The sequence below is a fragment of the Pipistrellus kuhlii genome, unplaced genomic scaffold (assembly GCF_014108245.1).
Source record: "Pipistrellus kuhlii isolate mPipKuh1 unplaced genomic scaffold, mPipKuh1.p scaffold_m20_p_2, whole genome shotgun sequence".
Lineage (NCBI taxonomy): Eukaryota > Metazoa > Chordata > Mammalia > Chiroptera > Vespertilionidae > Pipistrellus > Pipistrellus kuhlii.
In genome coordinates this window covers 147,301,310-147,589,667 of record NW_023425515.1, presented here as the reverse complement: position 1 = coordinate 147,589,667, position 288,358 = coordinate 147,301,310, and the positions used below count along the sequence as shown (strand labels likewise).

General features: G+C 38.7%; 2 protein-coding genes and 1 pseudogene across 8 annotated transcripts; all 3 read right to left on the bottom strand.

The window, feature by feature from the left end:
- Nucleotides 1–68,037: 68,037 nt before the first annotated feature.
- PTGER3 (prostaglandin E receptor 3) lies at nt 68,038–178,638 on the bottom strand. 5 transcript variants are annotated; one of them, XM_036444472.2, is made up of 4 exons: nt 177,558–178,638; nt 144,237–144,416; nt 98,966–99,057; nt 68,038–68,119 (listed from the first exon to the last, which is right to left on the bottom strand). In XM_036444472.2, exons 1-4 carry the CDS (start codon nt 178,461–178,463, stop codon nt 68,053–68,055), a joined length of 1,245 nt encoding a protein of 414 aa, XP_036300365.1. In that variant the 5' UTR covers nt 178,464–178,638; the 3' UTR covers nt 68,038–68,052. The 5 variants fall into 5 exon arrangements, with proteins under 5 accessions (XP_036300365.1, XP_045440422.1, XP_036300366.1 ...); XM_036444473.2 differs by lacking the exon at nt 68,038–68,119 and adding an exon at nt 95,290–96,211 and having other exon boundaries at nt 177,558–178,636; XM_045584468.1 differs by lacking the exon at nt 68,038–68,119 and adding an exon at nt 97,856–97,937.
- LOC118722683 lies at nt 70,834–71,373 on the bottom strand (annotated as a pseudogene).
- An 8,111-nt stretch (nt 178,639–186,749) lies between the features above and the next one.
- Nucleotides 186,750–206,691, bottom strand: ZRANB2 (zinc finger RANBP2-type containing 2). Of its 3 annotated transcripts, none has more exons than XR_004989094.2 (11): nt 206,532–206,691; nt 202,443–202,495; nt 202,245–202,353; nt 201,214–201,296; nt 196,619–196,695; nt 196,230–196,364; nt 194,451–194,620; nt 192,901–192,987; nt 190,586–190,741; nt 189,405–189,474; nt 186,750–188,622 (listed from the first exon to the last, which is right to left on the bottom strand). XR_004989094.2 is itself a non-coding variant. In XM_036444501.2 (11 exons), the coding sequence occupies exons 1-10, from the start codon at nt 206,585–206,587 to the stop codon at nt 189,445–189,447; spliced, it is 960 nt and encodes a 319-aa protein (XP_036300394.1). In that variant the 5' UTR covers nt 206,588–206,691; the 3' UTR covers nt 186,750–188,622; nt 189,405–189,444. The 3 variants fall into 3 exon arrangements, 2 of the variants coding, with proteins under 2 accessions (XP_036300394.1, XP_036300395.1); XM_036444501.2 differs by having other exon boundaries at nt 189,405–189,478; XM_036444502.2 differs by lacking the exon at nt 189,405–189,474.
- Nucleotides 206,692–288,358: the final 81,667 nt, after the last annotated feature.

Below are 288,358 nucleotides of genomic sequence, written 5' to 3'. Positions count from 1 at the left end.
GGAACCAATAAATATTCATCCTCTAGCATTTTCTCACACCTTATATTTTTTTATTTCTTTACATTAATCTGTAGGGGTCACTATTATAATCACCATTTTACAAATTGAAATAATAACATCTAGATAGGTTATAAGACCAAGATAAGACCAAGGCTACAAAGCTATTAAGTAATGGGACTAAGACTTGATCCCTTCAAATCCTGAACTCTTTCAGCTAATACCATTCCGACCTTGCTAGTATTCATTACTTCAGGGTTCAATTTGTAAACAAAGCAGCCAGGAATATCTAAGGATTACTAAACTTGACTCTGGGACTAGCTTGTAGTGCCATACTGGCTAACAGGGCCAGAAGTGACTATGCCTCACACTTGTTTACTCTCACTTGCCTGTTTCCCAGCACTGCTTTCTCTTCCTGTATACAGGAAGAGAAATTGTTGAAGGTGACCTAGGTATGGATCATAGACATTGAGAGTTGCAGACAACAATTTAAAACAACCCACCAAAGAGAGCCTATGACCAGTCTCTGTGTATGGGTTAGTGTCTCCTTTAGGTCACATTCCTGAGCAGTCACCTCATAACACCTGCCTGCTGGAGTATTCTGGAAGCAGTCAGCTGGGACACCCAATAACAAAACCCCTGCCAGCAGTCTCCTCTGATTCCAAAGGTTGAGATCTTCCTACAATAACACTGTACTTTAATCCCTCATGCAGTTAGTAACATGAAATGTGGATATTTATGCTATAAATCTTTATTTCTGACCAGTCTAAGATTTGTAATCCTTCCTTCCCTGAAGAAGACATCTGCTTTCTGATAAGTTTTTTTCTTATTACTGTACTTGACTCTCTTATATGGAATAGTAATAGAAAATTTGAGATTACGGTTGGCTGCATATACAATACACTTACTCAGTCATGCTCTATCTTGGTTCACATAGGATGTGTAAAATGTCTGTGTAAAATGTAAGTCAACAAGACTAAAGTTGAACCCACTGGATGAGTATTGAGGAAAGCAGTGGTAAGCATATCCTTGAGCCCACACAGTTAACTTCTTACCTTAAATTTATGCTGCTATGGAAAGGGGGTGAAAAAGCCTGTATAATCTGGAAAAAATTAGGCCACCTTCTGGTCAGTTTTAGCACAGTATTACAAACAAAGGAAATATGAATCCAACTCTAATTAGGCCTTCTAAAAAATTACAGCCCCGTTAGTATGGCCCATGGTTGAGTGTTGACCTATGAATCAGAAGATCACAGTTCGATTCCCAATCAGGTGTCAAAATCAAATGTAAAAAATTTGCCTTTTTTTAAACCCCTTTACTTCCCTTCATCTATAGTTACCTTAAATATTTCTTCTACATACATTTCCTCATCCACATCAGAGAATACCATACTTTTGTTTCAACTATTAAAATTTAGAACAATCAAGAGAAGAAGAAAAGTATTTTGCATTTACTCATAGTTTTTCTTTCTTCATTCTCTTTCTTCATTCTTAATTTGCTACAATTCTTTCTTTAATCATTTCCTTTCTTTTATTCAAGGATTTACCTTAGCTATTATTTTAGTTTAGGTTCTATCGTTGATAAAATCTGTTTTAATTCATCTGAAAATTTCTTTTCCTTCTACATTTCTGGAGAATTTATTTCTGGAGGCAAGTTGGAGAATTTTGTGGTTGATAGTTTTTCTTTCAGTACTTGAATTATGCACCATTTCCTTCTGACTTCCATGATTTGTAATGAGAACTCCGTTTTCATTAAAGTTGTACTGTTTTCAAGATTTTTTCTTTGCCAAAACCGGTTTGGCTCAGTGGTAGAGGATCGGTCTGCGGACTGAAAGGTCCCAGGTTCAATTCAGGTCAAGAGCATGTACATTGGTTGCGGGGAAATCCCTGGTAGGGGGCATGCAAGAGGCAGCTGGTCGATGTTACTCTCTCATCGATGTTTCTAGCTCTCTATCCCTCTCTCCTCCTCTCTGTAAAAAAATCAATAAAATATATATTTTTTTAAAAAGATTTTTTCTTTGAATGTGTCCCCTTTAGGTCACATTCCTGAGCAGTCACCTGATAACATCTGCTTCCTCTTTCCAGCATGTAACTGCTGGAGTATTCTGGGAGCAGTCAGCTGGGACACCCAATAACAAAACCCCTGCCAGCAGTCTCCTCTGATTCCAAAGGTTGAGATCTTCCTACAATAACATTGTACTTTAATCCCACATGCAGTTTGTAACATGAAATGTTTTTATTTTTCTAAAGTTTTACTTTAATGTGCATTGGCATACATTTCTATTTTCACTATAATTTTTTATATATTGACTAGAGTCCCAGTGCACAACATTCATGCATTATGTGTGTGTGTGTGGGGGGGGGCGGGTTTCCCTCAGCCTGGCTGTGCCCTCTCCCAGTTGGACATCCCCCTTGGGATCCTTAACACTCACCAGCATGAGTCTGGCTTCTGCCTGTGTGGCCTTCCCCTTGTGGGAGGGCACTGACCACCAGAGGGCAGCTCCTGTGTTGAGAATAGTGACTGGTTGTTCCACCACTCAGTAGATTTGCATATTTGCCTTTTATTATATAGGATTGATTTCAGAGAGGAAGGGAGAGGGGGAGAGAAATAGAAATGTTAATAATGAAAGAGCCACATTGATTGGCTGCTTCTTGCATGCCTCACACTAGGGATTGAGCCTGCAACACTGGCTTGTGCCCTGACCAGGAATCAAAGCCTGACCTCCTGGTTCATAGGTGACACTTAACCACTGAGCCATACCAGCCAGGCTATAACTCTTTGAGTTGTCTTTCTCACTGGTGTCTTATGAGTTTTGATTAGTGTATACTCATGATTTTTTTCTGGACTATTTGACAATAAATTGAAGACATTTGTGATCTGTACCATTAAATGGTTCAGTGAATATTTTCTAAAAACAAGGGTGTTCTCACCCTGGCTGATGTTTCTCAGTGATTAGAGCATTGTCCCATGCACCAAAAAGTCTCAGGTTTGATTCCTGAGTAAGGGTATGTACTTGGGTTGCAAGTTCGATCCTGGCTCCATTTGAGTCAGGATGCATGCAGTCTAAGAGTCCCTCTCACATCAACGTCTGTCTCTCTCTCTACTCCCATTACCTTCAATATATTTATTAATTTGTTTAAGCAAGTTTTAAAATTGCTAACCAATGTCATTGTGAAACACAAACCTATTATCTGGAGTTAAATATGTTATTAAAAAGTTTTTTTTTTTATAAAATACTGTTTTATGCATGCAATGCAATGCATAACTCTTGAGTGTACAATGTGATGCTTTGACAAGTGCATACACCTGTGTAATCTGCAACTCCTCTAGTTATGCTAGGCATGAGGAAAAGAAAAAACAATCAGGAAAAAAAGTCAAAGGTAGGTTCATGAGGTGGGTAGAATGGTTGCCCAGAGAATTTCAGTGAAGAAAGGAGGGGAGTAAGGACATGTGGGGGTGATGTATGGAGGCATAGTGAAAAGGAGATAGAATCAGTGAATATGAGATCCAGATAGGAATGAGGGATATTATAGGAAATTTAATAATGTACTATGATATTGCTGTGACAGCATATGGACTGACACAGTAGGTGTTTGTAGGTAAAATATGAAAATATATTGAGAGTTTATTTGATTTGGAATAATCCTAAAGGCTTCTTCTTTTCTGGGAACAGCTTTCTTTCTTGAGGCCACTTATAGAAAGGTTTATGCATTTTTAAATTGTTTCTTACATTTGCTAACATTAATAGAAATGTGTGAAATAAAGGAAGAACACAAAACTTGTTTCATTGCTGCTGTTTTTAGTTTAGATGGCAATTCTGCAATTCTAGAAAGATACCCATAGCTTTACAACTTAAATGAACAAGTGCTTCATCTTCTAATTGGAGACTTTTGGTCCTGAAACATAGTAATTTTGCTGCAATTTTAATATAATATATGTATTAATACATCTGTATTCATGGTTTTTGTTTTATTTATGTAGCTTATAACACCATATAATAATCCATTACTGGAGCCGTTATAAGTAGAAGTAAATGGTCACTTGCAACACATAAATTCAATCCAGAGTTTATTGGTGATAACTCCAGCTGTTGTATTCTCTTTATTGCCATATATATATATATATATATATATATTACTGCAATATGCTTGGGTTAAAGATTGACCTCAAAAACAACGAATAGCACAAGAATAGTTGGTATGTTTTCTCAGCAGTCTTTGAACACTGTGACTCTAGAAGTTCCCTGGATCCCTTCATAGTTTCATCTCAATAATTAAAATAGGGTGACAGAGGCAGTGACTTATGGAGTTTAAGGATTTGTACAAATTACAGCTTCTCTATCTTCCTTTTTTTTTTTTAGTGTGCAACATGGATTTCACTCATTTCATTGCTCTTTTGTATCACCTCCAGAAAGCATATAGAAAAAGGGAATAAGGATAAAACAAATGCATTGTTTTTAAACATTTCTTATATTTATCGGTAATTATAATTAAAATATATGTAAACTTAAAATGTTGAAAATAACCACTTTTTACTAAGACTAAATTTATAAAATTCTATTCTACTCTAAAGCTTCTTCTCTGTAGGTGTAGTTCTTCAATTATTAATAAATACATTATACACTAAAGTTCAATAGAGAAAGGGGGGAGGGGACATAGTGAAAGGGGTGAGGAGTTTACTTAATCTCTTCAAACCTTAGATTTCACATCTGTAAATTGAAGGCAACAAAATCTCTCCTAAAGAGAATGTAATGAGAATTAGAATTAAAATGTAAAGTATTATTGGTGATAGAGAAGAGACACGAAACATCCTTATCATGATGATCTGGTCTCAGGGAGCCTGTGTCCTATTTCTGCCTGAATAGACCTAAATAGACCTGGCCAACTTAGGCTTTTTTTAACAGTAAAAGAGAAAGCTACATCACAGAGTTAGTATTAGAACAAAACAATAATGAAATTACCTTTAATTATTACAAAATGCTGTAGAAATAAATAAAATTAATGTTACTTACAGTTCTACTAAAATTTTGAAATTAGTAGGTTTGCGTTACTACCTATAGCCTGCAACTGCAGGGAGTTACAAGAAATACTGAAGAAGAATATCTATAACCCTATGAAACAAGCACTATTATTATTCATTTCATTTCATGCAAAAGGAAACTGGAGCTTAGGCTTATTGAAGTTGCCAATATTATAAGTTTAGTTTTCTAAGCAGCAGAGCCAGGATTGAACTTTTATCTGTGACTTTCAGAGCTCTAAAGACACAGAAAACTATAAAACAAAACAAAAAAAACTTCAATTGCGTTTTTAAGAAAAAGCAAAGCAAAGGAATAGGACCCAAGTCAAGATTGATGAAAAGTGTTAATTAAACACAATGATATGATTTGGACCATGAATTTTGAATAAATCCAGGAAAGAATACTGGTTCCTAGAATTAGAGAGGATGGGGGATGTAGAAATAATTTACTAATTGTCATCATTTTATAGATGAAAAAACCTGGAGCTAAGGCAGGTAAATAGAGTGCCCCAAACCACATAATCTCTTAGTGATAAAGATGAGTCTTAAAGCTACAACCCCTTGCTTTTTCCAAGACGAATTTGTGACTAATTAAAGGCTATTTATATTCTAACTAGAAGTCTGGTGCATGACATTGTGCACTTGGGGGTGGTGTGGCAGGGGGTGAGGGTGGGGGTGCTCCTCAGCCCGGCCTGTGCCCTTTAGCAGTCTGGGAGTCCCAAGGGGATGTCCAACTGATGGACATCCTTAGCACTGCCATGGAGGCAGTTGAGGCTCCTGTCACCACTGCTGAGCTTGCCAGCCATCAGCTTGGTTTGTGGCTGAGCAGCACCTCCCCTGTGGGAGTGCACTGACCACCAGGTGGCAGCTTCAGCATTGTCTGCCCTCTGGTGGTCAGTGCACGTTATAGTGATCAGTCATTCCACTGCTCGGTCGATTTGCATATTATCCTTTTATTATATAGCATTGTGAGACCAGAACTTTTAATAATGTCATCCATGCCGAAACCGGTATGGCTCAGTGGATAGAGCATCAGCCTGCAGACTGAAAGGTCCCATGTTCAATTCTAGTCAAGGGCATGTACCTTGGTTGTGGGCACATCCCCAGTTGGGGGGGGGGGGTGTGTGTGTGCAAGAGGCAGCTGATCGATGATTCTCTCTCATCGATGTTTCTGACTCTCTGTCCCTCTCTCTTCCTCTCTGTGGAAAAATCAATAAAATATATTTAAAAAAATCCCAATAATAATAATGTTATCCATGAAGTTAGCCAAAACTGGAAAACATGACAGTGACACAGAAAGATGGGGGGGGGGGGGAGAGAATGATTCAACCATTAAACCTGTCTATATGGAAGATTTACTGTGATGCAGGCACTGATAGGTCCTACAGATGCAAAGTTAATGAATAGCTCACACTCCAGTAGGGAACAGAGATACCTCCACCAACACGTAATACGTGCAATTAGAAAGGCAAATCACAAAATGCTGAGGGGACTCAGAGTGCTGAGGAGTTCATTCTGCCTCAGAGATTTCAGGTGATCCTGTTGTGGTGCTTCATACAAGAGATGATATTTGAGCTTAACAGGTGCCTGAGAAGCTGGAGGCTATTTCAATCAAAAGGAACAGGAAAGGTATAAGGTATCATACAGCAAATGTGTTAAGGGAACATCAAGATAATATTAAACGAGTCTCTAATTATTTATGCAAGAGCCCCAGAAATATATTTTAAAGAGTTCTTGGCTTATGAAAATTGCAGAATCATTCTGTTCAGAAAAGTTTTGCTTATTTCAAATTTTGCCCAAGTAAAAAATTCATAAGGAAACATTTCTACTTTCCTGGTATTAGCATTAGCAGGCTGACCATTGATATTCACATTTTTGTCATTGTCACAAGCTAAAAGTGTTGACTGCCTGTGACTAATCACAGACTTTCATCACTTTGGTTATATTTTGCCTACATGTCTTCAAAGAAATTTCTAGAGTTTGCAAGACTATTTGTTTTTCAGTTATGAGTAGAATTCAGTAAAAGGATAACTAACTCAAATAGTACTGACTCAATGTGAAATAGTATCTGACACTTGATAGATGTGTAATAAGTGAGAAATAGATGAACGAGAGTAAGCTCCACTGCTCTGAGCATCTTGATATTAGCCAGGGGAAGTCTGGTAAGAAGTAAAATGTACTTGTGTAAAAAAAGAGATGACTTTAAATGTTAGGATTTTAAGGATCCAAAAATAACCCCCTCTTTTTTCCACCTCCTGAGTTTGTGAAGTAAGACAATTAAAACACATGGAGATTTTTTTAAAGTAAGTTTTATTATTGATAAACTATTCGGTGACCAAGACTTAAATCTACAGTCAAAACCATTTTCCAGTACTTCACTGTTGGATAGACTTATCTCTGCGTACTACAGGGCACTTTCATAGGAGAGTTCCCTTACCATGTTGCAGAAAGTAAATAAAATATTATTTATTCATTCTAGAAATATTAATTATATACCTATTATGTGCAAAGCAATAGTGTTGAATAATTCCTGTGCTCACATTACCAGACTGAAATCAATAGTTGATTTCATTATAACATAATGATGAGCTACATGGCACTAAGAGAGGACAGGGAGCTGACTTAGGGTGATGATAATGAATTCACATTTAGATTGACAAGTTTAGGATACCCGGAGTCATTGTTTTAACCACGTCCAACTGGCAGTAGGAAATACAGAAAATGAAACAGGAATGCAATCTGGATGGAGATAAAGATTTGAAGAACATAAACAAGATGGTGCCCTGCAAAATCTAAAATGGAAGAAATAGTGAAATACTAAAATTCTTCACTGAAAGTTAACCCAAGATATAAAAATAATTTTGAAAAATAGATCCTATGAGAAGTGGTTCATATAAAAGACTCAAGTGTATCTCTCAGAAATTATAAAGCAAATCTTTCTGCAAAGGTACACTTATTACATAATGTGAGTTACAGATACATCTAATTATCATATCATGGATTTATTTGCTAATAAAAGTTTTTGTTGTTTTAGTTTTCTCAGTTATCGCTGAAATGAATAGTCTCCTATGTTCATCTGTCCAATATGTGATCTGGAACAGCTCAATACAATTAGGGACTTTAGTTCAGAACATTGATGGGATTGAAATAGCAAAGTATGACATCTACAAATTATTATAGATGCATTGCCAAGTATCCTCAGGATGTCTTGGCTTTGTATGACTAGCTCCATCACTGATCATGTCTTCAGAGAATACAGATGCCAGTAATCAAGATGTAACTGAGTTAGAGGATTCTACTGATGGAAGAAAACTTAGAGTCTACCACATTCAACCTTGTTCAAGAATCATATAACTCGGAAAAAATCACTAAGGCCATTTGGGGCAATATCTTCAACTATGGGTCAAGATTCATTGTGGGTTGTGAAACTACTTTGATGTTACAACTTGCTTGTTTTAAAAATAGAAATAGATGAAAATAAGGTAGAATAGACTAAAAATAAAATATCAAAGAACATCATACAAAGAATAAGTAAAAGTTATTTTGTGGAACAACAGTATGGATGGGAGTAGAGAAGAAAGGCATTTGGTGACAGTAACAATCTGAGTGAATGTGGGAAAGTAAGAAAAAATAAGAGATGTGTGGGGAATATCAAGTAGTTTGTAATAGTTATTGATGAGTCTAAAAGAAGGTGATTTATAGGAGATAAAACTGGACACTACAGGAGCCCAAATTATATTGGGTTATGAAAAACAACTAAGGCATTAGTATGTTATTGAGGAGGCTAGAGAATCATGAAAAGTTTATGAGAAGGGAATCAACATTATAGAAAGTTTAATCCTAAAGGTCTAAGAAGGGTAATTCTGTACAGAGATTATAGAGGTCTAATAAGGGTCATTCTGTACAGAGATTAGGTAATATAGGTAGCAATACTTCAAACACAAGGAACTCAAAATCTGAGTGTGCCAAATATCTTCCTGACTCTGGGCTTTGCATATGCTGTTCCCTATGCCTGAGTGGTGTCTATCACAACTTCTACCATCTTATTTTAATTATTTGTTTCAAATCTTTTCTTTCTGAAGAAAATTTCCAAACCTTCAAGACTAGTTTAGACAAACCAAGAAGGCAGCATAGGTAAACACCTAAACTGCTGCCTCGCACAACAATTTCAAAACTACAACTAAAAGAAAAAACATCTATCACCCAGAACCATGGGAAAGCTGGCTGAGTGGAAGTTTTACAACTAGAAGGAAAGAGAAAAGAGCATTGAGACATGCACAACCGCTGAAAAGCTGAGGTACGGAGGCATGTGAATTGGGCTGGCAGTGGGTGATTGGATGCCCTGCTTTTTTCAATCCAAAAGAAGACAAGCTCCCGATTACTCTGAACTCCAGTTTCTGGGGAGATGCTGGGAAACCAGACTCCTACAGGGAGAAGCTGGAATTTCTGCCATTGGGTTGGAAAGTGAGGGTGGCTTTCTTGCGGAGGTGCATGCAACAATCATTGTTTATTGCACTGGGGCATGAGACACGGGGATGGAGAAATGTGAGGACACAGAGATGACTGACTGGCAGCCATGGCTGTTTGCCACTCCCTAGCCTAGTGACTCCCTGAGACCCTGCCCTGCACAATTTACAAACTCACCCAAGCTCCACGCAGCGGCTTTTGCATATAAATGGCGTGCCCTATCACAGCTTAACCTAACAAACTGCAGCTCTGGTCAGACAGCTCCAAAACCTCCAAACCCCAAGCAAATAGGAAAAAACTATAGTTATCACTGTAGTTCCTGCTGGGTGGCCTTAGACAGTAGCTGACCTGTACTCCATTGGATATCCAGAAGCCAGTGTACCTAGTGGTCAGTGTGAGACGACACCTGATTTCAGCTCCTCACATCCATAAGTGACACATTCAAGAGGCAGACTCAGTGAGAAACAAAGCCCCACTGAAACAAGTCCTGCACCATAAGTGTGTCTCCAGCACAGCAGTTCTTCCATTATAAACACAGTGGGTCCTCACATCCAATTGGCCTAGAGATCAATTCTTCCCAGTGTACCAACGGCAATCAAGGCTTAACAACACCAAGACTTTGCACTCAGCCCACAAAGGGATACACCAAGAGTGTCCAACTCAGATGATAGAGGAGGCTGAACCACTGGGCCCTATAGGTCACCTACCACAGAAGACTACTCCATCAACACAGGGAAGCAGCAAAATGTAGAGACAAAGAAACATGTCATGAATGAAAGAAATGGGGGAAATCAAACTACTGGACATAGAGTTCAAAACCACATTTATAAGGTTACTCAAGAATCTTCTAAAAACCACCGAGAAACTTGATGAGACCTCTGAGGAGCTTAGTGAAACCTTCAAGGACCTTAATGAGAATGCCAAAAAATGGAAAAGGACCAGCCAGAAATTAAGCATACACTGTCTGAAATAAAGAATATACAGAAATTCAACTATAGATCAAAGGACCCCAAGAATCAAACCAAAGATCTGAAATATGAGGAAACAAAAAACATCCAACCAGAAAAACAAAAAGAAAAAAGAATCCAAAAATATGAAGATAGTGTAAGGAGCCTCTGGGACAGCTTGAAGTGTACCAACATTCAAATTTTTGGGGTGCCAGAAGAAGAGAGAGAGCAAAATATTGAAAACCTATTAGAAGAAATAATGACAGAAAACTTTCCCTACTTGGTGAAAGAAATAGACTTACAAATCCAGGAAGTGCAGAGAACCCCAAACAAGAGGAATCGAAAGAGGACCAGACCAAGATACATCATAATTAAAATGCCAAGGGCAAAAGACAAAGAGAGAATCTTAAAAAAGGCAAGAGAAAAACAGTTCCTTACCTATAACGGAGTACCCATACAATTGTCAGCTGATTTCTCAACAGAAACTATGCAGGCCAGAAGGGAGTGACAAGAAATATTCAAAGTGATGAACAGCAAGAACCTACACTACAACCAAGATTATTCTACCCAGCAAAGCTATCATTTAAAATTGAAGGTCAGATAAAGAGCTTCACAGAGAAGAAAAAGCTAAAGGAGTTCATCACCACCAAACCAGGATTATATGAAATGCTGAAAGGTATTCTTTAAGAAGAGTAAGAAGAAGAAAAAGGTAAAGATAAAAAATTATGAACAACAAAATGACAAAAAATATATACCTACCAACAAGTGAATCTAAAAATCAAGTGAATAAAAAATCTGATGAATAGAATGGACTGATGAATATAATAGAATCAGGGACATAAAAAGGGAATGGACTGACAGTTCTCAGGGGGGAAGGTTGTGTGAGGAGTGCAGGAAGAGATTGGACAAAAATTTTACACCTATAGATGAAGACAGTGGCGGGAGGTAAGGGGAGGGAGGGGAGCTAATTGGGGGGGGGGGGATAAAAGAGAAACACCTATAATAATCTGAACAATAAACATTTCTTTAAAATAAAAAAGGACTAGTTTAAATTTATCATCTTATATACTGTATACCACACTAATAATTAAATAACTAATGCTCTATTATTTAGTGTCTGTGTCATCCGCTAGAATATAGGGTCCATAGAAGATGAAATTTGTCTTATTCAAAGTAGAACTCTCAGCAGAATGGTGCCTTGTACACTGTTGATCATGAATACATTTGTGTTGAATAAATGAAGGAGTGATGACAGAAAGAAAACTAAATTCAGGGGACATTGAAAAGGGAAATCTGGCAGGACTTAGGGATTTATTAGATATTAGGGGCGGGGGCGGGGGGGGGGGGAAGAGGAGCCAAATATTCAGTGTTTCCTCCTTTCAATAAACATTTGTTCTTCATACTCTTTGTGTCAAGCATTGGACCCTGGCAAAAAGGAAATGAATGAGACATAATTTATTAACATCAAGATGCCCATAGTTGAAAATTAGAGCAAATTCTTATGTAATACTTACTATATGCCAGGTACTCTTCAAAGAACTTGGTATATACCAGACATTGGGAGTGATTTAACACTGTTGAGTCTTAATCAGGTATCTAGAAGGGTTCAGCAATTTGGAGAAGGGTCTGTGCATAGATTAAAATAGGAGTCTAGTGACAAAAGATAATTTTGAAAGGCATTGGGAGCTAAATTCTCCTTGTCTTGGGACCCTTTGCTTTTTATTAACACAAATTGTCCTAAGGCAAGGTGGAGATATAAAATTCAAAGGGTAGGGTTTTGTACAGAAGCATTGTCAGATTGGGGAATAGCCTACAGCTATTCAGGTGTTTGGCCAGTAAAAGGCAATAACATGTAGATTAAAATGTCCTGAGATGTCTGGCAGCAAAAACAATCATCTATTCAAATCTTTTTCAGGTTTGGGGAAATGCCTTTAGCCACTCCAACAGGTGATAACATATGTGACTCAGCCTTGTTGAATCCCCAAGTTCCATCAACCTTTTGATGAAACTCTTGCAATTATGACATCCTGGAACTGGCTTCCAGCAGGTATACATTAACCTGGCAATGACTTCCCCATTTTATAGATGAGAAAACTAAGACAAGAGAGATAAATAACTTCCCAAGTTCACTCTGGTAATTGGCAGAGATGGGATTTGGTTCCACTTTCTCAATTATTCTGCAAAATGGCTACTCCAACCTGGAGCAAGGGACACTGGCAGATAAGTAGATCATCACAAAATGACCTAACAATAAATACACATCTGTGGCCCAGAAAAAAAGTGGTTCTTTATCCAAGAGGGAGGGTCAAGAAAGGCTCCCAGGGAGGAAGTGAGTTGGAACTGAGTTTTGAGGGATAAGTTGGAAATTTCCACATAGGGAGAGTATTCTAGGTGGCAGCATTTCAAGATAAGAAAGTATGAAACAGCAAGATGTTTAGGGAGATCTATAATCAGTTTAGAATTTCTGGAGAATTCTGGAAGCAGTGGAAAACAAATAAGGCTAAAGAGATTATCAAGAGAGGGTTGTCTACCATCTATAAAAAGCTGAGTCCTGATTCTGAAGGTTGTAGGGTACATGGAAGCATTTTAAGGAGGGGTGGGGTGGGTGGCATATGATCAAACTTGCTTATTAGAAATAGCACCTTACTAACAGTCAGGAAACAGAACAGACTGAGGAGGTGAGCTAGAAGCTGAGAGACAGATTAGGCGGCCACTGCAATCAGCCAGGTGAGAGATTATAACGGACCAAATTAAAGCAGTAAACACAGAAAGAAAAGGATTTATGGATGCTACAGAATGTGGAGAGGCACTGGATGTTGGGGAAAGAGAAGGAGTAAGCTAGGATCCTTTTAAGGCTCTTGTCATAAAATCAGGTCACTAATGGGTGGGTGGGACAACCAACCAAGGGAGGAGAGGACCAAGGTGGTGGGTTCCATGATTCATTAGAGATAGTCTGACTTTCTGGGTAAAGAGTGATGTACTTGATAATGTGGAGTCTCCACTAAGTAAAACATTTGAAGCTTCCAAGTCTATGGGTGTGAATGAAGTCCCTGAGAAGGAACAAAGCAAAAACAGAGGGCTAAGTATAGTCCCTAGGGAGGATTGGTCACAGCAGCAGTGATAAGAGTCAGAGGAGAAAATAAAAGCATGAGCAGAGTCGCAGGAAGACATTGGCCAGAGCACCAACATCACAGAAACAGTGGCGGCAGATCCTTCCTCCCCACCCTCCACCTGCACAGGTGGTGCCTCAGGCATATCCCACTCATTTGCTTTACAGTGTTCAAGCCCAGTGCTTCCTAATTTGCAAAAGCTTCCCTAACTGCTCCTTTCTATGTAAATGCCTCTTTTCCTTTGCTGCCAACTGCTACTTGTGTGTAACTTGCAATTTATAGAAGGTATCCCTTCATAAGCATCTGTCTGAACATCTGTCTTAACGCCATTCACTTGTAAGCACTTTGAGGGGTAGAACAATATTTAATCTCATATCACATTGCCTCTAAAATATGTTAGTAAATGTTTACTGAATGGAACACTTTGGGAAGCACGGGGTATCATTTAGACTTTCCCAGAAAGGGCCACCACAAAACTACTTTATTCGGTTCCTCTCGGATGCTCCTAGAATGCACAGTTACTTGCAGTTCTCCAAATATCCCCTTTGGATCTCTGTTCCTGGAAAGCTCATCATCTACTAATTGCTTTGCCTTATTCTTCTTTCAGAGCCCAATCTAATAATCTAAAAAGTGTTTTATATTGCGAACCCAGACATCAAACCACTATCAAAGTTCATCATTCCTCTTCTATATGAACTCTATCTTATGCACACTTTGTGGGGGAGGTGCACTGACCACATACTATTATCTGATGTGTTCATATCTGTGCCTCACACCCTAAACTATGAGCTTCTTGATTGAGAAATTAATGTCTTGAACATCTGTGTGTGTGTGTGTGTGTGTGTGTGTGTGTGTGTGTGTGTGTGTGTTAGGGGTGAGGGGAGGGCCCAGCAGCTATCACAGGAGCCAGCACATGAGGGTACTTGGGAAATGAATGAGGGATTGGATGGTTCCTGTCTTCTAGCCATCAAGCAGGCCACCACTAGAGGGCACTAGCAGCTCTGTTAGACTTGAGGTGTTCCCTCAGCCTAACAGAATCAGGGCTGTTGGTAAAGGCACCAGAACTGAAACCTGGGCTTCTGTATTTCACCCAGACAGCAGGACAGAGGGTGGATGCTCTTATTTCTGGCTCAGTTTCTCTGCGCTGAATGCCTTTTCAGATTTGTAACTACTTTCTCTGCCTCCATGTTCTCTAACTTACAACATATTCTTCTTACTTCATCAGGTGTGTCTAAGAAGCAGCTCTACTCAAGTCGCCTCTTCTTAGACTGCTGTACAAGGCCCTGCGCAAATCCCAACCTGACTCTGAAATTGTAGGTCTGCCACTGGTCCTGGTCCTCCAACACCCTGGCAGTACCAATCACATTTGCTGTTTGCTGAATAGACTGCTTACTCTCACACAGCACATGCTTTTAGCTCATGCTGTTTCCTCATCCAAGAATACCCTCTGTCCCTCTCAGACTCCCGCTGGTCATACAACAGTCTCTTTTAAGCTATACTTGATAAAGAATTTTCCAGTCATCCAGGCAGATTTTGCTGTTTTGTCTTCTGTATATTTTAAGAATGTACCTTTAATTTAGTACATTATATTTGCCTGTTTGCTTATTCCTCTCCTCCAGTTTTATATTTTCTTCTCAAGGGCAGGAATCACATTTCAGAATCTATAGGCTGTTTATTTTGTGTATTTTAAAAAAATATATTTTTATTGATTTCAGAGAGTAAGGAAGAGGGAGAGATAGAAACATCAATGATGAGAGAGAATCATTCATCAGCTACCTCTTGCACATCCCCTACTGGGGACTGAGTCTGCAACCTGGGCATGTGCCCTTGATCAGAATAGAATCTAGGACCCTGCAGCCTGCAGGCCGGTGCTATATCCAGTGAGCCAAACTGGCAAGGGATATGGGCTGTTTACTTGTAATTAAACATGGCTGGGAAGATAGAGGACATTTCCTTGTTATAGATATTTCCACAAAGCCAGGCTAACCCTTAAAGAAGCTTGGGTGGCAAGATAGAAACTTCTAGGTACATTTTTCTGCACATTAGCAAAATGCTGGAGTGGTTTAAGATTGTGTATGTTTAGGTTGCAAATAGACAGAATTTGTATCATAGATCTCTATTTCTTGTCTGTAATAGACTTTACTAAATATCATGACAAGCAGGATCCAGTAGGCCCTTTAGATTAATTGCATTTGCCATTTGGGGCCTAGAAGAGAAAAGTCAAACACCCAAGCAAAGCACAAATCATACCTTAGATGTACTATGGTGTATATGCGAGGCCTTTGTGTATGGTGTTCCTTCTGCCTGAAATCTATGTCCTTTACTCACCTGCACTTCATCTATTGGCCATTTTGTCTCTCCAATATACTCCTATTTCCCCTTTACAACTCCACTCCAACCTCACCTCCTCTAGGACACCCACCCTAACTTTCATAATCAAAATTTGGCTCTCCCTCTTCATGTTTCCATTGTGTTTTTGAATGTTTTCTTTATATCACTTATAATTGTTTGATTACTCTGTGTTTTCCCCTTCAGAGTATGAACTCCTTGCTGATAGAGTCTATATCTTCCTATCTCCACAACTCCAGCATTTCACCCAGTGTCTGACACAGCAAGCACTTTTACATACTCAATGAATGAATGCATATTTTTATTAATGTATTTTATTGATTTTTTTTTTTTTTTACAGAGAGGAAAAGAGAAGGATAGAGTTAGAAACATGGATGATAGAGAAACATTGGTCAGCTGCCTCCTGCACACCCCTCTACTGGGCAACCAAGGTACATGCCCTTGACCAGAAATGAACCCGGGAGCCTTAATCCACAGGCCGACGCTCTATCCACTGAGCCAAACTGGTTAGGGCATGACTGCATGTTTTATTCCCTCCTTCAGCAAATACTAATTGCTGAAGTCTCCATCCTTGGAGTTTGGGTGGCTTAACTTTTTTTCATAGCAGAGTTCCCTGGAGGTAGGCCCAAGGTAATAAAGAACCGAAATGTAGAAGTCCCAGAGGGTGCCAATTAGGAAGCCTTTCTGCAGGGGACAGGATCACAGCTACCAAGGCTATGCTCTGAATGATAACTTTCATCTCCAGTGAGTCCAAATCCCTCCTAGGATAGGTCTGGAGAACTGTAGAGACTCTAGGACAAGAACTCAAATGGAAGACAAAGTGGAAGCCTTAACTTACAAAATAGAATCTTTGGAGGAAATTTGTGCTTGAGTTCTCAGAAAGAGGCTAAACCTCAAGAACCCAGAAATCTTGAGTCATAGCTGTGCTATAGCTACACAGAAGGGAAAAATTATTAAGCCTTACTTGGGAGTGTTTGCAAACACAGGAAGCAGCTCAGATGATGGCCAGAACTGAATGGGTGTAGCTGTTAGAAGCTGGGGAAGGCTGAGCCAGGGTTTTGAGATGAGGTTGACTACAGGGATTATGTCCGTCTATGTGTTCTTTGTACTGGGTTCATAGCAAAGGCTCAAGGAACGTTTGTTGAATTGCTAAATCATGATTTTTCTAACATTGGGCAATAGACCTGAGACCAGTGATTGGTTCCAAATGACCTGGGAAGATTAGAGGAAGGCGAAAATGAGGAGACCCTGGGGTCACACTAAGATTTCTAACCTGAATGCAAACCTGATTTCCTACCTAATCTCTGGAGGCTTATCCAGCCTGAAGTTGACTCTAATGGTAAACCCTTATGTAGAGGCCATTTCATTTTAAAGGTGCTAGTTTAGCTTATCAAAAATTAAAGTATGTTCTCCCCCCCACATTCCATTTGAGAAGTATATCTGTCATATTAAGATACTTTTATCAAGTTTACCAGCCTGCTTGTCAAGTTTGTTATAGTTAGTCACCCAGAGAATTATAAATATTTTTACCCTCAGATGTGATCATGTTGGAGGAAGGGAGGAGAAGGGTGGCAGGCTGGCAGTTGACTTTTTCAAAGCCATTGGCCATATTAAGTACTTTGAGTTGCTTCTGTTGTTCTTACCATAAGTTTGAGGTTTGTTAGACTTGCTGCTGATCTGAATGGGGATGGCGGCATGTTGGTAAAGTTGTGGGAAACAGTTGCTGTTTTTCTTGGCCACATTCTCGTATTGTTCTTCCTGCATGGGATAGTGATATTTCTCTTGGAAAATGGCTAATAATTCATTTTTATCTTGTAAACAGTGTCCAGAACTGATGGTGTTTCCCTCTTTGCAGTGGTTGTGTTTGTGCAATGGCTGAAAGCTTTCTGTCAAAACTTTGTCCTACTTGTAGTAGATTCATTTTTCCAACTAAAGAAAAGTAGCCACCATTAATGAACATTTGTTATGTTCTGGGCATGGAATCATAGCATCCCCATAATCATCACCACTTAGAGTAATTCATGAATTAAGTTCTATTTTTATCTCATTTTTAGAGTTGAAATAACTGAGGCTGAGAGACATTAAGAAAGGCACCCAAGTGTTACTCGGCCCTAATTTTATGTGCTGTCCAAGTTTGTGTGGTGGATATGACATCCAGACCACAAACCTAGGTACATATTAAAATCCTTATTTATGTTATAAAATTATTCTCTAGGCCTTTTTGCTGGGGTGGCAGAAAAGTCAATCATGGTCAACCTTGGTACCACACCATGGAGTTGTGCTAAGGTCCCTGATTAGTTGCCAGTAGTGCCACATCATCAGAGAGGCAGTCATTGGTCCAGTGGAGAGTCTCACTGTTCCAGAGCACGTGATCCAATCCTCTGACCTGGCTGCTCTCCTGCTCCATCTTACATTGGAGGCATTGGACCTCTGGTAAAGATAGGAACTCTAGTAGCTAGGGTGCCACTGTCCTAGCACATCATAGAGACATTCTCACTGTCCTGCACAATCTCCCCACAGTGTTATTTTTATTACTGAGTGATGCATGGACGCTGTCTTCGATTATTTCAGGTGGGGGGGGGTGTGTGTGTCCGGGAAACAGCTCCTTATTTCCAGGTTTCTCAAAGTTGCTCTTTCTACCCCCATCTTCATGAAAATAGTGGCATAGTTTCTTTAAGAACTTCTCACTTTACTAGACACAAAAACCCTTTGCTTTAAGCATCTTCAGTTTCCCACCCTATCAAAGTCCCCGAGGCCAGCCTGTACTTAAGTTCCGGCTCCGTGGGTGAAGAAATATAAGAAGAATGAAAGTAAGCTAGTGTTCTCAGAACTTATTCTGCCTTGTGTCTCTTTTTAGTTTCATCAGATTGGTTGGTCTGAATGGGTGTAAGTTCACTGATGGGATGTGATGAGTTTTAATGATTGTGTCCTTTCCTTGCAAATCTATTTTATAGAACCGAGTACCAGGAAGAGTTGTGCTTCTAAATCTCTGGTTTATTTTTAACTTACGGACATGTGAGTCATAGAACAAACTACATTTCTCTTTCTGCAGGTCTTTTGGGCACATTTTGGTTAGATTCATGTCTGTGTACTCTGATATTCCAAAGAAATGTTTTTTATGCTGTCATTTTTGAATAATAAGATTTGTTTAAAAAACACTGCACATTATCAAATGAGTCAGGGCATGGGGGAGGGGAAAAATGCCTAATGAAAGTGAGCTCTGATTCAGTCTTTTATGTCTCTTTAAACATTTCTCTCTTTTTTTTCAACTATCTAGATTAGGGGTGTCGAACTCAATCAGAGAAGGGGCCAAAATCTAAAATCCAGCCTAAATCGTGGGCCGAATGGTTTACTGAACAGTCATAAACTGTCATTGTGATGGAAACGCAGCGGAGTGCAGTGATGACTGCGCGTGGTTCGGGCCACATTGCAAGGCCTGGCGGGACGGATTTGGCCCGAGGGCCTTGTGTTTGACACATGTGATCTAGATTATAGATTTTTACATTCAATTAAGAAAGGTGGTGTAACTATTAAGTAACACTTGTAAGATATAGATATAAAGATGTAGTGATATAACTTTGTTTCTCCTTAAACATTTATTTTTCCACCGTGGGGCTGGGGGAAGAGCGTTGCAGGTCAGCCCAAGGAGGCAGGGAATTACAGCCACGTGCTGGCAGCAGAGCACAGTGTGGATCTGCATGTACTCCACCTCCTGAGCCCTGAGGCAGCTCCACAGTCTTGAACTTCTCCACCCTTCCGAACTGGGGAGAATTGAATTTCTTTCCACTTAAGCTCTAGTAGCTTGCTATGTTCCCCAAGGCACTCAATACATATTTACTAAATTGAATGTTGCCCTGTGTTATCTCCCTCTCTCTCTCTCTCTCTCTCTCTCTCTCTCTCTCTCTCTCTCTCTCTCTCTCTCTCTGTCATCTCTCTCACACACACACTTTTCTATATTTGTGTTTGTTTCCCTCCATGAAAAAAAATCAATGTAGTTTTTAAAGAAATCAATGTAGTTTTTAAAGAAATTAAACACATTTGAAGATTTTTATAATTGCTCAGAATACACAGCACTTTTAGTCCCCCAATACAGGAACTTGAGGATCAAGTAGGTTTGTCTATATTAACCACAAACCGCTGCAAGTCATATAGAGTGAACCCTCTTCTGGGTTCTCTGCTTGCACTCTGTCCAGACAGGGTTGCATTCCTCTGACACCAATCTGACATTTCACCAGGAGACTATTAGCCTGGAGGGAATACCAAACTGTCCCTTCCCCTAGTATTTTGAATCCCATTGCAGTCATTTGGCCCCAGATATTGGCACAGAAACACTGGTTTGGTTGCACAAAGTCCTTGGAGCCTGACATTTCTTACCTTCTGTGTCCCAAATTTTAAGGACTGAAATAAGACATTGGTTTACTACTGCTTTCCCTTGCTTCACTTTCTGGTGAGATCTAGCTGCTTGTTGGGTTTGACCTGGTCATCATACTGCCTTGAACATTAACATTAATCTTCTAAATAGCATTTGTACCTGGAAAGGTAGTGAACCAATCCTATCTAATAAAGAGGGAGTATGCTAATTGTTCCTCACGCAGGTGCAAAGATGGTGGCACCCACAGCCAATAAGAAGGGAATATGCTAATTGAATGCCATGCCCTCAAAGATGGCAATGCCCACAGCCACAAGATGGTGGAACCCAGTCCCCTCAGCCCCACTGGGATGGCAGGTGTGTGACAAGGCCTGTCCCACCCAGTCCCGGCCTTGTCACATGCCTGCCTTCAGAGTCTCCCAGTCCTCTCACCCTTCCCCCGCCCCCAGCTACCCAGGGCTGGCCTGAGGCAGAGGCAAGCCTTGGATGGTGGCTGCCCACTGCCCGGGGTCACCCAAGGCTCAGGTAACTAGGGCCAGCCAAGGCAGTGGCAGCAGCAGAGGTATGAGGGGGGGCATTGCCTTCCCCTGATTGGTGAGTCACCTCCCACCCCTGAGGGCTCCTGGACTGTGTGAGGGGGCAGGCCAGGCTGAGGGACTCACCCCTTCCAGTGCATGAATTTTTATGCACCAGACCTCTAGTTGTCATATAAGAGGGTATATGGAGGAAGACATTAAAGTGTCTCTGGTATGGATGGACTGCATACAAAGCCTCTGCTCTTTTGTTTAGGAGAAGAAAGATTTTTTTCTATTTAGGTTCTCAGTATTGATAGACAAGCATGATGAACACTTTATGCAAAACATCTCATTTACTCCTTAGAGCAATCCTGCAACTTAATATGATGACCTCCATATTGTAGATGACAAACTAAGACTAAGAGAAGTTAAATGACTTGACAAAGGTCATACAAAATAACAGAGTGGAAACTTGTTATTTATCAATGCTTTTATGTTCTTGAGGGCAATTTTAATACCTAAGAGGTTATTTGACTGGAAAATTTGTGTTCAATTCATTTGAAATCCTTGTTTTTCTTAAGCTTGCACATTAGTTTATAACTTTTATCAATTAATCTTGCAAATCTTATCATTACTTTGAAGGAAAATTTTACAACTTAAATTCCATGAATATTTAGCCACATTTATTAATATAATATATTTTTATTTTCTTTTAAAGTACATCAATCAAGTGATTTAAAGTTCCTGAGAACTTAAGCAGTTTTCAATTTAATAAATTAAATTTATAAATATGGTGAACTCTAGATTCTTTGAAGTGTTCCAAGTAAGTTTTCAACATGAAATTATAAGTCTAAAGTAATGACTCAATTATTTATTTATTTTAACTTGGAATTACATGTTGTTTTTATAGGCCTAATTTTTTAAACATTAAATAATAAGCTCATATTTCTGAATACAAATATTTTAGCACTGTGACCTTTCTATCATATTTTGAATTTTCTTATATAATACTAAATTTTCCCATCTTTAAAAGATAAGGATATAATATTTCATCATCAATAATTTTTTAAAAATCTTTGTTGTTGAAAGTATTACATAGGTCCTCTCATTAACCTCTTCTAGCTGGCTTCTGTCCCTCTTACCCCCAGTCCTCCACAGGCCCTCAATACCCCATTGTCTATGTCCTTAGGTTATGCATATATGCATATAAGTTCATTAGTTAATCTCTTCCCACTCACCCTCCCCAGCGTTCCCTCTGAGTTTCAACAGTCTGTTCATGCTTCTATATCTCTGAGTCTATTTTTGATCATCAGTTTATTTTGTTCATTAGATTCCACAAATGAGTGAGATCATGTGATACTTATATTTCTATGACTGGCTTATTTCACTTAGCATAATATTCTCTGGTTCCATCCATGTTGTTGCAAATGGTAAGAGTTCTTTCTTTTTTGTTGCTGCTTAGTATTCCATTGTGTAGATGTACCATAATTTTTTTTTTATCTACTCATCTGCTCATGGGAAATTAGGCCTTTTCCAAATCTTAGCTATTGTAAATAGTGCAGCTATGATCAAAGGGATGCATATATCCTTTCTGATGTTCAGGTTTCTTAGTATATATTCCTGGAGGTGAGATCACTGGGGCAAAAGAAAGTTCATCTCCCCAAATTTTGTTGTTACTTTCTAAGTAATTTTGAGGGTTGCCTTCTCAGTTTGCTGAAGTTTTTTGACAACTAGAACTACTCTCATGTATGTGAGGTTTCCATATATATGTATGTATTAAATTTGGTTATTTTTCTCTTGCAAAATAAAAACAAACAAACAAAAAACAAAATTACCAACCAGACATGACTGCACCCTATCTACAGTGCTGTTAGGACACACTGAGCCCTTTTTTCCTAAGTCATTGTTCTCTGTTGAAGACAGCATTTTTTTTTTTTTTTTTTTGTTGTTGTTAATCCTAATCCAAGGATATTTTTCCATTGATTTATAGAGAGTGGAAGGGATGGAGAGAGAAAGAGAGAGAGAGAAACATTGATGTGAGAGAGACACAGTGATTGGTTGTCTTCTGCACATGCCTCAACCAGATCGAGCCTGCAAACTGAGATCCTTAAGTCTGTGGGCTGATGCTCTATCCACTGAACAAAACCTTCTAGGGCTGTGGTAGATCTAAGGTGACTTCCAAGATTTCTGTTACCTGGTATACACAACCTGTATAATCATCACTCCTTGAGTGTGGATAAAGGTTGTGAACATAATGGGTTATTCCTCCTGTGATTATTAAGATATAGCAAAAAAGGATTTTCCAAATGTAATAGCTATCAGGTTATAATGAATTTGAGTTAATCAAATGGGTAACAATATCTTGGTTGGGCTTGGCCTACTCAGGTAAGCCTTCAAATTGACAAGAAATAGCCCTACCTGGTTGGCTCAGTGGATAGAGTGTTGGCCTGAGAACCAAAAGGTCCCCAGTTTGATTTCATTCAAGAGTATGTACCTTGGTTGCAGGCTCTTCCCTGGCCCAGGCCCTGGTTGAGGCTCATGCAGGAGGCAAGCAATCAATATGTTTCTCTCACATCTATATTTCTCTCTGTCTTTGACTCTCTTCCATTCTCTCTAAAAATAAATGAAAAATATCCTCAAGTGAGGATTAAAAAAAAGATAGAGAGGCAAGAATCAGTTTCAGCATCCTTCTGCTGGTGTTAAAAGAGGACCTTCAAGCTTCAAATGATATCACAGTTCTGGATGACACTTTGTTTTCAGTCTGATGAGACCTTGAGCAGAGGATCCAACTAATCCAGACTTCCCCACAGGAACTATGCGGTAATAAATTTGTATTGCTTTAAGTGGCAAAGTTTCTGGTGATTTGGGAGAAAGCAATAAAACACTAATAAGTCTCTCCAATAGTTTTGTCACCTGTGTCCTTCAAATTCAATTTATACATTCCTAATTCTTCTGTCCCTCACAGGAGACCTGAAATCCCTCCAGGTACTACGTTCCTCAATAAAGTTTTGCATCATTTGCTGGTTGAGATATTTAAATGTCTTCCCAAATACAGGAATTCTGCAGGTTTTCAAGTTCTTATAAATAGGAACTTGAAAGAGCTCCTTCCTGTTATAATCTTCCTATATTTGGGCAACAACTCTCCTAGATATTAGAAAGACATCCCCTTGAATTCTGTATGTCTTTCATTATTTTGTCTAATGATTCCAATGACATTTTTCTGAAAACACTAGAGTCCAAATCTGTCTGATTCTATAGTCAGACTTTCTATTCCTCCTTTTAGTAACCAGGGATAAGCTATGTTTTTATGAAAAGTCTTGAGTGCAGAATGATGTTGGAATTCAATTTCCCATGTTATTCTGAACATTCTAAAATTTCTCTGACTTATGCTTTTGAGGTACTTTCTGATTTTTTCTAAAGCAATATTAATTTTATTCTAACATCATCACTCAGTCCTTCAAAAATGTGTAATATACTTCCTATCAAATGATTTTAAGTATACTTATACATTTATTTATTAAGCTATTTTTAATAGTACACTGATGATTAATTCATGTATCATAGCCTATATAATAATACCCTAATATGCAAATCGACCAAACAGTGGAATGACTGATGAAACGTCCAGTCACTATGACACACACTGCCCCCTGGTGGAGGGAGGCACTGGTGCCGGCAGAAGTGGGGCTGGCCAGCAGGTTGTGCCAGGCGGGACCCCTCAATCACCCCACCCACCAGTCACTCCACAGATCACTGGTCAGGCCTAGGGACCCTACCCTATATATTGGGAACAGTTTCTTAGATTTAAAAACTACTTTATCACTGAAAACAAAAAACAAACAAACAAAAAAAAACAGGATGATGCAGTGATGACATACATGGACTCTGGCTTGCACATTTTGTGGTCAGCCCTGATCCTGACACTATAACTGTGTGGCAAAGCCAATTAACTTCTTTCTGGTTCAGTTTTCCACCCACAAGATGGGGAAAATGGTACTACTGCCTCAGAAGGATCATATTACGTCATACATTTTATAATCAGGGCAAAAAAATGTAGCTGCCCATTCAATAGCAAGATGCTTTTCACCTGTATGAAAATTATAGTCACTGGTGCATGCAGCGTCCCAGATTTTGAGAGGGATGTCCTACTGCCTGTTTAGGCCCAACATCCCCTGAGGGTCCCAGATTGTGAGAGGTTGCAGGTTGGGCTGAGGGAACACTCCTCACCACCCACCCACCCACCCCTTGTACAAATTTTATGCACTGTACCTCTAATATATATATATATATATATATATATATATATATATATATATATATGCTATGAGACATACAAAAAAATGAAAGATACAATTCCCTTTCTGTAAGACTTTATGACCTAGTTGAAACAAGATATAAATGAAAAAAATTTTATAATTTGTATAGAAAATAATAGAAGTTAAGAGATACATTTTAAGTGATATGACTGGTACAGATGAGGATTAAATTTAAAAAATTTCACAAAGCAAGTAGGATTTAAGCTTATTCATTCAACAAATATGTATTTAAAAACTTTGATGTATCAGGCTCTGTGTTTAGCTCTGAGAGCCAAAGAATAAGTCATAGTGAGCTCACTAAGCTCACATCCTAGCTGAGAAAACAAAACCATAAGAAAAGTATGAGGAACACTCAAATAAATGCTGCTATAATGGTATGTACAACATGCAGTGCAAACCACGTGGAGAGAGGAAGTATGCTGGCGATGAGGATGGGTAGGCATAAATGGAAGTTCACAGATGTTTGCTGAGCTTGAGAGTGAAAATAACACTGGTTTTTGTTAACCATTTCCTATGTCCTGAGAATTGCCCTAAGCACTTTACACTAAGGAATCCCATATAATCCTCACAGTGGGAAGCAATCTCCCCACCACCCAAGAGGACACTGAGGTCATTTTACCACATCTCATCACCCCCTTCCCCACTACTCCAATCAAGTCATTCTCATCTCTCTCTCAGACTTTTGCAGAAGACCTTGAACTCATCTCTGTTTCTGCCATTGCCTCTCAGCAGGTTTCTTTGCAATCTTTTAAAAACACAAATCAGATAACATCAGGGCTCTGAGCAAACTTTCCAACAACTTCCCATTTCACTTGCAGGCTAGCCCAAGGCTCTTAGCGTGGCTTTTAAGATCCTACACAATTTTGCTGTTAACTTCTCTGTGACACCATTCCTTACCACTCTCTCCTGAACCCATCCCCCACCCCCCTGTTACTCTCCCTGCCAGGAACTCGGTTTCCCAGATATTGACAGCTTCACTTCCTCATTTCTTCAGGTCTCTGATCAAATGCATCTTATCAGCATACATATAAACATAACCAATGGATACAGGGGGAGGGGGAGAGCAGGTGAAGGCATTTGGAGGGGGCGGGAGGCTGGGGGGAGGTCAAGGAGGAAAAAGGAGACATATGTACTATTTGTAATGCTTTTAACAAACAAACAAAAAAATAGCAAACAAAAACAAAAAACCAACCAAAAAAAAAAAAAGCATTTTATCAGAAAAGCTGTCTTGGGTCAGCCTGTGGCAAGCACAGCCCTCTCTCCTCTCCACTCCTACATCCCCCCTCAGCAACCCTACTCTGTTTGTCAGGTATTTTCTGTCTCCTCAAACTAAAATCAAGGTCTCATGAGGACAGGAACTTTGTAGTGCTTTTTAGTCTAAGCCCAATGCACAGCACAAAGCCTGGCACCTGCTAGAGTCTCCATACATGATGTTGAATCCATGAACTCATTATGAATGAAATGGCTTACCAATGACCATACCCAATTTGTCTAACTCCGGAGTCCAGGGTTTAAAATACTTTAGTATTGAGGGGGAGGAGGAAGAAGATGACACTGTGGAAAGTTGGAGCCTAGAGGATGTGAGAATGAAGGTGCTGAAGATGAAACTAGGAAGACAGTGGGACAGATAATAAAGACTTCGGAAGTTTTGGAAAAGTATTGGTTTACAATTTTCATTGTGAGCATGAACAGAAGGCTTGCAGCATGGTGTTAAGAGCCTCTCTCAATGTTAATGGTGAAGGAGTGCTTGAGAAATGGAGAAAGGGCATTTATGTAGACTCTAATGACACTTCAAATCCCTTCTCATTTCCATTAGAGTTCTGCAGGACCCTGCAACCTAAAAGGGACCAAGTGGAGAACTCAGTAAATATATTTCCTCCTGGCACCTGGCACATTTCACATAGGACTTGGTAGACTTTTAGATGCTAAAGCTTCAGGTTATGGTTGGTTTTGTTTTCCAAGATCTTTTGTTAATCATTCTGCATGTAGTTGGTCATAATAATTATAACTAGTTTTTTGCCTGAATATATATATATGTTATCCCTGTTTGATGGTGGGGTCTCAGGTTTCTAAATCCATACTTCCTGATATTTCTTATAGCCAGGAATATAACTGAAGTTGGGTTCCTTGCAGTTTAATTCTATTGTAGGTTCTCTATATGATAGATTTTGTTCATCATTCTTGATACTTATTTTACAAAAAGTCCCTAAATGATTTTTCTCTGTTTTTACATTTTCAAGTTCTTAATATCTTCTCTGTGATACATTAAAGAGTATAAATCAACTTTAAAAAAATCTGTTTTACATATGAGCTGCCTGATTTATATTAGCAATCATTTTCTAGCTGGGTGGTTATGGTAGGTTTCATAATATGCTAAAACTTATATTTAAACACAAACTATCGACCAGTACTACATAAACAAGAACAAATAAATATTTTCTTCCATTATATTTGGATATAAGATTGGACTCAGAACTCTCTGAGTAATGCAAAATCAGGGTGGAAAAGGGCAGCTTCAAATTGGCTTAATCCGTCTGGAAAGCAATGAACAAACAACATCGTTCCTATCTCGCCTTCGTTTGGGCAGTAATCAAAGCATGCAAAGCTGTGGGTGTTGACTCTTCTAAAATCAGGAGAACTGTACCGTGTATGCCGGCAAAAGCAGTGCCCTGGCTTTTCTCCAAGCTGCGTTTCTGGAAGGTGGAGAACAGCCCCAGCAAGCCCCTGACTGAGCAGAAAACAGAAGCAGGCCTGCTTGTGTTTCAGAAGTCGTCTTTCAGGCAAGAAGGGCACCAAGGAGATATGCTCTTAGGCTCTCAGGCACATCCAAAGCCTCTGAAAAAAATATCATTTAAAGGACATCCAACAGACGTCTAGAGAAGAACCACAGAGAGGGGTCAGGAAGTTCAGAAACACCAACATGTATCTATGTTGATTCTCATGTTCCAGTCAAAATCGCCCAGACTTTGAAATTTATCGGACATCCTGGGAAAGCAACATATGCTATTTTACCGGAAGAAACAAGGGCTTGATTTGTGTATTGGGGGATTTTTTCCCCCTGGTAGTAAGACAATTGTGGGGCCTAGAATATAGCAGTGCTGTTGCTTACCCATACATTTGTGCAAATGAACAGAGATCCTTCTTCCTTAGGGACCCCTGCCCTCTCCTCTGCCTGGCATCCTGGCGCTGCTCTGGGCAGAGTGCTTTGGACCTGCTGCCACACTGGAATAGAGTGGGCCACAGTGCATTGCAGGTTTGGCAGGTTTGCTAGAATATAAAATGCTTGCGAGCCACTGAGTGGATCTGGTGATAAAGAAGTGTTTTCTCCCCTTTTCGTGCCACCTTGGCTTAGATTTAGATGCTGTTGACCTACTAAAGCCAGATATATGATAAATTGCTCCTTAGGGAATGCACAGATTAATTTCTAACATTTAACGCCAATACAACAAAATAATTTCCACTTGAGGCTGTGCTCCATCTTGTTGGTTTATACTTTATGTTTTGTTAATAATAAATATAATTACTGTATTTCTCTGTTGGACAAGTTTAGGTTGAATATGCAAAAGCAATTATTTTAATTTTGTATTTATATATAAAGATTAACATGGCTCACATTCAAACAAATTAAATGACTAAGAGAAATAAAACAAGAATCATGATGCCAGCAGAACAATCTATCAGTGTTCAGAGTAGGTTCCTATTCTAGGCTACCACATAACAGTTTTCTTCTTGGAGTGATCATCTGTTCCATAGTTTCTATGGTGATGTCTTGGTAAAATTTTGAGCTAAAAAGGAAAAATATCAGACCACTAACTTGAAAGTCCCCTGAGTCTGTGAGCAACACTATTTAGGTCCCTTTGCTTGCATCAGTTTGCTTTCTTCACCGTTAAGAGTTATATCCATTTTACTTAATACCATTGCTCTTTCCTTGTCCTTCATCGTCATATATGACTCCTGACTTTTACTGTGTGACTTACCTGAAATTATACATTATACATGTATGAATCTTTTTCAGAAACTTCATTTGATTTGTTCTACCATATCAATTCAGCTCAATGCAACAACTATCTCTTGACAGACTATGCACAGACCACCAGCCACTGTGTATGGGGGACACAAAGGTGAGTGAAATGTAGACCTTGTACTTAGTGAATATTCAATAGACAACAACTACAACAGTAACAGTAAGTGGCATTTACTCAACGTTCACCTTGTGTCAGGCACTCTGTGAATTTTCCCTTTTAACCCTCACTTTTGACAACCCTGTGACATAAGTATTCTTATCATGTTACCAATGAGAACACTGAGGCTTATAGAGAGTAAGTGGTCTTTTTAAGGTCAGAAAGCCAGTAGGTAGTAAATTTGATATTTTAAAATGACCCCACAAATCAATATTCTAACCTCTACAAAGAGTGGAGAATAAGAGACTTAAACATGAAAACAACTGGAACACAAAATATTGTCCCATTAATCAATGCTACAGTCCATTTTGAGTGCCACTCCTTCCACTTCCCTCTTGCATATATTATCCTGGTAAATGGTACTATGATCTATCTAGCAGCCAGCATCCACCTGTCTTTTCCTAGTCAATTTTTCTATCTTACCAGTGACAGCACTTAAATACTTATCTGCACAGACACTATGTTTTCTCGATGTAACAGCCTGTTCTTCTCTTGTAGCTGTGAGAGAATATTGATTTTTATCATGTTCCTGTTAATAATCTTTCAGTCACTCTTCTTAGGACAAAGCCCAAATTCCTTAGTCTGGCCTAAAGAGCCCTTCAAAATCGGCCTCATGTTTTTCTCTCTAGTTTTACTTCTGGAGCTTTGCAGGGGCACCCAATTATTCATCCAAAGGAGTTTTTGTCTTGCTCTGATTCTCCATTACCTAATTACAAGCCCTCTTACTTTCTTCATACCTACTTGCATGCTACTCCCTCTGGAACCTACTTCTTTGCCACAGTGACTTCTACTCATCTCTACCTTCTCCAGGCTGGGCTTCCCTGACACAGTCTCTACATGATTGGACTAAGTGGCACTCCTTTGGATTTCACATACAACCAGAAACCCACTGCCATAAAACTAACCCCCTCCATCTTTGTCTGTTTATGACCCTAGACAATGAGCTTCTTGCAGGCACGACTATCATTCATCACACGGGCACTCAATTAATGATTGCTTACTGAGAGAATGAAGAAACTATAATCCAGGATTTATTTATATCTGATTTTGGAATGCATTTCCTGTAATTCTCACTTGATATAAACATACTCATCCATAACCGGAGACATCATCCTCAGACTTACCGTTAGATATTGATAAAGCAGCCAGAAACACGTCAATGACTTTTAAAGGTTTTAACACTTCTAACAGTTCTCACTCCCCCATTCCTCGCTGCCCTTTGTAGAGGTTCTCTCTGTCTCTCGGAGTCTAACTGATAGAAAGTGGATTTTTTTAAAATATATTTTTTATTATTTTTCACAGAGAGGAAGGTAGAGGGATAGAGAGTTAGAAACATCAATGAGAGGGAAACATCAATCAACTGCCTCCTGCACACCCCTATTGAGGATGTGCTCACAATCAAGGTACATGCCCTTGACCGGAATCGAACCTGAGACTCTTCAGTCTGCAGGCCGATGCTCTATTCACTGAGCCAAACCGGTTAGGGCTAAACAGTGGATCTTAAGAAAAAAACAAACAAGCAAAAGCTCTTCCAGTTTTAAAATATGAATACATCTAATGATGTCTGCAATTGCTTGAGGGTATGGAAACAACGTCAGTGCCAAAATACATTCACCCACATATTCCATGTGATTTTAGATAAGATGCCCCTCAGGGCTAGAACTGTGTTCTTGGTCCATTCTGCTTATTTTAGAACTTGTAGACTTGCAGAGCATTCTTTTTCTCTAAAAACAACAATCATAAAAATAGTATGGTATTTTTTCTGACCTTATTCATAGCCTAAGGAAAGGAAGATTACAAAATGATGCCAATGGGAGATCATCAACTGAGACCCCACAAGGTCCTAACAATGCTTAGCAAGCGTGAAGAACCAAGTAAAAGAGAGATGTGTGCTATGAGTCTTAGTAAAAGACATTTGAGATTGCACTGAAAAGTGGGAATGCAAAAATATTAACACAATCCTATGTAATAAAGAAATAATATGCAAATTAGCCCTTACACCCTTACAAGATGGCCATCCCATATCATCACAAGATGGCTGCCACAAGATGGCTGCCTCCACGTCATCACAAGATGGCCAGCAGATGAGAGCAGTTGGGGGGGATCAGGCCTGTAGAAGAGGGCAGTTGGGGGCAACCAGGCCTGCAGAGGAGGGCATTTGGGGCAATTGGGCTGGCAGGGTATCAGTTAGAGGGTGATCAGGCTGGCAGGCAGAAATGGGTTAGAGGCAATCAGGCAGGTAGGCAGGTAAGTGGTTAGAAGCCAGTAGCCCCTAATTGTGAGAGGGATATCCAATTGCCGAGCTCCAAAATAGTCAGACATCCCCCAAGGGGTTCCAGATTGGAGAGAGTACAGGTTGGGCTGAGGGACACCCTGCTCCCCAGTACACAAATTTTGTGCACTGGGCCTCTATCTTTTGCTATAAAATATCACTCACCTCAGATGGGCAAATTCAAAATAGATCTGAGTACATTTTAAAAGGGTTTCCTCTACATAGGCAATTTATTCTATCAATAGGATTTTGGAGCACCTACTGTATGACCTTCAGCATGAAATCACAGAGGTGAGGGGAGTAAAGCATGGAATCACAGGGAAGAAATGATGGGGAGGCAGACAGATCGGCCTTTCAGTACCAATGTCACTTTCACGCATATTCCTGAACTACTCTAAGTCTGTGTTTCTTCATCTGTAAAACGCTGATAATACACTTCATAGGTTTGTTCTGGGGTATAAGCAAGATCGTGCATTCAAAGTGCTCAGCACAGGGCCTGCCACCTGCTGCCACCTGCTGCCACTAATTTAATAGGGTGGACCCCAAGTGCAATCAACCTCTGAGGAGAAGTGCATAGAGAAAAACTGTTAGGAGTGAAAGTGTGTCTGCAGTGTGCATGCATTTGCATAAATTATATCAGGCCCTCTAAGGATAGACATAGTCCTACTCTCAGCCTTTCTACCCCTGCTAATGGTAACCTCCGTAAGTGTAGGAACATTTTTAAATTTTTCCTTTGCATCATTCTTTGCTTTTTGCAAGTCGTCCCTGACTTATCTAGCAAATAACATATGGTAATGCCCACTGACAATCTTGAAATATATATTAAATAATATTTTATCTATGTTCTTTCCCTGGTTTGGTGATTGGCTTTTGGCCAGCAGACAGGAAGTTCACTGTTTTATTTATGCTCAATTACTCCTGAGTACAAACTAGAGCTAAACTAAGAAAAACAAAACAGCTCAACTTGGATCTAGTTTATTAGTTCCAAATTCAAAGTTTCCCAGATCATTATCCTCTTCATGTAGTTTGAGAGTAGGTACTCATTATGTACCAGACACCTTGTATTACCCAACTTGATTTCCATAAAAATCCACATCTGATAGATACTGGTTGTCTCTGGGTACAGAGGGAGTTGAGGCTCAGAGAAACTAAGACTCTTATCTGATTATGCAGCTAAGTAAGTGGCAGCATTAAGATTTAAATCTAGAACAGCCTGATGCCTTCTCCCACAGCATGGAGTCCCTTGTTCCAGCTGTGGGTCAGAGGCGTGAAGAAAGATATGGGCAAAAGGCCAATCTGCTGGGATTGTAGAGAGCAGAGGGTCTTGGTTCCTCTCTTAAGCATGCATCTTTCCTTGTGACATTGTAATTTTCTGATGAGGCTATCTATCTCACCACAACTCTTTCCAACATCTGCCTTATCCTGTTAGAGGACAAGATCATAGGCAGCAACCATTATTTTAATTAGAATCCTGCTCCCTGAGTTCATATGTCAGTGCTCATGCAGGAATGTGAAATGCCTTCTACATGACTAAAACTCTGTAGCCAGGACTTTTCAGTGAATGGATATAATTTTATTAGATAAGATATTCAAATAAGTCATGAAAAAAATTTTTTTTTTTTTTTTTTTTAGATAACTGCTTCCAGGATGAAATTCTCCAAATGTCTCAGTCAAAAACACATTTGCTCTGGGTGAAAAAGGTGAAGGGATTAAGCAAAGAAAAACAAAAACCAAAACTCATAAACACAGACAATGGTGATTACTAGAGGGAAGAGGGGTTTTGGAGGAGGTTGAAGAGGGTAAAGGGGGGGAAAATGGTGATAGAAGGAGACTTGACGTGGTGAATATACAGTATGATATATCATAGAATTGTACACATGAAACATATATAAGTTTATTAACCAATGTCATCCCTATAAATTAAATATGAAAAACAGTTAAATAAATACTTATTTTAAAAGCACATTTGTACCCTGGCTGGTGTGACTTAGTTGATTGGTGTGTTGTCCTGTACACCAAAAGGTTTTGGTTTAGATTCCCGGTCAGGGCATATGCTTAGGTTGCAGTTTAGATGCGTAGTTGGGACGTGTGCAGAAGGCAACTGGTCAATGTTTCTCTGTTCTTACATCGATGTTTCTCTCTATAAAAATCAATAAAAACATTAAAGGAAAAAACATTTGCTGTTAGAATTAAAAGCAACAGAAAAAGTTCATTTGTTCATAGCTTCTCTAAAATTTATATCCTCACTACTCACCAAATTCTGTTAATCATTTTTTTAATCCAGCAATTTCATTCTTCAAATAAAAATTTTTAAGCCACCTCTAACAGAATAATAGATGCACATCTCTTGCCTTATTCAAAATAAAATTACTGGTGCCAAGGAGAACATTTTGCTTCTAGTCAGAATGGAAAGAAACTTTTTGAAGGGCGTGGTAAATTTGATTTCTTATGTACATTTGTGATTATCATCAGTTTAACTCTGTTCAATACCAAATGGCAATTGAAGCCTGAAAGTCTGCCAGAAAAGTACATTCAATTACCAGTTTCTTAGGAGACCTTGAACAGCTTGACTCATTCAATATCCTTCTGGTTGTCTGATAGTGAAGCATTATAGTCTACTCTTGTTGAAGGTGAACTCATCATTTCTTTCAACTAATGTGCTTCATAATTGCTCAACTCAGGGAAGAAAATTCAATTTTTTAAAAATTAGGAGCTAGTGTGAACTGCAATTCCAGTGGCATTTGGACTAAGTCTCACCTTTAGGCAAAAACACATTAAGTTTACTCTTCGCTTTTTGCAAGTCTTCCCTGATCACAACCCCTCTCCCCAAGAGAGATGTGCTAATCCTATGGAGTAGATGTTATTCATTCCATTTTATAAATGATGAAACCAAAACTCAAGAAGTGTAAATATTATGCCCTAAATCATGCAACTATTAAGTGGCAGAGGCAGGGGTCAAAGCACCTCACCAATCTTTTCACCTACAGCATAGTCCCTTATTTTTATCCCCTTAAAGGTTTTCTCTTGATATTTCAATTCTGACTACTTTCACAGCACCAGTAGTGAGAGGATAGAATTTTTTTTTTTTTTTGGCGGGGGCAGGGAGACCCAATAACATGTAAGCCACAATCTTTACCCACCCTCCTTTTATTTTCCCAAAATTACTTTACAGTTGATAATCCATCCTCTGTGTGTATAAGGCTTTCTGGGCAAGTCCATTGCTGGACATGAATACCAACTCTAAGAATCCAAGGTCAAAACAGTTAGCATTCTGAAGGTTCAAGCAAACTTATCTCTTTCTCCAAATAAAAGAAAGTGGCCCTTGAATTCAACTGGTTGCTGATAATCATTGCCTTTGAATAGTGGCTGCTCCTCATTCTATTTCTCAAAATCATGTGCACAAAATCCAATGTAAGGGCAATTAAATCAGCATTGTTTTAATAACCAGGTTGGGAGACACAAAGCTTCAAAATATAGATTTCAGAGGCTACAAACATGTTTTAGAATGCTCTGCTCTGCTCAGTCTCTGGAATGAGATTTCACAAAAACAAGTTTCATAGAAATAGCCCTCTTAAAGCACTCAAGCAAGAAAATACAGAGGATAAGAAAGTAACCAGGTCTCACATAGTTTCGGATACAGAAGTATGCTGTTAAGTGAACAGTGTAATCTCTTGATAGTCTGGTGGTTTTTTTTGTTTGTTTGTTTTGTTTTGTTTTTTGTTTGTTTGTTTTGTTTTGTTGCATATAGAGAGGGTTTCAGCAGTGGTCAAACAGTTGTACTAGATCAAATGCACCAAAGGAAACATTTTCCATAGATTCCCACTGGTCTGTGACAAAATCCTGCTCCACCCAAATAAGATTAAGAAGTGAAAGCACGGGCTTTTCCGCCATGCTGCCGGCGTGAGTGGGACAGCCCATGCTAGCATGGAGATGGCTCTTTTGTTTATTGCATCGGACTCGGCTCCCTGGTGGTCCTTGGGGATCACGAATTTGTCTGGTATCCCCAGCCAGGACCATGAGGGACCCCAGTCCGGAGAGCCTGACTGGCCGCGGTAGGTGTGTGTTTGTCTTTGTTTTTGTGTGAGCGCTCTGGAGGGACTGCCCCTCCATGGGGGCTCTCACCTGGGTGTTTGCCGGCTGCTGCATCAGCCAAGGTTTGAGCCCGGATTCGAATCTGTAATAAATTCTAGCATGCTTAATCAAAAAAAAAGAAAAAAAAAAAAAAAAGAAGTGAAAGCACGGAGTGCCTGTTCTTATGTGGTTCAGTGTAAGGCTGCAACTGCTCTTTTTGGGAAAGGCTGCCATTTGCAGTGAGATGATAACCTATAATATCCTTAACATTTTTTATGCTAAAATACCTCCTTTTTGAAATGATGAAGATAGTAGGCTGCTGGGTTTTTTTTAATTTTTATTTTATGTTCTTTCTTAACTATATTATGAGTTGGCCATTGTTAGGGGTTGAATTTAACTTGCCAAAAAATGTTGAAGTCCTAATCCCAATTTCTGTGAATGTGACTTTATTTGGAAATAATGTTTTTTCAGGGGATCTAGTTAAGGTAAGTGCATTTGGGTGTGTCCTGGTCCAACATGACTGTTTCTTTATAAAAGGAGAAAATTTGGACAGAGGGAAATTTGAACAAAGGGAATATGGGGTAGACATCGGAAAAATGCCATCTACAAACGAAGGATGCCAAAGAATGAGAGCAAACCACCAGAAGCTAGGAGAGAAGTATGAGACATTCTCTCCCATGGGCCTCAGAAAAAATGAAGTGTCTACACCTTTACCTCAGACTTCTAGCCTCCAGAATTGTGAGACAATAAATCTCTGTTGGTTAAGCTTTCTAGTTTGTGGTTATTTGTAGTGTCATCCCTAGGAAACTAACAGGGCCAACCTTAGTCAATCCCCTGTTGTTGTTTTTTTAAAATTTTTAATTTTGTTTTGCTTTCTGAAATTTTACAGGTTCTTAAAATCCAAAGCCTAGGAACCATTAAACTGAACTATTTTAAGATTCCATCCAACCCTGAAATTTTATTTTACTCTGTGGAACCTCTTTCTCAAGTTTTCTGATCAGTCATCAGGGTGCCTGCAGGTTAGAGACTTCCCAATTCTCTTTAAATTGACAGAATATAATCAGGAGTAACAGTTAGGTGTTTTAGAGCCAAACATGAGAATCCATCTAGCTCCCTGCATGGCTGGAAACCCTAAACATTGATGCTGAATTTTCTCCCCTGCGGTTGAATAGAAGTAAAACTCCAGGCATTCTTGATATAGAATATCAGGATCAAACATGTCTCTGCCCATGGACTTGAGGAGGGTGCATGTTTCTCAGAAGGTTAGAAATAGGGGCCCAAAGTCTGTGGAACATCTCTTCCTTTTTTTTAATTGGCTCATCAAACAACCCTTACCCTTGTTGGTCCTGGGAACTCTTCCTTCTTTTCCTTTTCCTCTTTAGCAAGTTACACAAGAGGAGATTAAGGACAGTAAGGGATGCTTTATCAGATTGTACTTGGATCCACTGGTAAGTGCCACATATCCCTTGCTGATTTGGGTTTGAAAGAAATATAACTCGGCATTCACCCACTCATTTGTTCATTTATACATTTACTCAATAAATAGTAAAGAAAGAGGAGACCCAGGGATATCATTCCCTGTTTTGTATTAGGTTTTCACAAATTAACTATAATTATAATAACAAGAAACACTTCATTATTTTATGGATGAGAACATTTGGACTCAAATAATTGAACTTTTCCGTAGTCCCAATAGCTTGACCTCAGTCCTCTATACTCTGCTCTCTTCACTATATCAATTGCCCATAAAACCCACCTAACTGATACAAACCACGATAGGTATCATAAGATATGCCCTTCATTCAGGAGCACTTTTCTCCCAGCCCCTCCTGGCTTCCAGCTGAAGTGCCTCACTTCACAAAAACCTGGTTAAAAACTAACTTGCTCCAGGAAGACTTTCAGACTTCCTGGTTTCCATCTTTACTCAGCCAACCCTTCAGCACTTGGGTTTTAAATTATGCAGCTTCTGTTGACTTGTTTTGCATTTATTGAAATACTGTCCTGTTTTTTTTTTTTTTTAAATTTCTTTATTGATTCTTGTTTTTGATAGCAGTGTGTTTCTGTATTTGGTTGTTACCTTCCTGAAAGATCATCAGCTCCTCAAAGGAAAATACTGCCTCTCCTAGCCTAGTGCTACCCTGCTGCTAAGGAGTGGTATAATCTTGATTCTATCAGTTAGTCTAGTAATTAGACTCTAGTTGAACCTCCATGTCCTCATTGATCTGAAAAGAGGGTGGTAGTAAGATGCTGTCCACAGACATTTCTTACCCTGATGCTTATACTTAGTGTCTTCAAAGCATCCAGCCCTGGGCTCTTGAAAGTGCCCAGTAGAGGTCTGTGGTCAGGCTTACTCAGGTGAGGAATATTCTGGTTTTATCAAAGCAGACTCTCTCTCATCTCCACCCACATCCCTGCTGGGCAGCCTAGGCCAACACTGCTGAGTATAGACTCAGACAACCCACACTGCCACCCATCTTGGTCCTCCTATTTCTCTCTTTTTCCTTTTCACTGACATACAGCTATAAGTACAATTCCAGAGCAAGATGGTAGAGTTTTCTCCACATCTTTCTCATCTTTATAGACACCATTCCTTCTTTCTAAAATGCTTTCACACTTCCTGCCCCCTTGGTCAATTCCTACTCCTCTAGCACTTGTTCTTTCTTCATATCCCAAGGGAAGCCTTTCATGGCCACCAGAGTCTGTGAAATGGCTGTGACTTGTTCAAACACTTGCCCTCTACAGCATCATGCTCAAAGAACGAGTACAGTGGTGTGGTTTTGAGCCTAGTGTCTTGGTTTTGACTTGGTCACTTACTAGCTATGTGCCTTGGACAATTACTTCTCTATGCCTTACTTTTCTCATCTGTCAAATGAGGATAACAATAGTTCTTATCTCCTTGAGTGTGTTTGAGGATTATATGAGTTAATGAGTGAAAACTCATAGAATAGTGAACATACTATATAATTAACACTATAGAATAATATAGTTCCATTTCCCATATAGAATTTCAAATAAGTAGAGAACTATTTTATTATAACATTGCTATAAATGTTTAAAGTCTTCCTTTCTTTCTGTTTCTTAATTATCTCTCCATCTCATCATTCTCTCTTTCCTTGAATTATCAGATGTAATTATCAGATACTTGAAGACTGCTTCAAAAATTGGACCGTAAACTGAATAAAAAGACGTGGTTGGATTTGCTTTTAAAAAATAATACATGTGAAAATGCTCAAGGAAGAATATGGTCTAGTAAGGGCATGTGGATTCAATTAAAAAATATTTACTGTACACCTGCTCTGTACCTAGCATGTGACAGTGAATACCGGGAATACAGTCTTTGCCTTCACATTGTTTACTGGTTAGTGGATGACACAGACAATTATACCCACAATTGGGATGCGATTTGATTCATTGTGATAAAGGGGGGCAAGTAGATGTTATGGTAACCCATCGTGCATGTAAATAGTTAAAGTAGGAGAAGGTTTCCTGAAGAAAATGGCACCCATGCTGAGTTTCAAAGGTTGAATGGAAAATGATCAGCCTTGAAAGAGAAGAGTCTCGCAGGCTGAAAGATAATCACATGAGAGAAGGCAGAAGCCCGGAGCACTGCTGTGCTTTTGAGCCAGTGCAAGAAGTTCTGAGGGGTGGAGGAGTAGAAGGAAATAAGCACAGGCCAGATTATAAAGAACTTTATGATTCTACTTGGATGTTACCCTATAGACAATGAGGAGTGTAAGAGTTTTAGGCAGGAAATTAACAGGGCCAAAGTGATACTATAAACTTGAATAAAGGATACGCTGCAGGAACAAAAATCAGTTTATAGGGTTATTGCTGTAAGCCCCCGTGAAAAATTTCTAAGGGTCTCAACTAAGGGATACAGATGAAAGACTGTAGAGAAAAAGCAAAGTTGAAAAAATAACCTAAAAGAGAAAATATATACAGTTCACACCAATTGTTTTGGGAGTGTAATAATACACTGTTCTGTGATTTTTTTTTAACATTTCAACAAACTTTCTAGATGTAGTGACTAATGGTAGGAATTTTGAGCACATCTGAAGTGGTCTTTGATTATAAGGACTTTGTGGCAACCACATCTCCCATGGAGCTGTAGCCTTGGGTTGCAAAAATAACCTAAAGCTACCAATTTTCTCCCTAATTTTCTTTAGCATGTTTCTTTAGATACAAAACCCATTTAGGATTACCTTTAATTTTATTTCTTATCTTACAGACCTCTAGCCCTATTTCTCTGCTGGGTCACTGCCAAAACCCAAGCTCCTATCATGGCTAATAAGTATTTCCTTATTTGTGGGTGGGCAGGCTGCTGGCACTGAGTGGGGGAGAGGATGTCCCTACTATATGTACAACATGCTGGACCTTGAAGGATGACTTCTTTGTATTATCCTAACTGTCAGCCTCTTTTATTGTGCAGGAGCCAATGACTGAGTGTTCACAGCTTTAACTGAGTGATGGAAAATGTAAATTGAACCACCAGAGGCTACTTAAAAGTGCTTTCATATCCTTTTTATGGACAATTTTATATTGCAATTGTGTGTAAGAGATGAATTGAAGGAGGAAAGAGACTGAACACAATGTGTTAACCATTTCTTTTAAAATCCTGTTTCTTTCTGTCCAAGGAGAGACATGAAATGTAAGTGGCTCAGTGCATACATTAATATGGGAATTGCCTTTCAGCTCTGTGTTTCTATTTTAAGGCAACTAAGGAGTGAGAAATGCAAGCAAATCCTTCAGAAGACCACTGCCATGTGGAACTCTATGCACTCCATGAAGAATGTCAGGCTTGTACTAGGAAGTAATAATAATTACATAACCAAATTTATCTTGGATAAACTTCCCCAATCTCAAGTGACAAAGTGTGGTGATTTGGACTTGATTGTTTTGACATTTGACTATTTATCACAAGTATACATGTTGGGCCAGTGGGAGGAAACAGGAATACATAGACACACTATAAAATTGTACACCAGGAATTATAATTTTGTGAATCTTGAATGGATTCTTCTTGGGAGAAAAGAGTGACTTATGGGATAACAATAGTACTCAAACCTGTGGGAAGAGTTTTACACATCTTTTCTGGTATATCCTCAATGATCTTACCCTGAGCTTAGAAGCTACAGCTGAAACTCAGGACTCTGGCAGATGCTGCTTTCTGGAGAAGACTGCATTTGGAGTGTGGTGGCCCTTTGTCATGTTATTCAAATACCCATAGATCTGAATGGATTTTAAATCCCGAAAGTCTTAGGATAATAGTCATTTCAGTATTGCTATCAGATGAAGTTATCTCATTGAGAGCAGGAACTGTGAAATGTGTTGGTTTCAACCAAGAGTTTCTTTGAGCATGTCTAGGTATTTTGTTGGGGGGGGGGGGAAAGACAAATTATTTCAAATGTCATTATGAAATTGAGTCAGTAAATTGTGTATTCATGTTTTGCCAGCTCTTAAGTTGGATATTTACATTCATTTATCAACTTTTCTGACTCCTATTATGTGCCTGGCACTGTCATCACAGAGATGGGCAACAGGCAGTTTTTACCATAAAATAACTTATTATGTAGGAAGTATGTGTGTATATCTATTCAATCTAGGAGAACCTAAGAAAGTGTTCACTTCAAAAGGAAAATCTTTTTTTAAAAATTGTGAAGACAATGTGTATCTACCATATACAGAATGTAACATTTAGGAAATGGGACACTATTCAATCTACTGTTGACTCTTTCCAAAGCTAATTTTGAATCTAAGACTGGACTGAAAGGGATTTAGCCACAAAAGATATGGGGGAGTAAAGAGAAAAACAAATATATGGAACTTTGAAAAGGTGAAACCTAAATCAAGGCACAGAGCTGAGATCTGAGGAGAGAACGGAGACCCACACAGACTCTCTATGCCTTCACTTCCCTTACATGAAATGTTAAGTAAAGTAAGATGGTGTAAGAAATATCAGCTATCATCAATAGTAAATCTAAAGACTCATCAAGTAAAATGCTCTCCATTTAAGAAAAAGTACTTTCATAGAATAAAATTCTATAACATACATAAGTGAAACACCACAAAAAAGACCAAGTGAGAAAAGGAAAAAAAGAGGCCCATAAATCAAACTTTCTAAATAATAATAATAATAATATAACAACAACCCAAATAAAGAGAACAAGACAAACAAATTAGCTCAGCATAATTTGCATCACTGAAAGGAGAATAAGCTTCCAGGGCCCTTACTTAGCTGCCCAATACAGCAGTATACTGAGGGCAGTGCTCAATCATTCCCTGTGATTCACTAAGCTTTTTTGAGAACCTTCCATGTGCCTGGTGCTGAGCCGCATACAATGGGCAGTACAAAACTGAACGACACCATCTGAATCCTGAAGACATAACCAAAACAAAGCTAAGTCCAGTGGGAAAGCAAATAAGTACACAGCTATAATGGTAAAGTTAAGCCTGTGGGTAATTGTTAGAATCAAAGGAAGAGGGCCAAGAAATCTAGAAGACTTGGAAAGAAAAGAAAAAGCAGTCTTATTATTATTACTAGAGTCCTGGTTCATGCACTAGGGAGAAGCCCTCAGCCGGCCTGTCCAAGAGCCCTCGGGGGATGTCCAATGACAGCTTAGGGTGGGGGAGTGGGCCTAAACCTGAAGTCGGACATCCTTAGTGCTGATGCAGGGTTGGGAGAGGTTTCTGCTGCCGCTGCACTTGCCAGCCATGAGCCCTACCTCTGGCTGAGTGGAGCTCCCCTTTGTGGGAGCGCACTGACCACTAGGGGGCAGCTCCTGCATTGAGTGAGATCAGGCTAAGACCAGCTCTCTGACATTGCTGGGGGATCCTGGATTGTGAGAGGGGGTAGGCCAGGCCAAGGGGCCATACTGGTGCATGATTGGGGTCAGGGAGGGATGTCAAAGGTTTGCCAGCCAGGGAGGGGTTGTGGGAGGGCTCCAGGGCATGTCTAACCTGCTTGCTCAGTTTCAATTGGCCAGACCCCAGCAGCAAGCTAACCTACTGCCCCCTGGTGGTCAGTGCACATCATAGTGAGCAGTTGAGTGGACTTAGCATATCATTAGCATATTATGTTTTAATGGTTGAATGGATGACCGGATGACCAGACACTTAGCATATTAGGCTTTTATTATATAAGATTAATTGTTTGATGTTCAGTAAATACTTCACAGAAGAGGATGAAAACCAATGATGAGTCCAGAAAGAGAGGGGAGGAAAACAACAATAATGGCGTACATAAAGAACCTGGGGATTATGCAGGAAATGGTAGAAAATTCTGTGTAGTTTTTTTGTGGGGGATGAGCAGAACTGACTTGTGGACTGCAGACCTTATTTACCATATAAAAGGATTTGGCACTTAAATTTATTGGCAAGAGACAGTTAATCATAGGGTGGCATAGAGTTTAAAAAAAGAGAAATACTTGTAATATCTGCAGTGGGTGAATTGTGGCCTCCACAATATATATGACCATGTCCTAATTCCTGAAACCTATGAATTACCTTATTTGGGAAAAAGTGTTGTTGTTGTTTTATTTTATCTTTTTTTCTTTCAGATGTCATTAAGTTAAGGATTTCGAGATGAGAAAAGTATGCTGAATTATACAGGTAGGTTTAAATCCAATGAAAATATCCCTCCTAGAGAAAGGTAGAGGGATATTTAAGATAGACACAGAAGGTAAGGTGATGGGACAGACAGGGATTAGAGTGATGTGGCTACAAGCTTAGGAACCCCAAAGAATGCCAACAGCTACCAGAAGCTGGAACAGGATTCTCTCTTAGAACCTTCAGAGGAGGGCTGGCACCTTCATTTCAGACTTCAAACCTCCAGATGTTTTACAAACTATCTGGATGTCCATTAGCCCAGTCAAGTTGATCAGAACTGGGAGAGAATAATTTTCTGTAGCTTGAAATCACCAAGACTGTGATCATTTGTTATAGAAGCTGTGGGAAACAATACAACACTTCAAAATTAATCATTACAAATAAATAGCAATGACTGGCATAAAGTATGAAGTCTTTTAATTTACAAATCCCTTTTGTACACATCATCTTATCTTGTTTTCCTGGTAAAACAGTAAGATAGTACTATTATTTTCCTCATTTTAATGTTGAACCTGACATTCAAATAAACGAAATCACTCTCTTAAGGTGTTAACTTCTATTCCAACTCTGTTTTTACTGCTAACCTGTGTTGTTTTAGAAACGAATCACAGACACCACTCCTGTCCATCCACACAGAGCTGATAGCCTGAGGGCATGTAGGTAACTAAAGGACAGAGGAGGATGAAAAGAAGGAATCCAAAAGGAACCAAGATTAGGAAATTCTAAATGAGGATAAAACACAGTAGGGTGACCCTCTTCATATTTTCTTGGGTTTCAGCAACTGACTATAATATCAACTCAAATTTTTAAATTCCTTGTGTCTCTGTAACCTATTCTATCAAAAGGGTATCATAATCCCTAATTGGACTGTTTTAAATATTAGATGAATTATGTATTTAAAACACAACAGCTTTGAAAGCTGTAAGGACACTGCTTACATGTCAGGTGTAATTATGAGAGTGAAAGCAGACTGGTTAAATGAAGACCTAATCACACATTAGTATCAGCTGGGGAACTTTTAAGGTGTGCAGAGACCTGGATTCATCTCCGGAATTATTAAACCGTAATCTCTCAGAGTGAGCCTTGGGCATCAATATTATAAAAAGTCATCTTAAATTATTCTTATACATGCTGCCAGCTCTGAGGAAGAAAAGGTGAGATCTGGGGTCAAATTATCTCGGCATAAATTTTGTATAACTTTATAGTTGCTACTTTATAATTTGTGTGATCTTGAGCAAGTTACTTCAAGTCTTCAAAGCTGTTTCCTTAGCTTTAAAATAGGCATAGTAATGCTTCGCTCTTATTGCTTAGCTATTATAAGAATTGAATTAAATGTATGTACAAATTGGTTAGTCAATTCATGTTAGTTTGACTTCCCCTGTCCCTTTTACTTCAATAAAGTTAGTGGAAAGCCAAAAGGACAGAGGGGAGGAGAGAGTTGCATTTAGTACATGATGTTCATTTTCAAAACTTACCTCCAAGTCGTGCTTCTAAAATTGAAGTCATAGAAATGCAGACACCAATAAATGCAATCATTATTCAGAACTAGTATCTTATAAAACTAATAGGTTCCCAGAGGTTATAATAATTCACATTAACTGTGAAACCATGTGCTTCCTCATTAATCAATGCCCTAGGAAAGTGCCAAATGTTTCCTGTGCTTAGCAAGTCAGAATAGATTAGAGTCACAAGACAGCATTTTCATTGTCAAGGACATTTATGGTCATTGAATGTTTAGTCACCTGTGCTGAGTAAATGCCACTCTGCTCACCAATAGTGGAAATGTTAAAAAAAAAATAAATTGGTAACAAGATGAGGTGATCGTCAAAGCTTTTATGGTTATTTTTATTTAGTTATAGAAAATCCTTACATTGCAAGGCATTTCAGAGTCTAAGCTAGCATTTTTAATCTTTATTCTCTAAGTCTAAAAGAATCAGAGTCACTGAATCTCAAGAAGGTGCTCCTTTCTCTTAGAAATGTCAGTTTCTAAGCATATGCTAATAACACTGTAAAAAGCTCTACACTATAATTAGACATAGTGTAAAATCCTTGGGGATGCATACTTTTAATTGTAGCTAAGAAGAGAATGCTTGAGTTTCTGTAAAAACCATTAAAAAAATGAATTGCCAGAGGTTATTTCTGTCACACTAAACTCATAATCCAAGCACAAGTTATCACACTGAATTACATTGGAAACTTATTTATTAAGTAAACAATATTGTATTGGTTTTGGCTACCTGCTTAAATAATAAGTCCAACCCTGGTAGAAAGAGGCATATCTAGAGCCCAGATATTCCTTCTTAAAAAAAAAAAAAAAAAGGAACCAGGAGTCCTCAGAGAAAAGGCAGATTTTAGGACTGGGGAAGGAAATATGCAAAATGAGTTTAGAATATCTTGGAATGACTGAAAGTCAGAAAAATAAAAAATTATACAAAGCACACAATCATGGGAGATGTTTATGGGACACAGCAGTCAACTTAAAGAGCTCCCAATGGCCAAAGAAGGAATATTTTGAGCAACAAAATAAATAAAGTAATATTATATTATAACCCAAAGTATAAGACAAATATCCATAAGTCTAGATTGATTTAATGAATGATTGAATAAATAAGTGGATAAGAACAGACAAATCTTGCATGCAGAAGAATTCCAAATACATAGACCTACCAACCTCAAGGAGATAGAGCATAAGTCTCATTCCTTAGGTTGTGTATAGTGACTTTATCTCAAATAGTCTAATAAAGAAAGGAGAAAAAAGAGTGTATTTAGAGTTATCCAGAGAAAAAGAACCAGTAGAATAGACAGATAAATATAGATATTGATATCTGTATATAGGAGGATATTGATTATAGGAATTGACTCACATGGTTATGGAGGCAAGAAAGTACTGCAATCTGCCATCTGTAAGCTGGAGAACCAAGAAAGCCAGTGGTGTAATTCAGTCCAAGGTTGAATGCCTGAGAACCAGGGGAGCCAATGATGTAACTCCTAGTCTGAGGCCAAAGGCCTGAGAACTGGAGCCCTGCTGGTGTAATCTCAGAGTCCACAGGTCCAAGAATCAGGAGGTCTGATGTCCAAGTGCAGAAGAAGACAGACGTCCCAGTTCAAAAGAGAGAAAGAATTTTCCATATTTTTTCTTTTTTCTTCTCAATGGGTTGGATGATGCCCAACCACATATGTGAGGGCAGATCTTTCTTACTCAGTCTAATGATTGAAATGCTAATCTCTTCTGGAAACAACCTCACAGACACAACCAGAAATAATGTTTTACCTACTATCTGGGAGTCCATTAGCCCAGTCAAGTCGATCATTAAAGTAACCATCACAAAGAGTAGCTTTTCAGTTATAAATGCTACCTTAGTAACTGATCAAGAGTGATAAACCATGTTGATAGAATGTGCTCTCAACATGGTTTTATGAAAATGGCACTTTATTTCTATGGTCTTTCTCCTAGAAAGACATTATCCCAATTCAATCATGAATAAAACATCAGATAATTCCTAACATAGGAAAATTCTGAAAAATGGAGGACCAGTACTCCTTAAAAATGTCAGCATTGTTAGAAGCAACAAACATTTTGAAAAACTGTTTTTTCAATGATATGATGGCTAAATATAATGTGATATCCTAGATGGGACTCCCAAATAAAAACAAGGGATTAGGTAAAAACAAAGGAAATGTGAATAAAGTATGCACTTTAGTTAATTATAGTATATAAATATGGTTCATTAATTGTAACAAATGTGCCACACTCATTTAAAGCTATTAGTAACAGGAGAAACTTGGTGCAATGTATAAAAACTCTCTGTACTATATTCACAATATTTCTGCAACTCTAAAAATGTTCTTTAAAATGAAATTTATTTAATAATATAGATAAGTTCATGTAATTTGTTCATTCTTACAGTAAGCAAGAATTAATTAAGCACCTACTATATATACCAGGTACCTTGGTAGGTGTTGTGGTTAGAAAGATATATAAGATAGAAAGCAAAGAAGAGGATGAGGAAGGGAGGAAGCTGTCACTAATTTAATGTTTTCTATATTCTGGAAATTTGCTTTCAGGATGCTAGCATCTAGAAAGAGAGATAATAACATCTATCTAACCAAATAATAGAGTAATAAAGCAAATTAATCATCATTCTGCAACACAAGCCACACCCACCAGCCAATCAAAGCAAGTATGCAAATTAACCCAACAAAGATGGCCATTAAACTTGCATACACAGAGGGAGGGAGGAGTGAAGACTGAAGACAGCATAGAAGGAAGAGGAAGGGAAAGTGGAAAACAAGGCAGCTGCAGCTGCTGGAGGGAAAGCACTGGCAGCGCATGCGGGGCGGGGCAGGGTGATGTGTGCAGTGGTGAGGGGGGGTGGGGGGCAGTGGGGACAGAAGGGGCGGTGGGTCAGGTGGGCAAGGTGGGGCACACAGTGGTGGTGGCAGCACATGCGGCCACAGAGACAGTGGCGGCAGTAGCTGTGGTTGTGGTAGGGCAGGTGAGACAGGCCGGGAGAGTTGGGGTGAATCAGACCTTGGTTTTATTGTTTTTTAACAACTGGTTATTGGCAGATCCTCTCCCACAGTGGGAGAGGTGGGTGGCAGGAAAGGTGGAAGTGGTGGGAGGGAAGCCCACTGGAAGTCTTGCAGGAATATTCCTGCAATAGGTGTCTAATATATATATATATATATATATATATATATATATATATATATATATATATATATATATATATATATATAAAAGCCCAAGTGACCATTACAACCAGTCAACTGGTTGCTATGACATACACTGACCACCAGGGAGTAGACACTCAAAACAAGAGATGCCTCTCACAGTGGGAGTGCCATAGGTTCATGGCTGGTGAATGCAGCTGGGCAATGCGAGCCTCTCCTGCCTCCATGGTAGCCCTACTGAGAGGCGACAGATGCAGGGGGCTGGACTGAGCAGGAACAGCAGGGATAATGGGAATTACAAGGAGAGTGGAGTTGGCTAGCTGCTGTTAGTGTCATAAGTATACTGAGAGAGAAAAATGACAGGCTCAAGTTTCAAAGAACTGTTGGTCATTCAAAAACAGCTCTTGGTTTGTTACTGAACCTACTAGAAACTGAACCTGATCATGGGTCATCAAGTGACAATGTTACCAGAGCTTCTTAGCATGAGCTGGTTATTGGCAGATCCTCCAAGACTTTAGGTGGGATGGGCACAGTATGAACCCACAATACAATGAATGCGACACGTGTGATCAGGCATGAACATGCCTGGAGAGAAAAATGAACTAAATTACATGAACTGACAACCCAGTCCTCCATATTACCTAACTTGTTAAGCCAATGTATTTCCCTCAGGCTGTACCTATGACTTCACAGAGTTTCCCTGACCAGTTGTCAGAAAACAATAAAATCAAGGTCCGATTTATAGATGGGTTGGCTCAATGAACCATGTGAGCTGAAAATAGACTGCTTGAAACACAGCTCCACTCCAGGGTGGTCAGGAAAGGCAGTAGTGAGGAGAAATTCTCACTACTATTGCCTCTCCATGGAGCAGGTTCAACTGCAGCAGATGCTGTTGGTACTCTGACCATATCCTCTCTCCCTTGCCCATTAGTACTTGCTTGCCAGGCTTCCAATGACTGGAAGAACCTGCATTTCTTTCCTTCTCTGGCCAATAAAACCTGCTGTGCCTGCCTGTGACTAGGACAAAAATGTTGGGGAATTAATACTTCCCAGGAATCAAGGAGTGACCCTGAGGAGAGAAGTACTTTATAACCAAGGGTATAGAGAATTCCCAAAACATCATGATGATAAAATCAGAATGACTTTTAGTCAATTTTGTTGCTATTTATTTATATGTTTATTATTTTAAAATTTGTTTTTATTGATTTCAGAGGTGAAGAGGGGTGGGGGGAGAGAGGGAGCGCTTGCGTGAGTGAGAGAGAGAGAGAGAGCTACATCAGTGAGAGAGAATCATTGATCAGCTGCCTCCTAAAAGGGATCAAACCTGCATCCCGGGCATGTACTTGACTGGGAATCAAACCATGACCTCCTGGGCTCGACCATTGAGCCAAACTGGCCCAGAATTTATTTATTTTAAAAAATTTTATTGTTGAAAGTATTCCATATGTCTCTTCTTTCCCTTCCATTGACCTCCTCTAGCCAACCTCCAACCCCATCCCAGACCTTCCCACCCTATTGTCTGAGTCCATGGGTTATGCATATATGCATACAAGTTCTTTGGTTGATCTCTTCCCACCTACCCACTGCTCTGCTCTTCGATGCCACTACTCAAGATTGTACAGTGGCTCTCAGACTATGATTAACCTGTCAAGGCTAGAATCAGTATACCAATAGCAGCTCCCTCACCCACTGAGTAGGAGGGATTATGTCAATAATGGCTCCTAGAGTTTCCTAGAGGTTCTGCAGGATGGAGCTTCAAGCACCAGAAGTGGTGATGGACTTGATAGTCCACCCATTAGTGGCTACCTTTCCTTCCCTGACTCATACTCCCAGTCCCTTATTTGGTTTTCCTTCACCACATAAGTAAACTATTTGTATTTGGGTCCTTGTCTCAGAATCTATTTTTACAGATACTCAATTAGCATGGGTATCTGTAAAAATTGTCAATGCACATACCCTTTGCCCCAAGAATTACACCCAGGAATTGATTTACTCAAATATGTGCCCGAAGATATATGACCTTATATAATAAAGAGGTAATATGCAAATTGACCATCACTTCATTGCACAAGATGGCTTTCCCCATGTGGTCAAAGATGGCCACCACAAGATGGCCAGCAGGGGAGGGCAGTTGTGGGTGATCAGGCCAGCAGGGGAGCAGTTAGGCATTGATCAGGCTGGTAGAGGAGTGGTTAGGGGGTGATCAGGCTGGCAGGCAGAAAAGGTTAGGAGCAATCAGGCAGACAGGCAAGCAAGCGGTTGGGAGCCAGCAGTCCTGGATTATGAGAGGGACATCCCTCGAGTGTTCCCAGATTGGAGAGGGTGTAGGCTGGGCTGAGGGGTGCACAAATTTCGTGCACCAGGCCTCTAGTCTTTATAATTATAATAGTAAACACCATTGAGTGCTTACTATATACTAGGCATTAAAGCTCTTTCCATGCAGTAATTCAATCCTCAGAAAAACCCTAGGAAATTATCAAATTCCCATTTTGCATATAGAGAAACTGGGGCATACTACAGAGGTTAAGTACCTTGATTAAAAATATTAAGAGATAGTAGTACAGAGCCAGGGTTCAAACCCAGGAAATATGGCTTCACTATTCTTTTATCCACTCTATATAAACATACAAATAAGAATACTTATTGCACATTGCTTGGAACACCTAGAAACCATTCAAATGTCCATTATAGGAGGACAGTTAAGTAAAGTATGGTATGTCATATTAAAATATTTAGAGCTATTAAGAATAATAAGGTTTATATACTAATATAAAAAAAAGTCCAAATATTTTAGATTAAAAAAAAAAAAAGCAAGATGCAGAATACTGTGTTGTTAGGCTTCCAAACTTGCAAAATGTGAACAGCTTTGAGTATATGTTTTTCTCTGTGTTAACTATCATGGAAATAGGCATTGACTTAGGAAAGGCCTGTGCATCAAACATGAGAGGTTTACTTTACACTATAAACCAGTTTCTTACTGTTTTAATTCTTCAGTATTGATTACACAATACTAAAGATGCTGTGGAATCAAAATATATATGAACTGACATGGGATAGGAGAGGAAGAGCAATTCATTCTGCCTGAAAGAGTCTCAGAAGGCCCCATAACAGGTGCTCACACATGAGCAGATACGGAAGAAGGCTGCTGACAGAGCATGTTTGACGGTCCAGAGGTGTGAGAGCTCACAGGATGTCAGGAACTGTACACAGTTAAATGCGTATAATTGGCAGGAAATGAAGCTGGGGAAAAGTCGATATCTGATGGTCTATAAATACATTAATTCACATGTGAAATAAAATATTCTGGCCCATCAACAGCCACTTGTCAAAGATGGTTTGTTGTAGGCTTTTAAAAATAGCTTTTAATGTCCTGTGTGACACGTAATTTATTACAAGGAAGGAAAATAAAAAGATCTCAAGTTAAGGAAGGCTTCCATAAAGATTATTAATCTTCTTTATTCTCTCTTGATGCAGAGGTTTGGCAAGAAGATAGATCCATTAAGAATCAGAGGATTCAGCCATAAAAAATAATGAAATCTTATATCTTTTTTTACAGCATGAATGGACCTAGAGGTTATGTTAAATGAAATAAGTCAGACAGAGAAAGACAGATACCACATGATTTCATTTGTATGTGGGATCTAATGAACAAAATAAACAAACAAAATAGAAACAGACCTTTAGGTACAAAGAACAGACTGACAGCTGTCAGAGGGGAGGGGTTGGAGGACTGGGTGAAAAACACGGAAGGATTAAACAGATCAAATTGGTAGTTATAGAATAGTCACAGAGATGTGGATATTGTTAATGGCATGATGAATATGTGTGGGGCCAGATGGTTACTTGAACCAGGGAGGGGATTACTCTATAAAGTGTGTGATTTTCTGACTACTTTGCCAGGCATCTGAAACTTATACATAATGGTATTAAATGTAAATTATAATTGAAAAATAAAAATGATTCAGAGGATTGAATTGAAGTCCCCAATTCGCCACTAACCAACTGTGAGTTCAATGTCTTCATCTGTATACGCATTAAAAATAGTTCAGCTTCATAGAATTAATGTGAGGATCATTTGAGATAATTCATGTATAGCAATTAGTATATTGCCTGGCATTTTAGCGGGCATCAATAATTATTACCTATTATCATCATCAGTAAGTGCTAATAAATAAGCATTTCAACTTGAACATAATCTTAATAATATTGAAAGGAACTGAAAACATCAACATGGAAGCACTTCTTTAAGGAAATGAAGTTCTGCAGTTTTAATCCAAAAGAATATTCCACACTCAAATTTATCTCATTAGTTTTTCTGCTCCCTTAAGCCACATGTCTGACTGAAAGTGTCACAGCTGTGGAATCTATCAGCTCATCTTCAACACATACTATGTCCCACCAGCTGCTTCCAAGATACTGAATAATGGCTGGAAGTATTTAACTGTGGTTTTGAATAAATACCTTAAAGCAGTGGTCGGCAAACTCATTAGTCAAGAGAGCCAAATATCAACAGTACAATGATTGAAATTTCTTCTGAGAGCCAAATTTTTTAAACTTAAACTTCTTCTAACGCCACTTCTTCAAAATAAACTTGCCCAGGCCATGGTATTTTGTGGAAGAGCCACATTCAAGGGGCCAAAGAGCTGCATGTGGCTCATGAGCCACAGTTTGCACACCATGGCCTTAAAGATTCAGAACATAAATTTGTCCAGGGAAATACAAGGATCTAAAATACATTTGACTCAATTATGTCTTTAAAAGAGTATTTCACCCATCTTTTCTGCTGAGAATGCTCATAAAGAGATGCCATTTACAAAGCAGAAGAAACTAATAAAACAAGCACTGGTTTTAAAAAAGTCATAAACAATATACTGGCGGTAGGATATTAATTGGCTATCATAAAAGCCACCAAAAAGGATGTCAAAAATGTAATATTAATGCTTCTAAACTGCAGCCCAAATGTGCTTAAACTGAACAAATTTTAAATTGGTAGAATTATAGAGAGAAAATAAAACAAGATAGATTACAGGCACTTGTATCTAATATTTTATTGTGTTTTTTGTTGTTAATCCTCACCTGAGGATTTTTTTTTTCCCCATTGATTTTTAGGGAGAGTGGAAGAGAGAGGGAAAGACAGAGATACATCAATGTGAGAGAAACACATCGATTGGTCATCTCTTGTATGAGCCCTGACCAGGGCCTGGGCTGGGGAGGAGCTGGGAACCAAGGTGCGTGCCCTTGACTAGAATCAAACCTGGGACCTTTTGGTCTGCAGTCCAATGCTCTATCCACTGAGCCAAACTGGCTAGGGCTATATCTAATATTTTAGACTTTATAAATCACTGTACTTCTTTTTTAATACCTATCTTCTGACTTTTCTCTCATACTCAGTCATATACACTCAAGAAATTTCACTCTCCATAAAGCATATGTTTCAACAGATTGCCTTCATCTTTTATTAAGGAACCTTCGGGGGAGAGTTAGATTCCCTATACTTTGTAGTAGAGTTATAAAATTTATTAATACTTTCATGATCCTAAATATTCATAATCATTATCAGAGAAGAATGATTCCCTTAAGAGAGAGATTGTAGTAACATAAAAAATTGATCTAATGTTTCTTTGAGATCTGAACACATTGTACAGACTCAAAGAAATATTAACCATGGATCAAAAACTCAAAAGTTTTTGGTAATTTGGGGTATTTCTCTGGAGAAAACATAATTACCAGATGCTATAAAACCACAAGCCAATTTCATATTTTCTCAACATCTACATAGCTTTGAACTCTGATTAAGGACCCAGGAGACCCTTCCTTCTTCAGTGTAACACCTATCTCTTTCCATCTTATGAAAGAACACACAATAGAAAATGTCTCTAATCTACGATGCTTAAAAACTGTAACATAATAGAGAGCTTATTTATTGGGTTGGTTTAAATAAAATTTTGTAGAATGCGTTTATATTTTGGGAGGTAGAAACTTTAGACTCTTCATTCCTGAGTGATGGCAACTCTAAGTTTCAGCTGGGAACCTGAGAGCATAGTTCAAAGACTGGATCTCCTGGCCTCCTTTGGTAAATTGTGCTCATGTAGCTCAGTTCAATAGGATGTCAGCAGAAGTAATGCTGGAGGCAAAGACCAACAGTAATTAGCATAATAAATGTGAGACATCCTCAGAAGGCTGATGGATTTTGAAATTCAGCAGGGCTGAAAATCTGCATATTATTACCTGCTGCTGGCTGAATGGCTGAAGGCAATTCCCCTAGCCTGATAATCTTTATTATTTACCAAACCTTACCATTGATGTCTGTTTGCTTTGCTAAAGGGCAAAATGTATATTCTAGTGAATAAAAAGCCATGGGTTTGGAGATTCAGCAAAGCCTTTCCACTAAAGAAGGGTTTCTGTCTGGATTCCCTCATAATTTCTAAATTTATATTTCTTATCTAGTGTGATTCTTGAACCCTTACCGCCAAAGACTGAGGCAAGTGACGTGGTCAAAGTCAAGTTTATGGCCTTAAAAGAAAGACTTTAACTTTCACTTCTCTTTCCCACCAGCTATCATGGACATAATGGAAGTGGCTGGAACAGCTATGTCACATTACAAAATAAAAGCTGCATGTAGAGAATTTCTGATCAAGAAGATAGTAAGAGGCTGACTCCTGGACACCACAGACCTACCATATCAGCCCTGCAATATTTACGTTCAATCTAAAATGTGTGAGAAAAAAACCTTTCCATTTTATCTTCTTTCTCTTTTTATTTTCAAAATTTATAGTTTCATTGAGGTATCATCAGCACACAATAAACTGCACAAATTGAAGGACACAATCTAATAACTTTTGATACACACACACACACACATCCATGAAGCCATATGATCAGGAAGTAGAACATATACTTCCGTACAAAAGTTTCCTTGCGCCCCTTTGTGATCACCACCTTCCCCAGTCAACCAGAGAGATTTGTTCTGTCATTGTAGACATTGTACAGAATTTTATACAAAGGAGTATGCACTTTTTTTTTTTTTTGGGGGGCCTGGGTATTTAATGTATAATGATTTTGAGACTTATCCATACTTTTGTGTATATCAATAGTTTGTTCCTTTTTTTACTCAGTAATATTCCATTGTATGAATATGCCACAATATGCTTATTTATTAGAGACTTTGGAGTTATTTCCAGTCTTTGACTATTACAAACAAAGCTGCTAAGAATATTTGTGTACCAGTTGTTGGGTCAAGACAGCTTTTAATTTCTCTTGGGTAAATAACGAGAATTAGATTGGCTGATGATCTGGTAAGTGTATTTTACTTTTACCTTTTATTGGCAAGCTGTTTTCCAAAGTGGTGGTCTTATTTTACATTTCCATCAGCAGTGATGGAGAGTTCCAGCTGTTCTACATCCTCAGCAACATGTGGTACAACTAGTCTTGGTTTTTAGTCATTCTAGGGTTGTATAGTTTCTTACATTTCCCCAATGACTAATGGAGTTGTGTATCTTTTAAGGTGCTTATTTCTCATCCATTTAACTTTTTAGTGGTTATTAAATGTTTTGTCCATTGTTTATTAGAATGTCATTCTTTTTTTTTTTTTTATTGAGTTATAAGAGATTTTGTATGTCATAGACACGAATCCTTTGTCAGGTATATGTTTACACACCTTTGTTCCCATGCTGTATCTACCTTTTTATTTAACAGTGTCTTTGGAAAAGAAACACATTTTAATTTTGATGAGGTCCAACTAATGAATTTAAATTTTTTAATAGCATGTAACTTTGTGTCCTTTTAAGGACACTTTTGCCAAACACAAGGTGACCAAGGTCTAATACTGTATTTTCCCTGGAGTTTTATAGTTTTAACTCTTAAATATGTATTTGTCTGTGATCTGTTTTCAGTTACTTTTTGCATGTGGCATGAACTATGAGTAGAGAGTTTTTGTTTTATTTTATATTTTTGCATATGGCTATTTGATTCACCATCATTGTTAGAAAGTTAATCTTTCACCACTGAATTTCTTTGGCACCTTTCTTGAAAATCAGTTGCCTATTGTGGGACTATTTCTAAATTTCTATTCTGTTTTATTGATCTAAATGTTTATTATCATTTCAATATACTGTCTTGATATCTTTAGCTTCTGAAATAAAATAATATAAATCTTTCAGTTTTGCTAATTTTTCAAAGTCATTTTGACAATTCTAGGTTCTTGGCACTTTCTTATACATTTTATTATAACAGCTTATTATTTTATTTTAAAAAATCTGCTAAGATTTTTATTGCAATTGCCATGAACTTATAGTTAAATTTAGATAGGAATGACATCTTTTTTTTTTTAATGTCCACTAATTCATTTTATTTTATTTTATTTTTCTTTAGATGAATCTTTATTGTTCATATTATTACAAATGTTCCTCATTCCCCCCCTCCCCACCCTCCATTGCTCTCCTCCACCAGGTTCCCACCCCACCCTCTGCCCTTTCCCCACTCCCCATTGTCCTCATCCATAGGTGCACAGTTGATGTTCAGTCTCTTCCCACGCCCCCCTATCCCCTTTTTCCCTGAGAATCGTCAGTCCACTCCCCTACCATACCTCTGATTCTATTATATTCAACAGTTAATATTGTTCATCAGATATTTTTTTTAATTCCCTTGGTTTTTAGATTCACTTGTTGATAGTTACGTATTTGTTGTTCATAGTTTTTATCTTTATTTACTTTCTCTTCCGAAAGAACCCCCTTCAGCAATTCATATAATTCTGGTTTGGCGGTGATGAACTCCTTTAGCTTTTTTTTATTAGTGAAGCTCTTTATCTGGCCTTCGATTCTGAGTGATAGCTTTGCTGGGTAGATTATTTTTGGCTGTAGGTTCTTGCTATTCATCACCTTGAATATTTCTTGCCATTCCCTTCTGGCCTGCATGGTTTCTGTTGAGAAATCAGCTGACAATCGTATGGGTGCTCCTTTATAGGTAACTACCTGCTTTGTTCTTGCTGCTTTTAATATTCTCTCTTTGTCTTTTGCTCTTGGAATTTTAATTATGATGTGTCTTGGTGTGATCTTTGGATTCCTTTTGTTTGGAGTTCTGTGTGCTTCCTGGACTTGTAAGTCTAATTCCTTCACCAGGTGGGGGAAGTTTTCTGTCACTATTTCTTTCAGTATGTTTTCAATATCTTGCTCTCTCTCATCTTCTGGGACCCCCATAATTCTGATGTTGGTTCGCTTGAAGTTGTCCCAGAGGTTTCTTACATTATCTTCAACTTTCTGGATTCTCTTGCCTTCTTGCTTCTGTGGAGGACTGTCTTCTGGCTCTTTATGTTCCAAATCTTTGACTTGATTCTTGCAATCTTCCATTCTGTTTTTAGGACTCTGTATAATATTTTTTGTTTATTCTTTATTTCTTGTTGATTCCTTATTAGTTCTTGTTGATCCCTTTTCATCTCCTCATAGGTCTTGTCGACCTTTTCTAGGAAATTCTTGAAAAACCTTATAAGCATGGTTTTGAACTCTAATCCAGTCTCTTCTTTTCCTCCATTTCTTTTGTTTGTGCTCTATTTCCTTGTCTTGGCATTTTCACAGCTTCCCTTAGTTGGTAGGGTGGCTTTGTGTGCTAAGGTGTCCTATATGTTTCAGTGAGTCAGCCTCCCAGTTACCTGAGGTGGACAGTCTTGGTGTAGCCCTTTGTGGGCTGTGTGTGCAGTCTTGTTGTTAAGCCTTGCTTGTTGTTGGTATCACTGGGAAGCATTGATCTCCAAGCCAATTGGCTATGAGGATCAGAGGTGCCTCAGCTAGGAGGGTTTCTATATTCTGCTTGGATGGGCGGAATCTCGGGGTGGCACAGCCAAGCTTTGTTGAATCTGGCACAATTGGTTGCAGGCGCGCACACCTCTTGGTATAGGCACAGACAAGCTTTAGATTCCTGTCTGCCCCTCCCTAGGAGAGTCCTATTGGCAGCGAATGAGGAAGCTAGCCACTGGAAGGGCCTCTATGCTCTGCTTGGATGAGGCGTAGTCTCGGGTGGTGCAGACAAGCTTTATTCAGCCCCTCCCTACGAGGGTCTGGTTTCTGAGTCCCGCAGTAATGGCCGCTGGCTTCACACACCTCCGAGAGATATCTGCCCACTGCCTGACAGTCTGGCCTCTCCCTATCTGGGGCCGTCTATCAGCGCAATAGGGTGGTTTTGGTTTCCTCCTGAACAAGAAAGCCAGCCGCGCATTAGCTGTCGGCCATTTCCGCACGCCGGGAGTAAGCCGGTAGCGAACTCGGCCAGCCCTCTCCGCAAGCGAACTCTGCGGCTGCCTTTTCGCGTGCACAGTTCTCTGTACCTTCACAGTTCCTGAGGTTCAGCGCGCCTTCCCTCTCCTTCCCAGATGGTAGAGCCTCCCCTCAGCCAGCCGTCCGGCACCTCAGGGTGATGTTTCCCCTGTTTTTCAATTCTAAATTCAAACTTGTTGTGGTAGGCTGCATTCGGGTGTCTGCCCTATGCTGCCATCTTGTTGAGTCTCAAGCCTATTTTTTTAAATTCAGGAATGACGTCTTAACACTACTCAGTCTTCCATTCTGTGAACAGTGTATATCTTCACTTGTTTAGTTTTTATTTAATTTCTCTCAGTAGTGTTTTTGAAATGTTCAGTGTACTCATTTTGTGCAACTTGGATTAAACTTATTTCTACTTCACATTTTTTTACGATATTATAGGTGGTATTGCTTTTTAATTTTCATTTGTTCGTTCCTAGAATGCAAATATATAGTTAATTTTTTAAATTTAACCTTATATCTTGCAGCTTTCCTTAAATGACTAGTTTCAATAGCTTTTTAAAAATACCTTGAGATTTAATACATACATAGTTCATCATCTATGAATGAAGTAAATTGTATTTTTTTTATATATTTTATTGATTTTTTACAGAGAGGAAGGGAGAGATATAGAGAGCTAGAAATGTCGATGAAAGAGAAACATCAACCAGCTGCCTCTTGCACACCCCCCACTGGGGATGTGCCCGCAACTCAGGTACATGCCCTTGACCAGAATTGAACCTGGGACCTTTCAGTCCGCAGACAGATGCTCTACCACTGAGCCAAACCGGTTTCGGCAGTAAATTGTATTTCTTATTGCCTCAATTCCCCAGCCATGATATCAGTACTGTGTGAAATACAGAACAACGTCATAGTTTTTTCTAGTTAAAATGTTTCTATGGTAGCCATTAGCCCAGTCAAATAATCCAAACTCCGAAGTCCTTCATAAGCTGGCTCCAATTATATAGAATTATCTATAGTGAATTGTCTATACTAGCTAAAGTTGGAAAGAATCCAAATATCCATCAACAAGAGAGTGGATTGATTTGACTCATTCTTGATCTTAGGTGAAAAGTTTTCAGTTTTTAACCACTAAGTACAATCTTAATTTCCAAATTTCTTTGATGCCATCTATCAGATTAAGAAAGTTCTCTTTAACTTCTAGGTCACAGAAAAATTTTATCAGGGATGAATGTTAGTTCCTTTTAAGTTTTTGTTTTTTTTCTGCATGTATTGTGATAATTATATGGTTTTTCCTCTTAGTCTGTTATTGTGATGAATTACACTGATTAATTTTTGAAAATGTTTACCCACATTGTTTTTCTAGGACAATTCCATTTGGTCATGATGTATTATGCTTTTTGGAGTTGACTAGCACTTTTAAAATAATTTTTATATCAATGTTAATGAGAGATACTGCTCTGTAATTTAAATTCTTATGTCTTTTTCTTTCTGAGTTCTGTATCACAGTAACATCAGCTTCATAGAATGAGTTGGGTAGCATTCTATGGTCTTCATAACTTCAATATTTTGTTTGATCAACTGCCTAAGTCCAAGTTATTGTCCAAATTTCTGAATTTTCTCCCCCAGTAATGAAAATATGGACGAAGAAAGATATCCCTGGATGTAGTTTCCGGGTCTCTGATGAATATCTCCATGCCTGCCAAGAAGAACATTCTTTACAGATGGGCCCCAGCACACCTTAGTTCCAAGTGTGGAGAAAGAAAAGGAGCCGTGAGGCTAGACATTTCCACATGACAAGCTCACACCAGCTTCCCTGTAGTGCATATGTAATGAATAGTTCTCAGCAGCAAAATATTTTTCTCCTTGGAACAAGGGCTTCTTTTGCCCATAAGGGTTTAATTCACTTTGAGGTAGCAGTAAAGTGACTGGACTTGAAAACTACCTACTGACTTCTTGTCTGTGGGACATGCACGATGGGTTGCGTCTTGCGTCGGTGGTCATGCAAAGCTGTGGTGAACAGTGATTTCTGTTAGGTTTAGGCAGAGGGGAAGCCAGAACCGATACAAGCATCTGCAAGGTGATTGGTGACAAAGATAGCTGGCTAGCTGGCGCCTTCCCAGGGCCTTCCTCTCAGGCCCTCCACCTTCCCCTTCCTAAACAGCTGTACAAAAGAAGTGTCTATGAGGCTTTTTGGTAGAACTTCCCTGGCCCACTCAGGACCAGCTAGTTTAGCCCGGGAGCGCAGATTAAAACCTTCCCCCATTTTAATCGCCTGGATTCCGTGTCTTGCTTCTGCTTCGCAAGCCTCTCAGCTGGAACCTTACAATTTCAAGACACAAGAGCCCATGTCTAAATAAGCTTGTCCAGGCTCTAAAGCTTGCTGTGATCTCTCTACCACCTCAATGCCATGGGTGTCCTCCATGAGCTCCGCTGCTGCGCCGCTGCAGGTACCAACAATTAGTGATGGTGCCCTGGGAATCTGCCCTCTTCTTCCATATCGCCTGGCAGTGGTGACTTCCTGAGAAGGTTTTTGAAAGAAAGGCTTTAACTCCCTACCTCTACCGGAGTCCTCTTGAACCATCACAAATAAACTAAAAAGAAAAAGATATTTTCTATGTAAATACAAATTCAGAAAACAAAACAAAAAAAATTCAATTAATCTTCTAGCCCCTCACCCCTACCAGTAGGATTGACTGACCTGATCTACTACTGCGTTGACATTCTAAAGTCACCACTGTTGTGACAGGTGGGACTGTGACAAAGAATATAGTGTACGGAGGAAACAGAGTGTCTATATCACTATTTGGTCACTTCAAAAATTAAGTAGATCAGTTATGTGTAAATGTAGTTATTAATACATATTAAGTATTACGTAAATTTTAGAGGCCTGATGCATGAAATTCATGCAAGGCATTTGGCCCTAGTCCCTGCCTGCTGCCACCACCATTTCCAGGAGCCTCTGCCACCTTTGCCATGGCCCCCACCCACTGTGGCTTTGTCCAGGAGGAAGGACATCAGGAAGGATGTCCTGTCTAATTAGCATATTATGGTACCCTTTTATTGTTATAGATTATTCATTATTATTATTATAAAATATTTATCATTTATTATAATTCTTGTCAACGTCATAGTTTTTTCTAGTTAAAATGTTTCTATGGTAGCCATTAGCCCAGTCAAATAATCCAAACTCCGAAGTCCTTCATAAGCTGGCTCCAATTATATAGAATTATCTATAGTGAATTGTCTATACTAGCTAAAGTTGGAAAGAATCCAAATATCCATCAACAAGAGAGTGCATAAATAACTTTTGATGTATTTGTACAGTGAAATATTCTGTATCAGTAAAAATTAATGAGCTACAGCTTTATGAAGCACTATAAATAAATCTTTAAAATGTTATCCTGAGTAAAAAGCAAGTTATAAAGACAAATCACAATGTGATACCACCTTTTAAAAGCTCAAGAATAAACAAACTAATATACAATTTCCAAATAAATATATATGCCAGAAAGTAATGAACATTTAGGGAATTATAAAAAATAAAATTTAACTTGGGTGGGAGTGAGTTATTGGAAGCAGAGGGAGGGGAGAGGTGAAAGTCAAGGCACATGGGAGTTCTGGACATATTCTAGGATGCAAGTCAGTAGTGAGTTCACAGCGTTTATTGTATTATTATACTTTATCAGTTGTATGTATGTCACATTCTTTAGTAAATATCAAATATGCTTAATAAAGCCAGAGTAAATATATTTAGAAGTGCCAACATTTTCCTCCTGAGCCTTAACGTAATCCCTGAGTGCTACTAAATGAGGCAATGGAGTGGCTGATATTTCTCCAGTAGGGGAATGAAATGCTCATATTCCTGCTTTAAAAAGAATATATTTTAATGAACATTGCAGAAGATATAAAATCAATGTGAGAGACCCAACACAGTGACTTTGGGAATAAATTATATGGAGTGAGTTTGAGAACTATTTAAGAGGTGGAACTAACAGGCATTGGTGATACATAAAGAAGATGACAAATATTTAAAATGAACGTTAGTTTTTAGATGAAACTACCAATGCCATTAAGCAAGTTAGAGAATACAGTAAAAGAAGCACCATTAGGGAGTATAAGAGAGGATGTTCTGTATCAGAGAGTTTGAAGCATTTAAATAACATAAAAATAAAGTTTTCTGGCAACAGTTAGAAATACTTCCTGGAATCAGGAGCATGGTGGACTCTGGAAATAAGGATGCAGATGTCACCAACATACCAGTAACCAAAACCACAAAGTAGGTAAGATCATAAAAAAAAGAGCATTTAAAAGAAAATAAAATAAACAGAAAGCTATTCAGGGTTCCCAGAAGTAGTCCCCATGAAGGAGGCTGAAGAGAAACTCTTAGGGATATAGAAGAGAACCAGGAAAGAATGGGAAAGCCAAGTGATGTCAAATGGTCCTGATAAATCAAGTGAAATAGGGATTATAACTGAAACAGAGCTTTGTGAAACTCAAACCTGTAAGTCAGATGGCTTAGCACCTTTGTTGGTGCCCTGTCCACAATCTTCTGATTTTCAACTTGTGTACCAGGAATGCTAGAGCTCCTTGGAATGATTGGAAGTATATTACTCTTCATTCCACAAATAAGAAATAACTTAGCTACCAGGTACTATCTAAGGGTATGCTCTTTTAGTGCTTATGGACTAGTTTATAGTCCCAAAAATGAGTTATGAAATATCTGTGAATGAAGTGACCAATTATATATATATATATATATATATATATATATATATATATATATATATATATATAAAATGAATATATTATATATATGCTAGAGGCCTGTTGCAGGAAGATTCGTGCAAGAATAGTGCTTCCAGCAACTGGAGCAAAGCAGAGAAGGGAGTGAAGCTGCCTCACTCCTTTCCTTCTCTGCCGCTTTACTCCCTTCTGCAGCACTTGGCTTCCTTCTATGCTGTTGCATACTCGCTCCTGATTGGCTGGTGGGTATAGTGAAAGGATAGTCAATTTGTATGTTTCTCTTTTATTAGTGTAGATGGATTAATAGGATTAGCACTGGGCCAGAGACTATTGATAATAGAATGATAGTAACTCTCTTTGCCATAAGGAACTTACAACATTTAACCCCAAAAAATCCCTCAGGAATTAATTCTAAGTCTAGTTTATGGGATAAAAATCATTTCCAGAGAAAGTGACATTCAAGTTGAGAACAGTCTTTAAGTGCTATAATTTTCATAAGAAATTTAAATTGTAAAAACATAAAAGAAGTATTCTCCTATAAAATGGTTAAAAACTACTACATGATATAGAAATTTCAGATTAGAAATCATGTTGGCTATTGGAAAAACATCTAACTTTGATTACTAATGTAGTAATATGTATTTTAAAAGATGTGGAGGGATACTTTGCTGTTCTTAGAAAGAAAGGACTTGGAACTAGGAAAAACTATATTTTTCTTCACATGCTTCTAGATTATTTGGCTTACAACAACTGAATGCACTAGTATCAGTTATAAGTTAAAAACACTACTCAGTAGAAAAATTTTGAAGTTCACATTGTTTCACTGGCCTGGTATTTTATGCCAAGAATTTACAAATACAGTATTCTTTTAAACACATATAGTGAAAACCAATGAGTTAGGGAGCCCATGTCTAAAATTAGATTTTAGCAAAATTTCTGCTAGTTGCTTGAGAAAGCCCAGATCACAAATTTTGCAGTCTCTCATTCCCCGGGAGTCCTGCCAAGGAGAGCTTTGTAAATTGGCCTTTTATATAATTTTTCTGTTCAGATGTAGAAAACATATGACCCTTTGGCATCTTTAATGACTAAACCAAAGTTATGAAATAAAGTAGCTATAAAGACTAATAGATGCAGCTGTGCTTTGATTTTGCACGTTTCACATGAAATCCACTCCCAGGGGCATTTCCCCCATATACTTTTAAACTGTAAAAGCTGTGTAGTTCTCATTTATCATCCTGCTGTTACATCTCAATATAGGTTAATTAAAATAAAAAAAAAGAAATTGGAAAGAAATTTGGCAAATTTTTTTTTTAATGTCAAATTAGTGGTTCTAAAAGCCTGTTGTGTGTGTGTGTGTGTGTGTGTGTGTGTGTGTGTTTGTTTTTTAAGTGTAATCAACATGCTTAACTGAATGAGGCTAAGTACAAGTTTCGGATAAAAAAAATATGATTTAATCTTTGGGCTACTTTTTGCAAACTGATCTTACAGTTGAAGCACATTATTGTAAAACATCAAATGTGTAGATGGAAAGACTAGGAAAATAAAGTAATTAACAGTAAAATGGGCAATAACAGAAAAACCTAGTAAAAAATTGACCAAATAATTAATTTTGTTTTTGGCTACCCTGGTTAATCAAACACTTTGTGACACACATCACTCTGTTCAAAATGACATTGCTTTCACCCTACTCCAGGTTTCTCCGAGCGATGTTTATGTCAGAAGATTGGGAAATGAGTAGAACAACAATATGTACTTTCCCAAATTCCCGGAAGTTCACAAGGAAGCGCTCTCTTCTCAGCTACTCCTTACATCACTGGAAACTCAATGGAGAAATAAGTAATACCTTCAACTTGTTCCTTTATCTCCAATGCTTTATTTGATTTAAAAAATATCTGGTAGAAAGAGAAGAATAAAAAATATTTGCAATAATACTTCTACCAGTGGAGAATGTTAGTGAATTAAATAAGTAAATAAAATATGGGAAAATATTCTAATATTCCAAGAACAAAGAAAATTAACTATTCTAGTGCTGGCCAGTTAGACTCATTGGCCCCGGACTGAAGGGTTCAGGTTCGATTCCTGTCAAGGGCACATACCATAGCTGCAGTCTTGATCTCCTGCCCTGGTTGGGGTGCATGTGAAGGCAGCCAATCAATGTGTCTCTCTCACATCGATGTTTTGCTCTCTCTGTCTCTCCCTCTCCCTTTCACTCTCTCTAAAAATCAATGGGAAAATATTGCCGGGTGAGGACTAATGAAAAAGCAAACAAACAAAACAAAACAACGACAAAAAAGAAAGTGAATTATTCTAAACAACTCAAGATGGAGGAAACCATTACTGAACTATTACTCAAAAAATGTAAATCCTCTTACTAGGTTAGAAAATACTTTCACCTATAGAGCCCTATTTTATGTTTCTTGATTTTCAGACCTAAATTATAGCATATATATCCAAAGATGAAGCTAAGTAAAAGGTTATGTTACCAATATACTTCAAGCAATATCAATAGATATAGGCCTCATGAACTGAGGGCACATATTTGCACGATAGCTAGCTGGGAATGGGAATGAGGAGTAGCTGAAGGCGGGGCATAGATGAACCAGACTATGCTATGATGACCCAGTTTCACTCATGGTAGGCTCAGCTACTTGGCTAACTTCAGCCACTTCAGTGACTTCCTGTTACTTAGTAAAAACCTTTTATGATTTTGTTCTTTCCTGAGTTTTAGTTTCTTCTCCTGCATGTCTAAATCATAATTCACATGTTTGTTCCTACTCCAAGCTCTCACTTTCTAAGTCTTAGAAAACGTAATTCTTATTTACCAGGAAAGGGGGACACATTGACCTCACATTAAACTATCCACAAGGCAAAATAATCTCAACCAACAACTTCACCCAATACATTTACCAAAGTTAACCAACAAAATAGGCCTTTTTGTGTGTTTTTTAAAAATATATATTTTATTGATTTTTTACAGAGAGGAAGGGAGAGAGCTAGAGAGCTAGAAACATCGATGAGAAACATCGACCAGCTGCCTCTTGCACACCCCCTACCGGAGATGTGCTTGCAACCAAGGTACATGCCCTTGACCGGAATCGAACCCAGGACCTTTCAGTCTGCAGACCGATGCTCTACCACTGAGCCAAACCGGTTTCGGTCAAAATAGGCCTTTTGAGTTCTATTCCTTTTTTTCTTTCATAGTCATGTGTCTCTGAGAATACACATGAGTAATATACTTCACTGTGAAGGTGTTGCACCATAAATAAAACTCATATCTCAAGTGACTGGCTTCACTTCAAGAATTCAACTACTTATACCAAGAAAACTTAGTTTGGCAAAGCTGCACTTGTTTTAATCTTCTATATCCTCTAAGTCCATAGTTCACATTAACTCTATTTGTGCTTGAGAAAGTTGGTAATATTTACCAATCCTTGCATTTATATTTGTGGTATAAACATGGCAGTTAAGATAACTAAGATAGAAATGCCATAGAAATGATATTTCCAAAGAAGATTTTCTCTGAATTACTATGTTGTAAAGCAAACATACAGTTTATTTTTATTTTACTGGTGTTAAACTTTATTTTTATTAACTGAAGTGCATTAATATACAGGGGCGTGGTTCTATATAAATTAGGGTTCCATGTTGTATTAACAGTAGGAGATTTGAGAATCCTTTTAACTTATTTTGTGTGTATGTTTATATTTAAACTAGAGGCCCGGCACACAAAATTTGTGCACTGAGCTGGGGGGGAGGGGAGGTCCTCAGCCTGGCCTGTGCCCTTTCGCAATCTGGGAGCTATCTGACTGACTGATTAGGCCCACTCCCTACCTAAGCTGTCAGTTGGACATCTTAGTACTGCTGCAGAGATGGGAGAGGCTTCCACCACTGCCACTGTGCTTGCCAGCCATGAGCCAACTTCTGGCTGAGTGGCGCTCCCCCTGTGGAAGCATACTGAGCACCAGGGGGAAGCTCCTGCTTTGAGCTGCTGCCCTCTCATGGTCAGTGCACATCATAGAGACCGGTAGTTCTGCCATTCGGTCACTTTGCATATTAACCTTTTATTATATAGAATTTTTGTAAGAATAGAGCCCATAATTGCCATCAATATTCTCAAAGAGGTCAATGAGCACCTGTGCTGCCCACCAAAAAATAATAAAGGGCTATGAGCTTACAGTAATGTTAACATGAACATAGTTTTTGGTGGTTACAAAATAGTCATGGGATGTAAAATACAGTGCATGAAATGCAGTTAACACTATTGTGCTAACTATGTGTATGGGTCATTTGGGTACTGGAAATATCGGGGGAAATACTTTGTAAAGTATATGATTGTCTCATCACTATGTTGTACACTTGAAACTAATACAAATAATAAAGTGTAACTGAAAAAAGACATATTGTAAATTTTTTTAAGTAAAAAAGTAAACATTGTCTCCCAAGTTAAAAGGTGTTAATTTTGTTACTATATTAATAAACTAGGTTTCTTTTCTCCTTCTCTTAAACTAGGTTTCTTTTCTCCCAGTGCTATTCCACTCATGGGCTTTTCCAGGTGTTTTCATTATCTTTTTCTTAATGCTATATATTTTTACATATACCTCTTTGTCAGTTGCAGTTAAGATATTAAATTTCTCATTTTGCACATTTTTGCTACATACCTAACATGTTATATTTTCTATATTTATAAAACATACTTCCTTACTTCTACAAAACTTTTAAATAACGTGCATGAAGACTTATATGCCATATATACAAATAGCCAAAATAAAGAATAAATGATATAAACAACCAGGTACAGAAAAAAAAGAGGAAAACCTCCCAGGATCAAGGAGGAGATACCCAGCTATTAGTTCTGAGATTTTGGCAGCCAAGGCAAAACAGAAACATGAATAATTACATAGCTCTCCATATTTGATAATAAAAAGCAAACCTATTTTTCATAACAGAAGAATTTTCTGGCACTATCTTCTATGAAGAATATTTCCCAGGCCTCCTGGACATTGTTAACAGTCCTCCCAAGAACTTTATTAGCCTCTCTTCCCTTCTATCCTTGCCCTTTCTTTCACACTAGTAAACACTTGACTGGGTTGCAAATTATCAACAGTTTTCAGAACACTCTTCCCCACAGGTTCATGGATACCACTAAGATCTTTCACTGATCAACTCGTGTTCATGAGCAGGTCTTCTTGGCCATCCCTCCTTGATAGATGAAGAGATGCTTCACATGGGAATGTGGCCTAGGAAAAATGAATTTGGGAAGTGTTATTAGTCAGAGCATATATTTCATGTGTCTCTTTTGCTTATTACTTATCACTAGAGGCCTGTTGCATGAAAATTCATGCACTGGAGGGGGGGGGGGCTCCCTCAGTCCAGCCTGCACCCTCTCACAGTCCATGAGCCCTCAGGGGCAGGAGTTGACCCAGTGATCAGGGGAAGGTGATGTCCCCATCACACCTCTGCTGCTGCCACTCCTGGCAGCTTAAGTCTCAGCTAGTCCTGGTTACCTGTGTCTTGGATAGCCCTGGGTGGCTGGGTAGCCACCATCCGAGGCTTGCCTGTGCCTTGGCCGTCCCTGGACTAGCTGGGGGGCTGAGGGCTACACCATGAACCTGCCCCCCCTCCCCGCTTCCCTCCCCACTTTCGGGGGGCTGAAAGGACTGGGGGACTCCGGCAGGGCTGAGAGGACTGGGAGCCATCACCTTGTGGCTATGGATGCTACCATCTTTGTGATGGTGTGATGGTCAATTTGCATATTCCCTCTTTATTAGATAGCATGGCACATCCTTTTTTCTAATTAAGAAGTAACAGTCATATCAACAGTGTGCTCTCTGGAGACTTCCTAAAATGTATACGTTCAAGGATGTTAACTAGGAAGAGATTTATTAAACCAGTTAAAGGCTAGTCAGTTGGGAATTGGCATTCTGCTATGAATCATAAGACAAATGACTTGCATCTCAATCTAATTAAAGACTATCATGTCTTTACCCAAGAGTAGATGGCCAGAAATTTACAATCTCTCATGCTCTTTCATGTGCCTGTTAAATTTCATTCACAAAAGTCATCTCTAGGCCACTCACTCCAAGATACTGATTATACGAGGCAAAATTTCTAAAATGTTACGGCTCCAATGATGCTCTGCCTTAATCCCCTGAGAATATAGAGATCCCATGATTATGTTGCCATATGGCACAGTAAATCATAAGACAGGGAGGCTCGTGGCATAGTAAATCATATCTAGGTGGGTCTTATAACAGTATTTAAAGCAAAGAACTTCTTAAAAAATGCTTAAAGGTATATTTTTATTTCTCAGAGAGGAAGAGAGAGAAGCATCAACAGTGAGAGAGAATTCTTGATTGGTTGCCTCCTACATGCCCCCTGCTGGGGATTGAGCCCACAATCCAGGCATGTGCCTTCTTTGCCCAGAATCAAACCAGGGATCCTTCAGTCCATAGGCCTATGTTCCATTCCCTAGCCAAACCGGCTAGGGCAAGAACTTTTTCTAACTGGTGGCAGAAAAAATCAGAGAGATGTGAAGTAGGAAAAGGATTCAACATGCTATGGTAGGTTTGAAGATGGAGGGGGTCATGTGAGAAGGAAAGCAGGTGGTCATAAGGTGCTGAAAGAGGCCCTGGCTGAGAGCCAGCTAAAAAGCAGGACCTCATCCCCACAATAACAAGAAACTGAATTCTGCCAATAACAGAAACAAACATGGGAAAGGAACTTGAACACAAAATGAGAATGTTGTCAACCGATTCTTGATTTCTGCCTTGTAAGAACCTGAGAAAAAATTCTAGCCACGTTATCCTAGACTTTCAACCTACAGAAATGTGAGAAACCAAATAGTTGTTGCTTGAAGCTCCTGAAGTTGTGATAATTTCTTACACAGCAATAAAAATGAATGCATTGAGGCTTGCGTCTTTTTTCACTGAAGTCTAACCTCATGCCTGTGGACGCTGCTATGGAGGGTATATTTACGAACTGAACAAAGAATAAAATAAAGGGATAAAGGGGCTGTGATTATTAAGGAAAATATATGTGGTGCTTACAAATTTGGAATTTATTCTGGGACAAATGAGAAACTCCTAAAACTTCCAATCAACAATGTGCCGAGATTATGTGTGTGCTTTAGAAATATCTCTGGCTGCACTGTGGAGAAGTGGTGTGAAGGAGAGGTTACTTTGGCAGCACAGTGAATAGATTCTGGTGGGGGAATCTGGGGGCAATAAGAAAGCATTAGAATAAGCTGTTCAATAGAGCAGCTTGGACTAATTTATTAATAGTTGCAATGAGGAAAGAGGCAACTAAATTCAAGGACATTAAAGAGGCAGAATTGGTATGTGGATATAATGACAGGAAGGTCTGTTTCAAACTGAGCTTTTCCCCTACCCTGTCCCCTTCATTCACTTCAACACTCCTCCCACCACTCTGTTCTACAGGAGCCATTTCCAGAGACGAGCTTACTCTAAAGTGGAAGGGCCAAGGTTCTTAGATAGCCAGGTTTAATCCAGTCCGTATGTATGTCACACTTGGTTGGACTGGGGTGGACCCTAGATCCAAGTTTTACTAATAAGATTCTGTTTCATAAATTTTGAATTAAGAGAAACTAATCTTGGTCTCTTTTGATTGGTTGAAACTGAGGAAATATAAACTCCAGAATTGTGGGAGAGTCATGTGTGTTGAGAAATAGAGACATTGGACTAAAGAGCAAGGTATAGCCAACATACAGAATATGTGCTGAGAAAAACAAGGACTGACAGGGAGAAAGAGAGAGGAGAGAGAGGGGAGAGAGAGGGGGGGGAGGGGGAGGGAGAGGGAGAGGGAGAGAGAGAGAGAGAGAGAGAGAGAGAGAGAGAGAGAGAGAGAGAGAGAGAGAGAGAGGAAGAAGAGTTAGAGAGCCCATTCACTCCTTGTCTGCTGTGTTCTGGGCCGTTTAGCCAAGATCAAAGTGAGATGTGCTGGGTTCAGGGCTCTCAGAGCTTTCTCTCATCCAGCAACTTCTGGAGCCCATCACAGATCTTTCCAAAGTGCTGAGTGAAGTCAAGCCCAGAGCGGGCTGTGAGGAGGCCTGGGCCAGAGAAGTGATAGGTCACACAGCAGCTGTGACTGTGTGACTTGGGTGTGAGGTGGTGCTGACCAGCACCAGCAGTATGTCCCAGCATCGATGAGCAGGCCAGCCAGCATCGCGTCCTCGAAAGGGAGGTCCACCTCACCAAAGCTGAGCACAGTCACGGCCTGGCAGCCAGGGCCAGCTCACTGGGGCCCAGGTATCCACTGCAGTGCAGCACAGGCACCTGACAGCCACCTTGATGAGGTCCTTGATGACCGGCTGGGCCTGAAGCCGGCTTTGTGCTAACTCTTTGGACACATGGTAGAGCTTTAGCATCTCACTGCTTGTCTCCTTCATGAAGAGATGAGCCACAGACAGACCTGCTATCTTACTCGGTAGCTTCTCTGCTTGCAGTGCCAGACTCTTTGAGATGAAGGACTCCATGATTCCTACTCTCTGCTCAACCTCTGGTTCTTCATACAGTCACCAAGAAAGTGTGTGGCCTCAGAGCCTCCTGGAAGTATGTCAAAAGAAATAGATTCTTTGAGATGATAAGGAGGGATCACGTAGACCCCGTTCTCAAATTGTCTGTTTCTTTGCTTGCTGCCCAGTTCCTTAAAATCTTATAAAGTACAAATGGCTGGGGTGTGGGATCAATGGAGAAAGTTCTGAAGATTGAATGAACTTAAAGCTGGAGATGCCAGAAGCAAGCCAGAGACCAACAGACCTTAGTGTGTCCCTGGAGTCTCCAGGGAAGGCTGTACAGTGGAGCAATGTCACCACAAGCATATGCTTCCAGTGCCTAAGGCCCATTCATTTTCATTTCCTCATTTCAATTCCTGATGAGATCCTACTGCACTCCCTCCTCTTGGGTTGTATGAGATTCTTATAATACATTCCATATTGGTATAGAAATGAATTTCTGCTATTTGCAACAAAAGGAGCCTTGCTTGAATCATTTTGATAGTATCATTGTCACCTTTAATTTTTGGTCACTCGATTCATTCTCCCATGATTCTAGCAATACCACTTCAATCATTTTTCTTTCTTTCTTTTTTTTTTTGGAGCCACTTGCTTTTATCCTAGACCATAAAGTTAATCAGGGCCAATCCTAAGCCATAGTAATTAGGAGAAGAAGGGAAATATGATCCAAACTCCATCAGCAATATTTGCTAGAACTATTGAGAGGTTGTGAGAAGTTGAAGCATCTCCCCCCCCCCACCCGCCTCCTTGCTACACACACACACACACACACACACACACACACACACGCACGCACACACAGACACTGAGATTGCTTAACTAGTAAGGATAACAGCCTGGAGCAGCTACTGGTCATCTTGCAACCAGAAACAGAAAACCTTCCTGAGAATTAAACCAATACAGACAGCAGAACAAAAGGCAGAAAAAACAAACATACATTCTTCATACATCACTTGGTCACCAAGATCCATGTTTCTAAAGCTCATCAATTAATTAATTCATCAATAAAAGTCCTTTTTTAAAAAGCTAGCTTGAAGTGAGCTTTTTGTTATTAATAACCAGGATATTCAGATAAGCATGGATTTTATTTCTCTGTCTACCTTTGAATTGGTGACTTTTTATTATGTATACATAGCATCAAATGCCCAATACTCTATGCAATCTAGTAGATGCTCAAGGAATATCGGCTGATGCTGAATGAAGACAAACACTGGCCAGCACGTCATTCTTGGACATGTCTTTTTACAGTCTTACACCTCTTCATTAGAATAGTCTGCCCTGTCAGTGTCCCATCATCAGTGGATTTCAGTCAGAGGGATTAGATGAAAAGGGTTTTATTTAAGTTCTTGATATTTCTTACTGCCATAGCCAATCAGTTACAGCATTTGTCCTCCAAATGCCAAATCCTAAGTAGTGTTTCTTTCTCCATCTCCCTGGCACCATCTTAATGAGAACGCCCCTTCTGAATCAGTGTAATAGCCTCCTGATGGATCTCCATGTCTCCAGAATCTCCTCCAACCCATTTAACACAATGTAATAAGCAACATCTATCTAGTCATGGTTTCTGGCTGTGATCGTTACCCAAAAATTGATTAAAATTAAAATCTCCACATCTGTGAAAATAGCACAGTAATATTAACAGTTCTAACTTTATATGTGGTGCTTTATCTAATTTAATTTTTTACTTTAAAAAGTAAAACATACTAAATCTGACCCTTTAAACTTGGAGAAATTGGTAACAGTGAGTCATAAAAGATGATTAAAGAAAATGCCCCAACACCCTGCTGCAGATATTTCACATGCTGTTTTCCTCACAGGTTTGCAGTTTTGTGAAAAGTAACACTTGAGGAAGTTTGTTCTCAGAACTGTGGGATGTGGCCTTTACCATAAAATGCCTGCTCTCAAATTCAGACCATGTCTCTGCCCGCCAGGCATGTGTCTGTGCATATGAAATCCAGAGAAGGTTACTCTAATGGACTGAATTGGTATGCTTTCCAAGGACTCAAAGTCATGGGACAACACATCTTAGACAGCCTAATTTGATTTGATTTGGCATCACTAAAATGTTTTGTTTTTTACATTCTCATATATTGGTGAAACTGAGCAGATCTAGCTATGTATTGCCATTATTTGCTTCATGCCCAGTTAAGAAAAAAAAAAAAACCTCACAAAGCAACAATCCTTTCTTCACAGAAAAAGCTATCTTTATCTCTTAAAATACCTGATTTTTGGAAGTGCAGGGAGAAAACCTGTAATGGATCTTTGAAAATCTCATTTCATGATGTGAGAGTAAGGCATGTTTCTTACCATGAAAAAGGGATTGGCTGGTGCAGACAAAGTCAACAGGAGTCTTTATATTATGCCTTAAAAACTCTGGCTAGAGTCTGCCATTATTGATTCCTCACAAGGCAGAGAGTGCTAAGTACTAGTATTATTGAACTTTTATGGAGATGAATTCAGAAGTGGATATAAAGTCAAAGATTACAAGTGCCCAGTGGACACTGGAAAGGGTCTTGGGCAAAGGAGATACTGAAATGAGTTTCAAATATGTCATTATTTCTATCAAGATATCAATAGTAGCCAAGATGGGATGAGAGAAAAATAAAAACAAATCCTGGGATCATGTTGATAGCTGCTTGCTCTGGTCCCATCGCAGATGAAGTTTCTGAGGTGTGTCAGGTGCAGAATCAGACACCTCTGTCTGATGGTACGGATCCAAACACCCTCTAAGGTGGGCTGTGAGTGTGGGCTCTGGGCTCATGCCATCTGTTACTTCAGTCTCAGCTTCGTGTATCTCTTTAATGAGTTCATGCAAGTTGCTCAGTCTCCTGTATTTACCAAACACTTGCCTAGCAATTACCCTGACCCGGGCACTGTTTGAAACTCTTCATACTCTTATAACAGCCCCCAACGATTGTTATCATTCCCAGTTTACAAACCAACTTGGTCTTAGAGAAAGTAAATTCCCCGAGATATAGGGTAACAGGGCTAATGGGAGCCTGCAGTTGGCCCAGACAGTTTGGTCTGGAGGCCAAGCCCTTTATCACCATGTGAAACTGTGGCACACAGCCATTTTTCATGGCTGCGGGAGGCTTAATTGCGCTGATGCGCACAAAATGTCCTACAATTATAAGCACATAGCCACAGTCTGTGTGTGGGGTCTGGAATTAGTCTGTTGAGGTAAAGCTACATGTCTGCTAGGGCCTGGTGCTGCCGAGCTTTTCCAAACAGCCCATCCAGCTGGCCGTGGACTTCTGCTTTAGTTTTCCCATTTGACATTTCTGTTTCCAATGGGATGGTGACCCAGACCTGACCTCCAGTGCCTTTGGCTGGGCTTCAGACTGTTTTTGTCCCTGGAACCAGGTGTGCATGGTCACAGGTCTGATGTTCCAGGTTTAGCTACACTTCACTTTCACTTGTTGATTTATCCCTTCATGTCCTTGAGCAGGTTTATATTATTCCAGGTGTAACTACATAGGAAGGTTTTCGGTGACCTGAAGTAGCCCTATAAATTAGAAAAGAAATAAAATCAAGAGTCCCAGACCTAGGGTTGAGTCTCAGCCTCAGCAGTGTATTTGTTCTTAGGAAAGCCAGTTACCTGCTTTGGGACTTGGTTTTCTCATTGGTAATAACAGGAATAAGAATTTCTATTCTCAGGGGTCATTGCTAGGAATTAAACATGATATTGTATGTAGATGGTGGCTATATCTTTCACTGTGATCAACAAATTTCCTTTCTCTCTCCTTCTAAAAGTAAAAAGGAATTCGAATCTGGAAAAACAACTCAAGTTAACCTTAGCGTCTGAGAACACACTCAGGTTCTCATACTGCTACGGAATGGGATTGCTGAGCAATGCTGGGACTCACCAAAGCTGATGGGATCCTGCAGGGCTTACATCACTTTTGAGTACTTGCAACTAACATAAGCAGCATGATAATGTTTAGAAACCATTATACTCCATATGTTTGTTCATTTATCTATGTATATGTGCTCTCAATGTTTATACTTGCAATGCTATTGTTGATTTTGTTTTGATAAGATGCCCAGTTGTCTGTGCTTGGGAATTCTAAGAAACAAGTTGTTCAAAAGGAGTCCAAGTAAACAAAACATAGCATAAATGCCACAGAACACAATCATGGGTTTCATCAGGGCTGAGAACATGGTGAGAGTAATGGAATGTAGGGTTTTCCTGTGACGCCTGAGAAAGAGCCGGGGTCACAATTCACTGCTCGCAGGGAGCAGGGGATGGGGTGTTCAGTAACTGCAGTAATGCAACAGCAACACTCCCTGCAAAACTGAGCAGGAACCTCTGAGCTTTACATGTTGCCATTAATCTGAAAATAGCTACTTACTAATTTACAGCCATTTTTTTGTGATATTTAAAGAAAGTGGAGAGACAATCTAATCACTGAGACTGGAGACTGGCATAACTCCATGTGCAATTGGTTTAGTGAGTGTGTTTGATTATTCTTTATGTACTTGGTTCTTTGTACAAGATATTTCTTAATTATGCAGAAACAGATAAACATGCTTTATTGAAACAGGCCTTGCATGAACTCAGAAGGAAAAATGATCAGTGGCATTTAATCTGAATTGCAAATACAGTAATTCCTCAAGTTGGTCTACATTCTTTTATAACTAAGATTGTGAGTCCTTGGTTCAAGTGCCAAAAAATTGAGGGGAATAGTCTGATCTTGGTCACATTAGGATCTATTGAATGAAATTTATAGTTACTGCATTTTCAGGATGATATTGCAACTATAGGTATTGTATTAAAATTTTTTCTGGTCAAAACTGGTTTGGCTCAGTAGATAGAGCATCAACCTGCAGACTGAAAGGTCCCAGGTTCAATTCCAGTTAAGGGCATGTACCTTGGTTGTGGGCACATCCCCAGTAAGTGATGTGCAGGAGGCAGCTGATCGATGTTGATGTTTCTAACTCTCTATCCCTCTCTCTTCCTCTCTGTAAAAACTCAATAAAATGTATTTTTTTTTAAAGTTTTCTGTCCATTTCCATACCAATTTGAAACATGTGCATCAGGTTCAATTTCAAGTCTTGAGTAAAAGTATCAGAAGGGGTCCTTTTGTTTTTATCATAAAGACATTTCCTGCAGAAATTTTTTTCAGTCTTTGGACTCAAACAGGAAGACAGAAAGACCAGGGAAAGATAATGAAGCTCATTATGTTATATCCATTCAAATATATTAGTACTAACATATTTTAGTACTAGGAATTATCTTCTATGAGGGTACCTCAACTCTCTGGCATTCTTTGCTACAATTCAGCTTTGTCTTTAAGGGCTCCTAAGCAAATTGGGGCCAGGTGTAAATTAAAGGAAGGACCAGAGCCTGGATGGAAGCTGGGCTGCTTCTGACAGTCCTGATCTTGTTGTGGGTGGTTCTCCTTCCCACTGTTTCTTCTAGATGATTATAAAGAAAAAGAAACAATCAATTAGAGGATGTCTCTTAAAGGCTCTGCTAGTATTAAAATACTTTATTAGAATTAAGTATTTGAATACAATCAAATATAGTTTGTAGCTTGTCCACAGAGCTCTTACATTGTCTCTTCTTTGGGGTAAAGCCATAGAGACAAGTTATTAGTGACGGGGAGGAAGTCACACACACACACACACACACACACACACACACACACACTCACACATGCACGGACGCACGGATGCATGCCTACCGATAAAGATATAAATGGTTTCTTACAAAACACTTGGACACTTTAAGTCCCCCGGGTTAATGTCTCTTCCCTTAAGTTTGGTATTTCATCATTTTCTATGTACAAAATACAGTTTCACATTCTCCCTGTGCCCTACATTGCTTTCCAATATTGAATGATATGAAGAGTCAAACAACATTCAGTTAACCCACATCTCTAAATTGTCCGAAGGGATTGAGCACCTCCTCTAAGTGCCCCACAACGCAGAGCATTCTCAAGATGCTGATTGGGAAGGGAAGAATGTTGCAGACAAAAGGAATAGCAAGTTTTAAAATGGAGTCAAAAAAGTAAAGCAGTTCAAAAACGTACAGTTTAAGGTAAAGAGGAATGCTAACGTTAGACAAATGGTACACTAAAGGTCATTTCTGTAAGCCTTGCAAAAGAGTCTGGAAAGCAATGAAATGCATCATTAACTGAAAAAAAATGTCAAGCACATTTGTACTGAGACTTAGTTTACTAATAGTTGTGTAGTCATTGATGCATTCCAATCTGGGCTGTTTTGATCAGGTGGTCATTTGTTGAGAGAGAGGCTGGTGACACAGGTAATGAAGATCTGGACACTCCACAGCAGTGCTGTTTGCACACTTCTGTACTGTCAGTAACCATCCATCACATAGCTACTGGGGACTTGAAATAAGGTTCCTGCAAAGAATGGTAATTGCCTTAAGAGCAGTGGATAGTGAAGGAAAACAGAGATAGCTGTGTTGGGGATTAAGTGCTAGGAAATATGGCAGAACTCCCAAATCCATTGTGCAAATCCAGAGCAATATTAAAAAGTCCAGTGGCCACAGGACACACCAAATCTACAAAGTAAATGTGTCCAAGTTCAGAGGCATATTTCAGCACAATCTGGCAAGGTTAAGAAGCAGGGCAGGCTTGTAGAAGAGTCAGAGAAATTCTTTTGGAACTGATTCATTAAAGCAGAATTGTTTTAGAATCACAAGTTGTACTCTTATAGTTTTATCTTTATTTACCTTAAAGGAGAAACAGACTGAAGTAAACACCCTTTTACATATAGAGGAATGTACTAACCAAGAGGAAAACAAACTAGAAGATACCTTGAGTGTCTTTCTTCTTGTGCATTTAGAACTGCTGGCTGTCCACTGGTAACTATTTCCCACCCCAAAATGAGCACCATTTATAAATGAACTAGTGGCCCAGTGCATAAAATTTGTGCACTGGGGAGGGGTATCCCTCAACCCTGCACCCTCTCCAATCTGGGACCCCTTGGGGGATGTCCAACTGCTGTTTTAGGCCCCATCCATGTGGCAGTTGGACATCTCTCTCGCAATTGGGGACTACTGGCTTTTAACTGCTCACCTGCCTGCCTGCTTGTTTGTCCCTAACCACTCTGCCTGCCAGCCTGCTTGCCCCCAACTATCTCCCCACAGGCCTTCTTCCCCTCACCTCTCCCCGCCCCCCTTGCTGGCCTGATCACCCCCAACTGCCCTCCCTTCCTGGCCTGATCACCCCTAACCACCTCTGCCTCTGCCTTGCCACTATGGCTTTGTCGAGAAGTATATCCGGAAGGTCTTCTGGTCTAATTAGCATATTATCCTCTTATTCATATAGATATTAGTCCAGAACTATAAGGGGGTTAAATGTATATATTATTACAATTTACATTCAATATTATTTTCAGCATAGTAGTTAAAAGACAATGTACTCTACAAAGTGTTTCCTTGATATTTCCAGTATCCACCTGACAACCTACATAGGTATTACACTATTATTGATTATATTTCCAATGCTGCACTTTACATCCTTATGACTATTTTGTAAATACTTCTCAACCCCTTCACCTTTTTCACCCAGTCTCCCAACTACCCTGCCCTCTGGCATCCATTAGTCTGTTTTCTGTATTATGAGTTTCTGTTTTATTTGTGTGTGTGTGTGTGTGTGTGTGTGTGTGTGTGTGTATATATATATATATATATATATAGATTCAACATATAAGTGAAATCATATGATATTTATCTTTCTCTGACTAGCTTATTTCACTTAACATGATACCCTCTAAGTCCATCTGTGCAGTGGCAAGTGATAAAATTTTTATTTTTTAAGGCCTAGTAATATTTCATTATGTACATGTACCATGGCTTTTTAAATTACCTTCTATTGATGGGCACTTGGGTTGCTTCCATAGCTTGGCTATTGTAAATAACACTGCAATAAACATAGGAGTATATATATTCTTTCAAATTAGTGTTCTGGGTTTCTTCAGCTATATATTCATAGGTGTAATTGCTGGGTCATAAGGCAGTTCCCTTTTTAATTTTTTTAGGGTCCTCCATAGTGTTTTCCATAATGGCTGAACCAATCTGCATTCCCAACAGTGCACGAGGGTTCCCTTTTCTCCATATCCTTGCCAACAGCTGTTGTTTGTGGATTTATTGATAAAAGCCATTCTGATGGGTGTGAGGTGATATCTTCAATTGTGGTTTTAATTTGCATTTCTATGAAGGGTTCCTTTTAGATAAATATTTGTGTTTTTGCCTGTAGACATATATTCAGAAATATTTCAGGCAACTGATCAGGAAGAATTGAGGCAGGCCTGTAGAATCAATTCCTTCTCCTTATTGAGTCATAAGTTCCTCATAAACAAACTATGGAAGTGGGTTTGCTAAAATTTCAAGAGGAAAAAGGAGCATGCTCTATCAGACAAAATCAGATAAAAACACATTACAAAGTCAAATCTGCTAGAGGTATATTTTAGAGTGGAATTCTGTTTCACAGAGAGCTAAAACTGATATAAACTTCTTAATCATTCATATCACTTTTAGACATAACACCTGATGACAAATTCCAGCATTTCATGCTGTTTTTAAATGTATTCTTTTTAATATAACCATCAAACTAAATGTTAACCATCTATTGCATGCTTACTTTCACCTTTGCCCTAATTATAATGTTTCTTATACTGACTTTTAATCACTGGTTTATGTATTTTATATTTTTATTTTTCACTTATTTTTAAATAATAAGATAAAGTGGTAAAAATATTCAAATAATTTTATAACACCACTGCTCAGGATAAATTTAGAAATACTGCATGACCTATAAGAAGAGATAGTAGGAAACAAGTGTTTGGCAGTTGAATACAACTCTCTAAATTTGGTCTAGGAAAGGTCATTTTAGGGTGTCAGTGCATAGTTTACAAAAGCACAGAGGTGTTAAAAAACAATATATCAGAGTCACCAGAAACCTTTTCTGTTCTCTGTACTTCAATATATTTTAGTTTAGATTTCTAAGATACTTGTATGTGGCAGGAATTAAGGGATAGAGGGCAGCTAAGTATTCAGGAATTAGGACCATGGGAGAGGAAAGAAATAAAACGGGGGAACACATCTAGGTGGAGTTACTAAGGCACCTCAACTGGGCGGGAAGGAAGGCACACATGAAGGGCATGAACTTTAAAATGGATAGCTATTGGTAAGGCAGGCAGCGCGCAGACAACCAATCACAAGGCAGTAGGGCTTATAAACCAACCCCAAGGATGTTGCTAAGGCAGAATTCTTTAAAAAGACCAACCAGGAGCTAGCACGACTGTATCCACCCCCTAAATTAAAAAGTGCACACTTCCTCTTCAGCTCTCTTCTCCTGGCATGCAATGGGTTCCTGAGGTTTCTGTCTCAGGGCAGCACATTCCTGCGCCCATGTGGCTTATGGCCATGTGGGACTCTACACATGGACTAATAAACTTTAATTCTCATGGATGGTCTCAATAAACATTGGTTCCGCTAACCGTTTTTGTCTGTGAATTCATTCTTTGATTTTGAGATACACCGAACTTGGACTCAAATGCCCATATTTTGGTTTCAGGGGGACAAGCCAGTGGACCTTCAGTAAGGGATGTATAGGTTAAGAGAGGGCAGCACTGGTAAAGGAACAGCGAAGAATACAAGGGTTACTGAACACCACCTGACACTCAAACATGCACCCAATTACTTCACTTATTCCTCACAGCAGCCTCTTCACTCATCACAGAAATAAATATTCCTTACGCACCTTCAACGTGCCAGGCGCTGTGCTTGTTAAAGACAAGGCTGGACAAGACCAAGCCAGTTTCCACCCTTGTGAAACTCATCTCTAGTATAAACAACACACAAACCAAGTAAATAGACAAACAAAAACAAGTTACAAATTAGGATAGGGACCCTGGAGGAAACAAGTGAGCTGAGGTAGCAAATAATAAGAGGAAACTACTTCCTATAGGAAGATCAAGAAAAACTATGTTTGAGAAAGTAACCTAAGGAAGACAACCAAAGAAATAAATAGAGCTGTCCATGTAGGAAACAGAAAAAGAGCGGAATGCACATGTAAAGGCCCTGGGCTGAGAAAGCCACTATGTCTAGTGAGTGATGAATGGGTTAGGGGCTAGAGTAAAAGTGGAAAGGTCTTTAGGGGGCTGTTGGTGTAGCTGAGAGATGAGATTTACTAGAATTAGAATAGGAGTATTAGGGATAAGAAGAAGTGAATACTATTATTTTATTGAATATACATTGGAGTTAGAAGATATATTTCCTGGTGGTACTTTTCCACATACTTATTAATATTGCCTACATAACTGTTGAGAAACAGCCTAAAAGTTGGGAAATAAACCAATACTCTTACCGTAAGTAACTTCCTGATGGGTTCTGAATGCTGCCTTCCACAATCCCTGTCCATTGCATCACACTCCCTGGCTATATTAATTCAAAATCAATGTTGGTTTTATAGAGTTCTAAAAGTGAAAGCTTTGGCAGTCTAATGATTTTGAATTATAATTTGCTTTATTAACCAGGACAATGTATCGATTTTCATTTTGTAAATTCCTAACTTCATTCCATCTGAAAGAGACACTCAATCCTGAAAGCTCTCCAGATACATTTCTTCTGTCCAAAATGTCAACCTGCTTTAGCATTTCTTCCAGAAAAATGCTGTGTTATCACCAGCAATGAAAAAGTTTGCATTGGCTAAGGCAGGAATCTGTAGCAACTTTGAACCATACGCCATTCTTTCCATCTCAACTGGGTTACTTGAGTGACCAGCCTGCTTTGTCAGCTTTGCTAAAATTATACCTGAACCTGCCCATCTTTAAAGTGGCCCCTCACCAAGTAAACCAACATGGAAAAGGCTCAAAATAAGCAGGGTTGGAGTAAAAGCTGAGCTGGAAATTACCCTGTCCTTTTCAAACTCAGAATTCTGTAGTTCTTTTCTTCCTTTTCATTCTGTCTACTATTGAGACTCTGGGGTGTATTATATGTTAGTGATGCTCACCAGGGCTCCCATTTCTCCTTTTTCTCTTCTCATGGCAGGATTGCACTTCCTTGCGCTCTGCAATTGGCACGGCACACCACTTGTTCTAGAAGTATTTAGGAGCTGCTGGACACCCTCCCCCAACTACTGAACAACATGGTCTTAACTGGGACAGGTTTCTTCCCAGCCTTGATATGAAGGAAAATACAAATTTCCAAATTAGAGAAGCATGACAGTCTATCATCAGAGAGGGAGGAGGTGTGATACAAGTGGGCCTGGTTTTAATCATTCTTCACACCTTACTGGCTCTCTCAGCCTGCTTTTGTCCAGCTGTAAAAGAGAGAATAGCAGAGTTTGATATAACAATGTAGTATGTCAACTGCTGAGCAGAATGCCAAATGATAGATGATGTTCAATGAAAACAGGTGGTTTTGTGATGGATAATGATAAATATACTAAAAGTCTAGAATGTTACTTCTCTTTGCACCATATATATTCACATTTTTTTCTCTCTGATTTCTGCACCCAAGTAACACACAATCAAGAAGATTTCATTCACTGAATAAGTATAGGAGGAAAGAGAAATAGAGAAGAAAGGAGAGAGGGAGGCAGGGAGGGAAAGAAGGAAGAAAGGAAGGGAAATAAAAATTTCTATTAATAAAAACAATTCTAAAATCAGGTAGAGATACTTTTCCTTCTCTGAATGACCTGATACTGTTCTAGCAGCAGAGATTGGAAGGACTTGGAGTTATTCTATCCTTAAGTACAAGGTGGGGCAAAAGTAGGCTTACAGTTGTGAATTTACAGAACAAGAGTTTATCCTTGTATTGCTATTCATTTATTATTAGAGGCCCGGTGCACAAAATTTGTGAAGGGTGTGTCCCTCAGCCCAGCCTGCACCCTCTCCAATCTGGGACCCCTCGAGGGATGTCTGACTGCCAGTTTAGGCCTGATCCCTGTCATAATCCAGGACTGCTGGCTCCCAACAGCTTTCCTGCCTGCCTTCCTGATTGCCCCTAACCATTTCTGCCTACCAGCCTGATCACCCCCTAACCACTCCCATGCCAGCCTAATTGATGTCTAACTGCTCCCCTGCCAGCCTGTTTGCCCCCAACTTTCCTCCTCTGATGGCCTGGTCACCCCTAACTGCCCTCCCTGCAGGCTTGATAGTCCTCAACTGCCCTCCTCTACTGGCCATCTTGTGGTGGCCATCTTTTGTCCACAGGAGGGCAGCCATATTTGACCATATGGGGGCAGCTACTGTGTGTTGGAGTGATGGTCAATCTGCATTTTACTCTTTTATTAGATAGGATAGAGGTCTGGTGTATGGGTGGGGGCTGGCTGTTTTGCCCTGAAGGGTATCTTAGATCAAGGTGGGGGTTTCCTTGGGGTGTGTGGTGGCCTGAGCGAGGGACCTGTGGTGGTTTGCAGGCCAGCCACGCCCCATGGTGACCAAAGTGGAGGCCCTGGTATATGGAAATTATTTACCTTCTACAATTGAAACTTTGTAGCCTGGAGTGGAGCCAAGCCTTCTGCTTGTTCCATGGTGGCAGCCATTTCTGTTTGGATTTGTTTACCTTCTATAATTAAAACTTTCTAGTCTTGAATGGAGGCTTAGGCCAGCAAGGGAAGGTGGAAAGCTTGGCTTCTTCTGTTGCCTAGGAAACCTAAGCCTCCCTCCTGCTCTCTGTGGCTGTAGTCATCTTGGTTGGGTTTATTTGCATACTTTCTATGATTGGTTGGTGTGTGTGGCTGATGGGTGTGGCTCATGAGTGTATCAGAGTGATGGTTAATTTGCATATTACTCTTTCATTAGGTAGGATTTTCCATATGAACAACTGCAAATCTACTTTTGCCCAGCTTGTATAGAAGAGATGGAAAAAAATTTTATAACACTTCTTATAGCATCACTAGAAATTGGTAATTTATTCCCAAAGCAGAACCTCCTGTTTAAAAGACTTTTAGCCCTATTTGATTTTGTCATTTATTCATGGGTAGAATTATTACAGAAACATTATAGGACCACTAATTTCATCACTAATGGAATTGTACATTTGTTCTTTGAACAACTGACTATATATTTAATATAAACCAAAGGGACAAAAGAATTTCCTCATACTCAGTCTAAGATTGGACTTAGCTGAACTTTTGCTGCTTATACTATGTCAAGTAGCTATTTTTTAAATTTCTTTATTGATTACAGTATTACATATGTGTTCTTATCCCCCATTTACTCCGCCAACCCCCTACTCATGCCCTCACCCCCCTGTTGTCTGTGTCCATTAGTTAGGCTTATATGCATGCATACAAGTCCTTTGGTTGATTTCTCCCCCTTACTCCAACCCTCCCCTACCTTCCTCTGAGGTTTGATGGTTTGATAGATGTTTCTCTATTTTTGGATCTATTTTTATTCATCAGGTTATAATGTTCTTTATTATTCATTAATGAGTGAAATCATGTGGTATTTTTCTTCCACTACCTGGCTTATTTCACTTAGCATAATGCTCTCCAGTTCCATCCATGCTGTTGCAAATGGTAAGAACTCCTTCTTTTTTACTGCAGCATAGTATTCCATTGTGTAGATGTTTTTTAATCCACTCATCTGCTGATGGGTACTTAGGCTGTTTCCAAATCTTAGCTATGGTGAATTTTGCTGCTATGAACATAGTGGTGCATATATCCTTTCTGATTGGTGCTTCTAGTTTCTTGGGATATATTCCTAGAAGTGGAATCACTGGGTCAAATGGGAATCCCATTTTTAGTTTTTTGAGGAAATTTCATGCTGTTCTCCATAGGGCCTGTACCAGTTTGCATTCCCACAAGCAGTGCACGAAGGTTCCTTTTTCTCTGCATCCTCACCAGCACTTGTCATTTGTTGATTTGTTGATGATAGCCATTCTGACAGGTGTGAGATGGTACCTCATTGTCATTTTGATTTGCATCTCTTGGTTGATTAGTGACTTTGAGCATGTTTTCATGTGTTTCTTGGCTTTCCTTTTGTCTTCTTTCGAAAAGTATCTATTTATGTCTGTTGCCCATTTTTTTTTTTTATTGGGTTGTTTATCTTCCTTTTGTTAAGTTATATGAGTTCTCTGTAAATGTTGGAGATTAAACCCTTATTGGTGATAACATTGGCAAATATGTTCTCCTATGCAGTGGGCTTTCTTGTGGTTTTGTTGATGATTTCTTTTGCTGTGCAAAAGCTTTTGATTTTGATGTAGATCAATTTGTTTATTTTCTCTTTAGCTTCCATTGCCCTAGGGGCAGTATCAGTGAAGAAGTTCTTTTGGCATATGTCTGAGATTTTGCTGTCTGTGGATTCCTCTAGTATTTTTATGGTTTCCTATCTTATATTTAAGTCCTTTATTCATTTTGAGTTTATTTTTGTGTATAGTGCATGTTGGTGATCTAGTTTCATTTTTTTGCATGTATCTGTCCAATTTTCCTAATACCATTTATTGAAGAGACTGTCTTGACTCAATTGTATGTTCATACCTCCTTTGTTAAATATTAATTAAGGATAGTGGTTTGAGTAGATTTCTGGATTCTCTATTCTATTTCATTGATCTATATGTCTGTTCTTGTGCAAGTTCTAGGCTGTTTTGAGAATAGTGACTTTGTAATAGTCAAGTAGCTATTTTCATCCTCATTTGAGACTAGTAGAACATCTACTAGTTTGGGCAGCTATCTCCATCATGAGAAAGGGTTATTTTTTTTATACAGTTACAGAGTCTAGAATGTAAAATGTAAAATTATTAAGTACATAGTGTTATTAAGTGGATTATATCAATGCAGTCCCTCTAATTCCTACAATTATTAGTATATAGAGATATACCCTAAGTAATTATAGGCATTTACAATTAGGTTTCATTGAGAAACAATTTCTAGAAATTGATTTGTTCAACTGTGTACCAGATGAGTAATAAATAACTGGGTGCTGGCAAAATCTCCCACTGTGACTGTGAAAATGCAGCAAGCGTGTTGATACAAAAATAACTTTAGAAATATGTTGAAACATTCATTATTTTCCCAAAACAATTGCATCACTTCCTAGAAACATAAGTACATGGCTTTTCAACCATTGTGTGTGTGTGTTTCTTTTATATAAAGTATGGGAGGAGTCTTTAAATGCAGTGATGAAATCAAAAAGTAGTCAATGGAATTTTACTGGCACAAGCTAGAAGTCAGAATCAGATCAACAATATATGCAATAGAAACAAACACTGAACAATGTTCTGTGTGAGCCCTTGGAAGCCACCAAAGCACAAACAGGAATTGGTGTTAACTGAGTTGGACTGGGCATCAAAGGGACTATAGAAGGCAGTTGACCTGAAATCCAAGATGATACTTTTATTAGCAGATAAAGCAGATTCTTATGCCCTTTTGTATATTTAGTTTCCCAACTTATTCTTGTGCTATTTTTTAAATTTGTCTTCATAAGGGAACAGCATCCTAATATATAAAAATCCAGGGGCCGCTGTGTGTGGCAATGAGGCTGGCAGGGAGTTTAGTGAGGAATGACCAAGTGACTGAACAATAGGCTGCAAGTGGCAACCAGGTCAGTGAAGGGTTAATGAGGGATGACTGAATAGCAGGCTGTGTGAGGTGACCAGTCTGGCAGGGGGCAGGTGGGGGCAACCAGAATGGCAGGGGGGACAATTAGGGACGCCCAGGCAAGCAGTTAGGGGTGACCAGGTTGGCAGAGGGGGCAGTTGGGAGCTAGTAGTCCCAGATTTTGAAGGGGATGTCTGAAGAGTCCCAGATTGGAGAGGGTGCAGGCTGGGTTGAGGGAACCTCCCTCCTGTGCACAAATTTCATGCACAGGGCCTCTAGTTGTAAGTAAATGTCCCAATTAAACAAGTCTGACTCAAGAAGGCAATAGCTGGACCACCACTACCATCTGTGTTCAGAATAACATCCATCACATACCTGTGTGAATGCCCTCTTGTTCAAATAACTTTAAAAATCCTTAATCATCCTTTGTCAAATGAGTAGCATCTGGGTCCCTTCAAATTTCAACCATTATATGAGTTTATTGCTGGGATTTAAAAACTACCAGAAAAGAAATCTGAGTGTTCAAAGCAGTGAAATCAACCTGTGCTCATAATGGAAGTGTAAGAATTCCTAAAACCTCTTGCCCAACATAAATAGAGCAATTTGATTTTAGTTAAATTTGATTATCTTTCCACCACTTGCTTTATGAAATGTGAACTCTTTGCTTATTTATTTGTAGGAAAAAACTGCCATCTATTTCAGCATTAGAAAGCTAACTACTTTCGAGTTATCTTTCTTAATTGAGGCCAAGGGTTGTGTGCATCATTGAGATTTTTTTATTCCATCCATAAATGGAATTAAATTCCAGAAACTATATCATGTTAGATCTTACAATTTAGGAGTTTAGATTTGGCTTTCTCCCTAGATCAACCAACCTTTCTGTAATTAATTGAATTGTGTTTCTCAGCCCAAACCAAATTTATATGTTGAATTCCTAACTCCCAGGACCACACATTGTAACTTTATTTGAAAACAGAGTCTTTGCAGATGCAATGAATTAAGATGAGGTCATACTAGAGTCGAGTGGGTCCCTAAACCATCATGACTGGTGTTCTTATAAAAAGGGAACATTTGGACAGGAGCGAATGCTATATGGGATGATGTGACTTGCCTACAAGCCAATGAATGCCAAAGATTGTGAGCCTCTAGAAACTAGGAGAGTCGCTGACTCCCTCACAGCCCAGGAGAACCACTGGAAGGACCTCACACTGCCAACATCTTGACCTTGGACTTCCAACCTCCAGAACTGTGAAAAAATAAATTTCCATTGTTTAAGCCACTCAGTCTGTGGTACTTTATTATGGCACTTTATCTAGCTCACTAATGCTTATTTACTGCTGTGCCTGCAAATAGTCTCATTGGTTGATTAATGATTCTCTTTTTATCTCTGCTTTTTTTCATTAAATGAGGATATTTGCATCTTTGCAGCTATCCCAAGAGTTAGCCTTCAACATGATGGTCATTAAAAAAAAAAAAGAAAAAGAAAAAAAGAACAATATCTTTAAGCATTGATCCTGACCTTTGAAAAGATGAGACTTGGTAAGAAGAATGAGATTATTTGTCATCTGCTTACACCTCCCTTTAAAAGGTACATTGTAGCAGCTCAGTTGATACATGCAAATATTAAACAAAAAATAAAAAAAATATTTTGACATAAATGTGAGCCTCAATCTTAGCTAGAACCAGCTGGACATCCCACTGATATCCTTAGAGTGGGATCTAAGGAACAAGAGGATTTTGAGTAGGAAAATTAATAACAGTATCTTTGCTCTTAGGAAGGAAAAATGGGTATGATTCTGCTAAATAAGGGGAAAAAATGGGATCCACAAACTCAAGCTACTCCTTAGAAAATAGAAATGGAGGTAGTTTTGTCAGGGGAAGAATAGCAGTCAGCTACTGGACTGAGTGACATCTTTCCTAGTCCTAGGAAAATAGGAACTAGGTGAACTTCCTAAACTGCAGCTACACTCCCAACTTCCAATTCTCTGGGCTGCAGTTAACAAATGTAGTTCTCAAGATTTATTGTGAAATTATCAGGAGAATATCTAAGACACAGATTTCTGGGCTCTAGTTCCAGTAAGGTCCAGAGTGGGACCAAAGAGTTTGCATTTCTGCCTATTGAAAATTATTCCTAAGTGGTGCTAATGTTGCCAGTGCAGGCATGGTACTTTGAGAACCACTAGACTACATAAATGTTGTCAAGCCTCCCTGATGAAACAAATCACCTGGAAGGAACCTGTTTTTAAGAGATAACAAACTTTGTGTGATTAATGTGATTAGCAAGTTTGGGAAATTATACATCAAATTTCCATGAGTTTCATTTTAGCATCTGTTATTTTCCCATCTACCAATGGGTAGATTTTGCAATATGGTATAGTTGTGTGATAAGTTAACAGCAGCACAACCCCTGGGTTCTGTAACCCTAATATATTGGCTCTATACCGAACAAAAATACCCCAGTCTTCATTTCATGAACAGGTTCCTGGGAGATGGTCTTAATACCAACTGGTCCCAGTAGTCCAACTCAGTCCAGAGACCATCCTGAAACAGGCTCAGCTGACATAGCCATTACTGGCAACTCTCCTTCTTTTCAGCTTTTTCTTATCTCATAGCCCACTTCCTGCTTTGAATATTAATGGAGTCTTTAGCCTCAGGCTTTTCCCTCTAACTTTGCAAGCTTTTGCATACAGGTTATGCTCTAGGAAATTTTATTTCAAAATCACCTTCTCATATTTTGGCAGAAATAGTCTTGCTGCATCTGCAGAGGAAATCCCATTGGTTCAGCCTCTGGCTGACAGAAATGCAAGTTAACCCTCTAAAGGATAGTTGGAGATTTGCAAAGAACTTGTAGTAAAACTGCTTGGGGCTCTATTATACCCATGTGCTGCTTTGGCATATGCATAATTCCTGTCTCTCAGATCCAAATTCCAACCTCTTACTCAAAATTGAGGCGTTCTGTAAATTACTTTTTTGGCATCATATTTTACCTCAGGGAATTTATAGTGGTTTTAAAATAATAGCATCATACATATCATCTTTATCCTTTGCAGCAAATCTACAAAGTAGGCTTCACTCTCTTTTTTAAATAAGGACCCTGAAGCTAAGTGAGATTAAATATAGAAATTTTCAAGGTTACTCTCAGTAGCCTGTGACACTCTTTCTCAGTTTTGTGTGCTACCTATACCTGTGGGTGTAAGATTGAAATTCAGCTCCCATGTCAAGATAAGAAATGACATTGCTGACTAAAAGACACGTTATTTTATACACAGGCATATATTTAACTCTTTTATTTTTTTCTAAGAGAAATCATCCCATAATCAACAAATATTTACTGTTATTTTCTTCATGAAATCTAAGAAGACTCCTTTATACTCAAATTTAAAGGCTAACCAAAATGGCACAACATCAAAGAGGAGAAATAAATAGAAAATCAACTCTTAACCCTTACCCATAGTGTATCCACCTAATCAACTTACACATCACTCACAGAGACTGCAGTCAGGTCACTTACACTTTCTATCAAGTTTTTATTGAGCACGTCCTATGTGCTTAGCACTGTGCTGGACTCTACAGGTACAAGGTATATACAAAGCATGGGTCCTGCCCACAAGGAGCTTACAATATGGTTAAGTATTAAAAAAATGACAAAGCTCTTAAAATACATATTGTACAATCATTTTTATATAAAAAAGCATTTCAGATAATAATAAAATAAGGACAAAAATGAAATGGAAAACAGTTTTATCCATGGGATGAGCCTAGAGATATTTTGAATTAACAAAACAATTTATTAATAAGCCTGGATTAATGGAAAATATGAGCACAAATGTTTTAAACAGAGCTTTAATCATTTTAGCAATCATAGTACCTGAAAGTATAGCAATCAAGGTACCGTATTTTCCGGCATATAAGACAACCCCCTAATTTTACAGTTAAAACATAGGTTTAGGCCTATATTTGCTGTATAAGACTACCCCCCACTTCCACAGCAACACCAGTTCTTTTTTTTAATAGACCGCCTCTCTGACTGGCCAAGCTGAGCAGGCTTTTTACTAGAACACAGTGTCGTCTTATACGCCGGAAAATACAGTATATTTTTTACAGATCTTTAAGGTACCTTGATGATTACAATCATCTTAATAATAGATTCCTTTAGAATGTCTTTCAACTAGTGAGGATGTTGATACATTTTGTTCCCCTAAGTAGTACATATGTTGTTTATAACCTGGATTTCATCACTTGTTTAATTTTTTTAAAAATATTTTTTATTGATTTTTTACAGAGGAAGAGAGAGTTAGATAGAGAGTTAGAAACATCAATGAGAGAGAATCATCGATCAGCTGCCTCTTTCACACCCCCTACTAGGCATGTGCCTGCAACCAAGGTACATGCCCTTGACCGGAATCGAACCCGGGACCTTTCAGTCCGCAGGCTGACGCTCTATCCACTGAGCCAAACTGGTTCCGGCCACTTATTTAATTTTTTAAAGTCATTCTTACAGACAGTAAAACTATTGATACAGTCAACTTTGTCTAAATTTTTATATATTTCATGGACCAAAGTCCACTTATAAGACACACATACATATTCTATATAATAAAGAGCTAACATGCTAATTAGAACAGATGGTGGAACAACCTTCTGGAATGAATTTCCAGAACAACCAATGGGCGAGGAGCAGGGTTATGGGGCCCTTGAGGCAGTAGGGGCTGCTACCACCCTCTGCAGGGCAATCGATGCGGGGTGGGGGTGGAAGGGTGGGAGGGATCTGGGGTTGATTGCCCCACAGAGGGTGGGGGCCCCCGGAGCTGCAAGGGCCGAGCTCATTGCATGAATTTTATGCATTGCGCCTCTAGTTTACATATAAAAGATAATGACTGATTTTCTCTTCCTTCTTTGAGAGAATATAGCTTCTGATGGAAGCTCAGACTTCTAACCCTAACTTTTCCTGTGTTTGTTTGTTTGTTTGTTTGTTTGATCTCTCTCTGGCTCTAAAATCTCGGCATGGCTTGGCATGCCTCTTCACATTACTCTGGCCAAACCTCTCTTGGGAGCAGCACAGCTGGGATTGGTTTGTTTTGTTTCACACTGGGTTGCCACGGTGCTGAATAAAAGCACTGATTCTGCAATAAGGTGGGAGTGGGAGTAGAGAGGATTTCATTTCTTCCGATGTAGAAATCATAGGTCAACATTACACCTCTATGTTATATGTAGTCAAGAGCCAGGTCTGTACAGTCCACTTATAAAGCATCTCAATACCACATATTTGTTTTACGTATGGGTCCCATAGAGCTTTACAATAATTACTAGAACTACAATAAAACTTAGATCAAGCACCATTTCTCACATGTAATTTTTAAAGAGTTCCTAAGAAATGTATTTCATTTTGAGGTTTAATTCTATCCTCACTATAACGTCATTACATAGTTATGAGGATCTATGTTTACTGAAGACAATAAAGAAAACAAAGATGAAAACATTTGTTAAGAATAAAAGTAAGTGTGTTACTGAATCATGATTCAGAATATTTGATGTTATAGAGCTTATTATTTTGGGTGGATTAGTATAAAATGGATATTTTTCTGTGGTTTAAGAAGTATTGAAACTATTATATACAGACATATGCTGTCTCTATATCAGGTTTCAAACATATTGGACAAAGATCATTCCTAATTCAGAAATATCTTTACCAAATAGTCACTCTTTTTCAAATCTTCCCAATCATTTTGTTGTTGTTTTTTATGAGTTTCACATACAGAGCCTCAATAAACGTTATTATATCAAATTGCCTGTAATTATTCTGCCTGGATGTAGTAAAGTTTCATATGGAAATTCCCAGGTTGGAAACATGGAAACAAAGGGCTTTATATCACATTTTATGAAATTTTCAACAGTGGATCTTGTATATATGTTGTTCTTTTTCTTTTTTATTTTATTTTAGAATTTACCAAATAAATAACATCTTTCTTGGTGTCAAGTGTTGCACTAGTTCTAAGAGAGCTATAAAGAAAAATCTGAGAAAGGGTCCTGACCATAACTAAATACAATTTTGCCATAGGAAAAAGACATACATGCTGAAAATATTTAGGGAATAAAACAATTCTCTTCAAAATGAGCACTATATGCTTCAGAGTTGTGGATAGAGATAAGTGAAGGAAAAAGATACTCAAATTATTAAAGATTGAAGGACAAGGTGAGATTTAAACATGTGAGAGATGAATAGGTTTTGCATGGGTAAAAATAATCATGAAGTATTATAAATAAGAATAAGAGCCACAGATCTGAAGTTTATTCTGTTCATGACATTTAAACCCAGTAAAGAAGCCAGTTTATAGTTGAAACTGAGAACTCATATCAGATAGTTGGAGATAAAGAATTAATCACAGTTAGCAGTTACAGAGTACCTTTTGTGTTACACTCACTTTACATACATTATCACAGTAACCTCACAGGTAAGTGTGTTAGCTTTGGTTTATAGATTAAGTCACTGAGACTACATGAGGTTAATTTACTTTCTCAAGGTTACAGAGTCGTGAGTGGAACAGCTAGATTTAAATCCAAGTTTGATTCTAAAAACCCATGCTTATATTACTCCATCACATTGTTTTACAAATGGAATGTCATTGTAGCAAATTTCACATCCTGCTGGACTATTGCGACAACCTGGAATCAAAATATTTGAACTTGGATTTGGTTTCCTATAATAGTCATGAAACATTGATAAGACTTCTGTAAACTTTACTTTCTTTAGTAAAAGTAAAATAATAAATAGATGACAGCTAGATAGCCACAAAAATGAGTGATGGACAGATAGATGTAACAGAAGCATAGACATTATACTATCTAATAAAAGAGTAATATGCAAATTAACCATCACTCCAAGACGCAAGATGGCCACCCCCATGTGAACAAGATGGCTGGCAAGGGAGGGCAGGTGTGGGCAGTTGGGGGTGATCAGGCCATCAAGGGAGGGCAGTTGGGGGAACCAGGCCTGCAAGTGAGGGCAGTTGGGGGGGACCAGTCCTGCAAGGGAGGGTAGTTAAAGGGGACCAGGTCTGCAGAAGATGGCATTTTTGGGTAATCAGGTCAGCAGGGAGGGCAGTTAGGGGTGACTGGGCCAGCAGAGGAGGGCAGTTGGGGGTGACCAGGCCTGAAGGGAAGGGCAATTATGGGGGGCCAGACCTGTAGAGGAGGACAGTTGGAAGGGAGATCCAGGTCTGCAGGGGAGGGAAGTTGGTGGTGGGGAGGCAGGTCTGCAGGGGAGGTCAGTTAGGGGAGACCAGGCCAGCAGGGAAGGGCAGTTGTGGGGGGACCAGGCTTGCAATAGAGGACAGTTGGGGGGGACAATTAGTGGGGACCAGGCCTGCAAGAAGAGAGCAGGGGTGACAGTTAGGGTTGACCAGGCCAGCAGGGGAGGGCAGTTAGGGGCAATTGTGCCAGCTGGGGAGCAGTTAGGCATCGATCAGACTGGCAGTGGAGTAGTTAGAGCACATGTGTCAAACACAAGGCCCGCTGGCCAAATCCGTCCCGCCAGGCCTTGCAATGTGGCCCGCACCGCGCTGTCATTACTGCACTCCGCTGCGTTTCCATCACAATGATAGTTTATGACTGTTCATTAAACCATTCGGCCCGTGATTTAGGCTGGATTTTAGATTTTGGCCCCTTCTCTGATTGAGTTCGACACCCCTAAGTTAGAGGGTGATCAGGCTTGCAGGCAGAAGCAGTTAGGGGAAATCAGGCAGAGGCAAGTGAGCAGTTGGGAGCCAGCAGTCCTGGATTGTGAGAGGAATGTCCAACTGCCCATTCAGGCCCTACAAGATCTGGCCTGAATGGGCAGTTGGACATTGCTCAAGGGGCCCCAGATTGGAGAGGGACACCCTCTACCCCATGCACAAATTTTATGCACTGGACTTCTAGTTATTGGATAATTCCACTTGATCAACAAAATGTGTTGAGCTAAAATCTGAATCAAGGAATTGTGTTCACCATCTGATTTGTGATAGTTATATAAAGCCATTTCAAATGCAGGTTTGAATGAAAATTATTGCAGTTTATAACTAATTCACAACTGGTTCTACTATTTAAGAAAAAATGATTCAACTATTTTGACTTAATTTAGTTGGCAGAAATGACAATGGAGTCATAGTATAGGCCCCCATGACTCTGATACTATATTATCATCTCTTCCCCAAATGCTCTTGTATGTGACAGCATGACCCTTACTTAGCACAGTTCCTGAAGAACAATCACAATAAATATGTGTTAAATAAAAGAGAAGAGGAAAGGAAAGGAGAAAGAGAGAGGAGGGAAGATAAGAGAAAAACAGACTGGTTGAACCTATTACAGGAAAGTAAAATCATATTTGATACAAAGTATTTTTAAAAATTCTACAATTAAGACAAAATGGGTTTCTTCCCTTCATAAAAAATTTACAAATTTTGATATGTGATAACTATGTTACTTATTAATATTGCCTTTTTATACTACCTGAGAATAAATTTTAAGAAATCCTGAATTAATAGTGTTGAACCAGAGGCTGTACTTGGATCTTTATTGCTTTTACTCAATGGCTCATCACCTAACCTCATTATTGTTTTCTATGACACTTCATAGAGCCCTTCATCACACCTTTCAGTCTTCAAAGTCAGAGAAATGAGAATTAAATTGATTCCAGAGTTACTAAGTGGCAGATAACCAGAATATTGATATAGAGACTTTGACACAACTCCAAAACATTAATCACATTTTGTATAAATAATGTTGGTCATAATATAGTCCTGCCTTCAATTAACATAATTTTCTATCTCATTAAATTTATGTCCTACTAATTGAATTTTGCCCTCAATATGTTGATTTTACATTGTCAAAATTGTACACTGATTTTTCAAACTCGTATTGTACAATCAAAACAACCACAAAATGTAAAGGTGTTTACATGGGTTGAAATTCAGGTAAAGGTTTGAAATTGGGGTCAAACTCCTGGAAGATGGTTTTTTTTCTTTTTTTCCCTTTTTCAGCATTCACCATCTCTGTAATCCTGCCCAACTTCCTAAATACACAGTAAAAATCCAGCTCAAGAAGTCAATTTAGCCCTCAGAGGCAGGAATAAACTAATTCCCAGTGGGTATTATTGACAAGAAAAAAAATTAAAGTAAAATAAGATGAAAACTAAGAAATAGTCCAAATCAAAATATAAAATTCTCCTTCTTAGGTGGGAAGAATAACACAAATTCAAGGAAGCAGGTATTGTAAGAAAAAGTCCATCTTTGTTCTTTCATGATCTGTTAGAATAGAGAGAGAAAGACGTAATAAGCATAAACAGGTTTTTTTTTTATGGTATGAGGCAGGGATGGGAAATCTTTTTCTATGAGGGCCATTTAGATATTTACATGAATGAATAACATCATTTATGGGCCATACAAAATTATCAACTTAAAAATTAGACTGCTCTATTTAGTCAAACATTTAATTAACTCACTAATGCCTTGGCAGGGCCAGACCAAGTGACTTCACAGGTCTTATATGGCCCCCAAGCCAAATGTTCCCCCACCCCTGGGAGGAGTAAGATATAAATAATCAACATAAATGTCTTATACATTAAAACATTTTGACTTGTAAAGGACACAGACAACAGGGAGGTGAGGTAGTGATTGGGGGAAATGAGGGAATAAGGACACATATGTAACACCTTAATCAATAAAGACATTTTAAAAATCTGATTTGAAATAATTACATGTGTATTTTTGAAATATGATATTTAAATAACTCTAGATTTTGAATCACTTAGGCCTCTGGATAATTTAATTTTGCTCAGTATATGCTTTTTCTGAGTAATTTTTCTGGTTTCCAAGTAATCCAGAAGAATAATTAAATCATGAAGCTATATCAATTGTAGACATATCGAATGGTCAAATAATCTTGCTATACAAACAACCCTAACCAAGATATAACTATATCCTAAAAAGGCATAAGGAGGAATGCCAATTGAAATAGACATCATCTGCAATTTTTGTCCTGTCAAACCCACAAAGTAGTGTGTGTGTGTGTGTGTGTGTGTGTGTGTGTGTGTGTGTTAAGATATACAGAGCTGGTGACAGTGAAGCAAAGCAGAAACTCATTCATTGCTGAAATTTTAAATCTCTAAAATTCTTTTAGAAAGAAATCAGACTATATTCATCTTTAAAGACTATTACAATTTCACATACTGTATCATTTATTCTTTAAGGTAAACTTATAGTAAAAAAAAATCAACAGCATCCAAATATATTTTTAAAAACCTCTGCATTTAAATTTTGGGTTATGATGGTCTATTCAATATGCTGCTAATTTTAACACAGATTATGGGTAAGTAAGCTATAGTGTATCCTTTTAATAGACTATTACATGAATATTAAAATTACTTTAAAATAATTTGTAAATAAGCTAGGGAATGCTTATTTTATGTTAAATGAAATACAATAGGATACAATAGTATATATGTAATATTATCATAAGTATTTAAAACAAAATCAAGGAAAGTGCAGAGGAAAAGTAAGAGAAAGATATACTAAAATGATGGTGGAGTTTTCCTGAGTAATGGAAGTAAAGCTTAATAACCTGCCTTTTCTTTCTAACGTTCTTTAATTTCCAAAGTTTCTGTAAATAGCCCAGCTTATTTTTTATGATGAGGGGAAAGTATACTAAGATTTACTCTAAAAAATAAAAAAATGAAGTTAGAGTACATCTATTGATCAAAAGATGGGAGCTGGATATCTCTATTCTTAAAATATATGTATATATATATATATATATATATATATATATATATATATATATATATTCATTCATTTGGCATCATTGGTTGATTGCCTCCTGCATGCTCCATGCTAGGAATCGAGGCTTCAATCGAGGCATATGCCCTGACAGGAAATCAAACCATGACCTCATAGGTCAATGCTCAATCACTGAGCCACACCAGCCAGGCTGGATATCTCCTTTCTTTCCCCTTCATTTGCTTTCCAGGGGAATCTGTGTTCAGAGCAAAATGGTGCCTACATTATGTGTATTATATGTACACATTTAGGAAAAGGATGTAGGGACATAAAGATGAGTTGAGAAAAATGTTATTGGCCTTGTGATTTATAAGCTATGTTTTAGGATTAATCATCTTATTCTTATCCTTCAGGCATTGTTATACACTATATCTCTATTGAAAAACACATTTAGATCTTCCCCTGAAGAACAAACGTGATTGTCTTTCAACTACCTCAACTGTGGGAGAACTAATGGCCAAAGAAACTGAGCTACTTGAATGTCCACATCCATAACAACTTATACTGAGTAGAGGAGTTATGGTACCCAGCCTTAGACAGGAAATTAGTAAAATGAACATGCTAACTTTTCATTAAAATGAAGAATTCAATTTATGCAAAAAGTCAAGTATGGAACTTTTCACATTATCTCATTAAAACAAATACAATCCCACAATGCCAGAAGGCTATTCATGCAATTAACCCTACAGTTAACAACAGAGATATTGAAAAGAGGTGTTTGAGGGAGAAAAGTCAAGTTCTCAGAATTTAAAATGAGCATCTGTGTATCACGTTAGGCATTATGTTCTGTTTTCCAGGGGGTTTATTGAATTACATGCTTTATACAAAACATCTAATCAGAAGGGCAAGCCACAGTGTGCTAACCACATGGAGAACACATTGATCCTCTCTAATTAAAACAGGGGTAGCTTAGACTTAAAATACTCTCCAAAACTATTTTTACTATGAAACGTCAATGACATGCAGGCTCTTTCAGGGCATGAAAATTGATCAGTCACATGATCAGACTGGACCCAGTTTTAAAAAATTCCCAGTTGGAGGAAATCTAAGTGAAGTTATAAAAACAACAGCTCCTCTAAGAAATCTAGTCCTCCTTAATCAGATAAGTGTGCTTAACTTCCATTTTTTTCTTCGAGATATTCTGCCTTGGTAACACAAACTCGGGTCAGAACAAGGAGATGGGCGAAGTCTATGCTGTACATCCAGGCAGTTTCTGAATCTCACCTTTCCAAATGGTCAGTGCACATCGATGTTGAGGAGCACTGGTGAGGTAAGGAGGTGGAGCTGGATGCATACTTGTTTTTGTGGTTCCTGATCTGTAAACAGAAAGAGACATCAGTGGACAGAATTCCTTTTTTTTAATTTATTTTTATTTTTATTAAAATATATATATATATTATTGATTTTTTTATAGAGAGGAAGGGAGAGGGACAGAGAGCTAGAAACATCAATGAGAGAGAAGCATTGACCAGCTGCCAATGCACATGCCTCTGACCAGAACTGAACCCAGGACCTTCCAGTCCGCAGGCTGATGCTCTATCCACTGAGCCAAACCAGCTTTGGCCAGAATTCTTAATTATGTCTCCTTTTGTCAGATGACACTGCCTTGATCATTTTCATAGGAAAGCAAAACCAAACTTTTGTATATTGGCTTACACTGGTTATGATTCAGTAAATAAAGATGCTATAGCTATTATCTTCCCAATACTATCTCATTTTTTAAAAAAATATATAAATTGCTTAAAAAATTGATTTTAGAGAGGAGGGGAGAAGGAGAGAGAGATAGAAACATGGCTAATTCCTGCACACCCCCTACTGGGGATCCAGCCCACAACCCAGGCATGTGTCCAGACCAGGAATCGAACTGTGACCTCATGGTTCATGGGTTGATGCTCAACCACTGAGCAGAACCAGTTGGGCAAGACTATCTCATTTCTTTCTTTCTTTTTTTTTTTTTTTTTTTTCTAATATTTTATTGATTTTTTACAGAGAGGAAGGGAGAGAGATAGAGAGTTAGAAACATTGACGAGAGAGTGTCATCAATCAGCTGCCCCCTGTACACCCCCCACTGGGGATATGCCCGCAACCAAGGTACACGCCCTTGACCGGAATCGAACCCGGGACCCCTCAGTCCCCAAGCCGATGCTCTATCCATTGAGCCAAACCGGTAAGACTATCTCATTTCTCTCTCCATGCTTTAATCCACACTCTAGTTCTTACCAAACTTCCACACTAGATATTATTTGAGAGCAGAGAACATGTATAATATGAGTTTTAACTATCTGAAGCAGTTACAGAGCACTTTTTAAATGCTGAATAAAAACTCACTAACTTCAGATGATGGGTGAAGGTAAATCTAAGCCTACCACTCTCCAGTTTTTAGTGCTTCCCGTGGCTCCTAGGATAAAGACCAAATTCTTAACATGACCTCACAGGTCCTGTTTCATCTGGCCTCTGGCTACAACTCCAGCTTTGTTTTGAACCTTTTGTCCATTGCTCTTGTGTGTTTAGGCCACACTAGACTTCCATGAACTTCATGATCAGTGTCATCTTCCTTTCTACCTCAGGGTTTTGCACTTGAAGTTCCTCTGCCTAGAGTGCTCCTCTACGCCCTCATCACATCGCTGACTCACTCGTTCTTCAGAGCTCAACTTGAAAATTCACTTTCTTGGAGAATATCCTGTTCACTAGGATTTATCCCCCACCATGTAATATCCACTATTTTCTCTTCAGAAACTCATGGAAGTTTGGAATTCACAGTCATTTTTGTGATTATTTCTTTCATATTGGTCATTAACTTCAAGCTACAAGTTTCATGAGAGGAGGAACCATGCCTGGTTTTATTTACCACTGTGTCTTCAGTCGCTACCATAGTGTTTGGCACATGGGTCATGGTCTAATAAGTATTTGTGGCATACATGACCCTGAAGCCATTCCCTCAATAGTATTCTCCAAGTATTGGCTTAAATTATTCAGATGCAATAAAATATTAAGAAAAATACATGAAAAATATTTCCTTTTATACAATTCTCAGTAATTCTCTTACAATGAAATTAAAATTTTACAAAAAAAATTGCTACAAGAAAAAGCAGAAATAAATAAAATTCAGTGTTTCCTTTGTCAATCTCTTTTATTGAATTCCTAGAGTCATTCTCCCCTCTGACTCCACCCCCCCAAAAAAAATTGCGTTAACATGATTTTAAACAGCAGCCCCATCCTAAGTGGTATGACATTACAGTTAGATATATACAGTAGTTCTCCCATTCTTGACTGTGTTAAGCAAATAGATAATTTCTGTTTTAGAAAGGCAGAATTATTAAATGAAAAAAATGAAAATAAAATATTTCTTCTTTGCAACAAAATTTACACTTTAGCCAATATCCATTTCAGAGAAAACAGAAATATTTCAGTGGCACTTTTATAAAAATAATGTGGCTCTGGAAGAGTTGAGGACAGGGTGGAAAAAAAACAAAGATGTTTTCTTATTTATTCTCTGAGACTCTTAGCATCTCCTGCATGCCCTTAATGTGAAGATGGACACTTCTCAAGTTAAAAAAAAGAAAAATGATCTAGCTACATCCAGTTCCTGTACTAGTAACTTCTCTTCCTGATATTATACTCCCTTGGTTCTTATTTGAAAGTCTGCTTTAACTAAGTAAATGCACTTGGTATTGCATTGTTGACTCAATTTTAGGAACAGATACAACTATAGGAATTTGAATAACATGTGTCTGTACATTGTCAAGTAGCAGAAAAAGAAAAAAACTGAAAAAATGAGGAACCACAGGTTATATGTGAAGAGCCAGGAGTTCTGAAGTGTGGCACATTCCCCATTCCTTCTCTGGTGAGCCCTGTTTTCTTTTTGGCTACTCTCCTTGAGTGACTACAGCATCCTCATGAAAAAACTTTGCTTCACTGTCACAGCTAATTTCCTCAACTTACTCTGCTCCTGCATCCCATGGGCCATTCATTTTATACCAATTTTATTTCCTATGTGTCTCTAAAAAAGAACATTTTTATCTATTTATTTATTTATTTATTTATTCATTTATTTTTAGAGAGAGGAAGGGAAAGGGAGAGAAATATCGATGGGCTGTCTCCTGCACGCCCCCTACTGGAAATCGAGCCTGAAATCCAGGCATGTGCCCTGACCCAGAATCAAACTGGCAATCTGTTGTTGCATGCAACAACACTCAACCAACTGAGCCACACTGGCCAGGGCTCTATGTGTCTCTTTTATTTTACCCTTTGTCTCCAGCCTTTGTGCCTCATTCTTCTTGGCTAGTGTATTAGTTGAACTGCATTAAATTGTCATTTTTGTTTGATCAAAATGGTTGGATATTGGAAAGTATATATGATTTAACCTAATGACAGCCTTCTAACTAATTAGTGTTACTGACCTAAGTCTTTCTTCTCTCGAACACATCCTTCTTATTGCTTCTTAGGCAAACCTTGACAAATCCTAAATGTCTTTGTAGCTTCCCCATTAACTAGAGAATAAAGTTCAAAAGTATCTTGAGTCCCATGATTGAGTGACTCTAACCTAGAGCTCTAGGTAGATCTCCTGCCTCTCCTCTTCATGCAAACTCTGCTGTGATTCACTAATCTACTCACTCTCCTAGAGACCTGCCAACACTCTTTAACACCTAATTTCTGTAGAGCAAGCATGTCAAGCTTGCAGCCTTCAGGCCGCATGCAGCCCACAGCGAATATTTTTGCCGCCCATCAATGTAACGGTATGTAAGAAACATAAGAAACGTTTTAATAAAATTTTGTAACAAGTTTTACAATATCCTGTTATACATAATTATCAATAATGAACTACAATGTTCTTTAATGACTGATTACTATAATCGTGTTGCATTCATTTCTCTTACACACCTTATGCCCAGATGCACCATTTCTCTCCACTAATACTAGCAGCGAATATTTTAGCAACCGACTGCCATGTCATTAATCTTGGACTGACTTGTTTGGTGCGTACAACAGGAAATATTTCGCTTGTGGAGAACAAGAAATCTAGGTCTATTTGCATTATGCTTATTAATTTGTGCAGTTATTCAGTGTCTGGTAAGCTAATGTTCAAGGACAAATATTAATTTTTATTAAATGTTCTATTATTTTATGTTAATGATGACTCATTTATTTCAGCCCTTTGTAATCAGCATGTCTATTGAAATAAACCTACGTTTCGAAATAAATTGAAGTTTTTGCCTTTTTGAACTTGACTCTTGGACCGAATTATTTTCCTGTGGCAATTGTGGGGAAAGGATTGAAATATGAGCGGCCACACTGCCGCGTCTGAACACAGCCCAGTTGTTTGGTCTACTGCCATGGCTTGGTGGCTGCGGGGCTGTCTGTGGTTTGGCTGAGCACATCTGATGCCTGTGTTCCCAAAGCCACTCCACCCCTGTCTGGTGATCATTGTTGGTTTAGCTGTGAGGTTTCTTCCAGGATGACCCACGTGCACCACAGATTGTAGCTACTCATTAGCAGAGTTCCTTCGGCTCACCCCACATCAGCTCACTACTTTCTCCCCATCTACTGAACAGCTGAGGGTATAGTAGTATAGTCTGAATTTCAATGCCAAATTTGTAACATATTATAAAGGCTTGCTGGATTCCCGAAGAATACAGAGAAAGCTATTCAATAATTACTTACCTCCTAACAACTCGAATTACCAGAACCCTTATTACAGATCATCCTGCCCCCACAGCTATCCCCTCCCTCTCCTGCCTTCCTGTTAGCTGGCTCCATTCCATTCACCTTCAAATGGTCACACGCCTCCTTATCTTGGGAAATGAAATACACAGAAACACCTGTGCTTGACTGCTTGCTTCTTCCCCTTCACGCAAGTGTAGCTCAAAACCTCGCCTTCCTTTTCTACCAGCTTCTATATGTGACGCATCTGTTCTTCCTGTTTCCTGACCCCCTCAACTCCCTCCTAAATAATAATCCAAAGTACAAAGCACTTCCTTTTTGCCAGGCACTGTTCTAACCATTTAACAAATAGTAATTTCTTTTATTCTTTCAAGTTGGTACTATGATCATCTCCTCTGAACAGATGGGAAAACTGAGGCACAGAGAGGTTAAGTAACTTGCCAAGGGCAATCCACTGGTAACTTGCAGAACGTGGATTCAAATGCAGGCAGTCTGGTTGAGAATGTGTGCCAACAGTACTTGACACTTCCTTACTGTCCTCAACTCGCTGCAATTGGATTTTATCCTCATGACAGTAAAACTAGGCTCTTGGAAACGTTAGGTATTTACTGTCAGCTCTGGTACTGTGTCACTGATGATAGATACATCTGCACTGCATGTGAAGGTCTAATATTTGCAATATTGCCCCTCTCTTGTTATACAAAACTAGAGGCCCATTGCACGAAATTTGTGCATGGGGGGTGTGTGTCTCTCAGGCCAGCCTGCACCCTCTCCAATCTGGGACATCCCTCTCACAATCCAGGACTGCTGGCTTCCTACTGCTCACCTGCCTGCCTTCCTGATTGCCCCTAACTGCTTCTGTCTGCTAGCCTGATCACCCCCTAATCACTCCCCTGCCAGCCTGATTGATGCCTAATTGCTTACTGCCGGCCTGATTGCCCCTAACTGCCCTCCCCTGCAGGCCTGGTCTCCCCCCAACTGCTCTCCCTGCAGGCCTGAGTCCCCTGCAACTTCCCTTCCCTCAAGGCCTGGTCGCCCCAACTTCCCTCCTCTGCCAGCCTGGTCCCCCTCAACTGCCCTCCCCTGCTGCCCATCTTGTGGTGCCATCTTGTGTCCACATGGTGGCAGTCATCTTTGACCACATGGGGGCAGCCATATTGTGTGTTGGATTGCTGGTCAATTTGAATATTACTCTTTTATTAGATAGGATAACAAAACTTCATTAACCTGGAATGAACAAATCATTCCGAGGAGGGCTGAACTAAATTTTATACCTTTATGACCTATGATCTATTGGTCAAGGTAATAAATAAACCATATGGATCAGCAGAGGCATAATTTGACTTACCCCAGGGGGATAGGAATAATTTTAGAATGTTTAAAAGGAAATTTAGCTTTCTGATGCCAAATGAGTTTTGCCTGCTCCAGACAATAACTTATGTTCTGCACTTCTTGATTCCTGCCTTGAAATAATGTATAATCTAGTAGGGAAACTATTGAGATAACAAGAAAATGTCATGTAATCATGCTCTGGAGTATAAATGGTGACTTTTGCCATCATTTAATATGTTGGAATTTGCAAAGCATGTCCTGAGAGCTGGAGAGTTCTCAGGCACCATGCCAGCTGTCACCAAAAGGGTGGTGAGCTTTGCAAGAGTAAAAAAAAAAAAACCCTGCACTTTGCCAAGCTAAAAGGCGTCTTAGAGATAATGCACTCCACTCTCTCATTTATGGATGAGGCAATGAGGGCAAGGTTATTTTTTATAGTCACAAAGTTAGTTTGCAGCAAATTCTTCTCTGGAATTCAACTTCCTCATGCTTTTCTTGTTTGTGTTCCATCACGAGCCCCAATTATTAATCTGTAGACTTGATCTTCTCGTAATCACTCCTAGAGTAATACAGTTATTCAGAAAACAGAGAAGGAGAGAGAGAGAGAGAGAGAGAGAGAGAGAGGGAGAGAGAGAGAGAGAGAGAGAGATGGATAAATGAGCAGAGTGAAAAACAAAAATATGTGAATGTGACCTGGCGATTAAAGCAGTCCATGTACTCCACGGGGACAGAGATTTTGATCTTTTTATTCACAATGCATTTTACCCTTATTGACCAGACCAGGCCTGCCACAATGCAGCTTAATTACTACTTCATATTTTAACAAAGAGTTTCCTTGTGTTTTTACCCAGAGTGTCTGTAAGTGGGTGGATGTTACTCTCATTTCATAGGTGAAAAACATTAAGACTTGGCGAAGTTAAATGATTTGCTTATCTAGACCTAGGACCTGGCCTAGAAATTAGGCCTTTGCCTTCTAATTCATTACCTAACTGTAAACATATTGCTTTCTAATTAAAACAATCAATTAGCTTATTATTATGTATAAGGGATAAAGATAGACATGCAACCTTCAGCAAATTCTAAAGAAATGCATATGGGTGGCATCATATCTGCCCAGGGTCCTGCTATCTCAACTAGCCACAGCACTTCTTAAGCTTCATAACATGTCTTTCCTTCTTTGCTTTCTTCTCAGAGAAAGAAGAGTGGTAGTTGAGTGCCCATCAATGAGGGTCTTGATGGCTCTCCATGAGACTCTGACCCGTTACAACAACAATAAAGGCTCTAATGTCTTAACAACCTTCTTCTCAGTAGAACATCATCTTCTACAGCATTATTGTCCAAAGTGATTGCAGTGTAACCAGACTGTGGCCTGCCATATTTCTATTTGAATCGTCATCTTTTTAAGGCATCCTGCCTTTCCCCCCTTCTAAAACATTAAAATATATTCCAAAGAGAATAAACCTTAAATACAGTTAACTCACAATAGAACAGATTGTACAAACCCCAAGAATTTAGAGCAAGGGGAAATAAAGTGATTAGGGGAGGTGAGGGGGGAGGAGGGAAATGAGGTTTAATAAAGAGGTACAGGTGTGAGAGAACTGGTAGCGAGGAGGGTGGAGCTTGAGCAAAGTCAAAGGCCCAAATGAGCAAGAGTCAAAGAGAAATAGAGAGAAAAGATGGAGACCTGAACTGAGACAGGATAGAGCTGGGCATCAACAGGGGCGGCAGAACTATGACCACACACAGAGAAGTCTAAGACATTGACGCAATTTGGGGGGATTACAAACTAATGATTAGTAGCCAAAACCCTGATGCAGGAGGAAGAGTCCTAGACAGCAGTGACTGCTCCAGGCTCAGGCTCCCAGGGAACACTGTCCACCCCTCCACTGTAGCTCTCACCGTGCTTGGCACCGCTGCTCTCATGTGTGGCTCCCAGGAGACTCTCAGAAGCTTGAATATCAATATTAAAATGTAAGTCAGCCCACGAATTGTCTTTATTTCAACCTACAAAGTAAGGGGGGGTGGGGTATGTTTTCCCTTCAAAATTCTGACCTCCATTATATAAATGAAAAAATAGTTTCTCAATACTCTAAACGTCTCACTAGTCTTTTGTGGGGAACATACAGAGGCAGGGGTACTTTGACTGCAAAATGCCTTTCTGTAAGAAAGTCTGTAACCGTTTCTTCCATGGCATTCGATAACATGTTTAGATACTATACTTTACAATAGCGAAGTGGTCATTTTTTCACTGCTAAGAAATGTTTAACTTCTCCAAATAGTTTCCTTTTACTGGGAGGGCACTTATAATATTTTTCACTTGAATCTTTATTTTAAAATCCATATTTCAAATTATCATCAAATATAAGTGTTTCTTGTTTTTGTATGTATCCGATGAATCCCTTCTTCTCCAACCATCTGCACCTTTTAGTTCCTCCTTTAGCGTCCACTCCCGGAATCACTGCAACTGCCTTTAGACCCCTGAGTGACTCTCTGCCTCCAGTTCCTACTCAAACCCATTCCCCATAAAACTCCCCCTTTGAACCACATGGCCTAGTAAACAGTGGGATCTACAACATACCCCCTGGAAGAATCCTGGTTCCGCTAGTTATTAGCTCTGTTGCCTTGAGCAAATTACCGTATTTTCTGGGTATAAGACGACCCCCTAATTTTACAGTTAAAACATAGGTTTAGGCCTATATTCACTGTATAAGACTACCCCCCACTTCCAAGGCAACACCAGTTCTTTTATTAATTAAATTTTAATGAATGACATTTTTCGAACATACCGTAATATACCGTACATTGATACGATAAATGGAAGGTCTCTTCACAAATGGCATTGCCATGAACTTGACCGAGAAACAAGAAATCCAAGAGAACATTAACAATGATGGCATCATCTGGAAAGAAAATTACATGAAGAACTTGCAGAAAATGCTTGTTTGTGACTGACTGGGATGATAAGAGGTTTTTCTAGGCAGAGGAGCATTGTGAGCTTAAAATTTTTCAAAATCCTCATCATGTTCTTCTTCTGACATCATAAGTTCATCAATGACCTCTTGTGATACATTTGTAAGACAGTTATCATATGGATCAAATTCTGAATCAGATGGTGTGGCTTCAGCTTCGGCTTCCCCTTCATCTTGCCACAAGAAGTCATCCTCCATACCGTCCAAAGAATTTGATATGCCACACTTCTTGAAAGACCTGATTACTATTTCTTCAGTAATATCACTCCAGGCTTTTATGACAAAGTTACACAAAACATCTAATTGTGGCACACGCATGTTTCCTTCTTTTGTGAATAACTTTTCGCTGCTAACCATCCACTCATTCCACTGTTCTCTAATGCGATCTTTAAATGGCTTGTTTAGGCACACATCTAGTGGCTGTACCAATGATGTCAATCCTCCAGGAATAACTGCCGTATCTGTGTTTATTCTTGCCAGCCTTTTCTTTGTGCTGGTAGTTAAATGAGCCCTGAACATATCCCACACCAGTAGACTACGTTCTTGAAGAAGTCCACCTGGTCGCCTACTCCATACATTATCAAGCCATAGCTTTACCCCTTCTTCATCCATCCATCCTTTTTCATTCACATGTACAAAAACTCCAACAGGGAACTTGATTTTCAGCATTGTTTTTCTTTTAAAAATAATCATTGGTCTTAGTTTGGCACCAGGTCTTAGTTAGCTGTACATGTTAGTACCACTGTAAAACTGGACTTCTCATGTCCAGTTGTTTTAATTAACACTGTTTTTGCACCTTTCGGATTAACAGTTTTATTTCCAACCATATCGAAATTCATAGGAGTTTCATCCATATTCCCAATCTGACTTAATGCATAGCCATGTTTCTTGCACTGTTGTATTACATATTGATGGAAAAGACTTACTTTGCCGTCAAGATCTGCAGGTAATTTTTGTGCAATTTTGGTCTTTTGCCTCAGTACCAGATTGTGCCTTTCCAAGAACCTAGTACTCCAGGATACAGTGGCCTTAAATCCTTTGCTGTTATCTGGGTTAGATTTGGCCCACTGAAGTGCAAATATACGTATTTTGTTTCGTGTCACTACATAACCATTTTGACGATGCTCAAGAACCATGACTGCTACATGCTTTTCGAGTTCTGGCCAATAAGGGGTGCCTCTTCTTAATGCACACTTACTCCTTGGCATACTCTTTAATGCATCTTCATTTGCTTTCCAGTCTCGGACCATCTTTTCTGTTACTCCTATTGTCTTGCAGCAGCACAGTTATTGTGTTCCTTGGCAAAGTTTACAACTTTCAGTTTGAAACTGGCTTCAAATTTCCTTCTTCTTGCTGGAGCCATGATGGGTTCTTTTCTACCAGCCATTTGTTGTACACCCACTAATCTTTTAGGCCGAGGTTATACAGTACTGTAGCTTCAGCTACACACAGAATGTTCTATTATGGTAACTTTTAACTCACTGTATGTGTCCTGATACAGCAGCTTTGGCTACACAGAATGTTCCTGTGCTGCAACTCTATGTACCACTGTATGTACCGATCACAGCAAGCAAAGGTTCAAAGGTTATAATAGAATGCCTCTCTGACTCTGGCCAATCTGAGCAGGCTTTTTATTAGAACACAGTGTAGCTTCGGGTACAGAACATGTATAATTTGCATGCATAAAAAGCCTGCTTGGATTGGCTGAGTTGGAGAGGCGGTCCTAGCAGGCTTGCAGTGATTGGTGCAGGATCGAGTTGGAAAATTCGTTTAGCGGCATATCGAGACATTTTTCGGGATATACTCGGCGTATAAGACGACCCCCGATTTTCGGTTGACTTTTTTTTCGTTTCAAAAGTCGTCTTATACTCCGGAAAATACGGTACTTGAACTTTCTAGGTCTCAGTTTCCTCCTCAGTTAAGAAGAAAATGGGGGTTGAAATTGGGACACAAATGTTTTTTGTTATTATATGTTTATTTCTATTCTGCAGTTGCAAGATTTTTCAAAGAAAAGAATTGGGGGGAAATAGTTATAGAGATAAAGAACCATTGAACAGACTGTCAAACTATAACGGAAGGCAAGGGAGGTTGGGGGGTGGGGGTTATAAGAGATCAACCAAAGGACTTGTATGCATGTATATAAACATAACCAATGGATATAAGACACGGGGATGGGGTTGGAGATAGGGGAAGGTGAAGATATATGCGGGGGGGCGGGGTGGGGAGGAGAGTAGAGAGGCTGGGGAGAGGTCAAAGGGGTGGGGGGGAAGGAGACATATGTACTATTATTTGTAATGCTTCAAACAATAAAAATTAAAATTAAAATTAAAAAAAGAAGAAAATGGGACAATGGCAATAACTATCCAATAAAGTTGTTGATAGGATTAAAATATAGTAAGTTCTTAGACTAGAACCTGACACAGTGGCACAAAGTAGGCTCTTGGGAAGTATTAAATTATTACTATTTCAGCTACATTGGACATTGTCATTCATTATGCCAAGCTCATTTATTGCCCTACACTCAACCCCTGCTAAAGGGGCATCCATAGGCCACCATATTTTGTACAGGATTCAGTATATCCCAGGTATACCCAACTGGACAAGTTATGTAAACTTAAGCCATAGGCTAGCCATTGATATATGACCTGTCTTGCAAAGGAACAATGAACTGACAAGTCAGAGATTTCCTCTCTTGAAAATCTAAATTTGAAAATATTGAGAAAATGAGGAACTTAAACAGGCCCAGGTCATGAAGAAGCAGATACTGTAAGAAGTAAACATTATGATACAAGAAATATATTGACAGTAGAGATAAAGAATTAGCAGTTGGTAAGAGAAACACAATTAAACAGGTGGAAAATAGCTAGGGCCAATGATAGTGGAGAACTAACATGATTTTCCATTTATTCCAAATGTTGATTCTCTGCATCTTGATCTACATTCTAACTCCAGCTGAACACACTCCAGGCCATAATAATTCATTACAGTAAACCTCCCTTCTCTTGCACTAACCTGAGTGATGTTACATACGCTACATGCCAAAGAACCTAAATAACTAAACAGTGGCCCTGCAGACACCTTTGATGAATATTTAGATACAGACTCACTTACTGAATATCAATCCCCCTGATTATAAGCTCCACAGAAGCAGAGCTCATATCTATCTTGTTTCTGTTCTATGCCCACATGTCACAGTGTCTGGCACAATGGATGAAGTCAATAAATATTTTTGAATGAATGCATGAATGAATGAACGAGATTTTCAACAAGACACTAGCTCTTTTAAATCAGTTGTCAATGTCCTCTAAGAGCCCAGCATGTCTGGCATAGAGTGGTACTCAGTATTTGCTGGCTGGGTTGCCACTGCATATGTGGAAGGGAGATTTTTTTTTTCTTTAGGCTTGCTGATAACGACTCACACCTGGTCAAATTCACATGCTGCCTTATCTTTCATGTGCTCCCTCAAGGTAAACCATGCAAGAGGAAGAACAATTCATTGGTATCAGCAAGACAGTGCACTAGAGACTAACACTGCCCTGCGCCATCCTTGCCATTAGGTCTCTGACTCATTAAATTTGTTGGCTTGGCTTTAACCCATTTGGCTCAGTGGATGGAGCCTCGGCTCAGGTTTGATTGCAGTCAAGGGCATGTACCTTGGTTGTGCGCACATCCTTAGTAGGAGATGTGCAGGAGGCAGCTGATCGGTGTTTCTAATTCTCGACCCCTCTCCCTTACTCTCTGTAAAAAATTAATAAAATATATTTTTTAAAAATTTGGTTGGCTTATTCCACATCTGCAGTTTCCTGGCTCTGAGAACCAGGAAGATGAAACCCTAGCCCTGGATGTAAATTTTAACCAGAGCCCGGTTTCTAAAAGATCCTGGACTGCCCGACTTATTGTAATGTGGAACTAGAGCTGATCAGGGGCCTATTTATGCCCATAAATTTTAGGTTGAGCTCCGAAAGCTTGTTGTTACGAGACGTACAGGACTGTATGGCTTAGCAATGGCAGCTTTCTGTTGTATTGGTAATTGAATTAAAATAACATTATTTAAACTGATTAAAACAACAAAATCATTTTAACTGTTCAAAATTACCCTACTAAAAAAAGAATGAGAGTAGCCTGGAAACTCATATCCTACCTATGAGAAAGAATGAAATTGTGTTTTTCAGGAAAAAAAAAAATAGGGAATGTATTTTAATGACACAGTAATAATGTTCTTTAAATCTTTAAATACCTCTTAAGTATTTGCTTGGATTGGTAACAGTAGTGTGTCCAGTTCCCTCCCCACTCCCAAGGCAATCTTTCCATCATTATAGCCCCAGGGAACTGAGGAAGCAGAAGCCAACCAGAGGGGAGAAAACAGCAAGAAGGAACCTTGAAAACAAAGCTCTTCTGGTGCTAGGAGAGGGCAGCATAGGAAGAGAAGCAGGAGACTATGTTCTTACCTCTCCACAGCTGCCTCAGCATCAAACCTCACAAATGAGAGAGTGGAGAACAAATATTAACCTTGAATAGAAAGAATGGCTACAAGCCACAGAGGAGACAGCCTCACAGGGGGTTCTGGCAACACATGCATGGGCACTTCTGGAAAAGAGGAATGGCAGAGAGAGGGCCACAATCATCCCCCAAGTGTCTCCCAGCCTCCCCAGGTGGAGAAGCACCCTCCCCAACACCAGGGTCTTCCTGAGGTCCATGGGAGAGGGAGACAAGCTGAACACCAGAGACACCGACATAGAGCTTCTGTGTTTAGGGCCCGGAGACACGCTGGTGGAGACAGCGGTTCCCATGGAGTGGTGAGCTAAAGGCGGGCACTAAAGGAAGGAAGTGGCAGAGCCTTGAAGGTCTACTGTGCCAGGGAGAAAACAGTGGGTCAAGTCAGCAAAGGGAAACCACAGGGCTCAAAACGTGCTAAAAAAAATAGTTCACAGGTTTCCCCATTCAATGTTGGATGCCAGAAGCTGCCCAACAAACAGGAAGTCCTAAGTGAACTCAAGGGAGGGTCCAACAGGCAGGACCAGGGCCTGCATGTGGACGAGCTGCCTCTCCTTACCTTCCCCCATTATCATCTTGGCTAAGAGAAGGTGCAGCTGAGAAAACCCATAAAGAAAGAATATTTCCCTCAAAAAGATTGTTAATGCAACTGCAAAAAGAAACAGGAGGACAAAATACCTTCAACTCAAGTCTAAAGACCTATCCTCTACTGTCCCCCCTCCAAGCCCCTGACCCAGTCAGCAGAGAGCTTGGATTTGTGAGGGAGTTTTGTTCTGTATAGAAAAACTTTAAAAGACATTTTTAAAATTCCAAAGTGTTTACTGTACAATTTTCACCCTACCCATTAGCAAAATTACAGGCTCTGGGAGCCAAAGAAATGCCAATGGTGCTAAATAAATATGGTGATCCTCCATCCCCTTTATAAATCTGTGAATATGAACTGCTCCCTTCTCCCCCTCAGTTTAATGCATTATGAAGGTGACCAGAAAGAAAACTGAAAGAGTGCCCAGGATGACTAATAAAACAATCCTAATGCCAAAGCTAGGAGTATATTTCTAAAGATAAATTAAATCTGATGATAGGTGAAAGTTTGCTCTGTTGTCTAGCTTGTAATCAGAAACAGTCGCTAAAGGGTCTTATGCATTACAATGGTGTCATTACAAGACATGGAGCTCAGATACAAAGAAAACGATCAAGTGTGCTCTTATAGTATACCAAGCCGATATTTGAGAAGGATTAAGTAAGATTAAAGACTGTCTTAAATGTGATCATTGCAATCAGTAATGAATTTTGTGATGGTCCTTATTCTCCAGGTGAGAGCTGATTTGATTGACCTCAGTGCACTTCATTATTCTGAAGGCTTTCCTAGTCCCAGAGGCTGCAGGTGTGGTCACTGTCAGAGGCAACATTTACATACCCAGGAAGTAACCTGATTCCCTGTGGCCTCTTCTATGCATTGCAATAACCCACAACTATCCAATATAATCAAATTAAATCAGAGTAGTGTAAGAAGACTCATAATTGAATATTAGCAGAATCTATCTTTTATCTATAAGGCAAATAAATTCAACAGAGTAGTGAAGGTCAATTCAATTTAGCACAAATGAAAACTTCAAAAAACAGATTATAAATTACATATCTATTATGTGGAAGACACTGTTAGGCATTGAAAGAAAATCTTGATTCATCACCAATGAAGTGTTATAAACTGTATATCATTAAATAGTAGTCATTATGTATTAATAGTATAAATTGTACATATTTAATGCTTATGATAACTCTAAATCCTGAATGCATTCCCATTTCTCTAAGTGATGAGAGCAAAGAAAAATGACTAAAGTTCCATTAGTCACAGTTTGGCCATTTGAAATCTAAATCATATAAAAGTAGTTGAAAGGCCAGTTGCTTAATGTAAATGCAAAGTATTATAGCAAATTATTTATTATTCAGCTTTTCTTATTCTTAGTAATATAGCAACTATGTTCCTTAGGCAGAAACTTAATAAATTCTAGGACATAAAAAGCTTTTCCACAATAAAAACATTTTAAAAGCCATGAAATATGGGTACATAAAATAATTAACCATCTTTAACTGTGGCAGAGATTGCCAGTTGCTTCCTAGTCTGTTTCCCCGAAAATAAGACAGTGTCTTATATTAATTTTTGCTAGGACTTATTTTCAGGGGATGTCTTATTTTTTCATGAAGAAGAATACAGTACACATTTACTGTTAAATGAAAATAAAGGAAATTTATTATCTGTATACGTACGGTATGGTAGTACGGTAGTTGTCAACACAAACCAGACAAACTGTGAATCCTACAGTATCAAGAATTTACTCATTTATTCAATGACAATCATGTCATCATCTTCTGGAACATCATCATAACAATCCAATTCCTGAATTTCCTGGTGAATTTCTTGTGACTCCATTTCTTTCAGAATCAGTGGACCAAATCTCTCATGTTTAGCAATAGCATTCTGAGACAGTGTGGGGGGGGGGGTTATTTTCGGGGGGATGCCTTATATTTCACTCAGAAGGAAACCTGTAAGTAGGTCTTATTTTCGGAGGATGTCTTATTTTCAGGGAAACACGGTAGTATCTATTCTCCCCTTTCTTACAACAGAATCATGATTATCAGTGAGGCATCAATTAAAACCCTACATTTCCAATAATCCCAAGTTAGATATGGCCACGTGACAAGAATTCCTTTCTCTTTGCTGCTCACAGAGGCAGATTAACGGCTGGAGCTCAAGCACTCGTATTGGACCATGAGGCAATACTCCTAAGAATGACATAGCATCAATGTCTGATGCTATGGCCAGATCAGCAATGCACTGCTATGGAGAAGACACTTCCATAGTGAGACCACTGCTTGTCCCACCAGCTGGACCTGGGCCAGAATGGAGGTTGCTTTCTACAACCTTCCTCCACACCCTGAGAGAATATATGATCATAATTGATGTTCATATTGACATAAATCAGCACCCTTCTCTAGGCTTCTGTTGGTTTCTGGAACAGGCTGCTGTCCTGAGCTGGTCCAACTGTAAAGTAATTTTCCATACCTGGTAGCCTCATGTTCTAGTTAGTCCCTGCCCCCCCCCCTTTTTTTTTACCCAATATAATTCCTTGGCACCTGCCAGGCAGCATGGGGATTTTGTCTTGTAGCTGCCCAAGATATGCCTCATAGGATAAGTATCCTTTAATAAATTCTATTTAATTACCAGACTGAGAGATCAGCCTCTTCCTTGGTTGTTCCCTGCCCTGCACTTACAGAGGTAGATTTTCTGTCTTGGAGCTTTATCCACTAATACGTGGTGAACCAGCCAATATACCGAAGAAAGACATCCATGGGGGAAATCCCTGGTTGGCTATCAACCTTCATGTGGGAAGGGGTGGCCTGTATGACAGATGTATGTGGACTATTACATGAGTATGGGAATCTCCTGAATATGTCAACTGGTTTTATGTATTTTTTTGAGAAACTATGTATTACACATTGTGGCAAGGAAGGAAAAGTTACGGCCACAGCTGTGGGCTAGCCACTCTTAGGGGAAATTTTGCTGACCACTGACACTCAACAAGAAGCAGAAGCCAGGGTCAGAAAATTAGAGGAATAACTGACATTAGAAAACTGTATTAGAATGTCTACAACTCTGTTAGCATCAAAACTGGATGATAAAGGTTGGTGGGAGTAGGGGTAGGGGAAAAAGTTCCTTCGAATAGATTCCACTGCTTTTATGGATGACATGAGGTCTCTGTTTGCATCTGTATGTACATGTGTCTCTATATATGTGTTGTATTTATGCGGTATTTTCTACCACCAAATGGTATTGTTAAGTTGTAAATGAGCTTTGTTTAAAGGAATTGAGTGCTTATATAAATTAAAGATGGGGTACTCTAAAACTCTCACACCAATGGAAACTAACCCAAATGCTTTTCAGGATCAAGTGATATTGGAAATATTTGATATTAAAGTTAGTTTAAGTTTGTTGGCTTAATTAAAATAAACATGTCTTTAGAGTTATCAGAAGTAGATATAATACCTTCATTTTACCTAGGCTTAAAAATTTATCAGCAAAAATAATAACTTATTAATAGAATGATGGCTGATTTTGTCTAAAATGTCATAAATTTTTTTGGGTAATATAAATGTAATTAAGAACTAATAAATTAAATAGATTTAAGTAGAATAAGAGGTTTTAGGTAAAACATTTAGCAATAATTGTAGAGGTTTATGAAAAGGGAATCTTGGGGGGAGGGTTAAGAGGATTTTTGATGTATGGCCGAATTGCCTATGTACAATTAGAATAGATTTATTAAGTGGATTTAAATATAAAAAGAAAGCTGATGTAAAATTAGAGTTTGGTTCTCTTTTTCTCTGTTCAAATGACAAAGTTATCTTGGACTATAGTTCTTTTCCTGATAAAATATTGTGATAAGTTTAAGATTCTATGTTTCATCAAATAATTTTCTGCATGTTAAGTTGTCTCCATCAGGTCTTTAATTACTTAAAAAATGAATCTTCTCAATAATAAAAGCTAAAGTTTCATATTTGAAATGCCTTAACTGACTTTTATAAAAAGTCACCATCAACAAAATCTATAGACTGTGGTACATATGAATAAAGCCCATTCTACTTCTGCAAAAGTGGCCCCTCATTGCCAGGCTGTTGCCATCCTGATGTCCTTATAACAAGGCAACAGTTTGCTCCTGAATCAGGGAAATTAAGATGGGAAAACAATGGTTCAAATGAAACAAATAGTCAGAGCTATGGGAAGCCCAAGATGGCCGTTTGGTTATTCCAGACTCCCAGGAAAACCCCATTTTTCAGGTTTTGCATTCTTTCACGCATCATAGTGCATTAAAGCTGGGCTTCATTGCACTGCCACTTAGTGTGAGCTGTTGTTGTGTGTATGTTTTCTAAGTGGGTTGAAGTCTTCCCCTGCTGCAAGGCTGACCTCTCACAGAGACAAAGAAACTGTTCGAAAACATGTTTCCTACTTGGGGTATAGTTTCTAAGTGCTTCCTCAAGGCTACTTCCATGGCCCCACCATGCTCCATGGGACAGTGGCACAGCACCTGTCACTGTTTTTCTTCCCAGCCTCTGTGAAACTCAATGTATTGATGACATACAATGTGAAGATTTGCCTCCACTGCAGAAAACCTTGCAGGCCTTGCTGAGCCATCTACAACAGAGAAGATGGGCAGTGAATCCACACAAAATACAAGGACCAGGCACCACAGTAAAGCTATTGGGAGTTATGGTTGCATAAGACAAAGACAAGCCTACCCCATTACCAAAAAACGTGAAAAGGGTACAGGCTTTTGTGGGAATTAGGTGAACATTTATACTCATTTAGCAAATTATCATGCCTAGTTAAAAAGGGCCATTTTATGGGACTGGGAAGCTGAACAACAGGGTGCCTTTGAGAAAGCAAAATTATGGAACAAGCAGATGAAAGCCCTTGAACTTTCCAAGGTGGGGCTGCCATTGGAATTTCAGTAACTCCTGAACTGCGCATTATACAGAAAAAGGAGAGAGTGCCCTTGGAAGTTTGGTTCCAATTGTAGAAAAGGGCAGAGCTCAGACACACCCCAACAGAACAGCAATGATTGGCAGTGTATGCAGTGCTCCTGCAGGTGGAGCCTCCTACCAAAGACCATCATAGTGAGAACTTCCCTATACACCAATGGGTGGATAGACAACATGTTCCACCATGTCTATCTGCCTCTGCCAAGGCTCAGACTTCTATGTGGACTAAATGGCATGCTTATCTAAGCAGAAGAGCACACTGTCAAATAGGGCTTTTGTTTTTAGAGATGCAATCATTATTGGGCTCTGTTGAATATGTAAACCCTCCAAGTGCTCCTGCTCCTATCTCTGTATCAGCCCCTCTAAGTTGAAAAGACAGAATGGTGGAAGTTCTGGCTAGAACTTGGTATCCTGAACAATCCTAGCCCAGGAAATCCATCTACCTGGATGGCAATGCCATCCATCCATCCACTGACACTGTGCGGATGAAACAAGAACAAAGCACAGTAGTCATAGGACTGAACGAAGAGCTGGCTGATTGTTAATCACACAGAATCCTTGATCACTGATCTTGTATACTAGTAATTGGGCCCTTTTAAAGGAATTGACATTATGACTTGGACAATGGAAAAGGAGGGGTGGATGATTATGAGCAAAACTTTATAGGGACAAGAGATATGGAAAAATATCTGGGCTCACTTACAAGAGCCTGAGGCAGACCTTATTGTCTTCCATGTCCCTGCCCATAAGGCGTCTACATCTCTAGATAACCAGGAAGAAAGTGCCTTGGTAAAAATGCACACTTTAGCAACTGACTCATCAGTAGACACTGTTGATTAAGTACACACACAGAGAGAGGTGCATAGCTAAGGAGGCAGACTGACCAATGTCATTATTGGGAGGTTCCATCTCCCATATAACACACAGGCTTGTCTGTGAAATGAAAAAAATGGTGTCCTTAACAGATAAAGTTGGTCATATATTGACCAACCCATGAGGCCTATTGGTCCATATGCCAGGCTGGGAACTTAGGCTGAGGCATTCCATATGGTAAAAGTATGGAAAACAAAATACACAATAATAATCCTGATGTTGGCCAACAAACTATGATGATGACAGCAGCATGCCTTATTAGAACAGGGACAACTTACTAAAATGTACAATGGGACATTGCATTGGGGATGGGTCAGTTACCTCATGCCCCTGTGTGGAGAAGAACTGCTCAGTATCAGTCAGGATCCCATCATCAAATGGAATCAGGATCTATAGAGATATGCTTTATGTGGACCTGTACAAGTACCATTGAAAGAGGGAAGATGGTAAGCATCCTAGTCTGACATAGTCCTCATCCTACTCACTTCTTTACACCAGAAAACACCATTTACTCCCAGCCAACATACTAGGTTTATACGGTCTGTCCAGGTTTATGTGGCCACATTATCATCTAAAGATTAGGCTACAAGTTTAATTCTCATAGACGGAGATCTCTCAACTCAAGTTCCTACTCAATATTTGTCTTTCTAATATTATTCTTCTGCTGTTGCTGAGGCATCCAGTTATGCTGAGGAATAGGGTATAGGCTGGCACCTATGCCATTATCCAAACTAAATGTGTTTTTATACCAGATTAATCTGCTATATTTCTTTTTTGTTAACACATATGAGAACTCAAGCAAATGCTTTCAACAATCCATCCCCAAGCCTAGGTGACCTTCTAGCTCACTGGTTGGTTCTGGGGTTGGAGGATAGCATGAAAAAAGTTATCACTAATATTTAGACTGCTTCTTTTAATTTGTTTCTGTGTGTGTGTGTGTGTGTGTGTGTGTGTGTGTGTGTTGTACTGTTGCTATAGACTGTGTCTCCAATGCAGTCAATTAGCAGCTAAGTGAGCTTCTGCCTTGCTACTGTAGCTCCTCACTGACCATTTAATACACCTGGCAGAAGAGGGGGCCATGTTGCTTTCTGCCGACTCCCCATAGCTGATGTTCATTCTGACATAAATCAGCACCCCTCCCTTGTCTCCTGTTGATGCTGGTCTAAAATAGGTTGTTGTCCTGATCTGGGTCAGCCATGTAATATCCTGTACCTAGTATTCACTACTATTCCCACCCTGTTACCCTATATAATACTCTGGTGCCTGACAAGTAGTGCATGGATCCATTTTGTCTTGGAACTGCCTAAATCATTCTTCTATGTAAGCTTTCTTTAATAAATTCTATTAATTACCAGACATAGTGGCCAGCCTTTTTCTTCTATTATTCCCTGCCCTCTGCTTATAAAGATATATTTATAGTCTTAGGGCTTTTCCCTGGGTCTATATGAACTAACAATGACTTACCTACAGAATTTATATAAGTGGAACAGAAATATGCTTCCATATTCATTTAGCCTTTGTTATTTTGGATTCTATTACAGTCAACTAAAACCTAACACACTAATAAAACTATCCCATCAGTTAAAGAAAATTCTGGGCAGTTGTCAAGAGAAAACCTAAAGTAATACAGAGAGAAGCCATACAAATAAAAGGAAAATAACAATGCTTCCATCATATCTTGCTCAAAACGAATTGATTACCTAAAATGTGCAGTTCTCAAAACTTCAGAAGTTGACATAGGAGACTGTTTTTGTGAGCCCCCAGATGTTCAATAATGACTTCAAATTATAAGCATGTTGTTTTCATAATATGTGTACAATATTTCTGCATTTTCAAAGAAGAGAAGTAGCATATAATTATACCACTGTGCAATACAAATCTGCTCCCTCACCATACTGGATTTAAAACCCAGATGGTGGCATTGAAATGAGCTCAGAAATTGACATCATAAAAGCTGGGCTTAAATCCTAATTCACTCTAAACTTGGACAAGCTTGCTCAAATTTTATAAGTCTCCATTTCTCTATCTATGATAGAAAGACATTAATAACATTGGCCTCATTTTCCTCATAGGGAATTTGAGACAATCAAATTAAATAAATGTATGTCACAGTGTGATCATTGTTACTTAAAATCATTTTGTTGTTCACTCAGATTTCACTGGGAGAGGCACTCTGATTTCAACTTTCTGGGACAATTAACTTAAAAAAACAACAACTCTTTTTATCTACATTAACCTCCTTTCTCTAATCCACTGTTATGATTCTGTAGAAGAATTTTTTTAAAGAATTTTTATTGCTTTTTAGAGAGACAGGAGGGAGGGAGGAGAGAGAAAGAGAGAGAGAGAGAGAGAGAGAGAGAGAGAGAGAGAGAGAGAGAGAGAGAGAGAGAGAGAGAGAGAGAGAGAGAGAGAAACATCAATATGATACCGGGACAACCCCACAACCCAGGCATGCACCCTGATCAGAAATCAAACTGGCAATTTTTGGTGCATAGGATGATACCCAACCGACTGAGCCACAAAGACCAGGAAAAGAATTTTGTTCATATGATGCCTGAGTTTTTTATGAGCTTTATGTACATAAGTATTTATATTAAAGAATATTATTGGGAATGAGTATTGGCTAATTTACAACTGTTTGTTTTGAAACCAGCAAGTAAGAAGCACTTAGAGAGATACTGAAAATAAAAATAAGTTTATTAACTTAACTACAGAATATTTTACAGTTAAACTATTCATTGAAATCTAAACTATGTACAGCAAATTTCCTTTAACCTGGTGGGGGGGTGGTAAATATCCAGAAATTTCACATAGTAGAAATTATTTTCACACTATTGAACAATTATCAAGGATCTTAAAAAGACTTTGGACCTACAAAATTTGAAGTACATTCTAAACTATCAAGGAAAGATTACCAGTCAATGAAAATAAAGTATTTAATTAACTAAAGTGTACCATGCCGCAATCTTATTAACAGGGATGTTAATAGCCATAAAAACACTAGATTATTGAGAATTTCCAGCCAAGATAGTGCTTGCCTCCTCCCACAACCACATCAAAATTACAACTAAACTATAGAACAACCATCATTCAGAACCACCTGAAATTGAGCTGAATGTAGTCCTACAACTATGAAATTAAAGAAGCTACATTGGGACAGGTAGGAGAGGTAAAGTCTGTGAACTGGCTGGTCCCACACCCATGTATGACAGATAAAAATCAGGAGGGATACCTTGGCTGTGGAGGTCCCCTCTGAGGAGCAAGGTGTTTCAGGCCCACACCAGAAACCCTAGTTCAAGGTTCTAACTACAGGAATGGAAGTCCCCTTAACTTCTGGCTGTAAAAATAAGCAAGGATTGTGGCTGAATGAAATGGAGGCTGCTGGAGTCCCAGGAAGTTCCTCATAAAAGTCCCAAGCATGGACTTATTTGGACTCACTCTGAGATCAGTGCTGGGGCAGCAGCTTAAAAGGCACCAGAGATATCAGGGATGAAGTGAATCAGGTTAAGATCTGGAGGGATAGCTTTCTCCCAGTCAGAAGTGCTAGCGGAGGCCAATGTTTCTTTGATGAACCCTCTCCAACAGAGCTGGCAAGTGGTGCCATACCTGAGTCTCCATCAACTTGGCTCACACTGTTTGTCCTACCCTGGTGATTCCCTGAAACCCCACCTCACCCAACTTTCAGGCCCACTCAAACTGTTTCCAGTGACTTTACCATAGGAATTACTCATGCCTCAGATTTTTCTAAAATTTCTCAAATGAGCAGCATCTGGCCTCAGCAAGCCCTGTACCTCTAGCTAAGTGGCCTCAGCCATAGCACCACCAGAATCTAGCCTTGGTTCAAAGCTTCACCTTGCTGGGCATCTTCACACCCAGCACAAGAAACAACCATCTGCAGATTGCTTTGTAGTTTATGCCTGGTAGCCATAGGCAGAATACAGACAGTGGCTGACTTTGGCCTGCATCTCTTGGGAGGCCCCAGAGCCAATGCACCCAGTGGAAAGCTTCAGACCATGTATAAGTACAACTTCCTAACCACTTCCATAAATAATACACTCAAGGGCAGACTCAGCAGTTACCAGGGCCCTGCTGAAGTAAGTCCTGCTCTATATAGTGGGCTCTGCACAGGCAATCCTTTAAGGTGGTTGCTGGCCAGTGGTCACAGCCAGTCCTTGCTGCTAATTGGCCTGGGTAAACCCCTCCCATTGATATACCAACAGAAACCAAGACCCAATTACACCAGGAGGGTGTTAAGCCCACCTAGAGAGCACACTTTGAATGTCTAGCTGGGGTGATTGGGGAAGCTGTGCCACTGGACCCTATAGGACACTTACTACATTAGGCCATGCTACCAAACTTGGGAGAGGTAGCAGCTCTACCTAATATAGGGGGGCAGCCAAAATGAGGAGACAAAGAAACATGGCCCAAATGGAAGAACAGAACAAAACTCCACAAAAATAACTAAACAAAATGGAGATAAGCAATCTACTAGATGCAGAGTTAAAAACACTAGTTATAAGGATGCTCAAGGAATGTAGTGAGGACCTCAACAGCATGAAAAAGAACCAGTTGGAAATGAAGGATACACTGACTGAACTAAAATGTAATTTACAGGGAATCAGCAGTAAAGTAGATGAAGCTGAAAATCAAATCAGTGATTTGGAATAAAGAAAGCAAAAGAAACACAATCAGAAGAGCAAAAAGAAAAAAGAATCCAAAGGAGCCTTTGGAACAACTTTAAACATACCAACATTCACATCATGGGGGTGCTGAAAAGAGAAGAGTGAGCAAGAAATTGAAAACTCATATTAAAATACTAAAGGTTAAAGACAGAGAATCTTAAAAGCAAAAATAAAAAAGCAATTCATTATCTACAAGGGACATTTCATAAGACTGTCAGCTGATTTCTCAAGCCAGAAGGGAGTGGCAACAAATATTCAAAGTGATGAAAAGCAAATACCTACAATCAAGATTACTATATCCAGAAAAGCTATCATTTAAAAATCGAAGGATAGATAAAGAACTTCTCAGGTAAGAAAAAGCTAAACGAGTTCATCACCACCAAACCAGTATTATATGCTATAATATAACAAAATGTTAAAGGGTCTTATTTAAGAAGAAGAAAAGAAAAATTATGAACAATAAAATGGCAAGCCTATATAATAAAAAGGTAATATGCAAATTGACTATCACACAATCACAAGATGGCAGTGCCCACAGGGTGGGCTGGGGGCAGGGCCAGCTGCTCCACACACCTGCTGCCAGAGTTTCTTCAGCCCTGCAGGGGGCCTCAAGTCCTCCTGCACCCCCCACTGACTGACAGCTCACCCAGGCTCCTCCAATGAGCTGCTATCCCTCTCTTCCTCCCTCCCACGAAGCTGAAGCCTGATTGTGGTGTCCAACAAATTGGAAGTTATAATTCATGTTGTTGAGAGTATCCTCCATTCCTCAACCAGGACTGACCAATCCACATGCCTGTGGCCAGAGTCCCCTTAGCCCCACTGGAGGCCTTGGGTCCTTCTGCATATCCCATTGACTGAGGCTCAGCAAGCAGGGCCAGCCAAGGCACAGTCAAGCCTCGGATGGCAGCTTCCCAACTGCCCAGGACCAGCCCAAGGCTCAAGTAACCAGGGCCAGCTAAAACTTGCGCTGCTGGCAGAGGCAGCAGTAGAGGTGTGGTGAGGGCATCGCCTTCCCCTGATCATCTGGGTCACTTCCCACCCCTGAAGGCTCCCGGACTGTGAAAGGGGGCAGGCCAGGCTGAGGGGCTCCTGCCCCCCACTCCAGTGCACGAATTTTCACACACTGGGCCCCTAGTAAATACATATCTATCAATAATTGAATCTACAAACAAAATGAACAATCAGAACAGAAACAGACTCATAGATACAGATAATTTTTTGTTGTCCGCCAGATGGGAGGGGATTTGGGGATGAAAAAGAGAGACAGGTATGCAGGAGTGAGCACATGGAGACCCTGACACCAGTCTTTTTGGGAACTGTGTAGAGATTCATTCTGTGCCCTGTTAAAGGGCAAGATCCTAGAGAGATCATGAAAGATCCCTCTGCCATTGGCTTGTTTTATATAAAGTGCCTGCCTACAGATGGGACCCTGGTGAGCTCACCTCTGTGAAGGGACCTATGACAGAGGCAAAAGCCTCCAGGTGCTCCAGATGCTAGGCTCCCTTTCTCAGATATTCACTACATATTGAAAAGTGAGCTGATCTTAGGCAGAAAACCACATTTTGTGCAGTTAGGTAAAAACACCCAGCATGTGTTAGATTTTCTTTCCTCTGCAGCGTGTTAATAAACCTGGGGTGTGGTTTAGGAGGATCTGGGAAAGCAAGGTCTGAAGTCTCTGTCTGAAAAGCCCAGAGGAGTCTTTCAGGAGTGACAGAGGGAGGCCGCTCAGGTATGATTTTGGGTGTTTGAGTCTGAGGTGTGTTGTACCCTCCTCAAGGGCAACTTGTCCCCTGGTGAGGCCCAGCACAGTAAGAGGCAGACAGGAGGAGCTGAACACAACTGGCTGAGCAAGTGAATGAAAATGAGCTGTGTAAACGATAGCTAGCATTGATGGGGAAACTGCAGTCTAGTGATATGAGCCCCTGACAGGAAGCAGAAAACTGTTTCCAAGTATTAACCTACCAGAGCCTTGGAGCCATGCTGACATGTCTCAGTGCAGCTTCCTTCGTGTCAAAAGGAGGTGGTCTGAATTTGTCTATCTTGAAAGGCTTTCTCTCAGTTCTTGGAAAGGAAGTGTCTTTCTCACTGTTTATCAGCCTCTCACTCCCTGGCTATGTGGCTGAAAGGGCTAGGAGCAAGGCCATGGGATCAGAGCTCAGACTACACTCTTCATACGATCCTGCTAACCACAGTGCCCTCCTCTCTGCCAGCCTGAACCTCAGCTCCCAGCCTGCCCATTCCCTAGCTAAGGTCGTTCCACAGACAGAAATCAGCATAGACAAGGTTTTCCCTTCATATGGCATGATAAACTTAACATATATCTAAGAAGTGCTGCATTCACTGTGACTAATAGTCCATCTGATTTCCCATTCCGCTAGTGATGTTACCAAAAATGGCACCTGGGAAATGATAAGAAGCATTCTGAGTAACACCTATGCCAAAAGTTTGGAGATCATCATCTCTAATTTCCGTCTTATTTGAAGTTAACCACTACCTACTGAAACATGCACTATATATTTAGCATTGTGGTAAATTCTTCAAGCCTTAATTATTTTCAACTTAAACCTCTTCTTGGACATCCTTGCTTGTGTGATTCATACTATTCATTTTGTGGCCATTAAAATAATTTCAAAGCTATTTCTATGTAAACTGTGCATCTACACTTCAGAGACTGCCCTGGCTTGGAGGCTCAGGGTCTGGGGAAGAGAGGAAATGAGAGGCTCTGTGGCACTAAGATTAAAAAGATGTGGTCTCTCACTCAAGGTCTCACAGTATAGCCGAGGAGCTAGAAGCAGGCACAGCTGATTATAACACAAGTCAGCAGCGAGAAAGCAACCAGAGGTGTAAATAGGTGTTTGGATGCACTAGAGAAGAGCTGTTAATTCCAAATGAGGCATCATGGGAGAACTCGTAAGCAGGTGCCATTTGAGTGGGACCTTGTTGATTGCGTAGGATTTTCTCAATTAAGAAGATTCAAGCAAAGAAGAAATGGGAACAGAATCATCAAAGTACATTATGTGTTTGAGGAAAGGACTCCCAAAAGGTTGGCATCAGTTTTCAGATAACCCTGGAAAGGCGTGACGAAACCAGCTTACTGAGAGCTTTGAATAAGTGAATGCATGCACGGGGGAAATGCGGAGGGTTTTCATGATACTGCTAGAAAGGGTTTTCTCCAAATGAGAAAACTGAAGCTCAGAAGGGGTCACGAACTCATTCCAAGGCAAGTGTGTATGTGATAGCTGAGCTGAAGTTTACTCCGAAGCCCAAATACCACACCTAGTCTTTCTTTTTCTGAGATATAATTAACATAAAATATTGCTTCAGGTGTTCAACACAGTAATTTAACTTTTGTATTTATCAAGAAGTGATCACCACAATAAGCCTAGTAACCATCTGTTAAACACACACACACACACACACACACACACACACACACACACACCCCAAATGGAGTTGCTTGCTATAAACCCCATCTCAGCAAAGACTTCAGTTTCAGTTTCTCTCAGGAATGTAACTTTAACCAGTCAATCTGCAGTCATCAGTCTGCCTGATAGAACTTTTGCCTTCCCGGCCTAAGGGAAGGTGACCTTGCCCGAAACCGTTCGTTCTTTGGTCATAACTTCCTCATGTTGCCCCCTTCCCATTTATAAAATCCTTCCATTGCAAGCCCCTTGGAACTCATTTCTATTTGCTAGGTAGGATGCTGCCTGACTCATGAATTATCAAGTAAATAAAGCCAATGAGATCTTTAAACTTTACTCAGTTGATTTTGTTTTTAACACATCCATCAACATACGTACTTACAATTTTTCTTGTAATAAGAACTTTTAAGATCTATTCTCTTAGCAAGTTTCAAATAAACACTACAGTATTGTTAAGTACAGTCACCATGCTGTATGTTGCATCTCCATGACTTATTTATTTTACAACTGGAGGTTTGTACCCACCTGCTTTTGGTCTTAGTTTTTTATCTATAAAGTGGAAATAATAACTATTCCTTACCTACCTGAAAGGTTTGATCAAATGAAATAGATGCTAAAATGCCTTAGAAATCTTAAAAGAACTCTATAAGTGTTAATTATTAGTATTATTTTATAGTATCACAATTACAATTAATATTACACCTGATGATATCATAAATGTATTTTGTAAAGGCAAGTAGTGCTATTCAATATTAATAATGGCCATAAATATTGATTTCCTACTGAGCCTTGTACCTATATCATTTCCTTTCACCATCTGTGAGACAGGTATCATTATCTCCAATTTATAGGTGAGTAAACAGAGGCAGGAAGAGATTAGCAAACTGCCCAGTTACACTACTAGCACCTCAAAAACCAGGCTTCAAATCTGTCTTTAAATCCCCAAATTTTCCAAAGGGTGACTCACTGCCTTCCTACTGATAATGTCATAAACCTTCCAGGTTGCAGTGAAACACTAATTTAATGCCTTCGGGAAGCAATTATTTCAACACTTCCAACAAAGATGTCAGCGTCAGACTCTGTGTTCCAAAAGAGGTGACTATTTCTAACCGTGTTAAGGACATTGGTCAATAAATAAGTAGTGTACTTCCTTTAGATTTGATTGTCTAAACCCCAAAACAGCCTATTCTGTCCCAGTCTCTGAAATGAAATGTCTTTCTTTAAGATTAATTCTTCTGTTGTTTAAAAACAAAGCCCCCCAAAAACAGACTTCCTATTTATGTAATGGTATTGGTTCCTTATACTTATTTCAAATTTTAAAAGCTTCCCTAAACATCTGTCAAATCATTTGTTTCTATATTTTAAAGGCTATTTCTCTTTTCTCTTGATTAGAAAACTTTAAAAAACACTAGATGGGATTGGTAATGTCCAAAGATTGATGCATATTATTCATGCTGAGTTTATTCCTCTAAAATATATGCTTTATACATAGTAAAAAATAATCATAAGCTGAGTTTGATCAAACATATTCTTGGCAACTTTTCATATTCAATGAGGACAATATGCTGCTCAGCTAATGAAGTCATTGATAATAATGGTCACCAAATAAAGTATTGGAAAATAATTGCTATTGCTCTTTGTTATGACCTTTTTCCCCCCTGTTTTTCTGAATAGAGTTTTCAAAAAATGTTGTGAACTGATATGGGTGAACATAGAGACTTTGAAAGGCTGGTCTTGAAATGAAGATCAACAGCAATTCAGTTTGTGTCACAGAAGGAAGACAAAACCATGTGTAAAAAAATTTGCAGAGCCCTAAGCTCACAACTAAGTTCAGACAAACTGGTTTCTTTCACCCCATGTCAAATACTGTAGCCATTTCCTGACTAGTTTGATGCAAAAATCATAGGATCCTTAGTTGGAAGGAGCCTTGAAGAAGATGTTGTATTTCTCTTTCTAAAGAAAGCTTCCTAGTGATTTCCTAGTGTTTGCTTTATTTGTGGTGATTCAAGACTAAATTATTATTTTATAGGTCATAAAGATTTGGCTTGTCTTCAGATTAAGTACGGTAAAAATCTTTCTGTAGCTTTTCCCTGTCAGTCAGGAATTTGGGATAATTCTTTGTTTCATGTCACACTCCTTAAAACATTTGAGAGAATCTCTTTAGAGTTCTTTGAGGCAGCCAGGTTTTAGGAGAAACTTGCAAAGACAAGTCTTTAAAAATATATTAATCAAAACATTTAAATGGTTAACTTTCAATGGCAGAGTATAGGGAATTTTTCTTTGGTGTGAATTTCTGTTCTTTCATTGCTTAAATTTTATACATGAATATATATTCTAATAAGAATAAAAAGAAAAGTGAAGCTATTTACACTTTCGGAAATGATTTAAGTCCTAAAATGAAATGGGTACTTTACTTTGAAGAATCAGAGAATGTTAAATCCAGAATCTGTGAGTGATAAACCTCAGTCGCCTAGGACCTAGCCACACATGATAGGGTCTCATTAAAGATGTGAGAATGACTACCTAAATCAAATAATCATTCATTTAATTGATGATCAAATTTATCAAAACCCAACATAGCCATTCTCATTTTTTTTTTTAAGACATAGTCATCCACAGAGAAGTAACAGTTCCACTAAGGCCCAAGTTGTTATTGCTCTCATTCCAAGTAAATTAAAATAACTTTGATCTTAATTTAAACTGATTTAATGCCTTTTTATATTTTATTTTTATCTTTATTGTTTTTTTTATTGATTGATTAGGGTATTACATATGTGTTCTTAATCCCATATTGCCCCCCTCCCCACTCATGCCCTTACCCCCTGGTGTCTATGTTCGTTGGTTAGGCTTATATGCATGAATACAAGTCCTTTGGTTGATCTCTCTCTTTTATCCCCGTCCTTCCCTATCTTCCCTCTGAAGTTTGATGGCCTGATCGATGCTTCTCTCTCTCGGGATCTGTTTTTGTTCATCAGTTTTTGTTGTAATGCTTCTTTTTATTGTGTTTTCCCCAAATGCATCACAGTCCAAAAATTCTCTGGTAGTTCTATTTTCTCATGACTTCACAGCTAGCAAAAAATAAATGTCTTTAACGTACCCAGGAATAAATTATTTTTCTGCCTGGGCCCTACTTAATCATTGAGAATTTTGCACATGAATTGATGATGATGGTGGAACTTGGCATGTATACCCAGTGGTTGTGCATACATTATCTCTTCTAATATTTACATATATCCTGTAAACTAGAAATGATTATCTCCACAGTCCTTTACCCATTAGAAAACTGAGTTGACGAGTATGTGCTATACCAGTCTACGTTAGATAGCAGTGGGAAAGCATTAACTACTTTGATCAGATCCTATCTGTTGCTAATCCTGAGTTACTTTTCTCTGCTCATATGTCTTATTATTTTTTTCTTCTGGATTCCACTTGAGGAAGTTATTACAGGGACTTTTCAAAATACCTCTTCTGGGTTTCTCAAAAATTAAAAGTAGAACCACCTTATGATCCAGCAATTCCACTTCTGGGCATATATTTGATGGAAACAAAATCACTATCTCAAAGCAATAGCTGCACTCCCGTGTTCATGTTGGCATTACTTACAATAGCCAAGGCCTGGAAGCAAGCTAAGTGTCCATTGACAGCTGAATGGATAAAGGAAATGAGATGTATATAATTCAGCCATAAAAAATAAAATAATACTGCCATTTACAACAACATGAACGGACCTTGGGACTCTTATGCTCAGTGAAATAAGTCAGACTTAGAAAGGCAAATACTGTATAAATTCACTTTTATGTGGAATCTTTAGAAAGCAAACTCATAAAACAGAAAACAAACTGTTGGTTGTTGGAAGAGTTGTGGGAAGAGGGAAATTGGTGATGAAGGTGGTGAAAAGGTACAGACTCTAGTTATAAAATAAATGAGTTCTGAGGGGGGGTAATGCATAGCATGGTGACTATAGTATTTATACAGTCATGTACTGCTTAATGACAGGGATACATTTTGAGAAATGCCTCATTAGGTGCTTTCATCATTGTGAGAACACACACAAAGCTAGATGGCACAGCCTACTCCATACCTAGGCTATATAATATAGAGGTAATCTACTGTTCCTTTTTTAAATTTAATTAATTAATTTTATTTAATAAATCTTTATTGTTCAGATTATTACAGGTGTTCCTTTTTTTCTTCTCTTCCCCTAGCTCTCCTTCGGACATGGCCTGGAGCCTTCCTATGGCTCCTCCCTGCCGGCCCATGTCTCCCAGTGCACCAGGCCTCTAGTATCTCAATAAGATGGGAAAATAAATAAATAAATAAATAATGCCTCCTCTGTACTACTGGAATCATGAAGATATACTCTTCAGCCATAAAAAGAATAATTACATTTCTTTATTTTGCTGTTTCTTATTAGTTCTACTTCCTAGTGTGTTGATTCATATCTCTATTTTCTTATCCTAAGTCTTGAGAATGATACGTAAAATTTGTATGCCTGTGAATACATTCAGCCTCAGTTAGTAACTGAGCCAACTTAAGTCTTCTTAGCTTGATTTTAATATTAATGATATTAATTTATAATAACATAATAATAATTCATTGAGTGCTTTATTATGTGCCAAGCACTAGGTAAGCATTTGCATTGCATTATTTCATTGAATGTTGGTAATAAATTTAGATAAAATTATTATCTTCATTTATAGCCAAAGAAACCAAGGTTTAGAAAAATTATTTACTTAATTAAGATCAGCCTAATTAACAAAACTAGGATGAACCACTACATTTAGTCTAATTTTAGTTCTCATCCTCTCAAACATGATATGTTTGTGTCTCCCAAAATCATATCAAGGAATGAATATAGAGGATTGAATGTCTTTTCCACATTACCAATATGGCTTATGGATTCCTCAAGCAATTAATATTGCTATTATAATTCCCATTACCACTATTAATACAATACCAATAACAATGCCCCTTGTATATTTGTTGTACCCACTCTTTTTGAGATATTTACATATTTAATCCTCACAACTACCTTATAAAGTAAGTGCAAAAAAATCTAATTCTTCATATAAAAATACAAAAACCTCAGAGAATTTGAATAATTACTTTCAGGTTCCACAGCTACCGTGTTTCCCCGAAAATAAGAAATCCTCCGAAAATAAGACCTACTTACAGGTTTCCTTCTGAGTGAAATATAAGGCATCCCCCCCGAAAATAAGGCCCTCTCCCTAGGCTCTGTCTCAGAATGCTATTGCTAAACATGAGAGATTTGGTCCACTGATTCTGAAAGAAATGGAGTCACAAGAAATTCACCAGGAAATTCAGGAATTGGATTGTTATGATGATGTTCCAGAAGATGATGACATGATTGTCATTGAATAAATGAGTAAATTCTTGATACTGTAGGATTCACAGTTTGTCTGGTTTGTGTTGACAACTACCGTACTACTGTACTGTATACAGGTAATAAATTTCCTTTATTTTCATTTAACAATGAATGTGTACCGTATTCTTCTTCATGGAAAAATAAGACATCCCCTGAAAATAAGACCTAGCGCATCTTTGGAAGCAAAAATTAATATAAGACACTGTCTTATTTTCGGGGAAACAGGGTACTCTCCCAAAGTTGCTCACAGATCTGACTCTAAAACACATACCTTCTTACGCCTGAAGGTAAATGGATCATGGCACTTTTCATCCAAAAAAATCCTCCTAATGTACTTGGCATCCTAGTTACCTCTTGCCTTTCTCCAAGGATGTCCTTCTCTTTTCTCTTTTTCCAAATGGTGGTGTTGGGCAACAGAGAAAGAGCCCGAAGTTTGAGTGGAACATCCTTCCATCATCTGATGAAATGGAAATTTTGGTTGAAAGAAGAGAACAATCTCATAACTGAGAATGGGAACCTAAAAATTATTTTTAGTGAAAAAAAGGAGCAGAGCCGGGATCAGTTTGGCTTAGTGGATAGAGCGTCGGCCTGCAGACTGAAGGGTCCCGGGTTTGATTCCGGTCAAGGGCATGTACATTGGTTGCAGGCACATCCCCAGTAAGGTGTGTGCAAGAGGCAGCTGATCGATGATTCTCTCTCATTGATGTTTCTAACTCTCTATCCCTCTCTCTTCCTCTCTGTGAAAAATCAATAAAATATATATTTAAAAAAAAAAGAAAAAAAGGAACAGAATAAACTGGTGAATATAATAGAATCTGGAGCAAAGAATGGGAGTGGATTGATAATTATTAGGGGGAAAGAAGTGTAAGGGATGCAGGAAGAGACTGGATTAAAATCATACACCTATGGATGAGGACAATGGCAGGGAGGAGGTAACGGCAGAGGGTGGGGTGGGAACCAGGTGGAGGGGAGCTATGGGGGGGGGGAGAGGAGAAACAATTATAATAATCTTAACAATAAAGATTTATTAATTTTTTTTACAAAAGAACAGAAACCTTTTATGTGCCTTGCTGTCTCCTAGAGGTTTCCTTGGAGCAGTTTTCAAGATTCTGAAGAAAAAACTTGTCTGTGCTTAGCTGACAAGAGGCCAGAGAGAAGGGAGAAGCGTGTATTTGCAGTTAGAAGAACTCAGACAGACTCACCCCTGATTGAACAGAAGAGGCAACCAGCCCTGAAGGAAGCTATGTAGCTCTCCCTACGTGGAACCAGAACTAATCTTTTAATATCACTCCCATGTTCTGGTGAAAGCCCAGTACTAAGTTAGCAAGACTATCCTATAGTTGTTTGAGGTGAAAAAAATCATAATCAATTTTTAGTGTTGTCCCATTAATGGAATCAGGAAAATAAAATAATGTTAACCATTGACTACTTGAGTAGTCCTTTCAAGTGTTCTTATCTTCATTGTGTAACCCCAACAATCCTGTGCTAATGAGAAAATTTAAATTCTTTGGGTTTACTGAATTGTCAAGGGCAAATAACCAGTGAATAGAAAGTCAGATAATTGGACATAAGTATTCTGACTCCTTGTTCAATGTTGAAGATTTTTCTTCCATTATGACCCACAAAACTTTAGAGAGCATTTTGGTGAAATGACTTTGTTTTAAAAAAATACTTTAAAATATTCAAAATTACATGTATAATCTCTCAGTATTGGTAAAATAGTAAGTAATGAGATTAATCGATTCAGCTGTCAATGAGCATTCTGCTGAAGGGATAGTAGCAGGAATATTCAAGATGACCAACCTGGGAGAAAATCTGGTATTAGGATCGGAGCAGTGCTGGTCTAATGAAGGCTACACAACATTTAAAGCAGAGTTTGGCAATCAATCAATATTATTTCTCCAAATATTTTCAAGTAAAAATTAAATGTGTCACTGGAATTCTTAAGATAAATGTGCTAGGCAATAAATAAATAAATAAATAAATACATAAATACATAAATATTATCAATCAATTTTGAAAATAAATAATGAAGTGCAATTGTTTTTCCTCTAAAAAAATATATTGGCTTTTTGTGGATCTTTTAAGAAGACTCTAAACTACTGCTTCATGAAAATCAAGTTACAATTTCATTCACATTTGCTCAGCTGTCTAATTTATGTACACTCATTCAGAATGGAGGATGCTGTGGTATCAAAGAGTTGTTTCCAATACACAAACATCCCAGTACTCTAAGATTTCATTTCCATCTTCCACAATAAGGCAAGAAAAATGCAAAGACAAAGGTTATTAATTGCTCCACACTTTTCCCTCTAGAAAAATAAAAACTGTAAACATCAATACATCTCTCTACAGATACGTGTTGGCTTAGAGCATCATTAATTTTACATTTGTAAGCTCTGTAAATGTATGCCTTGCATTTTCACTGAAGGGATCAATCAATAGGGTCATCCTTGCTGCTTTTGACCTAATAGCAATGCAAAGATGTAGTGCATATGTAAGTGTAAATATATATGTATCTTCATAGACATAGATAACAACATAAAGTACATAACAAAATGTAATAGGAAATAACAGTTACATTCTAACCATGTAGCTGATTTGTGTATAGTCCGTTGCATTTTTCAGAAGGGTGATTTTTTTTAATTGACTTTTGAAAAGCTTCATTTTAAATCTCTCTTATTAGGTCAGCATAAGGCAAAACTGAAACAATTCCTTTGTTGTAAGGCAAATGCGTCATTGGATAACTTGTATTTTATGTTTTAATGGTCCTTTCACTTTGGACCTGTTTTTGTGAGTAGCCTGTTTTGCTCCTCTTCTAGTTGAGATTGGGTTGTTTCCTTCTTCCATGGGATGGTAATATAAAAAAAGTGATTGTTGCTCTTTTTTTAATAATTACACCCCTGATTATGTTGATTTATTATTGCAGCATATAGTGAGATGTCAAGGAATGTTGGCATTCACATGGAGGCAATTATGTTGACTTAGCTCCAGTGTTAGATTTTAGCTTTTTAACCAAACATGGAAACTTGTGAGGTTCCTTGAAACATAATGACTCTCATATTGAGAATTCTCAACCTGTGTCTATGAACTTCTAAGACTTCCTCCGACAGACTTTGGCTGGGGGACTGTGCAACCCCTGACACTGTATGGAAATTCTTAGAGGGGTCTCTGACTTCAAAGTGATTAAGAACCAGTGTTCTGCTGGGTATAAATGACCTCAGTTGCTGGTAATGGTTTCAGAATTATTTTCTTTCAATATTGTTTTCAAAATCAGATTCAAGGAACATTGTGTATTATATTCAAAGTCTTCTTTAAAAACAATTGTGTAAGAAATTAGGCATAAAGACAGATGTTTCTTACTTGCCTCAGAAATAGGCCAACGAATACTCTCATTTTAATTTTACTTTTTGGTTAGATTTGGGGTTTAAGTCTTTTAACTTTCCATCCCATATAATTATAGAGATCATGACTTGAATTCTGTCATCAAAACAGAATTGCTTTTCCTCTAAATATATATATATATATATGTAGCCCTATACTTGAGGTATCACAGGTGGGTAAGAACTGAGAAAAGCCCAGAGCCCAGGCTAATAGAGACATTTGCCTGAAATTTGCTCTTTGCTAAAAACCCTTTCAATCAAATAAAGCTGCTACAGCTGATACACAGATGACATATGCAAAACTCCCATCAAAGACAGAGTCTGGTAAGTTAGTTCTCACCTACTAAGGCACCTGTCTGGAAATGTGAACTTAAGAGGAATTATAACAGATTTTTAAAGGTCCTCAGATAAATTGGCTTGCTCTCTTTAGCTTTCCCTTTGAGAGATCTAAAAGCCTAACATATAAGCCGAGGGCCTCTTATCAAGAACAAAACAGGGATTGGATGCTTCAATAGAAAGGTGATCCTTTCTGAAAAAATTGTTCCTCTTCGTTTGTGAATAGGTGTTTATGTGATTACAGAAGTGGATCAGGGCCTGGGGTGACGCAGGCATTGTTGTAGTGGGAGTGCCACATTTTTGTGCAGTCAGACACAAACGGGCATTCTAGTGCCTGCTGCCTCGGGAGATGCCAGAACGGTGCCTGTCAGAACTCAGAGCCACTGGGGGCCCTGTCCTGGTGCATGGCGCCCTCTTGGAGGCCACAGCCCTTGCCCTAAGGCAGAGGTTCATCCCTGGCAGCAATTAGGTACATTGGACAATGTTTGGCAATATTTTTGATTGTCATAACTAGGGAGGTGTTACTGGCATCTGGAGGGTAGGTGCCAGAGATGCTGCTCAGCAGCCTACATTGCATAGGATTGTCCCCCATAACCAAGAATGGTCTGGCCCAATGTGTACTAATGCTGAGAGTGAGAAACCCTACTGTGAGGCCTGCCACCGCTGCCCACTCCGGGAGGTTGTAGACCCACACTTTTCACAACAGCCGTGAGAAGGTAGCCCGTTGGAATGTCTTGGAGAGTGTAATGCTTTCGGCAGAGTAAAATGGAAGAGTACCCTAAAATGCTGTCCTGGTTAACACCCATTCCTTTCCCCAAAAGGCAGATCAAATATCACTTCCTACAGGAAACCTTTTCCTATTTTAGCATCACCTCCCCCATAGTCTCACATAGTACCATGTGCTTAATCACAGCTCTGATCAAAGTATTTCTTCTTCCCCTACTACATTATATATCTGTTAAAAACATTTTTTTTTAAAAATCCTTATGTCTTAGCACCTACCAGAATGTGTGGCACATATAGGTAGGTACACTGCAAACATATGTTGAAGGAAAAAACAAGCCTGGCTTGAAGGACGGGCCTGGATTCTGTGTACTCACCCTCCTAACTGGATTTACTTGAGTCTGTTTTAGGTGAGCACAGAGGATGCCAAGAATACCTAAAGATATCTCGTCCCACGTCCTCCAAGGACATGAAATTGGACAATGTTTCATTTCACAGTATGTGTTTTTTTAAAGGTACCATTTTCTTTTTAAAAATATATGTATTTTTATTAATTTCAGAGAAGGGAGAGTGAGAGATAAAAACATCAATGATGAGAGAGAATCATTGATTTGCTGACCCCTACTGGGGATCAAGCCCACAACCCAGGCATGTGTCCTTGACCAGAATCGAACCCAGGAGCCTTCAGTCTACAGGCCGACGCTCTATCCACTGAGTCAGACCAGCTAAGGTCATGGCATGTTTTTTTATGAGCATTGTGGTGGCACATTTTGGCCTACTGACAGATAGCCTATGCCGTTTACCTGAAATGCTAAAGGACACAGACTGTAGAGACTCTAATATCTGTTTGTGGACCTAGGACAGCGCTCACCCTAAATTCCTTTTCTTAGGGGGATAGAAAGCAAGTGCAACATGCTACTTTTAGCAAGCTTGGCGCTGTAGTCTACATTATACAGAACTTCCTTCACTGAAGAAGGAAGAGGAGGGTGACCTCAATGAGCACATAGCTAAGTAGTGAGGCAGCCCAACATTTGCCTCCACTAGTAATCAGCTCATACCAATGTCCAGGTATCAGACTGGTAAAGGGTCTGACTGCACCCAAGGATGAATCTGATGTTGGTTGCCAGTAGATTACACTAGAATCCGTAAGAAAGTGAAAGAACTATGTTTAGAATAATTTATAAATGTGCTTTTGTATGAACAACAAAAATTCTGGCATTATAACATGAGTAAGTATCATGTTGAAATGGGAAAAAAGCATTTCAGATTAATAGCACATAAGCGATCATTTGTATTGTTGGTAATTATAGAACATAAAATGAAATTATTTCATTGTTCCAGATAGCAGGATACTGTTGTATTACCTTGGGCTGTTATTTTGACAAAGCATGTCAAATAGGATTTTGGCAAAATAGTTAATGCAATTATAATATTCCTGACATGACTTGACATCAGGAAAAAAAGACAGGAACATTTTAGAACATTCAACTTTATTTTTCCATTGACAAACACCACATAAATAACATACATTAATTAAATACACAAACTAGCTATGACTGTACTTTTCATAGTCTCTTTTTATTCTTTGTCTCCACAATATTGAATACCAGCCGTTAAAATGTGCTGGAAGATATATTTCAATGCACTTAAGATAACTCCAAAAAAAAAGCTTTACATAGAGGTGATAGAAGTATACTTTCTCAACAAGTGTATAGGGATAGTTTACTGAGTAGGAGAGGTGGGAAAACATATGGCTTTCTTCTCCAAAATGCTGAGAAGCCTTTACATGTTGATTAAAAGCCTTTACAATTATTGATTAAAGTGCCAATGGTTTCAGTTTTAACTTAGATACACTATGTGAATAGGACTCATTTTCCTTTGTTGTTATCAGATTCAGATAATCAGTGCCTGCGTTTAGTTTGCTCGCTTAAAGAAATGCTCAATTTTCTGCTATTTGTATAAACACACTTGGACATTTAAATAAAGAGGGAGAAGGTAAAGTATTGAATACACACATGTAAGTTTATGTATAGAAAGAAGAGGGTTTAGCAGTCAGTGATATGACTTGAGGGAACTTCACACCTGCTTTTATGAAAAAGAACACCACGGGCCACACCTTGCTTTGTCCGACTGAGTTTCAGTGAAAGATAAATGTGGTCCCTTTCTCTCTGGGCTCCTGTAGAATGGGCCTACAAGGGTGAAGATTTCTAACAGGGTTGGGAATATCCAGGTTTTCCTCCATATCTTTCTGTGTCCTCTACCCTACTCTCCATGCCCCCTCCACATAAATAGTATCATTTCAAAGGCTGGAATAACATTGAAGTAAAGTGTATCAGGAAGTCATATGCATTTTCTCTGCTTCACATAACTGAAAACCATAAAAAGAAACTCATTTCAAATAGCGGTTAAAGTTTGGTGATTGGCTAGCTTTTGGCTAGATACCTGATTCACTTTCATTACAAGGCCACACTATTATAATTCTAAAACGATTGACAAGAGAACTTAAGAGTTGCACTTTTGAAAATAACTTCAGAGATGGAATCATCTCTGAAATGCTGAAAAGCCTGAAAAGGTTGTCGGTGGTGATGGTGATCTCTTTCCTTCCTATCTTTATTCCAATAATAAAATTATGTCAGCCCAGCAGACATTGAAGACAATGCTCAGAAAATGCAATGTATAAATCAATATATAATAGTATATATTCAATCGAATTGTATTTCTCAAGGATCAAAATGTACTCAGCTGATAGTAATATAATGGTTTACAATTCAACTTATATAATACTATAATCCTTGAAATACAATCCTTTTAGGATTTATAAAATATAGAATATATAAAATGAGAACTTTCTGCTTTTTCTTTCCTTAAAAGAGCAGAGAACAGGAGCGAGAATGGAAAAGTTAAGTAGCATGTTTTGAAGAAATCTTTCCATCTGACTTAAAAACTAATTGTTGACCTCTGTTTTTAAAAAATGACTTTATTCTAGACTTGTTAAAGCCTCCATTGATATGTACCATCTCAGTTTTTCCTTTGTCACTTTGAGGACAGTCACCTATACTACTCTTTTTTTACTCTCTGCATTTTTATTCCAGGTGGACTCCATAAAAAAATGCATCCAGGGAACACAGGACAAGATTGTACTTGATAACCATAGACAGAGTCATAATAAAATGAACACCTTTTTGGTTGAAGTAAGTCAGGTGAATGTGAATTTTTGCAGGAGATCAGCATCTATGTAAATCAGGGGTGGGGAGTGCTCAGCCCCCTGGCTTCATAGGCCCGAGAAATCATTTGGTTTGGCCCTACCAAGGCAACGGCAGGCAGGACTCAAAATTCAATAAATGTAGATGCTTTTTTCATAGCAACTTAAATTTCCATTAAGCAAATGATGTTATAAATATCCAAATGGGTGTTAGAGAAAAGAAAGGCCCCCCACATCTGATAAATGATATTAACATAATTGAATTCTGTGAAAAATATGTTCCCTAAGTCTCTGTTTCATGTTTCAGTGTAATCACCACTTACTAGTTGTCTTAGAATACTGAGCTTCAGATTCTTAACAAACGTGTGAGTTTTAGATTGGTTTTACATTTTGTACATTGGTTCTGTCACCACCTGTGTGATGACACATCACAGATATATGTCACCTTTTATGAGCATTTTATTGCAACTCAGCAAACAGTCTTATGGACTTAGCCACAGTATTAAAGTCTCCATTTTAAAAACGATGTAATCTCATTTACTAAACAGTTCTGTACATTTATTCAGACATCAGTTTTAGAAATTTTGAGACATATACAAGCACGAAACCAGCAATAAACAAGCCGCTGTGAAGATTTGGCATGATTGATGCTCTAAACTTGTCATAGAAATTTTAATTATTCCCTATAGTTTTAGTAATAAATACTCTGCAGTCTCTCTGTGTCACTCATCTTCCAGCGTTCTGTATATTTCAAGAGAAGCTTTTGGGGTTAAAGTGTGAAAATAAGTAGTAAATACGTGTGCCTAAAATTGCAAAGCACAACATTTTCCTATTTTCTGTCTCTTGAGTTGCTCCCAATACAAAACAATTATTAAATAATTACTGTGGAAAATATTTAAAACCAATCACTAATTTGGGGTCAAATCTAACAAAAATATAAAAAGTGTTAAGTAAATAAAAAGCCTAATTTGCCAGGCTTCATGGCTCAGTTGGTTAGAGCATCATCCCATGTACCAGAAAGGTCAGGGCACGTACCAGGTTGCAGGTTTGATCCCAGGGCCCTTCCTCCCTCCCTCCCTCCCTCCCTCCCTCCCTCCCTCCCTCCCTCCCTCCCTCCCTCCCTCTTTCCTTTCCATCACTCCCCTCCTCCTTCCCTTCAGCATGGTTACAGGGTCTTCTGTAGTTCAGTTTTACATGAGCTTCTGCAATTTTTTTTTTCCTGTAACATGGTCCTTAGATCTTTTGGATAATCAGAAAGTGTTAAGTAGAAATATATGTGCACTTTTTAAATAGTTATTTACATATGGCATGATTAAGCACTTATGTTTACTTGAAATATAGCAGTAGGTAAATCTGGTAAGTTTTGAGGTAACACTTTTTTTCCAACTTAAAATATCTTTAAGAAATCCACTAAACCTAAAATGCTTTGATAAAAAACTGTTCTTATTGTATGATATGTCATCATTTTCTTCTATGACTTGGCATGGTTTAGAAAATCAGGACTCCTCTAAAATCTAGGAAGGCTGATTTTCACCTATATTTCCACATTTTGCTCACTCGTTTCTTTCCATGTGGTTTCCTAGATATTTATTTATTTCTGTATTTATTTTTTTACCAATACAGACTGTGAAAATTAGGAATTGCCATAATTTATGCATGAGTTTTTCCCCTGCTCAGATATTCCCATACACTAAGTACCTATATGAGAGCGAATTTTAAGGCCAATGAACTTCAACACAGAAACAGACTCCTCTTGGGCAGTGCCTACGGATGTCCACCTCCTAACCACATCCTCTGCCCAAATTCTCTGAACCCTAACCACAACTCTCCTTCAAAGGCTAAAATTATTTGTGACTTTTAGGTCGTGTTGGGTTTTCCTGGGCTAACCAATGGTTGCCAAGGTAACAACCTTATATGCCATTGACATGATTTCTTCCTTGTCCACTTGCCATTTGTCCATGTCTACCAGGTCTCCCCGGACAGGAATTTATTTTGTGGGGAATAAGTTTCATGCTCATTTCTCTTTATGTATTTTTATAGTTGGGTAAGAAGGGATTTTTTTTTTTACAGTAATCTCCATTACCATTTGTATGTATCAGTCCCTTAAATTATTAATACAAATAAAGCACTTTGCTGGGAAGCAATATGGCACTATGCATTGAAGATAAATTCATATTTTTGTAATTAAATAAGCAGGGACCATCCACTTTATCAGCATGATGAACTGTAGTGGCATAAAGTACTTCAACCGTATGGCGGTGCCTCACAGATGGCACCGGGGTTTGGCAGGCCTTTATTCATCCACCGAGTAAATATTGAACACTTTCTGAATTCTAAGTGCTGTACTAGGTGTTGGGGAAAAGTAACCCAATCGTGCTCACACCACTGGAATCCACATTGCATGTGTATCTATCTGATTATAACCTAGGGTTAGGGGACCACTCAAGTGGCAAAGCATTTCTATTACAAGGTCATCCTAAATGCACTTCCTTTTTCTAACGTAGGTAGTTTTGTCTTATCCCCCATGAGGTGGCCTGTGAGATCATCTGATTGGTGGCATAGAGAGATTTCACCATGGGGTTTTAAGATAGATTACTTAACACCATTTTCCCCAAAACCTGGACTCTTGGAACTACCATGAATTAACATAAGCACCCACAGTAGATCTTGTCTTTTCACTCAGTTTGGCATAGGCGTTTAAACTGATGATTCCTGACTGAACTGGGCTGGTGTACAGAGTAATCTAATAGAAACACAGTACCTGTTAAAGTTAATTCTTCTCCAAATGCCTACTAAACTCAAAGGAAAATGTTGTTACCATGAAGAAATATAAATAAATCATAAGGTATTTGTTTGTTTTTAACCATGAAAGCAATAATGAAATCTGAAAATTAAAATCTTCACAAGAAAATGTTAATTTGTTTACAAAATGAATGCTCCCAAGAATACAAAGCACATTTTGTGTAGGCCTAACTTAAAAGACTGTTGTGTTTGCTGGGAAATTTTTTTTTTAAGTGCAATTCTCAAAACTTAATGTAGTAATCTACTTGTGCCGAAAAGATATAAAGCTTAGCTATTAAGGTTAGCATAGATGTAGACTGTAAGCAAAACATTTCATAATAAATATTTAGATATGCTACTCCGAGGAGAGGGCAGAGAAATTGCTGTGAGGGAGTCAACATTATTGTTTTCTTGTCCAATAAATAGGTCAAACTATGGAAACTCTTTATGGAACCCACAACATTTTATTGGTTTTAGAATCTGAGTTAGTGTTTAAATATCCAAAAGACTGGAAAATACTGTTAGTGAAAATAACCAGAGAAGATAATGAGCCAGAGTACCTATATTTACCGCTCAAATCAGTCCTTAAATAGCATTCTGAAAAGTCACTTCACTGACCCTCTAGATCAGTTCCATGAATCTTCTCCAGGCTTGTAGGAATTAACAATGTATGCAAAAAAGGGAACATTTAGCAATTTGAATAGTCACAAGTCCTCCCATATTTAAAATAAATGAAATCAGCTTATTCAGATAATAAGTAAACCCAATTCTAACCCAACCAAAACTTAAACTTTGTAATGTTAGCAGCTAATTTACATATTAAACAATACTTAAATAACATCAGTACCAATGAATATTGTGATATATATATATATTTTGTTAATCCTCACTCAAGGATATATATATATATTTCCCATTGATTTTTAGACAGAGTAGAAGTGAGGGTAAGAGAGAGAGAGAGAGAGAGAGAGAGAGAGAGAGAGAGAGAGAGAAAGAGAGAGAGAGAGATCAATGTGTGAGAGACAAATGTTGTGTTGTCTCCTGCCCAGGGGTGAGGATCCTGCAACTCAGGTAGTACCCTTGACAGAGAATCAAACCCTCAACCCCTTGGTCCAAAGGTGGATGAGCAAAATCAGCCAGAGCTTATGGATACATTTTTAAATCTTAATTTTTTTTTTTTTAAGTAAGGGGGCAAAAGAGTGACGCAGAGAAAAAGAGAGTAAAAGAGAACACAGAAGAACAAGGACTTTGAACAAAAAAAAAAATGGTTGCCTTGTCTTTGATGATCTATGCATTAAATCCCCCGTGTGCTCAGTATACGGGAATATTAACTTTCCCCACCCAACCCTCACCACAGACTAAGATCACTTATAAAGAAACACATATTCAACTACAAATGGCAGAGACTCAAAAACACTAGATTGTTATTAATATATTTTCCCTTTGTTTATGTTTCAATGCTTCTGGCACACGGGGGATTATCTATGCTGAGACCATTCAGCCTTATATCAAAAATTTTACTTCAATGCATACACAGTGGCATGCCAGAGATGCCTAAATTCACAGTAAGGTTTAAGGCTACTCGTTGCCGAAAGCTGTGAACATGCATTGTTGATTAAGTGTTCCCATTCATGCTCCTGTCTGGATTACTTCATTGGATAATGAGATAGGTTCCCCTTTCTGTCCATCATTAGAGCAGCTGGAGACAGCATTGGCTACCTGGCAAAACTTCCGAAGGAGGATCTTTCTTAGCAGCAGATAGACCCAGGGATCCAAGATCTGGTTCAGGGAAGCCAGGCGCACAGCTATCAAGAAGAAGTTGCATTCCTTCTGCTTTTCTGAGTGCGTCTTGCAGTGTTCAACTGATGTCTGATTGAAGATCATTTTCAACATCATTATCTAAGAAAGAGGGACAAATAATTGTTCCAAAGATTAATAAGGTCATATGCATCTCCTCTAAATAGCACTTTGCACACAGTCGGTTTTTAATACATTGGTGCTTGCAGTGAAATGAATTTCAAGCAACATTTATGCTCACAGAACACAGCCCTGAATTATACAAGACATTTCTAGGGATGTTCCCACATTTTTGGCTATTTGACAGGATGCAGCTTTTTTAAAAGTGTATGTTCTCAGGCTCTTGATTCTTGGGATTTAAGAAGATTTAAAATAACACATTTCAAAATTAGCTCAAGTTATTTGTCTTGTTGCAGAAAACACAGCATGCTGATACCAAAATGAGAGCTACATAATCAAAATGCTACATAATCAAAACATATTTAATCTTAAATTTCAGTAGTTATAACTAAAAATAAATATTACTGAAGAAAAACAGAAGCAAGAAAGAAGAAAATAATAATAATAATATTTTCTGAATCCTAACAGTTTGCCAACTACTGTGTCAGGAACACATAATACAATATACAGATGATATATCTTGGAATTATACATACACATGAAATAAATCTATATAACAGTATTAACCAATGTCACTACAATAAATTCAATAAAAAAGAAAAAATAAGTAAGATTGATATTCTTGCCATCTTCTTTTTACAATTTCAGAAACCAAGGTTTGATGATGTAAAATGGCTGAGCCAGATTTAAACCCAGGTTCACTGACTTCACATGGCACATGGCATTTTACTTTTTTGTCTCTGCCTCCTCGCCACATATACACATAGACTCCATGAAGGCAGGATTTGGGACTGTTTTTCCCCTACAAATATATTTACAGTACCTAGACCAATATTTAGCAGGTAGTGATCAATAAGTATTTGTGAATGAAAATATTATATGACATGTATGTGAATATGTTATGTGATTATATATATATATATATATTGTGTATATGTATATATATATATATATATATATATATATATATATATATATATAATGTAATGCACATATTTCTATTTGAATGAATAAATATTTGTGATTTGCCCAGAAGGGAAAAATTGAAGGTTCATATGTATTTGAAAAAATAATTAAGCTCATTAATCATCATAAAAATGAAAATTGTGAAAAAATAACAAACCCTTTTATACCCAATAGTTTCACAAAAATGAAGAAATGTGACTTTTCCAAATGTCAATGAGAATGTGGAACAGCGAGGACTCTCACACATTGCTAGAGAGAGTGTGAGGTGGAGCCACCACTTGGAAAACAACGGGACGCTATTTCATCTGCTGCCTCCCAACTGCCCTGCTCCTGGGAATATGCTGGGCAAGAACAACCCAAACATAGGTTCACGTGCATAAGCAAAGGAAGGAGCTGACATTACAACTGGTTTCTAAATTCATCTTTCTAGGTGCCTGGCTATTTAAAGTGCTTGAAATGTGACCAACACAAATCAAGATGTTGGAATATGTAATGACTATATACCAAAATGGTAATATTTTCCTATATTGCATTAAATAAAATATAGTATTAAAACATCACTTGTTTCTTTTTTACTTTTTCTATTATATAGCTACTAGAAAATTTAAAATGATATACGGATCCTATATGTGTTCCTCACAGCACATTTCTATTAAAACCACTGTGCCTCTGGAGGCCCATACTTCCTGGGATGGTCTGTCCTCAGGTCGCACATTCCAAATTGAAGTCAATATCCCTGAACATCTGAAACATCCGAACCACAGTCCCTCATTCTTACACAGTCGCCTGGCCCCACGTGTCAGAGACATCTTTGAATCCTCCTTTGCTTCATCCTCTGTGCTGCCTTTTTTTGCTTTCATTCTAATCTCATGCTAGTTCATTTCCTTCACGCATGTGAATTTAGTAATAACAGACACCCAGATGGTTAGCACATCACAGATGCAGCAACCTAAATCCCAGCTCTGATCAATCAGCTATAAAAACTTCAACTTGGTCTTATTGGACTGAGTTGAGTCAGAGATAATTCTTAAATCAATTATTGGCAAAGGAAATAAAAAAAAGCCAGGTTTGGTTTATCAGACACATTTATTACCTGTGGCTTAACCTGGGCCTTTGACCAAATTAGCACCTAATACCTAAACAAAATTATGGTCCTATAAATAAAAAGAGGGGAATGGGTAGGCAACCAGTAATTAGACAACACATCTTCTGAGTCCATAATTTCTTTCAAATGATTTTTTCCAAGGGATTTATTCAATAAAAGCAAAAAACAGCTGCATAAATAATTGAATGTTCAGTGAAGCATTCTACACCATATAAAACTGTGAACATACGAATCTCTAACATCAGGAGTACAGCTTGATAAAATACAAATATTCCCTTCCTTCTGTGTGGGTCTCAAAGCTCCCTTGACCAGTTGATGATGAGGCTGATCAGAAGGCGTGACCGTGCAGCGTATCCATGCACCAGCTAAAGGGAAGCTCTGGCTTTTGTTTGTCCTTCTCCCTTGTGTAAGGGGTAGAATAGCATGTTTAGCTCACATAATAGTGTATATAAGAATTAAGTGAAAAGAACAGATTATAAGATAGTATTATGTATGTAAACATTATTCCCTTCACTAATAAATATGAATTTATTATACTCATTTATTATATACCAAATATGTTTAAAATTAATATATCTACATGATATCTTCTAATGCTGGTTCATAGTCCTGTGAACTGAACACTACCTCCCACTGTGGTATGCAAATGACCCAAAGATATCCAGGTCTCGTCCCAGGAACCTGTGAATATATTACCACACGTGGCAAAAAGGGACATAGCAGCCCTGGCTGGGTGGCTCAGTTGGTTGGAGCATTGTCCCAAAATGCCAAGGTTGTGGGTTGATTCTGGTCAGGACACATACAATGAATGCATAGATAAGGGAAACAACTGATTGATGTTTCTCTCTCTCTCTCTCTCTCTCTCTCTCTCTCTCTCTCTCTCTCATCTCCTTTACTTCCTCACACTCTCCCTCCCTTCCTCTCTCTCTCTCAAAGTAAAAATAAAATAAAAATTTAAAAAGGATGTAGATGTGATTTGCATTAAGGGCCTTGAGGTGAGGAGATTGTCTTAGAGTATCCAGGTACGTTCAATGTATCATCACATGCTCCTCAATATCTGAGAACCTTTTCCAGCTGTGGCCAGAGGAAGACATGACTACAAAAGAATAGTCAGAGCAATATAATGTTGCTGGTTTTGAAGATGAAGGAAAGAAACCATGAGATAAGGAATATAGATGGATGGCCTCTAGAATAGAAAAAAGCAAAAAGTCAGTCTCAGATTCTCTTTCAGAGCATCCAGAAAAGAAAAAAAATGCAGCTCGATGGACACTTTGATATTAGCCCAGTGAGACGATGTCAGGCTTCTAACCAACAAAACTGGAGGAGAAATTTGTGTTGTGTTGTTTCAAGCCACCGAGTTTATAGTAATTTGCTAAACAGCTACCACAGGAAAACTAATACACCCACAGAGTGAGCACTCAGCAAGTGTTGCTAGGGGATGGGGAGGAATGAGCTTGAAAATGATTTATTCCCTCTCATAGATAACACATCCTGGCAAGCTTGTTCACTTTCTTAGGAAACTTTAACATAAATAAAGTAAAAGTAAACTTCATTCTCACCCCTGTCTAAATTATCTCAATTTCTAAATTTGCAACATGTAAAAATGAATTCTTTTTACTCTAGTGACATCAATTGGATTTCAGTGTATTCAACTAAAAGGTATAAAACTGTATTTTCAATTCAGTTGTCTTTATAAAAAAGATATGTGGCTAGTGCCCTGCCAGTGTGGCTCAGTTGGTTGAGTATCATCCCATGCACTGAGGTCACGGATTGATTCCCAGTCAGGGCACTTGCCCAAGGTTGCAGGCTCAATCCCCAACAGGGGGCATGCAGGAGGCAACCAGTGGATGGTTCTCAATCATAAATGTTTCTTTCCCTCTCCCTCTCCCTCCCCTCTCTCTCTCTCAAATCAATAATATATTGATTTGAAAAATACTTTCTAGCTCTCAAATCATTTGGGAGAGAGCTAGCAAGTATTTTTTTCTTCTTTTTATAAACAATTGAAATTGGAAAGGTTTTATCTAGCTCTTTCAGCCTTTCATCTTGTCTAATAATTAAATACATTTCACCATTAACCATCTTCCAGAAAGTGTTCTGAGCCTGGTTTAGAATGATCTAAAAACTCATTTAAATTACATTTCCATCTTCCCTTATATAATAAAGTATTGAATTTCTCCAAGTTTTTATAATCAGGAAAATTTACAAAAAGTCTCTTATTAAAATGAGATTTAAGTCACTTTATACAGTTCTCCTTGATTATTATAAAATTAATTTTATGAGGCTAATAATACTAAATAATTTTTATTGGGCTAATATAGATTTCATATGCCTTACATGGATTAGTTGACTGTAATTTCCAGTAATTTCCTATTGATAATGCAGTGATTATGGCATTATAAAATCCAGCTCTGTAAGCAAGAGCTGGCACGTGGGGAGAGACATTCCAGCATTCCCCAGAAATAATGAGATGTGCACTAGGAAGATAATTTGAATTAGAGGCAGTGAGTATGATATTGCCATTTCCAAATTGCAGCAAGGATGGAAGTAGGACCCCAATTTCCTCATCTAATTCTGAACATAAATGCAAGTTAGCATCCATCTGTTGGTGTGCTCCTATGTTCAAGGAGCACAGTCATTATGATTTTTACAAATATCTTTTAGATGGTCAGACTTTGAGAGGAAAAACTTTGGTGTGAATATGCAGAGTTCTGGTAGAATTAACTATTCCTGTTAAGTCCAATTTTATTCCTTTTAAAGGGAGGACAAACAAAAACCAGGACGCTGGGACAGCACAGAGGCTAATTTTTATTTTAGCAAACACATGTATACGCAGTAAGACTGCTCCTTCCAATCAGCCTTATATGATGAACTAGCTGTCATAGGAGCCTTGGGACCAATTCTGGCTGATTAGAGGAGCGGCTCTTCCACCAGCATTTCCCCAGGGCCCACATGACTCTCCCAGACCTCAAGCCTCTCCCCTGGTTATCAGCAGGAAGAGAGAGAGAGAGCTCTTTTTTTTTTTTTTTTTGACCTGTGATAATCAGGAGCACAACTCTCTCAGTGACTGCTAAATTTTCTCTTGCTGGCTAATGTCAAGGGCAATTGCCTTGCTCCATCCTCAATGAAAAATAATGACTTGCCCCTTTGCCAGTGATAAGTGTCTTTTTAAATGTGCAAAGCACAAACCAAGGGAGACTTTTCCATATTCTGCATTTGGATTTCATTTCCTGTAGCAGGGTCTGTACCTACACATTCAAAAATCTTCAGTACTTCACTTCTTGGTTCAGAAGTACCTTGGCTTCTAGGCCATAAATACCCATTGAAGATGATAAATGAGTGAACCCAGAAAAATGAATGTGGGGGAGGAGAATAAAATTGGCCACTTGCCCTTAGGCTCCATTATGTGGCATTTATGCGTTCCCAGGTTCTATCTAATGTTAGTGCATAAGAGAACTTAGCTCCACCGCCAATTTTGATCCATGTGGTTTTGTTTTCCATACCGTTCTGTGGTTAGGCCTGGGAAAATAACCTGCTTTACCAGAAATTCCCTCTCGAGTTTGACAAGTGTGCTTGATATTATAATGCTCTGGAACCAGTCTGGGCCCTTTAAAGTACTTAATTACATAATTTGAAGGATTGTCCTGGGACTAACTTTCGTTATAGAGTCAAAGATTAGTTGTTGTCTTTCCAGTCTGGTCACTGCTCTGTTTTCCAGGTGCCGAATTATCTCGGCCTTCAGAATTACTGCTTCAGAGGCTGCTCTTGCATTATCTAATCCCAGAACTTCGCAAATGAAGAGTCCATAGACATTTTATTTTATTTTATTTTATTTTATTTTATTTTATTTTATTTTATTTTATTTTTTAGAGTCCATAGACATTTTAAAAATTACTAGAAGTTGTGTAATCTCATCTTTATTAATATATAATTTGATTAAAAATTTTTTCAAAACAACAATGAACTAAAAATTAGAAGAAGTAAATCCTACTAATGGCTCTGCCACCATTTATGGCTTTAGGCAGATCATTTGTTGTGTTTTAATAAGCTCACTAGTAAAACAGGATGGCCTCTTACATATCCTTCTGTGGTTAAGTTTTGTCTGATGAATTCTGGGGCAAAGATGGAAATGGAATAAGGACTGGATTTGAAAAAGAAAAGAAACCGAAGGTAAAAGATGTGAAACAAAAGACAAAATTCCTCTTCAGGAAAACCCAAGGGTGCTTTGGTGAACAGAGGAGACGGGAAAATTGCAAAGATAAGAAGTGGTCCTTGGAAGGAACAAGATGCTGGAGTCAGAAGAAGTAACAAAAAGGCAAACACACTGACCAAGAGTTAAAGACTTGCCACAAATCTGACGGCTCTGCTTTGGGGATCAGTTACCTAACTTGGAATCTCAATTTCTCTCCCTTCTCCAAAACATGATTAATAATGCTTACCGGATATCTCCTTCATCCAGTAGTGCAGTTGCAGAAGCGAAATGAGATAAGAATAATTAATACCTTCCATTTACATAGCACACCTCTTCCCAAGCTCCAGGCTACCGCCCTATTGCATAAGCTTCCAGAACACGATGGTGTGACATTCAGAGACAACAGAGGATGCTCCGGGGAAATAGTGCAAGGAAATAAATGAATGTCTCATCTATGTCTGATTTACTTAAATCTCTACCTAATAGGGGCCTTCAAGAGAAAAACCCCTGCCATCACAGCATTTAAGAAAGGAAGAATTACTCTCTCCTTTCAATTAGTATGAATTGTAAATTCTGTGTGATTCGGTACAAATGTTATATTTAGATAAATATTCATCTTTCTATTATAATGGTCAAAAAATGTCAGTAGCTAATAAGTATTCAAATTCTGGCTGAAAAGGAGAAGACGAAATCTACTCTATAGAAGTGATACGCATTTCACAAGAGGTATCTACTATATTTCAAACCTTTATATCTCAGGTGTCAAGGGAAAATATAAAGAATATGTCTTTGCAAGGTTCAGCAAACATTAATCCTTGAAAACATTTATAGTTTAAAAAGGGTTGCTTTTTTTTCTGCCAAAATATAGTTTCATTTAAGCCCACAACGCCACAGTGTTGGTGACAATTAAGCACAGCAAAATGATTAAAGAAGAAGTCAGAGGTGTGACCTAAGTAAGGTGTTCAGGAATATAAACCTCAACATAAAAGAGAAATAGAAAAACTTTAAATAGTCAACAATAGAGGACTGTTTAAATGATGGAATATCCATCCATCTGCATAACATATTAGTATATGCAATGTACATACTCTAAATGTATTCTAATGATGCTATTTAAAATCATGTTTCTGAAGAATAATTTAATAGCATGAAGAAATGTGTACCATGTAAAATAAGTATTTATGACATAGTATAATCCAATTAACAAAAGATCGACTCTGTGTGTATGTACAGAAAAATACTAGAAGCAATGATCTCTGAGTGGGAATTAGGATGATCTCTATTTTCAAATTCCACAATAGTCTACGGCCATACCACCCTGAACGCGCCCGATCTCGTCAAATTCCACAATACACATGCTGTTTTCACACTGAGAAAGGATGCACTAAATTTAGAGTAGTTGGAAGCTTCGATATAAACAATTACCTACTAAGTAATTTATTGATAAAATGTTAGTCTCATACTTTATTCTAAAAACCGTCATGTGATCATTTTAGCTTGAATTCTTAGGTAGGTTGATGTGTGCATAACTTAACAGTTAAGAGGTAAATAGTCGGACACTATAAGTGATCAAAACATTTAACTTAAGAAATTAGTTATGGCTTATTAAAGGGACTGGATGTTTAGCAGTAAACTATGGTTCATGGACAGCACAGCCATGACATGCAGAAGAACTCCATCCTGTGCCACAGCCATATACAATGCAGGCTAATGATTTAGCTCTAGCTGATATGATAATTCTCATTTAACTTGGTCTCATGTCAAAATGACTCTCTCTTTAGGATGTATGCCATGGAAGGACTTCACCTTATAAGGGGAAACAAATAGACACATCACTTGGAACTGGCTGAATGTGGCAGATTGGGATCTCTTTTGTTTTTTGTTTATTGCTGTTGTTAATTCTTACCCAAGGATATTTTTCCATTGATTTTTAGAGAGAGTGGAAGGGATGGGGAGAGACACACAGAGTGAAATATTGATGTGAGAGAAACACATCGACTGGAAATGAGGTACATGCCCTTGACTGGAATCGAACTCTTGGCCCTTCAGTCCACAGGCCGATGCTCTATCCACTGAGCCAAACCAGCTACAGTGGGGTCTCTTTGAATTCAAGGTCCCCAACTGGTCTCCTTCCCTAGTACGATATCTCTCTCTCATTTACCACAACAGCTATTTCATACAGTTGTATTTTTGCCATAAGCATTTTTATCATAAATATCTTTACTGCAAGAACTGCACAACTAATTGGCCATAAGACAATTTCACCAGAAAAAATAAAAATAAATAAAAAGGGATATTAAAAAGGACATAATGAAACATGAAAAATTAACAAAATTCCAAAGGCTAATGAGAAAAATGAAAATACATTGTCTTCAAAGGCTTTCCTTTAGAGTATTACACATTCTTTTTTTACTTGTTGATTCCTCTTCCTCTTTGGCATCACACTTTTTTTCTCTTTTGCTACAATTTCCTCCTTCTTTAAGAAAAGCATAAATTTGCACCTAAAGACTTGATCACTAATGCTTTTCAAGACTGTTGTAAATTAATAGCTACCTGCTTAATACTTGCCATAGCTTGGTAAACTTTTGGTTTCCATGGTAGGAGGGATGACTGTGCTCACTGAAGAATTTGCAAACTGGTATGTTAACATTTTCTAGTATTGTATGCAATCTGGCTTTACACATAGCTTTGCAATCTCACATTAAATATAGTCATTATCATTCACTATCTTAAGATCACCACATTTACTTGTCACTGTGTAGATCATTATGAGAGCTAAGATTTACACAATATAAAAATGGGAGTACTTGGAGAACTTTATCAATGGAGAAATGAAACCATATTAATGAGAAACTTAAATATCAATATATCAAGTCTGCCCAATGTCAGGTTACTTAATCATTTATGGCAAACTGCCTGATAGCCAATTAGTTGTGTAGCAAAAATGTATCCTGCTAACATTCTTATGGTGAAAATACCAAACCCGTTTTCACACATTCTCTACTATCCTAATTCACCGAAAAGCTTGTTTATATGGCCTCTTGCTTACCACCACGTTCAAAACCTGCAGCTGTCCATTCCTCCTTTCCTCTTGTTCAACAACAGAGGTGTCCTGGCTCCTATCTCAGACTAACTCTCTGTCTGTGCCCCAGATCCCATACAGCATGAAATTCAGAGGCATTGTTTTACCACTTATCTCCTTCTTTTACCTTTAAGTTTTTGCTTTTTTACATGATCATTTTAGCATATCTAAATTTATCCTATCTTGAGAAAATAAAATGTTCTTCAGATTTCTTGGCTCCCTACATATTTGGCCCCACAAGTTACTGTTGATTTCTTGTAAGAGTGGTCTACCTTCCTTACCTTCAAGTTTATCCCTAAACCTCCTATGGCCTGGCCTCTGTGTCCACAAAGCCTCAGGATGGTCTGTTCTCAAAGCTGCCAACTGGTTTTAAAACCCACCGGACACCTACTTATCTTGATTTTTGAAACATCAGATCTAATTGACTATCCCTTTCAGAAAATATTCTCTTCCCTAATATTCAATTCTCTTTCCTAATACTCAGGTTGCCATTTGTTCTGGTTTTATTGCTAACTTTCCTGCTGCTTCTCTGGGTACTCCTCTGCAGTCTCTTTTAAGGTCTCCTGTTTCCCTATGTATCTATTCATCTTGAAAATGTTAGTATTTTTGAGTCCTACTTTAGGTGGCTAACTCTTCTTGCTGTGCATAAACTCTTTGGGTGACCTCTTCCACTCCAATGACTTCAAAAACCTATCTATATGCTATAGGCTATCCCTCTGCTCTGAGCTCAAACTAATCAATTCAGCTATCTATAGCACAACTCTTTCTAGATATCTCACATCACAATTATTAGATCCAAAAGTAAAATCATTATCTCCTTCCTCAAAGATGCTTCTCTCTAATCTTTCCTGTCTCTGTGCATCAAATCCCTAAAACAAGATCTAAGACTTATCCTCGATTCATTTTTCTCTGTGTGTTTCTCTTCCTCTGTTTCTCTCCCCTTTTTACATCATTAGCCATATTCCTCACAGTCAATTAATCACAAAGTTTCCAATCGACTTCCTAATATTTTATTCATCTGTCACTTCCCTTATCTTCACTTCCATTGTCTCTAAACCCAGACCACCAGCATCCTGTGTCTGAACTACTACAATTGTCTATTACATGATTTCTTAGCCTCTACTTTGGGCCCTTCTATGCTGTTTACAAAGGAAATAAAAATTTGTTGTATTTCACTTGAAAAATTATTCAATAACTTCTCATTTCCCCGAGTATAGTCTAAATGCTTTGAATGGACAGACAAGACTCATCACCAGTTGGCCCCCATTGAGTTCTCTAGCCTAAGTTCTCACTGTTCCTAAGTCTCACTTCATATCACCTCGAACTTCTGAGAGTTCTTTAAAAGTGGTGGTTCTTTTTGCCTCTGGACTTTTATAAATGTGGATCCCTAGGTCTTATAATTATCACTCCCCTCTTCTTTACTTAACTAATGTAACTTACTTTTTTGTGTAGACCTAAAACATCAATTTATCTGGTATTCCCCTTCCCAAAAGCCTAGTAGATAAGTATTAGTATGAACTCCCCAAATCCTTGGCTTTATCATCCCTAAATATTTCAATTGTTACCTACTAGAGGCCCAGTGCACAAATTTGTGCACAGATGAGATCCATCTGGCCCACTGGCCAGGGGGAGGGGCTGCTGGTGGTTGGCCAGCTGGCTCCACCTCCTGGTCAAACTCCTGCTTGAGGGGATAATTTGCATATTAGCCTTTTATTGTATAGGATTTTTTTTATTAAAAATATATTTTATTGACTTTTTACAGAGAGGAAGAGAGAGGGATAGAGAGTTAGAAACATCAATGAGAATCATTGATCAGCTGCCTCTTGCACACCCCTTACTGGGGATGTGCCCACTGAGCCAAATCGGTTTCAGCTGTAAAGGATTTTTAATTATCAGTCTCTCCCAACAGATGAAAATTATTATGAGTAGTGATAATTTCTATAATTTTAGGTATAACACAGGAAAGCCCTAGACCAGAATATTCATCTTACCCATTTAGGGGTAACAGATCCTAATTACCTAATATATAAATCTACTAGTATTCATCCCTAGTCAAGACTCTGGCCATTTTATTTTATTCTATTATAATTAGCCAGAATGACAGTTTTAATTTAGGTAGTATTTGCACATCTTCTTTCACTCATAATTTTAAAAAGAATTTCCATAGGTAGGGCAGTAATCCTGAAGCTGGTAAATTAGGCTGCAGAATCAACAGAAGCAAACTGAATCTGGAAAAACATATTTAATCTATAAGAAAGGAAGAATTCCAATTGCATATTTATTTAATATTTTTCAAAAATACTAATATAGCTCCAGACAAATACAAAAGAAAACGTGCATATCAACAATCTTTAATAAGGATATTACTATCAGATTTATAATACATATTAAGTCAAAAGTCCTTTTAATGCTTTGTGTTACATATGATTTGAGAGCTCCTTGCTTATAGAATTCTTACCTACAAATATGAGACTATATCTCCTACCTATACCATAAATATTTTTTTAATTTTTTAAATATATTTTTATTGATTTTTTTACAGAGAGGAAGAGAGAGGAATAGAGTTAGAAACGAGAGAGAATCATTGATCAGCTGCCTCTTGCAAACCCCCTACTAGGATGTGCCCGCAACCAAGGTACATGCCCTTGACCAGAATCGAACCCGGGACCTTTTAGTCTGCAGGCTGACGCTCTATCCACTGAGCCAAACCAGTTTCGGCACCATAAATATTTTTTTAAAACCTCCCAGTCTACTCTCTCATCGATGTTTCTAACTCTCTATCTCTCTCCCTTCTTCTCTGTACAAAATCAATAAAATATATTTAAAAAAAAACAAAAACAAACAAAAAAAAACCTCCCAGTCTAGCCGAGACCGGTTTGGCTCAGTGAATAGAGCGTCGACCTGCAAATTGAAAGGTCTCGGGTTTGATTTCGGTCAAGGGCATGTACCTTGGTTGTGGGCACATCCCCAGTTAGGGGGGTGCAAGAGGCAGCTGGTCGGTGTTTCTCTCATCGACGTTTCTAACTCTCTGTCTCTCTCAATTCCTCTCTGTGTAAAATCAATAAAATATATTTAAAAACAAACAAACAAAAAACCCTCCCAGTCTAACAGATAATAAATAAATAACCATTACATTTTTTTTTTTTTTTTTTTTTTTTTTTTTTTTTTTTTTTTTTTTGCAAAATCCCATGCCAATGTTAGGCTTTTAGGCAATACTAGCATAGGGACTTCTTAACATTATATTAATTAAATGTCTTTTTCCCAACACAAAATACATCCACATAAAATTCATCAGCTTTATTTATAGTTAACTCTTGCTCTGTTGACTATCAACAGGGGCTAAATAATTGTGTATTGCCAGATCCATAACTTGAGGGGCTTGAGTGTCACCCAAAGGCATCAGTTTTTCTTTGACATTGAGAACGTTCTGTGACTTCGGGGACATGATAGAAAGTTCAGTCTCCTATGTCTCAGCCTTTCTAAAGGGGCTGGAGGCTTGTGTGAAGGTAGAAAACTGTAAACAAACATTTCTGGTGGCACTCTCTCCTTTCGTGCATACCAAAAAGGAGTATTGAAGACTGATTCCTACAACCCCCTCAGCTCACAGGTTTGCTGTGTTGATAGGTATGATGGTGTATAGCACTGTTTTTCAACCTTTTTTGGGCAAAGGCACACTTGTTTCATGAAAAAAATCACAAGGCACACCACCATTAGAAAATGTTAAAAAATTTAACTCTGTGCCTATATTGACTATATATAAAGTAATTCTCTTGAATAGGAATCAAATAAACACAAAGAAAGTATTTTATAATTACTTTATTATGAAATATTAAGTAAACAAAATAGTGAAAAATTATAAAATTCTTGTCTTGTCTGCACCTACGGCACACCAGGTGCCGCGGAACAGCGGTTGAAAAACGCTGGTGTATAGTAATGTGTAAAATACTCAAGAATCCCTACCTTTCAGTAAGTACTATGTAACCATTAATTGTTCTTCCCTTCCTCCTTCTCCTCCCCCTCCCCCTCCCCCTCCTCCCCCTCCCCCTCCCCCTCCTCTTCCTCCTTTTCCTCCTCCTCCTTCTCCTCCTCCTCCTCCTCCTCCTCCTCCTCCTCCTCCTCCTCCTCCTCCTCCTTCCCTCCTCCTCCTTCTCCAGATGTTAAGTATAGTAAAAGGAAGAACTGTCACCTCATAGGTATATAAATTCCAATTAATAAGACTTTGGCTATGACATACCACAAAACAGTAATTTGCAGTCTAGTAGGAGCACTTTAACCCCATTATCCATTAAGGCTTTTATAGCAGCTTTATACTACATCTGAGCAGTCACGCTTTCCTTTCATGCACTATATAGAGGGCAGGTGAAAATCAAGCGCCCTGTGATATTTACATCACAAATGATAAATGTGTTTTCAAAATGCTCATCTGAAAAGATCTTGCTTTTCTTTTTCAGGAAATTAGACTTTACAAAATCGCTTAAATTATGGTTAGCACTTAAAATTTATACTAAGTTTAAGGAAAGTTTGAAGAAGATTATATTCATATTATATTATATGTTATGTAGAGAAATGGAAGTTTATAACCTATTAATCGTCTAAGTTTCCCCCTTCTTAGTGTTATTTTGTCTCATCTGTTGATTTATTTAGATTTTTACCATTTGATCCAACTGCAGAGTATTTCATAGGAATTTGAAGGAAGCAACATAAAGAAGAAACCTATTCTTGTATCAATGCCTTACTCCTATGAGGATTATAGGCTCCTATGAGATGATGTACTGATCCCAACACTTGAATTCATTAGCACCCTCTTTTAAAAAAACAACAATATATATATATTTTGGTGGCGCTCTCTCCTTTTGTGCATACCAAAAAGGAGTATTGAAGACTCTCTCTCTCTCTCTCTCTCTCTCTCTCTCTCTCTCTCTCTCTCTCTCTCTCTATATATATATATATATATATATATATATATATATATATATATAAAATAAAGACTCGGCTTATAGGCTGTGGCACTGTCTCTCCATCCGAGGACAGTGTCTCACCTGGCCCCAGCTATATCCTCTTGTCTGTCATATATATATATATATATATATATATATATATATATATATATATAGAGAGAGAGAGAGAGAGAGAGAGAGAGAGAGAGAGAGAGAGAGGATATATATATATAGAGAGAGAAATATCCATCAGCTGTCTCCTGCATGTCCCCTGCTGGGGATCAAGCCTCACAAATGGGCATCTGCCCTGACCAGGAATCAAACTGGCAACCTTTTGGTGCATGGATGACATTCAACCAAGTCACACTGGCCAGGGCCATTAGTAGTCTCTTAACATGTGAGTCCACTGAAAGCAGTTTTACTCACTATTTAGCTTCCTAGAGAAGACTTTAAATGAGGATGGGTGGAAATATCCAATTTCCTACCCTGTTGAATCAGAACAGCTCTGTTTTTATCTGTTTCTCTAAAAAGATTTATTGAAAAAGTTTCTCCAGCTAAAACAATTGGAAAATCATTGGTTTAATGCAGCTCTATTCAAAAGAAAACATAATTCAAACCACAAATGTGAGGCACACATATACTTTAAAGCTTTAGTAACCACATTATAAAAAAAAAAAAGTAAAAAGAAACATGTCAAATTGATTTTAATAATATACTTTAGTTTACCTAATATTTCAACATAAGCTATTTTACGTTATTTGTGTACTTAATCTTCAAAATCTGATGTGTATTTTATACCTATACTATATTTCAATTTGGAGTAATCATATTTCAAGTGTTCAATAACCACCTGTGACTAGTTGTTACCTGAATCGCGTCCAGCATGGTCAGGGGGCGGGAGGGTGAAGAATTAAAGAAAACAGACAAGAGGATATAGCTGGGGCCAGGTGAGACACTGTCCTCGGATGGAGAGACAGTGCCACAGCCTATAAGCTGAGTCTTTATTTTATAGTCAGATTCCACGAGGCAAAGCAAGGGCTTGGTTAAGATGTTCACAATGTTCTCGTGAGTTTCTATTCTACTTGATTACATGCACCTGAGAACTCCATAAGCTTTGTTTGGCAACACTTGCTGTGCCTCCTGCAACTTACATCACTCAGCCACCTGGGACTACAGATTCAGACCATAAGGTCAAGCTTAAAGCCATAACCTTTGGCTATACTTGTGCTGGGAGGGCTTTGCTCTCCAAGCTGGGACCCGCACATGGTTTTGCCACTGGAGGATCATGCCCTCTCACTAGTCTGAGGCTTACACCTGTCCAAAAACTGTAGCTGCTCTTCACAGCTACCACATTGGACAATGCAGATCTAGTGCTTTATACTTTTTTGAGATCCTTCCACATTTATATTCTCTCGATTAAATTGTGTAGGTATTGTCACTGTAGTGTTCACTATTCATTGCTTACCCAGCACCCATTCTCCCATTTCTCCTTCCCATTATTATACCTATTTTCTTTGGAACCTAAGGGCTTCAGGGATGACCTCATCCCTAGCTACCGGAATGTGCTGCAATCAGATTTGATGTAGTGACCCCATACTAGCAATGAGATCCCAGAGAAAGTTCCCTAAGTCATCTAGGGAAAAGTTTCTTTATCTTTAGTAGAGATCTGTAGAAAAACACCTATTCTTTCTCCTGCTAGAGGTGAACTAAGGATTGTACCAACAACAGTCGCACCAACTGAAGGGAAAAAGCCATAAATAGGATGAGGCCAATGCCATTGAATGCAAAAGATGAAACCAGCCTTGGCCCTTGATGACAGTGCTGTGCTTTTGGATCAGCCAGCAGTGAAGGCTGCTCTAACTCTGGATTTGCAGTTATGTTTTTATTCCATAGCCACTATATTATGCCGTCTCTAACAATGACTACAGGCAACATAAATATATTGAAATCTGTGAGTATCTTTTGAAGCACTGTTTTTCCTTTTCTTTGTTATTTTTTATTGTTTTTCTATTTCTACTAAAATTCCTCACTATTTGATTGTCATTCCCAGGCCACCTTCCCAAACATTCTTGTTGGTTTTTCTTCTTTGGACATCAGCTATTTCTAGTGCTTCTGTCCACTGCTCCTAATTTAGCTTCCTTCTTCATTACGAAAACAACGTTATGTCTCACATCCTTGTCTATCTGGGAATTAGTTTTTAATCTTTCTAAAAATTTTTATTACTACCAACAATAATAAAAGTAGCAAATAAAGCAAAAGATATAATGTTTTTAGAAACATTCACAAGTTTTACTGTATGAATAGTACACATTAGTCATTAGTTACAAGGCGAATGGGTGGTTTGGGAATAAAAAACACCTGGGTTCATTTTCCTCAGTACCATTTACCAACTGTGAGTCTTAAAGCAAGTTGCTTACCCAGAAAAAAAATAAGATAAAAATTTTAAAAAGGGATAAATGCTATGTACCGTGAAGATTTTTGTCAAGACTAAACACCAGTTAAAATGTATGTAAAACTCTTAAGGACAGGATTTATACTTCGATATTATGATTCTAATTCTAGTCCTTTTCACTTTATTGTAACTTTACAACTTCCTTTCTTCAATCATAATAATTTATTGAATGGTTGTTATGGTCCAGGGAGATTTATTGACAAATATGGCAGTTTATAGTGAATTAGACAAATAAATGGCTATTACCAAGAGGGATACCATTTACTTTAATGGTTCATCATGTAGGCTATAAAATCAGACAACTCTATATTTGAAAGTCAACTCTGTTTTTTTGTTAACTTTCTTAACATGGAAAAGCTACTTAACATTTCAAAACCAACTTCTTCATTAGAACAAGGTGATAACAATGTCCCCTCAAAGTGTTGACAGAAAAAAATGTGATTATGTCTGTGAAATGGTTAGCTCAATGTCTGGAGTAAAGTAAACAATTGTCTACTGTGGGCAATAATCCTCATTGCCATAATAAATATTATGATAATTGTAAATATAATTGTGCATAATTAAGTGCATAAAAAGTATGCACAGGAACTATGAAGTATAGAGGAGGGGGCATTTGAATTAGTCTCCAGATGCAGGGGGTGGGGGGACACTGTCACCTAAAAAAGAAGATACTTCTGGACAGTTTTGAAGACAAAGAGTTCATACTTCTAAGTGTGAAACTGTGAATCATTCTAGGAACTGCAAATAGATATTTATGAGTGAAGGTAAGGATCCTGGGGGTGGTAAATGTGGACAAATCCAAGATTTTAAGGATTAAATTAAGGACTCTGAAGTCTTTTAATCCAGGTGAGAGGGTGCTAGACAGTAACATGTTTGAGTTCCATGTGAGAGAAGCACTGTGAACACACTGGGATTTGCTGAGGCTCTTTCTCTCCTCTATAATTTTAAGAAAAAAAGATGGAAGCAGGTTTGCAAGGATGCACTGTCCTCATGCTGAAAGTTTTTAAATCGTCAAAACACATTTTCTAATTTTGACTAGTCAAATACTTCCCCAGTAAGCAAAGGGAACTCAATAAACAGTAATATATATATATATATATATATATATATATATATATATATATATATATATATATGCCGAAGTGACCATTACGGCCAGTCGACCACTTGACAGGTCGACTGGTTGCTATGACGTGCACTGACGACCAGGGGGCAGACACTCAATGCGGGAGCTGTCCCCTGGTGGTCAGTGCACTCCCACAGCCAACCTCCCATGGCTGGCCAACCTCCCATGGCCTCCCCTGGCTGGCTGGCCTCTATTGGCCCCAATCGGGCCTGGGCAAGATGGCCCCAATCGGCCTTGATATCCAGCTAGGCCAAGGGACCTCACCCATGCAGAAATTTGTGCACCAGACCTCTAGTTAGTTTTATAAATAGTTTAGTAAAAAAGAATAATATTTGTGAATCATTCTAGCTGAAAAATGTTTGCCTAGTAAAACTTTACCACTGTGTGTAAATATTCTAAGCCTGGACAGACAGAACTGGATGAAAGTGATGCCTCACCTTTACAGAAAACACAAAATTATATTATTACAGTGAATGATATCACAGAGTTTTGTAGGACAAGCAAAAATTCTTATCACCTTCTATAGAGATATTCATAATATGATCTGTAGAAACCCACGCTCCTAAGAAAGCCATAATCTCTAATCACCTTGATCATCTAACCCAGCGTTTTTCAACTGCTGTTGCCTGGTGTGCCGTAGGTGCAGACAAGACAAGAATTTTATAATTTTTTACTATTTTGTTTACTTAATATTTCATAATAAAGTAATTATAAAATACTTTCTTTGTGTTTATTTGATTCCTATTCAAGAGAATTACTTCATATATAGTCAATATAGGCACAGAGTTAAATTTTTTAACATTTTCTAATGGTGGTGTGCCTCGTGATTTTTTTCATGAAACAAGTGTGCCTTTGCCCAAAAAAGGTTGAAAAACACTGATCTAACCATGCCAGTTTCTGTGGTTATTGACTATTCTCAATCAATCTGTTGGGTTTAGTTTTTTTTTCTTGTAAATTTTCAATGACATAATTTGAAACTGTTTTTAATACATTAATAAAAAAGAGATAGAGCAGCATAGTATTAAATGATTAGGGAAAGCAGTCTAATTATTTGAATTTTAGTAGGTACAACTGAAAGACTGAGATAAAAAAAATATCCAACTGATTAATAATTGTGAAGATTAAATTAGATAATATATGTAATGGGCTTGGCTCAGTTGGTTAGAGCATTATCCCGATTCTCTCTCTCTCTCTCTCTCTTTCTCTCTCTCTGTCTCTCTCTCTCTCTCTCTCTTTCTCTCTCTCACACACACACACACACACACTCACATCTCTCAAAAAAAAAAATCCTATGTGATGCTTTGTAAAGGACTTAGGGTAATTCTCAAGTACTTGCACAGGGTAGGCATCTTGTTGTTTTGTGAGTCTCCATCCAGCTTTTCTCCTTCAGTCTCACTGCTACTCCAACTCCCCTGTAAGTGACATGAACACACACACACACACACACACACACACACACACACTATATTACTGTTACAGTGCTTCTAAAAATTTTATTATATTGTAATAATAAGCCCCCACCTGTTATATTAATACCCTAATTTTGAAATACTGCTTCTACATATTCTAGGTGGGAGAGAAATCCCAGCATTTACTGCACACTATCACCTCTTAGTTAAAAAACGAGATGCTGCAGGCGTTTGATCCTTCTAGCGACCCCTTGGCATAGCCCGGGGGTAAAGATTCCTGAGCTAAACAGCCAGCTTTGCATCCAGGACTTTGACTGTTAAGAGATCCAGAGTGACCCCAAGGAGAGGCAGCTCTTAGATGTCAGATTCACCCAGCAGCATGAGCAACTGACGCTCAGCGTCCGGAGAGCCTGGGTCCCACCTGCCTTCCAAACTGGCAGGCCAGCTTTCTGCGGCCCCTGAGCCCCCAGTATCCTTTCCTCGTGTGCCCTTTGTGCTTGGATTCTGGTGTTTGTGACCAAGGACCAGGTTTAAGGAGGAGACTAGAGCTCTGAAGTCAGGAGATATTCCTATACTTCCTAAAACTGACCTACAGCAATATTTAATTAGAAATAGATGCTAGGAAAAATAAAAATAAATAAAATAAATAAATAAAAAACCACACAAACACCCACATTTCAAAATATTCCCTAATGCCTTTTATAGAACAAAAGCTAACATTAAGAAACTTATTTCTGAATCCAGGCAAATCCTTAGTCTATTCTTGGAGGAAATTGCTACCATTAAATAAATTTAAACGTCTGCCACCCAGTATGTTGGCTGTTACTACATCTACTGAGAAAGCTGCCAGATTAACGTCAAACCCAGACTATAACTCACCCTTTATGGAAAAAGAAAGAACGAACTTTTTCTGCTCTGGTCTCCTCACTATGGTTCTAACATAGTGTGAGCTCTCAGAGCCTTATACAGCTACCTCTGTTTCTTTGTAAAACTAACAGTACACCCTCAACTCACTTCTGGACAATTCTCTGAGCCTAAATATTTCATTGTAGCTTAACAAAATGTGCATTACTCTTTACAGATGAAGCAGGATCCTGAGACTTTGTCATGTCTGTTTCTTGTATTTATAAACAAAACAAGAAACAGAGAGAGAGAGAGAGAAAGATCTGTGTTGAAACAGTGTTCAAAATGATGTATTCACTGAAATGTTGCATTGTCATAAAAGCAAAATTCAAACTCCACATGCAGACTGGAAATATAAACCTGTTAGCCAAAGGCTTTGAAATAAAGACCACAGTACTGGGCCAATGAGCTGAAAAGCTACGTCCTTAGAAGCAGACCTGAACTGGGGACCTGACACAGGACAAGAGAAACAAAGGTAGCCCTGGCTTCAGCCTCCCACAGGGCCACCTCCACTCCTGGCAATCCTCTCAATTTAGGTGAGTTCAGTGACTCTGTTCCTTTTTCTTCTTTTTTCCTGAAGCTAGCTTCCTTTAGCTTGATCTGGATCTTCTTCTGGGGGATCATGATTCTTGTGGCATCCTATAATGCTGTGAGCAAACTTGGCTTATTTCTTTTTCTCTGTGTGACTGCTCTGATTCATGTCTCAGAAAGAAAAAAGAAATTGAGAAATTTCAGAATGCCTTATAACTCTGTCTCCAAACACTTCTCCACCCTTATCCCAGCTGCTATCCTGTCACCGGAACAATGTCAATACCTTCTACCTGCTCTCCCCACTCCCACTCTTGCCTTTCTGCAATCTAGACTTCACACAGCCTCCAGAAGGAGCTTTTTAAAAACATGAATCCAGCCAGGCCAGTGTGGCTCAGTGCTTGAGTGTCGATCCAGTAACCAAGAGGTCACTGGTTTGATTCCCTGTCAGGGCACATTCCCGGGTGGTGGGCTCAATCCCCAAAGTGGGCATGCAGGAGGCAGTTGACCGATGTTTCTATCTCTCTATCCATCTCCCTCCCTCTCTTTCTAAAATCAATAAAAACGTATTTTTAAAATATTCAAACATAAAGTATAAATCCATTAATGTTATTCCTTTGCTTCAAACCTTCCAGTGCTCTCTTAAAATAATGTTGAAATTCCTTAGTATGGACTTGCATGTCTCAACACAGTCTTTGACCTTAATGTAGAGTGCTTCACTCCCTCCTCTCTCATTTCACTCAACTACTGGCCTTCTTTCTATCCCTTGAAGGAACCAGGTGAGGGCCTTTGCTGTTCCCTTTGCAGAGAATACTCTTCCCATAGATTGTTCATTGGTTCTTCCCTTTCATTCAGGACTCAGCTTAAATGTTACCTCCCAGAGGCATTGTTCCCTGAAACCCAATATACAAACGTGTCTCAGGCTCCCTCTATCCCACATGCTATTTTATTTTCTTAACAGTTTTTATCACAATCTAACTTCTAATTTATACATCTGTTTGTTTAATATTTTCCCTTCCATTAGAATTCATATTCCCTGAGAGCAGGAAACTAGTCTATTTCACTGTATTTCTAGCACCCAGAACTGTGCCCAACACTTGGTAGGTACTCAGCAAACGAGTGAATGAGTGGATATGTGACTTATAAATGGCACTCAGCTTTGTTCTTAAATTCAACATTGACAATGAAAAATAACATTGCCTTTTTTTATTTATTTACAACCTCAAGTTTCTCCAAGCAATCATTCGGGAAAGAACACATTTGTTGAGGGCAAGGGCCATGTAGCACAGCGGCATTCACAGAAAGCGTCGGTTAAATGAATTAATACATTGTAGCTCCTGCTCCTGATACTGTAAAGATTATTTCATGTTATTTTGCTGCTCAAAAATCTTTAGTGGAAATCTTTAATAGTTAATCTAGAAGTACAGTATCATGTAATTTTATAAATAAAATGTGTAAAAAAAAAAAAAGGACTAGAATTAGTACCATTACAATTCAATCAATATAAGGAAAAGGAAACTTGTCTAATGGAAAGAACAATTTAAGGTGAATTGGGCTACTCTGAGGTATCGTGGCTTGGAGGAGAGAGCTTGGCCTTGGAATGCTGTCCTGACCATTTACTAGCTGTGCTACATTGAACAAATTGTTCAACCTCTTTCAGCTTTAATTTCTTCATTAACTGCATAGTGGAGCTAATAATACCAGCCTCATAGAATTACAAGAAAAAGAAAATTATCTGTGAGAAGGAGCCTGGCACAATGCTTGGCCTTTAGAAAATTCTTTGTGCCCCCAAAAAGTAACAAATTTCCTATAAGTAAAGGTGTTCAAAGTTTAGACAAATTCACCAAGAATATCCTAGAAAGAGATCAAACATTAGAGAGGTTATTTCATTAACAGACTTTTATGTTACTAAGAGATGTTATCATGGGAACCCTCTTATTGCACGAATATGGAACACAAGTTTAGGGGGGAAAAAAATACAACTTGTTGCCGAAACCGGTTTGGCTCAGTGGATAGAGTGTCAGCCTGCAGACTGAAAGGTCCCGGGTTCGATTCCGGTCAAGGGCATGTACCTTAGTTGCGGGCACATCCCCAGTAGGGGGTGTGCAAGAGGCAGCTGATCGATGATTCTCTCTCATCGATGTTTCTAACTCTTTATCACTTCTCTCTTCCTCTCTGTAAAAAAAAATCAATAAAAATATATTTAAAAAAATACAACTTGTCTGAGATGAAATAAAAATTCTTATTTGTAATATTCAAGGCAAACTACCAATGCACTCCTCCCTCCTTCCCCTTCCATCCCCATTTGACTCATAACATTTCTTGACGTTCTCAAATATACTTCCACAAAAACAAATTTGCTTAACACTCCCAGCACACCTGGCTCAATTTTTTCTTCTGCGCTTCTTCCCAGACTTCCTCCTTCCACCATTTCTATGCTAAATGATGTCCTCCCTTCTTTTAAAGCAACACTTACCGGATAAATGTTTTTCGTTATTGATGGCTCTACATCTCCATCTGACCTCAGAATACAGGGCTCTAACCCCCCACTTTTTTAATTCATAAGAAAACCTGAGTGATCTTTTTAATACATAAAGCAGGTCAAATCATATCTTTATTCGAAGCTTTTAGTTGCTTTTCATCATACTTAAGCTAAATATCTAAAATTCCAAACAAAAAATGACAAGATTCCGCATGGTTTGGCCCTGCCTACCACCATAGCTTCACCTTGAAGGCACTCTCTCTTACTCACACTAACCCATCCACCTTGCCTGCCTTCAATTCCTCCCATCTTTCCTACATTGATGTTTTCACAGGCTGCTTTCTTCCTCAAAGTGCCACCTTTCAAGATTCAGGGAGAGGGGTGGAAGGGACTAGATAAAAGGTGAAAAGATTAGTCAAAGAACACATATGCATGGTCACAGACAACAGTGTGTGAAAGCCAGGAGAGGGAGGATGTCTGGAAGGAGATGCATGAAGGCTTCTGTAATAGTGTCAACAATTAAAATAAATTTTTTAAAAAGACTCATCATAAATGGTATTTTCTCAGCAAGACCCTCCATAACCATGTCACTTCTTACCACTACATCAAGAAAGGGACCTCTTTGACACTCTCCCAGAACACCTTCTTCTTGCCTTCCTAACATACTATTTTGGCGATGTATGCCAGGGAATGCCATTCTCTGTTCAGGAGGTCAGAGCAAGTCACCTTGAAGCAGATGTTACAGAAGCAAGAATCATTTACTTTGGTAAATGTAGAATGAGTCAATTCACAGAAGCTTATGTGGAAAATCTTCATAATATTCCTGGTATATATTGCTGGTCACTTTAAAAGATGTAGTCCATCATGCTTAGGGGTCTGAGGGTCTTCTGAAGGAAAAAGAGGCCAAGTCCTATCCCTTTCTCCCAAAATCTGAAGCCAAAAAACTTAGAGAAGAGCGTCTTTGGCTCTATGCTCTAGAGTAGGGGTGTCGAACTCAATCAGAGAAGGGGCCAAAATCTAAAATCCAGCCTAAATCGCGGGCCGAATGGTTTACTGAACAGTCATAAACTGTCATTGTGATGGAAACGCAACGGAGTGCAGTGATGACAGCGCGGTGCGGGCCACATTGCAAGGCCTGGCGGGACGGATTTGGCCCGCGGGCCTTGTGTTTGACACATGTGCTCTAGAGTGAGAAGACATGGAAAGTCTTAAAAGACAATTCATTGGAAGGGAAAGGCATACATGTCAGAAGGTGATCTGAGTGCAACCCAGACCCTAAGACCCTCAAAGGGAGGGCTGATTGTAGACAGTGTGTGGCCAGAGGCCAGCTGCCCTCTGGGTCCATACTCTCCAGCAGCATGGCTGTCCTTCAGGGAAAGACTGCTGAGCTTTATGCTGGGAGTCCTGGGTGTGAATTCAGGTTCTCTAATGGTAGTATCCAAGCACAGACCCACTACAGTCTGGACAAAGACACACTCCAGCAGCAGTGGAATAGCACTGTCTTTCTGCCCAGACAAGTCCAATCTGTAGTAGCGGAACCATGTAGCCACAAGAAGCCACAAGAATGACCCATCAGGCTAGTTACATTGGTTTCTTGGCAAGATTGTTTATTGACTGTCTGTCTAGGATATTGAAAGCTTTTTGAAAGAGGATAGCATGTTTGCTTGGCTTACCATTGGGGCAAGGAGGGCACAGGTTGCATATTGCTCATAGAGGAGCAGCATTCACATAGGATACAGCCTCCTAGAATTATGTAATTCTCAATGCATATAACCATATAATTCAGCCCTGGTCACCAGTGTATAATTACAATGAGCAGTGTGGCAGGCATTTGGCAATACTCAATAAATAGTTCTACAATGATTGTATAAAAGAACGCATGATCGACTCTGCCTATTTGTACACATTTTTATGCTTCTTCCTACAAAGTCTTTGGGTATTTCCCCTTGCATGCAATATAGTATGTCTGACAGTGATGATTTTATCTACTTAGAGCTACAGGAAGTCAGAACTGAAGAGAAGGTTAGGGTTGATAATTGTTTTATCTCACTGACAAGGAAAAGAAAAGCCAGAAAGATAACATAACTTCTATCATGTGGTGGAAAAGCCAAGACCAGAATCCAGGTCTCTTGCCTTCTGGTGCCATCATCTCCCTGTGGCCCTCACCTGCTTCTTCAGTCATTAGATTTTGTTCTTCTCATGGAGTGCTCACTAGTCAGTGATCACTTAGTCACTAACCTCCACTGCTGCCTTGGGACTGCTGAACATACTCATCAAATTGAGAAAATCGGAAGTGCATGATCTATCTGACTCAAGTAAGGTGGTTGTTAGCACGATATTACTAGGAAAATTTTATACAAGCCGAAACGGTTTGGCTAGTGGATAGAGCGTCAGCCTGCAGATTGAAAGGTCCCAGGTTTGATTCTGGTCAAGGGCATGTACCTTGGTTGCGAGCACATCCCCAGTAGGGGATGTGCAAGAGGCAGCTGATCAATGATTCTCTCTCATCGATGTTTCTAACTCTCTATCCCTCTCTCTTCTTCTCTGTAAAAAATCAATAAAATATATTTTTTTAAAAAAAGAAAAGAAAATTTCATACAAGACTGCTTGCTATAAACTTTGCTGTTTGGTGAATTGCCCAAAATGCATCTAGTTTTTCACAATTTCGCTTTCATTCTTTTCAACATTAATAACATGATTCTTTTTCCAAATTTGTATGAATTACACCAACAGCAGCATATTCACAACCACAGAAAATGACACTTATTATGTATTCAGAAAGAGAAACAAAGAGATAGATAAAATCTACTTTCAGGAGATAGCCAGGGATTAGTGAAAAGTATATATTTAAAATTATATTTGATTTGTTTGGAATCAATAATTGCTTAAAAAACAACAACAACAAAACAAAAACAAAAAAAAAAAAAACCAGGCCTCCAGCTCCAACTTGACCTTTTGTTTTTGCATTACCAAGCTTTGTAAAAATAGTAATGATGTTTGTAATAGGATTTGTCCTGTACTTATATGACTCTTACCTAAATTAATAACTTTTTTTATTTTTAACAAAATTAAGGTGTGAAAAATCAAGCCCTCATCTTTCATCTCTGCCACCATCTTTCATTTTTAGATTTTTTAGGTTTTTAAAAATATATATTTTATCGATTTTTTACAGAGAGGAAGAGAGAGGGCTAGAGAGTTAGAAACATCGATGAAAGAGAGACATCCATCAGCTGCCTCTTGCACACCCTCTACTGGGGATGTGCCTGCAACCAAGGTACATGCCCTTGACCGGAATCGAACCCGGGACCTTTCAGTCTGCAAGCTGACGCTCTATCCACTGAGCCAAACCGGTTTCGGCTGTTTTTAGATTTTTTAAAAATATATATATTTTATTGATTTTTTACAAAGAGGAAGGGTGAGGATAGAAAGTTTAGAAACATTGATGAGAGAGAAAAGTTGATCAGCTGCCTCTTGCACAGCCTCCACTGGGGATGTGCCTGCAACCAAGATACATGTCCTTGACTGGAATCGAACCCAGGACCCTTCAGTCCACAGGCTGACTCTCTATCCACTGAGCCAAACCAGTTTCAGATTTATGATCCTTAAACACCTATCATAAAAATCAGTACTGGTGAAATAATATGTAGATTGTAAATGAGTGCCAAGATCAGCCCTTGAATCTCCTCCTTATGAATGTTACCCAAGAGAATGTCTGGGTGGGCTATTTGATGGTAAATTTATAGGCTGTGTTATTTGTAGGCTGCAAGTAATATTAATGCCTCGCCAGGATCTGGCCAATCTGTGAAGCAGTTTACAGCTGTGTAATTCTCATGCTGTGGTCTGAGTTCAGGCTCTTGCAAACTCAATTCTGAGCTGTGAGTCAGTAGTAACAATTTTGTTCAGCCCCAACATTACAGAAGAGAATAGATCACAAAAATATCAAGTGAATTATCTAAGCTCACACAATTAATTGCTTATGTAACCGGGACCAGACCCTGGCTTCTGATTTGGGTGCATAGATATTCAGTTAATAAGCATGTATTGGGAATACCTGTATGGCAGGCAATTATAGTTCCTAAGGAGGTGGGGAACAATCTGTGCACAGATACTTTACCTAACCTCAGGAGGTCAGCTAAACAATATGTCAATGAGGTGTCACTCAGTCTATGACAGGGAAATGCAAGGTGGGTGCTGTGTGGCCAAAGAGCTGGAGTACCCAACACAGACTAGAGAGGATCCCAGGAAAATGAACCTGTGGAAGCTTTCATAATTGAGTCATTGACCTTCCCAGCTTTTCAAAAGAGAACGGACAATGTGTCATAATTATGCTACAACTGTAGACTATCCGAACTTCTTCAAATCTAATGGCTTAAGGACTGTTTGATTCTTGGTTCTCTGATAAACTCAAAATAAAAATCTGTACTTTTTTTTTAAGCTCTGATTTATCTCAGTCTTCAAGTTATATTGGCTTCCTGGCTATATCATTCAGATAATCCACTATCTTATAAACTGTTTCCAAAAACCATAGTCACTTAGAATCCCCCATTCTTACAAAAATAAAGTAAAATCCTAAGTTTCTCATCCTGATACATTGAATCATGATTCTCCCAAATAAGAAAACCTGAGAAGAATATAAATAGGAAAAGACCTTGGGTATTTATTAGCCCTACTGCTGCACTTACAGACGAAAGGATATGTATCTTACCCAGTGCCATGATTAGCAATAGAACTCACCGCCTCCATCTAAGCTAAGCAAGCACATAAACAACAACAAAAATGGAAAATAAACTCAGAGCCAGATATCAGAAATTATTCTAATTCTAATATAGTTTACACTTGAGTTATTCATCTGAATGATATTGAAAACAGTGGCACTTTTACAGGAACCTGTTAAATGAGGTAATTTACCAAGGTAAATAGGACAGAGTAGATAGGTAAGAAATGCTTGTTGAATCACTCACTCCTGCCATTTCTAATAGCATTAGTTCTCTCTTACCTTTCCTTCTCTGACTCATCTCTTCCCACTGTCTCTGACCTAAGGCCCTAACCAGCCTGCAAAAGCAAGCCATGCCTGATCTCGCTTTCCCTTTTCCAACTCAAACCCATTGCACTGCCAGACTTTTAAAAGTCCTCTCCCCTCGATGGGGGGAAAGGGAGACATACATAATACTTTAAATAAAAAAGAATTAAAGAAAATAAAAATCCGCTCCGCTCCCCTCTTTAAAAAAAAAAAGAGAGAGAGAGATTGAACTGCCCACTGCTAAAAGAACACAAATTTCATCCTCTGTTCATCTTAACTACCTCAATTTGGCCCCATAAGCCTTTCCAATCCATTTTTCCCATATTTCCTGTGTGCACACTTTATTTCTCTGGCTGGCTTCGTGGGCGACTTGCTGTCAGCCCAGAGTTCAAGGTATGTCATCCTACCACCTCCCAGAAGCCTACTCTGGCAAGTTTAAAAGGGCTTTCTTCTCAGAATCAAAGGCATTAAATGCATTCTATCTTGTACTGTTCTCTAATTGTTTTGCTCATAAATGTGGCAACTCTTGTTCTCTGAACAGATAACTCTGACCAAGTTTCCAAAAGTCTTAATATACCTTCCACAGTGCCTAAAATGTATTGTAGTACAATAAAAAATGTAAAAAAAATGCTAAAAAAATCTCAATTCTTACAAAAGATTTTCCCTATGATGCCAATTCACACAGTTAATCATTTCCCCAGAAACTATATTCTGAAATTTATAGGAAGTGAAAATTAGTGATTGAACAGAACATTTTAATACTATAACACACAGAGAACATTATGCTGAGTGAAATAAGCCAGTCAATGAAAGAAAAACACCACATGACCTCACTCATTTATGGATAATAAAGAACCTTATCAACTGATGAACAAAAAGATAGATACAGAGACAGTAAAGCAATAAACAACAGACTGTCAAATTACTTCGGGGAGGGTAGGGAGATATGGGGGAGATAAGAGATCAACTGAAGGACTTGTATGCATGCATATAAGCATAACCAATGGACGCAAAACTCTGGAGAGGGAGGGCATGAATGGGTGTGTGTGTGGGGGGGGTAATGGTAAGATATGTACACATATAATACCTTAATAAAAAAAAAAGGGGGGGGGAGAAAAAAAATACTATAATGCAGGATTATTTCTGTAAAATAACTTAGCATGTATAGTATATTTCAGGCAAATTTCATTTGCCAAAATATCAGGGATTCCTTTAATTAAAAAATAAAGTTACATCTACACTGTGAGCTTTCTTCTTGAACGGAAGCATTGCTGTCTGCATCTGTGGAGCCTGAGCAGGGAGTGTGCTGGTTCAGGGTGAAAGACAAACATTTCTAAGGCTGCTTTTATCCAGTTCCAAGGTTGCAAGTGAGAAATTCTGTTCCTCATACCTCCCTTTTCACAATGTTGAGAGTTACTTTATATTTACTGTTTTTAAGAGAGCTATAGCAATTGCCACACTCTACCTGCTGGGGGAATGCCTTGGTTTACAAAAGCACAAAATGTACTCATACAACACCCTAAGGGTATTCCTACTTCTGGAATCTTGGCTATCATGTCAAATAACGAAACTATTAGGCAACTGTGGTTTATATAAAACTAATATAATAATAATAATAACACATCAAACTGCATGCGGAGTCAACTGGCTAATTCTGAATGATGGCAAATAAAACATGAATGGGGCGAAGAATCACAGACACGATGACACAGTTTCCCAGTGTATTTTCAATTTCACATCTTGCTTTTGTGAAGTTTCTGGGGAAAATAAGAAATAAAAAAGCTCTTATTTGCACCACAGATAACCTAAATTGAAGTATTTATGTGGTGGGAACTTGTAGCAGTTGAGATGCTTTCTTACTCTCTTCTCTCCTAAGTTTTCTAGCAGTAACGATGGGATGTTATTATAATCATGACAAACTTCCAAGAAAATATATGCTTGGGGTTCTTTTAAGGAGGGAGTTTAGATCATTAGATTAATTGAGCTAACAGGGCATCTATATTTTATCCAGAGTTAAGAAGAAAAAAGTGCAGAATATGATCTCTCACTTGAACATTAGTACACTGAAATTTCAATTCACTAAGTTCTAGTGTTTTTATTCTTTTTTAAATATATTTTATTGATTTTTTACAGAGAGGAAAGGAGAGGGATAGAGAGTTAGAAACATCGATGAGAGAGAATCGTTGATTAGCTGCCTCTTGCACACCTCCTACTGGGGATGTGCCCGCAACCCAGGTACATGCCTCTTCACCGGAATCGAACCCGGGATCCTTCAGTCCACAGGCTGACGTTCTATCACTGAGCCAAACCGGTTTTGACTAGTGTTTTTATTCTTATAATTCCCTCACTTATTAAGGAAGCAGTTTTGCCAGTTTATTTCCTTTTAAATAATTCCACCTTTTTACTGATATTTAGGGGGTTAATTTCAATATGGCATAAAGCAGACAATAGATCCATTTGCTTTAGTTTAAGAAGTACCTATTTTGCAAATCTTGAATTTCTCCTCTTTGATATAATCAATCACGTTAAAAAATTTTAAGTTCACCGAGACTTGGTTTGGTTCAGTGGATAGAGCATTGGTCTGCAGACTGAGGGGTCCCAGGTTCTATTCCGGTCAAGGGCATGTACATTGGTTGAGGGCACATCCCTGGTGGAGGGTGTGTGGGAGGCAGCTGGTCGATGTTTCTCTCTCATCGATGTTTCTAGCTCTCTATCCCTCTCCCTTCCTCTGTGAAAAATTATTGAAATATATTTAAAAAAATTTTTTAAGTTCAATGTTTTTATGAGAACCAAATTAATGAAATACCTGATAAAATAATGCAAACCTATAGATGTTGTTTGAATGCAGATATTAACTGAACTTAAATAAGACTTTCAAAATACCATCTGTCTTAAGAAAGTAAGTTTGGCCATTCTGGGCTACGATTCTCAGAACTGATCTAAATTCTTCCTAAGGTCACCAAGCTCATGGTATTAGATAAAAGTTTTAAGATAAAAGACACACTACTATACAAAGTATCTCATCTAGTTAAAAAAAAAAAACACAAAACAAAACACTATAAGTTCGGTTAACTGTATGAATAAGCATTTTATTCATACGCCTTAACTGCATTTTTTTTTTTCCAGGAAATAGTGTGATAGAGCAAACTCAAGAACCTGGGACTCAAATGACAGTTGGGAAAAACTCAGAATCTTGGTTGCCTTTAAAGTTATGTTAATTATCATAGTAAAGTGTCCATTATTTAGAACTCCTTTCCCCCTCCTTTTGGCCACCTACGCACTCCATTCCTCAGCCACAGAAGTAAATATGTCTAAAATTGGCGTTGGTTTTGATAAGCCACGGTGCCGACATCAGCCGGAATTCTGGGACCGTGCAGCAGCGTGAGGCCAGTGAGGTCCCAAAGAGCTCTCCGTGTCACTGCTTGTCGTCACTGATTTGTGGCCAAGATTTGTGCTCCAACTATAGACACCAGTCAAACACAGGTGTTCTGGAATATCTGCTTTGTCAAGTGAAGGGCATGTTGGAAGGGAAAAGGAACTGGTGGGTCTATTTTTCAATACAAGAGATTTAAAACGATAAGTGGTACACAACAATTTTCTTTAAAAAAAAAAAAGGTTTTTTAAAATTGATTTTAGAGAAATAGGAGGGAGAGGGAGAGAGAAACATTGATTGGCTGCCTCCCCCATGCAACCCAGGCATGAGCTCTGACCAGGAATAAAATTAGTGAACTCTAGGAGCATGGGATGATACTCAACCGACTGGCCAGGGCAGTGCCAACGTATTTGACATCACTGAACTGGACACATAACACGGTAAAGTTTACTACAATTTAAAATGTATATTTTACCACCATTGAAAAGGAAAAACGACATGTGTGTGGGTTCTGAAAACCATATCCATGGGTTTCGGAAGTTTTTCGCAACTGTCTAATACATTTCCGGGTCCCATATAAAATCTGTGAAAACTCTGCCAGGTTGTTCTTTCTGCAACAGAGCAACTATTAAGCCATTCTGCTTCAGGCCTCAATAATCCTCCATTCACCAGGAATTCGTAAACAGCACTTACCTGCAGAAATCTCCAGCTAAAAGTAACATAGAGGAAAGTCTGAGGTAAGAGTGGCTGTAAGACAAGGAGCCCGTGGCAACATCATCTGCTGCCCCCAAACTGTGCGCCCCTGTGCGGAGCTGGGAAGCGCAGAAACCTCTACCTCCTTCCCCAGGATTGGCCTCACTCCCAGTCCTGAATAGCTGCCATCAGGGCGAGCAAAGGCTGGTGGGCAGGAGTTACAAGGCCTCCGGGTCCACCGACTCACTGACAGTTCAAGCCCTTCCAGAGGGTCCAGCACCCTGCCTAAGAGCTGGAGCTGGCTGCAGCCACTCTCCGCCTCTAATGGAAAGTGAACCTGTTAGGAGGGCAAGTGCGGGCTGGGCTGGGCTGAGGGAGCGCCCAGAGGCTCCAAAGCTGCAAGAGCTGTGCCTGCCCGAGGTCGCAGGGAGAGGATTTTGCAGACTGAAAAGCGCTTCAACCTGCGAGAGGTCTTTGAAATAAGGGGAAAACCCAGAGCCACAGGCTACAGCTGTCATCACCATTCTGTTTATAATGCACCCAAGAGAAAACTTTATCTCTGCAGGCGCACTGAACTCAAGACCTGGGTGTCCTCTGACTCTCTCCGATTAAAATGTGAGCGTCCTGGTGCTCTCCACCTGCGTATAACCAGAACCTAATGCAATCAATCTATGGTACTTTGATGGTGCTCAACAAATAAGTGAGGGACTCCACTAGGAAGCTGCCACCCAGAAAGCACGGGCAGAAAGATCTCCCCGATGTTCTACAGATGCAAACACACCTCTGCAGGTGCTGTCCCTTGGAGATAGATGTCTCTGTTGCCTGCAGGTGACTTCCCCATACCCGGGCACTACCTACCAGCAACGGTGACCAGCAGACCGACAGCACGCACATGATCCCCATGAGCTGGATGGCCGTCTCGGTGGTGATCCTCCCCCACTGGGCGCTGGACTGCGAGGCCATGGCCTTGGCTCGGCAGCGGGACACCAAGGCCTTGATGGTGGCCAGGTTGCAGGCGAACGTGACGGCGAGCGCCGAGAGCCCCAGGAAGGCAAAGGTGGAGGCGAAGAAGAGGTTGCCCCAGTTTCGCGGGGAGGTCGTCCCGTTGTTGCCGCCGCCCCCTCCCCCGGTGCTGATGAAGCACCACGTCCCGGGCCACTGCACGGTGTACTGGCCCACGCCCAGCACGGGCAGCAGGGCGAAGGCCAGCGCCGCCAGCCACACGCCGAGCAGCACCGCGCGGGTGGCGCGCGTCTTCATGTGGCTCGCGTACCAGTGCGGCGCGCGGATGGCCAGCGCCCGCTCGATGGCCATGGCGCTGGCCACGAAGAGCGAGGACAGGCCGAACACGGTCATGGTCAGGCCGAAGAAAGTGCACAGCCGCCCCGACGGGTCCAGGTGCTCCCAGCGCTGCTCGGACAGGTACACCACGATGACCACGGGGCTGGTGAGCAGCTGCCCCACCAGGTCGGTGAGCGCCAGCCAGCCGATGCACAGCAGGAACGACTTCTTGCGCTTGCTCTCCCGGCGCCGGTAGCTCCGCGACACCAGCAGCATGGCCAGCGCGTTGCCCACGAAGCCGGTGAGGAGCATGGTGATGGGGTACACCACCGACACCGAGCGGCAGTCCTCGCCGGGCTCCGGGGCGCGCGTGAGGTTGCCCCGCGCCTCCGGCGAGCGCCCGGGCGCCCACAGGCCCGGGTAGGAGGAGTGGTTGAGGCGGGTGCAGAAAGGGGCGCCTCCGACGCCCCGGGCTTCCTTCATGTTCGCTTCGAGGGGAGGGTCCGACGGCGCCCGGAGAAAAGCAGCGGCTGCTGGGCGGCGGGGCGCTGGGGGAGGCGGCGGAGGTCTGGAGCGACCCGGGCAGGAGCCGGGGCGGGGCTGTCTGCCATGGTGCGGGCGCAGCCGCCGCCTCACTCACTGGGCTGCATGGACCGCCGCGGCGCCGGGCTTGGTGGTGGCCCAGGTGGCAGCCGCGCCGTCGGCTCCTCCGGGAAGCCGGGAGCTCCCGGGCTCGCCGGGCGCCTCGCCCCTTCTATAAGGACGGGGGGCGGGGCGCCGTGGGTGTGGGCTGGGAGCGGTGGGAGGAGCGGGGACAGCCCGCTGAGCGCGGCTCTCCGCTGCGGAGGGAGGGCGGGCGACCCTGGCCGCGGGAGGTGGGAAAACAGAACCTCCAAGGGGGATCCGGTGGAAATGCGCGCCTTCTGGCCCGACCGGACGCCCTGCCCGCTCTGCGTTCCCTCCTGGCTCTGCCAGAGGAGCGTCCAGGGGGGGCGGGGGGGGGGGGGGGGGGGGGGGGGGGGGGGGGGGGGGGGGGGGGTGCTGAAATGTCTCCCTGGACCTTCCCAGCTCCAGGCTGGTTGCCAAGGCGCATCGACAGCGCCCGCCCTCCTCCTCCACCCACAGGGACCGGTCCTCCCCCTGAACATCTCTTGTATCCCGGGCAAGTGCAACTCACCTGGCCCAAAGTATTCTAGGCAAACCGCACTCCTTTGCAAAGTTGATTGTGAACTTTTTTCACTTCCTGCTTCAGGACTCTGGAATGATCGCGAGCAGGAGCGGCTGCTCTGAGCCCCTGAGGTTGCACTGAAACTTCTAAAACGAGCGGTGCCTTGGGACTCGAGGAGATAGGTACAGGGAAGCAAAATAAAATCTGATGGTCGAATTAAAAAAATGAAGATGTCCCAGCTCCCACCTATAACCCCTCTCCCCTTATAAACAAGCCAGATAAGACAGCCAAGGTGGTTAGGGGCAGGTGGCCGCCTCTTGCATACCGGGGATCCTGCAGTCAAATGCTGTGGGAAATGGGGGTGGCAGGAAGGGGGGGGGGGGGAGCGGGAGAGAGGCATGCTTTCACAAAGCCTGCAACCATTCTTCTAAATTAAGACTGGAAGCTGTATTTGGATGTTTGGAAGGCCTTCGCCTTCAGTGAGTGCCTAGTAATGTGTTTTATTAAGATAATATTTTGTTTTCACAAGTATTGCCTCATTTTATGGGAGATCTCCAAGGTCCCCTTGCTGCTATTATTCCCTTTTATGGAAACCAAGGCTCCATAATGTTAAAATATATGTCCAACGTTTTTTCAGCAATTCAATTCCCGTCTCTTCTCATAGCACAGATGGGTACCATCAACACTCTCAGGTGAAAATCAATGGTAAGACCAGTTGTTGCCAAATCTCAAAAGGGCTTTGTCTGTCCATGAAAAGATTGTAAGAATTATGTACAAACTTCATGTTTCCTCATAGTTAAGAAAATTAGACCTAATCAGATAGAACTATGACCATGATTCAGACTTCAAATCGACTTTTTTATTTTTTTGGTTTGAATTTCCTTATTAAGGTATCACATATTTGTCCTCATCCCCTCATTCCTATCCAAAACCCCTCCCCACGCATGCCCTCACCCCTTCAGATCAACTTTTAGAGTTGATCAGTTTGTCATTTCTAGGTGGTATCCTTGGAAAATGTAAATAAGTGGTAGATTATGAGAATGGAATATGTATTATTTTTTTCTAAATGTTATTCTAAAAGGATACATTTTAAAATATATATTTTATTAATTTTTTAGAGAGGGTTAGAAACATCAATGAGAAACATCTGATCAGCTGCCTCCTGCACACCCCCTATTGGGTATGTGCCTGCAACCAAGGTACATGCCCTTGACCTGAAATGAACCTGGGACCTTTTAGTCCGCAGGCTGAAGCTCTACCCACTGAGCAAAACCAGTTAGGGCTCTCCTGCCTTTTTTTTCTGTGCTATTTTCATACTGGGAGTTTGAAAAAATATCTTTATAAGATGCTATATTTTTTTAAAGGAGAAAAGGTAAAACATAACTTAAAACGCCATTTTAACATGAGTTAATCCCATTACTAATTTTGTGATTTGCTATCATATGAAAAATTTCTTAAACTTTCCAATTTTATTTCTTTGTAACGTCACATTTCTTAGAACAATAGTAAGGGGGGAAAAATAGCGAAGTGGCTTACTTTTTAAATGTTCACTAAATTTTTGTCTTACTACTTTGAATTATTTTTAACCCCCAGATTAGGAAAGTATTTTTCTAGAATGCCATTTGAAAAATAAAATGTTTGATGGCATTCTTAGATATACACTTTATCCAAAGAAAGTACACATTAAAATTTTTGGCAATAAATTTCTAGTGTAATTATATATTTAAAAAACATAAGATCTTTTCATGATTTATATAGCTAAGAAAGCAAAGCTGAATTATCATTTTATTTATGAATGTGACTTTAAAATTTTACTCTCTCAACAAAATTGGAAAAGATATAGCCACCGAAAATAGGTTTATGGTTGTCAGAGGGAACGGAAGTTGGGGTGCTGGGTGAAAGAGATAAAGGGATTAGAAGTGCAATCCCTTTACAAATTGATAGCTAAAAAATAATGGCAGGGACATAAAGTTCAGCATAGGAAACAAAGTCAATAATATTGCAATGACTATGTGTGGTGCCAGGTGGGCACTAGAAATCTTAGATGGAATACTTTGTAAAGTTTATGATTATCTAACCACTATGCTATATACCTGAAACTATTACAAAATAATGTTAAATAAAAACTGTAATTTAAAAATGTTTTAAAGTTCTTAACCCCTTTACTCACCTCTACACTAATGCACCATTAGATCTCTTGTGTAACACTTTCCTTCTTTCAATTTTTGTCTGTTTTGTAACTATTCACATTGCAAAACTGATTTGGGGGATCTGAGGATTCACATAAATAGGACACTGGCAGTTGGATTGTCTGGCATCTTTTTTTTTAAATATATATTTTATTGGTTTTATACAAAGAGGAAGAGGAAAGTCAGAAACATCGATCAGCCGCCTCTTGCACACCCCCTACTGGGGATGTGCCCGCAATGTCTGGCATCTTTTAAAAAACAAACTGATTTTAAAGAGACAGAAAACATCTGTGTGAAAGAGAAACATCTATAGGCTGGTGCTGCTTCTCACTTTGACTGGGAACCAACCAGGGACTGAACCCGCAACCTGAATATATGCCTGGACCCACAACCTAGCTACCAGGCCAGTTGCCTGTTTGGTACTTTCTGATGTTAGAGCAGAAAAAATATAAATTTCTGAATTTTGGTCACCAGCACCCTCTAGTGACCAAAAGTTCTAATAACAATTTTTGAAAGACACATTTTGCTTAAGAAACCTGATAGCTTTCTTAGGGATCTATTGACTTAACTCTGGTTCTTTCGTTTTCCTTTGAGTGCACAAACTGGCATGTCTGCTTAATTGATAAACCAGTGGAGGATTAAAATTATAGTCAGATAATGAAATAGCAAGTTCAAATATTTTTTAAAGATTTAAAGTATATATTCACACTAGAGGCCTGGTGCACAAAATTCATACACTTGAGGGAAGGGGTGGGGTCCCTCAGCCCAGCCTTCACTCTCTCCAATCTGGAACTGCCTGGGGGGGACATCTGACTGGCAGTCAGATATCCCTCTCACAATCTGGGACTGTTGACTACCAACTGCTTGCCTGCCTGCCTCCCTGCCAACCTGATCACTCCCAACCACTCCCATCAGCCTGATCAACATCTAACTGCTCCCCTGATGACCTGATCACCACCAACTGCACTCCCCTGGCAGATATCTTGTGACCACATGGGGGCAGCCATCTTGTGTGAGGGTGTAATTTCAACTTGAATATTCTCTATTATATAAGAAGATATATATTTTAACTAAATTTTTACTATAGAAAGGACTTTAATCCACAAATTTAATTGTATTACTCCTGCATCTTACATTTTAAAATTTATAACTATTAATATTGCTTGAGCTATTTACTTCTACTGGATTTCTATTAAGAAATGTTAACATAGCCCTAGCTGGTCTGGCTCAGTGGATAGACCATCAGCCTATGGACTGAAGGGTCCCAGACCCAATTCCAATCAAAGGCACATGCTGGGGTTGTGGGTTTGATCCCCAGTAGGAGTGCAGGAGGCAGCAGGTCAATGACTCTCATCACTGATGTTTTCTATCCCTCTCTCCTCCCCCCTTCCTCTCTGATATCAATGAAAATGTACGTATATATTAAGACTCCCTTGTTAAACATTACCTGACAGGCTGTTCTAAGGGCTACGACTACTAGGTAAAGACATGGTCTATCAAGAAATTCACCTAGCCGAAACCAGTTTGGCTCAGTGTAGAGCGTTGGTCTGCAGACTGAAAGGTCCCAGGTTCGATTCTGGTCAATGGCACGTACATTGGTTGCAGGCACATCCCCGGTAGGGGGTGTGAAAGAGGCAGCTGGTCGATGTTTCTCTCATTGACGTTTCTAGCTCTCTCCCCTTTCCTCTCTGTAAAATATCAATAAAATATATTTTAAAAATTCACCTAACTCCTATAACTCAGAAATACCAGGGATGGCATTCTTAGTATTCCCAATTGAGTCATGAAGGCCAAGTGTGAAAGGGACAACAGTAGAGCGTGTGCAGGGCATTTAAGTAACAGGAAACTTGTACAAAAATGAAAGTCTATCTCAGGTAGTTCATGTGTGGCCAAGTATATTAGATTTGGAGTTTGGGAGGATGGGATGGCGAGATGTCAGTACTCAAAAAAATAAACATGACCTTTTTATGACATATAGATTGTACTTTAATCCTGAAAGCCATGGAAAGACACTGAAATGACAAACAGAACTGATAAGTTAAAAAGACCATTTTGGTACCAATGTTTGGTGAAATATTAGCAATTACTATGGAAAACCTATTTGCCAGAAAAAGCTGGAGGCCAGATGACCATTGAGGAGGCAAGTGTAATAGCTTAGAAACCAAAGTAGTGTGGAGCAGTGTGGTTTTGAGGCTTGGAGGTAGTAGAACTATTAATTCTAAGTAAATCAGATTTGGTTTAGAGTAGGGAAGCAATAGAGAATCAGGATTCCTTCCTATTGACTGGTCACCCCAATTAGAAAGACAAAGAGGAAAGAAAATAAAACTAAAATTCCAAAGTTACTGATAATGCTGTTTATTGATATGAATATAATACTGCTTTTGGTGGACAGTGGGAGAATTTAGGTATGGTGAAACTGACACTTATTTAACGGGAGACAGATACACAGTGGGTAGAGATATGTATTTGATGCTGTAAAAAGGAATAAGTAGGAAATAAAATTTGAGTATTGGTATTATATGAAACATCTGAAGACATGAGCAGAGGGTAAAATAACAGTCAATATTTGTTATATACTTATGTGCCAAACATAAAGAACATGACTGGGGTCAGAGCTATCATGAAAAATTCAAAGCAGGTACTTAACTCTAGGGGAAAATATAGAAATTACTACTGCCAATTCTAAACTGGATCACACCCATTAAAGCAAACATTACTAGTACTTCATATTACATTCAAGTTGGAGGTACTAAGCCTTTGAGATGACTCCACTAACAGGCTACAGATGTTTCATTTTTAGAGATATTGTAAAGGTCTTTACCTCATTAGTTTCCATCAGTGTTCAATGTGGTACAGTTTAATTCAGACAGTATTACGAATTCCTCTTTTTCCAAGGTTTCCCATAGCCAGTTATTTTCAGTCCTCTAAAGATGTGATCAAATCTTAAACCCTCACAAATTAGCTCACCTTATTAATCTATAAGGTTTCATTCAGGCAAAATTGATTCTTCCCATTTTACTAGTTGTTTTTCCCTACCACAAAAAATTCTATGGAATGTTCTTCCACTGGATTCAATTAATAGGAAAGGGGTTGTCTTATACATTTTTAGCTTTAAATCCAGGTGTTTTACTTGTGTAATGTTCAATAGCTTTCTTCATAATCTTCTTCTTAGATGTATTTTAATACCTCATCAAAGTTTTTGTGAATTTATCTGGTTATTTTATTTTTCTTATACTAGTACCTTTTATTTTGATAAAATATAGACATTTAGGAACTATTACTAATTACACATTTATCTTCTGTTTCTGTGTTTAATGCTACAACACCCCATATATCCTGGGTAAGCACCATTGTGCTAGTGTGGCTGGGGGAAAAAATCATAATGTGTTTACTGGTCACTGTGACTACAAACTTAGCTCTAATGCTACATGGATCCATTCCTCCTGTTAATCCAACTGTCAAGGCCCCTATTAAAAGTTGACACCACCGCCACCACATTGCTAGATCCCATTCCCTTAAGTATTTGATGAACCTCTTTTACACTTCTTCCTTCTCTCCATCATTTACTTTCTGTTCTATTGGAGTACGGAGGATTGTCAAAGACACAGGAGCCAACCTGAAAAAATTCCCAATGGCTCAAGATGGAACAATTTGAACCATAAACACTGCATTGGACTATGACCTAAAGTCTAAAATAAATAAATATGCATGAGTCTATGCTGATATAAAGCAGCAGTCAAAACTTTCTTACGGAAGAATCCAAATTATGAAGACAGCCTTCCCCCATAACAGACAGCATTTAATAGTGCCACTCCCATCCGTACGCTGAAGGTGGGCTATACTTAATGATTTGCTACCAAAGGAGTGGGAGTAGGTTAAGAAACTAACTACAATAGTGTATTAGAGCAATTCCTGCCTTAACCAAGTGACGAAGGTTAATGTCTCTCCAAAGATGTCATATGGATACCATATAACTCTGGTATGATGTGTTAAGAGCACTTTTCCTCTATGGTATTCATATTCCAAAAAACCATATCCTCAGTCTAATAACAAGGAAATATATGGACAACCTTAAAATGAGAGGACATTTATAGGATATCCAGTCACTATTCCTCAAAATTGTCAGTCATCAAAAGCAAAAAAAAAAAAAAAAGTCAGACCAGAGAGGAAAATGTGGCACCTGGATTGGATCTAAGAGCAAAGTAATGAAAAAATGGTAAAATTCAAATAAAATCTGACAGTAATAATATACCAATGCTGCTTTCTTAGTTTTGACAAAAATATGTGGTAATGTCTTGATGATGGTAGAAATTGGATGGGGAGTTTATAGAAACTCTATAATCTTCACAACTTTTCTATAAATTTAAGGTATTCCACAAACTGAACATGTCTCCTATCTTCCTATGCATGACTGATATTATCACCTTCTTATAAAATCACTAGATTAAAAAAACAACTGACCATTTGGCTTAACATTATTTTCTCAAAAAGGTTATTTGGTTACTATAGGTAATACTGAATTTTGCCATCAGATTTGGGGGTTAAATCCCCATTCAGCCACACCTGAGGCTCCCCTGGATAAGTTTTTAAGCTGTGTAATCCTCCTTTATGTTAAATGGGACATATTATGTAAGGGTGACAGAGAAAATTAAATAATACCTGTAAACCACTTATTACATACCTTAAACTGACTTTTAGTTACCTACCTTCTTACCAACATCTATAAGACATTCTATGAATGCCACATAGCAAAAGGAGATGAGACAGGAAACTTTTTTGAGACAAGACTTATTTTATCTTGATAAATGTGCCTAGAGATGGCCTTACAATTAGGACTTACTCTGTACTTGGTGAAAGGACTGCAAATAGAAACTTAAAATAACTTAGCAGTTAAAAAGAACAGTTATTGAGTGCAATAAAGTGAGTTTTAAAAGTGATTCAGAGCCTGACCAGCATGGCTCAGTTGTTGAGCATCGATCTAGGAGCCAGGTCACAGGCTCTGTTCCCAGTCAGGTCATATGCTTAGGTTTTGGGCTCGATCACCAGGGTGGGGCATGCAGGAGGCAGCTGATCAGTGATTCTCTCTTATCATTGATGTTTCTCTCTTTCTCCATCTCTGGGGGAAAAAAAAGGTAATTCAGGAAGCATGCTATGGTATGCTATGAAAAAGATATGTAGTGTTCTGGCAGAAAGTATTAAACTAATTTAAAATCTACATTAAAAAGTCTCAAAAATGTTCGTGTATCCAAAGTGTTAGTGTTAATGCTTTGTAATGTTTTAAACCAAGCACTCTTATATGAAAATAAGATGACATTACATACAGGGTAAGTGAACATAAAAATGTTTAAAATGCATGATAAGAAGTAATAAACAAGACTACAAACAGCTTTAAAAATGAACATTAAATCAGCATTTAAAAATTCTAATTTATTTCTAACAAACACCACTTGATGCTTGACTCACAAGCTTTATTTACATTTGTCTACAGCATCATTTCCTTATGGACTACTACAGCTTTGTTAAACCAAATGAAATCATAATCATCTGAATTGTCTGTAAACAACTATTAGCTAAATTTATAATCTTGCATTTACTTAGTACAGCCAAAGTTTAAATACAGAAAGCACAAGAATAAACCAATAGTAACATGTAGAATCTAAAAGATCATTTGGGCATTTTAGGAGGTGGACTTTCAAGAAGTCTGAGGCACAATTACAAGAGAGAAAAGTTCTTGTGCAAACTACAGTAAATGTAGGAAACAAAATTAAGACAAAAAAATAAGGGGCAAGTTCACTGTAAAAATATTATCAAAATATTTCTACATAAGATTTGATTTTATCTTTAGATCAAGTGAAGAGAAAAATCACTTATTTTAAAATAAAGAAACAAATATAATTTTGTTTGGTCTGTCTATAAAATACTTTAAAGCATTTTAGTTTTTAATTGCAGCAGACATTACTGTTCAAAAAAAAAACCCCCCCAAAACAGAACAATAATGGGTATTGATCCCCATGACAAAAAGTCCTCAAGCACAACTGCTGATTTTCCTTAGCATACTTACCTTGCATTGTCACTGAAGATACTGTTGAGAGAAACCTTTTGTTTTTAAACCAAAAGACACCATAAAGCTCGTGACCATATTTCAATTTTGAGAAATAAAACAAACTCAAAGTATTTTAAGCCATAAGTAATTTCAAGTGAACAGGTACCATTATTTCTGCTTGTTTCGTGCAGAAATAAATATTCATTTATTACTCAAGAAAATTTTATCAAGTGTTTAAAGTTAAACACCTCACAGCAAAGATTTGCTTAAATTAATAATGTCTTTGTTGGTCTTTCACCCAAAGAGAACTATATTTCAGAAGCTTTCTTCATTAACTATAATTTAGCTTTGTCTAACCAATCATGTGTGATAAATGGATTTTTTAAAGACATCACACAAGCTTCTTAAAGTATTAAGATAAACATTTGAAATAAGATGTTTTTCTCATCAGACAACCATATCAGATTAGAAATGTACTACGTATTAGATATTCTTGCTCAAAATTATGTCAGAGAGTGAGAAATATGGAACATCTTACTCCTACAATTCACAAGATTTTTTTGCATTAAATGTGGTGCAAAAAGCAAAATTGAATAAAAGACAGACAATGATTCTAAGGCACCCTTAACATAGGGAACTTAAGATTGTTTCTAGTTGGCTGTTTTACAATTAGTTTAATTTTTTTCTGAGAAGAATCACTTTGACATAGGTTACATAAAGAGGCTGACTCCTTTTCTCAGATTAACATAAACAGACTTTTTCCAACTACTTCACCACAGTCTTGCCTCTATACCCAAAGTTCAGGCAAGCCTAAGGTAAAAGTCAGTAAACAATTCCTATTTGGAAATGAAAAAAACATGAGTTCAAATTAGGAAACAAAGTAAAAACAAAAAGAAACAAAGTTCTTTGTTATAGATGAGATGGTTTAAAGAAAATAGCTGTAAATAAAGAATGATAAATAGAGCAACTATTTTGGGACATTATGGCTTAAAATACTATTTACTTTTAATTTCACAAATAAACACAGCTGTATTGTTCTGAAAAGCAATGAAAGGCATGCACCTCTACTAGAAGACTTAGCACTTTTGACTAAGTAAGACACCAACTTCTTAAAAAATATGCTTCATGCACTGTACTGGATTTTTTTTTTTTTTTTTTAAGATGTAAATTTTAATACATTATTTCTTTTTTGAACTTGAACGGGAACCAGAATGGGATGATCCAGAAGATGACCTGTGGTGCCTGTAAGATATAATAGAGAAAGCAGGTAGTCTTAATAAGCTTGAGTTGGACATAATCATTCACTCATAAGACTTTGAGAACATACAAAAATCAAACCTAATTATACTAGAAAAAAATTAATTAAAATCTAAGACATAAACTTATACACATAAAATCATAGTGTTCAGACTTTGGATGTGAGCCCAGGAACAGTATAATTTAAAATTCTCTAAAATTAAAAAAAAAATCTCTCATTCCAAGATATAGCCACCTCTCAATTATTTAAGGTAAGGAAAAAAAGCCTTGCAAAAACATGTAAAAATACAGGTAATATTCAACAAAGACATACAAACTTGATGAGAGAGTAACTAAAATAATCTCTGATAACATTGTAGATAGTGCCAGGACCGGTTTGGCTCAATGGATAGAGCGTTGGCTTGGGGACTGAAGGGTCCCGGGTTCGATTCCAGTCAAGGGCATGTACCCTGGTTGCGGGCATATCCTCAGTAGGGGGTGTGCAAGAGGCAGCTGATCAATGACTCTCTCATTGATGTTTCTAACTCTCATTTCCTCTCTGTACAAAAATCAATAAAATATATTAAAAAACAAAACAACCAAAAATAAAAAACACTGTAGTGTGGTAAATCTATATGTAAATCAGATACAGCAAGGTTTCTGACTGTGTATGAGAATATATATTGATAAATAACCACATTTTGGAAATCAAGGTCTCACAAGATGATTATACAACTAGTTAAATGGTTACATTCATGCAGCTAATATGAATAAGTCAATATATCAACCTGGGTAAAGTAGTGGTGTTCCGAGGGGTTGGCCCTGGACTCAGGGTTGTTTAGTGTTTTCACCAATCACCTGGCTTATGGAATAGAGAACATGTTCATTAAGTTTAGATGACAACAAACTAGGGGGATTTTATGTGGCTAAAATAAAAATTTGCAGAAGTATCAAGAAATCAACAGAATGAATTTCACTCAAGTATGGAGTTATTTTCTTACAAACCCCCCACCCCCCAAAACAAAACAAAACAAAACAAAATCAAACCACCAAATGCAGAGAAAGAAGACTAGCTGTGTGTAACCTTGTATCTAAATCTCAAAATGTGAAGAAGCAAAACTAATCATTCTGTACAAATAGAAATCATGAGGCATCCTACCACTAAACCCAGCAATCAGACTTTACCTAATCATTACTTTCACAAGAATAAGAAAAATTTTGCCAAGGATACAAAGAAAGCCATTAAATTGACTGTATAATTAGATGTTGAGAATCAAGAGGAAAGTTAATTAATTAGCCTGTTGTAGGAAAGGCTGACAGATAACAAGCTCTCCAAACTAAAAAATGTCCACATAGATAACATAATCAAGTAACGGTCTTTCTCAAAAAAAAAAAAAAAAGGTGTGTGTGTGGGGGAATGGATTTGAATTGCGGATTTGTACTGCAAGATGAAAAATGTATTAACTACAAGAACAATTTCCTTATAAAGAGTATGAAACAATTTGCTGTGAAAATGCATTTACACATATTTAAATGAGGACAGATTCCCAATGATCTAGAATAATTATTTTTTCTAGATGCCCTAAAAACTAATTTCTAATATTTAATGTAAAATTTATAATATCAATTAAATACATGTAAAATCAACTAAATTACTTCAACACACAGCTTTTAAATTAAAATTTTAAGACAGAAATAACCAAGAGTTGGCTATAATTATATATGAAAATAAGTATTTAAGTAATAAAATGAACCGATAGAAGAGTGGCTTGATCTACAACTTTTTCTAAATAACCTGATGAAAGCACAAAGGTAAACAAAGTAATTAATGTTTTTTGAAGTTTAAAGTTGAAAAGTGCAAAGCATAATTTAAAGTTGGACTAAAGGAGATTATAAAAATTAATCCTTGACTAGAAGTTAATTAAACACACTTAAGAACACCCATTCTTATTTCTACAGAAACCCAAACCTTTCGGGTGACCGTGATCTTGTTCGTCTTTTTTTGCGATCACCAGATGAAGATCTAGAACGACTTCTCTTTCTGTTCCTCTCAGGAGAAGATGATGAACTTGAATAAGATCTTTTTCGTGGGGAAGAAGAGCCCCTGTGGGATCTGGAGCTGGATCTTCATTGATTGAGAAACAAATCAAACATTTCATTAAAAGAAGAAATGAAGCAGATGATTTAGTTAAAAGCTCCAAAAACAAACAGGATTTATAACTGAAAATTTTATGAGAATAAATACTTACTGCTTAACCAACAGAAGACTTCTGGTTCAACCATAAAAATAATTCTATTTAAATCCATTTACTTTAATCTCATCTCTTTATAAAATTGTAAGATAAGTGTTCACTACTTATGATTAACAACCAGCCCAATATATTAAAGTAGAATTTTGTATTATTTTTTTAAAACGTAAGGCTTTCATTTTAAAGTATACATAAATAGCAAAACCAACAGGTAAACTGTGCCTTTACACACTTTGTCTAGAAAATATATCCTTCCATTTGGAGAAAAATATGTATCAGATATACACAACCTTCTGAGAAAAGTAAACATAACAATTCCTTGAGGAATTATAAAACTTATTAGTTAAGTTGCTATAGAAAAAGCAGGGAAAGGGGAAAGAAGCGAGAAAAACAGCAACTATTAAACTGCTAAATATTCAAAGAAAAATAAAATGAATTACTTTAAAACTTTATATCAGCAGTATTTATTTTTATGAAGGTCCACTGTTCATGAAATATGAAGTGTTGACATTCACATGTTTTAGGTAGTGGTAAACATGCAAATGTTTAAATGCAATTTTTTCTTCATTTACATATTTTGGTTGAAGTATTTTAGCTCAAACTTCCCAAAAAATTCACCTTTGGGCTTAACATAAACTTAGAAAGCCCAAAAGGAGAATTCTTTGGAAAGTTATAAGCAATGAAAAAATGTTTGGAAAGAATATAAAGGCTGTTCTGTAAACCTTATTACAGTGCTTCCCAAAGGGAAGTAGGAATTATCTTCACCTATGAAGCACTCAAAAGACTAAAACAATGGTAAATATACATCATCACCACAGTAACAACAATAAACTCATTTGCTCTCTTTTTGTATTGGAGTAATACAAATGTGCATATCATTCTTTTCTTTTTAATGTTGTAAACTGTTGTGGCCCTTTAATGCTATAAACTTGGCTCTAATAAGCTATTATGCCATTATTTTACCAAAGGAGCTACCACTAAACTTCAGTGTAAAGTTCCACACAAGTGGAATTTTTTGTATTCCTTATTAATGTTAGATGCCATTACTAGGTCAATAAATTAACTTAAAAATGAAATGCAGTATATTTTGACAATGTTTAGAAAAATTAGTGTCTCATGTGCTTTTTTATTAATCGTATAACTAAATGCAACTTAGAATTAACAATAATATTACTTAAGACCACACACTACTTAGACTAACCAACCAACTTCTTGATTTAGTTTGTGGAATTTAAGAGGAGTGTCTCTGCTCTCACATACTGCTTGCTTGTAATAGTCTATGTAATATTACAGAGAAATGAAAATAAGTATAAGACCCTCCCCCCAGAAACTTTATCTGATATAAATAACAAAATCATTTCAGTAAATACTGAAACAATTACCTTGTAAAACAAAATATGCTTTGGGACGATCTTATTTTTCTTCCTTTTAAAAATGAAAGGAAAAAAAGCCCTGGCCAGTGTTCCTGTATACCGGAAGTGTCATAGGTTTGAATCTGGTCAAGGGCACATACGTGGGCTGCAGGTTCCTGCCCCATTCAGGGTGAATGTGGGAAGGTGTAGGGGTGTAGGTGTGTGTTTGTGTCTCCTTCCCCCTTCTCTCTCCCTTCCAATCTCTAAAAATCAAAGGTGAAAATATCCTCCAGTGAGGATTAACAAAAAACAAAAAGAATAAACATTTCCTTTTTATTTGCATATATCTCATTTTATTTGAACTACTACTGCAAACATAACTTTTGAGATATTTGATAGTAAGACTTGGCTCTATCTTCCTACTCATCACATTTAGCCCAGATAACAAACCTTGCATAATGCAAAATAACCTTAATTCAATCATGGGAATGTCTTGGCACACTGCAGGCAATGGAAACATCTCATGGTGAGAAAATTAAGCCAAGGCAAGTGCATTAGCTTTCTAAAGCTAAAATAAAATTGACAAGTAGAAGCAAAATAAAGAGAAAAAAAGCAGCAACACCTTCTGCAGCCTTTAAATACTTTTTCCTCTCTGCTTTACAGAGAGATGCTACCTCATTCACCTTGATTTCGACCCACGAGATCTCGAATGTTCTCTGGAACTGGAACGAGATCTTGACTGCGAACTGGAAGAACTTCCTGAACGGGACCTGGAACAACATGGAAGAATTTTTTTTTCCAGGTCCACTTAATTGAACTTTGTGACATGAACACTGGGAGAAAGATATGCATTAGAATTCATTTTCATGTAAAAGGACAACTATTTGATATATATTTTCATAACACAATTATTTTAAAGTAACTTTTTGTTTTGACATTCATGCAAAAACTTAAAAGATATAGGTAATTTTTTGAAAATAATCAACTATCACTTTTCAAGTACAACAACATTACTCTAAATATTACTCAAGATTGTACAAATTAAAGCATTTTATTAATACTGAATACTTTACATTTACAATATTTAAAAGTAACAGGACTTAACATACCCAAGAATTCGAATTTTACAGTTTATGTTTAACTAACTCTCTGGAATATCTATTAATTTTTCTTATAAAATTCCTTCCATTTCCATGTTCACTATTTAGTATGAAGCTTTAAATGTTGACTTGCGTATGTTTGTTTAACCCTATTTTTCTTCTTGCTCAAATGTTAGAGAATTAAAGTTAAATATATTAACAACCCTGTCATTGTTTTGGGTAATTATATTATTGAAAAATGACACAGGGGAGATATGGTCCACTTAAAATTCAGAAGTCACAACAGAAGTAAAATTCAGTACTAATCTTACAGCTTTAATTTGTTCCTTAAAATAGTCTGCAGCAAAAGAATGTAACATTATCATCTTAAAATTACATTTAGAATCAATCGCTTTTAAGCTTTAACTAGTTAAGTATTCAATTAGCTAATAATTTTTCCTAAATACATTAAACATTCATTGCGTGTTGATTAACTTAAACTATGAATAAGAATTTTTCAAGGGAACAGTTTATACAAAGCACTGATTTTTCTCATGTAAAATTTTATTTTTATTATCGACTACTCAATCAGGAAATATTTACTAAAGTTTTACATTACTAATAAAACAATATTCAAGTACACCACCAATTGACTCCTTTTACTTATTCCTGAACATCTCAAAATTAATAGAACTTAAATGACTGAAATTTTCTCCTTTATTCAGAATACCTATAACAAGTAAATTATCTAAGCCCATTGTAAAATAAGCAAATACTTAATTAAGGCCTAGAATATTTCTATTTTAGCCTTTACCAGTGAAAACAAATATCCCACTTTACTTAAAAATTTCTAAATATAAACTGTATAGGTAGATAATACACTTTATGTAATGATTTAATTAGATCTTTAAAGTCTATTTTAATAAAAAGTCTGGAGATAAATGGAATGAGGAAGTTTCATATTAAAATTTGCATTTCTGAAAATACTGGACAGTAACTTCAAGGCACTAAAAAAATATTTTTTACAAGGTGACTTGAACGAAATCTCTGAAATAAAAGGAAAACTTATTCAGTCAATAAAAACAAAATTTATAAATAAAGAAGTTAGATACTGACATTTTGACTGATGTTACCCTTGACCTGTACCCGTTTACCTGGACCTAGACCTTGAACTTGAGGGGGAGGATGAGCGTGATGAAGATCGTGAATGTGAAGATCGAGACTTTGAGCGACTTCGTCTATTAGATTTCTTTTTATTACTATCTTCTTCTTCACTGGCATCAAGATTATATTTTGAAAGATCAGCATCATCTTCATCCTCATCCTAACAAAAATTCAGAGTCAATTATATTTGACATTTAGATATTAATGCTATCTAATAGGGATGATGAACAGTTCTATGTATTGCACATCACCATATGGACATACATCACAAATATCTCAGCAAATTCACTCTTGAACTAAGCAGACTTAACTACCGTGTTTCCCCGAAAATAAGACATCCTCTGAAAATAAGACCTACTTACAGGTTTCCTTCTGAGTGAAATATAAGGCATCCCCCGAAAATAAGGCCCCCCCAGGCTAAACATGAGAGATTTGGTCCAGTGATTCTGAAAGAAATGGAGTCACAAGAAATTCACCAGGAAATTCAGAAGTTGCATTGTTATGATGATGTTCCAGAAGATGACATGATTGTCATTGAATAAATGAGTAAATTCTTGATACTGTAGAATTCAGTTTGTCTGGTTTGTGTTGACAACTACTGTACTACCATACCCTATACAGGTAATAAATTTCCTTTATTTTCATTTAACAATAAATGTGTGCCGTATTCTTCTTCATGGAAAAATAAGACATCCCCTGAAAGTAAGACCTAGTGCATCTTTGGGAGCAAAAATTAATATAAGACAGTCTTATTTTCGGGGAAACAGGGTATCTCAAATATTTCAAAGAAGTAAACCTCATAGTACTTATTTCCTCTTTTTTTGTCATAAAGTAGTACCAAATAAAATGTCAAGAATTTTTAATTTTACTTATGAAAGTCATTGAATCCATATCCCTTACTCTTCTTTCTCTACTGATAGATAATACAGTAACCTTTTATGTGATCTAATTCAGACAATCTATTCTGCCTCCCCAATTATCTCAATGTTCAAGTTGACCCTTGAACAATGCAGAGGTTAGAGACACCGGTGCATAATATTTGACTCCCTTAAAACCTAAGCAGTAACACCCTATGGACCGACAGCCTTGCAGAAAACAGTTAATTAACACATTTTATTCAGTATATGTATTACATACTGTATTCTTACAATAAATAAATCTAGAGAAAATAAGAACATCACAAAAAAAAGAAATACATTATAATACATGTATAAAACAACACAGAAAAACAAATCTGTGTCTAAGTAGATTTGCACATTCAAACCCGTGTTGTTCAACAGTCTGTGTATACTGACACCCATCACTCTGAAATACAGGTCAGATACTTTGTTTCTTAAAAACTTTCATTTGTTTAGTTGTATTCAAGGGCCTCTTATGATCTTTATCTAGACCTATAATCCAACCATAAAACTTTACACTCAGGCCCACAGAACAAACGCCAGACCTGATATGGTCGCTGCCATCCCACATTCTTCCCTTTGCTCTAATCACACTAGTCTACGTTGATTTTTAAAAAATGTTAGTGTCTTGTTTCCTATTCAGGGAACCTTTATTTACTTTAGTTCCACTAAAAGAAGGGTGTTTCTGTCTCAGTCATTATTGTACTTCCAGAGCCAGAATAGTTCTTGGCAGAGTGAAAGCTTAAAACTTTTGTGAGAATAAATTGAGTATACAGCCAGAACATATCTTCGCCACAGGCCAAAGGTAATAAAAAACATTCATGTTATGTCATAGCTGAAATACAAAGGAGAAAAAAGGAAATCACTTACCTCATCCAATTTATATTTAGAAAGATCTTCATCCTCATCCTCTTCTTCTCCCTCAGATTCTTTATCTTCAACTTCCTTTAAAATAGATGCTGGACCAACTGCCTTCCCTCTGTATTTTTTCTTTTTACGTCCGAACTAGAGAAAAATTTCATAATATTTGTCAGCTAAAAATCTATTAACACTTTTTTCTAAAAAAGAAATTTGTACGTATTTAAATTAATATTTTAGGTCCATTATGTCAATTATAGTCAATTATGATTTCCTACAATGTAAGTTTTTGTAAGACTCAAAATGTAGTTACAAAAATAAGATACATTTATATTTTTCCTTTGGACTTAAGATACTTTCTAATTTGTATTCAAACTGCACACTAATGCATAGCTTATTACCTCATCATATTCGCCATCAGATTCTTCTCTTTCTATATATTCAACATTTTCTCTTTCATTAAAACCGCCACCATATCCTAAAATAAGAAGTGCATAAATTGTTATCCTGACAATTCATTAAAATAGGAAAATAAAAAAACTCCTCAAAATTGTCTCCAAGCAATAGAAAAAAGAAAAATCTTACCAATGAGATTTGCTTGTGCATATATAATACTAGTATTTTAAAAAGCATTTAAAAACACACACGCTACAAGGTAAGTCTCAATGTGAGATACTTAGAGGTTAGGAAGTCCTGTCACTACACTTCCATCTTCTCAAAACTCTGGTATAACCAAGTTTAAAAAGTAAAAAGGACTCTTCTTTGTAGTTTAGCGTAATTTAATTCTTCAGGTGAATTGGCCTAAACAAGAATCAAGAATCAAATTTCACTGTTTTCCAATCGCAGATATTCTGGAGTTTTGATAAATTGAAATTTTGCTGGGCTAAAATTACAAATTACACCAGGCAAAATAATGGAGATACAAACTGCTTTTAATGAATACAGAGGTAAAAGTTACTGAAGGTTCTCTAAGCAGCCAATTAACTTTTGAACTGAAAATATTCTATTAAAAATTAATCAAGATCAGCAAACCATTATTCTTTAATGTCACAATTAACACCTACAATTAGACGGTCTTCCCCCAGGAACCAGAAAAAAATGTTAAACTTGCGAACAAATACTTTTAACTTGGAATTTGGAACTTTAAAACTATCAAACATGGGCATTAAAAGAATAATCATTATCCTATTATCATTTCATTAACTGCCATGAATAGTGGAACGGCTCTGTTTTAATAGAATAGCATAAGTATCATCTTCTTTCTTTTCTTCTAACATTCTTTTCTTCATTATACTTTGTATCAGTAAAAATTGCAATGTATTAATGTTTATTTTTGAAATACTTGCATATCATCCCTTTCTTCTTCTTCCTACCTTGTTTCAGAGGCAATATGCACTCCAATAGAAAAATTTCCTTTTCTTTTTGTCCACATAACGTGAGTAAAAGTGTTATTAAATACCAATAACTTTTCCGTAACATTTTGGCTGTAGTTTTTTTGGAATATCATAAAAAGACAGAACTAAGCACAAGTGGGTTATGTTCACCTCAAGAGAACTACTCACATTCAATTTTAATCTGGATTACAAACACAATGAAAAGTTATAATTCAACAATATAGTTTGTCTCTAAATATAGTTAACTGTATCAGTACATCCCAAGATTAGCTTAACAATAACCCACAACCTTCGGACCAACTAGTACATCCCAAGATTAAAGTATGAGTAGTTTGATAAATGGAGAGCTAAAGAACACATTATAGCCAAAATTTAGAAAGTGAACTATAATTCAAATAGGTAATTTTGCATATATAAATAAGTAGAAATTACTTAAATATAAATAGCATAGCAAATACAAAGCTATTTTCATGTTCTTTCATACAGGCCACAGAAAAACCACCTAAATAATCTGTTGACAACAAAGAGATTATTAAGGTACTAGAGGCCCAGTGCATGAAATTTGTGCGCTGGTAGAGCCCCTAGCGGCTACCAGCTGGGTACTCCCTCCTCCCCCTCAGTCGCCACCAGCCGGGGCCTCCATTCCTTCCCCTATCCAGCCTCACCCCTGGTCAAACTCCTAGACGAACTTCTGGTCAAGGAGACAATTCCACCCTATGAAAGGATGGATACATGACACACAGCTCACCCATGAAAAAATTTGAACACATCATTTCCACTGAAAAAAAGGTGACTTGGCATGGTCTATGTGTGTTTCCTTCATTCAATTGGTTTGAAGTTTGTCAGGTAATATTGTAAAAATTGGTCTTCTTGTTTATATTCTTGCTACCCTCCCTCAAATTGTTTTTCTACAAACCAGCAATATTTAAAAAAAAAATTGTGTTGCTTGTTAAAAATCTTTCATATATTTCCCATTATATTGAGAATAAAATAAACTCCTTACACCATGATTTAAATGGCTTTTGACTATTTCCAAAGTGTTTTCTGGAGCTAACTAGTACATCCAATATGATACATTCTTTCAAGTCTCAGGACCTTTCCACAAGCTGTTTACAGTTGCTTGCAATGATCTTTAACTTGTTACTTAGGTAATTCTTTTTCTTCTTAGCTTAAACAATGCTTTATCAAACACACTGCTTTCTTAAAAATAATTCATTAATCTTTGGCTCTAGATGTCTTTTTTGCTTACCCAAGTATCCCCAACATCATGCACAAATGGCCAATGAAGTTTTTATTCAATGAATAAATATAAAAACAACATAATTCTAGTGTCATTTAAAGAACTGGAGCTTTTTAAAGGCTTTAAATTAGGGGTGTCGAACTCAATCAGAGAAGGGGCCAAATTCTAAAATCCAGCCTAAATTGCGGGCCGAATGGTTTACTGAACAGTCATAAACTGTCATTGTGATGGAAACGCAGCGGAGTGCAGTGATGACAGCGCGGTGCGGGCCACATTGCAAGGCCTGGCGGGACAGATTTGGCCCGCGGGCCTTGTGTTTAACACACGTGCTTTAATAGTTTTGTTTTGCCGAAACCGGTTTGGCTCAGTGGATAGTGTGTCGACCTGGGAACTGAAAGGTCCCAGGTTCGATTCCGGTCAAGGGCATGTACCTTGGTTGCGGGCACATCCTCAATAGGGAATGTGCAAGAGGCAGCTGATCGATGTTTCTAACTCTCTATCCCTCTCTCTTCCTTTCTCTAAAACAATAAATATATTAAATAAATAAATAAAATAGTTTTGTTTTTTTGTTAATCCTCACCCAAGGATATTTTTCCCACTGATTTTTAGAGTGGAAGAGAGGGAGAGAAAAAGAGAAATGACGATGTGAGACACACTGACTGGTGGCCTCCCTGCCCCCCAACTATGCACTCATGACTGGGAATCAAACCCTCAACTCTTTGGTTCTCACTCCAATGCTTATCCACTCAACCACATAGGCCAGGGCTAAAATAGTTAGGTGACAGAAGCAAACAAGAACATTAATAGGTGTTAATATAAAAGTATTTCCAAATTTGCCTCATAATAAAATGTAAAGAGGTGAACAATATTGAATACACTTTTAAATCAAGCCTAAACTAGGGCTGTGACAATGGAAATGAACATAGAAAAGAGGATGAATATAACATGTACTTCAAAGGAAGAACTAATGCACTAACTTGAAAATTCTGTGATTCTATATTTTGAACAATTTAATTAATCCAACTTCTGAGAATTTATTTTCATGAAATCAAAAGTATGAAGATCAGTGTTATTAAGATTGTTTGAACTGCAGTTATTCTTAACTAGGGGCCCAGTGCATGAAATTTGTGCATTCGGGGGGCGGAGGGTGGGTGTGAGAGGGAGATATCCACTGACATCCTTAATGCTGTCACAGAAGTGGGAGAGGTTCCCACCACTACTGCTTTGATCGCCAGCTTTGAGCCCAGCTTGACTCCAGGGGGAAGCTACTGTATTGAGCATCTGCCCCTGGTGGTCAGAGTGCGTCATAGTGACCAGTTATTCTGCCATTCAGTTGATTTGCATATTAGTCTTTTATTATCTACTAGTAGACTGGTGCATGAAATTCGTGCACATTAAAAGGGAATTAGATGAAATATTTTAATGTTGCTATGTGCCCTTTCTCTAGAATAGATGTGTCAAAGATGGAAAAAAAAAATCAGTAAAATGTATATGAAAATCTCCCTCCTGTCAGAGTCTGGAGCATGCCGCAGGACCCAGAGTCAAGTCCTTGTACACATCTCGAAATCAAGCAAGACCCAGACCTGGCCGGCCCCACCCCCATTAAGCCCCACAAGGCAGAGAGGTGCAGCCTCAGGCCCCTGGCCCAGCAATTGGGCAGGGGGCACAACCTCAGGGCCCAAGCCCCAGCACCGGGGCAGGGAGCATAGCCTCAGGTCCCCTGGCCCCAGTGCAAGAGCATGATGACCATCTGCATATTAGCTCTTTATTATATAGGATACTAATAAAAGGGTAATATGCTAATTAGACTGATCGACTGGCCATCTTCTGGTTGTCCAACTTCCTTCCAGACAAAGCCATGGTGGTGGAAGCCAAGGCAGAGGCAGTTAGGGGCAATCAGGCTGGCAGGGGAGTGCAGTTGGGGGCATCAGGCAGGGGAGTGGTTAGGAGCCAGTGGTCTTGGATTGCAAGAGGGAATATCTGACTGCCGGAAGCGGGCTGAGGGACACACTCCCCACTCATGCACAATTTCGTGCACTGGGCCTTTAGTATAGGATAATAAACATTTAGATCAGTGGGGGAAAGGGAGTAAATAAAGCATTGCTAAACGTATTGTAATATTACTGTATGTTAGGTTACAGCTTCCTAATGCTGTATTTTGTAAATTGTAAAATTCAAAAATTACGCTATTCTATTAAAATACTGATTTTTATGAGTATGAGGGGGGAAAAAATTAAGGAAAAAAACCCATAAAAGTAGAACAGAAAGAATTTTCAATCACTGTGCTCTTCAGATGATATATAACTTGTCAATTCAACTTTAATTCTTTTGAAATCATTGTTAGAATGTGCTTTTATCTTACCTGTTCTTTCTTCTAACTTGGCATACTTTGGAGTATTACACATGTTACACTCTGATCTTCTTGCCCAATTCACATTACTGCAACTTTAGAAGTTAAAAATACCAAGTTAGTAGATAATTACAGGAAAAATAGTAAATTTTTAAACATTCTAGAATTTTAAAGTAAAAACTAGGATGAAATAACTACCATAATTTACTAAGAATATTGCAAACAAGGAAAATGTACCATTGGTCTTTTTTTCTGAGAGAATGTGGATTCTAATTATTTAAGCAAAGAAGCAAAAGCAATATAGTATGGTGCCTTTCTCAATTCATGAAAAAGAAATGATATTATATTTAGAGATTCTGATACTTTAGGGGGAAAACATTTTAAGTCAAAGATTCTACTAATTTCTGCCTCTGAATTCACCTCAAAGAAGGGTAATTTTTTTCCTTTTTGAGGAGTCAGTTCAAGTACTGAATTCCAAACCCAGTCTTAATCTGTTGCTGGAAAATTCTTCAGCACAAATAAATATCTATAGGATCAGAAATTTATATAAGACCCCCTTTTCTGATGAAATCCTTTTATATATTTGATTCATGTGCACAACACAAAGAAAAAGGAAATTGGAAAAATCAATATAGAACTTAAATATATTAAAAAATCTATCTAATTAGAAATAATTATTATGGTACACACTATTCTAAAATTACTTTGAAAACAGGCAAAATAAATTTTGTGGTGCATGTCACATTAATAATAATTTTTGAGATTTTTCAGTAATATAAGTAGACTTTTTTGGAATGTCAGCTCACTTTAAAGCATGTTTATTGGTATACATATCCTATCCTTGTAACAACTAGTATCACCATTAAAAAATAGAATTTAATAGTTCTTTACACTTATATATAAGATATAGACTGAATAACAATAACAGACCTTTGATTTAAAGGTGACCTTGGCTTGTTAATGTGACTAATAAGAGTTGGTAACATTAACAAGTAATGAGATATATTTTTATGGAAGAAGAGTGGATGATAATAAACACATACGTTTTACACTGCCAGTCATTAGCACTAAATAGACCTCGGCTCTTTTCTGCAAGTGTCTTTCCTATTTCAGTGCCCCCTGCTTTCATCATCTTAGCCTCAGTTGTTTTCTCTGAAAATAGAAAAATTATGCAATATGAATCTGGGGAAATAATGAAATTATCTGTATATACTGTCCTAATAAAAGCTTCCTATGCTTACCCCGGCCACATCTATTACAGCTGGTTCTTCTGGCAAAGTTTACATTTCCACATCTGAAAATAAAATGAAAAATATTTAGATAATTTTAAATCAATATAATTTTTTAAAATTCTATATACACAACTTTCAAACGTGTCCTCCCTCACAATATACCTGGATCCAGAAATTCTAATGCCATCTAAGTCCATTCTAAAGCCATGTAATTAATATATTTTTTTAAAGTCTCAATTTAGTGGGAAAATGTACGATTTAAAGTCACAAGTGCAGGATAAGAAACTCAGTATCTCACTTTCTACTTATGTAATCCTGGTAAGTCACTTAGGATCTCTATGACTCAGTGTCCTGTTAGTGCATGTCATTACAATTTTGCACCAAATAACATTTTGGTCAGCAATGAACAGCACATACAACAGTGGTTCCATAAGATTATAATGGAGTTGAAAAATTCCTATTGCTTAGTGACTTCTTACTGCAACCCAAGTGGTGATGCTGGAGTAAACAAAACTACTACACTGCCAGTAGTATAAAAGTTCAGCACAGCCGAAACCGGTTTGGCTCAGTGGATAGAGCGTCGGTCTGCGGACTGAAAGGTCCCAGGTTCGATTCCAGTCAAGGGCATGTACATTGGTTGCGGGCACATCCCCGGTAGGGGGTGTGCAGGAGGCAGCTGGTCGATGTTTCTCTCTCATCGATGTTTCTAGCTCTCTATCCATTTTCCTTCCTCTCTGTAAAAAAATCAATAATATATATATATATATATATATATAAAGTTCAGCAGTCATTTATAGTACATAATACTTGATAATGACAATAAATGACTATGTTACTGGTTGATTTAATCTTGTGTTTTTTCGTGTTCTAACATGCTATATAGGCTTGTAGCCCAAGAGCAATGGGCTATATATATCATATAGCCTCGGTGTGTAGTAAGTAGGCTATACTACCTAGGTTTGTGTACATGAACTCTGTATTTGCACAATGACAAAATGGCCTAATGACATTTCTCTGAACATTGTCCTGCGGTTAAGTTACATATAACTGGATTTTTTAAAATTGATTTTTAAAGAGGGAGGATGAGAGGGGGAGGGGGGAAAGAGAGGAGGCAGCAGAGAGAAAAGTATTGATTTGAGGGAGATATATCTACCGGATGCCTCTCCTACATGCCCAACCCTGGGGATCAGACCTAAAACCCAGGTATGGCAGAGTTTGGACCTGGAAGCAAATTGTGAACAGGATGAAGCACCAACCCACTGAGCCAGGCAATATAACTGTAATTTTAATAAAATCCCCTTGCAAAGCTGAGGTAAGATATGGCTCCACTTACAATTACTGACAAGGTACCTGGGAGTTCCAAAAAACTTTAAAGTAATTCTCAATACAGAAAATAAGATATACACACACAAATGTATTAAGTATTATAAGAAACACAAAATCCTAAGGGTATGCCAATGGAGAGAAAATAAATAAATCAGAGGGCTTCATGGATCTTGATAAAAACACTCTTTTTACAAGTAGAGGGTAGGACAGTAAGGAAAGGTAGATAGATGGGATTCTTACTAAAAACTATACATATGTTCAATAATTATAAGGAAATGTGAGGTTTTTTTTATTACCAAACCTCTGAAAGCTAACTTTAAAAAATTATAATCACAACCAATAACCTCAACACATAGATTTAAAAAAATATATATTTTATTGATTCTTTACAGAGAGGAAGAGAGAGGGACAGAGTCAGAAACATCGATGAGAATCATCAATCAGCTGCCTCTTGCACACCCCCTACTGGGGATGTGCCCAAAACCAAGGTACATGCCCTTGACCGGAATCGAACCCGGGACCTTTCAGTCCACAGACTGAAGCTCTATCCACTGCTCTATCCACTGAGCCAAACCGGTTTCGGCTCAACACATAGATTTAATACTATCACTTTACACTTATCTATAATAATAAAAGGGTAATATGCTAACTAGACAGGATGTCCTTCCTGAGGAAGCCAGGGCCCTAGGGAAGCCAGCCCTAGCCCCAGGTGCCAGCAGATGGGGGGAAGGCCTAATCTTGCACAGATTTTCATGTATCAGGCCTCTAGTAGTTTATAAACTTAAATAAAAACAAAAAATATATTGGATTCACTAACATGGCCTGAATAGTGCATGTGCATATCAGTAACAGAATGTTAAATGTCTGACATGTAAAACTTAAATAATTTTAAAAACCGTTTTTTTGGGGTTTTTTTTTTTTTTTCTATTATACTGCAATAAAATAAAGATGTAAAGTATGGCATCATCTCTATACCAAAGCATCCAAATAACTTTTTCGTTCCCCTCCCAACGCCCAAGAATATCTGTTCTGACCCAAACACATTCTAAAGTGTTCCCTGGATTTATATAGATTGTTGAAATAATATTCTAGCCACATGTCTATAAGTGAGAGACCTCCTTAAATATCTGGGTGTGTCGCATTAATGAGGCTACCAAAAGCACTTTATTCTACTAGTGACCAACACCACAAGAGAGACATTGTTGATTACCCTTTGAATGTTTTCAAATAGACTTATCTGTAGGAGTAATGCTATTCATAGCACATCACTCCTATTCTTGTTCTAGATCGTCAAGCAGACTTGAAATTCTTCAGGTTATCTTAATTTTTATGCAATTGCCCTTTTTAAAAAAATACTTTTTCATCGTATTCTATTTGTTCAACATCTTGCTTGGGAGACTCACTGATGATTTTTCATGTAAATTTAGATCCTCTATTTACACAGTATAACATTCCACTGTATAAATGTACCAATATTTATTTCAATTATAGATTAACCTTTGGGTTACTTATAGATAGTATAGCTATGAATATTATGCAATTGAGAACCATCAACTTATTATGTAAAAACCATAATGTTTCACTGAAACTGCTTCAAGTATGAAGAGAAAACAAATGCTGATTAAATAAGGCCTTAATCTCCTTGAGTGACATCAGGTGGCTTAATTTCCTAAAACTACCACCAATAGCTGTCCATCAGTATTTGCTACACGTCACTGCTATTTACTACACCCACTATGTTATTTCATGTATTTATTGTTCAGGAAGCCGTTCCATTCCAGCTTTTACTTTTAACTGAAATTAAATAACCTACTTGAGGTCAGTTACACGGTTAACGGAGCAGTAGGGCTGACATTAAACCCAGGTCTGTGTGCTTCCAAGTGTTTCCTCTTTCCCACCATGAACTTTTTGTCTGTAGCACAAGAAATCAAAGGTCTGTATTCGGACATGAGCTGTGCTTTTGACCATGACTTTGGACCATGACTTTCCACAGTACCCTCCGTCTATTTACACACAGATACCCCTATCCCAGGGCCCTGTGGTGAAAACCACCATGTGTCTGATGGGGCACAATGACTTCAGCAACAACGTCAAAGGCAGAGCCATCGCAACACGTGCTTCCCTGCGGCAGGCCTTCCCCGGGGCAGAAGCACAGGCCTCAGGCCTTTGGGCTCGAAAGGCTTAATTCTTGTGGGAGAAATAAAAGGGGAAAAAAAGTCAGAATGCTCCACACCACAGAAGGGTAGTGCTGTTATTGTGTATTTGGTGTTTTTTTTTTGGAAGGGGGGGAGGTTATACATGCGCTACGAAGAAACGTTTAAATTTTTTTTTTTTTTAAATCCAAAAAGGTGAACTGTGAGAAGCCAAAGAGCGAGAGGCTTTCCACGACCCAAAGTTCTGCGGGGAAAGTCACGTGAGGGGAGCCCGCACCGAGCGGGCCTCGCCGACGGCGGCTTCCGGACCGCGGATACCTGGCCGCGGCGGGACCGGGGAGGGGGTGGGGGGACACGGGGCGGCCAGCCTCGCCCTCCAACAAGAGGGGAGGGGACGTGGAGACCTCAGGGCGAGGAGAGGCTGGAGAGATGGTCCCGAAAGCCCCTCCTCGTGAGGAGCCGGGGAGCCTCCTTCCCGCCCAGGAGCCCGCGATTCGCCGCCTCATCCCGGCTGAAGGCAGCGCGGGGACCGTGAAAAAAGGGGGGAAACGCGGAGCCGGTCTGAGGAAGACGTCACCGATAAGCCGCGCTCCCACGCGGGGCCCCTAGCTGGACTCACTTTTTGTCAGGGCAGATCCAGTCGCCGTCACTGACTCGGAAATTCTTGGTCGACATCTTGGACGCCGCCAGCCACCAGCACAGCCACCCGCAGCTACGTCTTCACCGGGAGGAAAACGCGCCGGGGGCCTTGGGCTCGCCGGGGCTGCCCGCGCGCCGCCTGACTCCGCCCCACGGCCGCCGCGGCAGGGTTTGATGATGGGGGCGCTCTGCCGGGGTTGAATTTAAATGTTATTGTCCAGGGTATGATGCCTGTGCGATTTTTTCCCCCCGGCCCAAAAGAGTTATAACGCAAATGTAGTCTCTGGAGCTAAACTAGCAGGCGCCGCAGGGACACCCCAGGCGGGAGACCTCTAGGCCCTGGAAGCCTTGGAGAGCCCCCTATAGGCGGGAGGACCCAACAGCACAGGACGTAGCTCAGGTGGGCGGAGCCACGTAGGCCGAGGCAGAGGGATGGCATTCAGCCTGGGGCTTGGGATAGCTGGTTGCTCAGGCTTCTCAAAGGGTCAGGAAGAGTGTGTTGCCCAAGTTTTTGGGACACTTATTTTAATAAAGGTTGAAAATGTTATTCTATTATGCACATACCATGTCGTTTAGAAAATTATTGTTTTTTGATACATAAATACAGATAAGCAGCGTACACATGGAAATGGACCATTAATTTTTAAACAAGCATATTGCCAAAATTAAAAAAATATATATATTTTTTTACTGTTTTGGTTGGCAAAACTATTCAGGATTCACATGTACGACTCAATAACGCCATCTGCCCACTGCATTGTGGGCCCATAGCCCTAGGCAGTCTCTTTCCTCTCATTCTCCCCACCTTTGCCCACCTCCACCTAACCCCGACCCCCCCACTTTTCTCTGACTATCATCACACTGTTGTCTGTGTCTATGTGTGTGTATAGATAGACAGATAGATGATAGGTAGATAGATTAGATAGACAGATAGATAGATGATAGATTGCTTGAGATCATATGGTATTTGTCTTTCTCTGATTGGCTTATTCTTTTCCATCCCCTTTTTTTCCTCCAGAGGTAACACTCTTCCGTATTTTGGCTTTATTCTTTTGCTTTTGAAAGTTTAGTTTATGACATGTATATTTACTTTGATGAACGATTGAGCTTTATAAGGTAATCAGATGTTAATTTTTTCTCTCTCTCAACAATATGATCCTAAATTCATCCCAGATTGTTGCATATACTTGCTTGTAGCAGTTGTTTCTTTGCTGTATGCTAGTAATATTCCTTTGTGTGACAGTTCAGCTCTTCTTTGCCCAGGTTTGTTATTACAAATAATGCTGGTGTAAACATTCTTATGTATAGATTAGGACACATAAATGTAAAAACGTTTTTAGAGCATAGCATATGCCTGAAAGAGAATGTTTTCAACTATTTTATAGTTATAACTACTTTAAAGTCTATTTTTGATCATTGTAACATTTTGGTCATCTAGCAGTTGACAGCTTTTGATTTTATTTTTCTTTTAGAATCGATCATATTTTTTAATTCCATGTAGATTGTGTAATTGAGGTTTTTATCCTGGACAACTTGAATGTTAGGTTGCATCAGCTCTGAGTCCTGTTAAAAGCCTTTGGGGAATGCTGGTTTATTTTATTTTATTTTATTTTATTTTATTTTATTTTATTTTAAGAAGCAATCAATCCAATTTGATTCAGATTAGAAATTCAGTCTCACCTTCTGTGGGTGCCAGTTCAGTGTCAGTTTTCAGAGGCTTTGCTTTGTTTTGAGTCTGTCCTATACATACTAGCACAACACTCAGGCATTATTTTGGAACTTAAGCAGTAGTTGAAATTGTAGTTTAGTTCACATATCTTTTGCTATGCATCTTTATGTCCTGCAGGTGTTCAATTTAGGGTGAACACAGAACTTATGTGGTTCCACACAGAGAATTATGGGTCCCCTTTTCCTGGCCCTTTTGCCAGGAAAATTAGAGGTTTCTCTTGGAGTTTCAGCTGCCTACATAGCTACAGAAGCTGACTAAGGTCCACACTTGGCAAAGAGGTGGGAAAAGGGAGGGGAAATTATATTACCTCTATACGCTTCAGTCCACAGGGGCCCACTTTCCCACCTCTCTTGTCTAGAAAGATAGGGTTTCTTTTGGTGTTGGAACTGTCCTATCCCAGGCCTTACCTCCTAGGTAAAAGCCCAGAGGGGGAAAAAATGGAGAAAAAGCCAGGAATTTCCCACAAACTTTGGCTCACAGAAGCTCCCTTCCACCATTCAACTGGCTAGAAATATGTTGGGGGTTTTTATTGTTTCTCAGATTTTCTGCCTGTGCTGCCATCAGTTTCAGTAGATGCCAGGGCTCAGGTCAAAGCTGTAAGAGAAAACAGGAAGAAACATAAACAAACAAACAAACAAAAAAATGGGGCATTTCTCCCAAGTTTTGATTCTTCCCAACCTGTCTGTTTTTTGTATTCTCTTCAAAGTCCTAGGTATTTCCTTTTTGTATTTTGTCTTGAGCTTTCAGTTGTAACAATAGGAAAGCTAGACTGCAGTAGTCTTACTGCATTTTGGCTGGAGTTACTTACCAATACATATCCATCGGCATGATTAAATGGAAAATTCAGACAATACCAAGTATTGGAGAGAGTATGGAGAAACTAAAATTCTAGCACACTGCTAGTGGAAGTGTCAAATGATACATATGTTTTGGAAAATATTTGCCAGAATTTATTAAATTTGAATATATGCAAACCTGGAATTCCACTCCTAAATACACTCCTAATAGAAATGCACATAAGTTCAACAAAAATGTGTGTAATAATGTTAATCACTGCACTATTCACAATAGCCACAAATTAGAAGTTTCCAAATGCTTATGAATAAATAAACCTGGTAAATAAATGGTTATATAGTCACACAGTGGAATACTATATACAACAATGAGAATAAACAAATTGTAACCACATTGAACATCTATATGTGACTCATAAACACAATATTTAATTGAAAAAGCCAGTCAAACTAGTACCATATTTTCCGGCGTATAAGACGACCCCCTAATTTTACAGTTAAAACATAGGTTTAGGCCTATATTCGCTGTATAAGACTACCTCCCACTTCCGAGGCAACACCAGTTCTTTTTTTAATAGACCGCCTCTCTAACTCAGCCAATCCAAGCAGGCTTTTTATGCATGCAAATTATACATGTTCTGTACCTGAAGCTACACTGTGTTCTAGTAAAAAGCCTGCTCAGATTGGCCAGAGTCAGAGAGGCGGTCTATTAAAAAAAGAACTGGTGTTGCCTCGGAAGTGGGGGGTAGTCTTATACAGCGAATATAGGCCTAAACCTATGTTTTAACTGTAAAATTAGGGGGTCGTCTTATACACCGGAAAATACGGTACATACTTTATGATTCCATGTACGTATGTGAAGTCCAAAACAGCTAAAACTAATCTATGATAATGTTTACTATGGAGTGGGGAGGACATAGTGACTAGAAGGTCCTAATAATATTCTTTGTCATTAGGACCTGTGAGGTCCTAATAATATTTTTTGTCATAATCTGGTTCTTAGCCTTCTAAAAATTCATTGAGCTGTACACTGTTAACCTAAAATAAAGGCCAAAGTGAGAAGCAACAAGTGTTTATTTGAGATCAAAGGATAGCTAATTGTAAAGCACTATTTCAGGCAGAAACTCAGATAGTGTTCTGATTATGGGGTGAAGGCAAGGAGGTTTTATAAGAAGAGGAAAGGGAAAATTACATGGACAAAAGGGTGAAATTTCTATTTGTGCTAAAGCTAAGTTATTCTTTAGCTGTACATAGCTATTTACTGGTTCTAAAGAATGTCTTTTATTATAACTAATCAGGAGGTCTGCTTTCCTGTTACTTTTACAAACAGTTGTTGGGAAGACAGTGGCTCAGTCCAAAGGTGATTTTGCCCACTTCAAACTTTCCAAAGGTTCAAGAAATAAGGTGTGCAATGCAGTTCCTCTGGAATGGCTGCCCAGACTCGTTAAAATACTTTTTACAACACTTATGATTTGACTATTATTTTCAACTTCAATAAGAAGTTTAAAAAAACAAATACTTAAATATACCCATCTCATCATATCACACCTATCTTCTCATTCAACAAATACTTGCTAAATATTATACCAACTTCAGGGCAAAGGCAGTAATCCCAGGCCCTCTTGTGACCTGAGTATCGTTCGTACCTGGGTCCCTTCTGACTCTAAAGGCGAGTGAGGTTTCTTACAAAGAGGTTGTGATGTTGCATCCGCCCAGGGCTCCTTGCCTATCTTCACCATCACCATCGGTAATGTGCACGGAATGCAGGGCTGCAGTCAACAGGAAAAGGGTCACATTGTACCAATGCAGCGAAGACATTGCACCATGTCTTCTCTTGAACTTACACAGTTCAAGAGAAGACATAGTTGGAAGATGTGTTGTTTTATGTTAATGCTTTGCATGCTGTACGTATATGCTATAAAATTCTAAATGATAAATTTAACATGACCACAAAAGAGATTAGTTCTTTTACATTTTCCTTCATTCTCTGGGTAAGACTTCCATTTGTGATCACACCAACAAAGCACATTAACAACATTAGAGAATCATTGGTAGCCACTATTGATGGGCAGCACTATGGATGTTGCCAGGAGATGAGTAATAATGTAATTAGCATTAAATTAATGGCATTAGGGAACTGCAGAGGCGAGAAGATCTATACTGTTTCAATTAAAAATGTTCCAAAAAAAATTTTTTTCCCCAAAGAGCCATAGCATTGTGAATAATCACAGTGTTGCTACATTTTTCCCTTGCAGTGGGATATATGAAATTAGCTGGGAATGGTATCTTTAACCATCAACAACACATAGAAATGGATCCTGGAGACCAAGGAAATGTTTCTTGTGCACTAATGAGACATCTATGTTACTACCTTTTTCTTGCCCCCAAACTTACCAATACATCACATGGGCCCATGCTTTTTGTTAATTACTTTTATAAACAAATTATTGCTATAGATAGCTTTTATCCTGCCCACCCTAAAATATTTCTCCCAGGACCTTGTATATCCTAGAGGCAACTCTGGACAGAAGATAGTGTTACTAAAACATCCATGGTTTTGTGTCTCTTCCATTCAAGAGATTCTGAACAAATCTTGTAGCTCCCACTTTATATTTCCAGACAAAGGCTCCGGTTGTGCTAGCTTGGGTCAGATTCAATCAGCTATGGCAGGTGTAATATACAACCCTGATGGCTAGGAGGCACCCCAGTGGGAAAAAGGTAGCATCGGAGAAAAGAAAAAACAGTTCATTCCTGTATTAGTTTTCCAGTGCTGTGTAACAAATTACCACAAGCTTAGCAGCTTAAAGCAACACTTTTTTAAAAAATTATCTCTGTTTCTGTGGGTCAGAAGTCTGAGCATGGCTTATTTTTTGTGTAGGGTCTCACCAGACAGCAATCAAGGTATTGGCTGGGGTTGCAATTCCATCTGAGGCTCAGGGTCATCTTTCAAGCTCATTCAGATTTTTGATAGAATTCAATTCCTTGTAGCTGGAGAACTAAGGTCCCTGTTTTCCTGCCAGATGTCAGCCAGGGCTTTCTCTCATTTCCTAGAGACTGCCCTCAGGTTCTGATCACATGGCCCTCTCACAACAAGTTTACTTCTCAACAATTCTGCAGAATTTCTCTACAATTTGTTTCTGCTGCTGCCGCTGCTACCATTACTATTGCTGCTACCACCACTACCACCACCAGAGAGTAATCTTATATAACGTAATGAAATCATGAAAAAATGATTCCATCACCTTTGCTGTGTAATGTAACCTCCTCAAAGGGGTGACATCCCAGGATGTTCACAGGTCCTGCCCACACTCAAAGGGAGGGTACAACATAGGGGGCAGGAATCTTAAAAGACATCTTAAAATTCTGCCTACCATGGCTATTGAATAGATGGGTACCTCAAGAGTTGGCCACTATAGTGGTCACAATCTCAAAGCATTGAGAAATCCTTAATCTTATTAACTACCCTTTAATCTAATCCCCTCTTGCTTTTTCCCACCTCCATGCCCACCTTTTTCTCTTTGATGCTTTTTAAGAACGAAATGAGTTTATTATAGTGCTTGGGATATTTGTGTGGATATTTCTAGACATTCAAGTCTCATGTCTCCCCAATAATCATCTCTGAGAATATTTATCACACAGATACTTTCTAAAGTTCAAACTAACTGTGCTAAAAGAAGTGAGAAAATATTATTAAGCATTGTTTCCTTAATACACTTTACGATTTGACATTCTTGGAAATTCAGTGGATTAAAAAATGTGAATTTACATATATATATATACACTTTACAAATTTCCTACAACTTCAATGTTCTTTTTGTTCTGTGAAAACCATTAATAGGAGATTTTGCCACCTGGTGTTTCAGAGTCTTTTATAAATTAATTATAGTATTTAGCAGCCAGGAGGGAGTGGAGAAATCTATTTAGGTCAAGAAGCCTGGCCCTGCTGGAGACTGAAAGGCAAAGTACATATAAGGTGTCAGCAGAGCTTTTCTTGAGCACATATGTTAAAAAAAAAATACTGAAATTATATGCAAATCTTTGGGAAAAAATCATTAGAATTCAAAAAAATTCTTGAAATTTGCCGTCAATGTATGGCAAAGGTTATAATTTTAGCTGACACCTGACTTCACATATGTTCCATGCCACAGGAACAAGGATGCTTGTTCCATGGATGCTTGATGCTGACAGCACATTCATTCATTCACTTGTTCAACAGGACAGAGCTAGATATCATCTGTGAAGACAATGTCATAGCCTCTTTCTTTAAGGAGCTCACAAAGTGCTGGTGAATGCGGACGTGAAAGAGATGCTTAGAAAGCAGTGTCGTTCGTGTAGGCATAACTAGAGGATATTATGGGTGCTCCCAGGAGGAACAACTCTCCCAGCTCATGGGTGGGGAAGGGAAATGTACCAGGGTTATTTCATCACCAGTAACAAAACTGGTTAACAAGTCTGGTTAAACTTCATCCTTTAGGACTGAGACAAGAGTGAGGCAAGCAAGTCACAAGAGGTGTGAAATTTAAGGACAGCACTCTCAGGTGCTCAGCCTGAAGGTGTCACCTGAGAGTGAGTGTCTCCTTAAATTAGTATATTAGATGTCTGGCTCACCCTAGCCCTGACCCAATTTATTCCTTCAGTCCATGGATGAAAAAAGGAGGTAACCTCAAATGGGTGATCTGATCATAAATTCCTAACTGGTCCTGGTGGGTAATCATGCTGTAAAAGGTTTATCTTTGCCTTAAGCAAGCCCTGTCTATTGTTTCTGCAATTCTAGGTTATCTCAAGTTTGAAATAAACTACCCCCAAGACAACACATAATCTTGTAAACTAATCTAATCCCCTCCCTGTTTCTCTTCCCCTCCCCCCCTCGTCCATGTAATCTTCCTTACATTCTCTCCTTAATTTCAAATGCATAAAAGGAAAAACTATTATTCTCTGGATCATTTTGAGATCTTGTTCCCTGGCATACATTGTCAGTGTGACTAAAAAAACTCCTATGAAAACTTTCTATAGGTTTGGACATTTCTCATGTTGACAAGTCCCACCCTTAGTCAAAATCTTTAAGTTTTTTTTCTTTCTTTTAGTTTTAGTTTTTGTTTTTTTTTTCCAATGAAAAACAGTTGAGAAACTCATTCAAACTCATGTAAATAGCTAAAAACAATTTAAAGTATACATTCTTTTAAATAAAATTTTCAGTTTAGCAGAAATCAAGTTCTTAAACCCTGATTCAAAAACTGACATGGCTCTGGTTGAGTATCAACCTATGAACCAGAAGGTCACAGTTCGATTTCCGGTCAGGGCACATGCCCAGGTTTTGGGCTTCATCCCCAGTGGGGGTTGTGCAGGAGGCAGTTGATCAATGATTCTTTCATCATTGATGTTTCTATCTCTCTCCCTCTCTCTTCCTCTCTGAAATCAATCAAAATATACTTAAAAGCAAATAAAAAAAAAAACACCAAAAAGCTGAATTGTTTTCAGGGACTACTAGGCAGTAGCACAAATGAAGCAGGCCTATGGAAGGCTCTAGGCCAGTGGTCGGCAAGCTCATTAGTCAACAGAGCCAAATATTAACAGTACGACAATTGAACTTTCTTTTGAGAGCCAATTTTTTAAACTTAAGCTTCTTCTAACACCACTTCTTCAAAACAGACTTGCCCAGGCCATGGTATTTTGTGGAAGAGCCACACTCAAGGGGCCAAGGAGCCGCAAGTGGCTCACGAGCTGCAGTTTACCTAGAGCAGTTTACCACTGCTCTAGGCAAAGAAGGGAGATTATGATAAACTGTTCAAAGACCTTCTGTTATGAGAGAATTGCATGGCTTGCCTTTCTCCTTTGCTAGTGCTAGTGGGGTTCTTGGGTCTCTCTATAATAAACATTCCCAGAGGCCCCCATGGGAGGATAAGATGTGGTAGGAAGCTTTATTTCCATGGAATTACATCTCTGGGTATCAAAATTTCCTTTACCTTAAACCATGCCTGGAAAATGAGCAGCTGGGGAGTCAGCAGAGCTGAAAGCAAAGCCAGTGTCCAGAATTTCTGTTCCATAGTGGAGCTGGGTCTGGCACAGCATCGGGTTAGTGCCAGTCCATCGTCAATTGTGTGTGGGGTCCTCATGGCTGTGTGCCATGAGTGCAGACTGTGAGAGCCTACAAGCCAGGGGTTAGGCGCCAGTGGCAAGAGGGTAAACTCTTTTTTTTAGGATCTTATGTATCTCAGATTTCTCCCTTACAGTGGCCACACCTACTCTGGCCAATGACCTGTTCCCAGAAGTGACAAACAAGTATGTTCCCTATTTCACCCAGCCTTTACCGGGCATGACTTCTGTCACTTGCAATCAGGAATTCTGACTCATATAGCTGGAATTCGGTATGGGCCAGACTGGAAGGAGGGCCTGGGAGCTCAGGAACACACAAGGCTGCTAGAACAGTCCTCAGATAAAAATCAGATGAGAAACAAAGACAATTCATTTCATGAAGCTTTTTGATTTGTTTGTGATGAATGCTATTAGAGTTAGGCTTGTGGCTAACAGTTGCTGCAATAGACAGGGAAATGACTAAATTGTTCCACGACTTAGAGTAGTGGTGAAAAACCATGGGCTTTTGAATCTAGAATTCCTTCTCTGCTGCCTGCTAGCAGTGAAATATTGGTAGAAGTGCCACCTCTCAGTTTTCTCAGCTGTATAATAGGATAATACATTATATTGTTTTTGTCAGTATGAAATGAGTGCTATACTTAAAACTCTTTATAAGATGAGTGTCTAGCCCTAGCCGGTTTGGCTCAGTGAATAGAGTGTTGGCCTGTGGACTGAAGGGTCCCAGGTTCCATTCTGGTCAAGGGTACATGCCCAGGTTTCCATCTAGATCTCCAGTAGGGGGCATGCAGGAGAAAACCAGTCAATGATTCTCTCTCATCATTGATGTTTCTATCTTTTCCTCTCCCTTCCTTTCTGAAATAAATAAAAATATATTTTAAACAAGTCACTCCTTAAAAAAAAAAAAAAAAAAAGAAGAAGAAGAAAAATATCTAGCAATAGAAAATACCGTGTATTTACTGTGGTTATTATTATTATTGTTCTCCAAACCCTAGTTTTATCACAGTAAAGTGAGGATAATATTATATATGTGGGTAAATTTCAGATGAGATAATGTACTAGTATGTAAAATGCTTGACAGTGAATGGCCAATAAAAAGCAAGTATTAAGAACTATTAGTAGGAGAATTAGAGCAATTGAAAGTTATGTGCCAAATGTGCATTCCCAATTTTCAAAAACAAAGTTATGTGGCTAATTTAAAAATAAAGCGCACAAACACACTTCTAAGTAGTACAATGTTGGAATTAATGGTACAGACTTTGGCACCATTTTGCCTGGGTTCAGATCTTGGTCACTCCTAATAAAATGAGAATAACGGTAGTATTTACTCCATAATGTGGTTTTGATGATTAATTGAGGCAGTCCCTCTTAAGTAATAAAAACCATGTCAGGAAAATAATAAACAATCATTAAATGTTAGTTATTATAGCTCTGAGTCTCAATCCATTCAACGGTGAAAATGAAAATAATAACATCCACCGGACTAGGTTGTTTTGTGGATAAAATGTGATAGTGCCAGTGAAAATGTCTAGTAAATAGTAGGTATTTGATAAATGCCAGTTTTATTTCCCATTTTTATGATTCAGGAGACTACTTGGAATTTTACAATGCCTTTAGGTTATCACTATAAATATCAATTGGATTTCTATGTGTGTGGATATAGGACAGAGAGGATTAGGTAGAATTTGATCAGTGGCACACATTAAATGTTGGTTATTGAATACCTATCATTCAGTTGGTGTACTAGCTGTTCTTTTCTTATAAAAGTAGATTGTGCCAGAAATATCCCTCTTTTATTTGGTATATTCTTTTGATCCAGGTCACAAATAAATAGCAATGTACTCAATTCAGAGAAAGAGAGAAAAGTAGGCTGGTATTTTAGGTTGTTGCAGCGAACACTGGTGCATAATCTGCTAGAACCGAAGGAGGATGTTATTAATCAAAAAGTGCACAAGGAAGCAAAGAACTTCATTATGCTGTTTTGCTCCCACAAATTGCACCTGGAGCTTTTTAATGAATGTGCCCTTTGGAGACAGGTGGCACTCTGCAAAGTGTAAACCTCTCTAAACCTCTTCTTGTCTCAAACTGACACGTCTTCACGGCACTGTGAATAATCAATCTAAGCCTTAAATGATGTGAAAGGCTTTGATAGAACTATAATTAGTTGAAACGTGTTTTGTTTTTTCTTCCCCTGGTCTTTAGGAGTACACATGGCTAGAACTAGGGAGAGAAAGAATGTCAAGAAACAGCTGTGGGGGAAATTCACTTATTCATTGTAAAAGGTAAGCCTGTAAGAGATGATATTATGTACTGGGTGAACAAGCACAGTAGATGGCAGTTTAGTAACATACAATATCATTTTCTCGTATTTAGAAGTCATCTTTTTTTTTTAATAAGTTTTTATTGTTCATATTATTACAAATGTTCCTTTTTTTCCCCCCCACCATTGCTCTCCTCCACCAGGTTCCCACCCCACCCTCTGCCCTTTCCCCTCTCCCCATTGTCCTCATCCATAGGTGCACAGTTGATGTTCAGTCTCTTCCCACGCCCCCCTATCCCCTTTTCCCCAAGAATCGTCAGTTCACTCCTCTTCCATACCACTGATTCTATTATATTCAACAGTTAATATTGTCCATCAGATTTTTTTAATTTCCTTGGTTTTTAGATTCACTTGTTGATAGTTACGTATTTGTTGTTCATAATCTTTATCTTTGTTTACTTTCTCTTCTGAAAGAACCCCCTTCAGCAATTCATATAATTCTGGTTTGGTGGTGATGAACTCCTTTAGCTTTTTTTTATTAGTGAAGCTCTTTATCTGGCCTTAGATTCTGAGTGATAGCTTTGCTGGGTAGATTATTTTTGGCTGTAGGTTCTCGCTATTCATCACCTTGAATATTTCTTGCCATTCCCTTCTGGCCTGCATGGTTTCTGTTGAGAAGTCAGCTGACAATCGTATAGGTGCTCCTTTATAGGTTACTACCTTCTTTGCTCTTGCTTCTTTTAATATTCTCTCTTTGTCTTTTGCTCTTGGAATTTTAATAATGATGTGTCTCGGTGTGGTCCTCTTTGGATTCCTTTTGTTTGGAGTTCTGTGCGCTTCCTGGACTTGTAAGTCTAATTCTTTCACCAGGTGGGGGAAGTTTTCTGTCACTATTTCTTTCAGTATGTTTTCAATATCTTGCTCTCTCTCATCTTCTGGGACCCCCATAATTCTGATGTTGGTTCGCTTGAAGTTGTCCCAGAGGTTTCTTACATTATCTTCAATTTTCTGGATTCTCTTGCCTTCTAGCTTCTGTGGAGGAGTGTCTTCTGGCTCTTTATGTTCCAAATCTTTGACTTGATTCTTGCGATGTTCCCTTCTGTTTTTAGGACTCTGTAAAATATTTTTTATTTCAGACAATGTATTCTTTATTTCTTGTTGATCCCTTATCATTTCTTGTTGACTCCTTATTAATTCTATTGTAGTTGATCTCTTTTCATATCCTCATAGGCCTTATCCATCTTTTCTAGGAAATTCTTGAAAAACCTTATAAGCATAGATTTGAACTCTACGCTTTTTGTCCTCCATTTCTTTCGTTTGTGATCTATTTTGTTGTCGCATTTCGCAGTTACAGATGGGACGGGGCTTCAGGGTGGAGCCTGCAGCTTTGGCTTCCGTCAGCCCCGCCCTATGCGGGTCCTTCAGTGCTCGCTGCTGGTGCCTCTGAGAGAAAGGTGCCCTCGATTTTTGCCTGCTGCCAAACAGTCTATGCTCTCCCCCAATGAGCCTGGTATTGGGGTTCAGTTCAGTTGGAAGTGGAGTTGGAGGTGGCGTTCAGAGCAGTCTGGAGCCCCAGTCTCCTTCCCGTCAGGGCAATCCCGCAGCACAGCCGACTGTCCCTTCTCTGCGCGCAGTGTGCACGCCACCGCCAGGACCTCCTTTCGTCGCTCCCCCGGGGTTCCACCTTACAGCCCGGCTCCCTATGGCTGAGCCTGAGTCCCCGGGGTCTGGCCTAGAACTGGGGTTCAGAGCAGTCGGGGGCCCAGCACAGTTGGAGTTTTATCTCCTTTCCACTAGGGAACGCCCGCCAGGCACTCTGCCTCCCCCTCCTCTCTGGCTCCGTCCTCTCCGCACGCCTCGTCTCCGTACCTTGGGCTTTTCCAGCTCCTCCGCGCCTCCTTCTGGTTTTCTCCTTGCTTCTCGCTGTAGAATTTCCAGTCAGTCAACCTTCCTGTAGTTCTGGGCAATGTCCGTTTTATATTTTAGTTGTATTTTATTGAAATTGTTGTGTGCGGCTGCGGCTAGGTGTTCACCTGGGCGCAGCCATCTTGGATCTCTCTCAAATGATGAGAAGTCATCTTTTTTTTTTAAAAGGATATATAGGAAAATATGTATCTTAAGTATTATAAACTTATTGTCCTTTGTTTTGGGGAAAGGCTTTGTGCGTGATCTCTAATGCTTTAGAGAAACAGGATTGTTATAAATTTGTCGTATACCACACATTATAAAAGGGACATTGGGGGGGGGGGGATTTTTCCATCATGTTTTGTTAACAACTGATTCGTTTTGAGCACATATAGATGCTTTTTTGATATTTGAAGAGATAACGCACTTGGGTATGACTCTCAAGTAAAATAACACTACAATCAAGACTTGAATCCTTTGAAAAACAGGCTGTAATTTTAGCATTTCATGTATGTTTTCTTTAATTGTTAGTTAAAATATTTAGCAAGTTAGGAGAGGTATGAAAAGTAGGCAGAGTCAGAGAGGATAAGAGAAGGTAAAATTTCCACAAATTTTTGGATGTTAAGGGGAGAAAGAATAAGAGCCTAACCTTCTCTGAAATAAACTCAAAATTGTATCTCTTATTGCAGAGGGGTCACCAAAAATGTCCAGGCATTAGGAGAATTTTGATCCCAGAAGAGAAGGTTGACAGTTCTTGCTAAGATGGACTCAGACCATTACACAGGCTGTATTGGTTTAATTGAGCATACATTGTACCCCTCAGCAAGAAATCTTCCGCTGTGCTGCCCTATTTTCTTGGACACCAGGGCTTGACAGATTTCTCACACAAGTAGGCAGTTGAGTGTGATACAATTTTGACATGCAATGTGCTTATACTTAGAAAGCCATTAAACAAGACTTGTTTGCTTATAATTTTCTAATAAAATAAAAGGCCTTCTGTGGAAAAGCAGTTTTAAAAACACATCATAACATTTTAAGTGTGTAGGTCTTGAAACATTTGTTCCAATTTTCTAGTGACAGACACAGAGCAATAAGATTTCCCTAACAGATGCTAAGTGCTGGGTACTCAGATATCACTCAAGCTGACAAGGTTTTAGAAAAAAAAAAAAAATCCACACCACTTTCTTCACCATGTTACCATTTTGAAAGATCAACTATTGCACATAATTCAATTTTGATTAATTGAAAAGTATAAACTTTATAAAATATAATTTTTCAAAGTTAATATGATAGAATTAATTGGATATACACACTAAACAAATCACTAGATTCTATTCTACAAATGTATCTGTCCCATATGAGATTATAATCCTGCATGCCTGGAGAAAAGCTTTAGCCCAGAATTTTGGAGTTGGGAAAGATACTTGGAGGTCATATGTTTTAAATTTATGCCTACTCAGTGGTTCAGCATCAGCCTATGAACCAGGAGGAAATGATTTGATTCCCAGTCAGGACACATGCCTAGGTTGTAGGTTCAATCCTCAGTAGGGGGAGTACAGGAGGCAGCCGATCAATGATTCTCTCGCATCATTCATGTTTCTGTTTCTCTTTTTCCCTTCCTCTCTAAAATCAATAAAAATATATTTAAAAAAGAATAAAATTCTGCATACTTTTAAGAATTTTCTTTTTGTATGCCTGAAGGATTTGATTTAATTAATATTTAAATAATAAATAGCAAGCACTATTCAAGTTCCATGTTTTCTTTATTCATTCATTTGTTCATTTGTTCACTCACTCATTCTCTCAATAGACATTTATTGAGCATCTCACATGTAATTATATATTCCAGAGACTATGTTAAGGACTAGTGATGCGAGAATAAATATTTTACCACCCTTTCCTCTGTGCAGGACCTCAGAGTATAGCTGGAAAGATAGGCAAATAAATTAATAACTACACCATCCTATCTAATAAAAGAGTAAAATACAAATTGACCATCACTCCAACATACAAATGATTACCCCCATGTGATCAAAGATGGCCACCCTCATGTGAACAACAAGATGGCTGCCACAAGATGGCCAGCAGGCGAGGGTAGTTGTGAGCAATCAGGCCTGCAGGGGAAGGCAGTTAGGGGTGAGCAGACCTGTAAGGGAGGGCAGTTGGGAGTGGCCAGGCCTGCAAGGGAGGGGGGCAGTTGGGGGTGATCAGGCCTGCAGGGGAGGGCAGTTGGGGGGACCCAGGCCTGCAAGGGAGGGCAGCTGGGGGGGACCATGCCTGCAGGGAGGGCAGTTAGGGGTGACAAGGCCTGCAGGGGAGGGCAGTTAGATGTTGATCAGGCTGGCAGGGGAGTGGTTAGGGGATGATTAGGATGGCAGGCAGAAATGGTTAGGGGCAATCTGTCAGGCAGGCAGGCGAGTGGTTGGGAGCCAGCAGTCCTGGATTGTGAAAGGGCTGTTCACCCGGATCGGGCCTAAACAACCAGTTGGACATCCCTTGTGGGTCCCAGAATGGAGAGTTTGAAGGCTGGGCTGAGGGACAAACCCCTACCCCTTGTGCATAAATTTTGTGCACCGGGCCTCTTGTCCTATATAATAAAAGTGTAGTATACAAATTGTCCCCTTGACCAAGAGTTCATCTGGGAGTTCTACCAGGGGGTGGGACCATGCAGGCGTCCTCAAACTTTTTAAAGTGGGGGCCAGATCACGGTCCCTCAGAGAGCTGGAGGGCCGGACTATACGAACTACTAATTCCTACTGTAACACCTCGGCTGCGCTCACTGCCCAAAAAACCTGGCGGGCCGGATCAGACTCCTCTGCGGGCCTCATGTGGCCTGCAGGCCGTAGTTTGAAGACCCCTGCTGCTGGAGGAAGGGAGGGAGAGCACAGCTGGCAGCCATAAGCCGCTAGGGACCCTATCAGAGCACGAATTTCATGCATTGGGCTCTAGTAGTGTGATAAAGGCTGTGACAAGTTTGTATACAGTCTTGTGGGAAAACAAATGAGGGAACAATCTATGTCACTTGTGGGTTCAAGAAGACAACAGCGAGGAAGTCACATTTGAGCAGGAGCAGGAATTCTCAGAGGAGAAGTAGGGGCTGAGGATGTAGGAAAGGAAACAGATAAAAAGGCAGAGAGTATGTTTGGATAATGACAGTGTAAAATATAGAGAAGGGTGGGAAATGATGGAGAGTCAGATTGAAAAGCCAATTTAGGGAAAGACTGCAAATATCATATTCTAAAGAGGGTGACATTTCCTTTTGTAGGACAAAGTAGACAGTTGAAAAAAAATTGAAGGTGAAGACCGGGATGTGATCTGATTTATTTTTGAAAAGCTATCTCTGGCAATGGTGTGAAAGATGGTTTAGACTAGGTTAATAACAGGTGCGTTGAAGTATGTTTTGGTGTCATACTAGGGCAGTGGAAGGAACAGTGGACAAACCCATACACGAAGATACATTTTAGAAATTGAATTGACAGAGCTTAGGGGTCAGTGGCTTGGCAGAAGCAGGTTCTAAGAGAGAGGGAGAAATTAAGGATGGCTTCAAGAGGTCAAGTTTGCATGATTAATTTTGAGGGTTTGGAGAGGCATTTATTTAATCTTCTTCACAAGCTTTTGAGATTTGCCACAAATGAGAAAAACTGAAGTTTTGAAAAGTTAAGTAGTTTGCTGAGGTTACCATATAAGTAGTCATTTATGGAGGCCAAATTTGAGCACATTCTGTTAAACTGATTATAGAACCAAAGCTCTTAACCATTGTACTGACTTTCTTTCTAGACTGACTGCATGGGGAGTGATGCCATTTACTGGGTTGGGAAATACAGGAGGAAAATCATGTTTTGCATGGAAGGTTATCAGTATATCTTTTAACATTTTGAGTTTGATCTACCTGAAAGGCCAGAAAATTGAGGTATTCGGAAGATAATTGGAAGAGAAGCTCATGAGAGATATGGAATCAGAAAGTTGAAATTTGGGGGGTGTCAATGAATAAGTGACAGTTGAAGCTATACTTATGACTCAGATGAGCCAGAGAATAGGCATAGGGAAGAAGATTACACAGAAAGATTTCATTTGCAATGAAATGAAAAGAATAAGGGAGACTGTTGAGAAGAAGTAATTCAAATGGTTGAAAGGAAAACCAGCATAATACAACTTCCACCTAATTCTGTGAAGCAGAGACTTACTTTTTCTCCATTGGGCATACATTGGGCAGAAGGTTAGATCATTATATTCTTATTAATTCACTATGGCTTTATGAGTATTATTATCACTTGGAAAAACTGTCACTGAGCCTCTCCTTTTCTGAAGTTCATAATCTTTCCATTCAGGATCAGTCTTCCACTCCACACAAATTCCTGTGATCATGCCAGGCCACAAGTCCACATCCTTGATGATACACCCAGTCTCTGCTTTAGTCAACTGCACTTCAGTAAACTTCACCTCTAAAATGTTTTCACATTGTTCCAGGAACTGCTCCACTGAGAAATATTGAACCGTGACATTTCAGTGACTGAGCATAGTGTCTTTCTCCCTTCTACTAACTCAATTTAGATTTGATATAGTTCACATAATTTATTATGTATAATAATCTATAATAATAAAAGTATAATATGCTAATTAGACCAGACAGATGAACGACCTTCCGGACGTCATTCCAGATGTCCTTCCAGATGAAGCCATGGTGGTGGGGGCCAAGGTAGAGGCAGTTAGGGGTGACCAGGCAGGCAGGCAGGTAGGCAGAGGCAGGTAAGGGTGATCAGGCAGGCAAGCAGAGTGGTTAGGGGCAGTCATTTAGGCAGGCAGGCAGGCAAGCGGTTAGGAGCCAGTGGTCCCAGATTGCGAGAATGATCCTTCTTTTCTTCCCCTGAGCTTATAAACCATACACAACGACTGCGATTCAGAACTACATTGGTTTCTTCTAAAATCAATCTTATTCTATTTGCATTTTGGTTTGTTAGAGCCTGTGCTGTACCAATTGGTAAATATATTGGATATTGCCATTGATTACATATGAATGTTCTTTATATCATCAAAAAGTGATGATTATTTTTATTATGTCTCTATTGAAGTATGGTGTCCATTTAACACCTGATAACCATAGATGTTTAGAGTAACAAGACTTTATATATATATATATGTATATATATATATATATATATATATATATATATATATATATATATATTATTGATTTTTTTAGAGAGAAGAAGAGAGAGGGATAGAGAGTCAGAAACATCAGTGAGAGAGAGTCATCAATCAGCTGCCTCTTGCACACCCCCTATTGGGAATGTACTTGCAACCAAGGTATATGCCCCTGACCAGAATCAAACCTGGGACCTTTCAGTCAGCAGGCCGATGCCCTATCCACTGAGCCAAACCGGTTTCGGCACCAAGACTTATATGCTAGACAGATTTATAAAGACATAGTTCCCTGGTACGTGATAGATAATACATTTTTGGGTCATGAATGGATGAATGCTCCTTATATGTAACCCCGCCAAATTTTTCTAAATGAACATCAAAAATATATTTCTGGCTGAAACCAGTTTGGCTCAATGGATGGAGCGTTGGTTTGTGGACTGGGGGGGGGGGGTAAGGAGGGGAGAGGGGGGAGTCCCAGGTTCTATTCCGGTCAAGGGCATGTACACTGGTTGCGGGTGCATCCCTGGTGGGGGATGTGCAGAAGGCGGCTGGTCAGTGTTTCTCTCTCATTGATGTTTCTGGCTCTCTATCCCTCTCCCTTCTTCTCTGTAAAAAAATCAATAAAATACATATTTAAAAGAATAGATATATATTTCTGATCTTCTAAGTTAAATATACTATCCATTGTTAATGCTTAGAGTTTTCACACATTCTAAGGTGTTTATTGTGCTAATGATACTATTGCAATTAACCTAGTTACTAATATCAGGAAAGCAGCAAAGGGAAGGCCAGATAGTACAGGCATGCCACTAGGGCAGCTTTGCCAGGATTCTAAAGCGTTACATTCCCCAGAGTCCATTACCCACAGATCACTGAGGGAAGGGACTGGACAAAGAGAGAATAGACACACGCACAGTGAAGTTGGGGGTGACATTGGAAAAGTACTTACCTGTCAGCCACCCCGGAACAAGTCATTGGCCAGAATGGGGGTGGCCACTACAAGGGCCAAAACTTTGAAATATTTATTCCTCTAAGCAAAAGAGTTCCCTCTCTTGGTTCCCCTTGGCCTCTCTTTGTTTCCCTGGGCTTTTTTTTGAGACTCTTTGTGTAGGAGGTGCATTCGGTTGGCTCCCTTGTATTCACCCACATGGTCCCGGGCCATATGGCTCCCACACACAATGGATTAATGGGCTGTAACTAGCATGATGCTGAGCTGGCCACAGCTGCAATGTGGAATGGAAACTCTGGTCACTGGCTTTGTTTTTAGGTCTATTGAGACCCAGCCTCAGTACTTCCAGGACTGGACTAAGGGAGATGGGACTTTGAAAATGCAAATATGTAATTCCATGCAAATAAAAATCACTCATCCTCCTATGCTAGTCTCAGAAAATTATTTTTCTCAAGATGTCATAAGGACACTATCCTCAGCACTCAGCAGGGAAAAGGATACCCCAAATCCTGGATTACACTATTATTATTGAGAGGGGAAAAACTTGTACCAATCAGTACAGATAAATTTTGTTTTCTCTGGCAAATTTCAACTGTTAGAGTGTTGTTTTAGATGCAGTCTTTCCATAGAAACACACACAAACTCGTGTGCTTATGAGTTTGAACTTAAACTACTGCTATAAAACCAGGTACTTATTTACCTTCAATTTATCTAACTTTTATCTTACAGACTGTGAGCTCATTTAATAGCATTAAGCGAAGGAAGCTGGAATAGCATTCCCTGCGCTGCATACCTTTGGGACCTTCCTGTGTAATGTTGATATTCAGTCTCAACCAACTTGACAATAAAATGATCCATTTATCCAACACAAGCAGGCAGATGAGGAGGTACTGCATCTTTTCACTCTGCCTCCCACTCCCAGAGCTAGCCCGATGCTTCCTTTGGGCCAAACACATGCACACATAAAACACTTCATCAACAATTTTTCATGGTTTCTCTTAAATTGGGTTTACTCTTCTTATGTGAATTTTCCCCCAGATACTTTCTCCAAATAGCACTGGAAGTATTTGAAGTGAACTAAAACTTTTTAATAATAAAATTTGCTGTTATAAAACCTTGGGACTAAGAAACACTTATAAACAAATGAAAATGACCAGCTTTATCATTATATAGACAACACTACTGAGGAGTATAGGAGAAATCACAGACACTTAAAGAAAAGATGCATTAGCCTTAATCTTAAAATCAAACTTTTCAAAGGGTCCATGTTATTTAATTAAGGACTTTTATAAATTCTTTGCAATCAACCTCATAAAGTAATTATTTTAATCACCAAGAGTTTTGAATAAAATGTTTACTTCATTCCAGTCCCTGGTAGTTCTGTTGTTTTTTAAACAACAACAACAAAACACACACACATACACATATACACACACACACACACACACACACACACACACACTTGTCTTTTTACCTAGTTGATGACTAGTATGGTTGCTTATTTAGAGATCTTCTTCTTTCTTATTGAAAATAATTTGTTTGTTGTTGAGTCTTGTTTTGTTGCCACTGTGGAATTCTAGAATGACCAGCAAATTTGAGAGCCTTAAGAATCCAGACTATATAAAATTATTATAGCCATAGTGTAATTATTTGAGGGAAATCCAAAGTGCCAGTATCCCTTCATTATCTTTCTAACAATTTGTCAAGGTACCTAAAAGTGTTCTTTGAAAGCCTTCATTTTCTTGACTGCTCTTATTAAAATAAAAAAGAAGTTATTAACAGGCTGTTAAAATATATATTTATGACAATAAATAGGATTCTAACAACAACAATAACAACAACAACAACACAAGAGTCCTGAGCAGAGAGATTTTGTTTGAGAAATGGTAGCAGAAAGTCTGACAGAAAACCATGCAATACTCAATGAAAAACTTTGCCGGAATGAGGGCAGGGTCCTATCAATCTTTCAATTGCAACATTCAGGAAATTCAGCAGAAAGTGTCTAAAACCAGAAAGGAATTTATTGACTCTCATGACCAATACTCACAGCCTGTGTGCCACTTGTCAGTTTATTGCCTCTCAGCTCCAAACTCACCCTTCAATATATGTCCTGTGATAACAATCTCTTTCATGGTTTCTCCTTTAAAGAGAGACCTATGTTAAGTGTCCCCAATGGAGGGCTCTGGAGGGACTTTGTGGAGGAAGGAGCTCTCCTGCTTTGCTGAGCTGCTGCTTGCTGAGCCAACTGCACAGGAGTAGGACATCTGGTGAAGCTCTGCCCTGCCATGCACCTGAAATGTGGTCCTTCAGCCACCTTGCAGCCTGGCAGTAACCTTCCCGCAGCACACTTGACATGGGAATTAGCACTCCAAAGGCTTCCTCTCTGCACTGGTTCCTCATTTCCTTTGCAGGTGCCCTGTGCAACCTGCCTGTATCACAAAGGGTTGCCATCAAGCCAGCTTTTGTTCTCGATGAAAGCCCTGCATGCTGTGCCTACTGCCCAGGTTTATACCTGCTACCAGTTGTTGCTTGTCTGCTTACCACCTGCACTCCCAACAGAGTTGCTTCCTGATTGCCCAAGCACCTGCAGAACACTTCCAGTATTGGAAACCCACTTAAATTCTGGGCTAGCCAGTGGTAGAACTGAACTACACCTTCTCCTGAAAGGTCTTTTCCTGACTTTGGACATTCTGACTGCAGATATTAGAACTTGTTAGCCTACATGATCACATGAGCCAATCCCTTATCATACATTCTCTATACACCACACACACACACACACACACACACACACACACACACACACACACAGTTGGTTATGTACACACATCTTGTGGATACTGTGTCAATACTGACCTCTAAAAGGGAAAGGAAGAGAGGAAGCAGAGAGTGGGAGGTTGGGGAAGTGGATAGAGACATGAGGATTAGAGGAAAATTGGGAAAGAAACAGCTTCTCTTTTCACAATTTTGTCTTGGATTGGTAGTGTATTTACCGATTCCAGGCTTTTAGTCTGTTCATCGCTCACCTTTGCGGTTCAGTAAGATGCAAAACACTGAAACATTTATCTACTGGCTTGTTGCTATGAAATAAGAGGACACTGGGAGACTTACCTGAACTCCTAAACTGGGATAAAACTTGATCCATAAGGTCCTCTTGGAGGATTATAGATGATTTATAGAGAACTGATTTAATGGTTTATTTGCTTGTCCTTTTAGCTACATGCTTATGCAGTTATCCATTTAGTAATATATGCGGAAGTAATGCAAGGGATTCCTGGTTACCCTGATCCATACACTTGTTAGATAAGTGATATTTTAAAATATCTGAAATACAGAAATTTATAGGTTCAAATCATATAGGTTCATAAGGGAGATTATTGTTGCAACTCAGAGAGGGAAAGACAACATCTGCTGAAATCAAAAAAGTCTTCATAAAATTGTATATTTGATATTTGAAAAACACATAAGATTTCAAGATGAAGAGATATACAAGATAATTCCCAGAGAGAAAGAGGATGAACAAAAGAATAGAGTTAAAAAGAATAACAGAACCTGTTCTGGGAATGAGTGAATAAACCAATATAGTTTGTTATGGACTATCTGTTTGTATCTTCCCAAAATGTATATGTTGAAAACCCTAACCCCCAATAGGATTATATTTGGAAGTGGAGACTTTGGTAGGTATTTAGGTCATTCCGAGGGAATCCTTATGATGGGATTAATGCCCCTTTAAGAAAATATATGAGAGAGCTTGCTTCTACACAGCAAGGAGGTGGCTATCTGAAAACCAAGAAGTGGATCCTCACCAGACACTGGATCTGTTGACATTGTAACCTTGGACTTCCCATCTTCCATAACTGTGAAAAACAGTACCCTGAAGAAAACTACACTGACTTTTAACCATGTGCTGTCTATTTTTGAATTCAGTATAAATGTCATTAGATAGTATAAATTATTTTGTGTATAACTTCCTTAACTCAATATTGTTAATGAGATTTTTAAAAAATATATTTTTATTGATTTCAGAGAGGAAGGAAGAAGGGGAGAGAGATAGAAACATCTATGATGATAGAGAATCATGGATCGGCTACCTCCTGCAAGTACCCCACTGGGTATGGAGCCCACAACCCAAGTATGTGCCCTTGACCGGAATCGAACCTGGGGCCTTTCAGTTTGCAGGCTCTATCCACTGAGCCAAACCAGCTAGGGCAAGAGTTCTTGTTTCTCCACAACCTCTCCAAAATTTGATATTTTCAGATATTTTAAAGTTTTAGCCTAGAAATTTTATGCACTGGTGAGCCACTGATGGATTTTGAATTGGAAAGTGGTGTGTACATCTGGTAGGGTTGCAGAGATTGGAGTGAAAGATCTGAAGAAGGAGGCCAGTTCTGGTGCTATCTTAATGGTGGCAAAAATAACGTGAAAACAAACTGAGTATTGACCGAGGGGCTGAAAAGGAAAAGACAAGAGCAATTACTCCTGCAGTGTGTGCCATACTAATAAAATTTGTCCATTAATAAATTGTAGGATAATGGTAGCACGGGTGATTGAGAATGAGTACATGTTTGAGCTTGAGTAACTGACATAGTGATAGAATCTTAACCAACTTAAGAAAGCTTGGGAGAAAATTTCTGTTTCAGGGAAATTGGTTTTAGCCAAATTGAATAATTTGCCTTATTTAACTATTTCAGCAGACCCTTAGTTTGAATTTGTGACTATCTTTTTCTCCAACTCTCATTTCTAATCATTGCAGTGGGAGATCATTCTTGATAGAAGTTGGATCTGTCAGGCAAGAAAGAACCAGGACTACGGTGGAATAAATTGCCTCTCTCGGTGATCTCAGTGTCCAGAGAAAGCAACAGAAGGTTTTCTGTTATTCAAAGCTGACAGCTTTGGTATAAGGAGTGATAAAAGCTGGGAGAATGACAGATTTGGGACTTCTGGGAAGCCTATGTCCATATAGCTTTTAAGTATGAGCTATTCTATGTGTCCTCACTTACATTAGTGATTTTGATCTTTTTCTCTAGACATTTTTCCCACCTGTCTTTGACATAGCAAGGGCTTCTTCCATTTTTTCAATACATTCTTTATTTAAGTGGGTATTCCCAGGGGTATGGTAAAAATGTAGATGTTTTAGGACCAGAACTCCACTGCCTTCACCTGCACTGGTATTGAGATAGTAACTCCAATTGATTATTTTAATTTTTGAGATAATTTTGCTTGGATAAACAGTTCAAGCATTAGTGGGTTTACTTATCTCTATAAGTTCCTATTGAATGGATCTCATGGGCTCCAGGTCTGTTTTAGCACAGCCTTTCTAGTAGAGGCTTTTGTTTCATATCTTTGATAATATTTTACCTACTATTGTACCAAATTATAAGACTACCTATTAAGTTTGTTACCTCCAATGAAATCACTTTGACAAAAGTTTTATTGTAAATTTGCACATTCGGGCCTGTAACTGTATTGTGATAGAGTACAATGTGGCACTAACAGGAATCAAGTAATAATACCTTGTATTTCTAGGCCACTTTAACATTTAAAAGGCACATCTACATCTATTTTATATCCCTTTACTCTCCCTATCAACCTAAGAGATGTTATTACTTTCATTTTTTGAGATGAAAAAACATAAGCTCAAGGACTTAGGTAATGTTGTCAGTCAGAACTTTATATTAGATCTTCTAATGCTAAGATCAGTGCCTGTGATGGTTAATTTTATGTGCCAAGTTGACAGGGCCACTGAATGGCCAGGTTAAACATTATTTTTGGGTGTGTCTGTGAGGATGCTATCAGGAGAGATTAGCATTTGAATGGGTGATTTGTGCAAAGCAGATTGCCATTTGCCAATGTGGATGGACATCATCCAAACCCTTGAGGGTTTGAGTGGAACAAAATGGTGGAGGAAAGGTGAATTCTCTCTTCCTGACTGTTTGACAGCTGAGACAGCAGTCTTTTCCTGCGCTTGGACTGGGACATCAGTGCTCCTGGTTCTCAGGCCTTTAGACTTAGACTGGAATTTATCCCATGACCTCTCTGAGCTTCCAGTTTGCCAACTGCAGGTAGTGGTACTTCTCATCTTCCATACTGAGCCTATGTTTTTATATTATATCTCATTTTTCTATTGGTTCAGTTTTTATGGAGAACCCTGACTAATACAGTGATCCTTTACAGTGCTTCTACCCTGATTACCTTTGGCATCTAGTTATAGATTTTTCTTTTTGCCCTCAACACTTAATCAGAAACTATATTTTTGCCAGATGAGGATTATATATATATTGAGATTCTATACTTTTGTATTAGACAACATTAACAATTCTCAAAATTACCAAGTCAGTTTAGTACCTGAAACCAGCCTATATTCAGGAGTTAATCATGTGACATAAGATTTACCTTTTATCTTTTTTTAATTTGCTTTAATCAGTATCACCTCCTATGTGAGTAGGGTTCAAATTAATAGCCAGTAAGCTTTTATTACAGACCCATTTTACATTTGATTTATTTCTGGCACCAATAAAAGCTGTCAACTTCAGCCTGATTATGTTGTCAACAAGTTGGTTTTTATAGTCTAAGAACTAAGTCATTGCACATGTAATGTTTTTCTTGAGAAAAATAAAATTGTTTTTCTGGATATGTTATATAGATCATCAGAAGGTATGAATTTTTGAAGAGATTGGTCATTGGTAAACATATTAAAGAAAATAATCCAAAACAAACCAAAGAGACAGAGGACAATACTTCTATTAGCTTAACATTAAGTTTTTCAGTACACAAATGAAAGACTAAAATGCAAGGGAGAAGAGATATAATGCTTGTTGATTTATTAACACATGCAACTCAATCATGCATGGGAGGCTATTGACTAAGATCAGTGTCATGGAAAAGATAACTCTCTCTTGAGTGCTGTTCTTCTAGGCTCTTCTAGCAAAAAGATATTTTTAGGAAATACTATGAAATTCAAAGAACTGTATGAGGTATTGGAAAACGTAATGAGGTATTCTGCACAGAGCAGTGTACCATATCCATGCTATCACTGAAAGAATAATGGCATGAGTCAGAAAAGCTGAACACATAGTCACTGAAATTTCTTAAAAATGATGTGGGTGTTTGGATGTTTTGTCAATGTTTACTTCCTGCTTAAACAGTGAGCATCTCCACATTCAACCATATCACAGATTTATGAGCATAGTTGAACTTCCCTGCTTGATGGAGATTAAATAATGATCCACCGATGTGAAACAAGTTGGAGAAAATGAGTTATTAATTAGGTTCCAGGATGAAGAGGAGTAAGAATCCTTACTCAAGACTCTGGGGATCCTATGAGCCAAATGAATTGAACTTCAAATTTGAGAGGTCAGAAGAAAGAAAAAACATTAGATTTGCAGAGCCACGTATTAGGCCAAACTTTTTATTTTTTTTTATTTTTATTTTTTATTTTTTATTTTTATTTTTTTTTTTTTGCCAAAAACTAAAGGCACACACACACAAAAAGAAAGAAATTGCAAAAGCCATTTGAGAGAGAACAAATGGTTCCTCAACAATTTCTTCATTTGACAATGGCAGAAGATAAGATGACTGCGTTTACTTTTTTATTTTATTTTTATAAATATTTTTTTTATGGAACAGTGGTAGGCACATGAGAAGTGGAAGAGGTCATACTGAATAGAAGGGCAGAGAACTAAGCAGATGATTCTCGATTTTTCTTCCCTACAATAGACATTACCTAGTCTTCCCAGACACAATTTAAAACAAATTTAGTCAATTATTTAGTTTTTCTATAGGATTCTAGTTTTTCTATAGGACTGATTTTTAAAAACTGAATTGGATGATTTTGGAATTCAATTAGTTATATAGAGTCACAGACTCAAGATAAGAGAACATTTTTCAAGATTATCCAATTGCTCTTGTTGTGGGAGTTCTTGCTGTAGTGTTTAGGCTGAATGACAGTCTAGTGTTTGGTTCTCTGTTGACAAGGTCATACTACAGTATGTGGTACCCCCATTCCATTGTGCATAGCCTTATATATGTAATTATTTTTGACTGCCTAGACAACTTGAGTTCTAGCAGCATTTTAATTTGTGTGTATGAAAAATCCTCTTCTCTATTGGATACAGTGCAGCAGAACTACTAATCATGGATACCAACATGACCAAGGTGGACCAGCAGTCACTCTCTTCCTCAAATTTGAATCTTGAGCACAGTGACAAATCTTTGGTGTTGTTTCATTACCAGCAGTGGTGCCCTGCCCAGATATTTGTTTTCCTCTGAGACTCTGTAGTTTCTGTTTTCTCATTCTGTGAATGAATCACCCCTGGCTTTTCTTATTTCCAAAGTTGATTCTCCAGTTTCCTGTCAATTCTGGGAAGACTAGGTAATGTCTATTGTAGGGAAGAAAAATCGAGAATCATCTGCTTAGTTCTCTGCCCTTCTATTCAGTATGACCTCTTCCACTTCTCATGTGCCTACCACTGTTCCATAAAAAAAATATTTATAAAAATAAAATAAAAAAGTAACAATAATCAGGGGAGCCTATTAAAAATGAAGATTCCCAGACTTTGCACCCCTCAAGTATGTAATTTAGTAATATAAGATGGGGATACAGGAAGTTAAATTTATAACTCCCACTCTGAGTGTCGCTGATGCAGTCAGACTAATGAGGTGACTTTTGGGAACCCCTGTTTAGATGGTATAACTTATATTTGCACTTCAATAGAAAGTGTTTGAAAGTATAAAAGGCTTGCTGGCCAACTCATTAAATGAAGAATCACAGTTCTTTCATTCATTCAATAATTCAACAAAGAGACGTTGAGCATTTATAGTGTGTCAGGAACCATAGTGTGACCTGGGACACATAACATTATTAAGATTAGTTGAGACTGGCTATACTAGCTCCTTATTGGTGGCACTGAGGCACTGAAAAGAGAGCAAGGAGTACTTATCTGCATTTCCAGATCTTACATTCAGTAAATATTACCAATAGTATCAGAAAGAAATGGAAAAGCATTTATTTTGTATTTTTATATAACCCATACTTATAAATGTAGCAATGCAGATTTTAAATTCTAGGCATGTAGCTTCATCTATCTAAAAAAAAAAAATCCAGGTAAAACTGGAAATAACAGCTCTAATTAATTAGTGTTAGACACAGTAATAAAATTCAATCATACCGATTTTCTGCCAGGTTTAATAAAACAAGATTTTCTTCTTTTATTATGCTACTATATTGCCTCACAGTTACACACAAAATATATAGCAAAAACAACTATGTAGTTGAACAGAATATGCAAATGTTTAGAAGCTCTTTCAGCTAACAAAATATAACTTTGATGTAAAATACTTGCTGTAAAATTAGCTAATATTTCATATTATTTTGGAGGGTATTTTAGGATTTTAAACCAATGGTCCTAAGTAAACTTTATTTTTATTTTTTGTCAATCCTCACCCGAGAATATTTTCCATTGATTTTTTTAGACAGAGTGGAAAGGAGGGAGAGAGACAGGTAGAGCCTACAACTGAATCAAATGTGTCCATATGATTCCCTCCAAATATACATGAATGAACTCATTTTAACAATTGGAAATTCTTTATTTTCTCTCTCTGAACTCCTATTTCCAAACCATGTTTCCAATAGAATTTTATTCTAGTTTAATATATTTTTAAATGCCTTAAAGTCTTTTAGTGATCACTTTTTCATACTATAAAAATATGCATTCACATTGAAAAATAATTGAAAGTTTGTGACCATTAAACTCCAGGTGTTAAAATTTCTTCTGAATTGAATTTTTATTGCACCGATTAATACAAAATTAATCTAAACAACATAAATAACTGCACATTTCGGTAATAAACATAAAGATAATATTTATTAGAAATATATCCATTATTTTAATGGTTGTGTTATTTTTTCTTTAATGAATATATGTATCTGTGGCTGCATATTATTTATTGCTAGAATGAGACAAAGCTCAGCATCAATCTATTATATTTTTGCTTTTATGGATGAAAGATCTGAGAAAACATATTCCCATAAATAAGTAGAGGAGAATGGAAAGAGTTTTGTTTTTAGCAATGTCACACAAAGATTTTAATTGCTTCCAAATTATATGCCAGAATTACATAGTTATCTATCATTAAAAATTATTTTAAATGATCTACCAGCTGTCAACTTAATTAGTTTTTTTCAACTTCATTAAAGGCAAAATATCAAAACTAATTCTAGATTTTATGACTTAGTTACTATCATTTACTTTCTCAACACTAAAACCAATATTTTGAATTGCCCTATTGTTTGGATATCTGGAGATTTTTTTATACTCAACATCAATGTACCATAGTAAGATGGTAAAATGGATGACAGGCATACCTCTCTTTTAAAAAGTTACCAACTGGTGTGACTATTCTCAGGCAGAGAAATTTTGGAAAAGTACATGTGAAGCTTAGAATCTGAAAATTATTTCCTTAAAATTATTCATGCCTCCAAATGCATATATCCCCATCTGAAATCTACTGGTAGAAGCATTTCTCCTTTAGAAGATCATTACTGGTTATTCAACCTTATGTGAATGTAGATTTTTCAACATTGGAACAAAGAGAACAGTGGCAGATTATGTATATCAAAATAGCTACAAAAACATCCCCTGACCCACATTCTCTTCTTACAATGTGACATTGATACTCCCCCTATGGTGAAGTGGAGATCTATTTTTCATTCCTTTGGATTTTAGGGGGATTGTGACTATGGAGGAAGTAACACTATGTGATTCGGGTGGTAACGTCATAAAAAGTGATAAAACTTCTTCTTGTCCACTTAGGATATGAACTCTTAAAATTCAGCTGCAGAAAAAGTGAGGAAGCCAGACCACAGGGACAGGAGGTGAGTAGCTATGTCATCTGACAGCCTTATGTGAGATCCCAGAAAACAGCCAGCCTCAAGGACTGCACATATGTGAGGAAGTCTCTGAGATTACTCTCACCTCAGCTTCCCTCTTGATCTGAATATAACTGCATGAGAGATTCCTAGCAAGAAACCCAGAACTAAGAGAGATAATAAAATGATCACCATTGCTTTAAGCCACTATGATTTTGGATGATTCCCTATGTAGTAATAATAATCAGAACATGACCTAACAGATGCCTTAGTAACCAAAATAATTTGACATCCATATAATTCAAAATTTAGAAAAGTTTCATCTGATTTGGCCTGAAATATGTCTTTGTATATTATAAAAGTCACAAAGGACATTAGCAGTGCATCAAGTCAGGGCATTTATTAAACAGTTATTGTTTAATTTTAATAAAGAAAATATAGCTTGACTTTCATATGTCCCAATTTGTTAGAGTACTGTATATATTACCCAAACTCCTTATCTTTTATTTTACTTACTTAAAATTAATTATTGTTCTCAAAGTAATACTTATGTTTGAATTTAAAAATCAACCAGTATAGCAAACCTAAAACAAACAAATAAGCCTAAAAACAAGCAAACAAACTCCTGTCCTCTTATTCTGTTCATATAAACATTTATATTTAATCTCTTTTAGTTGTTTACCTGCCAATTTCTAATGCTGTACTTTATTGCTAGTTCTGTGCATTTTTGTTTTCAATTTTAGACATTATCTATTAGCTTTTTTTTTCTATGAAAGGTTAGAATTATCTCTTTTACACTGATCTCCTCAACCCTAATTTCCATGCATACATCTATTTTTTCTCCTCTTCCTCCACTATAGTTATATGATGCTTTTCTGATATATCAATATTAGAGTTTAAATTTGTATTGTACTTTGATTACATCTCTCTTCTCCTCCTCTTTACAAGTTTTTTAATTATATCATAGGTTCCTCTGACTATTTTAGACCCAAGCTGTCTCACAGAACTGTAAGACAGTTTTCTATAAAGTTTATGCCTTTGAACATATGCTTTCCTCCTCCCTCCTTTTCTCTATCTTTTATTCTTCCCCCCACCCCCGCATTAAATTCATTATTTCTTGGATTTTATGCCTTCCTCTTACTTGGTCTATTTCTTTGTCTTCTCAGAGCACATCTTCTCAGAGCACAATTTTTTTTTTACATAGCTTACATACAAGATAAAATGTTGGAGATCTTACATGCTGAGAATATTCTAAGTCTACCTTTGCATTTGATTAAAGTTCAGCTGAAGACAGGGATTTAGTTTGGAAATCACTTTCTCTTAGAACTTAGAAAACATTGCTTGGCTAATTTCTGTTGATTTGTTTGTTACAATTTGTAAGTCTAAAGCTACTTAAATTTCTGATTTTTAAAATATAGTCCTGAGCCTTTTTGATGATTTACTGCTTGAATCTTTTAGTTCAGCTTTCTGAGCTCTGCTATAATAGTTAGCTTCCATTGGTCCATATCCTTTCCATCTTTCAAAATTGTATTTTTATTTCTTGTCTGTTGTTCCTGCTGCCCCATTCCCTCTTCTACTTCCTTTGTCCTTGTGGTTTTATATGTTTTTCATACTTTAGCTCTCATTTTAGTGGTATTTCAGGACTGAATGTATGTGTTTAATTCATCATGGTTAGCCTGAATTCTATAAATTTTTAAGTTTCTTTTCCCCCTTCAAGGTTAGTAGTACTATCCTCTGTAAGTTACTTTTACATCATAAAATTTTTGTACATTTATCAAATATGTATAGACCTACATAAAATTAATAAAATATATATCTTTATTATTTTCTCGTGATTCATTAGTATTAAGAAAGATAAAGAAGGTGTATTATTATTATTATTAAGTGTTAATTCAGAAAAACTAAGTAACAATATAAGGAATTCATTATAAATTGCTGGAAAGACTAAAGGAGTGAAGAGGGGAAGGGAAGTTGCCCATCTACCACCTGTCTGATTGAAGGAGCAGCAGGGGCAATGGGGTTTTCCAGAACCTAGGATTGCTGTGCTCAGGAGCCTATTGAGTTTCTATTGTTGCTCTTCTGCTGTTGCAACTATCCTGACCCTTTGCAGACAGCTACCTAGGAGCCCATACCCTCACTCATGCTGCAGGAGCCCAGGAGCCCTCTGCGTCCTGCCACAAGAGGCTTCACCTGCTGCTGCTAGGTGGAGCCACGGCCCATCAGCACCCTGCTGCCCAGTACCCTCTCTGCCACTGCTATGGAACTGCACTGCCTCAGCAGGAGCCTCAGCCTGCACTGCCCTGGCCTGCTGGCTGATGCTTCTCTCTGCCACCAGAAGCAGAAAAAAAAAAAAAATCCACACCTGCTTTTCAATTTCCTGGGAGTGCCTCCCATTGGCAGAACCTCACTAGAAAGCAGCTGGCAAGGAAGTCTGTGAGATGTAGTTTACGGGCTCCCAGCCATCTTGTGATATGGAGGAGATTCCAGAAGGCTGGGAATAATGCTGAGAGCCAAATGACAGGGAGCCAGCCCAGAGGGTTTAAAGGGAAAGTCAGTAACTGACTTGTGAATTTTTTTTGGGGGGGGGGGGGGGGGTAGGCATATCTATCTAGAGTATTTTCGAAGTGTGAAATATATAGTAGTCAATGCCTTTGAGATTAAAATCAGAACTGCTTGTGGCAAAGAGGTTTGGTAATTCTCCAACTGTGAAGAAAACCTTAATGATTATGATATTTCATTGATTATTTTGGCATTTCCAGAGTTTATATCTTATAAATTGCTGTTCTCCCCCTTTTCCCCTTGACATTTTAAAGAAAAGATTGCAAGTGACACTTTTTCCATTGTCTCAGATGTTTGGTTAAGGCCAAAACCTGAACACAAGAGATGTTAACTTTCTCACATTCAAAAAGGCTGCTGTGAAGACAGACAAGCTTAGGTTCAGAAACCATCCCGAGGGCCAGCTAAGAGAGCAGGGCTGGACCCACTGCCACCAATCTGTCCCCTTCCTCCCACTTTTCCTTCCCTTGCCCTGAACACACCAGCCGACAATGAATGACTGGACACTTTTTTTTTTTTTTTAAAGCTCATATATTAGAGTGAGTATGATCTTTCAGGTGAATCTGGCTATTTTTGCTGCTAAAATTGAAGATGAAGAAATTCCTGTTTGACTGGTCAGTGTGTAATTGTAGACAATAAAGGGGTGTCTGTCTTTCAGGTTCTAGGACTAATCCTGCCAGAGATACTAGGAGTTCAACTCTGCTCCCTAATTATTTGCTCATGTTTTGGAAAAGTCAAAGGAAGGATACATTCATTACAGGATAAAATATTCTCATTTACTTGTTCTTACGTTTCTTAAGCAGAACTCAGAATAAATGAATGGGTGTTTAATAGAGTTGATGTCAATGTGATAGCTGGATGGCGTGTGGCCAGAGGACCCACGAGTGCACAAATCCTTTGCTGCCTGGACTATTCTTCCCTGAGCATATGTGCAGGGCTCCCTGACTGACAGAATGCAGTGACATCACACTGTGAGAATGACCAGAATTTCTCTTCTAAACCCCAAAGCAGAACAAGAAGAAACTTGTTCCAGGACTCCATGGTAAACCCCTGACATATGCATATATATATATATATATATATATATATATATATATATATATATACTAAAATCCCTGATCTATGTATAAATGGCCTGGAAGCAAATGGCTGACTTATAATATTATGTTAATTTCAGGTGTGCAACATGGTGATTCAGTATTTATACACATTACTAGAGGCCCAGTGCATGGATTTGTGCATTGATGGGCTCCCTTGGCCTGGCCTGAGCCCTCTCAATCCGGAACCCCTTCGAGGATGTTGGAAACCGGTTTCATCCCTATCCCCACAGGCCAGGCCAAGAGACCCCACTGGTGCATGAATCTGTGCACTGGGACTCTACTATACATATAAGATCTTTGGTTAATCTCTTCCTGCCCCTCCCCATGCCCCCTTCCCTCTGAGATCCATCAGTCTGTTCCATGGTTCCATGCCTGTGGTTTCTGCTCCTGCATTGAGCATCTGCCCTCTGATGATCAGAGGGTATCATAGCTACCAGACGGTCAGCCAGTTGGCCAGTCTGTCAGTTGCTTAGGCTTTTATATATATAGATGAGGTGATCACCATGATAAGTCTAGGTATCTTCTGTGACCAAAGGCCATGTCTTTTAAACTAAAGTGGTACCTGAGGAAAGAGCAATAGAAAGCTCTTCCTTTGAAATGACTCAGCCCAGGGGGTTGAAATAGGAAGCTGGGATGAATCCTAGAAGGATAAGTTGAATTATTTTTTCATTTTCATTATACCTGTGACTATTAACTCTCTTTCTCTGAGCAAAACAGCAATTACAATGAGAAATTATAAACGGGAGAAAAATAATGCAAAGTGATTATATTTTCCAGAGAGTCAACATGCTAAGTTATGTATATCAGATCATTTAATTCATTCAATGACTTTATTAAAAACATTTATTATCTGTGATTTATAAACTAGAAATGTAAGGCTCAGAGGATTTGAGCAATTTTCCTAAATCCCATTATCAGTCATGGCAGAGCTATAATATGAACACACCCTTATCTAGCCCATGACTTTGACCACCAAAATTGACTCTCTTGAAGGCTAAGAAGAATCCTTGGAAAGAAAAATGGTGGAAATTTTTGAGAATAGGAATGGCCTATGTTTCAGACAACTTTTGGGAAGTTGCCCAAATCATCATAAATTTGAGCTTCACATTTTATGAAAATGGCAATCAGGCCAATTGAGGATTTTGACTCACATATTTGCTGAAGTTTAGAAGTTACCAAAGATACTTTAGGTTGAACTTTAAAATTGACATGTTTTGCTTTCTATTCTGCATGATAGTCATTCTCTGCTGAAAAGAATTATTTACTTGTATAAAAAAATGACCTGTGATTGGTTTATTGTCAGAAACATATAAAAAAGTTATAGTAAACCAAGACAGGTTATTTTGAAGGTCTTAAAAACCTGGGCTCAGGTGCAGTATTAGTTTTTATTTATGTGTACAATTTCATTTACCTTGTCTATAGCAAGTGTTTTTGTGGGATATTTTTGTTGAATAATGAATGGAGTTATTTTAACTGAGTGCTAATGTGGTGAGTGCCAGGTGAAAAATTCAATTGAAATGCTGTCACAAGATTCTTTTGTTTTACTGACAAGAGGTGTCATGTTCTCTTGATTCCCGCTATATGGAGAGTGAACTGATAAATAGTTTGGAGATGAAATTGTCAGTCACCATTATCACACTCAAGCAATTATCTTTTCAGGTGGCTTGCACTGCCATAAAATCCAAGTTCTGGGATTTAGAAGCAAAGAGAAAGAAAAAATAATATGGATATGACTATATATTGAAGAAGTGCTTAACTTAGAAAAATAAGATTCTATAGGGCCTTGGATATAGGGGACTGTTTGCTGCTACTTCCATGACTGCAAGAGGAAGGAAGCCACAAAAAGGTGGCAAATAAGAGAAGGATAAACCTTCATGGTCCTTCCATGACAGAGACTATTAGAAGGCCTTGATAGGAACTCTCTAGCAATGTTTTCTTCGCACAGCCAAACACTATTGTAAAATGTATGCAAGATAGTTATTTAACTGCGTCAATTAAGTATCCTGTCTTTTCCACTCAGTCTTCTCTTCCATTACATTGGAATGACCCCGGACATTGTTTGAGTTCTAGCCAAGAAAATTTGAGTAGAGAATATATTTTTAATTTAGTGGGATATATTTATGTGACTCACGCCATCACTTCCACATATTTAAGTTACTGCTTCCTCACTCTGACAGAGGAATAGCTTTCAGGAATACTCCCATTGCCCACTCTGCCAACATGATTGATGTTATAACTCACAGATATGTGGTCAAAGTGATATGAATATGTCTTAAGGTATCTAGTATCTAAAGTATGTGTGTAGTGAAACAAAAACAAAGCTTGAAATATATGGAGCCAGAAGTTAGTTTATGGAAAACTTTTCTAATCATTAGATATTTAAAATTATAATGGGAGTATTTGATTTCTATCAATATCCTCACCTGTCAGGTATATACTTAATAATACAGTGTTTGAATTAATCATGTTTTTGCTCTTCTGGAGTAGAAATTGTGTGAAAGAGAATTTGTTAAAATCCCTGCATTTGTAGGGAAAATCTCTAGTATTTCTACAAATAGTGATTATGTCTATAATGCCATATAGAAAAGGAACTTTAGAAAGTTGTATAGCTCTTTTTACTGCTGTATAACTACCCTCCCCGATATTTACTGACTTAAAACAAAAATTATTATTCTGTGGTTGCCAGTTTGGCCTGGGCTCTTTTTTCTAAAGTGGCTCATCTTACTCCGTGTGGTGTTTTTCTGAGCATGCACATAATTCAGGGATCTCAAATGGAAAGACTAGTGCTTTTGTTTTTAAATATATTTTTTATTGATTTCAGACAGGAAGGGAGAGGGAGAGAGAGATAGAAACATCAACGATGAGAGAATCATTGATCCCACACTGGGGATCTGAGCCTGCAACCTGGGCATATGGCCTAACCAGGAATTGAACTGTGATCTCCTGGTTAATAGGTCAATGCTCAACCACTGAGCCAAGCTGGCTGGGCATTGTCTAGTGCTTTAGATTATCCCCACAGGTATCGAATTCTTTACAAAGCAGCCAAGGTTTGTTTACATTCACAGAGTAATAGCATAGGCAAGGTCTCTTAACTCATACAATGTTGCCTCTGCTGCATTTTATTAAGCAAAGCAAGTTACAAAGCCATGTTAGAGTAAGTCATGGAGAGGATGTCACTGTCCTGGACAATAAGAGGCTGCTCACTCCCTGTCTTGTCCTTGTAATGTACATTCTGCCCACTGTCCCTGTACTAGGTGTTATTTCAAGGATGGAGACATGAGAGAGTAATGTGTTGTTGAGACAATCTGACCTAAAATGTGACTGAACCCAGTTAAGGCCTCTATCTAAACTTTTAAGATTCTGGCAGGGAAGTGAGGAGATCTATGGATTTTGTGGTTACCCAAGAGAAGCCTGGTAAGTAGTTCTCTTACTTATTAAACCTGCCAATTACCAATCTGGAGTAATCTGCTTCTTTCTTTGATCTCTACTTGCCGATTGCTTGGGGGCCAGTTTCAGATTCCGATTGGGAAGTTCCCAAGGTTGTGAACTGGCAATTGGCGATTCAGCCAGGAGACTGAAGAAATAGGCTCTTGACCTCTATGTGGGGAGGAGTAGCCCATGTGTTAGATAGTTGTGTTCTATCGTGTGAGTTTTAGGATTCCTGGAAAATGCCGGCAGCCTTGATGCATTTGTTTTAGGAACTGCATAGCATGCACTGTGGCAAAGAACGGACATGAATGGTTGGCACAGTTGGCAGACCTCTACTCTGGGCAGGAGCTGGGCACTGATGTACAACTAGAGGCTGAAACTCAACTTAGAAAATTGGAAGAAGAGCTTCAGTTAGAGAAAGACATGCAGTTGTCTACTATTCTGTTAGCTTTAGGGCTGGGGAAATGGTGGGTGAGCAGGATAAGTTGGAGAACTTATCAGACCTTTAAACAAAGCTAAGAAGGCACCAGCTGCCATGGAGTAAGGTTCAAGGGCTTATGAGAAAGCATGATTGGTACACTAAGAGGTGGAATTCTTGGGAAAGTGAAGAGGATACTGTTGTGACTGACAAAGAAATGGACATCCCTGTGCTGTCTGATCCCTAATGCAAAAGAAAGCAAAAGCATGACAACAGTAACCTCAGCCAGTAGGGCAACCCCAAATTCAGGGAATATTCCATGATGAGAGAAGATATTCCTGCTGAGCTTATTGATGTAGCTGTCAAGTTCCAACTATAGGCCAGGGAAAGCATCCAGGCATGGTTAGTTTGGCTATAGGATACAAGGGGTGGTGGCATTTCTCTGACCTAGTAGGAGGCAGAGAAAATGAGTAACATCACTCTACACCCTCCTCTCTGGCAGTGCCTGCATGGCACTTGGGGGAGGGGAGGCATTCAAGGCACTCCCTCCCTTATAGATTGGATTATTCTAGCCTGCAGATAATTGGCCCAATGAGGGGTTCTCCCTGGGCACATGGGTCCCTACAAATCTAGAGAGGAGGTACAACAAATTTCTAAGGAGTTGGGAATGAGGCAGGCAACCTATGCCAATGTCTTTAAAGCCCTGATAGGGTCACACAGGAATGCGCTGCTATGGGACACTGATACCCATGCTGACCCCAGTCCTGGGACAAGACATTTACAGTTTTGGGCAAGCCACTGCTGATGTGGAAAAAAACCTGGGAACAGGTATGAGTTGTAGGAAACACCCCAGACTAAAATCTTGGAAAGCCAAACATCTATCTCAATCTGCCTTAACATATCCAATAAAAGTAACCAGTAAGGAGTTGCTGCAAAGAACTTAAGGCCACTTTTTGTACTCTATCCAATAGAATTTTTCAATTTGACAGAAATCTTAAACATTAACATAACAATACTTAGAAATCACTACATTAACAATGATAAAAATATTAAGTCAGTTATGCTAGAGGCAAAGATGAATTACCATTCCATTTTCTTTATAAAATGATATTAGAAAATTGTTGTTATTTGGAGGGTCAATCCAAGATCATGGAGCCAAAAATAAGGTGAGCACGGAGAGAAGGATCAATGAATTGCTTCTTTGAGATCTAGTTGAATCTGCATTAGGTTTATAGAAGCCAAATGTCAGCACCACGCTTGGGAGCTCATAGGCCTGGGTCATATCCTAGTACATTAACTATACTTAACAGTTGAGAGATTCTAGGAAAGTTACCTATTTCTTTGAGAATCAAATTTTCATCTGAGAAAAAGAGTAATGCCTATGTTTTTATGTTCTCTTGTGTGGGTATTAGTATATTAAGTAATGTTTAAAGTGCTTATTGTTATCCTGGTATGTAGCAGGCACAGAGAGATGCATTGTTATTGAACATGCCTGTGCCCCAGGTTCTGTGCTAGGAACTGGAGTATAATGGTGAAAAAGAAAAAAAATTCACCAGATTCCCGTGCTCAAGAAACTTATTTACCCTCCCCGCTCTCGATACCCAATAGTTACTGAATAAGAGTACATTGAGTTTCTTCCGTGAATTCTTTTTTTTTTTTTAATTCTTTATTATTGAAAGTACCACACATGTCCTCCTTTCCCTGTTGTCCTCTCCCAGCCTGACTCCAAAGCTTACTTACTCTTGAGAAGCTTATGTTTGAACCTTCAACAATTTTTACTTTCCCTTCTTAGTTAGCATAAAGACATGAATAAAATTATAAGGAGGAAATACTTGAAGTGATAGTCTGTGGAGATTTTGTACATTTTCTACTTAAAAGTTCATTATTTGATCAAAAAAAGTTTAAAGAGAGGAGATACTGGGAGTTCACCTATAATGAACTAGCTCAAATTATAAATGGAGGCTAAATTATTTAGGATTACTCTAATCCAGTTAGCTACAAAAATTGGAGCTCTCTCTGTCACATTTGAAAGAAAAATTCTTATCAAAGGCAAGCTGTTCCTCTGTTTCTTTAGTATCCTGGAGAATTTAAAGACAGTCTAATTTAGAAAAGCTTTTCTGTCTTTAAAAACCAACATCTCAGTATGTTGAAAAGGCAACATTAAAAATGCATTCCTTATCTGAATCATGATCACATTGAATTATCAAATATTGAGTTTGTATGCATTTTCTTTTACCATCTACTCTTTCTATAGAAAGAACATTATAATATGCATTAAGCCTATTAATTTATTTTTCTCCTAGAGATGAATAAATTATCCATATATAGTTGCCTTTATGGGAAGGAGAAAAAGCTTTCAATTTTTATTGAAATTATAATTTCAAAGACGGACTCATTATAAATCTTGTCTATCTTTAAACTTTGGCAAGTGGTTTTGAGCTTGTGATTAAATATAGTTTTTTTTTTCTGAAAATACCATGAAATATTAGGAAAACAGAACCACCTCTCATTTTATTTTTAATTTAGCTGTAAAGCCTATTAATGTTCCAAGGTTTTAAAATTATATTTCCTCAGGTTTTACAACATGAATGAAAAGTGATGAAAGGCACAGTTATTTTGTCTACACTTGCCTGGGAGGAAATGGAATGTTAGCTTATTGACTGGTATAAGGTATTAAAAAATACAGCTTATAATTAGAAAAACCCATTTTCAAAAGGTGTCTCCCTCTAAAAGTAGTTAGGTATTTATGTTTATTACACATATGATCCAAACTTAATTGTGTACTGGAATTAAATTTGTGTTTTCATTTTAAAAATAGACAGTTTTCTGCCTTTTTTATCCAGAATATAGTTTAATATTTCAGCTGAGCCATACTCCAAATTCCCCTTTCTATTAGTTTTCCTACTTTTTCTTTATTAAAAAAGAGTTTTTCTCCCTTTACTATTCTTAATCATTAAGAGCTGATTCCCTCTTGCTTTGGGCTTTATTTTGAACAAGGCTTTGAACAAAGATAAGCATGTTTGGCTTCACTTCTCAACACTAAGACTAAACTATTTTAAAATAGTAACTTCTATTATAGAATTGATCTTTTCTTTTCTTCTATCCTAAATCAAATACCTTCTCAGTCATGCATTATGAGCAAGGTTGTGCAACATTCTTTGTATTCACACTAGTCTTTTTTTGCAAACAGTCCAATTCTGCCAAGCAAATAGATGGTTTAAATCTCTGCATTTGAATTGCCCTGGTTAGAGCAATCAATCTATCTCCTTAACCTTTTAGTCATTGTAGAATCCTTTTTATATAACTTTTTTTTTCTATAAAGGAAAATTGCACAAAAAGTGCAGACCATTAAAAATAGATACATTGAATTTCATCACAAGTAAAACTTTTGCTCATTGGAAGACATTGTTAAAAAATAAGATAATTTATGTATATCTGACAAAGGACTTGTATTAAAAATACATAAAGAGATCTTAAAACTTTACAGTAAGAAAATCAAATAAAAAGGAGGGCAACATTTTTGATCAGATGCTTCACAAAAAAACAACAACAAAAAAAAAACCCATACAAATAGTATCACTAGTCATCAGGTTAATGCCAATTAAAATCACAATGAAATATTACTACATAAACTGAAAATGACCAATGATGCTAGGTGTTGGTGAAGTGGCAGAGAACCTTGAGCTCTCATACATTGCTTCTGGAAATACAAAATGCACAACCATTTTGGAAAACAGTTTGACAATTACTGATCAAATTAAATATATATTTACTATAAACCCAGAAACTCCACTCCTAGTTAATTAGTCCAGAGAAAGAGAAATGTATTCAAATATTCATAACCACTTTATTCATTATATCAAAAAAGAAAAAGAAAACTCAAATGTCTATTAGCTGCTGAATTATATATAAAAAAAAAATGGTGCTGTATTCATACAAAGGAATCCTACCCAGCAATAGGAAAAGGAAGATTACTGATACACACAATAACATGGATTCATCTTAAAAACATCACCAGGTCAAAGAAGACAGTCACAAAAATACTTCATACTATATAGTGTCCTTAATAAACAATTTTTAGGCAAGTCAAAACTATAGCAACAGAAAGCAAACTAAAGAGTAAATTGGGTGGACAAGGGAATTTATTTCAAAAAGAGCATTAAGAAACTTTTGGGGAGATGAGATGTTTTATATCTTGACTACAGTGATAGTTACACAACTTTATTCATTTTTAACTATACTATTAAAATGAGTTCATTTTATCTATGTAAGTTATGCTTCAGTAAAGCTATTTAAAAAGGGGCCATGGTCAGTTTTTCTCAGTATTTAAAGCATTGGCATGTGGACTGAAGAGTCCCTGGATTCGATTCCATCAAGGGCTCCTTGGTTGTCTCTGGCCCTGGTTGGATAGCATGCAAAAGGGAACCAATCGATTTATCTCTCTTACATCGATGTTTCTATCTCTCTCTCCTCCTCCCTTCCACTTTCTCTAAAAATCAATGGGAAAATATCCTCGGGTAAGGATTAACAACAACAACAAAATAAATAAACAACAATAACAACAAAAAGAAGTGTCCCCTACTAGCTGGATTTCTCTATTTTTCTGATGAATTTGGAGGAAAGTGACTGGAGGAGGATAGCTGTGTGATTGCAATTCTTGTTGAGCAGGGAGGACACTAGTATAACAACTATACTTTTTCTCCTTTCCCTCCTCGCCCCCCCTAATCCCACTCAATGTAGTGGCTATAGGACCAGGGCTACAATTACAAATGTTTAGGGATAATTCCTAAACAAAAACTGTAACTATGTCTTTAAACCTTTATGTCAGAATTCCTAAGGGCCTGATGGGGTGGTTGTGCCTTCATTCTATCTGACAAAATTGGTGTTAACAGTGATTATATCGCCTGGTGGTAAAAATAGACCTCTAGTTGTTCACCTGTGTAACCTTACCTGTATGATGGAGTAGACTGAGAAGCTGTGGAACTTGCTAGACTGGCATTGCTGCTTGTAGTCAAATAAGCACAATGGCCAAACCCAATGTTACTCCCAAAGTTAGAAAAATCCTATCTAATAAAAGAGTAATATGCAAATTAACCATCATTCTGCTACACCCACAAACCACACCCACCAGCCACACCCAGCAGCCACACCCAGCAGCCAATCAAGAAGCAAGTATGCAAATTAACCTCAACCAAGATGGCTGCAGCCACTGAGCAAGCAGGAGGGAGGCTTGGGTTTCCGTGGCAATGGAGGAAGCCAAACTTTCGCATACCCTGGTCGGCCCAGGCCTTCACTCAAGGCTACAAAGTTTCAATTAAAGAAGGTAAATAAACCCCAACAGAAATGGTGGCAGCCAAGGAGCTAGAGAGAGCAGGAGGGTCGGGTTGCCCCCAGCGATAGAGGAAGCCAAGCTTTCCTCACATCCTGGCAGGCTCAGGCCTCTGTTTAAGGCTACAATGTTTCAATTATAGATGATAAATAAATAGCAACAGAAATGGCTGCCACCACCAAGCAAGCAGGAGGCCTGGCTCCATCCCAGGCTACAAAGTTTCAATTGTAGAAGATAGATCCCAGATACCAGGGCCTCCACTTGGGTTCCTGGGGTGTGGGGCTGGCCTGAAAACCACCACAGACCCCTCACCCAGGGCGCCCCATGCCCCAAGGAAATCCCACCCTGATCCAGGATACCCTTTAGGGCAAACCAGCTTGCCCCCACCTATGCACCAGGCCTCTATCCTATCTAATAAAAGAGTAATATGCAGATTGACCATCACACAATATGGCTGCCCTCATGTGGTCAAAGATCCTGCCCCCATGTGGTCATAAGATGGCCACCACAAGATGGCCAGCAGGGGAGGGCAGTTGGGAAGGACCAGGCCTGCAAGGGAGGGCAGTTGGGGAGTGACCAGGCTGGCAGAGGAAGGAAGTTGGGGGTGACAGGGTCTGCTGGAAAGGGCAGTTTAGGGGGACCCAGGCCTGCAGTGGAGAGCAGTTGGGGGGGACAAGGCCTGTAGGGAGGGAAGTTAGGGGCGACCAGGCCTGCAGGGCAATTAGGGGCAAACAGACTGGCAGGGGAGCAGTTAGGCATCAATCAAGCTGGCAGGGGAATGGTTAGAGGGTGATCAGACTGGCAGGCAGAAGTGATGGGGCAATCAGGAAGGCAGGCAAGTGAGCAATTGGGAGCCAGCAGTACTAGATTGTGAGAGGGATGTCCGTTTAGGCTTAATCCCAGTGGGATCGGACATCCCTTAAGGGGTCCCTGATTAGAGAGGGTGCAGAGTGGGCTGAGGGACACTCCCCATACCCCGTGCACAAATTTCATGCACTGGGACTCTAGTTTGAATATAAGTGAAGAGAAGGAGGAATAGTAGCTGAGGGTGAAAAAAAGGAGTAAATGAATATTTACCTAGGCAAATCCAAAAATACATTAACAATGTAAAAGAGGTCCAGCAAAAGAAACACTATTTTCTTCTATTATTATTATTTTTAAGATTTTAAAATTGATTTTTAGAGAGAGGGAATGGGAGAGGGAAAGAGAGTGAGCAAATCAATGTGAGAGCATAGCATCGATTGGCTGCCTCCTGCCCATTACCCGCTGGGGAGCCTGCAAGTTGGGTATGTGCCCTGACCAGGAATCAAATTGGCAATCTTTTGGTACATGGGATGACACTCAACCAACTGAACTGCACTGACATGATGATATTGTCTGTTAGCTCAGTTATACCAGGTGTCTGAAAGGGAGAAGTCATGTAGTGCTGAGATTGCTCCTGCTTTTGGAACCAGAGGAGATTGTACCGAAATTTTTGAAAACCTGTGTGCCCTTGCTTGGGGATACATTATCATATAATATGATCATTTACTGTACTATCATAATTATGAATGACTGAGTGGAATTCTACTAATGTACCATTATCTTTGGACTTTTACAATCCCTTTGCCAAAAGAGGTCCATAACCAGAGACCAGGGGATGGATTCTGATAATAAGAAATATATACTTGGTCTTTGTCCCTGTTCTTGACACAGAGTTTCTAAGGTCCTTGGAATCTCTAGTGTGATGTCTTTTTGTATACTAGTAAGATGACTGGTATCTAGTGGCGCCTAGATAGCCTCAGGAAGGGGGCTGGTTGCCAGAAAGCCCAAGACTTGATTAGAATGTTGGAATTTCAGTCCCACTCCCATCCTCCTGAGAGGGAGAAGGGGTTGGAGATTGTGCTAATAACTAATCATGCCTATGAGATGAACTCTGTAAAAAAACTTCAACTGAAGGGTTCAAAGAGCTCCCTAATTGGTAAATACATCATATTCTGAAAGCACGGCCCACTTAAACTCAGTGAGGACAGAGCTTTTGCATTATGAACCCTTCCAGACCTCACCCTATGCACCTCTTCATCTGGCTGATTGTATCCCTTATTAATCCTTTATCTATATATATAAAAGCCTAAGCGGACATTATGGTGAAATGACCAGAATGACCAGAACAACTCATCATTATGATGTGCACTGAGCAGATAGGCAGGCAGGTGAGCGGTTAGGGGCAAGCAGTTCTGTATTGCCATAGGGATGTCCAACTGCTGGATGTCTAACTACAGAGATCAGGCCTAAACTAGCAGTCAGACATCCCGTAGGGGTCCCAGATTGCAAGAGGGTGCATGTTGGGCTGAGGGGACCCCTTCCCCTCTCTGGCCCCTGTGCAGGAATTTCATGCACCAGGCTTTTAGTTACATAATAAACTGGCAAATGTAGGTAAGTGTTTTCCTGAGTTCTGTGAGCCATTCTAGCAAATTAATGAACCCAAGAAGGGGATCATGGGAACCCTCAATTTATAAGCCATTGGTCAGTGGTATGGAGGACCCAGAATTGTGATTGGCATCTGAAGTGGGGGGCAAGTCTTGCAGAATTGAGCTCTTAAGAGATCTGATGCTAAATCCTGGGACATAGCAGTAGAATTCAATTGAATTATAGGGTACCCAGATGGTGTTGAGAATTGGCTGGTATGGGGAAAAACCCACACAGCTGTGATTCCTTTTATTCTATTGTCTCTCCAGATTTTACAGTGGTGGTTTGTTTGCTCAGAGACATCATTTCTATGAAAAGAAAACCCAAGAAAAGTTGTTGATTTTTAATTTGTTCAGCTTTTTTTCTTGTAAGGATGGGAGTAACTTTCAAGCTCTTTGTGTGTCAGAGGTGAAACTGAAGTCCACAGATAGCAATTACATCTATTGTTTCTTCAAAATTTTATGCTAGAGCTTATTTATTTAGGCTGTAATGTGGATGACCAGAGATTTGCCTGGGAACCTGGTTATATTAGTTGGAAACATGTTTTAGAGCCTATAACTTATTTTAGCATCCCTTTACAATCTTAAATGTTTCTCAGTTTGGATGTAAATCATATAGTCACCCTTGCTATGATATATAACACCCTTGCGAATAATTAAAGACTTCTCTGACAAAAGCAGTTGTATTTTTTTTTTTTATGCCCATATAGTTTGTTACTGGAAAACCATACGCTACTTTTTCCCTTTCTTTCCTCCTTTGTATCTCTCCTTTTTCAGCATTTGTGTTTATTTTTGTTTTCGCAGAGAGTCCTGTTGAAATAACTAGAATATTTATCTATCTCACATCGATGTTTCTCTCTCTCTTCTTCCTCCCTTCCACTTTCTCTAAAAATCAATGAAAAAATATTCTTGGGTACGGATTAACAAAAACAAATAAACAACAATAAAAACAAAAAGAAGCTGAAACTGGTTTGGAACAGTGGTAGAGCGTCCGTCTGCGGACTGAAAGGTCCCAGGTTCGATTCCGGTCAGGGGCATGTATGTTGGTTGCGGGCACATCCCCGGTAGAGGGTGTGCAGGAGGTAGCTGGTCGATGTTTCTCTCTCATTGACATTTCTAGCTCTCTATCTCTCTCCTTTCCTCTCTGTAAAAAATCAATAAAAATTTATTTTAAAAAAAAACACACACACACACACACAAAAAAAACAAGAAGTGTCCCCTACTAGCTGGATTTCTCTATTTATCTGATGAATCTGGGGGAAAATGACTGGAGGAGGATACCTGGACAATTAAGATCCTGTGCGGCCATAGATATTAACTATCAGGATCCAGATTTGAGAATGTTCTTCCTGACATGACTGTTTTAGCTTGTTCAGGTTGCTATTATAATACCAAACACTGATACTTTATGAACAATGGAAATTTATTTCTCATATTTGTGGAGGCTAAAAAGTTCAAGATCAAGGGGCTCGTAGATTTGGTGTCTGGCTTGGACCTGTTTCTTAAGTGACTGACTTCTCATTGTGTCCTCTCATGGTAAAAAGGCCAATGGAGCTTTCTGGAATCTCTTTGAAAAAGGCACTAATCCCACTCACAGCAGCTCTGCCCTGGGGACCTAATGGCCTACAGAAGGCTCCACCTCCAAATACCATCACATTAGGGATTAGGTATCAATGTATGAATTTGGGGGCACACAAACAATTAGTTTATAACATTCTGCCTCTAGACCTCCCAAATCTGTGCCTCTGTCACAGGAAAACACATTTATTATGCCCTAACTGCTCCCAAAGTCTTGGACTCATTCCAGTACAATTCTAATGTCTAAAATCCACAGTCTCTTAAATATCATCTAAGATAGATATGGATAGTATGATTCACTGTGAGAGAAATTCCTGTGTGGCTATGAACCTGTGAAATCGAACAAGCAATGTGTATCTCAAATCTAATGGTGGGACCAGCATAGTACAGACCTTCCATTGAAAAATAGAGAAATATAAAAGAAGAAAGGGGTAACAGATATCAAGTAGTCCAAACTATAAGGCAAACTCAATGAGATTTTAGTGCTCAAGTATAATCCTTTTTGGCCCTAGCCGATTTGGCTCAGTGGATAGAGGATTGGCCTGTTGACTGAAAGGTCCTGGGTTTGATTGCAGTCAAGGGTATATGCCCGGGTTGTAGCCTCGAACCCCAATAGAGGGTATGCAGGAGACAGTCCATCAATGATTCTCTGTCATCACTGATGTTCCTATCTCTCTCTTCCTCTCTTTTTCTCTCTGAAATCAATGAAACTATTAAAAAAATAATCCTTTTGGCTTAATGCTCTGTGTCTCCAGGCTATTTACTTGATCTACAAGTTATTTTGATGGTCCTGAACTCCTTGTAATATTAGAATTTTTGAGGAAAGTACATTGATTAGACTCCACTGTAATCCTTAAAACACTGGACTCTCCCTCCTGATGAATTAAACCAGGTAGAAAAGACAGGCACATTTTTTTTTTTTAAATTTAGGTTTCATTGTTTGTCTCTATATGGCCCAGAGCCTTATTCCACCGATTCACATAATAACAACCATTAATTCTTACAGATTTCTATGAATTAAGAATATTCTTATCTCAGCTCTACAAGTTGGGAACATGAGGCAGAGGCTAACTGACTTGCTCAAGGTCACTACATGAACCAAAAACCTGGCTGAAATGCAGTCCAAGTCTCTTGACTCTCAGATCATGCTCTGTGTACCAGATGTGCTCTGCCATCATTCTGCCATCAGTCAGCTCTGCCATCAATAAGCTACTGACCTTGTATACTTCTTTGCTGGCAGAAGTCTACCACATGTGCTAATATTATTTCTGTAGTTTATACCTGAATTACTTTTCTACCTGGCCAACTTTGCAGTGTTTCAGCATTTTTAGAGTATGGCAAACACACTGTGAAATAATATAAAAAATATATTAGATATAGAAGTTGGAGAATACATAAAATATACTGAGTCTTACAATATATAGCTTCATACTAATAGAGAAAACTCAAATAGGTTTTAAAATTGAGCTTTGCTTGTAGGTAAGATCTATGTAGCCAACCATGTATTATATCCTTCAAAAAGAAAATGGGTAAACTAATGTTGCTTTGTAGCACCTAGGATAGCTAACAAATCATAAGTTATACTGTAAATACAATGCCCCTTATGAAAACTCCCTTGATTTAGGCAGGACATCTTTGAATTATAACCTTCTTTCCATTTCTACCTTCACAACGTGTTTCCCAAAATGTCATAAGTTGAAATGGTTTGTCTTCCAATAAATCCCACTTTCTTTGTTTTATGTCCCCTTTCTCCATTCATTAGAATCATATTTACTATAAAGCTGCCTCCTTGATTTGTTTCTTTGGAGGCCTAGCCGGATCAAATAGACTGTTACATTAAGGCCTATTGAGGGCTGGATCATTCCCACTCACCTCAGAAGGCTTGAAGACGTAATAAATCTCATTTTAAAGAAGTTTCTGAAGCCTTGCCAGTGATGACTAGAAAGCTCTTTCAAGGAGCAAGAAGTGAGTTTACTCATCTAAAAAAGAAGCTCCTGAGGATCCGGAGTAACCGCTCCCAGCTAAAACAAGCCTCTGGCGGCCTCTTTACCCAGAACTTAATTAGGACTTGTTGCAGAATTCCTGGAACCTCAAAAAGGCACCTCTACTATTTTAAAGGGGAAGGCCACTTCTTCCTGAGTCTCTTTTCTCAGCATTGCACGAAAAACTTCTGTTTTGAAAAGTTGCTACTGTTTATTTTGAGAAGATAGATACAATTCTTGGCCTGCACTTAGGTGAATCAGAGATAATGTCTGGATGAAAGGATTTGGATGGCAGCTGTAGGAATAGGGGATAGAAAAGTATTGGTCTTGAAAATAAATCCACAGGAAAGATAGCAACACTAGGCACCAAGCGAGAGAAAGTAAACAAAGCGTCTATGTTGATCCAGGCACCTCCATGCCTTGGAGGGCCGTAAAGATGATAAACAGCTCCTGCCTAGATCTAACTCCATGAGGAATACGTTTATACAAACAGGCCACCACAAGAACAGGGAAGTGTAGAAACAGGATTCAGCTAAGTCAAGGAGGACTTCCTAGATGACATAATATTGAAGAATAGTTTTCACTAACAAACCTCTCATATTTAAAATGTGTATGAGTTTGCTAGGGCTGCCATAACAAAGTACTACAAACTGGGTGGCTTAAACAGCAGACATTAATTTTTGCAGACTTGTGAAGCGCAGACTCTAAGATCAAAGTGTCTGGCAGGTTTGGATTTCTCCAGAGGCCTCTTTCCTTGACTTGCAGATGACTGCCTATTGTGTCCTCACACGGTTTCTTCTCGGTGCACTCCCATCCCTGGTGTCTCTCTGTGTGTAAACCTCCTCTCTTTATAAGGACACTTGTCCGATTGGATTAGGGTCCACCATGTGACCTCATTTAACATAAATTATTCCTTTAAAGGGCCATGTTCTGAGGTACTCCTAAGCATAAGTATCATATTGTATAATTTTATGCCCAGAAATTATTACTATCCTTTATACTTAATTCTTATTTGATGTTTATTATATGCCAGGCACTACTAAGGTATGTTATACAGTGGTGCCTCGCATAAAGAACGCCTCGCACAGCGAACGCTGCACACAACGAACTTCATTTCATGATTCATACAACGAACTTCGTTTCACACATCGAAGTCGCCCGAGCTTCCACGATCACTGCCGATGTATTGCATCCTTCCGCGCAGGCACTGCAGGCAGTCGTTAGTCACTGCGCTTAACTTAAGCACGTATCGCGGCAATCGTTCTTCATTACGAATTAAATCACACACGTATCACGGCAGTCGTCCTTTTAAGTTAAACTCAATATTTTTTTTATATCATGGCTTCTAAAAAAAGCAGGAAGGTGATTTCTGTTGAAATGAAACAGGAAATAATTAGAAGGAGTGAATGTGGGGTAAAACAGTGTGACCTCGTCAACACGTTTCACATAACGAACTTTTCGCATAACAAACTTGCTCCTGGAACGAATTAAGTTCGTTGTGTGAGGCACCACTGTACTGTATGTATTCATTCATTTAGATTTCACTGGAAACCCAATAGGTAGTTATTAACATCTCCATTTCACAGGCAAGGAAGTTGAGATACAGAGAAGTCAAGGACCTGGCCTTCGGTTACTCATCTAGTAAATGGTACAGCAAAGACTGAATTCATGCTTGCTCCTGAACGTACGCTCTTAGTGGTTATGCTATGTTGAGCAAGAAATCTCAGCCCTGTACTCATTTTTTAAAATCCATCAGTTCAAGGCTTCTCAGGTTATACCTTGTAGGATTTAAAAGGCATTACCAATATCTTCAGAGGAGCAGAGATGGCATTACCCCTTGTTCTTGTGCAACTATGCAGGCCTCTGGACTCTCCTGCTGTAGTCTCGGACCTGTGCTGAGCTGTGTGCAACTGTGCTGCTAACATATGCTGACTAGCAGGAGGGAGGGACAGCGTGGTTTGAAAGATGAGATGTAGTTTATATGCTACACTCTGCCTCTCAGGCCCTGGGGGCACATCTTTTGTTATTCTGCTTATTTCTCCTGACAAGGGCATGATTTGGCAGTTTGTTAGGGAACAACATTACCATTTAGTGGAAGAGCATTTTTTGTTTTAAAACTTTTAACTTGGATTAATGTCACGTAGAGTGTATTTGTTTTAACCTATTGGCTCTTAGCACTTAAACACCTTAGTCAAGATCCATCTATGTGTACAGAACCTGATACCATTTGCAATTTGGGAATGTGTCTCATTGTAACATTTTTAAAATTTCATTATGAATTAAATATAGTAGTATCACCCTATATTCCATTTTAAGATTTTGACGTTGACATTAAGATTTTGCAAATAAAATTCCAAGCAAAAATTGGCATAGTATGCTTTCCAGCGTACACATTTATGGTATTTTAATCTTTTCATTTAAAACCCTGAATAGTAATTTTGGAGACTATTTTTTCTTTTTAAGCCTTAGAGATATATTAGGAATGAAGAGATATATTAGGAGTTATATTAAAAAGTTAAGTAATAATGGGTACATTCAGGACTGTCTCCAAATAAAATATCAAGATTAATGGAATTTGACCTCAGCTAATGCGTACCCTCCCTCTGATATCCACTGTCTTCTGGATGACCTTTTACCTTGGCGCGCGCTCTCTCTCTCTCTCTCTCTCTCTCTCTCTCTCTCTCTTTTTAAATATATCTTTATTGATTTCAGAGAGGAAGGGAGGAGAGAGAGATAACAAACATCAACGATGAGGGAGAATCATTGATTGGCTACCTCTGCATGTCCCCTAATGGGGATCAAGCATGCAACCCAGGCACGTGCCCTTGACTGGAATCGAACTTGGGACCCTTCCGTCAGCAGGCTGATGCTGTACCCACTGAGCCAAACCAGCTAGAGCAGTGGTCGGCAAACTCATTAGTCAACAGAGATAAATATCAACAGTACAACGGTTGAAATTTCTTTTGAAAGCCAAATTTTTAAAACTTAAACTTCTAATGCCACTTCTTCAAAATAGACTGACTCAGGCCATGGTATCAATAGCCTCCTAGACTCAGAGACCAATTTTGATTCATTCATCTAAAAAATATGAGTGCCAATTATATGATAGGATTTGTTGAGGCAATGATGATTAAGGCAGACAAATTCCAAACTCTAATGAAGTGAATGTTCTGATGGGTGGGGAGACAAACAAAAACTTTATAACTAAAGAAGGAAAATATCAGTTTAAGTGAATTGCACAGTGTTAATATGGAGTGGTGTGAGAGAGAGTGATTGGCATTCCTATAGAATATCAGGGAAGGCTTCTTTGAGGAGGTAATGTTTAAGTGCTAGCTGAATAACAAACAGCAGTGAGCAATCTGAGATTTAGAGGACATGATTTTTGACAGGGCAAAGGTCCCACGGTGAGCATGAAGATATGTTTAGTTTGGCAGTGATTTTCAACCTTTTTCATCTCATGGCATACATCAACTAATTACAAGGTACACCAAATATATATATATATATATTTGCTGATCTGACAAAAAAATCCTATATAATAAAAAGCTAATATGAAAATAGACCAAATGGGTGGAACAACCGGAACAACAGAACAACTGAACAACTGAACAACTGGTTGCTATGACATGCGCTGACCACCAGGGGGCATGTGTGGAACATGGTGGGCCTTGGCCATGGCAGGATGGTGGAGCAGGTGAGCAGGTATCAGACCATGGCGGGGTGCTGGTCGCTGTCATTAGGGTGAGCCTCTGGTGGTTACTGAAAATTCTTTGCTCCTGCATGCCATAGTTCCTCCTGATGCTCACACCTGCTGCCGGTGCCTGGCGCCAGTACCGATCACTTGGTGCCATCAGCAGGTATGAGCAGCAACTTCTGGCCCCAATCATCCCTGGGGGCTTCTCCACCCCCTCCTATTCCTGAGGGCTGATCTGGGCTGGCAGTCACCTCTCACACCTACTGACAGTGCCAGCCCCACTTGCACCCACTGCTGGCACCAGCTCCAATCACTCAGTGCCAGGGCTGGTGCTGTCAGCATGTGGGAGTGCTGGCACGGGAGCAGGTCTGTCGGCAGATAGGGGACCAGGGGCTGCAGTGGAAGAGGTCATTCGGGGGCACGGAGGATGAGCTGAGACTCTCTCCTGTGCCTACCGCAACCTCAAGGCCCACAGTTCCTTTCAAGGTGCATGAATTTGTGCATTGGGCCCCTAGTATAGGCATAATTTTGATTCATTTACACTGGATGACTATTGTTGTGTTGGCTGTTGTCATTTCTTAATTTGACAATCTAAGGGAGAATAAATAGGTCAGTGCCCCTGATTAAAATAGTCAGGTATTGAATGTTTTAAAAATTCTTGTGGCACACCAGTTGAAAATCACTGGATTAGAGGACTTAAGATGGCTGAAGAGTTCCAGGCAAGAAGAAGAATAACAGGAGAAGCTATGAGAGAAGTAGGCAGAGGTCATATCAAATAGGGCATATTAAGGAGTTTGGATTTTATTGAAAATCTATGGGAAGTCACTGGAGCTTTTATGCAGGATGGTGCTATTTTAAGATAATCACATTGGTTGCTTATGATAGGTCAAAAGATGCTAAAAACTCACAAGAAGAAGACAGAGGCAGAGAATTGGCTAATAAGCAGGTTTGTTCCCTTGGCAGGCTTCCTTTTTTTCTCCTACTTGAGAGTTCTTGGATCTTTTGACTTTTGATACTTTTATAATTGCTGAAGTTTTACTTGAAACCTTGCTTCAATGATATTGCTTGGTTCCCAGCATTAATATATTCCACAAATACCAAGATTTCATATGCTTTATATCAGCTAAGGGAACCATGAAGAAAACACATTTTAAGATAGAGTGATTACTGACTATGACCAAGGAGCTACATTTAATACATATAAAAAATTGGAGGTGATAGAGAGTTGTGACATTGCTTAGCCCTAAAAGAAAATGGGTAATCAGAAGTTTAACTGGAGTGATTTGGATGTGAAAGCCCCGTGTATTAAGAAGTTATAAATACCCCCCCCCCCCCCATGACCAATTCTGTTTAAAGTTTCTCATAAAGCTGCTGATGAGGATCATTAAATTATTGTTTATGATGCTTCCATTTCACATTTCAATCTGAATTTCTTTCTTTCTTCCTGCCTCCCTTTTTTTTACTTTTTATTTTTTTTACTTTTTTGTTGTTATTGTTGATTTTACTGTTTATTAGGCTAGACTGAGATATTGTTGAGAATAATATAGTCATGGAACTTGGAATCTAGGAGAGAACAATTTAGTCACCTAACTTGGAGTCTAGAAGAAACAAAGACCAATTAGCATCTTTATTGATTGTGAATATGATAAGTGCATGAGTTTTCTATATGCTTCTCTATATTTAAAAAATTACTGATGCCTAGGCCCTAAAGCTAACTAGAATCTCTGGGTAAGATCATAGGCATAGTATTTCTAAAATCTCTCCAGATGATTCTATTGTGCATGCAAGATTGATAATCATTGTCCTACTAGAGGCCCATTGCAGAAAGATTCCTGCAATAGGGCTTCCTGCAGCGGTCTCCACTGCCCAGCCTGCTTCCCTCCCTTCTCTGCTGTCTCGCTTGCTTCTCCACAGCTTTGCTCCCTTCTGCAGAGCTTGGCTTCCTTCTATGCTGTCTTCAGTCTTCTCTCTGTGCATGGATATGCAAACTAATCACCATCTTGGTTGGGTTAATTTGTATACGCACTCCTGATTGGCTGGTGGGCATAGTGGAGGTACGGTCAATTTTGCATGTTTCTCTTTTAATAGATAGGATAGCAGGATTTCTCGGTCTCAGCACTATTGACAGTTTTGTTTTGTTTTTTTTTTTTTGATTAAGCATGCTAGAACTATTGACATTTTAAGTGGAATAATTTGTTATTTGGGGGCTGCCCTGTGCATTGTAGGATATTTAGCAGCATTCTGGGCCTCTACCCACTAGGTGCCAATAGCACTCCCTGCAAGTTTTAACAACTCAAAATGACTCCACACACGGCCCAATATCATGAGGGGTGGGTGGGGGGAAGCTGGGGACAAGCCATCTCTCCTTCTTATTTAGAATCACTGCTCATAGGAAGTAGTTCCCTGACTATCTCCTTGGCATACACTGTACCACTCTCTCCCTTGTTGATTCAGCAATAACAGCTCCTGAATGTTCCTCAAATCCCACGCTCCCATTCAGGCTTTCAATTATCACTGGCAAGGTTAGAATCTGGCTAACTATTGAATTCATGATTTATTCCTGCCATTGTTATGAACAGAGAATTTCCAACGGACTCAAAGGTAGTAAATTCCTTTGGAAGGGAGAAGTACTCAGTCAGAAGTGTGAGCATGGACTTGCCTGGAGCCATGAGACCACATCAGTGGGTACTTGGCAGTCAGGAACACTCTGGGCTTGGATCTGGAGACAGAATATAAAACCTGAGGGAAATTAACTAGTGTGTTCTCTTTCCTCTTATTTGTCAAGGACTTTGCATGCTTAGCCTATTTAATCTTCACAATGACCCTACTAGGCAGATGTTACTAACCTTATTTTACAGAAAGGAAAATCAAAGTTCAGAGAGATGAAATAACTTGCCACTGTTTCAGAGTTAAGAAATCTGAAGGATTTGAGCCATGTTCTAAAAGACTGAAAATCCATATTGTTACTGCTGTATCACATTGCCAAGACGGAAAGAAGTGATAGAGACAAACGTCAACACTATCACAATGTTGTGCCATTAATACTAGCCCAACACTACAGTCTTTTATTAGACCAGGCATAAGGAGTAATAGTGGAATATAATGTAAAGTAAGATATATTTTGGATCTAACAAGGAAAGTCACACTGTCAGAACTCTGGAAATCACTGGAGTAGGGGTGTGCAAATTTGCCTATGAGCCTCAAGTGCTCTTGGGAGAAAAAAAAAACACAAACAAAACATTACAAATCCGCAAACTAGCTGGCAGCACCCGACTCAAGCAGAGGCACAAGTGTGTTTATTACACTGATAAATAAAAGGAACCAAACCTGAAATACAAACCCTGGACAAGTGATCCAGGGAGACTTTTAGGACATCCTTGTGTTGAGAGTTCAGAGTTATATACATCTGAACATTAAAAGAAATATGACTTAAAATGTACTCAAAGGTGGTAAGTGGGACATAGTTGCAAAGATATCATCACCTGAAATGGCCAGTGGACTCCCCTTTTCCCTCTAGCATGCTATATTTTCCCTTGAAATATTGTCTCCTCTCTATTCTACTTTTGAGAGCATTTCAAAGCTCTTTACTCCTACATTTTAGCTACTGCCACCCAAAGTTCTCAGAGACACCCTAACACTTTGGGGTGTTTCTCTTAAAACCTTTAGTTTGGGGTTGGCTAGGCTGGCAGTGCCATCAAGAAGGAGTCCCCCAAGACTGGACCAATTCCTCATTGGATCTGGTCCTGTTTATGGTGCTTTCAAACCTTCTCTGACCCCCTCATATGGTCAACCAGATGCTTTAAGGAGCTCTGGGACTTAAACCTGTGAGATCATCCCAGGGTTCTGGATTGGGACTAAGAGTCAGGAGGGTGGCATGCTGGCTAGTGCAGTATATCTTTCACAGGATCACAGGAGATTTTTTAAAATATATATATATTTTATTAATTTTTACAGAGAGAAAGAGAGAGAGATAGAGAGTTAGAAACATCGATGAGAGAGAGTCATTGATCAGCTGCCTCTTGCACACCTCCTATTGGGGATATGCCCGCAACCAAGGTACATGCCCTTGACCAGAATTGAACCCGGGACCCATCAGTCCCCAAGCCGACACTCTATCCATTGAGCCAAACCGGTTTCAGCTAGATCACAGGAGATTTTGGATTATTTTTGTTTACATAGAACATAGAGTGAGTTTAGGGTTCTGGTTATGGACAGTCCAACTCCAGCCCTTGGCCTTGTGCTACATGTGTCAGCTCTTGACTGGGTTCCAATTGTGGTGCCGCCTCTGGTCCACAGCCCTGAAGGACTGAGCTGATGGCAGCAGATGCCTTTAACCTTGTACATACCTCACCACTGACAACCAGGATATCATCCCAACTCCTCTACAGGCTCCATACCAGGTAGTAGGTAGTCTTTCTGGGGTGAACTCATCTATTTCCTCTGAGACTTTTTGGGACCATTGTTCTGCAATAATGTTAGATCCTTCTAATCAATCTCTTTTCCTGCATCTAATGGATATGAAAATTCTATGCTATCCCTGGATAATCTTAAATTGTGCCTGCCAAAGGATGGCAATTCCTTCAATGAATGGAATCACTCTTCCACCATGCCCATGGGCTCCTTTTGCATTCTCTTAACTGGTGGTAATGTGGAGGCAGGGGTGGTCAACATATAAAAAGCGATCACATTTTAGGAATTCAATTAAGATTGTTTAAAGTTGCTATAGATTGAATATGTCTCCCTAAAATTTATATGTTGAAATTGAATCTTCAATACGATAATATTTGAAAGTGGGGCCTTTGGGAAACAATTTGGGTGAAGCCTTCATGAACAGAATTAGTTCCCTTATGAAAGAGACCACTGAGAGTTACTTAACCTCTCCACCAGGTGAGGACAGAGTGAGAAGAAGACCATTAATGAACCATAAGGTTGTCCCTCACCAGATACCAAATCTACTAGCACTTTGTCTTTGACTTTCCAGCCTCCAGAAACATGAAAAATAAACATTTGTTGTTTATAAACCCTCCCCCCCACCCATCTGCATATTCTGTTGTAGCAGCCCAAATCGACTAAAAGAGAGTTCAGGAGAATATATGATTGGAAGAAATAGTTTCCTATGTTTATATTATAAAATTCTAAGTGGCAAATTTAATAATCAGAAAATTAATTATGATTCAGTTTCCTCATACTCTGAATAAGAACTACATTAATGATCATCATCGATAAAACACAGCAGTAACCTTTGAAATTTCCATCAGAAACCAATATTCATGGGTGACATGATGAATAATTATATCTATATATATAAAAGCTTAATATGCAGCCGGGACCAGTTTGGCTCAATGGATAGAGCATTGGCTTGGGAACTGAAGGGTCCCGGGTTTGATTCCGGTCAAGGGCATGTACCTTGGTTGTGGGCATATCCCCGGTGGGGGGTTTTCAGGAGGCGCTGATTGATGACTCTCTCTCATTAATGTTTCTAACTCTCTATCTCTCTCCCTTCCTCTCTGTACAAAATCAATAAAATATATTAAAAAATAAATCCTAATATGCAAAGTACCCCCTCAAGAGTTTGACCAGGAGACTAGGAGTTCAATCACTTGCTATGACGTGCACTACCTACCAGAGGCCTGCGCAGAATGAAGAAAAGCTCTGGCCAGTAGCTGGAAGCTGGGAAAGGGAGGTCCTGGCTGCAGCCAGACAGCCCTGATTGGCTCTGATCATTGGCAAGGCCTAGGGAACGTACTCATGCATGAAATTTGTGCACTGGGTCCCACATGTTACTATATAAAATGAAGAACCCAGTGCACAAATTCATGCACCTTGAAAGGAACCATGAACTGTGAGGCTGCGGTGGGGCAAAGGGGTGGGTCTCAGCCCATCCTCCATGCCCCTGCCCCATCCTTCTTGCTGTGGCCTCTGGTCTGCCAGCAGCCCCACTCCTGCAATCACCGCTCCCACATGCTGATGGTGCCGGCCCAACTCACACCTGCTGATGGCACAGAGCGATTGGGGCCGGCACCAGCAGTGGGTGTGAGCAGGGCCAGTGCCTTCAGCAGCTGTGAGTAGTGACTGCTGCCCTGATTGCCCCTCAGGAGCAGGGGGAGGTGGAGAAGCCTTGGGGGGCAATAGGGGCCAGAAGCTGCCACTCACACCTGCTGATGGCACTGAGCAATTGGGGCTGGGGCTGGGCACCAGTGGTGGATGAGAGTGGTGGGTCTGGCACCAGCAGCAGGTATGCATGGGGCCAGCACTGGCAGCAGGTGTGAGTGCCGATGGGTCTGTGGTGGATAGGAGCAAAGAATTTTTGGTAACCACCAGAGGCTCACCCAGAGGACAGTAACCTGCACCTGGCCTTGGTCTGGTATCCCTGCTCACCTACTCCACCATCCCACCACAGACAACGCCCGCCATGTTCCCCACTCTGCCACTTGTTCCCGACACCGCCACGTTTCATATGCAACACCTGGTGGTCAGCGCACATCATAATGGCCAGTTGTTCAGTTGTTCAGTTGTTCCACCATTAGATTGATTTGTATGTTAGCCTTTTATTATATAGGATAATGAAGTAACCAGTGTTAAATACATGGCATTAGGGAACTACAGAGGCAAGAAGATCTATCATGTTTCAATATAAAAGGTTTCAAAGAGCCAAGGCATTGTGAGTATCACAGCACTGCTACAATTGGCCACTTAGCAAGATATATGAAATCAGCCAGGAATAGAGTATTGGCAATAAAGAACCAAAGGTGATAGTTACTGTACCTGAATAGAAAGAGATAGTAGCTAGACACTATAGAGAATCTTCACTGGCATGGATGGGACAATAAAATATATAAGTATTTCTTCTCTACCTACTATTCTAAATCTTTATTCAAACAACTCACTACACCTATCATAGGCTTGTAAATTTTTAAATACACTTTAAGCTCAAATTGTTTATAGTGTATATAAAAAGTATTTTCCCAGGGCCGGTCCTGCATAACCTAGGGATTCTGTGGTATTCACAGAGGAAACTAAAAGGCATCATAGGATGTCTCCATCGTAAAGAACCCGAGTGGATCCATCAAGTTATGAAGCAAATCTTTTCAGAGAAAATCAATATGTGCATCTAAATAAATGGCAGGCTGAGGAGGCAGCCTTGAAAAGGGAATCTCCCCAAAACATTAATCAGGAAAAAAATGAATAGACTACTTCTTGTGCCAATAAGAAAAGTGTAGCATCAACATGAGCATTGCATATCTCCAAGCGTTAAGTGTTAATAACAGGGAGGGATATGGTACAATAATAGGCTCAGCTCTTGATTACTTTTCCTAATGAGAGTGAAGCACAGCATATGAAAGTGACAACTTGAGATAATTCAAAATGTCACATTAGCTTTGAGTATCAATCTCTTCTATAACCAGTCTTTATAAAAACTGCTAATGAGTAGTAAATTAGACTGATTTGAGTTTTACTTCAATTCGCTTCTTGTGCTAGTCTTTGGAGAAAGGGTGTAAGGCAGTGGGATGTCATGGATAACACATCGGAGCAGAAGTCAAGCGACCTAGGGTAGAGCCTGCATTCTGCAATTAACAATCTGTATGACCCTGGGCAAGGAACGGGGAGGAATCAGCTGTTCTTCAACATCTGTCAGGTGCCGTGCGCTGTGCTAGGTCCACAGGAGACAAGTGAATAAGACTGGAGCCTCTGACAGACTAGTGGTGGCTCTTATTACTCTAGTGGCATAACTTATTACAAGTCTCTTATGGAGTTATGAGAAATGGACTGTGGGTGCCCAGAATACAAGGCGATTAACAAACAATGGGAAAACTAGTCTGTGCTGCCCAATAGTAAATAATGCAAGTAATAATTAAAATGTGTAATTTTATTATTTCTAGGAAGTAGATGAAAAAGATTACACACACACACACACACACACACACACACACACAAAAGATCAGACACAGGTGGAACTAATAATATTTTTTATTCAATCCAAATATTCAAAATATTATGTTAACATACAATAGATATAAAGTTATTTATGAGATAGTTTTCATTCTGGTTTTATCTAAGTCTTTTTGTTGTTGCTGTTGTTAATCCTCACCCCAGGATATTTTCCCATTGGTTTTCAGAGAGGGTGGAAGGGAGGGGGAGATAATTAGAGAGAGAAACAATGCTCCAACCAAGGCAGGGAAGCCTTGACCAGACCATAGAGCCTCCAACTGAGGGCATAGAGACTACAGCCGAGATACATGCCCTTGACTGAATTGAACCTAAGACCCTTCAGTCTGTGGGCTGATGCTCTAGCCACTGAGCCAAACCAGCTAGGGCTTAACTAAAATTCTGTGTTGCCCCCAAGTGATGGACATGTTCTGACGATGAAAATGAGGAGCAAATGAGAAACGGCCAACAGCTATGAATAGGGGAATTATTTATCTGGGTCTGTTTCTCTGCTCCAGAACAGTAGAATCTTCTTTCTCGGCACCAACCCTCCTGCCACGAGATTGGTTAGGCTAAGGACACATCAGAATACCGTGAGTCCGAGCCATCCTGTGCTATGCTAAAGACAATGTGCTATTATGGTACTGAGTGAAAACTGACAGCAGTAAGCTAACCGTACTCCTCTATTTATTACGGTTCCTTGTTTGTGATATTTATAACCAAGAGCATAACCATATGTTTCAGCACTGTGCAATCTCTGTAGAATATAAGGTGAGTTCTTGATACCACCAATTTTAGACAGAGAGCTCAGATTAGCATTTATTGAGCACCTACTTGTGTCTGGTACTATATTAAGTGCAAGGGATACATCATAAATAAGTCATGGCCCTTGCATTTGAAGACCCACATGGTAGTAGAATTTGGGTTTGGGGTATACTATAGATTTAGTTGAAAATAATGATAATCATAGTGGTAATAATAACCACTATTTAGTTAGCACTTTTTTTTTTTTTTTTTTTTTTTAGAAAATGCTCTGTGTTTTTTGATATATTGCCATAAATTATTTCAATAATAGTGTGATAAAATGCAACTTATTTGCATTTTAATTAAATAACTTCTTATTTTATTCAGATCCTTGCCAATGAAAATGGAATATGCAAATTGGCCATTATTTCATGACAAAGTTAGCAGCACCCACAGCCAATAAGGAGGGAATATGCAAATTGACTCAATAAAGATGGCAGCGGCCAGGCTGGGATGCTTGTGTTGTCACCATGGTGACAATGCAGGTGGTCTGTCCTGCCCCTGCTGCTCCAGGCCTCTGGGCGGTGTGTGAAGGTGAAAGGCAGCTCCGGGCTGGAACAAAGGAGGCAGGCTGCAGCCAGAGCAAAGGCCCAGATCCTTGGTGCCAGCAGCTAGGGGAAGGAAGGCCTATTCTTGCACTAATCTTTGTGCATTGAGCTTCTAGTACATATATAAAAGGCTGAGCTAGAAATTGAACCCAACCCTGTCTGACTCTCCATTGTAACAACTTATCTAGCTATTAAGTATGCCTTGGCAAAAGCAAAATATAATTCATGATGGGCTCATAGAAGCCAAGGAAAAAATCTGCCAAAGAAACCACCTTGGTGTGGAAAAGAACAGTTAGAGCAGGACTCACACAATTTCTCAAGACTGAAAGAGGATGGAGCTAGAGCTGCCTTTTCTATTACACACAGAGAAAGCAGCATTCACTGACGTGCTGGGTTAGTGGTGAAGGATTCTCTCAGGGGCCGAAGTGCATTATGTGTGAGCTCATCTTCATTTTGAATGTCATAGTTCCTTGGTCTCTGAGTTCAATTGTGTCCAACCTTCCAACATTAACCATTTCAAAATATAGTGATATTTTTTGCTTAGATATGAATTAAGAGAACCAGTAGATATACTTATCAAGTAAAGCAAAGTAAGTTTTACTTTAGGTTTCTTACATCTTTACAAAGTATGCTATAAGGATTCTTTTGATAGTCAAATGCATCTATTTATGTATCCAGTAGATGTCAGCATTGGGCTATTTCTGACCATTTAATGTTTCTATATTATTTGAAAGAACCATAAATATTCAGTATGAAATATACTGAGATGTAAAATAGCAGGTGCAGCAAATCTGTGGTGAGGATACATTTAATGGGTGAAAGATTCAATATTCCATCTACTGAGCAAACAACTATATAAAAACCCCATCTGTAGCTTTTTTATCCATGTCCATTTAAAAAATCAATTTATTTCAAAAAACCAGCATACTATTTTGTAGAAGATAGCTTTATACAATTGACAAAATGGATTAGAGTCATTGTCATAAATATAAATATTTGAGTAATTCTAGATTGCATCTGCTTAAAATCAGAAAGGGACACTGAAAGGATTTTTAAAAAACCTCATTAGGATGTAATTTCAACCACAAGTTTTTGGCAAAGGGGTTTTTGAGTTACTGTCTTTTCTCTTCAATATTAAGTTTTCAGCTCCTTTGGAATATCTTAAAACTCCTCCTGGTAATCTATTCTTGTGAAGCCAAATGGATGGGTGATCAACATTAAATCAATAAGTATAATTCATGTCTCTACTAGATTCTAAAATTGACATGAATATTTTAGGTTCTTGACATATGGAACACACATTTTCTAGGAGATTCCTCAGTTCTGTGACTGAGCTAAGTAGATCAGGCCAGTGTCAAACAGAAATTGATTAAGAAGTGAAGACAGCCTTGGTTGGTTTGGCTCAGTGGATAGAGCGTCGGCCTGTGGATTCAGGGGTCCAAGGTTCGATTCTGGTCAAGGGTATGTACCTTAGTTGCAGGCACATCCCCAGTAGGGAGTGTGCAGGAGGCAGCTATTTAAATGTTCCTCTCTTATTGATGTTTCTAACTCTCTCCCTCTCCCTTCCTTTCTGTAAAAAATCAATAAAATATGTGTGTGTTTTTTTAAAAAAAGAAGTGAAGACATTTTTGTTTCCTGGAGAGTAGAGTCTGATTTGCCCAGTCTTTGTCAATTCATTTTACGTAAATATACAGTAGCAGAGAGATGAAAAATGAAACAAACAAACAAAAATAAACAACCCACCAGAGAAAACATTTAGCACAGCATCTTCATGAAGACATGGAAAACCAAGAGATCTTTCTTGAGATATCAGAGCTAGTGTGTGAGCATGCATCTTCTTTTTATTTAGTTTATTTAACAACAAAAAAGTATATATTTTGAGAACATATGCAATACTTGATAGTAGTCACAAAAAGAATTAAAGATTGTTCTTATTCTCAAGAACTTTGGAAGAGAAGACAATTGATAAGGAATCAGACACCTTCAGTGAATATCAAAATACATTTTAGCAACTTTAAAGATGAGGTACAGATAAACACCACTTAACTCAGTGATGTAGGATCTTCAAGATTTCTAGACAATGAGCTATTTCTTGCTTGAAAACTCTTCCAAGAGCTATGTTACCAAACTAGGAACAGGCAGCATCATTCTTTGATGGGACAGCACATGGGGTGTGAAGATAGCTTTGATTGACCTACTACATTTTTCTCCCCTCAGGTGAGGATTTATCTAGTCCAATAGTTCCTAAGTGCTCATAAATGCCTATACAATAATCATTTCAGAGATTAAGATTCAAAAGTTTAGGTGGCCTAAGGAACAGAAAAACAAAAATAAAAAGAACAGTAATTTTGAGGCAAAGCCAAATGAAGGAACCACTGATCTAGCCTATACTAAGCTGCCCATATTGGTTCATCTTGAGGCCAATAGCAAGAAATTTGTCATCGTAAGGAACAGTCTTTGGTCCTATAAGAGGTTCATATAGAAATCAAAAGTATAAGTGTAAACTCATTTATGCTCTGTTCTTTTTTATTATTTATTTATTTATTTTTAAATCTTCATTGTTGAAAGTATTACATAGGTCCCCGCTTTCCTCCCTGTTGACCCCATCTAGCATGCCCCTCCTCGCCCCCCACCCCAGGCCTTCACAATACTATTGTCTGTGCCATGGGTTCTGATTATATATGTACATACAAAGTCTTTGGTTGATCTCTTCCCACCCACTCACCCATCCTTGCCTTTTCTCTAAGATCTTGTTCTTACTTATAAAACTCCTATGTTACCATGCGTGATGACTACATCCAAAATGAGTGTTTTCAGGTTTTGGTAATATGTGTATCTGGTCATATCAGTAAGTTAAAAAATGACATTCAAAGCATGCTCTATTTCAAAATAATTTAGGTGAATTTCAATGGTCACACAATACACTGCTCTCTGGAAATGAGAGGTTAGCCGATCTTTTCCTTGCTTTTTTTTCTGAATGATGGGAAGAACACCTCTTTTATGAGCACTATATAATATTTCCAGCCACCTTTTTTCATCTCTTTGGGACAGTGCAGGGAAACACATTAGGTCATAACTCAGTACTGGAGAAATATTCTGATGATGAACCTAGCTTCTTCAAAGCCTCTTTGACATTAATCTGCCGTATGCAATCACTGTGTGTGAGATTGAAGATCGTATTTCAGGTCTGTGTTCCCGAACACACAATCTTATCATACACTTCATCCAAATCATTGGAGAGGTATTCCTCTCCAGAAAACAAGTCTAGCAGTGGAAATATGGACGGATTCCAGGGAACACAATGATCTAGTTTCTCAATTTATAGACTACTTGATATCATGATCAGTGACAAAAATTATTGTGTATTCCTCCGAGTTTCTGTGAACTGGAATTATTCACACCAGTGAGAAGAAAATGTGCTTTCATATTCAAGTACCTTTTTATTTGGATTAAGCACCAAACATTCTAAATAATACTTTTGGTATATACTCAACACTCCCTGTTTCTGTATGCAGAGGAGGAAAGGGAATTAGGGTGGAGGGGAGATGGTTATGAGGGTGCTGCTCTTAGAAATTGAGCATAGCAGTTGTTATACTTTGTTTGTACAATTTAGAAATAAAAGTCAAGTTTGCATCTAATTAATTTATTTTAAGTATATTTAATTTTTTTTCAAATTTTATTCATAAAGTTTAAACATTCAAAGCCCAGGTTTTCTCTCTTAAGACTTTAATTTATTCCCAAGGTAAGTTATTTTAGCATATTTATCCATCTTCTTTCATTAATCTTGATACTTTAATTTGCTTTTATCAGTCAGTTGCCACTTGCCCACACTCCTTTCTGCCATGTAAGGAAGGCACTTTCTTTGGTGTTGAAGACCTAAGAAACGGGGGTGCAATATTGAAAAAGTATTTGCTTCCCTCCTCTCCCATGAGTATTCTAGAAATTTAATCTTTTTTACTTGAGGCCATGTATTTTGATTTCAATGGCTAACCTTTGATCACTGTACAAAATACTATCTCACTGATGGGCATTGATTATGAAGTTAATTAAAATGATTGGCTCTAATTAACCACAATCCCATGACGAAAATGCAGATTTAGGGGTTCAGTTGCTGTTCAGAGAAATAAATATTCTGGTACCTGCTGCTGTTGTGTAATCTCTAGGGGCAGTATACTTATTTTTGCCAATGAGCCAATTTAGTCTCAGAGGATTTTAGTGTACTTCGGCTGGTGTTAACTGAAAAATGTGAGTGTGTGTGTGTGTGTGTGTATGTGTGTGTGTGTGTGTGTGTGTATCTTATTTGAATTTTATTCATCATGATAATAAGAGAGATCTGCATACCTTTTAATTCAGGGTTAGCTTTTCTGCTTAATTTTTCCTGCAGTCTGTCAGTACTTCAAAAACACCAACAACTGATAGATTTCTATACAGCTGCCCAGGCAGCTGTGGTAATGAAATGTGAATGTGCTTTCACAATATCTGGAAACTTCTGCTTGAGATTATAAACAAAAAAAAGAGCAGCATTTTAAGAAGATGTTGGCATATTCTTCAAATGTTGTTCTGAAAATGATGAAACAAAATAATTTATTATTCTAGGGCTGCTGTAGCTTTATTGGTTTTAACAAGATTCCCTCCCATTATAATCCTTTGTGTCTCTGTCTTTCTCTCTCTCTCTCTTTAGGGCTCATTATAACAGAAGTCTGGAAATCTGGCTCTCAAAGATGGCACAGTAATAAGCACCAAAAGGTTGGTCTCAAAGAAATGAGATACAATCCTGCATGGGTGAAACACTAGAGAAAAGAAAAAGGCCTTTTTTAATGACTTCATGCCTATACTCTTATGATATTCAGTAATTTAGAAATTATTTTCTATAATTTGAGTGAGACAGGTCATGTCTCCACTGAATATGAATACTACAGATTACTTTTTTTGCATTATATTAATCTGAGCATGAAATAATTATTCCTAAAAAATAAAGATTTAGAATCTACATAAAATCAGTATGTTCAGACTGCATTTTTATTATTTTCCTTACATACATAGAACAGATGTTTTATTTTATTTTGTATATTGAAATTAACAATTGCTGGTCACCCAAAGAAAACCAGTGATAAATAATGTTTAGAAGTACAAACTCAACATGCTGACTCTGTCTCAGGCCTAAGGCAGCCCTGTGTGAGGCTTGTTCTCAGATCCCAGCCAGGGAACAAGCTAGAGGCCCAAATGTCACTGTTGGAAAAAATGCAGTCTGTTCCAGAGTCATTCATTTGGGGTTCTGAGGCTGCCAAGAACTCTGCACTTAAGTTGGCCTAGAGAACATTTCAGCAATGAGGGGGGTAAGAGAAGAGCATTTCTGCCCACCAGGAACAAAAGGAAATGACTCTTATTAAAACACAATATATAGATTTTAGAGGCTATAACTGGGATGTCCAGTTAATGAGATATTTGTTAAGAACCCTAGGCAACTAATACTACTTCACCTCAAATTATTAGAACCCTTTGAAGTGAACATCTACACAATATCTTAAAATTTTAAATTTCCTCAGGAAATTTTGTCTCAAAATATAACTTAGGAGGAAATATGAACAAAAGAATTACTGAGAAATATACTTGAATCTTTTTTCTTTACAAAAAAAAAAAAATCCACAATCTCTCAGACATCAAACATTATGAGAAATTCATATTTTTGATTGCCTTAAAATATAATGTATTTCTTCCTTAACCTTCTAGCCTCAAACTTTATTTCAGGAAGGTGGCTATGAACATACCTATCTTTTTGAGAGTAAAGTTTTATGGAATAACATGCAGGAATAACATAACATATATAACTTTCCTCACTTAATATAGAGTTTTACTAATTTATCTATTTTGGTTTATGTGAGTATATGCGTCAAAGTTAAAAGTCTGTAATCCCATGGAAAGTCCTAAGTATATAACTTTTTTTTTTTTTTTTTTAAATAAGTTTTTATTGTTCATATTATTACAAATGTTCCTTTCCCCCCCACACACACACCATTGCTCTCCTCCACCAGGTTCCCACCCCGCCCTCTGCCCTTTCCCCTCTCCCCATTGTCCTCATCCATAGGTGCACAGTTTATGTTCAGTCTCTTCCCACGCCCCCCTCTCCCCTTTTCCCCAAGAATCATCAGTTCACTCCCCTTCCATACCTCTGATTCTATTATTTTCAACAGTTAATATTGTTCATCAGATTTTTTTAATTTCCTTGGTTTTTATATTCACTTGTTGATAGTTATGTATTTGTTGTTCATAATTTTTATCTTTGTTTACTTTCTCTTCTGAAAGAACCTCCTTCAGCAATTCATATAATTCTGGTTTGGTGGTGATGAACTCCTTTAGCTTTTTTTTATTAGTGAAGCTCTTTATCTGGCCTTCGATTCTGAGTGATAGCTTTGCTGGGTAGATTATTTTTGGCTGTAGGTTCTTGCTATTCATCACCTTGAATATTTCTTGCCATTCCCTTCTGGCCTGCATGGTTTCTGTTGAGAAGTCAGCTGACAATCGTATAGGTGCTCCTTTGTAGGTTACTACCTTCTTTGCTCTTGCTTCTTTTAATATTCTCTCTTTGTCTTTTGCTCTTGGAATTTTAATAATGATGTGTCTCGGTGTGGTCCTCTTTGGATTCCTTTTGTTTGGAGTTCTGTGCGCTTCCTGGACTTGTAAGTCTAATTCTTTCACCAGGTAGGGGAAGTTTTCTGTCACTATTTCTTTCAGTATGTTTTTGATATCTTGCTCTCTCTCATCTTCTGGGACCCCCATAATTCTGATGTTGGTTCGCTTGAAGTTGTCCCAGAGGTTTCTTACATTATCTTCAATTTTCTGGATTCTCTTGCCTTCTAGCTTCTGTGGAGGAGTGTCTTCTGGGTCTTTATGTTCCAAATCTTTGACTTGATTCTTGCGATCTTCCCTTCTGTTTTTAGGACTCAGTAAAATATTTTTTATTTCAGACAATGTATTCTTTATTTCTTGTTGATCCCTTATCATTTCTTGTTGACTCCTTATTAATTCTAGTTGATCTCTTTTCATATCCTCATAGGCCTTATCCATCTTTTCTAGGAAATTCTTGAAAAACCTTATAAGCGTAGATTTGAACTCTATATCCAGACGCTTTTTGTCCTCCATTTCTTTCGTTTGTGATCTATTTTGTTGTCGCATTTCGCAGTTACTGATGGGACGCGGTTTCAGGGTGGAGCCTGCAGCTTTGGCTTTCGTCAGCCCCGCCCTATGCGGGTCCTTCAGTGCTCGCTGCCGGCGCCTCTGAGAGAAAGGTGCCCTTGATTTTCGCCTGTTGCCAAACAGTCTATGCTCTCCCCTAATGAGCCCGGTATTGGGGTTCAGTTCAGTTGGAAGTGGAGTTGGAGGTGGCGTTCAGAGCAGTCTGGAGCCCAGTCTCCCTCTCGTCAGGGCAATCTCGCGGCACAACCGACTGTCCCTTCTCTGCGCGCCGTGTGCGCGCCTCCGGGACCTCCTTTCGCCTCTCCCCGGGGTTCCGCCTTACAGCCCGGCTCCCTATGGCAGAGCCTGAGTCCCCGGGGTCTGGCCCAGAACCGGGTTCAGAGCAGTTGGGGGCCCAGCACAGTCGGAGCTTTTCTCTCCTTTCCGCTCGGGAACGCCCGCCAGGCACTCGGCCTCCCTCCTCTCTGGCTCCGTCCTCTCCGCGCGCCGCGTCTCCGTACCTTGGGCTTTTCCAGCTCCTCCGCGCCTCCTTCTGGTTTTCTCCTTGCTTCTCGCTGTAGAATTTCCAGTCAGTCAACCTTCCTGTAGTTCTGGGCAATGTCCGTTTTATATTTTAGTTGTATTTTATTGAAATTGTTGTGTGCGGCTGCGGCTAGGTGTTCACCTGGGCGCAGCCATCTTGGATCCTCCCCTAAGTATATAACTTAATTTAGCTTATGCAAGTAAATTTTATCAGAAGTTATTAATAATCAATATCCAAGGATCAACTCACTTGCCATCTTAATTTTTAAACGTTTGGATGTAGGGTCAGAACAGATAGCAATACTCTTGCTAAAAAGTCTAAGTATCTCCCTAAGCACAGAAAACATAGTCAATAAGGTCCAAAATTTTATCTTTTATAGGTAAATGGTATCGGGTATCAAATTAGAATTGGTTTCATTTGGTTCAGATGAAATTTTGTACCAGAATCATATGTTTGGTATTTTTCTAGGCATCGGGGTTTGGAGATATTATGAAGATTGTGTAAAACCAGTGTCTTATTTTCAAAGGGCAGATGATGGTCAGAATCTGAAGGAATAAGATCCACACATAAGACACATGTATTAGGTTGCCTTCACTGGAACAGAGCCCAGCTCAACCTGCATGTGTGAGACATGCAGTTTTCCCACTGTTCACGTTGGTGATTTTTTAATCGGATGCTAAGGGCCAGAATTCTGTGTGCTGTGGTTTGGATTCCTCCAGAAGCCAACCCTGAGACAGGATTCAAAGGCAATTAGTTTCTCAGGAGGGATGCCAGGAGTACTTGTAGGAGATTGGGGAAGAAGGTCAGGGGATAAAAGAAAGCAAATAGAGGCTGAGACACTTGTCTGTTATACCTACTTTTGTCTCCCCAATCTCTATAGCAATGCCTGGCCACAGCTATAGAGATTGACCATAATAATTGTGGTCAATAAACAATTATTATGACTGGTGGATGGATGAAGGTTATTTCCTTCCTAGTGTCTAGCCAAGTCCCTGATTTCCAAGTTCTAGGAACCCCATAGGAAGGCCCTTGAAGTCCATCCATAGGAAACAGTGTTCAGAGATATTTACCAGGCTGGGATGACAAGGTTATGCGAGGTGGGGTGCCTCTCCTTTTTCCGTGTCCCTCACGGAAAGGGAGAAGGACAGGTTCCTGAGTGGAGGAGCTGGGGATTAAGAAATAAAAGAAAGAGACCAGAGGCAGAAATAGATTCATCAAGTTGGGTGCCAGGTGGATGCTGTCACTCTGATGGAGGGACAGCCAACACCCACCACAGACAACCAGTGTATTTATTGATTTCCAAAGGGGGGTTTAAGGTCAAAAAAAGTTTTGGGTGTGCCCAGGTCCTATTCATTCCCTCATTCCTGGGATTTAGCATATCAAGACCTGGGTAAGTCAAGGTCCTATTTGTTCCTCATTCCAAGCACTTGGATAAAGATAAGAAATCGGTACCAATAACAGTCTCCAATGTTTTGGGAGGCTGTTTTGGCGGACGGCTGTGCCCGTCACCTCGGACTCAGCTGACATTAATTTAAAGGTCATCCATGTGCATTCCCAGGGGGCCCTCTACAGTTAGGGAAAGCCTCAAAGAAGCTATGTGCAGTATTATGAAAAGTTTCCATGAGTGAAAAGAGACATAATCTCCATGATAATTACCTTTTCCCCTCTTCTGTCTCATCAGTGGGGATAGGCAGTGGATGGAAGGATAGAACATGGTCTGTGGGCACCTGGGATCCCATGAAACTGGGATGCTTTGTGTATTCTCAGAGATTCATGTTGGCTTTCACAGTCTCTAACTCCACAGCGCTACGTCTCCGAGGACAGGCCCTGGGGAGTTTGGCCTTTGTATCCTTAGCTCCCAGGGATTTATTAGTTGAATGAGAGGATGCCACTATGAAACTGCCCTGAACGCTAAAATCTGAATGTGAACCACCTAGTACTGAGGGATGATTAAACCTTGGCATCCATGTTCAGTTTTTGACCCTGCTAACATCTAGAAGATAGGAAACATTAATTCTATCCCGTCTCAGTCAGTATTTGGATTTATAGCCAGAAAAGAACTACTTTAGTTCCTTGAAACATTTACCACATCTATAAAATAAGAACTATGGCTTCCTATCACTTACAGTTGGAGGGATTTACTGACCTTAACCAAAAGGTTAGTCTTGTATTATACTTTGCATTCTTAGAATACCTTATTTTTCCCCCAAACATGTTATTTGGTCCTCTCAACAACAAAATGACGAAAGTGAGACAGCTATTACAAACTCAAGTGGCAGGTTAAATAAAAAAAAACACAGGAAAGCCCTTTGAATTATTTAACTCTTATAGCTGGCTAATGACAGAGCCACATGATTTTTAATATACAGATAGGGCATTCAGAACATTTATTTATCTCTTAACATACACAAGCCTCTGTTCTGTGTATGATACATGAAACTTACTCCATCCTCACCACAGCCCTGAATGGTAGGGTGGTAGGCTGAAATTTTGGTCTGATTTTTAATTCCTCCCTGCCTAATTCTTCACATAATTATCATAGCCTCATTGTGAGAGAATCATATTTCTCTTCCCTTTAACTTGGCCTTGTGAGCTACTTTACCCAGTTACATGTGGTCCTAACACTGTGTATTAGCTAGGGTTCTTCATAAAATCAATAGGGTATATATTATTTCACTTATCATAAACTTATTATAAGGCACTAGAGGCCCAGTGCACAAAATTCATGCACGGGGTGTGTGTGGGGGGTCCCTTAGCCCAGCCTGCAACCTCTCTAATCTGGGTTCCCTCTCACAATCCAGGACTGCTGGCTCCCAACTGCTCACTTGCCTGCCTTCCTGATTGCCCCTAATTGCTTCTGCCTGCCAGCCTGATCACCTTCTAACCACTGCCCTGCTAGCCTGATTGATGTCTAACTGCTCCCCTGCCAGTCTGTTTGCCCCCAACTTCCCTTCTCTGCCGAGCTGGTCATCCCTAAGTGCCCTCCCCTACAGGCTTGATTGCCCCCAACTACCCTCCCTTGCAGGCCTGGTCCCTCTCAACTTCCCTACTCTGCTGGCCATCTTGTGTCCACATGGGGGCAGCAATCTTGTGTGTTGGAGTAATGGTCAATCTGCATATTACTCTTTTATTAGATAGGATTGGCTCACATGATTATGGAGCCTGAAAAGTCTAAGACCCTGTAGGCAGTAAGCTGCAGACTCAGGAGAGCCGATGGTGCAGTTTTAGTCTGAGTTTGTAGGCCTGAGAATCAGGAGAGCCAAGGGTATAAGTTTCAGTCTGAGTTCAATTCCTAAGCAGGAGAAGACCAATGGTCCAGATCAAAAACAGACAGAGAGAGTGAAGTCATCCTTCCTCACTTTTCATTCCTTCAACAAATTGGATGAGGCCCACCCACATTGGGGAGGGTGATCTGTTCTGCTCAGCCTACTGATGCCAAAAGGACTCTCATCCAGAAACCCCTTACCTAGTACTTACCTAGAATAATGTTTAGCCAAATATCTGAGCACCCCACAGCTCAGTCAAATTAACACATAAAGTTAACATCATGCTCTGATTTGGAAGGTGATCAATAAGTCTTCTCAGAGGAGGTGGTGCTTATACTGAGTCTTATCTAAGAGAGAGTATGTATATGTATAGCATTAGCCTAACATCTATTAGATGCTTATTAAATGCTAAGTTATTTTTTTCTATTTCCTTCAAAAGTCTTAGAGGACAAATATTACTTTATTTGTCCAGTGGAACTTTTGAGGCCATCAAGCATGAGAGATTTTTTTTTCCCCCCCTCATGTGCTGAACTAAAGAAATGCTGACTCTCTGGCTGATGATGAGGGTCACTGGCATGGTTCACTTGTAATTGCACAACATAATTCCACCCCCAAATCGAGTGGTTTTTGATGGTGTTTTAAAATCTCCAACTGCCTTTTACTTATGAGGTGAATTTACAGTGAGTTATGTTACAAGGTAATTTAACCTGACAAGACACACCACACTAAACGTTCACAGACACAGTTTTGTTTCTCCCCCGAGAAGAAGCTGTTGGAACAGAGTGGTAATCGCTGTAACAGGATCAGCATGGGGGAGATTGATCACACCTAGGAAAGTGACCTCTTGGAGTTCCTTTGCAAAAGGCACACCTTTCCTGTTGATTGATTACACATCATGGGGACCATTCCTGGGTGGGGAAACCCAGTGTGGTCCCTACCTTCTGCTGGCACATGCATATTTTTTTGTGTTGGAGTTCATGCAAGATTGATGTGCAGCAGCTGTACTGTAGGGTCCCAAATAATCATGCCATGAAAATCCAGCTAGTTTTGGAGAGGGAGAGAGAAAAAGATGCACTCTCCACAAATATAAATACAAAAAGCCCGTGCAAGATGGTGATTTAATTTGAATAAACCCGCAGAGGGTGGTCCTTTTCAGAATTGCTGAGGAGGGGATGGAGGCCCCTGCCCTCTACCTTTTGTGTCCAACATGCCTCGGGGTTGGTGGTGTATTCGTAGTTTTCACTTTTGACTTTTATTCCAAGTCATTACTCTTTCACTTTCATACAAAAATCTCTGTTCATTGAGGCTTACTCCATCCTTCACACAAAATTGTTGGTGTCATCACTTGCCTAACCAGTTATTTTCCCCTCACTCCTCGAAGACATTGACATTGGCTTTACTTCATGCCATTTCTCTCCACCCTCCTGAGTTCTTACTTCAAGGATAGTACATCCATTCCAGGCTCTCTGGGCCTTTACCTCCCCACCTTCAGCAATCTTGACCTTTATTGACTCACTCCTGAGAGCAAGTCAGCATCTGTTATCATCATCTGAAACTGCTTCAATTTTGAAACCTGAATTAAAACCATTGTCGTCTCTGACCACGTCTTCCTATCTTTGCTTCTTCCTCTGCTTTGTGACTAGCTTTGTTCCTGACATTCTTAGGGCTTCTAATCCCTTGATTATTTGACTTTTCCTCTGTTAGCCCCCTCTCACTGTTACTTTCTTACCCAGCCTACATCCTCTCATCTATTACTTCAAACAATTTTTATTTGTGCTGTGATCCTCAAGTCCCTTACACTATTTTATGTCTCAGCCATTGAAAAAAATTCTAAACTTTACTTCAGTCTGATTTCCCCCCTCTTCTCTTTATCCAGGATGAACGTTACTTAAAGAAATGTCAATCACACAACTCTGAAAATAATGCCCCTTAAGTGCTATTAATTCCAATTAATTTCATGATCTCCAACCTCAGACGGATCAATACCACCGACAATTTTTCTATAGATCCCTCATTACTTTTTCTCCTATTCTGAGCACCAGTTTTCTAAAATGTCTCCAATCTCTTCAAATATCCATGCTTCCTCACTCTTCCTCTCAGCAGATGGCTTTGCCTCTGACTTCATCAAGAAAAGAGAAATCACTAGATTGAAACTACTTCAAAGTTCTGCCACCTCACCCACAAACTTATATTCAGCCAGTTCTTCTGGTTCTTATATCTCTCAGTGAAAGCGGAAAATGTGATTTTTGTTTTAAAGCTAGTCCTCTATGATTCCATATCTTTCCCCTCTCATCATTGCTTGCTTATCTAATACCGTATATCCAATTTCTTACACTAGAAATTTGTTTCTCATCTTTGACTCTTCAATTTTCCTCATTTTTCATATTAGACAATCACTGAGACTTGTCAAAACTATCTCATGAATATTTCTCAAATTCATATTTTTTCTTCATCATGCAGTTATGGGTTGCCACAATAGCCTTTTTATGACCAACCATTTGGCCTCCAGTTGTACCTCAATCCAATCTGTTCTCTGTATCTCAGCCAGAGTGATTTTTCCAAATGCCAGCATGATCCTGTGACTTCCCAGATTAAAATATTTCTTTGCTCCACGTTGCCTTTAAAGTTCAAAACCTTTAAAGCAGGTTTCAAGTCTTACCTTATAAACTTACCTCTCTTGCTTTATTTCTCACCAGTGCTTCCTACCTAACCTAAATCAAACTAAGCTGTAAGTCAACTGGATTTTCACAAATCACAAATGTGAAACACCTGGTCTTATGGTCATGGCACTTGTGGTAGCTTTTACTTTTTTTTTTTTTTTTTTAAACCTGTTTTTTATTTTAGGTTTCAACTTGGTACCTCCTCTATGATCTTCAAACTTAACCCTTTCTTCAAGATAGCGTGAGATATCCTTCTTGTGTTTTTCCATTGCATCTTGTATTTTCACCATTTTAGTTCTTATCACACTGCATTGCAATTGTTTGTTTTTCTGTGCTCTCCCATATTAGCCAATGAGTTCCTGCGGGTGGGGGATGGGGGGTGGGGAAGCGGTTGTTTTTTTCACTGGGCTATCCCCAGCCGACTCAAAATAGAGGCTCGGTCACTGTTTGTTGACATAACAGATGCCAGTAGCATAGTGGCATGTGCTATGGTATTTCTCTGTCCTCAGTGTAGAAAGATAAAGATGGTTGGAACCATTGGTAGTCACCTTGAAGAAATAAAGAGAAACTGTGGGCAACTCATTCACCAAAGTAACGAAGAGAATCAAGAAATATAATCACGACACATTTTAAATTCATGTTCACTTTAAAATAATTTTTATTTTTTGGATTTGCATGGGCATCTGGACATTCATTTTCATACATCTGTCTTTGTTATTAATGAGATGATCCTCTACACTACAGAGTTTTTTTGATGGGTGATGGGGGGGGGGGTAGGAAAGATAATATTTTGGTTTTGCAGTGATTTTATGCTAGAAAAATTTCAGACATGCTGCTAAGACATAGTATTTTGTTTTCATGTCAGGCGGTAAGGCTTCTTCCTTCAATAGTGGCATTTTATTAGGAATTACCTATCGCAGATAATTTCCAGGAGGACATTTGAAATGGACTATAAGAAATTTTCAAATGGCCAGCTTAAAACTCTTGGATGAGACTGGCCAGCGTGCCTCAATGGTTGAGCATCAGCCTATGAGCCAGGAAGTCAAGGTTTATTCCTGATCTGGCACATGCTTAGGCTGCAGGCTCATTCCCCATTTGGGACATGCAAGAGGCAGCTGATCAATGAGTTTTTCATCATTGATGTTTCTATCTCTCTTTTCCTCTCCCTGAAATCAATAAAAATATTAAATGTATGTGAGCATGTGTGCATGCACACACACACAACCCTCTTGGATGAAATAGTAAAAGGATAGTGGATTTAATGGAACTCTTTGTTACAAATATTATTGCTAAAGATAACTTTTTAGGTCTTTTATAATTCTGGGTTGCACCCACTTATTGCTAATTTTAGTCATGTTTCAGCGAGGGTATTTGACAATTGAGTACTAATGAGGTTTGGTGTACAAATGTAACCTTCTATCAGGTAGGGCAATTAAAATGTTACATCTGAAAAAGCACATATTCTGATTTCTGCTTAGGGATGTATTATATTAACTTACATTTGGACATGCTTTTGCTTTATTCTCTTCAATTAATGACATCTCCCAATTTATTCTCTTGTTTAGGCTAGCTCTTCTCCTCAAGGGCAAATGAAAATAAACCCCAAACCATGGATTTGATCCCATAAAGGATAGTTGGTACTCACTGAACAGAACATAAAAAGACATGCCTTGCTTATGTCCACACTTTAACTAGCTCCTTTTAAATTGTGGTTAAAAAAAGAAAAGTGAAAAAGTGAAATTGGATAAAAGTTTTTTCAAGGACATCATTTTCCTCCTGAAAAATAAATCAAAGCAGCCTGGTCAAGAGGGAAATATTACTGTTACTGCTTCCCTTTCTTGGATACTCTGGTGTGTTTTTTTTTGTTTGTTTTGTTTTTAGAATCCCAGGGTAAGGTAAAGAAAAATGGACCAGTCTGGCTCACAAAACCCTGGGAAACTTGTCTTCATAATAATATCAGGATCATAAAAACAAGCAATATAATAATAAATTAAGCCTAATTCTAAGGCAGAAACTTTTCCCATCATGTATTTCAATTATTTATTTAAACACAAAAATGTGCTGAAACCGGTTTGGCTAAGTGGATAGAGTGTCGCCTGCGAACTGAAAAGTCCCGGGTTCGATTCCGGACAAGGGCACGTACCTTGGTTGCGGGCATATCCCCAGTGGGGGGTGTGCAAGAGGCAGCTGGTCGATGTATCTCTCATCGACGTTTCTAACTCTCTATCGCTCTCAATTCCTTTCTGTGTAAAATCAATAAAATATATTAAAACAACAACAAAAAAATAAACACAAAAATGTAAAATTAAACAATGATAATTAAATATAAAAGTACAGACAGAACAATCATGAGAGTACTTAGGACACAGAGAAAAAAAGGAAGCTGAACATGCTATGTTTTCTCAATAGCACAGATTCTTATTATTAGAATTCAATTATTCCATTAACACAATCATGTCAGTCTATGAACTATAAATTACATGGTCTAATTATTTGGCAGGTTTTGGATCTGACCTTCAATTTTGGTCCTGTATTAATCTGCTTGGGCTACTAAAAACAAACAAACAAACAAACAAACCGACAGACTATGTGGCTTAAACACAAACATTCCCCCCCCCCCCCCCAAGTTTTAAAAGGCTGGAAAGTTCAAGATCAAGGTTCCAGTAGGGTTTGGTTTCTGCTGAGAGCTTTTTTCCTGGCTTGCAGACTGCCACTTTTGTGCTCACATGGCCTTTCTTTGAGAGTGCCCAGAGAGAGGGAGATTTCTCTCTTCTCTTCTTTTAAGGCCACCCATTCTATAAGATTAAGGCTCCACACTTATGATTTCATTTAACCTTAATTATCTCCTAAAGACACTATCTCCAAATACAGTCACATGGAAGGTTAGGGTTTCAACATATGGAATGGGGAGCAGGCAGCACAATTCAGTCCATAGCGGGCCCTGGAAAAGACTAAGAGAGATTGAGTTTAAGAACAAATGTACAGCTCATATGCAGTGACAGGGCTATGAATGAAGAGTATGGAGCAGTTGGAATTAGAATCCCCAAATTTTAATCTATAATTGCTGAAATAAAAAGGAGATAAATTGTGTGATGGAAATGAGATGCATTATCTGTTTCTCCTTCAAGAAAGAACTTATTGCAGGGCTATTGGGAGTGCTGTTTGCAGACAGATTTCAATGGTCAGCTGCTGCAATTTTGAGAGCTCCTTGCCCAAGGTTACAACTTTCACAACACCGCCAATATCATAAACTGATCAAGGTAGGGGGTTAAGAGATTGCTATTTTGACACAGCAAGTGATAGCTCTTATGGGCCAGTTTAGCTCCAGAGTGCCCATGGGGTTGGCTGAAGCTATCATCAGGCTGCTTCCTTTTTCTCTGTTTATAGGTATTAATCTGATGGCACAGCCTAATAAATATTCTGCATCTCATTTTTCTCTGTTCTGTGGATGTTAATCTGATGGTGCAGCCTAATAAACATTATGCTATATAATTATATGTCCTGTCTCAGCATCTGCTTCCTGAAGAACCTAACCTGAAACCTGTTGTGATCCAGTTCCATATGACTAATCAGGTTAGAACCATTATAAATTACTAGAGGCTCAGCGCACAAATTTGTGCACGGGTGGGGTCCAGCCAGCCAGCCCCGCCCCCTGGCCAAACTCCCGGTTGAGGGGATAATTTGCATATTAGCCTATTATTATATAGGATGATCAAAAGCAAAATCATAAGCTGACTTTATGTATAATGAAAACTAATTTACAGCATGATTCATTTGACCAATCACTGTATCCAAGGATTTCTATTTTTTTTGTTTAGTGCACAAATGTATGAAGTTGGCCACTATATATATTCATTTGTCTATGTTTGTTTATTATTAGGTCTTTCTTCCATATCAATACCTAAGACAGCTTCACAATACATAGACAGTTTCAACTATCTCTCCAATTTTTTTTCTTTTTAGCATTTGGGCTTATTTTATTTATTTTTATTATAATATACAAAACAAATCTATTACCAGATTGTAGATATGCAATAATTAGCCATTTGCATGCAGTAAAAATTAATATTTCAAGAAAAATGATTTAAAATATATTACCAAAACTGTACTAACATAGTAAAATATCACAGAAGTTGTAGGAAATATAAAAATATGCAAATAATAGGATTATTTCTATTATATTCTAAAATATTTTTTCCACTGGCTCTATTTTAGTTCATCAGTTTATGGTATTCATTATATTTCACAAATGAGTGAGATCATGTGATATTTATTTTTCTTTCACTGGCTTATTTCTCTTAGCATAATGCTCTTCAGGTCCATCCATGCTGTTGCAAATGGTAAGAGTTCATTCTTTTTTAAAAGAGTGTAGTGTTCCATTTTTCAGACATATCACAGTTTTCTAATCCACTCTTCTGCTGATGGGCACTTAGCCTGTTTCCAAATCTTAGCTGTAGTAAATTGTGCTGCTATAAAATAGGGGGTGCATATATCCTTTCTGATTAATATTTCTGATTTCTTGGGATATATTCTAGAAGTGGGATTACTGGGTAAAATGAGAGTTCCACTTTTAATTTTTTGAGAAAACACCATACTGTTTTCCCCAGTGGCTGCACCAGTCTGTATTCCTACCAGCAGCACCAGTCTGTATTCCTACCAGCAGAACATGAGGGTTCCTTTTTCTCTGCATCTTTGCCATCACTTGCCATTTGTTGATTTGTTGATGATAGCCATTATGACATGTGAGATGGTACCTCGCTGTTTTGATTTGTATCTCTGGGAAGATCAGTGACTTTGAGCATGTTTTCATAGGTCTCTTGCCTTTCTATATGTCCTCTTTCAGAAAGTGTCTATTTAGGTCCTTTTCCCATTTTTTGATTGGATTGTTTATCTTCCTTTTGTTAAGTTGTTTGAATTCCCTGTAAATTTTGGAGATTAACCCCTTACTAAAGATAACATTGGAAAATATTTTCTCCCATGAAGTGGGCTTTATTGTTGTTTTGTTGATGGTTTCTTTTGCTGTGCAGAAGTTTTTTATTTTGATGTAGTCCCATTTGTTTATTTTCTCCTTAGTTTCCATTGTCCTAGAAGCTGTATCAATAAAGATCTTACTATGACATATGTCTGATATTTTGCTGCCTATGGATTCTTCCAAGATTTTTATGGTTTCCCATTTTATGTTTAAGTCCTTTAAGATTTTGAGTGTATTTTTGTGTATGGTGTAAGTTGGTGGTTTAGTTTCATTTTTTTTTTTTGCATGTATCTGCCCAATATTCTCAACACCATTTATTGAAGAGACTGTCTTGACTTCATTGTATACTCTTGCTTCCTTTATCAAATGTTAATTGAGCATAATGGCTTGGGTTGATTTCTGGGTTCTCTGTTCTATTCCATTGATCTATATGTTTGTTCTTGTGCCAGTACCAGGCAGTTTTGAGAATAGTGGCTTTGTAATATAGCTTGATATCTGTTATTGTGATCCCTCCAACTTTGTTCTTTTTCAGGATTGCTGTGGTTATTTAGGGTCTTTTTTTTTTATTACATATAAATTTTGGGAGAGTTTGTTCTAAGTCTGTGAAATATGCTACTGGTATCTTAATGTGAATTACATTGAATCTATAGATTTCTTTGAGTAGTATGGACATTTTAATGATGTTGATTCTTGATGTTGATTCTACTAATTCATGAATATGGTATGATCTTTTATTTGTTTATGTCTTCCTCTATTCTTTTTTCAATGTCCTGCAGTTTTCTGAGTATAGGTCTTTTACTTCCTTAGTTAAGTTTATTCCTAGGTATCTTAACTTTTGTGTTGCAAAGGTAAATGTTATTATTATTATTTTTTTTTAGTTTCTCTTTCTGTGAGTTTATTATTGGTGTATAAAAAAGCCAGAGATTTCTGGGTGTTAATCTTGTATCCTGCTACGTTGCCGAATTCATTTATTAAATCTAGTAGTTTTTTTATGGAGTCTTTGGGATTTTCTATTTGCAATATCATGACATTTTTACTTCTTATTTTTACATTTGGATATCTTTTATTTCTTCTTGTCTGGTCACTATGGCTAAACTTCCAGTATTATGTTGAACAGAAGAGGTGAAAGTAGGAATCTCTGTCTTGTTCCTGTTCTTAGGGGAAATTGTTTTATTTTTTTTACTCATATGATGCTGGCTGTAGGTTAGTCATATATGGCCTTTATCATGTTGAGATATGCCTCCTCTATTCCCACTTTGCTGAGAAAATGGGTGTTGGATTTTGTCGAATGCTTTCTTTGTATCTCTTGATATGATCATATGGTTTTTGTCTTTCAATTTGTTTGTGTGATGTATCACATTTATTTATTTGTGAATATTGTACCAGCCTTGCATCCATGGAATAAATCCTACTTGATCTTTTTAATGTATTGCTGGATGCAATTTACTTATATTTTGTTGAGGATTTTAGCATCTATGTTTATCAGGGGTATTGGCCTGTAATTCTCTTTCTTTGTAGTGTCTTTATATGGTTGTGGAATTAGGATAATGCTGGCTTCATAAAAAGAGTTTGGAAATGTTCCTTCCTTTTTGATTTTCTGAGATAGTCTGAGGAGTATAGGTGTTAGTTCTTTGGATGTTTGGTA

What these genes read in the sequence shown, in the direction of transcription:
- ZRANB2 (XM_036444502.2), bottom strand. Translation starts at nt 206,587, where the DNA reads ATGTCGACCAAGAATTTCCGAGTCAGTGACGGCGACTGGATCTGCCCT. An exon ending in CTGATGGCGAATATGATGAG is followed by an intron (nt 196,365 to 196,618) that starts GTAATAAGCTAT and finishes ATTTTTCTCTAG; the next exon opens with TTCGGACGTAAAAAGAAAAA. An exon ending in TCTCGTGGGTCGAAATCAAG is followed by an intron (nt 190,742 to 192,900) that starts GTGAATGAGGTA and finishes CAATCAATGAAG; the next exon opens with ATCCAGCTCCAGATCCCACA.
- PTGER3 (XM_036444472.2), bottom strand. Translation starts at nt 178,463, where the DNA reads ATGAAGGAAGCCCGGGGCGTCGGAGGCGCCCCTTTCTGCACCCGCCTC. An exon ending in TCTGCTGGTCACCGTTGCTG is followed by an intron (nt 144,417 to 177,557) that starts GTAGGTAGTGCC and finishes CCTCTTTCTTAG; the next exon opens with ATAATGATGTTGAAAATGAT. An exon ending in TCCTTCGGAAGTTTTGCCAG is followed by an intron (nt 99,058 to 144,236) that starts GTAGCCAATGCT and finishes TTCTGTTTACAG; the next exon opens with ATCAGGAACCACAAAAACAA.